At 47.5% G+C, this 287,614-nt stretch overlaps 11 protein-coding genes and 1 long non-coding RNA gene across 15 annotated transcripts; 7 read left to right on the plus strand and 5 right to left on the minus strand.

Moving 5' to 3' along the window:
- Window positions 1–6,671: 6,671 nt before the first annotated feature.
- On the plus strand, window positions 6,672–22,542 carry LOC144150032 (serine/threonine-protein kinase PLK1-like). Of its 3 annotated transcripts, XM_077681828.1 has the most exons (5): window positions 6,725–6,859; window positions 7,751–8,030; window positions 15,784–16,030; window positions 17,236–17,380; window positions 22,091–22,542. In XM_077681828.1, the coding sequence occupies exons 2-5, from the start codon at window positions 7,942–7,944 to the stop codon at window positions 22,093–22,095; spliced, it is 486 nt and encodes a 161-aa protein (XP_077537954.1). In that variant the 5' UTR covers window positions 6,725–6,859; window positions 7,751–7,941; the 3' UTR covers window positions 22,096–22,542. The 3 variants fall into 3 exon arrangements, with proteins under 3 accessions (XP_077537953.1, XP_077537954.1, XP_077537952.1); XM_077681827.1 differs by lacking the exon at window positions 22,091–22,542 and having other exon boundaries at window positions 6,672–6,735; window positions 17,236–19,255; XM_077681826.1 differs by lacking the exon at window positions 22,091–22,542 and having other exon boundaries at window positions 17,236–19,255.
- A 1,978-nt stretch (window positions 22,543–24,520) lies between these two features.
- Window positions 24,521–33,980, minus strand: LOC144150031 (protein ZNRD2-like). Its single transcript, XM_077681825.1, has 3 exons — window positions 33,478–33,980; window positions 31,861–31,948; window positions 24,521–25,073 (listed from the first exon to the last, which is right to left on the minus strand). Exons 1-3 carry the CDS (start codon window positions 33,625–33,627, stop codon window positions 24,583–24,585), a joined length of 729 nt encoding a protein of 242 aa, XP_077537951.1. The 5' UTR covers window positions 33,628–33,980; the 3' UTR covers window positions 24,521–24,582.
- On the plus strand, window positions 26,880–30,428 carry LOC144150030 (uncharacterized). The gene has a single exon (XM_077681824.1). The coding sequence runs from the start codon at window positions 26,922–26,924 to the stop codon at window positions 29,802–29,804; it is 2,883 nt and encodes a 960-aa protein (XP_077537950.1). The 5' UTR covers window positions 26,880–26,921; the 3' UTR covers window positions 29,805–30,428.
- Window positions 33,981–34,113: 133 nt separating the features above from the next.
- LOC144148734 (uncharacterized) lies at window positions 34,114–39,728 on the plus strand. The gene is made up of 3 exons (XM_077680255.1): window positions 34,114–34,731; window positions 35,613–35,706; window positions 35,873–39,728. The coding sequence occupies exons 1-3, from the start codon at window positions 34,579–34,581 to the stop codon at window positions 36,583–36,585; spliced, it is 960 nt and encodes a 319-aa protein (XP_077536381.1). The 5' UTR covers window positions 34,114–34,578; the 3' UTR covers window positions 36,586–39,728.
- A 611-nt stretch (window positions 39,729–40,339) lies between these two features.
- Window positions 40,340–103,656, minus strand: Nup133 (nuclear pore complex protein Nup133). The gene is given in 33 exon segments (XM_077681703.1): window positions 40,340–40,660; window positions 42,293–42,378; window positions 46,209–46,348; window positions 48,241–48,297; window positions 50,248–50,309; window positions 51,748–51,826; window positions 53,813–53,991; window positions 58,910–58,949; window positions 61,338–61,441; window positions 61,444–61,470; window positions 63,245–63,449; window positions 66,023–66,145; window positions 66,860–66,979; window positions 67,529–67,628; window positions 68,485–68,591; window positions 71,175–71,459; window positions 73,798–73,869; window positions 78,214–78,271; window positions 78,758–78,845; window positions 81,239–81,301; window positions 81,461–81,563; window positions 85,887–85,978; window positions 86,467–86,534; window positions 86,652–86,713; window positions 87,630–87,689; window positions 88,774–88,890; window positions 89,609–89,719; window positions 90,311–90,382; window positions 91,366–91,575; window positions 100,134–100,240; window positions 100,358–100,494; window positions 103,006–103,232; window positions 103,601–103,656. Coding segments are annotated over 32 exon segments (3,396 nt in total). The 5' UTR covers window positions 103,128–103,232; window positions 103,601–103,656; the 3' UTR covers window positions 40,340–40,520.
- Window positions 103,657–103,962: 306 nt separating this feature from the next.
- Window positions 103,963–108,226, plus strand: Sirt6 (sirtuin 6). The gene has a single exon (XM_077681443.1). It carries the CDS (start codon window positions 104,131–104,133, stop codon window positions 105,148–105,150), a length of 1,020 nt encoding a protein of 339 aa, XP_077537569.1. The 5' UTR covers window positions 103,963–104,130; the 3' UTR covers window positions 105,151–108,226.
- On the minus strand, window positions 108,071–129,961 carry LOC144149798 (uncharacterized). 2 transcript variants are annotated; one of them, XM_077681440.1, is made up of 13 exons: window positions 129,657–129,961; window positions 129,456–129,538; window positions 129,109–129,227; window positions 128,934–129,030; window positions 125,659–125,778; window positions 124,312–124,389; window positions 124,068–124,133; window positions 123,406–123,529; window positions 120,196–120,305; window positions 119,293–119,384; window positions 115,153–115,251; window positions 109,746–109,863; window positions 108,071–108,467 (listed from the first exon to the last, which is right to left on the minus strand). In XM_077681440.1, exons 1-13 carry the CDS (start codon window positions 129,712–129,714, stop codon window positions 108,273–108,275), a joined length of 1,359 nt encoding a protein of 452 aa, XP_077537566.1. In that variant the 5' UTR covers window positions 129,715–129,961; the 3' UTR covers window positions 108,071–108,272. The 2 variants fall into 2 exon arrangements, with proteins under 2 accessions (XP_077537566.1, XP_077537567.1); XM_077681441.1 differs by lacking the exon at window positions 129,456–129,538 and having other exon boundaries at window positions 129,576–129,716.
- Window positions 129,962–150,133: 20,172 nt separating this feature from the next.
- On the plus strand, window positions 150,134–155,930 carry LOC144149414 (uncharacterized). The gene is made up of 3 exons (XR_013318301.1): window positions 150,134–150,206; window positions 155,708–155,801; window positions 155,855–155,930. It is a non-coding gene; the product is annotated as an uncharacterized LOC144149414 (long non-coding RNA).
- A 17,387-nt stretch (window positions 155,931–173,317) lies between these two features.
- LOC144150094 (sterile alpha motif domain-containing protein 3-like) lies at window positions 173,318–210,465 on the minus strand. The gene is made up of 10 exons (XM_077681907.1): window positions 210,448–210,465; window positions 204,529–204,642; window positions 201,669–201,760; window positions 201,338–201,565; window positions 199,506–199,599; window positions 194,076–194,240; window positions 186,105–186,305; window positions 185,892–186,027; window positions 177,057–177,130; window positions 173,318–174,858 (listed from the first exon to the last, which is right to left on the minus strand). The coding sequence occupies exons 4-10, from the start codon at window positions 201,448–201,450 to the stop codon at window positions 174,589–174,591; spliced, it is 1,053 nt and encodes a 350-aa protein (XP_077538033.1). The 5' UTR covers window positions 201,451–201,565; window positions 201,669–201,760; window positions 204,529–204,642; window positions 210,448–210,465; the 3' UTR covers window positions 173,318–174,588.
- An 8,908-nt stretch (window positions 210,466–219,373) lies between these two features.
- Window positions 219,374–220,903, plus strand: LOC144149222 (uncharacterized). The gene is made up of 3 exons (XM_077680762.1): window positions 219,374–219,629; window positions 219,787–219,997; window positions 220,315–220,903. The coding sequence occupies exons 1-3, from the start codon at window positions 219,491–219,493 to the stop codon at window positions 220,490–220,492; spliced, it is 528 nt and encodes a 175-aa protein (XP_077536888.1). The 5' UTR covers window positions 219,374–219,490; the 3' UTR covers window positions 220,493–220,903.
- LOC144149221 (uncharacterized) lies at window positions 220,630–221,753 on the plus strand. Its single transcript, XM_077680761.1, has 2 exons — window positions 220,630–220,696; window positions 220,766–221,753. The coding sequence occupies exons 1-2, from the start codon at window positions 220,638–220,640 to the stop codon at window positions 221,097–221,099; spliced, it is 393 nt and encodes a 130-aa protein (XP_077536887.1). The 5' UTR covers window positions 220,630–220,637; the 3' UTR covers window positions 221,100–221,753.
- A 27,932-nt stretch (window positions 221,754–249,685) lies between these two features.
- On the minus strand, window positions 249,686–252,328 carry LOC144148452 (uncharacterized). The gene is made up of 2 exons (XM_077679990.1): window positions 252,107–252,328; window positions 249,686–250,090 (listed from the first exon to the last, which is right to left on the minus strand). Exons 1-2 carry the CDS (start codon window positions 252,326–252,328, stop codon window positions 249,686–249,688), a joined length of 627 nt encoding a protein of 208 aa, XP_077536116.1.
- Window positions 252,329–287,614: the final 35,286 nt, after the last annotated feature.

The following is a 287,614-nucleotide window of genomic DNA, read 5'->3' on the forward strand; positions in this document are numbered from 1 at the left end:
GCCAACCGGCAGGAAGACATCCTCTCCTGCGGTAGGTTCTCCCCTGGTCCGTTGGTGGATATGAGTGCGTCAATGCTCCAGCGAGGCGACTAGGCCTTGGAAGAAACAGCTTCAGAGCCAATGGCAACCCATAAACCTGCCGTAGCTTGTCTCAAGAGGATGCTCTTAACAGCGGATCGAGATGCTTAAGCTTGAGCTTGGTACGGTGGCATCAGCGAAAAATCGCGGGCCATTTCCACCAACGCGAAACCTGGAGAGGGGCGAAGCATGCAGTGAATGAGTGTATTTTTGGCACCTTGTCGTTTTTGCCCGCGGAAATGAAACCGTTGGGGGGCAGAGGTATATTGCTGTAAATGTCTGGTGTCTTTGAAGCACGAAGCGTTGTAGCGCGAGGCGTTGGAAAAAGAGAGTGACGGTGTGTCCTTTTAGTGCGCGTTTTTGTCCACGGAGATGAAACCATCTAGCGCGAGGCGTTGGAAAACGAGTGACCCGGTGTTTTAGTACCGTGACCACTTGAAGCGACAAGAGACGCTGACAGCCCGATCCCCTAAGGAGCTTCGCCCCTAAAAAAACTACAAGAAAAGAGGCCCACGCGGTGCCCCCTGGCGAGAAGGGAGAGCGCGAAAGCAGCACGCGTCAGCAAAGAGCGGAGGGCACGCGCTGGACTCCCAGCCTAGCCTCGCAGTAGGGCTCAACTCTAGCCAGGCAGACCGATCCTCCTCCCTCCCCGGCCAAGTGCGCTATGGCGGTGTGGAAACGGCTCACCTGGCTGCTCGAGGACTGACTTACCGAGCCCCAGAAGCAGACATTGCCATGATTTGAAGCGGAACAAAAAACACGGACGATGAAACGGAGTAGACGAGACAGTCGCTAACTTTCCAACTACTTTATTGCGCTACGCATGCGCTTATAATCCTTTGAAAAAGAGGGGGCAAGAAAGAACGATCGTACCGTGTACAGATAACAGTGATAGATGTGTTTACAGCACGTTTTTTATAAAGCCCATTTCGCTTTTGTACAGAGCAATCGAGGTACCACTTACCCAGTCACTCGCTCTCTTCCTGATATAATACGCTTAGGCGAATTCCCTCGCCCTCCTGTTCAGTATTTATCTCATTGAACCATGGCTCACAACCGCAGACACAACAGTAGGTAGGCAAATGGGCTCCCTTATGTTTTCCAAGCGACAGTTCGTGTTCCCTCGCCCTCTCGTTGACGCTACGATTCTTTTCTTGCCCTCTCTTTTTCAAAGGTATATAAGCACGTGCGTAGCGCGATAACGTAGTTCGAAGTTAGCGCCTGTCTTGCCTACTCTTATTCATCGTCCGTGTTTCTTTTTTGTTGCACTTCAAATCATGGCAACTATTCACTAAAGGTTGCAAGAGTTAAGGCTTGGGCGAGTTGGTGCATGATTATAAAAGGGGAAACAGTTGTAAGTCAGCGCTCGTGTTTGTTACCTCCTTCTTCTTGTGTCTTGTCTGAGTTTGCGCTGTTTCCCCTTTTATATTCACTAACTCGTGCAGCAAGAAGTTCTTTTCAGATGTAGGCGTCTGGCAGCACGACGCACGGAACACCCACGAACTATTGCTTGCTTTTAACGACCTTACTACCGCCTACAGCGGCAAGAACTACCTCCCCCTCACACGTCTCTCCCTCCACCCCTAGAAAGATTATGGCGACAATTACAAACCCATTCCCTCCCCACCAGACACGTCCTCCACCACATCTTTCCCACATTATATCCCCGCCCAAACTTCCCGGCATGTGCGTTCGCGACACCACGCCACACGCCATTTGGGAATGCCCCTTTTTACCCCCGCTCCGTTTTACGAACCCTCCCACTACCTGACTGGAGGTGACCGGGAGCTCCTCACCCGAGCTACAGCTCCTGACCACCACTAGGACTCAAGATTACCTGGCGTGCCTTCCCAGGTAGTGTGACACTCGCTAGGACTAAGCCTCGCCAGGAATAAAAGTTTTTCTTTCTTTCTCCAGTAACGCCGAAAGCTAGCCTTGCATCCGGGCTCAACTGTACTCGGGGAACGCGCGGCATAAAAGAAAGTCCACTGGCGCAAGGAGAGAGACAGACGGGCTCAGACAGCGGGTAGCCATTGCGATACCTAACAAAACTTAGCAAAACCGGAAGAACCTAGGTAGACCACGAGCTCCGCTGTTTCTCCAGCCTTGCACCACTACTGCAAGCTGCTCGAATTTTTCTTTTTAGGAGGTTGAGTGATTGGACGGAGGATATACTTTATTGCAGGCTCAAAAATCTACGTACGATCATGTTGTCTGCACAATGCGAAACAGTGTGGCATTGGCATGGATCTGCTGGGTACTGCGTAGCTCGTTCAGGGAGCAACAGTCACATAGCTAACCACAGTGCCACAGTTGCAATCTTCTGCCTAGTAATAAGTGTCTGGTTTGTTTACCAACTGTGCTATAAACATTGGTTACTCTGTGCGACGTTCATTTATATATATGGCAGGTGCGGTGATAGCGATAATTCTGTTTTTTCCTGCAAGCAGTACTCGTGCAAAGAAGTTCTTCCTCTTTGCCCATTGTACACGTACACCGACATCACAATGCACCACAGACTGAACCATCAGGGGTAAGGTGGCAGGGGTAAGGCGGAGTACACCGCTCTTCCGGGACTTCGCGTAGGCAGGCACTCAACTAGGCCTGCAATCATTCAAGCCCCCCTTTTCTCTGCATGGCGTAGGTTCACCCTCCAGGTGCGGCAGCCGCGGTTCGAGGCACCCACGCTGAAGGACACTTAACAAGCGTATCAAGAACGAGTGCCTGGTGCCGTGGCACATCAGCCGCCCCGCTCGCTCCCTGATACGACGCATGCTCCTGCAGGATACTCCCCAACGGAGGCCCAACATCGTCGCCAACCGGAAGGATGACATCCTCTCCTGCTGTAGGTTTCCCCCTTATCTCTCGGTGCCTATGGGTGCGTCAAAGCTCCAGCAAGACAACTGAGCCTTGGAAGGAACAGCTTTAGTGCCCATTGCAACCCATAAACCGGGCATAGCTTGTCTGAAGCGAGTTCTTTTTAACGCCGGAGATGTTAAGCTTGAGCTTGGTCCGGCGGCATCAGCAAAAAGTCTCGGGCCATCTCCACAAAGGGGAAAACTGTAGAGGGGCGAAGCATGCAGTCTATAAGTGTATTTTTGACGCTTTGGCGTTTTTCCCGTGGAGATGAGACCGTTGGGGGGTAGAAGTATATTAGAGCTGTAAAAGTATCGTGTCTTTGAAGCACGAAGCGTTACAGAGTGAGGCGTTTGAAAACACGTGCCCCGGTGTTTTAGTACCGTGACCACATGAAACGAGTGGAGACGCTGACAGCCCGAGCCCCTATAGGCCTTCGCCCCTAAAAAAAACAACGAAAAAAGAAGCACGCGTTGCCCCCTGGCGGGGAGGAAGAGCGCCAAAGCAGCGCGCATCAGCAAACAGTGGAGGGCACGGCCTATCCTCGCAGCCGGGCTCAACTCTACTTGGGGAAAACGCGGCATAAAACGAAGTCCACTGGCGCAAGAAGAGTGACAGCCGGGCTCCGCCGGCGGGGAGCCATGCGCTAAAAAAATCGTGATACGTAACAAAACTTAGCAAAACCGGAAGAACCAAAAGGTGGGCCATGAGCTCCGCCGTTTCTCCAGCCTTGCACCACAAGTGCAAGCTGCTCGAATTGTTTTTTCTTTCTTTTTAGGAGTTTGAGTGCTTGGACGGAGGATATACTGTAGTGCAGGAACAAAAATTACTTCGAACGCTACTCATGCAAAGTTCTTCCTCTTTGCCCATTGTACACGTACACCGACATTACACTCCACCACAGACCGAAACGTCAGACCCTCCCACAACACCCTATCCCCGGAGGATGCCCGCATGTGGCTCATCATCCTAGTGCACACCTTCCCCTCAGCGTACAGTCTCGTAACACTCCCGCCCCCACCTGTATCCTTCAGCCCACAAGGCGCACTGCGGGACACGTGACACACTTTCGTGCCCTCTGCCAATGCCCCAAGGAGCTTTTTGATTAAATGTATTTTCTCTTTCTTTCTTTCTTTCTTTCGTTCTTTCTCTCTCCCTCTCTCTCTACTTCCTCTTACCCCCCCCCCTTTCCATTTTTGAAGAGAAGCTTGCTGTTGGTGTGCTAATATGCAAATGGTGCTGTCTTGTGTCCATGGAAGCAGTGTTTTCTGTACTGCCTCACAGACCCACCGCCTTCACGTCTCCCGACGTCCCGCATGACCACACAACCCCGCTTCGACTCGCTTAACACCAGCTTGACCATTGCAGGCCGCAGACCATTGGAGCGCAACACTGGCCCAGTGTAAGGGTTAGTCCGTGACCCTTTGGCTAATCTGCAATATCTGTCCCACATCGAAACTGGGGAAAGACCGTTCTCCTCAAGACTGCAATGAATTTTTTCAACTCTCACTTGTGGCAGCTTTATTTGGCTGCTTAGCGTGTTTATGAAGGTTTTCTAGAAAGTGACATGTCTCAAGCTACACGTATGGATGCCACGATGGTTGACAATGTGGTTTTACAGGCCTATTGCAACACCAAAAATTATGTTGGTGGTAAATACTTTTTTTGTTTGCGTGCAGCTCACAAAGGTTACGCAGGCATTCATCCAATTGAATTCTTCTCGACAAACTTGCCATGCGGGCGTCGTTACGGTTGATATGTCGCCAAACCAGCAGAGCAATTTATTTCACGGGCACTGTTGAAATTCGTGTTTTCTGTAGGCTTTGTTCAAGTTGGTGTCCATTGGAGCGGTTGCTTTACAGGGTGATTCCCATAGCTGAAGCAAAGCTTTGACTTGCAGCAATCTGTGACCCCACTGGCGCAAAGCCCTTTTCGTTATCGTAAGAGTGGTGGTGCCCGTTTTCTCGACTGCTTAGGTAGCGTAAGCCTTCACCAGAGCGCATTGCTACTCGATAGTGAGTCGCCACTTTCATGACGAATGTTATTGAATCTCGGCTGCCGTACTTCCCGATAAGACGGCCAGGCCACCAAATTGTTCCGGGTCTCTGCATTCCTTCAAAGGTATACGCGTAAAAGGCCTTGCCGGTGCATTTGGATCTGTTCGAAGGAGCTGCGCGCAACAGTCCAGTTTTTCGAGAACTGGAGGCCGACGTGACGTCCAGACGCGCTTACGGGGTCAAGTACGTCAGTTAAGCCAGCTGACAGTCCCAACCTCCGTCAAGGTGTGAGCCGTTTCTAATTGGTTGGGAAAGGTCGTCCTCCTGAGTTGTGAACTTTGTTCAAACACATTGCTTGATCCCACTGCATGCGCATCGTGCAATGACCCACTGTCAAGTCTTGTTGAAGAGGTCTTGATGAGAAATACACGTTTAGTTCATTTAAAGAGACTGGCATCGTTGTCATCGGCACAAAGCGATTCACCGCAGACTTCAAACACGTGACGGTGATTCCAAGGAAAACAGATGAAGCAGTGAAGACTCCCCAGACATTTTCTGGCTGGGTATTTATAATGTCTCAGAATCTTCGACCGATTGCCGGCCATGGACTGACGCTAACTGAAACCAGAAACACGACTGTGCGATTACCACGCTGGTATTTTTTATTTCCCCATATCGCGTCACTGCAGCTGCTGTAGCACCCTTGTAGTGGTCGTGTAGCGAGAAATGAGTTTTTCAACATTTCCTGCGTTTCTTCGGTTAATAGGTCTTATGGCATGGAGCGCACCTGATTGAGTAACTCAACGAGATTGTATTTTCTCTTCCTGGTCAATTTAAAGTAAAGCGACATTTCGTGCGTTACATAAATACATTGCATGGTAATAACCCTGGGCAGCAGAATGAATTTAAAGGGGTCCTGAAATACCTTCCGCCGATGCATGGATGTACATGTAACCAAATAAGACAATGTATTAGCAATCTCCTCCCGCAAGAATTTTGTTAAAGCGATGAGTATTAGCTGAGAAATCGTAAATCAAAAACCGCGCATTATCGTCGCGCCGCGTTTCCTCCTCTTTTCAACTGTTGACGCCGCGCAAGCACTCCCTCCCATGATGCTGCGCTAGTCAGCGGTGACGTACTTCCGCATTACGCTCCTCCGACTGCCGTCTGCTACGCGCAAGTTTTGTTGACACCATGAATTCCGCACTCCGCTCAAGGATGGATAAGCGAACGAAAAATCTGGCCGCATGTGTGCGGTGGCCTGGCCTTGCCCTTTCGCGGTGTGCGTTGCTGCAGTGCAGCACTTGACTTTTAATCGGCGGCGAATTCGCAGCCGCTGGGGAGGATCTTGCGCTCGGTCCCTTTCATGCACCGCGCACTGTTTATCCAAAAAGCGCCGTATCAGATGTGGCCCCGCTGGTGCCGGGTCTTATTTTGCGGTGGTGGTAATTCCTGCCGGCGCCATGTGAAAAAGACATTTTAAACCGAAACAGAACCCGCGCACAAAACGCTTCAATCATGTGACCAGTTCAGCTTGGGGCGACGCGTGGTGGAGAGCGGCAACGTTGGCAAAACATGCTCCGGCGCGGCTCTGAGCTTTCTAGCGCTGGAGCGAGCGCCTTTCTTTGGCGATCTCAAACATCGGTTGCCTTGGGAACAAGGCACAAACCGCCCCAGAAGTCAGTTACGGTTCCGTGATCCCGGTTCAGCTCGGGGCCCCACCTCGCGACATGTGGGCACTGCAGGCGTACCACTCACGCTCATTAGGAAGTGTGAGATGCGTTTGGCATTACAGGAGGCGATGGTATGTGTGTTGTGGACGCCTTTGTTTCGCGATGAAATGCGACGTTGTGTTTCTGCGGGTGGATAGTGCTTCCCATGGTCTGGATTATCTTTCTCGAGCGACGTACGACTCAACCTCGCATGGGGTATGTGCAGTGTGCGTGGCTAAAAGCTATCTCGGCTTGCGCGCTTAAGTGACTTGCTGTTCGTCCTCGCAAACCGCGCGCGAGGTGAGTGCCGAATTTACGACGGGCAGGAGGAGGCAACCCATCGTCTGTCAATCGCGGTTCTGACTTGCAACGCATGTTGTGACGACGTGTTCGTTCGAAACGCATCTCTGGATTGTTTTGAAGTGGGAAAAAATGTATCCGTCAAACCCGGGCATTCGGCTCAGGGCGTTCTCTGCGATTGCACGAAAGAAGTGCCACGGGGCTTCAACGCTTTCTTTATGGAACGTACTCCGGCAAGAGAATATCCATGTCGTGTTATGGCCGTGTTGCATTCAATAGAACGGTTAAGCGTTTGTTTACACTTGTTTCGTTTGTCGTAAAATGTTCAAGCACTCCGACACTCCCCTGGCAGATCAGCCGGCGAGTCGACGCTGAGCAGACGACTCATCTCTTTGCCGGAAGTGCGTGAAAAAGCCGCCCAATAGCAGGATGTCTAGCTCATGACGAACATCTGGGAATCGATGATGTAGACATGTGAAGATGGCGGCGTCCAAAAACACGAAGGAAAGGGTGAGAAAAAAGCGACAAACTTTGCAACAAAAGTGTGAGCTTTCCGCTGCGCGTAAAAGAGTAATACTTGGCCCAGATGACCTTGACGACCCAATCTAACGATTGCGCTACTTCGTTTAGTGTGCTCAAAATGCCTTTCAGGGCCCCTTTAATGGCCACTTGAGCACATGATTTTTAACAATCTCCGCAATTATCTTAATCTGCGGGACACTGACACTGGGTATTGGCGCACCCTGCACCAGTCCGTGGTTTTAAACAGTTGACGTTTAAAACAAACCCGCCTGCCCTCACGTGCAGTGGGGATAAGCGTCAGCGGCCAGCGCAAGGACAGCCAGCGGCAGGCACAGCTGACCGAGCTCCTTCGGCGCCCGCTCGACCTCCTCGGCGACCCGAAGCCGCCCCAACGGCGCCTTGCCGCCGCCGATGAGGCAGAGGATCCGGCGGGCGGGCCACTCTTCTGGATCCGCAAGTGGGTGGATTACACCGACATGTACGGCCTGGGATACCAGGTGTGCGACGACAGCGTCGGCGTACTCTTCAACAACAACACCCGGGTGGTCCTCCTCAGCAACGAAGTGTGAGTCTGCGCTCCCTACCTGCCTCTGTGCTGTTTTAGCTCCACTGCTCAAAGCTGCAGGGCGTGCACACACCGGAGAAGGCAACACCACGGTGGGTTGTCCGCACGCTGCTCGTATAAATGAGCCCGCGGAGTGTTCCTCTATATAGGGACGCACGGAGCATCCGTTGCCATCACTGCGCCATGGCTGATCGACTGGCTTGGGTCGTTGGGTGTATGGATCAGTCATTGCTTCCGTTGCGGACAAGTGATCCTCTCCTAAACGATATACTGTTATAAAAGTGTTGGTTTATGCTCAGTTTACAGTGCAGAGCATCCTACAAAATCCCACCACCTTCAGTGGCATCCAACCTTTGCATAATTAAAATTCCGCAGCTTAGCTGACTTTCAGCACATTTCTCAAGGAGCCTTTTGATAAAATGAGCCCGAAATTTCGCATAACACAGTCCTACTATTGAGGAAGTTTACATTTTGGTGCGACATTTTTACCTGTGCGACATTTTTACAGACTGCTCGTGCATTTTCTCGTTTCCCCACGAACAAAAAAAAAAGTGCATGTTTAAAGGGACACGAAAAAGGTGGAACAAGATTGCCTATGGGTAGATCACGGCGCCGTGAATCAAAATGCACCGTTCTTGCAACTGGCAGTCGTTCAATAAGGCAGAAAACGCTAGAAGCGTGAGGACGGGGTTCGACGCCCTGTACGCTTTTGGGTACCATGGTTTGTTACGTCACAAAAGTTGTGAACAGGGAGAAATCATTGGAGAAGCACCTGTTAATATTTTCCTGAAATCACCAGCTTCCAAGTAGATCAGCACGTGAAATAAATGTAAATCAAAACTTTCCGTGGGCTGATATAATTAGTACATACATTGCCTATCTCGCAATGTATGGCTTTTATACATTGCGAGACAGGCTGCTTCTCTCACGCTTCAGTCAGCCATCATACTCTCAGTTTCGTTTACGAAAAGCGTTGGTGCTCGATTAGCGAAGTCTATAACCTGCGACGGTGAACGCCGGAGAATCTGCAAGCAATAACTTCGGCAGCAAGCGGCAAAAGGAAGAAGATGCGGTTGAAGGAGTACTGACACCAATTTTCGGCGTTGATATTATTGCACAGTTCGCTACCTTTGCTCAACAGAATACCCTGGCTGAAATATGAGCGGCCTGCGACGCGAAGAACATACTGTAATTGGATCTCATTTATCGCGCCGACGGAACAGCACGCAGAGCGGCACTGAGCAAATGGACATCAGCGTGACATACGTATATCATCCCGTGGTAGCCAAACGAAGTGACGCGGCCACCGCTCGTCAAAAACTCATGACGTCACTTCACACGCGCGGCCCCGCTGGCGGCGACTGGGCGCTGGCGCATTCACAAACGGGTGCACGTACCCAGGGCTATACAGGCATAACCGCTGCCCAGAAATTCACTGTTGGCAAAAAAAAAAAAAACTTTCACACACTGGAAAGGAAGCGATAATATAGCCAGGAATCGCAATAGAAGTCGCCATGAAGAGTTTTATTGAAAGCGGTCATTGAATTTCTGCCGCCATGGTATAGGCCTAGCACCTTCGGGCAGCGCAGCCGTTCAGGTCCGGCGGCGGCGCGGTCGAGAGAGAGAGAGAGAGAGAGAGAGAGAGAGAGAGAGAGAGAGAGAGAGAGAGAGAGAGAGAGCAACTTTAATTTAGCTTATGCGTGGGAGTGGCTTCCCATGGTCCAGAAGTCCAAACGCTGTCTTCGCACGTTCCGCCCTCTCTGTCAGCATGATGTGGTCGGCGAGGTGGGCGCTCGACAGCGCAGTCTCCCACTGCTCGAGGTTTGGGCTAGACAAAGGGGGTGGCAAGTCTGGGTTTTGACTGCATTCCCAGAATATGTGACACAGGGAGCCTGTTTGTCCGCAGGACTCGCAATGCGGTGGATGCTGGTTAGGGTATTGCTTATGAAGTCGAACCGGATGGGGGAACGTGTTGGTTTGCAGCAGTCGAAGCGTGGATCCTTGGTGTTTACTTAACTGGGGATGTGGCGGTGAATTGATCCTTCGTTCGAGCGTGTAGTGCTGGGTAATGTCTCGGTAGGAAACAACGGGGGTGGGGTCAGGCTTTCCTCCCATGGCCTGGTTGGCAAGTGCGCAAGCCTTCTCGTGGGCGAAATCGTTGCCCGCGAGAGATGAGTGTACCGGGGCCCATACTATCACGACCTTCCGGTTTGCGGGGTTTGCGCTCAGGAGGCGGTGTGCTGTTGGAGTCGCCATTCCCGCAATGTATCTTCTGCAAGCCTGCTGCGAGTCGGAGATGATTGTTGTTGTTTTGGTTTGAGTAATAGCCGGCGCTATGGCCACATCTTCCGCCTCTTGACTCGATGTTTTGGGAATGGTTGCGCTGGTGAGGCATTTGTCTCTTATCGTCACAACCGCCGCCATTGCTCTCTTCTGTTTGCAGCTTGCTGCGTCTGTATACTGTTCCCTCGTCATTGCCATAAGTGTTATCTAGGGCTTTGACCCTGGCCTGTTGTCTCCCTTCGTGATGTTTGGGATGCATGTTCCGAGGGATTGGCCTGATTTGTATGCACCGCCTCGTATTTGACGCAAGAGCTCTAGGTTGTAGCTGACCCTGGGGAATCCCCTCACCGGCCTCCGCAGTGTTTTGACATCCGCACAAAGCGGTGAGGTCATGCCGGGTTTGTCATATGCGCCTTTCAGGCTGAAAAAAAACGCGGGAAATTGAAACGAACGATTTTTAGGCCGTTCAATGTAATTAGTTATCGCGCTCTGAAGTATTTAAAGGGACAGACAACCGATTTTTGTCGAGTATATATTCTCTATCCCAAATGAAAGAGCATCACTTAAAGCACCTTGACGAGAAACGGTTTTGCTGATAACGCTCTAGAACTTTTTAAATCGAATTTTTTGACCTACGAGTCGTATGTGTCCCTCCCAAAACTAATGCTGGCAACCATGACATAGAGTAGCTCGCCAACATACTTTTGTCTGTATGCGAAATAAAAAACAATATTTAAAAACTTGTTCCCAGCTAAAAAAGTTTGAATCGCAGGCTTTCCTGTTCCTTTATGTGTTTTTTTTTTAATGCAAGGGTGAATTTTGCACGAATGCGCCATCTGTTGGGATAGACGATAGGTAGAATCTGGCTTCACGTGGGGGCGGGAAGTTCGATTCTCCCCGGGCGCGACGTTTTTTTTTTTTTTTTTAAGCTTCCGTTGGCGTATTTGGAGACTGAAATCAAATATTTTGGCAGAACAAACGCCCCTGACTCAGACAGAACCGCCAAAGCTCCTTCGCTAGGTCTGTTTACTGAACGCTGCCGTTGATTCCGGGCATGGTGGCTCAGTTAGCCACACTGGGAGCAACCCAGCGGCGGCGGGCGGCGTGTCTTAAGAATTTTCAAAGTAATGTTTAGAAATACATATACTATTTAAGCTTGTACAAATACTTGTGTTAAAAGGTTTTCAATACGTAAATAAACGTTTCAGCAGTTACAGTAGCTGCTACGTTTGCAGGTCACGTGACAGGGACACATATTGTAGTGTCAAGTTTCGACACTACGAACCGCCACCTTTCCGATTTCAGGAAGTTTGCTGCCAAATTAAAATTATTTCTTCCAGTTTGTTTAAAAATTGCTTGTGGTTACCGGGCTATATAAAACGCCGGCTTTCATATGAGCTAGAGAACATATACGCGATAAAAGTCGGTTGTCTGTCCCTTTAAAGTGCTGTGTCGGGTTCGTCAGACCATTAAGCACCGATAAAAGTAATAAAAATGGATCGTAAAATTTTCGTGTCGGTACTCCTTAAGCGACCCGCCTGAGCTTATTTACTTTTCTCCGCGCGCAAACGTTGCTACCGCTAAATCGTGCCCCTTTTCAAACCTAACCGCGAGTAAAAGGCAGTGTACTTACTGCGGGTGAGCCGACCGGTCTGACCTTGTGCTGTTCCATTCGCCGCAGCCGCTGTGGGTAAACAATGAAGGTGTACGTCGAATAGCTTTATTTTTGTCACAACCTCCCCCGTGTTGCTTGGGCGACCCCGACCCAGGGCCGTACCCAGAAATTTTTTTCGGGGGGGGGGGGATTTTTTGGAAGGGGGTAGTTTTGCTGAAAGCAAGAGTAAGTATTGTTTACGTGCTGCCTGGAAAAGATTTCGGGAGGGTTTGAACCCCCAAACCCCCCCCCTCTGGGTACGGCCCTGCCCCGACCCACGAGGCCTACTCGACACGGCTGCCAGAAAGTGTTTATTTCACGCTGGGTTCGCGCGCGCGCGCGCGCGCGAGAGAGAGAGAGAGAGAGAGAGAGAGAGAGAGAGAGAGAGAGAGAGAGAGAGAAAACATTTTTATTGAGCTTTGTGTGGCTCAAGGGGCGGTTGTGGCCGCTGGCTTGTGCCGGGCGGCGACATCGGCAGCTCTGGTGACCAAGGAGGTTTGTACCTCTAGGTCTGAGCTCCTAGTGCCTCCTCCCACTGCTCATCACAGGAAATTAGGCGGAAGGGATCTTTCGGGCACCCCCAGAAGATGTGGGGAAGGGTAGCGAGGGCGCCACATGCAAGGCATTCTGGGGAAGGGTGCAGTGAAGGGGGGATTCGGTGGAGTATAGCGGGATTAGGGAACATGCCACTGAAGGAGACGCCACGTGTGTTCTTCCGAATTGGTAAGGTTGACGTGAGCCGGGTAAGGTTGACGTGAGCCTACGGCGGTCGAGGCGGGAATGAGCGGTTCTTTATACGTAAGGAGTCTATCTCTGGCGGATCTGACCCCGTGATGGGTCCGAGGCTTGCCCCGGCTCGCGCTAGAGAATGAAATATGAGATGGCCGTGATCGCAGACGAGTTGACGTGAAGGCGCCCGCATGACGGACACAAACAATGTACGCGCTGGTTCGCGGCGCTTGCACGATATTTGAACGGCGCTGGCCGCAACCGGCTCGATGGGGTAAAGGTGACCCGTGTATCCACGCGCAGAGGCCGCTCGAGCATTTAAAAGCACTTCTTGTTGCGTCGGTGACAAATCATAAAAATGCAAGCCGTCTTCTACGGCCAGAGAAATGCTTCCGGAGTCGGCCATGGCTTGTTGACGTAAAAGCTACCGTGTCCAGCATGAGTGCGCGTAGCTTTAACCGTTTACGCTCTGTCACACCGGCGCGTCGCCCCCAATTGTGACGCAATGGCTACGTAGTCAAGAAAAGAATGAAAAAAAAAAAAACTGGGAGAGAGGTGCCGGATATACTTACCTATTTCTCAGCAAATAACGCATGCTTTCTCGCCGAACAAAATCCGAGAGAGCTACGAAACGCACGATATTTTTGGATGCTGTTTGCACTTAATGAAGCTGTGCTGATGCATCCGTGAACATGTCGGAAGCGGGAAAAGCTTATAACTATGTTGCAGGCCATGCACGAAAACTCCCAATGAAGGGGCAAGCATTTTTCTTTGCTCGTGCATCGACAACGGGTCTTTTCACAGGTGGTAGTCGGTGGGTGTCTCTTAAACTGCGGCTTTCAGCTACGTTCACCTGGATCTTTGAATGAAATATCCAGTAGTCAAGTTTGAGTATGCTAATATCGGGCCCAGAAAGTTGTACTCGGAGTCATGGCAGTTGTTTCCCGTGGTTCCTAATGCCATTTGCCACACCAATGGAGATAGGTATACGCCTCGAGCTTCGCGATCGCTGCGCCGCCTGCCGCCGCTTCTCCGCGGCGCTTACGGGAAGTCCGCTGCGCAGCTGATAGCGGCTCATGCAGTGTTTTGGTTCTCTTTCGCTTCTTTTTGCCGTTCCGCGCCCTAAACATCTTGTTATGGTGATGTACGTAAACAAATAGTACGTTTAGGGCACTTCAAAAAACAGCTGCGTCCGGATTAGAGGGATCGAACGCCAACAAGAGCTAACCGGGGACGCGGTACTGCGCGCTTCGACCGATCTCACGTGCGTCGGCGACGGCAGCGGCATATCACCACTGTCACCTCCGGATATCTCAGGCGCAAGTGAATTCTATTGACGCCTCGTTCAGTCCTAATATTGGCACAGTGAGAGGTTGGTATTGTTCTGCAGCGCGGACAACGAATTCGGCCTTGTTTTGAATGTATACGTTGTAGAAAAATATCAGTCGGAGAGGTGATTACCTAATACCTAACAATAACTTGTGCCTTTTATTGAAATAGAGGCCACGCGGACATGTTAAGTATATTCCAAGTCTGTGGGTCGTTAGATATGTGCCCACGATCCCGCCTGATAGCATGGACCAAGGAGAGTTAATGAAACCACGGAAAAATAAATGGTCTGCCAAGTCCAGGAGCAATGTAATAGCTGAAAAAACCCAGTGCAGCTTCGGAAATTCTAGAGACGTTCGTCTTACCTTAACCAAGGTTGAACTCACTAGACCAACTAGATGCGAAATGCACTGATATTTTCCAAGAGAAGGAGGAGGGGGAGGGGGGCGCTTAACTATCGTTGTGTCCACAAATGCGGAGCTAAATCAAAGAATGACCGTTTTAGTAATCACACGCAAGCTGTGTGTTGACCTTTATTTTGTTTTTGACTTTAATTGAACGAGCAGCTGATCACTCGGCGGACACATTTTTTTGAAGTATACACCAAGGAATTTCTCAAGCGATAAAAGGTGTCGTTGGAAGAGTGTGGTATCGATAAGGCTCTCTGATTTCACTTTTGCGTTAAATTCTGGGCTCTCTGTGCCATATGATGTTTCGAAGAAGCGTTTAGTCACGGCCGCGGATACAAGCGCAGGGTATATGTAACCGATCACTGTTTGGGAAAGCTCACCTCGCGACAAGACGACCCAGCCTTAAATTCTTTGTGCTGACTCCCGCATGTAATTTTGCATTATCCATCGTACGTATTGCGTAGAATGTCCGTGAAATTTATGCCACATGGCTTGTTCAGGGTAGTGATCAATATCAGAGGTATGAAGTGTAACTGGCGGGCTATCAGGAATGAGTGCTCCGCTAGATTATGAAAGCACACGAAACCGATTTAAATTACAGCGAGCATCTGAACGAACGCTGCTTACGGAGGTACTGTTAGTAAACTTCAGGGGAGTGGAATTACAATCAGCTCCATGCATATATGCCGGTTTCGTGACGCCGGCTTGTGACACACACCTGGCGCTTATGCGGACTGAGTAAGATCGCTTCAGAAGCATGTACACTCTTGTAAATACACCACATTTGCGAACAGAGTGACTGCTCCACATAAATATGTATTTCCAACGCATACAAACGGAAAATATCAGTCGCGAACGTGCCTCAAAAGCAACGGCGACAGTGGTGAGCGGGCCGGCGACTCCCGCGACTGCTTTCGAGACGGGCCGCTAGGGGGATCTCAGTGGCGCCCCTACAGGCAGCGCTCGAGGCGTATAGCTTTGTGTGATTTTATGATACTAGAGCGAGCTCTGTGCGGACATTAGATTCTATGTACTAAAGAGGACATACACCCGTACCCCCCATTTCAAAGTGGGGTGAAGCCCATTTCGAGTGATTCCTCCATCCAAAAACAAGGTGCATTATACACTTGACTGATATTTCAAATACTGCTTCTCACAGTAATGTTGTGTCTGCTGTATCATTTATCAATGGCAGTACGGTCCCTGCATGGCCTGTGGCAGAATAGGATTTTGACACTAGTGAAGCCTTCTAGCCCGGCTCGATTAGTGTTTTATAAAAACTTAGTCCTTGCACGCATCTGTTGGAAGCGACTGACCCTCTTGGCCAATGTGTGGCATCTATCCACAGGAGTCCGACGTACATGGACGAGAACTCCGTGGAGAACTACTACTCGCTGGAAGAGTACCCGGCGACCCTTCGGAAGGTGGCGGCCCTGGTGAAGCTCTTCTACCGCTCCATGAAGCAGTGCCTGCGTATGACGGGCAAACGCGTGGCACCTCGAGAGTGCGACAACCTTGCTGGCCTGTCCTGCCTCTATTCCCGGTTGCGCACCCAGTCGGCCATCTCCTTCTATCTCACCAACGGCTCCGTCCAGGTTCGGATGCCCTTTTCGTCACCACCATTCCAGTGTGTTTAAATGTGAAAGCAATAAATAACCCACTGCGAGAAAAATCTGTCTCTAGCAGCCATGTGGTTCCTAAGCGTCCCACAGACTGCGGAGCATGCCATAGCGCTCTGAACCCAGTGCGAATTGTATACCGCTACGTATAGTCTAAAGCACGCCAGTCCACCGTATATACCGCGCCGCAAAACAATAGATAGTTATAGCATAGCGGAGAACCGGTTCCGGTACGGTACGCAGTAGCTGACCGTCGCCACTGTGCGGGCGCAGAGGGGGAGAGACCGGTTCGTCCCATGCGCAGTTGCACCGACAATGCCCGGCACAGTACTAGGCCATTTATCCGCGCTGCTATAACTTTAATGCTCGCAGCGCAAAACTCGAAAGCGCACTGACTGGCATTCCTGCCCCGTGTCAGGTGCTTAGGTGTCCTAACGTATTTTCAACAAATATTGTGTCTCCCTGGTTTATTCTAGCAGGCAATAGACCATACGTGCGCCTGTGCCTTAAAACTGATCTTTGTGGTAGTTACTCGTGGCTCCATTTTTTATGCTCAGTGCAGCAGAGTAAGCCATTATATATCTTAAGCAGTATCACCTTGGTCCCTCTCCTCAAGGCGAATGCTCAAATGGCGTTGTCTCCAGTAGAGACTTCACTTTCACGTCTTTCCATGAAATCCACAGACTTCTCCACACACACCTGCCATAAGCCTTGCTAGGGTATATCATGCTCGTGAATATATGTCGGTTCAATGCATTTGTCACCCCCCTCTCCCCCTGAATTTTTCAGTGCCTTGAAATTGCGCAGAGGTGTGGTTCTGTGCTGCTTGAAAGTTTGGGGTCAGCAAATTTTTTATGGCCACAAGATCAGTTTTCAAGTCATTGAAAGACTGACCCTTCTAGTGAATTCGCCAACCCGACATGTTTGTGCTAAGATCTAAATCGAGGCATAAGTAGCACATGATGTGGAAGGCATAAATAACATATTGCCGTGAACCGCGGGCCGTGTTACTGGTCGCGTGTAAACTCTCTGTTCGTACTCTGCACTGTACCACTCCTGCTCTGGCCGCCAAAGGGCGGCTGGCAGTATTGAATAAATAAATGAAATAAAAATAAATTTTAGAAGCATGCGTATACCTTCCAGAGGTGAAACAACGGAGTGTTCCACATCTTGCTTTCCAGATGAACTTCTTCAAGGACCTGCCGAAGATACTCCTGTGCCCGTTCATCACTGCCGTCTGCTACATCAAAAGCAATCGTGTGTTCCACACATACCGGTTCGAAACTCTCCAGGCACTCAGCTGTTCCACCGACCTCTTCTTGCGCCGTAGGGATGCCCGCACCATAGTCGAAACGCTGTCCAGCCCGCCCTTGTAGTCATAGGCAGATAGGCTTGAGGGCAAGGGACAGTTTGTGCTTGCCCTGTTTTTATCACCATGCCATCTTTTCCCTTGCACTCCTGCGAAGATGCTGGACTGTACGTGTGAAAATAGATCGTTAATAGTTCTTTCACTTTATCTCTATCTTCCTAGCTCTCTGCTGCCCGCACCTTCTAAAGCTTTCTCTTTCGGTCGGTGGTTTTAAAGTGGCATGCTTTTAAGCTCTCAGCGTGTGCTCTTTAATACAGTAGAGTAGACTCCCGCTGCCGAGTTGCACTGAGCATGCCCCAAGAGTGCAAAACAGTCTGCTTAAGCCGAATTCATAATACTGCGAACTAATTTTCACAATCCCTTCGAGTTCGTCTTCAGGGATGCTGCCAGGCTGCTGGTATGATCTCTCTCAGAATGCCACTGATATTTCTGTAATTACGTAATTCCTTGGCTGCGGTATCGTGTCTTGTAAGGAGGGGGGTGTAATCGTTGCGCCAATGTTTTGGGCCATAGTGTCGTCTCTGCGGAATTTGTATTTGCGTCGCGCGGCCGATTTTTACGCTTAGATATTATTTTGTTACCACGGACACTACTGCCTGTACATTCATTTAATAAATCGTTCATCACTGCTGCGTTAAACTTCCTTAACATGAACAATGATTTCCCGGCCGTTGCTGTCGCTGCATGATGTGCCTAAAGCATAGCTGAATATATAGCGGAAATGACTGGCGGCCACAAACATGCACGGGCTTCCTCTATTAGCAGCTGCAGGCTTCCCCATAATGCACTGGTGTCATGTGCCCATGTCCTGCATGTTTTCCTCCATGCTGCCGACACTGAGCCCACAGATCCTCTCCCAAAGGTTGGTTTCACATGCTGAGTTCGGGTTAACAGCTACTCTAGTATTTCAACTCCTGCGCCAAATGAGAATCTTCGCGCCAGTCCGCTAATCTACGCAATCGCGCCAAACGGTTCCAAGTCAACGCCGCCGCCTGTGGCGTCCGCCACTTTCCAATGGGACGAGTAGGGCCGTCTTAAGCATATCTAGGGTGCCTCGATGCACCCGTGCTTCCGTCCACGAATGCCCGCCGGCACGCACCGTACCACGAAGCAGCGAAGAAACTATATAGGCGTCCCATATGGAGCTAAAACAGGAGTCGTAAACCGCCGCAACCGCCATGGCCTCCGCGATCACCCCGCTTCGTATAGTTTTCGTTAAGCGGCGCTCTCCGGCACACAGGACTCAGGCCGGCAGCGCGCGGGAAGGCTAGGGGAGAGTGTCTGTTTCGCCATAATTAACTGATTAGATAGGCATGAGCTGGCATTGTGAAAATTTACTCTCGCGACTTTACAGGGCATCATCTCACCCCGCCTAGAAAGGGGTCTGGAGGCAATGGGGAAGTGCTGGAAGCTCATGGAGGACATCTAGTGAGATAGCAGAAATAGAGCCACTGGATGGCTCATCGATTAGCTTCAATTCGCGTCCGCGTTATTGAAGGGTTTCGGATGACTATTTGCAAATATTTTTGTGTCGTGCCGGCTGTAGGGGTATATGGTGCAATAAAGAAATGATTCATTTATTAAAGCGAGGCTTTAGTGTCCTGACGGATGCCGTTGTACGCCAATACGCCCTGCAGGAAAGCCAACTTTCTCTGATGATGAAGCTGAATGATCGTGGCTAAAGTGAAAGGAAAAGACGCTTCTCGTTGCCGGAATCGAACCTGGGTCGCTCACATTGTGAAGCCGACGTCTATCCGATAGCTCCATTTCGACATGGTCGAAGCGAGCGCCAAGCAGCAGCTACCGATTCACGCCGTACACCCAAACCTAAACGCTAGGCCTGCGAAGTGCACGCCCGAGAGTTTCCGTGGCTGTGCTAGAAAAGTGGTGCGTCCCTCCAAAAGTAGCCCATGCTCGCAGTGTGGGATTGGCCAACCAAGGAAGCCATCACGAGGGAGAGAGAGAGAGAGAGAGAGAGAGAGAGAGAGAGAGAGAAACATCTTTAATGGGCAAGTGAGGTAAGACAGGCTGGGCGCCCAACTTGCTACACCAAATGGGGGTGAAGGTGTGATGAAAACTCTCACTTACACATGAATACTCAAACACACAGACGCACACAAAAAGCGTGGTAGCTTCGCGTTCAACCATTGTCGTCGTTACATTCCCACTGGCGATTTGTCTCGTCGCGCGACGGCGCGCGTCGCGCGATGAGGCCTTGAGGTGGTGTTCGCACTTGCGATGAGCGATGATGCGACTGCGTTCCCATCATCGCATCATCGCACCATTCGCAGTCAAAGAAAATGATGTTACGCGACAAAAGCAGGTAGATATCAAACTAAAACACATGCTACTAACCTGGAGCAATGCCGAAAACATTTGCGGGTTGCGGGAGGAGCAGAAAATAAACTCAAGAAGGCTCTTTTCAACATATTATTGCACGAAGAAATGCACACGCTTGCTTTCACGCCACAACACCCGCATCACGGCCCACAAATGTCGCTTCTTTTCACAGGCGCAAAGTTCTGACGCCACCGAACTCTACGCGTGTTTACCAGTCGCCGAGGCTGCAAGTCAACCTACCGTCCTACCGTCTCGCTGTCCACCTAGCTTTTACAATCCATACACGCTTCTCCACACTGATGAGTTCCACGCTATTCGTTGATTAGTGCACGCGTACGCTGAAGCCACTGACCAAAGAACCGATGCACACGGGAAGTTGCTTGCCGACCCGACCCGGCGGGTACAGCGATAGCGGGCCAAGCGCCTGGCCGAGCGAGCCAGCGGCGGTGGCGGCTCGTCCTCGCCCGCCCGCCCGCAGCGTTAGCATACCGGATGTAAAGAAATGTTTCGTTTCCGGCTACGTCAGCCTACTCCGCGGCCATGATTGGCTTACCGGTTTTGCGGGGCCGTCGCGCGACGAGGGAATTCGGACCGAGAGCGATCGGCTCCGCCGTCGCAAAACGCCGAAAAGCGACGGCCGGCTCGTCGCTTTGCGACGTCGCTTTTCGTCGCGCGACGAGGCGCATCGCCAGTGGGAATGGAGGAGTGCATGATTCGTTTCCGGCTACGTCAGCCTACTCCGCGGCCATGATTGGCTTACCGGTTTTGCGGGGCCGTCGCGCGACGAGGGAATTCGGACCGAGAGCGATCGGCTCCGCCGTCGCAAAACGCCGAAAAGCGACGGCCGGCTCGTCGCTTTGCGACGTCGCTTTTAGTCGCGCGACGAGGCGCATCGCCAGTGGGAATGTGCCTTTAGTCCCGCTTCGGTGTGCGCGTGGTTCGAAGCGGAAACTCGTTAGGCTCGACCCTGGAAGATCAGCGCAGACTGGTCGAGAGGGCCCGGGCGACAGCCAAAGCTACAGGGGCTCTGGAATGAGGGCTCCTCTCAGGAAGACGAAAATCTACTTTTTGCCACCAATAAAGTTTTTTCTCCTCCTCCTCGTTAGGCTGAGACCACGGCGCGCTGAAAATACCGCCGATTCGCACGCTAAACCCGGCAAGGACTTCTTCGGGTTGGGCACAGAAATGTTCAACTGCAATGCCAACATTCGCCGCCGGGCCCGCCCTTAACCCTAACTGTGCCGGGTGTGCGTCACATGTCTGCGCGCAGTTGCACACTGGCGGTAAATTCCGCTGATGAAACTCGGGTCTTCCTTTGCGTTTATTTTACGTAGCTTTCTTGCGAAAAAAAGTTATTTCGTCGGAATGACGCTGCCACGTGCCGAGCTGCGGTGCGGTATGCCCAACCATCGGTTCCGCTGCCTAGTTAAGCAGCCTGACCTGAGTGACCTCGTAGTTATGGCTCATCGCGGCACGGGCGCACAGTGTTCGTGCTGCCGAGAAAGAGCACTCGCACGCAGGTTGGTCGGCGAATTGCGACGTATTTGTCGGCTGCACACTTTTCTCCTTTCAATCCGCACTGTTCTAAAGGACTTCTTGGTTATCCCGCCCAACAGTGAACGCTTAAAGGCCGCCGCGGAGGATATTTGATGAGCGCTTTCGTAATTAAGCGGCGCGCATTACATTTTACATTGAAAATTTCGCCCACGTTATCCGCTTTTTTTTTTTTTCTCGTGTGCCCCTCTCGTTTGCACATCGCGTTGCGTTTCAGCGAGCGGTTAGAAGCGGTCGCTGAAGCTACCCACATCGCGCGGGTGGTCTCCGCGGCTGCGTCAGCGCGCCTGAGGCTTGCTGATGCCCGCGTAGACGATAGAAACAGTGCGCCAGCCGTGTATGCGCGCCACGTTTTCTTTTGCAGGAAACGCTTCCTGGGATGAATATTATAACCGCGAATTTCAATGTAGCGAAATTTCAATGTAACGAAGTAAATTACGAATTTTACCGACTTCGTTACATTGACGTTTAACTGCATTCAGGCTGAGGTATAAATGTTTAACTATGCTGTTCTGTTTCGACCACGGCTTTCGCTTCATTGATATAGAGCAGCGACATCTGCCACAACTGGCTGTTTTCTTTTTGCATTTAAAAGTTTTTTTTTCTTTAATTATGTGGCTTCGGCACATAGACGTGAAAAGTAAGTGCCATATAGCCCAAAACGCATGCAGCAGCTTCCAGTTTATTCGTCGTATCGTCTGTGAATTCCAGGATCGAAACCGAAACAAAGGCTGCAACCTGTTTCCTTCCAGCCATGAAATTGTTCATTGCAGCCTGATCCCAACCGGCCACCTGCATAACCGAAGAAGAGGAGCTGCCTTTGATGGAGGAAAGCTCGAGGCAACAACTCCCCAAAGCCCTTGCCCAGCGCAAAACGGCCAAGGCAGGTACTCCTCAAGGTTGTCGAGCGATGACAGGGCCCAGAAGCAGGCAGTCCTGCAGACGATTGCCTGAGCCATACAGCAACCATCGGAGAAAAACGACGCCTTTTTCTTTTTTTTCCAGAAATGGTTGCGGCTCATACAAGTCAACTGGACACTGCGAAGCAAGTGCAGTACCTCACTGGCAAGGAAATTTTAAACCAAATTGAAAAATTTCTATCGATGTAAATAAATGTGTGTGCAAATGTTTATTTCATTTCTTACTCATCAACAAATGTGAACATCCTTTGCCACAGCACCCTAACCGTTGAGGTAGTCCCGCATGTCTTCATGGACCCTGAAACCAAATGCGTTTACACGTCCGTGTGTTGCTTGTAGGGCAAAAAACCTTTGCTTCCTACTATCTTTGGCCCCCCCAGTCAGGAGCTGTACTCAAGTCGTTGCCAAGGTACACATGCAGTACCCATGCTGCCTGCACCGTGGGGACAACTTTCTCATGCTTCGAATTGATAGTGTGAGAAGAAAGCCATTGGCCAGTACACTGAACACAGTTCCTACAACCCTTCTTGCACTGGACAACCTGCAAAATGTATATGAAGCAAAAAATTACTGCACTTTCGTAAGTGGGCATACCCGAAAGGCTTCAGAATCGTCCTCTACAATAGAGTTAAGAGTTCAATACAGATGCATATCTGTAATTGAAGGTCTGCTAATCACCTGACAAGCTGCTACCTCTGTACGGCTTGACCATGTTCTTCCCTAGAGGAAATCCGTCACTGGCCACAAACACAGAGGGGCAGGACAAGACCTGTTCCAATTTCCACATTGTGTGGCAAGTTCGCAATGTTGTTGGCCAGCGCCTCCAGCCAGAACGTGGTCTGCCATGCTCTTGCACCGCCTCAAGCACCGGATGTCAATGTAGGCAAATGTCAATGTAGGCAAATTTATCATTTGCATCCACAACTGCGAGAATAAATGTTAAACGTCTTCCTATAGTTACAGTAGAGGCACCCAGAGTTGGCTGTTTTCGCTATGCAAACATATTTTCCCATCTCCCCCCCCCCTCCCATTCTCCCATTTGGAAATTGCCAATTTTTGTCAAACCCCCAAATGACCCACTGACAATCTTGAACTGTTTTTGGTTACTTCATATAATCTTTGCTCAGTTCATCATACATAGCCGCACATTTTGGGAATGAAATCGTTAACGGTGGAGTGCTAGACTATTAACAGGCGACTGCGGGAATCGTGACGTTCACTTGTAAATAAAACAAAAAGAGGAAGAAAGGGGGGGGGGGGGGGGGGGGCATTTAGCTGGTAGAGCATACTGGTGCATGCAGCCTAACTAAACTAAGCTTGGGCAGTTCATGCAGGCAGGGACAGCAGCTGGGCAATCCTTTTTATTTTTTCGTACTGCCAATGTCAGCGAATAGTAGCGCTTTAGCTCCTACTAACTCCACTTCACTGCATGTCGCTTGAAAGGTACAGAATGCTAATGTTCAGCTCTTCTAGCAACAAAATAGATATAGCTGCGCAATACAGGCAGCAACCACATTCGGCTGCTCAACTAGAAGCTGCATGTTGCATAGAAAAGTACATGAGGAGCAACCATGGCAATGAGAAGTAATGTAAGCCAGCAAGAGCCCAAACCAATACGAGAAGTGCTTACCAGGTACAAGGTGATGCAGCCTTACCTGCAGCTTCGTCACCGCCTGAATCGGCTGGCACATGACAGTCATTTGCCGAGCAATTTTAGCCTCCACGCAAGCGAGAATTTCCACAAACTGCTCTCGGCTGACGTGCAGGAGCTGTCTGTACCCAGCAGCGTCGGAAACTACTAGCTCTTTGAAGAGTTCAATGTGCAGGCCCAGCCCCTTCCCACAACAGAACCCTTTTGGGGAAGGGTAATAATAATCTTTGTCCACGCACACAGCCACCGCCATCGTTATTAAAGGACATTTCTGTTCTGCCCCCATTTTGACGCCTCCTATGCACAAAACCATACACGCGAAACTGTGAAACCAAGCACAAAACATGAGCAGCGTGGGCGCGAGAAGTTGGCACGGGTTCACAAGTGTGTTGGGTCGTGAGCACTGTGGCCAAGAGTGTAGCTGGTTGGTCTGCTCTGTCGTCTGCTACAGCGGTCCGCCGTTTGTATGTGCTCTGCGCCAGACTTGACTGCGGCGGACCGTGACGCCGCATCCCGTGGCTGATTGGAGACCGTGGACTTGGTCAGTTGTATGTATCGACCCTTACAAAGAAGCAGGTCACAATGACCATGCACATACATCTAAATGGCAACCAGGCATACCTCGCATTCCACACCACAAAAAAAAAAAACCTTGTGTTTATTCCCGACCAGCCACACAGAGGGCAGCACCAGTTCACTCGCACCTGCCCTGCCGAACGCACTCGGGCTCAGTGTCCACCGGGCGCAGGTCGTTCAGGGCCGTGATGGCCTGGGCGCAAGTCTTGATCAGGTTGCACATCTGGATGGACATCTCAACACTCGACGACACCTTCAGCTCCTGCGTCGCCCACACCATCTTGTCCTGCACGGCCTGCACGGCGGCGGCAAAGTCGCGCTGCGACGACTCCTGCGACCCCACGGAGCTCTTCCCCAGCACCATCTGCTGCTGGCTGTGGCGCGACCCCATGCCCTCTGGCGGAGGCTCCACCATGCACGAGGTTGTCGTCATGCTGGCCGTGGCAGCCGCGTTTCCGGAGATCACCGTCGTCGCTCGGCGCGGCACGAGGGGAGGCGGCGGGTGGGTGGGCTGGGTGCTCTCGGAGAGCGTGCTGTGCAACGGTGCTGTCATCTCGGAGCTGCCCTGGCATTCCTCGACTAGGCGCTGGGCCGCCTCATCGGACAGCACTGCAACAGAGGAGGAGGAGGCGGCGGCAATGAAACTCTGGCATGATGCACGGTGGGGCTGAGCCGCGGTGGTGTGTAGAAATCATCTCCCTAGGAATTCCAATAAAGCCTATGCTGCCCAAGTTCGATCCTCTGAACAATAAAAGTTGGGCTAGTTGGTACCTACTGGAAAGTCAAAGCGCACACAAGGGACAAGAGACAGACAGAAGGGACACAAACAAGCACCTTAACTTTTCAATCCTTCCTTTGTCACCAACTGCTCCCGTCTTCACCTTTCCATTTTGTTGTCTATACTTTTCTGCTTCTTATCCCTCACATTGGTATCCATTACTTTATTTATGTCTGATTTCCGAGCATGGATTTGGTTGTGGGCTGACCTAACTTCTATTTCAAGGTAGTTCGTAACCCCTTAAAAGTGAGCACTGGAAGTATAAACAATCACAATTAGTGGCACAAAAAGATACTATTGATTGCAACAACACGAAGCTAGACCCAGCTTACACTTACTAGACGGTACCATAGGACTTCTGCCGCATCTCTTCTTTACCCTTAAAACACAATACTAACCCAAGAATACCAAATGATGGGAAAAAAAAGAAAAAAAAAACCTGTGCTACAACAAATTATGCAGGTAGCTGGGTATGAATCCACAGCTATGTGAGGTTGACCCTGACGTTCAAACCAGGATCTAGACAATATAACAGGGAATTTTCTGCCAGAGCAATTAGACTAGTTGCAGCACCGTCTAGTGACTAACTCACAGTTCTGACTAGGTTGTGAAAGCCAGTAAAAGTAGCGGAGAAAACCTGCATTAACACTGACCTCCCCTTCCCCCAGATACACTTTGCGGCAAGTAAAAAAGCAGGGGTCACCACAAAGTAGCCACTCCGGTGAAATACACGAAGTAGATTCTACCTGTGTGAGCCACTTTGACACCAACTTGGCCCCTTAGTACTGCTACCTGAAGTCGTATTTCAAAGTAAATTAGCACGGCAGCTGTAATACAGGAGAGACTATATAACGTGCTCACGTTACTGAGATCTCAGAATCTCAGGAGCTCCGTAATTCGTTACGATGTCCTTCCCTTATTTCTGATTTTACACACTTTGGTATGATGGTCATTTCTCGCCGGACCATAGGTGCCCCTTGGACCGAACTCCAACAGTAAAAGGTTTCTTCTCGAATTCTGGCAGGGTTGTTCCACTAAGGTAGTTCTTCGCACATAAATTCGTCTTCATCTGCACAGTGTTGCTTGCACAAAACCAATCTTGTGCAGTTGAGTGACAGCGGTCAAGAACTGCCCTTGAACACTGTTACGGGCTGCACTAGACGTGCGCATCAACTTCACCATCATCCCCATCATCGTCACCACATTCATCTGGCGCAGCAAGCTACACATCTTAGCTCGGCTAACATCGCCAGGCTTCATTAAAGGAGCCATGAAGACAAAATACAAGTTTGTGTTATTCGAAAGATTTCGTGTTTTGTAGTGCCCCCAGCGCTTGTTCGAATGCAAACGCTGATTTATTCACTGAGAAATTAATCAGTTTATGTTAGAATTTTGATTTTCCCGCTAAATCGTGTGTTTTCGTAGCTGCAATGACATCACAGACCGTTCTGCAGCCTAGGATCCCTTGATTCGCGATCCGCCGTACCAGTGCCTCCTCTATAACTTTCAGTGCCCGGGAAACGGACCCTCCGCGGCCGTCGGGCTTCCCCTCTTCCTCCGCTCGCAGGCGCCGCGTGGGGGCGCCGTGTAAACAGGGTCTCGGCCAGGCTCGCAGCACAGCACTCGGCAGGGCGTCCTTCTTGTTTGTTTGCCGCGGCTACGTTTTTCAATGTCTTGAAATGTCGTACTGCTGCGTGCCTCTGTGCAAGTCCGACGAAAAGAAAAAGGCAGTCGGTCTGTCGTTCCACGAGATTCCCGCTGTCGGCGATGTGCGAGTGAAATGGCTTGCTGCTATTCGACGGGACAACTGGGAACCGAATGTGACTTCGTGTTACACAAAGGTATGTAGCCGTCACTTCAAGGCTGACGATTTTCTCGAAGGGAAGAGACGGCGCCTAAAGAAAGGAGTGATACCTTCAGTCTTTGAAGACTACCCGTCACACCTGCAACCGAAACGAAGCAGTGAACGCAGCACAGCTAGCATCGCCAAACGAGCGTGTGCCCCTACGAGACTGCTCGAAAATGATCGTGCTACAGACACCCCCTGGCTGCAGTCACCTGCTATGCCGACCGCTCCAAACCCCGAAGTTCAAGATGTGGAGCCCATGGACACCACCGCTAGTGCCGGCGAAGCAACAGACCAGCAGCATGCCCCAAATGGGAATGAAACTCCGCCCAAAGCTGCGACGTGTGACAAGATTGTTCAAGTGGACAGCAGGTCAACCTCCAGTTTGCTCGTGACAGAAAGAGCCAAATGGAAACGGAAAGAAAGAGACTTGAGAAGCCAGATTCTAAGGTTACAGCAGACTGTGGACAAGTACAAGGTAGAGCTAAAGAAACTCCAGGAGGATTCCATGACTGCAGACATCTCCTACATCAGAGAAAGAGCCGCTGAAAAACAGCCAGGAGCTTTATTTCTGATAGATCAGATAACGAATTTCAAGAAAATAAGACCAACCTGGACTGAGGAAACAACCCGTCGATGCGTAGTGCTGAGACATTTGTCAACGAAAGCATACGAGCACATGAGAGGCGATGTTTTAAAGCTTCCAAGTAGAAAGACCTTGACAAACTACATTGGAACAACGAGCGGTGAGACAGGCTTCAGCAAGTTGGTCGAGACAAGACTACTGGCTGAAGCAAGGAACTTGGAGAAACCACAGCAAAAAGTCTGCTCACTCATCGTGGATGAGATGAGAATCAAGGAGAAGCTGCAATACAACAAGCAAAGAGATTGCTTTGTCGGGCACGCAGATGCTCACCTAGGGCAAGAACAAGACAGCGACCTTGTTTTAGCCAATTCTCTTTTGTGCTTTGTTATAAGCGGCTTGACCACACCGTTTCGAATTCCTGTCGCCTACTACTTCACAAAGGGACTAACTGGACAGCAGCTTCATGAACTGATCATCTTCGTAATGAAAAAAGTGGAAGCATGTGGGTTCAGGATTGTGCGGCTAGTGGCTGACAATCACAGGGTGAATGTCACTGCCATGAAGCTTCTCGGCAATGGCATACTGACTTACAGGACGGAACATCCCTGTGACCACGATAGAATTCTTTTTATGAGTTTCGACCCGTGTCATGTGCTGAAAAATGTTCGGTCGCAGTTTCTGGCACATGACATTGGCCCAAAATCCGAAATTTCTTCTTCTCACCTCAAGCAATTGTACGAGCTGCAGAAAGACTTGACCGTGAAGCCTGTCAGGTACTTGAGCCGCAAGCACGTCTTCCCCAACAACATCGAGAAAATGAATGTTGCAAGGGCAATTCAGGTTCTGTCACCAAGTGTGACTGCTGCTTTACAGCACCTGAAGGACCAAGCGGGACACACGTGCTCTGTGTCGTTTTCAACTGCAGGCCCTACGATTACTTTCATGAATCACTTTTACCGCTGGTTTGTGCTCCACGGCACGAGTAACACCACGCAACATGTCCACCAGAATTTTGCTGATGCTCGCCACTACGACGACGTTGAAGATGCCCGGCTTGAGTGGCTTGAGGTCACTTTTCCATTGTACTTGGACGAACTGAAAAAAAGGTGCTTCCATGACAGGGAATTTCTTACAAAAGAAACATACGAGGCTCTTCTTGTGACCACATACTCTACAGTGGCCTGCACTAAGTATTTGCTGAGAGAAGAGAGATTTTTTTTTGTTCTGACGCGCAGGTTCAACAGTGACCCAATAGAGTCACTGTTTGGAACTTTGCGCATGTCATCAGGTTGCAACGACACGTTGGATGTTCGGGCAGCACTGTCAGGACTAGAGAAAGTTCTGAAGACTGGCATTGCTACAGCCAATGCAGCATCGAATGTTGCACACAGTGAAGTCGTTGTGATGTCGGGATCCCTACCTTCCAACGCGTCTGCTTCATCTTCTGAAGCAGCGCATACTAACCCCAGTGAAGTTGTTCTCATGTCGGGGACCCTAGCGGCCAACGCTGCTCCTTCAACTAGTGAACCAGCCTGTACTTCCCATGCACAGCCTACTTCGACTTCGCACACACTTGCACAAACGCCATCTCAGTTGAAGAGAGCAGCAATTGTGTTGCAAAGGCTGACGGCTTCGATGTTACCCCAGTACCTGCCATCACTGCAAATATCGGCCACAGTGTATGTAGGTGGTTACATTGCCCGCGTCGTCAGTGAGAAGATGAATTGTGAGAACTGTCTCGCTGTGTGTACCAAGCCGGTCAACAACCAGCCACTGCTACAGTTCTCACGCTGCCAGGACCGAGGGGGCCTGCTCTACCCGTCCGATCAGCTTCTCTTTGCTCTGGACATTTTGAGGGCTTTTGCTGACTCTGCACTCAAGAACAACCCAACTCTGCAGAAACCACTGTCTGAGTTAACGAAGTGCACTGTGCCAGCCCTCTGCTCATCAAGGCTGCTAAAGTGTAGAAGCGACGACAGCCATGAACACCGGGTGAAACTGATGGACCTGATTTCAGTTCGTTTCCTCAGGCCCCTCTTGTCGAACTATGCTTTCACTGTGACGGACAAGCATGATGCGCGCAAATATTTTGCAAAGAAGCCACTTTCGAGGAAGTATGCAAGGCTTTAAGGTGCGCGGACTGTGCGTGTGTGTAGAACAAGTTTCTTTTTTTGTTTTTTCGGTGTGCAATAAATGTTTTTTGCCTCTACACGCTGAACGTGAAAGCACAAGTACGAACTGTATGCTTACTGTCTATTCAAACCCCTCACTTCATAATCTAGTTTCGTTTAAATTTAAGGCATTTTGACAGCCGCCATGTCGTCTCGCTTTCAATTGTCGCGCGTCACTCGAGCTTGCCGCAAACGCGACATTCCCCAGCAATGCTGTTTAACTCGAGCCGATTGTGGTGGTTGCGCAGAACGACCGCGGGATGAAACGGCACTTGAGCGTTTTCATTCAGTGGCCGCGATAGAAACTGCTGGTGATTGTTATGAGTAACACAAAAAACCTCCGAGTTCACAGCGCAGTCTTTGGCTAAACTTGCATCAGAATATCGTAAAATTGAATTCCGCTAATCTTTCCACGGCCTCGCTGCACCGCATGGGCCAGCGCAGGCTCCCCTCTCATTACCATTACCCTGTTTGGGTGGCGGCGCATGGTGGCGAAACATGGTACTGGCGCCGACGGCGCTGCCTATTGTTCTCCTCCCCTTTTCCCGGGCACTGAAAGTTATAGAGGAGGCACTGGCCGTACAGGGTAGAGACACATACACGCTGGGGCCGCCATTTTGGATCGCTCGCTCGCCGCCGAAGCAAGTCATTGTATCAAAATAGCGCTAAAAGTATCGCCGCAACGCGGTTAACTGGCGAAGTTTGAATCAACTGATTTGTTTCGCGTTGCTGGGTCGCGTCTGAAATGAAACGAACAACGCGCCGAGCACGTTGACCCAATCGCAGAGGCACGGGACCGTTCAAAGGGTGTCTCCACCCTGTACGGCAGAGTTGGTATCGAGGTATTCGCGCGTTTGTTTACGTTGCTGAACCTAGATGGCGCCACCATACCGTGGCGTGTCGTTTTCTGCCTTTTTTTTCGTTCTGGGAGAAAATCGCTTCGTGAAACATACTGCTCGCTCGACAAATATGTTCACGTAAGACACCGTCGCGTCAATCAATCGGCCAGTGTCGTCTGAGACAACCCCGAAGCCCCGCAGTCCTGTACAGCTAAACAAGAATAGTGCGCGCAGTACCAACAACAGCAGTACGCAGCGGTACTTCTATGTTTACATGTGCTTTCGTAACTTACACTTACCACCATTCTTACGGCTTTAAAAAGAATGTGCCCTAAATTTAAGGCAAATAGCTCGGTCGGCAGGCTTATACACTGCCTAATTTTCGTTTGCTTCTGCCGCCCTCCGCCAATCGCAGAGCTGTCTCGTGTGACATCATAGGTTCTGTTGCGGGAAATGAGCTAGTGGGTCGCATGGCCATTCCCTTTTTTCCAAATTATGTGGCTTATTTGAGCGAAGTTTACGTTAAAAGTGGTGTCAGTATGATTCTAACGAGGCAATCTTTTGAATGAACCAAACTTGTGTTTTTTCTTCATGGCTCCTTTAAAGATCACCCTCTCTCTCTCTCCCCCTCTATCTACACTGTCCCTGCATGTGTGTGTTGGACGGAGAGCAGGGTCACAGTTTCTACTTTGCACGGACACATCAATACCAGCGTAAATTTATTTTGTATTTATTTCGTGCATTCTGGATGCAATAACAATTGACCTCATGCACCGAGCCCAACGTTAGAGTCTTGTTTGCGGTTGTCTGACGCCGCTTAGTTTCAAAGCGCTAACAGGCTATCAGAGAAGGTCATGTTATTGAACGCTTGCAGTAGTGTTTAGTGGATATGCATATACCATTTCCCAACTTGCAAGACACGAGGGAAGGTGCTGCTCTTCGTCATTGCGCCATCAGCCCATTCATATCAACTGCAGAACGAAGGCCTCTCTCATTAAACTTAGAACAGTCTCCATCGAATGACGTCCGTTTCCATTCTTGGCTACTGAATCTACCAATGGCGGGCGGGGCAAGAAGCCGTTTAGGTTGTGCGCGATGCAGAAAGATGCAGCACCACTAATTTCTGCGCTCCGTCGCATGCTTCGGCGTTAATCACCTACGATGAGATTAACATACCTGGGTTGTCCTTGACGTTCTCCATTGTGTCCACTTCGGAGCAGGCGATGCAGTACTTGTTGTGCTGGCGATCCTCAAGAAGGATAGTCTGCGACAAGACAGCAGACACGAGTTACCCCTCACAGGGGTGAGACAGCTGAACCAGATTTGGGAGCAGCTTTTGGAGCAGCGAAAATTTGATTTTGGAGCAGAAGAACCTTGATTCGGAGCAGAAGAACGACATTTATTATGTCACCTTAGAAGCCTAAAAAATCAAATTTTTGGCCACTCGGGGGGGGGGGGGGGGGGGGGGGGGGGGTGCACTTTTTAATCGGTTTTGACCGTACATAACACTGAAACAGCCTTTCAATAAAGTTTTTTCTACCTGAGTATCACAAGGAATGAACTACACTACCTCTTTCAAACCATTTTTACATTCTTGGGCTCTATGCATAACGCGGAGTTTCGTTGAAAATATCGAATTGAAAAACTAAGCAATTTTAAGGAATTTTTATTATCCTGCGAATGCCGAAGTTATGTTTGTAATCCCAGACACGGCGTTACGCACAACTGAGAGCCACGGCAAAAGTTGCGCAAAGCGAGGTGACAGTCGTCGCACCCCACCAGCCCTCCCATTTCAAGCCCCAAGAAGGGCGTTCACAACGATCGTAATTACAGTAGTGGTATGTTTAGTCACCTCCCTTTTGGCATTAAATTTCAATTCAGATAGATGAACCATTATTACTAGCGTGCGATAATAGCCAGTCCCGCTATCGGATACTGCATGAACATATGGCGGTGATGCAGCCTGCGCCGCCACTTCTGCAGTGTCCATTGTCCCACCCCTGCCGCTCGCAAGCTCACTATCAATAGCAACAATAACTCGGCGTTTTATAGTGCAGCAATGAGTCCCAAATGTCACTTCAAGCACGCACCGCACCTCACACTCAAGGCTGAAACACGGCGATATCGCGGGTAGCCCGTTGTTTTTGATGAACCCTCGTATTTCTAGTGGCGTAACTTCCCGCAACAGGTCATACGTAAACCCCTCCACCCCCGTAACCAAAACCGCGGTAGAAATTGGCGAAGAGCACTCTGCCTGAACCACGAGAAACTGCTTCGCCCAGCGGTCATGTTTTCCAATCTTCGCCGCACCGAGATGGCGGTGCCCAGTAATGTCGTTCTGGAGATGCGGCGCTACCGTTTTAAAATCAACTTGCACAAGTAGTTTGTGAAAACTTTAATAATTCGCACAATATAACATGGGCAACCCGACATTGTTACTTTCGAAAAAACTATCCCGTGGACAATTTTATGCGGGGTTTTTATTGAATGATCAATCAATTAAACCTTTACAAACCTTTACATTCAAGGCACTGGAAAATTATGCCGTCAGTAAGCATTTTCCCCCACTGAAATTGACGGGAGCGTTAAAATCCTTGGCTCTCATACTGTTTTGGAGCAGTTTGGCGCAATTTTTGCAATTTTGAAGCTTTTGGAGCAGCCTGGCGCAGGAAAAGGAATTTGTATCAAAACTGCGCAATATGCGCAGCTGTCTCACCCCTGCCCTCAGAGCTTGCTACAAGGGCATACGAAACGTATGAACAGGCAGGGCCCAGAAATTAGAGAGTAACTCACGCTGCAGACATCGCAAATATCGCTGAGCATCTTGTATCCCTTCAGGAGGTAATCGCCCATGATGCCGCTGATCTTGTCCATGCGTTCCCGCCTCGCTTCCAAAACTTTCAACTCCGCTTCGGTCGGCGGCTTCCAGTGATAGTCCTCCATGTTCTTCTCCCAAGATTTTACACTAGCCAACTCAAAACCTCCCCCCGTATTCCGAGTGGCCGTTGTTCCTTTTCTTCTTTTCTCACGCGGATGGTTCACACAGCGCCACGATTGCTGTCGCAGGATTCGACAGGCTTGCTTACTATGGAAATGGCAGCAGAAATCCACGACGAGAGAGCTACCACTAACAGAAAGCGAAAGACTGCAGCACTTTTTAACACGTGAAAACCGTCACACACCGCGCGCTTCCTTGCGTAAGACCGCGGCATGAACAACCACAGGAACAACTTCCGAACATGGCTTGTCCATGGAGGCTATGGCTTGTCATGGCTTGTCATGGCTTGCCCGTGGCTTGTCAGAGAGACTCTTCGATTGAGTACTAATCGAGCAACCCCAGTGCAGATTTTTTTTTTTTTTGAGGGGGGGGGGGGGGGTTGTGTTTTAAACATGTTTTAAAGCAGCTCCGTATTTTATTTATTTGCCCTTAGCAGTTTCAGGTCGCCCAGGACCTGCTCAAAACTTCTCTGAACAACCGCGGTGGTGCAAAGTGCAAACGTAACAAGGACGAGAGATCATAGAGCTTCGTTATATTCTATGCCGTAACTCTATGGTACGGATGGCATCTCTTATCTGCCAGCACAAAGCAGGGTTGAGCGTTTTTGGGCCAAAACAAACAAAAAGGAATGGAGCCGCTCCAGAGCACCTCTGGTGCTCATCCAGCGGCCGAGGTTCTGGGCAGTCCGAAATGACAAATAAAACGAGCCCAAGAATCAGAAGGCGGGAAATGTTGCAGGCTGGCACCGCTGGTTCTGCCCTCGCCACCCTCGCCGCCCAACCGATTTTCTTGTTTTCCTGACTACTGGTGTGACCGTGACACCCCCAAAAAAGCTCTTCATTCTTCGCAGCACGGGTTGATTTAACGTGGCCGCTTGGCCGCGGTTTCCGGCTAAAATGCCTGGTTGCTGCGTGCCTCAATGCTCCAATCACTGCAGAAACGGGTGGAAATTGTATCGTTTCCCGGCAGAGCCAAAAAGGAGGCTCCTGTGGATAGCACAAGTGAAGCGTGAGAACTGGGAACCTACGCGGGCATCATGCGTATGCAGCGTGAGTGTTGCAGGCCTCATTTTGCCCGATTCCAATTCGTTCTCATGCTCTTTGAACAACTTGCGTTGTAGCAACAAGTGTTTGCACCGTGCACATGTGCACTGAGCGTTTCAAGGAAGAAGTTTTCTGTGTGTTCTGCTAAATTTTAGGGCGCCCATAAGCTTCCTGCAAACAAAAAACAGAGCTGGTAGTGCAAGTATTAACCGATTTATTAATGAGGTAATTATTTAGGATATCTGCAGCTATTAAAAATGGTGAGTTGAGCAGAAAAAATTTTTGGGGCATTTCTTCCATAGTTTTATGACCACATGAGCTGTGTACGAAACACAAGCCTCGTAGTGCACGTATATTTATATGTTGACAAGCTTTGGAATAATAGTAGGACCTCTGTTTGTTTTGGCCTCATTGTCGTACTTTTGTATCCGCTCAAGCTTTTTCTCTGTAGCGTCCAGCCCCATCAAAACGCAACAATGGCGATGTTTATCGCATTAGTCATCCTCGAGGGACAATTCTCCAGAAAACTAGCAGCTTTGGTTTCGTTCTCTATGCGCTAGAGCGACTTTTATGTGCTGGCATCAACTGACACCGCCACAATTGAAAGGGTTAATACCATAGGCACTTTCGATTTGGCCTGTGCTTTCTGAACCAGTTCACAATTCGTTCAGTGCAGCTGCCGCCAGTTCAGAATTGGCCCTCGACCCTTTTTGCAGCCAAATCTAGTAGTGCTTGAATTGGGAAACTGTGGAAAGCCAGTATTTTTCGTGGGCGCTAGGTTGAACAGTTAAAATGCAAGCCATGAACCAAAAACGTTACGTGCCTACGTTGTAATCTCTTTGCGTCTGTGTTAAATGCACATTTTCTTGTTCTGACGTTTTCTACAGGCGCACTTTGTGGAGAGCAGTTTCGAGCAACACCGAGCAGACGGCTGGAAGAAGTTGAAGCCAAACGCTGTGCCAACAGTATTTCCATCCAAAGGTTAGTTGTTGCATTATTTGGCATCATTACATAAATCAATACGTTCGCTTTTCCCTTTATTTTGTTGCTGCTGGGGCGTTAACACTTTTGATTGTTGGTGTAGCAGATACCAGCGCCCTGTCTTCTTGTTTGTATGCTCATCTTATTTCGTTTCACACTGTTGTAGCTCCACCAAAACAGAGGAAGCCACCCAAGAAAAAGACAATGCCTTCTGTGGAATATGAAGGAGGAGCGTTGCCCAACCATGAAGAGGCTGCAGTTACAGCTACAACTGGCCCTTCACCACTAACAAGTGGGAAAATGACCATAGCGTTGCTAAGCAGCAGCATTAAAGAAGTGCCTCCAGAAGAAAATGGCAGCCGACGAACATTAGAGCCGAGAAACCCACCAGGGAACAGAAACCATTCGAACAGTTTGTCCCCTTCCCCACTGTGTGTTGAAACGACCTCACCGTTAAACAGCTCCCCAGTGCCTTCGGAACAGGACTGCCACCCACGATCTATCAGCCCAAGCAACCCACTGGAAGACTATTCGGAATGTTCGTCCCCTGCCCCGCTGTGCAATGGTGTGCGCAATTTACAGTCTGCTAACTGCTCGTGTACGGAGCTCAGAGAGCAGCTCGCTGACCTGACAGAAAAATTCAACCAGCTTCACGGCTCACACAGAAAGGCAAACGCAACAATTGAGAGCCTCGTAAAGAAAGTTCACAAGCTTGAAAATGACGTAGAGAATATGAAAAAGCGCTTGAAACTTCTGGGCGGAAACCAAACGGAATCGCTTTCCCGAAGAGTGTCCAAGGGAATGCCTCGTCGCCGCAAACAATCTGGCAAGCAGTTCGGAACAAATTCTCGAGCGCAACATCAGGGTATAAAACACTGAGGAGCTTGGGTACGCCCTCGTCTCCGAAGAGAACTTTTGAAGGATCTTCGAAGGTACGAACAGGGTTGATTCGGAGATTTGTTTGGCGAGCCAGCTTTGCCTTGAAACCAGATGAGTCCGCTTGGCAGCACGAGGATGTGGGTGAAAAGACGCTCGTTGAAAGTTTTGCAAAGCCGCACTTTCACCTTTGGCAGGTGGGCAGTCAATCACAAAGCAAGCAAGATGTGTGCCGTGGTGAACCTGCTGCGAATTTTCTAAATTCGCTGTTGGGTATTGTAAGTAGAAAACTCTGAAGTGCTCTGTTGTGCAGTTCTCTGTTATTTTATTGTATAGACCCGTTAAGTGTTGCATGTCCCTTTCATTTTTTTTTTCAATAACTTGTGCTCTAGTGTTGGTTAATTTTGTCATCTTGCTACCGTTAGATGATCTTCTCTAAATCATAGTTTTGCACTCACGTTGGCACACAGAACTAAGGCACTGTTAATAAAAGCATTGAGCATTTTAAAGTTCCTAGATAGGAAATAATAGAAGGTAGCATGGAAGTAGCTGCCCCTGTGCGATTCACATAACTTATTTAAATGGAAGAGGTGGAGTGCATTAGTTATTTGCTTTTCCCTTGCAACACACTTCTAACAAAGCAGATCAATTCTTCAGTGCTCTGTGATTGTGCTTTAAGGCAAGAATGGAATTTTTACAGACCACTTTGCTTGGCAAAGGTGCAATGTTAGAGCACGCTTGTGCCAAAGACAATGCACCCACACCACCCAATTGTACAAAAATTCTGAGAATTGCTTACTTCCAACGTTTACCGTCTCATACATGGAACAAATTACTAAGAGTTATTGTCCCGACACTGCAATTTGGGTTAAAAAGTGCTTTGTCACTGCTTCATCATGTAGTGTAGAAAAGGAAAACAACGGTTCTAAGCAATTCAAGGGTTTATGCATCGCTTGGAGCCATCATTTTCTTTTTTTTTACACTAGCAGAGCACTGTGTTTTTTTTCAGCACTTGCATGCTCACAGGAAGTTCCAAACCAAGGAATACATGTGTACATTTCTTTTCCCATTGCCACGCAGTTTGAAAACTGCCTGCCACTTTATAGAATACGGCCCCAGATAACATAAATCTGGAATCGCAGTGCTAGCGTAGATACCACCACCGCACTAATTGCAATGATCGCCCCCAAGATCAATGTGTATGCCAACACTATGCGGTACAGCAAGGCGACACCCTCGCCACTTGCTTGGCACAAAAGCACGCCACCCACCACCACCACCACCGTGCAGAAATGTCACATTGTTGGGGTTATACTACATGATGAGGCTATACCTGGACTAGGAGTTGTAGTGCAGCAGAGGTGTTAATTTAGACCACCTGGGGACCTTAACCTTGCCACACAACCTCAACACCTAGGTGATTTCACTTTACTCCAGTCCTTTCTTTGCATCCATCAGAGAAACAACCATTGCACTTGGGACTGAATCTGCACCCTTAGTGCTCAACAGCAAAGTTACCCGCTAAGCAATTGCAGACACAAGACCCGATCATGTACCTGTTGTCTTTATCATAATGGTAACCAAATTCACAAAAACAAACAAAAAACACCCACAAATGACCCTCAACAGGGTTTGCAAAATCCTGATGTGCAATGCTCCTGTGCAAAAATAAGTAGTGTTTCCAGCATACGGAGGAACTCTTAGTCTTGGGAATGCATTGATAGCAAGAGTGACAGTAGTTTCCCTCTTCCAGACCTATGGACAACTCTGTCCGCAGTTAACGCTTGCAAAGACGCCTTTTGCTTTTTGACAAATGCCTCGCCCTAGAGGGCGACAGGCAGGTGCGCTATTCCAGCAAAGGAACGACGGCAAAAAGCAGCCACTCCTAAAGCACACACTCTGATTGCCACTGCGTTGCTTGTGGCATCAGCTGTTAAAGGTGCTTTAGCTCATGTCCGTGAGCAGAGCTATGGCAACTGTGCCTCCCGTTTTAACAAGTGCGTGTTAAGCAATTTGTTGATATCAACTGCTTACTTTAGTTACTGTCTTGGTGGCTGCCACGCAGGTCAATCATTCATTACCACGCCGCAGTATGTCACAGACAGGCATAGTTGTCTCACTACCCCTTTTGCTGCAAAAACAAGGTTTCCAGTAGGCACCAACTGTGAATTGAACCAACCCTAGGATGGTAAACTGAGAACAGCAAGGCTCTCTCATTACGACTGAATCTGGCACATCAGGGTTTGGGTCAGCCAGTCAACGATCACTTGTGCTGGCTGCTTGATATTTTAAAAACCAGTACTTGACCAGGGTGTCTACCAACCTGGAAAATAGGGAAAACCTGGAATTCTCAGGGATTTTGAACAGTCTGGAAAAACTCGGGGAAAACTCATAGAATTTGTCCTTCTATCAGGGAAAATTAGCTGTACTTTATAAAGGAAGTAAAATTCACAGTAATGCTGGCTCAAGTAACAGCACGTCAAAAGTGGACAGCCCTCCGGAGCCGTCGCTGATGGTGCCGTCTGAAGTCCTTGGTTTCAGTGAGAACTAGCTTCATACAGCTTGCAGTCACTCCCCCCTCCCCCCCCTGACCCCCTGTACGCTCCCCTTGCGTTCTGGCGCGTTTCCCAGACTCCCGAAAGGTGGAAGAAGACGTTGCGTGCCGCGATAGCTTGTTGGGGCAGCATAAGGGAGTCTACAGGGACAGTAGTCTTTCAATCCTATGCTGGAACACCTGTCCCCGTCTCCTGCATTTTCTAGCTAGTTGATGCACATTGCAAATCTGAGTTGTGAATCTGGCGTAATAATAAAAACACATTTCTCTTAATTTCCAACTTTAAAAGTTCGCAGCTGTGTTCAAAATACTTCTTGTGTGTCAAATATAGACATTGTACCCCGTTTCAAGAGTTACTTTTAAATGCAAGCCGGCACTATATTCAGCTGCTTAGAAAGACAGCATGTTTCGGCTTCGTAGCTTTCGCTGTGCGCCAAAAGAACTTTACACGGAGTCACAATAGTGGGGTGCAGTTGAGGTTTGATTTCCAATGTGAATCCCAAATACTCTTCCCGCTTATCCTGCACAGCGCTTTGATGCTAGAAGTATGGTTTCATTTAAGGGCACCTAATGTGATGGTGTTTGAGATGCAGGTGTCCCTCATCCAAACCCCCCCCCCCCCCCCCCCCCCAAAAAAAAAAAAAAACTCTTTGAAGCAGTGAAATACAGCACTGAGGCATTGAGTGCGAGCTGAGAACATGGCTATTTCATTCACTGCGAATTTTACTACGACTCTGCTATGTTTTCTTTTTGAATGACATAAAATTACTGGTTTGCATTCAACTTTATTAGGTCATATTTTATTTTATAAGGCGCTTTTTAGAGGGTGACAGCAACCGGTGAACTGGTGTCAGCCCGTGTTGACGTATAACAGAGTTCTGTGTCACTCAGGGAATTTATCAAAAAGACTCGGGGAAAACCTGGAAAACTCGGGAAATTTCAAAATGTCAATTTGGTAGACACCCTGTTGACATACTGGTGAAGTAGTGATGGCAGTAACTCTGCATTCAGTGCATCATTTCCTTGTTCGGAGTACACAACAGTAACTGGAAATGACCCAGTCTGTAACTTGCATGCCCAACTGTTAACAAAATCCAAAACACCAAGAGCTGTTCAACAAAAGAGCTCGAGACTACAAAGAACGCAAGTGGTGAAGCCATTGAGCTACCATTACTGAACAACAGGTACAAAGCGAATCCGACATGCCAAATATCCAAAGCATTCGAATTTATTTACTTCATTGTTGGCCCAAAGCTTACATGGGCAAAAAAAGCGTGTTGCAATAAGAGAGAGAGGAAAAAAAAGACACTCTTGGCGAAAGGAGAGGAAGGCAGTGAAGAGTGATGTTTCCTTTGTACACTGAGATGACTCCTTCCTCTTGAGCCTAGGGGGCGGTTACCCGCTGCAGGTGTTCATAGCCAGCGGCAACTATAAATGCGAAGGTTGGGTTGTTTTCCAGGTCCTGCAGGTCTGGTATCGCCAGCAGCTCATCCAACGAAGGCAGGAATGTGGTCAGGTCTATGCCTGCATTGGATACAACATGCAGGGGAAAAAAAAGAGCCATAAGCAGTGGTTGCACCCGTACAGATTTACCAGTTCTAAACTGCACAATGCCTGCCACTCCATGTAGTGAAGCATCTTGCTAGTTTCTCTTTTTTGAGCTGCTACAAACAGACAGCATGTCAACTAAAGCTTTGCTTTAAAGTTACTGAATTCTCCCAAATTATGTTCCTTCTTACTCAACCAGTTTCTCCCGTATCATAAATGCACTGAGCTTCGGGAAAATTTATCATAAATGGCGCTTCATTAGAAGAATGATTGATTATGAGGTTTAGCGTGCTGACGCTGCACAGGTGACGAGGTGCGCTGTAGTGAAAAGCTCCCATGGATTAATTTTTGACCGCCTGGGGGGAATCTTTAACGTGCGCCGAAATCTTGAACACACGGGTGTTTTTGCTTGTTGCATCCATCAGAATGGTGGTAGCTGCAGCCGGGAATTGAACTCGCGTTCATTAGAGGAAGTTGGCTTTCTGAATGGCAGCAGTATGAAGTGAAAAGTATGCTGCCAAGTACACCACCTTAAGGAAGTCCAACAACAATTTGGAGTGTTGCATACCACCACCTTTAGTGGCAACTGCAAACTGCCCATATTGTAAGATATTGGAACACTACCGGAGGAGGCCCTTCAAAACACAATGCAAGCACCTGAAGAGAAATAAAACCATGCAAAAAAAAAAAAAAAAAAGCACACATATGCACGCATACACAACTGAAGTTCTACAAAGGGATGGAAATAAGGGCCTTCTCAGCTCTCCTTCAACAAAGACTGGTTACCCCTTCCTCCACACCACGGCCATCAAAACAAGCAAGACGAGAAGTAACCTACGAGACAAGCTGCTAGAGCCTGCTTGCACTGCAAATACATAGGCGACCAAGGTAGGCTGTAATGACAGCTGTTGCTTCCAAGTTTTTGCTGAAAATGAAATTTCGGCAAAATATGCCAGTGTAGCATGCGGGATAATGTTCACGAGAATTTTTCGGCCAAAGGTAGATAAAAGAAGTTAAAGGGCTCTGTCTTTCACCAATCCCCACTAAGCAGGGAGGGCGGGTTCAACCTGTACAGCACTCCGCACTGAGCAATCTTGCATGCGAAGTCTGCCTATGAAAGAAAAGCCAAGAAAGAAATGCACAGAGATGCGTGCTCAGACAAAGACACTTTCACCTACGAGTCACGGCCCCGTGGCCACTTTGAAAGCTTGCAACCTTTACACTGACGTATAAAGAAGTCTGCACTGAGCAGGATTCAAACATGCACCAGCACTGAGAGCATGTAAGGGGCTTACACCGGCTAAGTCATTGCAGCTTACCTACGCTTGCTTTTGTTTTGGGAGGCACTGGTGCAGGATGTCAACAGAAAAGTACGTGGTGCCACCTATGCACTGCTGCTGTCACTTAAAGCAGCACCATTTGAGGCCTTGTCAGTAAAGCTTCGAAAGAAAAGAATGAGACAATGCACCATTTCGTGCGTGCTCTGCAAGCGAACGTGCCAAATGTGACCCCGTGCATCCTTTTCCTCGATCCCTCCCCTCACTTCAGACATAAGTGAACTATCCCGCAGTGGTGGCAAAATTGGGAGCACAGGAGGAGAGTGCTCACCCCGCGAGAGGGCCAGGTCGGCTACCCTGAAGAGCAGCAGCTCAGGCAGGAGGCTCACGGGGTCGTCGGTCTTCAGATCTTCCCACCTGGGAGAAGGGAACGAGAGAGCGAGAACCGGTGAATGCCACGGAAGGGGGAGGGCAAAGAAAACAGAGCCTCTCAAACTGCAAAAGTGTCACATGTCTTGAATTGAGGCCGACCACGAGTGAGTATGACACATCAGGTGCCAATTTAGCCTGATGCACAAAGACGTATCAATATCGTGCTTAGTGGCATAATGCACAGTTTTTTTAGGCCATGCAAAAAATTAAAAGCACGAGCATACCGCCCCAGTGGGATTACAATGTTTTATGCAAGAAAGCTGGTGCCTTCTGACACTTCTCTTTTTTTTTTAATGTGAACTAATTTAGTCACAGCTGAACGTTAAGCTGAATTCTTTGTGGCCCAGAAACGTTTGTCACGGCCTAGAAAATTTTGACAAAGAAACTGGAGCCCTGCCCCACTGAACCAGCACAGTAAAGCAGATAATACTGTAACACCAGCCACTACAATAACTACTTCAGCAGGTTTTGCTAAACATTGCCCATTGTAGCACGTACTACTGATATCCTTCAAGTGTACAAAAACATCAGAAGGCAGCAAGCCATGATGCCAGAGGTTTCCACCACTTGTACGTTGCGCCTAAAACTTTAGTGCCTACACACTAAAAAACAGACATGCTCCCTCAAAAACACAAAGTTAAAGGAGCCATGAAGAGAAAACAAAAGTTTGTTTTATTCGAAAGATTAGGTGTTTCATGGTACCCCAAGCGCTTTCCCGGAAGCAAATGATGCTTTATTCACTGAGAAATAAGGCAATTTAAGCCAAAATTTTAAATCTCCCGCTAAAATTGCACATTCCGTGACGTGAACAATGGCGTCATACGAGCCGGTCCATGAAATAGATACTTAGTAGTATGTCGACTCCATATAGCACCCACACGCGGGAGTCGACCGAGACGGCGGCCATTTTAAAAATACTAGTAAAACCTAGTGCACCCGCAGCCCTAGTCATGGAATCGCCTGATCCGGAGAACAAAACTCTCGCCGAGGAGCTCGGGCTTGCATTTAACAACCTCACACCACTTGAACGCTCAATGCTTCTCAGTGCACGAGCGGCAAGAGTTGTGGGATACACGGTGGACGGGAAAGCAACCAGTCCGCGATAGCCACAACAGACGAACGCCCTGCCGTCGGCACCGCTGCCTCGTCAGCCCCGTCGCGACGGACGAATACAGACTGGTACGTATGTGCCGTATTTTTATTACGGTTAATAATAGTTCAATTTCAGTAGCAGTATCGCTTATGCCAGTTGGCCGGTGTCGTGTATGGAAAGCCGTTCGCGCGAGCTCTCTGCTTCGACCAGAAAGATACGAGCGTCAATGCGCGGTGTTTATGGCATTTTTTTCCCCCAAGGTCAGAGCGCTTTGACGAAGTCGGCGACAAGCGCCAGCATGTTCCAGGAGTGAGCAAACGCAAGGGTCCCTGCCGTAATCACTCCCTCGGAAATGAAGCGAGCACACTCGTACTTCCTTTAGCTCTCTTTCTCCTCCGTTTGCAAAGTTCACAAAACGTAGCCACTTGCTTCGCCGAGGTTCGTCGTTGGGCAGCACATGAAAGGAGATCTCCTCACCGGGGATGTTGCACTCCCTCGACGATTTGCCCGTACTACATGGGCATTTCAAAACGCAGCAACGAAATTTCATTGTAAAGTACTCGAACAAACTGAAGTTTTCAGTGGTTGTAAACTGGAAACGAGCTCCTAACAATAGCAGCAAGCCAACACCATTCCGAAACTGCGACGACTGTCACTATCTCGTCGCTGCTTGCTGTTCCTTACTCCCCTCGTTTCTATTTTTACCTTTGCTGGTTGGCGATATGACGGCCAACCTCCTGTGAAGGGATTACGATACCAAGCAAGGTCGCGGCTGTGCGTGCTGGGACGGTTCGTTGGCCCCTAAGAGCCTCGAACCCGAAATTTCGTCTGCACGACATCTGCGCGACCCGAAATTTCGTCTGCGCGAGATGTCGAGCTCGGCGGGCGGTAGTTTCGTATGCATTGGCGCACACGCTTGCGTGTTTGTTCGGAACTTCAACCGTTTACTCCACCGTTCTTTGTCATAAAAAGAATGTGCAGTATGTTTCACGGGCATTTAGCTCGCTATGCAAACTGTAAGCCCTGCCTAACATGCGTTTGCTTTTGCCGGCCTCCGCCAATCGCAGAGCATTCCCAAGTGACATCACAGGTTCTGTTGCGGAAAATGAGCTGGTGGGTCGCATGGTCATTTCCTTTTTTCCTAATTATGTAGCTTATTTGAGCGAAGTTTGCGTTATGAGTGGTGTCGTTATGGTTCTAACGAGGCAATCTTTCGAATGAACCAAACTTGTGTTTTCTCTTCATGGCTCCTTTAAAGTCTCACTGGCAGTTTGTAAGACTGGGCAGCAATGCCCGATGTGATAATGATGGACGAACATTTATTATACAGTCAAACCCGGTTATAGCAAACTAATACGCGCCACGATTAGTTTAATATATCCGATAGTTCGATATAGCTGAAGCCACCTATAGCGTGTTTATTGTTACGAGTTCGCAATGCATGGGAATCCCCTTGCCATCCCTGCATGCAGAAACGAACAAAATAAGGTAGGTCATTACCATACACAAAACAATCGATTTATTGCAAATAATAAAGCTACTTTCCGCCTTAAACAGCCTACTTCCCCCCAAAAAAGCGGAGATTTGTTTTCCCTTTCGTTTTGGCAGCTCCAACTAGGACAGCATTCTTTACATGATACATTGTTTGGACACGAGTTCGAATCCGTGTCCTTCAATATTGCAGAAATATTGGCGGAGGACATTGACTGCCGAAAGCACTTCATTAAGCGTCGGACGGCTTTCACTCACGACATCCTCTGCCTCCTCAGTGCTTTTCATCAGCATTACGACAGTGCGGCTTACGGTGCCCGTGTCCGACAGGCTTACAGTGACGGCAATGTCGTCGTCGACACTCAGGAAATCTTCGAAGGACACTCCTTTCGGCACAGCATCGGGAAGGTTGGTGAGCTGCCGTCTTGGTCCAGACTCACTGACTGGGTGGTTCCGTCGCGAGTTCCGCGCGTCGGGAACAATTACGGAAAGTGTCGGGTGTCACGTCACTCCATACAACGCGCAATGCCTCAGTCGCGGCCTTTGCTCAGTGGTCGCAGCCAATCAACATCTCCATCGCCGCTCCGAGACCATGCATTCTGGCGGCCATTCTAGGCATGCCGAGTTCGATGTATCAGATGTGAAGTTCATTATAAGGAATATGTATTGGGTGTATTTCCGTAAATGATTTATTCTTGTTCGATGTATAGCATAATTCGCTTTATCCGGGTTCATTATAGTCGGGTTTGACTGTAATGTGTGGAAGAGAAAAAAAAATAAAGAGACAAAATAAAGACCGTGCCCCTGTTTTTAAGATGCGTTCGTTTGAGTGATGGTAAACAAAGAATGATTGAAAGATAGGCTTTATTGTGGGTTGGATTCGGGCATGCGGATTTTCCAGACTCCCACGACATACATTATAAGCAGTCTACAGCAAACTCACAATTCTCCTTTTCCTTGTAGAAAGCGTCTAATTGCATAAACTAGTACCAGTGACATCACAGATACTCAGCCCAAAAGCTGATGGGTGGTACCCCCAGTCAATTGATTTCCTTGTTATCGTGCTTAATTATTCAAATTTTGCAACTTGACACTGACATCGACTTGACAGACTTGGTGACATTGGAATCAGCATGTGAAATACTGTGAAATGCAGCCTCGAATTGCAATTTTTTAAAAAGCACTTCGGACAGCAACACTGGCAGTGGGGACAACACGGGGTGCCACTCACTCATTTCTGAGGACTGCGGCACACCAGATGCGCTGGCGCAGCGCCTTGGCTTTCTCCTGATCTCCGACAAAGTTGAGCAGCTCCACGGCCTTCATGAAGTCTTGCTCGTCGGCGTCATCATTTTCCTTGCTGATGTACATCTGTGAGCGGGGGCATCACCCCAAGAAGCGACAGCAGCTGACTAAGCTTGTGTTTCCCACTAAATAAAACCAACAAACCCGCACGCACCACATGCAATTAATTACAGCACTAAGTCACTGTGCAGTGACGCTACCAAAGTAAAAGATAACACGTGCCAAGACTGCATTCCTTATTTGTTCCTTTAATGACTCGCATGACCAAGATATCTGGCCAAGACATTTGAGCCACAGGAAAGAGCAAACGTCACGATTTGTAGCAATTTTGTCATGCTATTTTTTTTAACACTAGTCTGTACCGACACGAAACTTCCCAAATCGTACGAAGATCCAAGTTTCCAGATCTCCTCAAATGACCATCTTTGGGGGGAGCAACAATTATTTACCTCTGGCACAGGCATTTTCTCTCCCACCCCTTTCCTCATTAAGATTAGAGCTGGTGACACTGTCCGCCCTCGTCGCCGCTACAGCGCAACCTCATTTTGTAAACTGAAGCCAGAGTTGCTTGAACCATTGTCATCTTTAGGGGAACATCTGTTTCCAGCACAATCAGCCCGCTACATAATGGCTTGAATGGCAGCTAACTCTTACTTGTTGTGCACGCGCAATATTCGCACACTGTCCAAGCCCTCTTGTTGTGTGCCTGCCTCCATTTTCTTTGAAACCGCCAAACAAGCACAGAGACAGCCCCCATCAATCCACGCTTTCGTAGCGGCACTGATGCTAGTGACGTAGCGTGTTACAAGTAGTTCAAGCATGGCTGTGTGTCATTAAGCTTCAGATTTTTCAAAGCTGTACCAGTGCCAGTTGCTGCAGGAAATGAGTGACAGAAGAAGGAGAAGGAACACGCCAACAACTAAAAGAAACACGGTTAATGGGTCAAATAAACAAAACACAAGAAAGGGGACAAGAAAACAATATGCAAGAAAGTCTTGTCTATTTGCGCTATTAACCATTTCCTTATGCCACAACCAACATGCCCAGCAACGAGTTCTTTTAAGTGACAAGATGAACAAGAACATTAGGAAGGAGAACGCACACTAAGCTGAAGTTGAAATTCAGACAGTATGAATCCAAACGGTAGGTTTACTCTCTAAAAGTGAAAGACGTTTACAGATATTTAACACTGTCGTGACCACGCCTATTGCCATCGACAGTATGTTATCAATGAATACAAATCCAAAATTTGGTGCTCTTCGAGCGCTCTTGGACAGCTCACGCCATCCAAAGGGTAAAAGAGGAAGTATTTCATCAGTTTCACTTTTGAGTTTCTTTTCTCTACCACGGGGGGATTTTTAAAGGTCGTTTGCAGTTGGGGTGAAAGCTTTGTTTCACGACATCAAGAAACTGCTTCGTGCAGTGGCATATAGGCACCAGTGCTTATATTTTTGTATGTATGTAAATACCCTTTGTACATACAGAGCTCGTATTTGTAGAAGTGTTCTCTAAGGGCCTTGTATTCAACGTGTACATTTCAATTTTTTTTAATGTTTACCCTGTGCAAAGCAGCACTGATGTTTTCATCATTTTTTCTTTCTGTTACGTTTTTGTTTTGATAATTTCTTGGTCACATTCGTAATAAATCTGCTGTTTAAAATCAATGCTGTCGGAAAGCCCTATCCTGCCTCTATAATTTTATACCCTACACTTTAGCATCGGTCATTTTCTGTGTCAGGAAAAAATATTCCTGGGAATACCCAAAACAAGCGATTTTTTCCACAGTCACAAAAGTGCTAAGTGGCCCAACAACCCAAAGGTGCTGAACCCAAAGAGGAAGAGAAAGGGGGAGGGAGATTGCTTCCTCCAGGTGAAGCACCACGGTACAAATTCCTTAGGAAGGCATGCAAAATAGTCCCACGATAGCAAGAACATGCCAACAGCGCGCTGCAACCCACCTCTATCAGCTCCTCGGGATCAAGCACCCGCATGTCCTTGGGGTCCAAGCAGTATGCCTGCGAGTGCCCCAGAATGTGCGCCATCACAACTGACTGCTCTGAGAACAAGTGAGCGGTTGTTTAAGAACGGCACATTTACTGGGGCCCACCACAGCCTTGCACGTCTTAACACTGTGCATTGCTTAGGCTGCATGTTATACGAGTTCTTTTTTTTAGTTTAGCGAATATCAGGATGACGGGGTGCACTGTGGTCAAGTTCTCCAGGTTGATTTGAAACACCTAGAGTGCACTGGCAAGCTGTAAAAGTTTTTGCAAATTGAGTCCATGGGAAGTACAGCCTCTGTGGCTTCGAACCCAACCAGCAACTTCAGCACTTCAAGCGAAAGAGACCACCTTTATCCCGTGCCTTGCCAACTGATGTGGTCTTCTTGCAGCAATGTATGGGCAACCTTCAAGGACACCTTCAATATGCAGAAGGCAGCTTGTGTTTTAAAGGGGCACTGACACAAAATTTTGAAGGCGAGATAGCTTCGGAGATAGATTGGTGGGAACACATATACATCATCTGCAAAATATCAGCAGCGAATACAGCCTAGAACATATTTAAAATCAATTTTAAAGTTTGCGAAACGCAACCGAGCAGCCAGCAGAGGACCACGCGCAATCGACATCCCGACGATATTGTGTAAATAAACAACGTCCAAACACGTCACGAGTTTGTGTTTGCCGCTTCCGCACTGCCGGCGTTTTTCGCGGGCTCGCTCGGCTCGCCGCTCCAATCGGAGGGCCGGAAGGCGGAGTTCTGCTTTCGAGAACGAACGACCCGATCGTTGGCGGCGGAGGCGCCGTGATTTCGTCAGCTAATCGGGCAGAAGTTCTACAGCGATTCCAGGCACTCTGTTTCTATTACTGTTTATTACCATTGGATGCGAAAACGCGCCAGAGGCACGAAAAGCCCACTGAGCTAGCCGCACGGTCGCTGTGCAGGCGGCGGCCACAACCGCGAAGTGGCCCAGGCCGGCGCAGGTAGCTCGAGTGATAGCTTGTTACCGCTGCACGATTTGTCCCCAAGTCCCGACCATGGTGGCTTACATGAGAAAGGAGTTAATGATGCGATGGCGGGTTGCATTAAAAATTGTCATCCACACCGCTTACGAGAGCGGCACTCGAATATCCGCCGCAGTGCTAAGCCGAACACATCTGTAGGTGGACCTGTAGGCCGACCGGCCGGCTGCTCCCAGCGCGTGTCTTGCCACCCACCGTCTCGAGCGTCGCGCGTCGTTCTTTAGCCGCGGTAGCATTTGCACTCGCAGCGCCTGCGTCACATCCACGGTCGCATTTTAATTAAGCGCCTCACGAGATCAGTACGTGGGGGCATTCGCAGAAACTGCCGTCGATGCGGATTCGACAGTGCTACGGCGGCTCTGCTCTGTGATATCCCTCCGACGGTCACGTGGTCAGCTTTGTTCACACAAAATCCATCGTTTCGCGGCACTCGCTGAAACCAAAACTGCGACTGACCGCATTGAAAATGCCTCTCATTAAACAACCGTTGCACGCTGAAGCAAATGAGGTTTCTACAGGTTATAAGTAGGTCACTAGCTACTTATCGCAACAAAAAAAACAAGATGCAAAATTTTTGTGTCAGTGCCCCTTTAAGTTTTAAAAATCACATTATGGGTCATCCTCGCACATAGTCTACAATTCCTCGGAAGACACCACAGTTGTTTCCATCTACTGTTGTACCAAGACGAAGCGCAAGTCCCATAGCCGTAACATATTTTTCCAGTAGCCTGGCTCAAGAAACATGCACTGCAACTCAAGCAGCCAATTTCCACCCGCATAAAAATGCGAGCGCGGAAACACTGGACGCACAAATACATTGAGTACAGGCAACTTCACAAGAAGAAGCAGTGAACATTAGCGTATATGCCTGCTAAACAGACTAGCATGGAAAATAACGCAACACGAGTCGGCCAGGAGAATGCCGCACTATGTTTCACTCACCTCCTTCACTGATGAGGGCAGCGACTCCTGGTACTCGATCAGTTCGTGCTGCTTGTTGATGTCTGGGCAGAGGCACAAAATGTCAAAGTTTCTCAACGTGCAGTGTTTGCAAACCTTGCACACATAAACATGGCAAATTATGAACTTGTTTTACTACCACTACAATGTGGCGCTGCAAAGAAATGCAGCCACAACTGCCAATGCCACATTTCGCAATCAATGGCGTGAACAGGAACATAAGGAGATTAGAACATTAGAGCTACTGATCAGTCTGCATGTGCTACAGATCAACTGACAGCTGAGTGTGAGAAAAACAAAACAATAAAAAAATTGCACGTTTTGTTTAAGCACTTTCTTATACAAAACTAACTCCACACAAAACACTCATTCCTCCCTTTGCCTGTAGGCAGCTACAAATATATAAATATAACTTCTGAAAATTGGGCATACGAGGCTCAATAAATGAACACAGTAAGGAAAGCCAGCAGTCAAGAACACTAATGAGTACCAGGGTAAGTAGTTAGTCTGATGGTTCACTCGGGCCAGCGAGGGAAGCGCGTTTGCCTGGTAACTGGTTTTGAGACTTTAGCGCCACCAATTGGCCAAGTGTCGTGGGAAGTCACGCGACAAGAGGACAGAATGCAAAACAAACGGACGCTCCCAAGTGAGCTCCGAGACTGCAATCACTGCGGGCGGCACAACGCTGCTCCGAGATTTCGCTGGCGAGTCCAACCCCTTCGATCTCTGGGGTTGTTTAATGTATCGCTTCCAATGTTATTGTTATGGCCTACAATTACCCTGTGCGTACAATTGTAGACACAACTGTATTTGAACAATTGCACATGCAATTGTACATACACAATTGTGCACACAACTTGCGAGTGTAAAATTGTACACAATTGTATATAATTGTACATACAATTAGCCTGTACTGGCTAGATTTTCGCCATTTTTGGCTGTATCTGAAGATTATAGTGCGATATAACCGTAGAAATACATTTGCTCTAGCTAGAGTAAAATTTTGTGCAGTTTTATTTTATAAAATATTAGTGTGCCAATGACCCCAACAGAAGAAAAATCATATGGACCCTGGCCAACTCCACTCTTCATGGCAACCACAAGGCCAATCAGGCCCCGAAATAACAGGAAGTCATCCTGAGACGACTACAGGCCAACATGACTGCGCGCCCATCCATACTACTCTCTACGATCCCCTCTTTATCAACTGCCAAGCCTCGGGTACCACATTGTCTGGAAATGCCAACCAAACCCAGATCGTCCTCCTTCCCATACCTCTCGCACGAGCAGAGGAGAGCAGAGGAGAGGAGAGGAGAGGAGAGGAGAGTACGCTGGCCAGCTCCTGTCCCGATCGAAACGCAGCTTTTGCTGGCAGAAAGAGCGAAGACAGTTGGCTGCACCAGCGGAGTTTCGGACTAAAAACCCCAACCACAAGTTTCTCCCCCCCGTTCTCTCTCTCTTCCACAAGAGAGCATTACTCACTGGCGACGAGCTCAGCCTGGGCCTCGTCTGGCGAGTCATCACTTGCGAGGGCAGCCAGCTTGCTGAAGCTCAGCAGAGTCTGCAAGTTGGGAAAGAAAAAAGTGGTGTTTGAGTATTACATTGCATGTAATATGTAAGCCCTTCCCAGGCCAGTGTCAAGGCACTCCCAGGTACAACGAAAACCTTAAAGGGGTCGTGAAAAGAAAATGCATTCGTCTTTGCTTAATTTTGCCTGCTTGAACGACCTTTTAAGAACATAAATCCCAAATATTTTCACAATTCGTTGCTTCTGGAATTGAGGAGGCGCCGTTGAAATTCCCGTTTTGAGGCGCATCGCAAGCGACCATGCACGCGCCGTCGGTCGGCAGCGCAACTAGAGTGACGTCACGTCAAGTACATTCGAGAGTTCAACGCGGTTCAATGTTCTTTGCGTATAATGTTCTGCAAAACTGCAAACCCGATATTTTAAAAATAATGCATCCTTTATTCGTTGCCAAAAAACAGTTTTCTATCCCCGTGAGCGGTGTCGTGACCGCTTCAGTTGTCTGGCAACCATTGCAGCCCAACTCAGACCAAGGAGATGCTCACGTTCTTTTGCCGAATTCTCTTCGGAATCTAACCTTTTTTGTATGAAATGGCCCAAAACTGCTCAAGCAAAAAAAAAAAAAAAAAAAAAAAAAAAAAGGTGCTCGCGTGCGATTCGAACTTGCGGCCTCCGGACCAGTCCAACGTTACGGCCAGGCTAGCCGGACACTTCATCCACTACACTATCGACGTGAGAAGCGCGCATAAAAGCCTCTTCGCATTTGTAATCTAGAAGTCTGTCGTGTTTTCATAAATTCTAATTAACCCAGAGCTTTAACCGCCAACTTACTGTTGAGCGCTTCCGCAGTAAGCCAAAGGAGAGCGTATAAAATCAACGAAACAGCGTTAACAGCATTGTTTATTGCAGGAAACAGGAAAACAATCGTCGAACTGCGTAATGTTGGAACTCGGCGACTCGGCGCTGTATCGCTACTTCTCGCTAGTTATTTTTGCGCATGACGAGTGAATGATGGATCGGTTTTAAGTTCTGACTACTCAAAGTCCTTCAATAAACGTGTTTACGTAATAAATTCCCATTTTAAGCGTTCAGTCATTTAATTCGTCAGGTCAGAAGTTTCACGTTCGCGCAACTTACATTACAGGCTACGTAAGACAGACGTCGGCAAACTTGTGCAAGAATATCGGCTAGCAAAACGACAGTTTAGACTCGTACAAAGCAGCGTAAACAGTTTACGAATGCCCAGTTTAGATTAAACATTGTTACTTTTGCCTGCGCCACTCGCCGGCGTTGTTGAGTGAAAGTTAGACCATGTTGATCAGTCGTATCAGAGATCAGACATCTCCCGTTCAGTTGCAGGGCGTGTTTCATCATGGCGCCGATGTTGCAGCTTTATCTGACCCTTTGCAAGCCCGCTCTCTGCCGACATATTGGCTACGATTGGCTTCTTACTGACTTACTGAAACGTCACTTCACGAGTTGAGGATGAAAGCCTCGGTGAAACCGTAACTGCATTTGTTTACTTATTTGCCGATATTGGCCAACGAAACGGGTATGCATTGTTTGTTTATCAAGGTTCTACGATTATAAGCGCATACACAACATAGTTTTTTGAAAATCTCTTCGAGAGAGAGAGAGAGAGAGAGAGAGAGAGAGAGAGAGAGAGAGAGAGAGAGAGAGAGAGAGAGAGAGAGAGAGAGAGAGAGAGAGAGAGAGAGAGAGAGAGAGAGAGAGAGAGAGAGAGAGAGAGAGAGAGAGAGAGAGAGAGAGATTACTGTGTCACCAGCATGCTGGAAAATGGGCATAAACTGTTGCTTTTCATCTCTGTCTAACAGTAGCACTTGTGCGCTGTATTTAAATTGGGATCCAGAGGACGAATTTTCAGATGCAGCACTGATTGATTATGCCGTGGCCACATAGCTGCTTGCGCACCTTTCCACGAGCCACCAAGGAGGCTGCCGTGTCATACGTCATCTTCCTCCCTGATAAGTAGTGGCAATGTGGGCACCCGCTGCGACCTACCTTCTTGCGTGCCACGTGGCGCTCCTCGTGCATTGCCAGCCGGTGCAGGGTGGAGGCGGCCTGCGCCATGCGGCCCGTGTGGATGTGGTGCAGCCAGCTCAGGTCGTCGTGGCCCTCCAGGAAGCGCTCCAGGGGGCCGTGCTGCGCTTGGGGCTGTTCCAGAAGCTCCCCCCGCCGGCCTGACAGCCGCAAAGGCGGGAGATTCGAAATCGGCACGAGTAAACCACAGTTCCTCGCTGCGAGTCTACAGATGCTCCACTTAACTTAATGCTACCGCTAACAACAAGTGCAGCTCACAATGCGCTGCAACACAAGCCAAGGGTAAATAAAGGAATCGCACATCAACCACTGTGCACTGGCAAATGCGCACGAGGCATTGCTGGCTGAATGTGCCTCACACACTTTTGACATGGTAGCAGTGAACAGAAACAGCTCAGCTACTTAATTAGGCACGACTGGGATATTCTTCGAGAGGCATGCGAGAGCGACTGCCAGAATTTCACAATGTATGGGTTGCTTGTGGCAGCAACCCGTACCAAGGTTACTAGAATAAACTCAGTTTGAAAGAGCTCCGCCGGAGAGGCGGGCCGCGTGGCGGGCGCGAGAACTAGTGGCGCTGTAGTCGAGTTTTGCGCTACTCTCGGCGCGTCGTCTGCTACTGCGGCGGGCCGCCGCCCCGAGGTACCGCGGCGGCTTTCTAATACAGCGTAGACCATTTATAACGTAACCGCTTATAGTGCGGGACCGGATATAACGCGGGTTTTTGTGACCACCGGTTTGCCTCCCATAGAACTCAATGTATAAGCATACCGCTTAAGATGCGGTTGGCCGAGCCACAATACCGTTTATAGTGCGGTTTTTCGGCGGGTCTGCTGATCGACCGGCGCAGCTGGGGCATCGTTTTAGGGTAGCAAAAGAAAAAAAGAAATGATGAAATCGGCCATCTCACACAGCGCGCACCGCTTGCTCTCCTCTAACTTCGATTAAGGCGGATTTCTGGGCAAGTTGGTATTCCATTGCAAGACTGTTCAAAGCGCAAAACGTAAAACGAGGGACGACGAGAGGCACAGGGACACGCGCTTGTCCCTGTGCCTCTCGTCGTCCCTCGTTTTACGTTTTGCGCTTTGAATAGTCTTGCAATCTAACTTCGACACAGAAGAAAAAAATAGGCACCCTTTAGTTGGCGCGTACGTGATAACCACAGCTGTCCTTGCTTGATGCACCTTGGAAGATAGCGACCGACTCCTCGCCCGCGCGTGGCAAGTTGTTTCTATTAATCGTGAACCGCATGGCCCGTTTTCGCACACGAATTGTGCACATCGGCGTTGCGCGTGCGTTTTTTTCATGCTCGCGTCTACGATTCCGCGCTCGCGGTGGCTTCTTCGCGTGGCAGTGGGAGGAGCCTGACGACTTGCACCAATGGAAAGACGCGCACCTAAGCGGGAGATTCGAAGCGCCCCGAGCCGGCTAGCCGCGCCAGAGGTGTTTAGGCTAAAGTCCCTCAATCAGATGAAGGGACTTTAGTTTAGGCTTACCACCGCGGTATTTTTTTGATGGGCGCTTTCACAAGCAGCGTGGATGGCAGTTTATATTCCACTTTGCGGTCACATTATCAGCCCTTTTCTTGCATGAGCATCTTCGCTTGCGCCTCGTGCGGCATTTCAGCGAGCGGTTAGAAGTTGTCGCTGGAGCTGCCTGCACCGCTTCACGGCCAGTGCCGACGCCATGTTGCCGCCTCTTACTGCGCCGCACACATTACGCCAGTTGTATCCGCGCCGGCGTCGCCGCGCCTGCGGCGTGCGCTGCACGTTTTCGCGAGAAATCGCTCTATGCGGTTCACGCTTTAGAACATTGTGCAGATAAGCCACCGCTCTTTCCGAACAAGCGAGCCGCGCGAAGGTTTCCACCACCAGTACGTTGCGCTGATAAGCAGCCGCCTTCGGCATCGTGAACTCATGGTGGGGTAAAAAAAAAAAAATCCCACTGGCCTATCTTATCATGTCCTGCGGCATCTTCATAGACGCAAAAAACGCAGCCATGGTCTTTCAAAACACAAACACAACGGAAGTTAAAGCCGCACTCGCCGTTTGTAAGACCGCGCTTTTGCAATGTGAGACCCTGCAGCAGCGGCTGATGTTAAAAATAATACGAAATAAAGACCCTGCCTTTGTTTTGAGGTGCTGTGCGTTTGGGTGATAAAAAATTTATCATGACTTGAGAGGTAGGTGGCGATTTGGTTGAATTCGCGCACGTTTTGGTTATAGTGCGGTACCGCTTATAGTGCGGATTTTTGCGGCTCCCGCGACATACGTTATAAGCGGTCTACACTGTACTGCTATTGCGAAACTTAAACATATATCATCTTCCCGGTAGACAAGCTTAAACATCTTCATCCTTCCAGTCGACGTTACCGCATCCCATTTGTGCACTGTTTGAGTAGATATGCGTACGATCGTCTATATGCGCATTGACTTGCATGCGTTGCTCATTGGCTGGCTAAGAATCGACGGTGGGCCTATATTTCAGCTGTGTAGATTGCGTTTAACTTCCATATACGGGAGTTTCTTAGCGAGTGAGCATTTTCAGCGTAGTTTCGATAAGTACTGAGCTGTCTTATCTCGACGAAAAATGACCCAACACGTTTGTAAAAGCCGTGCCTTTATGCCTGTGCACCAACACGACAGTTTTTGTGAATCTCGTCAGTGCGAGGTTCCGTTAACCAGCTTCCGATGTAGAGTTCCTATTCTCAACTTTTATATGAGCCGGGCTCGTCTCACCTCCTCCGGCTTCAGCGCTGTTTGTGGTGCATACGAGACATTAGATCACCGAAGATGAAAGTTCGCCTAAGGTTCTGACGCTCAGTTCATCTCTCGCAGAGGCACTCGACTTTTGCGAAATCACGTTAAAGCTTTAATCCACAATTTAAAGGTGCGGATTCTACGCCTAAGTTCATAAGGATCTTTGACCGCCCTTTTGATGTTTTGAACTCAAGAAATCCTCCACCTGATCGTTCAAGGCACCTCTGCGAAAGGCGAATGAGGATTCAATGAGGACTTTGTTAAAGGCTGAATTGTACATAACAGGACTCCAGGAAGCACAAGGAAAATCAGCAATTGAGGGCCTCAAGAAAACCGTATTTTTAGGACTCCCCATACGTATGAACAGTGTCATGGCAACTTTTGACAGGCTTGTGGAAACAGGGAAGCTGCAGAATTTGCTCACGCACGAGATGTCTCAAAACCGCCTGAAAACATTTTTTTGGTTGCGTAAAAGGAAAGGGGTGTCAAAAAACAACAACCCTACTACCTTCCAAAGGATCTGCATAAGGCAGTTGTTTAAGCAATTCCATGTTAGCCGTACGCGATTAAATATGATCGAATACGCATTCAGCCGTTCGCGGGCGTAATGCGTATTCACTTTAAACATTCAAAAAGTCAGGTACTCAGTGAAAGCAACAAAGGGGTATATGACTTTTATTCACCCGGAATTAATTCGAAAGGCCGTAGAAGGTGAGACCAGCCCGGCGCACATAAAAATGCAGCATTGGAACTCTACACCGGAAGCTGGTTAACGGGACCTCCCACTGATGAGGTTCACAAAAACTGTCGTACTGCCATGCGGGCCGGAACGACCACCCTCACGTGTTTTGCCTGAAGCCAGGCAAAACACCTGTTGTTTTGCCTGGCGAGAGTCGGCGTCAATAGCGGGCGCCTCCTTCACTCCAGAAGGTTTTCATTAAGCTCGTCGGTGCAAGTGCGCGTGCTTTGCAGCGACCAATATTACTAGTAACGTTGGCAGCGAGTATGTACGCTTTGCTCGTCGGTCATTTTTGGAACTGTTTTTGGCCATGCGAAGGCTTGCACGAACACACGTACATCATGTACAAAGTGTAGGAGGAGCAAGAGATTCATCCACGGTTCGGCATGCCAACTTGCTTTGCGCCGGAATGCAAGAGCGGCTGCCGCAACGGCTACTCCACTTCACGCCACTTCTTCGGGCCACCAAAGGACCCTACGGAATTCAAAAGGTGGGAGCAAGCTTTACATCGCAAAGATAAAAAGCTAACTGCGAAATGCAAAGTCTGTGACATTAATTTTGAAGATGACGACATTGTAAAGCACAACCGTCATGTTCTTGCCGGACAAGAAATTTTGATAGCTCAGTAGTTATCGGAACTACGCTGAGAATTCTCACTCGCTAAGAAACTCCCGTATATGGAAGTTGCACGCAATCTAGGCAGTTCAAATATAGGCCCACCGTCGAATCAGCCAACCAATGAGCAACGCACGCAAGTCAATGCTGTATATACAGACGACCGTATGCATATCTACGTAAACAGTGCGCAAATGTGATGCGGGGTGTCAACTGGAAGGATGACTAATTTTGAGGTTTGTCGACTGCGAGGATGATAAATGTTCAAGTTTGGCCATAGCACTACTAGAAAGCCACCGCGAGCAACTCCGCGGCGGCCCACCGCGGCATGCCGCCGCCGCCGCAGTAGCAGACGACGCCCCGAGAGTAGCACAAGACTTGACTGCAGCGCCGCTAGTACTCGCGACCGCCGTTTGGCCCACCCTCCTCCGCTGGCGGAGATGCGGAGCTCCGAAACTGAGTTTGTTCTAGTAACGTTGACCCGTACAGCCTCTGAATTTGGAGCTTTCTGAGGATCTTTAACGTGGACCAAAATCTTGACACACAGGCGTTTTCATTTTTCACTTCCGCCTGAAAAGCGGCCACCACAGCCGAGAAAGACGAACAGTCTGAACGTGCTAAATTTAAAAGTCTTAAAAAAAAAAAAAAAAAAAAAAAAGAGGAAGATAAAATAACCGTTTTTTCCGGTTCATTCAGTACATACAATAACATTTTTTCACATAGGTCATACCCTCCCTTTACCTCACATTTATTGAAAGAAATCTGTGCATTTACATTCGTGTTCCATTCCGGTCTGACTGCACTTAGTTCCATCATGCCTAGTTGCAATGCAAAGCTTGCAAAGCTTGCGATGCCCAGACCCCTGGCTGGCTGTGCAGTGCTGCTGTTACTTGCAACAAGACACACAATGACCGGGGGGCCATCTTTGGGAGTAACAGTACTCACCAGAGTCAAGCTGCCATTTGAAGACAAACTCCGAAAATCCCTAAAGGAGAAAAGAGGGCAAAGAACAAGAAAAAACAAAAATGAAGTTGTGACCACAAACCATGGCAACTTTGCATGTTCTTCATGAGTAAGTAAGAGCGTCGTTGCCTCCCGAAAAGCCCCCCCCCAAGATAAATAGCAGCTTCCTGTGAGTGCACTTTTTGATTTCTGCATTTGTTTTCACATTACAAAAACTTTAATTTAGTTTAGTTTAGAGCAAATAAAAATTATGGGATGAATTGATTAAGATTTTCCCTAAGCACTCAAGCCAGCCTCATTTGGTATATTTGCGTCCTTAAAGGAGCCATGAAGACAAAACAAGTTTGTGTTATTCGAAAGGTATTGTGTCTTATAGTGCCCCCAGCGCTTGTCTGAATGCAAACGATGCTTTATTCACTAAGAAATTACTTAATTTAAGTTAAAATTTTGATTTTCCCGCTATATCGTGTGTTTTCGTGGTCTGCAATGACATCACAGGGCATTGTTTACCGTTAGAGAACCTAGATGGCGCCACCACACCGCGGCAAGCCGTTTTTCTGCCTTTGGTTTGTTTGTGAACGTATTTGTACATGGCTTATTTTTGTTCATGGAGACAATCGTTTCGTAAAACATGGAGATAGCTCAACAAATACGGTCGCCTAAGACATCGTCGCTTGCGTCAATCGGCCAGTGTCGTCTAAATCAACCCCAAAGCCCCGCAGTCCTGTGCAGCTAAACCAAGCATAGTGCACGCAGCACCAACAGCAGTACACGCATCGGTACTTCTATGTTTACGTGTGCTTTCATAACTTCCACTGTTTGTCCCACCATTCTTAGGGCTTTAAAAAGAATTTGCTCTAAATTTAAGCGCAAATAGCTCGTTTGGCAAGCTTATAAGCTGTGCCTAATTTGAGTTTGCTTTTGCCGCCCTCCGCCAATCGCAGAGCTGTCTGGTATAACATCATAGGTTCTGTTGCGGGAAATGAGCTAGTAGGTTGCATGACCATTCCCTTTTTTCCTAATTATGTAGCTTATTTGAGCAAAGTTTACGTTAAAAGTGGTGTCAGTATGTTTCTAACGAGGCAATCTTTTGAATGAACCAAACTTGTGTTTTCTCTTCATGGCTCCTTTAATTGGGTCCAAGGATCTTGCTTGCCCTCTTTAAAGGGACAGACAACCGATTTTCGTCGAGTAAATTTTCTTTATCCGCAAAAGAAAAGCATCTCTTAAAATGCCTTCACACGAAACGCTTTTGCTGATAGCGCCCTCAAACTTTTGAAATTGGAATCTTTAGATCTGACAGCCATAAGTGTCCCATCAAAAGGAATGCTGGCAACTGGACGGTTCGCCGCGCGGCAACACTTTTAACTGCACGCGATATTTAAAAAGGTCTGTTTAAAACTTGTTCCTGGCTAAAACAACATTAATGCGCAACCTTTCCTATTCCTTCATGTGGTTCTGAAGTCTGAAAGCCACCTTCCCGACTTCAGAAATTTCAGTGCCAAATTAAAATTATTTCCACCTGTTTATTTAGAAATTCCTTGCAGTTACCCAGTAATATAGCACTGGCTTTCATGTGAGCTGAAGGACCCGTACTCCCCAAAAATTGGTTGTCTGCCCCTTTAACATGTGCAATGCACCAGACTGCATAAATTTCCTGCCTACGAAGCGCTGAGTACGTACGAATGTGTTACTCTGAGTATATGTAACACTGTGCTGAGTATGCGTCTTGTAACATGCCTTGCCAAAATGGTTTTAAGAATCCGCAAAGGTAGCAGGAATTGCGCAAAATGGCCAGAAATGCGAAAAGGAAGAGCCTCAGCACCACAAGCCCGTACATTACCTTTTAAGTGGCAATCAAAAAGGAAGGTTGTAACAGAAACTTCTGCTACCTCAAATAAGTTGTGGGAAACAATGGCCGAAACAAGAAACACCAAGTGCAATCAAAAAGGAAGGTTGTAACAAAAACTTCTGCTACCTCAAATAAGTTGCGGGAAACAATGGCCGAAACAAGAAACACCAAGTGCATGGTCCAAGAACTGCAAAGCACAGCTTAGCCCTGTAGGGCTCAGCGAGAACTTTGTCATTAAACTAGGCTTACAGGAGGAGGTCTGTGTTGCCTTGCAACACAGAAAGTGCTCTACTGACCTGAAGTGCTATTCCCAGCACCACTAGGAGTTTGGGAACTCATCCGAGATTCCTTCTGTTAAAAAAAAAACTGTTCCCTCATATGTTTCAAGATGTACGATGCCTGCCAATTGGCGATGGGCCCCTACCACATGAACAAAAGAAGACAGCACAGCTGGAACAGGATGAAAGGGAGACTTGGCACACACGAGTGCCGTAGCCTTCACAGAGAGAGGGCACAGTCGTGCACTGCACCCCACTAGACGGGACCCCTGGTGCCCACCTCATTGGCGAACTGCACCATGTAGTTCTGCAGCTTCTCCTTGTTGTTGGTGGTCTCGCAGATCTCCACCAGGGAGCCAAAGTCGTAGTACTTCTCGGCCAGGGCGCCGCCCGCTCGTACTGGCCAGCCTTGACTGCAACGAGGGAGGGAGAGAGAGCCATTGTTTCGAAACCAAACAGAGATGAGAAAATTGGCACAGAGACGGCCGATTGATTGGTTGTAGGGTTTAACGCGCCGACACAGCGCAGGCGATGATGCGCGCCGTAGTGGAGGGCTCCGGATTAATTTCGACCACCTGGGGATTTTTTAGGTGCGCCGAAATCTCATACACACGGGCGTTTTTGCTTTTCACCTCCACCAGAAAAGTGGCCGCCGCGGCCGGGAACTGATTTCGCGTCCTTGTGCTCAGAAGCAGAACACCATAGCCCCTGTGCCACCACGGCGGGTCAGAGACGGCCGAAGACTACAGGCTAAGTTCAGGTAGTCAGCTGCTTGCTCCCTTCCATCATCCACAAGGCACAAAGAAATCCACACTTTACCACCACTACAGGGAGGGAGGGAGGGAGGGAGAGAGAGAGAGAGAGAGAGAGAGAGAGAGAGAGAGAGAGAGAGAGAGAGAGAGAGAGAGAGGAGAGAGAGAGAGAGAGAGGAGAGAGAGAGAGAGAGAGAGAGAGAGAGAGAGAGAGAGAGAGAGAGAGAGAGAGAGAGCTGCAATTTCGTCAGGTGAGCTGAATGACAAAGCCAATTTTGTACAAAAGATATGCTCTTCCGGCCAACTGCTTTAAAGGGACCCTGAAACACACTTTGAGCAGTGCAAGTAAACCTGCGCGATGCTTAGCTTTCACTACCAGAAATACCTGTGCCAAATATTACACGTACACGTGAAGCGGTGACTGCGCAAATCGCTGTGAAACACTCAAAAAAAAAAAAGAGAGAAACACCAACCGTGCACACTTCAGTTCTCATTATACATCCCTGGCATGGCCCAAACGACGTCATTGAGGCCATGGCTGTCCGATCGGTTGTCACTGGTCAACTACACGACTTATTTCTCGCATTTCCTGCGACGATCCGCCGTTGTCAGCGCTGTGTATGAACCTCTTATATGCCTGAACCTGTAGGCACCGGTTTGCCGTTCTTTTGTGTTTTGAGTGCGCATGCAGCTTGAGTGATGAGCTCAATACTTCCCTTTCAACCAGACCACTCAACAACAAACGTTTATTGCTTCAAAGGCGCCCTACCAGCCCGAGCGCGCGCTTGCGAGCAGGCACCCACAACTGCCTTTTTGTGGCACCAGACCAGAAATAGACCCCTCCACGTTGCGGAGAAAAGGAGAAAGCTACCAACTCCCCGGCATGTGATATATTGAAGGCCGTGGAAGAGAACGCTGCGAGCCACCTCCCTCTTCGAGAGAGGGCACGCAGCTTTCATCGTGTTGTCCGTGGTCGAGTTGAGAGGGAACGATTATGCGCGATTTCTCACAGCGCATAGTTTCGGTGACAGTGAACGGATTTTCATAGTTCTTGTGGGAGGGGATTGCTGGAACAATAGACTTTAGCCAAAAAATACATTCCTACTAGTCGATGGTAAGTGCTGCAGGGCCCCTTTAACCCCCTCACAGCGGGCACCACTCCGCAGCAAACTTCGGTAGCTAAACAAGAGGGCAAGGGGGGGGGGGGTTACACATCAGAAGTGTACTCCTTCCTAAAGGCTGGAATAATTTATTGTTTAAGTGTTTAAGTCCGAAGGATATGGCGCATACACTAGGCAGTTTGTCACGGAAGGGAACAACCTCAGCGGAAGCACATATCCCCCAATAATCTCGTCGAGACCAATCCAGTAGGAAGCAGGGGTATCCCCGTTGTACATGTGATGCCCCTTGAAAAGAAGCCCAAGAGAAGTCGTACTGAGGGGAGAGATGAGGCGCTTCCTGTCCTGCTGGAACTGCAGCTCCAGGGCCTCGTACCGGGCTGCCTCGTGCCCCAGGGAGTCCAGGTGTACCTTGTAGCCGTTGAGCACCAGGTCAGCCAGGTCCGTCAGCTGCTGGAACACCCGGCCCCGCACCGCGGCGCTGTCCGCCAGTGGGACCGCATTGCTGGCTGTCAGGGTGTGCTAGAGGAAGAGGAGAAGAAGAGGAAGAAGAGGACATGAACGATTGATGATGACCAACAACAACTTTTCCAGTTCTGCTCTTTTGCAAACTGGGACAAGAGGTGCAAACTGACAATTCGGGGAGTGGACAAGCTTGTTTACTTGTTTATACATACCCCATTTGGAACCAATAACAGAAAGTTGGTACACTGGTTACTTGATACTGAAGACATGTTAGCGCTGAAAGATGGGACCAAGGTTGAAAATACAGCGCTTGTCACATGCATTTCTATCCTGCGTCTCATCTGTCACCACAAATGTGTTCGCGCCAACTGGGCCATCGCAAGATATAGTACTGACATTGCTTTCAGTGCAGCCTTGGCGTTGCATAAGAATATCAAGGAGAGGGTTTATGCCGTGCGGAGAATCCAGAACAACGCATATGCTTCTTGCAGCTAAACTTCCCTTTCATCGTAGCTGAATCAAATATGGCCGTGCATGCAGAGCGAAGACCTTTTCCTTGTCTCTCAAGATGGTTATGGGCAACAAGTGTCAGACAAGGTAACAGACTGTTGCATTTGCTAGACTTAACGTGCTCCTTTTTGTGAGAAACTACGCCCAAGAAGAAGGGTAAAGAAAGGTCACACCTGGATTAGGATAAAGTACAAACTGCCTGCCCCCGTGTTTCATCACCACACCAGCCACGAGTTTTTTCTCCTGCATGAGCAGACTTTCTAAAGTTTTTCCCCTCGATTTAAGCTCGACCGTCCACGCCACGAGTTTGTTTCCAACAATCTGAGCTTGATTGTCCGTACCACAAGTTTGTTTCCTAAACCAAGAGGTGCTCTCCCTACCCATAGTTGTGACATTGATCTTTCTTTCTGTGGCGCTTCACAGACTTCTCTAACCACACCTCTGGATGAGTCTAACAGCAGAATCCTCCATCGCTGTCTGCATTCCCTCCTGGCTGCTGAGGTGCATCACAGCATGAAAAACTACAGCAGAAACTACTCCACTGCACACCAGCTCAAGGCACTACAACCACTGAACTTCTCTTTCAAAGTAATCTTAGAAGACTGTAAATACCTACCTTGTTAGTAAGCATTGCAAGTCCACTCTGAATGCATGCGCTCCTCTTTGGTGGCAGATTTACGCTAACGTTGACCACTTGGCGGTGCTTCCAAGACACAGCACATCGTCATGAACATTTCTTCCTAAAATTTCTCCTAGTTTTCCAAGCGTGCCCTTTCAACTGGCTGCAAATCTGAGACATTGATGCCACATCTCTTTGTTTGACACGCTTTTCAGAAAACTCCTCATTCTTCCTACGAAAAATAGTGGTGCCTGTGCAGCCTTGGCATTATTTTTTTTCTTTTTTTTTAAAGGGGAGGGGAAAAGGTCTGTCTTTTACACCACTGCCCAGCGCACGCCTCCTAGAAGTGGGACAAAATACCGTTGAGTGTTCTGACTCACTCCACTCTCCTGTTACATGCTTGCTTAATACTGTTCCTGCCCATGTGAGTAATCATAAATGGCCCCCATTTTATTTTTCCGTAACTACAGTAATTACCGCCAAATTAAACTTGCATCAAACATCTCCACGGGTCACGCAAAAAGAGTTACGTACCCCAAACTCCTCAATTACACCTCAGTGAGTACCACCTCCTGAACCCAGAGCCCCCCCCGGTACTGAAAAAAAGACAGCGCCACTTGGTTACCTGTTACTTTGGTAAACAACTGGTACGTGGCGTGGTAAACAGCACGGAGTTAGTCGCGAGTACAGTAACGTGCTGTCGTCTTTGTTCTCTCGTGTTGCGTTTACTATGCTGCCATTCAAGATGCTTAAGGGAGGGGACACTGCTCTTAAAAAACTGTAATCTTTACATTTTCTAACACTATGAACCCTGGTGAGTGCAGTAAGACAATCAGTTTTTTTGATGCATCGCTTGGAACTAATCTTACAGCTCATTAAACTTCAGTGTTTGAAATGGGCACTCAAAATGGTTCCTTGCCACTGGTGCCACCAAGGCTTAATGAGCTGTAAAATTAGTTCCAAGCGATGCATAAAAAAAAACTGATTGTCTTATTGCGCTCACCAGGGTTCATAGTGTTGGAAAATGTAAAGATTACAGTTTTATGAACAACACTGTTTTGTCTAGTGTTCCCCCAAAAATGGTTAATTACCTCTAATTATCTCAGGAACTAATTGACCAACTTAAAAAATAATGCCATACTTGAAATCAGTGGGGGAAAAGCAGCAAGACTGACAAGTTTCACAGCATTTACTTAAAAATTAAAAGAAACAGTTTTAAGAGCCATGTCCCCCCTTAGCTGGACAGATTGCTGGCCTCTTGTACCGATTCTGATTACGAGGTTTTAACACGCCAACACCACACAGGCGATGAGGCGCCCCGTAGTGTAGGGCTCTTATGGATTCATTTTGACCCCCTGGGGATCTTTGACATGCACCGAAATCTCAACACATCGGACGTTTCCACTTTTTGCCGGCTGCCAGCTGGCCCCTGGTAGTCCCCTGGTGCAGTTTTTTTCCGTCACCCACACCTGACATATGCCCGCACGTACAACTCCCGCACCTGCTTGCAGAGGACGTCGCGAAGGACCGTGGTCCACGGCTGGAACTCCAGGCAGATCTCCCGGGCAGGCTCGTACAGCACCTGCTCTTTGTCCCGGAACAGGCAGGCCTCCTGGAGAACTTTCTGCAACGGGGTGCAGTGCCAAACCACTGAAAGACCCTCGCGCAGAATGCGTGCCACGAAGGCAACGTGGCCAAGCTTTTCCCTGAAACTGCACGCTGACCCACTCTGCTTCCCGACACCCCGAAGTGACAGCGAACGACTTAGTTCTTCAATATACACAGTTCCAAAGATCCGCATGGGGTGCATGTACGAAGAAGTGATTCGCTACCAGACGTGTGTTAAATGGATGGCCTAATGCTGTTCAAACATTCAGAATAGCCTTTCTTTTGAGAGTTAAAAGAAGTCCCACAGTGTGTAAGTACAAGTGCCACAAAAAGTAAACTAGAATAATTTCTATTTTATGCCACTGCCAGCATAAATATAATACGCGCTGCCCGATTTTATTCCAGAAAGACTTTCTTGAAAAGTCACTTGGATGTCGCTGGCGAGGCACATGGCGGAGAAACCCCCTCAAAATCTCGAACCCGTGCTCTGTTTACTTTTGGGGGCACCTGTAACATACACTGTAGTACATTCACTTTCTCTTACCCAGAGACACCACCACGACACTACACATTTCTGAAAAGCCAGAAGGCGGTGCTGTCTGTCTGGCCTGATAGGTTCGAAGAACTGGAACGTTAGAAATATATTTTACTCAAAACTAATCGACCAAGATTGCCGCTTGCTTCGAATGTGGTTAGAAGGTAGCAGCAATGGCCAACAAATCAGGCGTACCACGAGGATGGCATTCACGTCGGTGATGAGCGCCAACTCGTCCTTCACTGGCAGGCCCTTCCGCAACTGCGCCTGTTCCTCTTCGACGAGGGCAGGAAAGATCTCGTCCACATCAGACACCTGAAAGTGGGAAAAAGAACAGAGGTGAGACGCAAGGCTGTTCTAGGGTGCAGTGAACAGCAACAACATGCGCAAGCGATGAGTGGGAAGCTGCGCAAGAGACCAAACACAAGACACTTCATGACAGGCCACCTGGACACACCCATAACACAGAGCTTGAACTACAGCTGTCGACGCCCGCTGCAGGAGGACTAAGGCCTCTTTCATACCCTGCCAACCGTCCTGTGCAATCCAAATTCACACCCTGTAATTTGAACAAGCACAGAGCAACAGGAACACATGCAATGAAACAGTGGGGATTCTGCGGGTGCCACACGCCATATGGTGTTCCCTCCAATAAGCACTAGGGGGGATTGGACTCAAGTGCTCACTCCTTATCTTGACCACGGTGACATCTCTTATTGGCTGGCCCTCTTGAAGGGGTGACCGCAGTTGTCTTCCAAGCTATCATCCCGTACCACAGCACAGGAAGTAAGCCATATTTCCCACTACTATATGGAAAATGGGGGCAGCGAGCTGAACAGAGGCAGGCACAGCAATCTCGTTCACCTGCTGGTAGAAGTGGTCGACAGCCGTCAACTGCCCAGTCGCCGACACTCGCCGTGCCTCAATGACATGTCTGATGGCAGCGTCGATGACGCGGCCGAACCTGGAATTAGAGAAAGCCGTCGCAGGTGGGGAGAGTGCCTCACCATAGCCGACTCTGAAAACTGAAAACCCTAGCATCGCTGGCCTTCAGTCGACCCCCTCCAATTACAATTCAATGCTTCATTCGATCCAATATGGGATCTGGCACATATAAGGCCATGCATATACTCCTCAGTTAATTTGGCTATCCACTGGATTGCACCAGAATCTGAAGGTTTTACCAGGATCGAATTAACACGAAGTGACTGCACCGTTTCACAAGCACCGTCGTCGTTATTCTTCTAAACCTAAAAATATCTCGGAATATTCCATCTTGAAATTTCTATCTTGGTCATTCTATCAGAAAATTCTATCTTCTATCAGAGAATTCCATCTTGGTCATTCATTTACTGAGAAGCCAGATTTTAAGACTTCAAACAGCCCACGGCTGCAATTTTTCCTCTGTGGCTTCGGATTGCGTTTTATGAGATAGTACTACTTTCTCTTATACTTCATTCATATGTATGTTTCATGAGAGGGGGGGGGGGGGAGGAAAGAAGGAAGTTTTGCTACAAGACACTTCATGACAGGCCACCTAGACACATCAATAACACAGAGCTTGAACTACAGCTGTCGACGTCCGCTGCGGTAGGACTAAGGCCTCTTTCATACCCTGCCAACCGCGTCAATACAACGAGAGGGTACAACGAGACTCTCGGGACAGCTGGGGATAGGGTAGAACCTGCTGTGTTGCGCCACCTCAGCGTCACAGAATGAGACACGCCTATTTATGCTCCCTCACGGTGCTGCAACGAGCCACGTTTGAGAGGGAGGGAGAGAGTGAGTTGTGGCGACACGTCTGCTACGACGACACTCACTGTGCCTGAAGCGATCGCAGCTGCATGGCGGCCACCAACTTCTCCGCGTGCTCCTGCAGCGAGAGGTGGGTGGCCATCGGGGATCCCCGCACAGTCACCGCGTACAGCTGCACAGCACAAGCAACCACCGACGGGACCCTTCAAGTCTGCACGCTACACACGCTGCTTCAAAATCGAACCAGAGGGTAGCTTTTCAGGAAGTCGACCAGGGTAGCAAGCATGGTTGGTTGCTTGCTCGCTGTCTGCCTTCCTGCCTGCCCTGGTATACACAACTGTTCTGCCCCAAGAACTAGGAACCTTACTTAGAGTAATAGTACCCCTTCAAGGTAGCATAGCAGCTCTGAACGACTGCAGACAGTGCAGCCAAGAGCACGGTCACAAACATAACCGACAGATTCAAAGCGAGATAATGCTTCTCATTTTTAAGCATATTTCTTGCTGCTCACCCTGTTAGCTTAAAAAAAAAAAAAAAAAAGCTTTACTCACGGGCTTGCTCCAAAAAGTACAAAACTACAGCCGTCTCACATTAGCCACAGCGCTGGGCCCCGGGCCCTCTTCAAGATGCTGCCCTACCCGACATCAACCTCATGTTGAGGCTTCCTATTTGCCACAATCTTCTCTTGCCTGTTCATTTGCTACGTCTTTCAGCCTTCCTCCCACCCCTAAGTACTGACGGTAACCAACTGGCAACCATCGCAGACAACAGGGCCATCTTAGGAGGCCGTCCACATACTTTCCTTCGGACCCAAAAACATGAACAACACATGTGTGATGTTTAATACTCTTTTCCTCGCATCGAGGTCTTCAGAAACAACCGACCAGCTAGACCCGTGGTTCTGGTTCACAAAAAACGGAGGAACGGGCGACTCTGCGGGTGATTTCATCAGTTCAAATGCCTGCTTCAGCCACCACACAGGGTCGTCAAATGATACGTACGCAGTGGTGGCTGACAAGTATACCGTATGTGCAACCACTGTGCAGTGCTCTCGCATTGATGATAACGTCATCTCACCAATGCCAAAACATGGTAAAAGGCCCCTTCTGACACGAAGTGACCACTTCCAGCTCCTCTCGACCAACTCCCACACTAGTACACGTGCTGAAACTTTATCATCCAATCCACAAAGGCACCATCGCCACCATTATCAATCGGACGCGATGCCATCTTTGTTTTATTGTTTCTCTTGCTGTCAGTGAATACGTGTGCATGCTATTTTATTCTTGCACAAAATGAGTTTACGCGCTCGGTGCCAGTTCACAGCAGCATTTGAAAGAAAAGGTGGGTGTTTTCCCAAGCCCACGATGTGTCTGCCTTGCGTAAGTTCAGTATCACCAAAAGAAGTGTCGCTAGTGGCGTTAGCTGAAGGGGCATCCGTCGATAGAGTTAACTGCGGTATGCAATGCTCGAAAGACTTCGTTTCATGGGCGCTGCTCTGTGCACCTGTGCTGCTGTACAAAGTGGCAACTTTTGCCCGCGAGTGTCGTGCGACATCTCTACGAATGAGCACCTCAAGATGTTTGCTGGCCGCCTGCACAGACTAGGCTAATGCTACGGTCTCCACACGAGTGCCCCATGCTTTGCGCTTGCTTCACGATGACATGGTCTTCCGAGCGTCTAATAAGAAGTGCTGCATAAGCGATTCCATGGACTGCACCGAGCACGACTTGCTGGGTGGGCAACAGCCAGCGAGGAGCAGTCCGACGATAGTTCAGAAAACCCTAATTAGTGATCTGAGACTGAACGAGTTATAGCCTCAATAAAACGATGTGTACCGAAATATTTTTTTAGCATTTTTCGGCTACAAAGAAAGGGGGTCGGCCTATATTCCGGCTCGACCTATATTCTGCATTATATCAGTATGTGCACCCGGGGACAAAAGTTTCCAGGACACGATTAGAACATGCAAAGTTAATTTCTCGTCTTCCTGGCTGCGAAGATGCTGTTGAGCATATGTTCATGGTGCTCTGTAGTGTGCTTTACTTACAAATGCAAATAAATTGCTGAGCCACCACAGAAGAGATAAACGAACTCCGAAAGTTGAAATCACGCCCTGGACTTTGAAAAGAACTGAAACCGCTTTCATCAGGACTGAACCGTGACCACAGCCTAAGCTTATGACATTTTCATAGAAGCATAGATCTCAGAATTGTACTACAATAAATCTTATTACAGGTCACGGACTAATCAGACGTCTAAAGCTACAACAATTGTAATGATGCAGAAGCCACCACTGCTGTAGACATTTTCACAAAGGCGAGCCCCAGTTCTGTAAAACACAAATGTGCTACTACAATGACCATCAGGCAATTGAAGAAGTAAACAAAAGTAGGAACCAAATATATTAACCTGCAGGAAACATTTCACTTAAAGAGCAAATTTGCTGCAACATTAATATGCCTGAAGGTGGCGTTAGCATCATTTCTGAGTTTACCCAGCTAAGCACCCTGCGTCATTGACTTCAATGCTGTCCTCGCAAAGCAGTCTTTGATGTCACTTTACTTAGACTGGGACAGGATTTAACCCGGCAGACGGTCTGCTCAGATGGCAACAAGGCCATCGAATGGCACATTTGGCACGCAGCCAGTTTCAACAACTGCGCCACCCTGCAACTACTGCAAGTAGTTTCCCCCGACCAGATCCCAACCGACACTGCAAAAGAGCGGTGGAGAGACTTGACAGCCGCACGCACCCTAGCCCAGAGGCCGACGCCCTTGAGGAACTTGACGAGCAGCTGGTGCGCCTGCAGCTTGTCCTCCAGCTGGTTGTGGATCAGCAGGGAGAGGGAGGAGGCCGCCAGCCCCCCGCCCCCTGGGGTGGCGCGCGCCTGCGACCAGCGGGGGTCCACGGCCGGCACGTCGTTCACCAGCCGGGCGCCCAGCCGGGACACGCTCAGGTCCAGCGCAGAGTCCACCTCCGTCGAGGACTCCGCACGGCCACCCGGGAACAGCTCGTCCACCGCACTCTCGCTCTTCAGCTGCGCACCCCCACAACAGCAGAGGGAAGGCATGCTTGATGTCAAACGGGCTTCGGAAAAGCGAAAAACTGACAAAAGAGTAGGCGTGGCACTGGCTGATGCTCCTCCAAACCTGTCTTGCTAGCAATTCAATCGTAAAACTTCATTTGCAGTGTGTGTGAAAGGTAGAACAAGCGGAATACATATTTGTAAGGAAGTGTACGACATTCTGCATTTGTTCCCGGCCACGGGAGCACTGCAGGAAGTTTTGGAGTTATGGCTGCTCTGCCTGGCACTTGAATGCTCTCCTCTTAACTTGAAAGCTCTAAGCCTCATTGCTGTGGCGCCTGTATATGTACCGTATTTACTCATGTAATGAACCCTCCCCCCTACCCCCCTTGTCTTCTTGAGAATTTACTTTTTTGTCATTTTGAATAAATAAAAAATGCAGCGGTAGTATGTTTCTTTCAGCATGGTTGCTGACGCCGTAGACCATCACAGTAACTTGATATCATGCTACAGTACGCACAGAAATGCTAGAAAAACCCATTCCGACAACAACAACAACAACAACAAAAAAAAAAACTTCAACAGTAGCAGGAGCCATGAGCACAAATGCCTTGGCTCCCAATATAAAAATTGCGCGCTTGCGGAGCGCCACCTGCTGAACGCAAAACAAACCTACTTGCGCCATAAAAATGTTGCTGCGTGCGAAAAATGCACAAAATGCACTCCGCATTCCTTCTCTGCTCTTTACTGTTCTGGCTAGTCTGGGTAGCATGCGAATAAAGCACTAAACGTACTCCGCACTCCTCTGCTCTTGCTGCTCCACGCTTCGCCATTACGCTCCGTGGCTTTGTTGTTCATCTGTGTTCCAACCTTTTTTGTGCTCCTTGTGCGCACCGTACAATGGGCCAATACATGAGCTACACAGCCAGACTTAAACTGAAGGTCATGAAGCATGCGTTGATTCAACGGAAACCGCACGGCTGGGCGGCACTTCAGTGTTGAACCACTGCGTGTACGCTGCGGGCGAAAACAAGGTTTTCGGACGGTGAACGGGGGTCACCGTGTGTTTCGTGGGCGCAAAGAAGGGAAGCTTCCGGGTGTGGGAAAGAGCCTTGACGGCACGGAAGACGATGCGCTGTGGGCCGACAACAAATGTGAGGCGGCAAGCCACTTCAGTAAGGAGGACAGCCCCATGGCGAATAGGGGGGTCCACTAGCACGTTGGGAACAAAAAGGAAATTTGATTACATAATTACCTACGTGTTTTTACGAAAATGTCAAGGTTCTGAAAGCGCTTCTCTTAGCAACTGTATTATATGAAATTTCAACTTTTAAAACTTGCTATTTTTCCCAGCATAATGAACCCTCCCCCCAAATTCATGCCGAATTTTCTGGGAAAAAAGTGGGTTCATCACGCAAGTAAATATGGTAAGTATGGTTATGAGGAGTCCCCGTAGTGGAGGGATACAAATCTATTCTGACCAACTGTGGCTCTTTAATGTGAGCAAAAGCTGCTGCCTTCCTTCTATAACGCGAGAACACATGAGCACCATTTCCTGCAGAGGTAAGTCAGTTATTTTTTTACCTTACCATCGCCATTCTTTACCTTTTTCCTTTGTATCCTTTCCTTCCACTCCATTACTATGACTGAAAGCCTTGGGCAATCACGGTTGTTAGGCCCTTACTCAGGCTTAACATTTGGAGACCTTAACATTGAGCCTATTGATGTGCTAAGCAACATCAAACTCATTGTTAATCAAAAAGCAAGTACCAGTTGATGACGGCAGACTTCAAATACACTGAAGGCAAAATACAAGTTATTTAGATCGATAGATCAGCTCATGGAGAACACAAATTTGCCACTCTTACGCGTAGCTTTTCTCAAAGAAGGTAGAAAATAGTGAAAACGTGAAGACAGGTGTCGGTGCCACTGGCTATACCGCGCAACTTACACCGGAAGTGGTTAAATCTGAGTGACAAATATTTTGGCAATACGCCTTCACAAGTCCATAAAAACTTAACTGGAAGCTTCTGTAGTGTCATGTTCGAATGTCGAAGAACAAAAAGAAAGCTAGAAACAATATGATGGAGGCCCAGCCGATAAACCAAGCGACAAGCCCAAACGCCAACAAGATCGTTTTGATTTCGGTGCAATACCTCTCGCAATACTCGGCCAGATAATTGTGTGACCCTTGTGCAGCAGTGCATGCATGGCTACTTTTATTACGACCCTCTGTGAGATTTTGCTGCGTTAATTGGTTTCGTGCTACAAGCATCGTGCTATCGTTGCCTTTGCCACCAAAACATCACAGAGAACAGGCGAGAATTTTCCCCCCTGCCAAGCCACTCACCAGTTCGCCCTTGCAGTAGAAGACGAACGCCGCGCGTAGCCTGATGAAATTGCTCTCGTCGACACTCGCCACCTGCAATGAGAGCGGTGCTCAACTAAACCTGACCACGAGTAACCACATGCGTGCAGAGAGAGAGCAGACAGCGTACAACACTCATCAAAACAGCAAGCCCGGTCTGCACTTTACACGCCGACCAGCCCTGAGTGGATGGGTCAACTATCAGACACCGTGGCTATAATTGGTGCAGCATGAAAAGACTATGGGAAACCAAGGGCAGCTCGCAACAAAGGAATTTTCATAATGTTAGGTTACAAAGTGGACCTCTAAGAGAGCCATCTTTACCTTCTTGGCATTCCTTTAACTTGAGCAGCGTACACTTCTGTACCTTATTTGTATGAATATACATACTTTATACCGTAAAAACCCGAATCCAAGACGACCTTTTTTTCCAAAAATGGAAACGCCAAATCGCAGGTTCGTCTTGGATTCGGGTGCGAACAAAAATCCTAAAAATAAAAAAGAGGGGGGGGGGGGGCAGCGGCCGCCGCGAGTATACCTAAACTCACGAATTTATTCTCCATCGGAACAAAATAATGTGATCAGTCGCCCAACGATTTGTCTAAAAAACAAGCGCGGTCTTGGGTGCCTGAATGAGCGCGCGCGCATGTCCCTCCGTGGGAGACAGGGAGCATGCACGCATCGAGGCCGTCGAGGCTCGATGCGTGCGTGAGGCCGTCGAGGCTCGATGCGTGCGTGAACCGCGAAACCCAGCGCAAAATATACATACCGTAAACCATGCGCGGCGCGGGCGCGAGCAGTTCGTATGGGTTCGCAAGTACGTCTGGTTGGGAGCACTGCGGTAGAGAGTGTACCTAGCTGGTTGGTCCGCTCTGTCGTCTGCTACGGCGGTCCGCCGTGTGGATGCTCTCGCCGCTGCATCGGACCGCGGCGGACCGTGACGTAGCATCACGTGACCGTTGGGACCGCGGACTCGGTCCGTCGTGTGGATCGGCCTTTGACGTGTTGCTTTCGCTGATCGTGTTACATCGCGCCCATCGCGCTTTCAGTTGTAACTCCACTTTCGAAGCAGCGGATGCAATGTCATCCCGAAGCTACTACACAGCGTCGTTCAAGCGAAAAGTCATTGTAGTCGCGAAGGAGACAGGGAACAATCTCGCTACAGCAAGGAGGTACGGCGTTTCCGAGGCAAATGTTCGACGGTGGATGAAGGACGCTGATCGCCTGCAAAGCTGCTCCGGCACTCGGAAGGCATTTAGCGGGCCGAGAAAAGGACGGCACCCAGAACTTGAAGAGGAGTTGCTGACATTCGTTCGGAATGCAAGAAATGGCTGCATCGCCGTCACAACCGAGATGGTGCAAACAAAAGCGAGGGAAATCGCTCGGCAGCGTGGCCTTTCCGCAGCCGTGTTCAAGGCCAGCAAACAATGGGTGCAGCGGTTCATGAAGCGCTCTGGACTCTCTCTTCGACGGCGGACTTCAATTTGTCAACGCTTACCAGTCGACTTTGAAGAGAAGCTAACCAGCTTTCAACGCTACGTGATCGGACTGCGGCGCCGCCACGGCTATTGCCTGGGTCAAATAGGGAACGCGGACCAAACTCCGATCTACTTCGACATGCCCCTGACCCGAACTGTAGAGGCAGTTGGAGCCAAGCAAGTGAAAGTGAGAACGACGGGCAACGAGATGCAACGAGTTACTGTCATGCTGGCCTGCACTGCAGATGGGAGGAGACTGCCGCCCTACATCATCTTCAGCAGGAAGACTCTTCCGAAGACGGAAGTGTTTCCTCGTGGAGCCATTATCCGCTGCAATGACAAAGGGTGGATGACGGCCGAACTGTTCGACGAGTGGATTCGGCTCGTCTGGCTTCGTCGTCCCGGAGCACTCCTGAGTCCGCGGTCCATGTTGGTCGTGGACTCCTTTAGAGGCCACACGTGCGATACCAGCAAAGCGTTGCTGGCGAACAACAAGTGCGACATGGTGGTCATCCCAGGAGGGATGACTTCCCAGTTACAGCCTCTGGATGTTTGCATTAATAAGCCTTTTAAGGACAGGGTCAGGTGCCTGTACAACGAGTGGATGCAAGAAGGTGACCACGCGCTCACTCCAACGGGCCGTCTGAAGCGCGCGTCGCTGTCTCAGCTTGTGGGGTGGATTTTGGATGCGTGGCACGGGATTCCGGACACCATGGTCGTTCGCTCGTTCCAGAAATGTGGCATTTCAAATGCGCTAGACGGGTCGGAAGATGACCTTCTCTGGCAAGAAGTCAGTGACAAGGAAGTCAGCAGCGATAGTGATTCGGAATAAACGCATGTAAGCTTTCTTTTCTTTTTTTCCAAAATTGCTTGTTGTCACTTAAGGGTTCGTCTTGCATTCGGGGTCGTCTTGGATTCGGGTTTTTACGGTACGTATATTCTGTACAGATGTGTATACTACATATGGATACGTACGATATGTATACTATGCACAGATAGGTACACAGTGAAACCCCAGTGATATGTCCGCTTGTATTACGGCGACCCGCTTATTATGACGGATTACCGCGGTCCGAGCACACTCTCCGTAGAAACAATGCATTAAAAACTCTCATTATACAATGCTTGGGTGCACGCAGACCGCTTCATATGGTGGCCTCTGGCAGAGATAAACCGACGTTTTAGGGGTGAAGCCCATTAGGGACTGGGGCTGCTAGTGTTTCCTGTCGTGGTGGTCGTCGTAATCGTCATGTAGTCACGGTACTAAAACACCGGGAAACTCGTTCACGCCTCGCGCTAAAATGTAACGCACACATAAATAATAATAATAATAATAAAAAACTTACCCGGACACTCTTTTACGCCTCGCGCTAAAGAGCTCCGTGCTTCAAAGACAAGAGACTTTTACAGCAAAGCTGTATACCTCTAGACCCCCAACAGTTTTATCTCTGGCGGCAAAAATTCCAAGGCGCCAAGAATACACTTATACACTGCATGCTTCACCCCTCACCAGGTTTCACGTCAGTGGAGATAGCCCGGGATTTTTTCCCACCTTTTACAGTGCTTCACCGCCTCATCCCGACCTTTCTTTATCCTTAACCCCCCTTCGACGCTGCTTAATGTGCAAAGGTCCGCAGGCAAGCCAGACAACTTGTTGAAGAGATGCAAGCAAGCAGGTACTTGTGGATCGGAGTGAACCTTCAACGGTCCCGCGCGGCAGCAGACCGCCAATGTGCCAACCACGAGAAGTCCGTACAGGGGGCTGGTGGACCGCGAATCAAGCTACCATTGAGCCGATGAATGTGAAAACAGATACGATGCAATCCCACGGTGGTGACTGAACACCCGGTTTCCTTGCTTGCTTGATCCAAGTTCCTTCCCTTCACAATGCGTTCTCTCCCCCTCTCTCTGCCTATCAGTGGGGTGCTTCGATTTACGGTCTCGGACTCACCCCAGACTTCCCGAGAAGCAGTCCGGCATTGGATTTTCCCATGTATCCCTATGGCTTCGGGGAATCCTCGGACTACCCGCGGACTATCAGCACAAGTCAGACTGTAAATCGAAGAGCCCCAGTGTCTTTCAACACTGTGCTGTCGCTCTGGTCCTTTCTTTCCCGCCTTTTCTCCACCGCCGCCTCGCACTATCGTTCGTTTCGTTTGCCCTTGACAGTCTTGCACTCTTGCCCTTTCCCCTCTCAATCTGCTGGGCTATGTCGGCCATTCCATCTCGTGTGCGTGTGGCGCTGGACGGCATTGGGGCCGTGTGGCGTGTGGCGCATGGCTGACGGGCTAGCACAGGAGGGGGGCACAAAATAGGCGTTTGTTTTCTTTTTAGAAACTTTGTGTAATTTGTGAACCCCTAGCTTAAATCCAAAGCTCACAAATAAATATAGTAAAATAAATAAGTTCTTAGCCCACCTATTGCGCGAGACCGTCTACTGGGCAGACATTTACCTGTACCAAGTCATACAATGCTTTTGCATGGTCTCTTGAAAGTTGTATTATCGGAGTTCCACTGCACTTTCTATGGACATCTGTACTTTACACATACATAGAAGTGCACGTACCGAAGAGAAGTGTATGCACGTTCAACTATAAAAGCCTGTGCTTTGCTCTTACCCAGGGGGGGAAGGAACGTGCACACCATTCGTACTAGCACACACAACGTGACCCCCAGAGCCACCAGCTTTTGAATAGTCAAATTTCCCCACATAAGCATGCTGCTACCAGGAAGCCCTACTCAAACGGTGGTGGCGTGCCTGCACAATCACCCACGCCTGGCACCCTCTAAAGTCCTTGTCCCATACGCTCCCCCAGGAGACAATGTAGATGCAGCTCTTCTTGCCTATTCACACACAAATGTTCACCCCGCGACTCAGCTGCGACGATTGAGAAAGTAAAGCTGGGGGTGCCAGGCTCACCTCCATGGCTTCTTCGTCGTGCGAGCCTGAATCTTGAAGTAGACGCTCCACAGCATGACTAAAAGGGAGAGGCAAGGGGAGTATTAATAAGCATTCTGTGTAATGGGCTTGCATCAGGGCCTGCATTCTGGAAAGTGCAGCGACTCATGGCTATAACACACTCGGCTCAAGGCAAAGAACATGAAGCTCTTTCTGGGTCCAAGAATTTTTCGCAAATAACCAAGGTATACTATAAGGATAATGCTACTGAGATACAAAGCAATTTCCAGAACTCTGATCTGGAGGGAGGGGAGAGATACTTGTGTCCCTATTTTGCACATCACATGTGAAACGCACAATGCTGATGCACCAGACTAGTCTCAGGGCACCAAAAGCTTTAATACAGAGCTTGAAAACAGCAGCTGCTCATACAGACGTCCTCCAACGTAAAGTGCTTTGTTAACCGGAATTCAAGTTGGCACATCACTCAGGCCAATGTTTTCGCCCTGCAATGAGCGAGAGAGGAGAAGCTGCAAAAGATGAAGGAGGCAGCAGCCTGACCCACCTGGCATCCTGCGCGGGCGCGTGGATCGACCGGACGCTGACCACACCATGGACGTGCGAGAAGAACAGGGGGGTGCCCTCCCACGAACCTGTGAGCAGGCACACAGACATGCACTCACAATGTCAAGCTCTTTTCCTGTTACACTTGAGAGGCTGCTTTCGAAACGGTGGCGTGAGTCACAGAAGTTTGGCAGGCAGTGCAAACGGTACCAGTTTGTGCAGTACCTCGAGTCAAGTTTCCGCAAGTCGTCCCAGGGCACACAAAAACGCAGGTAGTTAATATTTGATCCGAATGAAGACTAGTGCTGGGTTGTGTTCGTTGAAGGAGTGATTTTAGGTTTTGTCTGTCAGGTTTTTATTTATTGCAAGCATTCAAGTACACTGCCCTTTTTACAAAGCGAAGCATTCAGCAAAGAACATTTTGCAAGCACAATACAGTAGATGGTAAAACTTGACATCGAGTTAACGTTTCCACAATTCTTATCACTGCCACCCCCACCAGCGTTGCTTACATCCACTGCACAACACAGGCCTCACCCCCACATGTCCAGTCCTTCCCATCTGTGATGTTCGAATCCATTTTTTGCTCCTGGCCCAAGACCACTTTTTTTTTTCTCAATTTGAGCTAGGATATTGTCCACAAGGGTGTTTGCTCCCCAATCCAAGCATCCTGCCTCTTCACAACTGCTTCCTATGTCTAAGTCGTTTTTATTCGTTTTACTCTTCGGTTTACTTTTTCGTTTTACTTTTAGTCGTTTTACTCTTATCGTTTTTATTCCCGTGTCTCAATAACGTACCGTATTTTCCGGTGTATAAGTCGCGTTTTTTTTTCTGAAATTTTCGTTGGTGCGTCTTATCCACCGGTGCGACTTATGTATGGAATAAATCTGGTTCGCGGCAGCCGCGTGTGGCCAGCGCACGTTGAGACACAGCTCTATGGTGTAAATCAATCCTAAGTCCACCGGTACGGCATTTCTCATAGCCGATATGTCGCTTCGGGACATTGCACCAAAGAATTTGCAGCTTTTTCTAGTCAAAAAGAATGATAATGGCCTGCGACAACCGCGCGCCACTTTAGGCCATGCGCAGTAACTACAGTTCAGAATAAATTCAAAGTAACATCAAACTGGGTTGCAAAAACAAAATGAAGCTCATGAATTATTACAGACAGTTACTCCGAAGGAGGTAAACGTGCTGCTAATTTTTAAAATGACAGCTTGGAGATAAGTTTTGATTTTCGTGCCGCTTCCCATCGCGTCACTTCCGTCCGCCATGACACCTTTATCGCGCTGATTTACGACAGCACACAAGAGACGCGCAATGTTTGGAGAGGTGGCCAAATGGGTCTCCGACTCTTGGGACTCCATTTCTACAAAAACAGTTGTAGCCGGGTTGATAAAGGCCGGAGTAATCCGGGCCCGCGAGTGGTAACGATGTTGGCGAAGAAGACATCAGAGAGTCGGAGGACGACAGTGATGCACCGGTGGAACTACTACCGAAGATACTGAATTAATTGTTAGCGAGTCTAAGGAAAAAGACTTCGATGGTTTCGCCTAAATGCCGTCTGTAAGTACATGCCATCTGTGTGTATCCAAAAACCATTTTTGAGAAGTTATTTATGTCCAGACTTTGGATGGTATATGCCCGTGTCTAGCCCTGCTTACTGGGGGATGTGTTACTAGGCGGCAGCCGCCACAACCATGTACTTTCGCCGCACTTTCTAACGATCTGATTCACTACGAGTTTACCTAATTAACAAGTGTGTCTTATACAACAGTGAGACTTGTATACGTTTTTTTTTTTGAAAAACTCATTTTGAGGGGGGTGCGACTTATACAAAGGTGCGACTTATAGACCGGAAAATACGGTAACCTAAATTTGCTTTCAAGGTGTTTAGTTAGGTGCCAAGTTTCTGCCCCACAAGTCATCGTCAGTTACACGTATTGGTTGTATACACAACTGTTGTCAGTGACAGGGGTAGCCTGCTGTTCATTATACGAGGGTGCTTGCTGTGTAAAACCAGACGACAAAGGGCCGGGACATGCAGAGGGAACCATGAATTCTATTTACATAACAATGTCGATAGTGTCACCATGCGCGGGAATTGGGGAAATTTTCTTTCACAACACTCGCCAAATGCACCCAGCCCACACTAGCTCGGTGTCAATTTCTCTCCCTCGTGGTCTGGATGAATGCTCCAAGGTAGTTCCTGTCCAGGATAGTTATATCCATCCACCTTTTCAAGCATTCCATTACCTAGGTCAAAGATAACGAAACTTTCTGCGCGCTTCTTTGGCACTGTTTTTAATTTAACCCAACAAAAGAGTTTTCGCGTACAGTCCCTTTGAAGCACTCCCTTGGCACGTACTCCAGACTCGCTGAAAAAGACAACGCCATCCACCGATCTCAAGTGGCTCAAATATTCTTTCCAAAACCCCCTTCTAGGCACGCAGTATAAACAATTCTGGAGATGTGGGCCTACCAGCTCCGAGCAGCTTGTCCTTCTTGAACTCGAGCACGTCCAGGTCATCAGCATTGCTGCCATCTGCATGCAGAGAGCAGAAAAGGAATCGCTGCAGCACAAAATACATTACCAGCTACAGATGATTGTAAGTCCAGGCACACTGTACATGCCACAGAAAGCCATAGCTCCTGCGTGGCACTTCTTTGCGCCCAGACTGAGTACAGAGAACACCGTACTCACACGACACGCAGTAGACCTTGGAGTCGCAGTAAACAAAGCTTGCACGGCGGTTCGGCGATGGAAGGACAAACTTGTAGCTCAGCAGGGCTTCCTCGTCTCTCTCCTGGAAAGGAGAAGTCATTGTGAACTTCCAGTCTCTTCTTTCAGTCCTTCTCAAAGGGCGAGCGAGGGAGATAATGAGATAGAGAGCCGGAGAGTGCAGACAACAGTAACGAGCACTTCGCCCAATTTTATGGCCCAATGGACACCCAAGGCTTCCACGGGTATTATGTAAAACACAGGAGAATTTTAAGTGCGAATGCACTTTATAAGCGACCCCAAACCATCCACCGCCGGCGGCGGCGGCGGCGGCGTCCGCAGTCCTCCTCTCTATATATAAAAAAAAACAGCATCCGGCGCCAGGTTTCGATCCGAGGACTTTGCGGCCGCAGCGCGACGCTTTACCGACTAAGCCACGGACGCGACGCTGATATCAGTGTTAGTAACGCGCTTTATATCTTTAACGCATTCAAACTACGTCGTCAGCGGCGTGCGTTGGCGACTCAGCGGCGTTATAGCGGCTTGATAACTGCGTGGTGTACACGTGATACTACAAACCCGATGGAAGAGATGGAAGAGAAGGCGGCGAGGCGGTGGGCTGCGGGGGCCGAGCGCAAGCGCCGCAAGCGGGCCGACAACCGTGCATTCGCACTTTCACATTCTCCCCCTCGGGGAAATGCGGGGGAATTTTTTCACAGGACCTTTTTTTTTTCTGACTAAACTAGCAAAAGCATGTTTCATCACTCACAAAAAATTTTACATACTAGGTCCCACAGTACAGCACAAAAGCTAAAAGACCCTAAATGGCAAACCAAACCACCCTTAGAAAGGGGAGGTGGCATCACGATGGCGCTGCAGACATAGCCCCCCCCCACTTTTGATGCCTTTTTGTTTGTACTGCTCGCCATCTAAACAACTGCCAAGCCTGTAGCTCCAATTGTATTCCCAAATGTCACATTGCAACTTGTAGTGACCAATTAGGTTGTTTCCTCACAGCACAAACAACTCACCGAAATAAAAAGCAGACATGCTAAACAGAATACAGTGTTACAATCCCTATGCAGGGGTGAGACAGCTGAATGGGAGCAGTTTTTGGGGCAGCGAAATCTTGATTTTGGAGCAGAAGAACCTTGATTTGGAGCAGAAGAACGACATTTATTGTGTCCCCTTAGGAGCCTAAGAAAGAAAAATTTTGGCAACTCGAGGAAGGGGGGGAGGGGAGGTGCACTTTTTAACCAGTTTTGAACGTACGTAACACTGAAATGGCCTTCAATAATGTTTTTTCTACCAGAGTATCACAAGGTACAAACTGCACTACATTTTTACAAACCATTTTTTAAATTCTTAGGCTCTATGAATAGATAGCATAGAGTTCCGTTGGAAATATCGAATTCAGAAATTAAGCAATCGTAAGGCATGTTATTATCATGTGAATGCTGAAATTATTATTTTTGCAATCCCAGACTCTGCTTTGATTGATTGATTGTGGGGTTTAACGCGCCGACGAAACTCAGGCGATGAGGCGCGCCGTAGTGGAGGGCTCCGGATTAATTTTGACCACCTGGGGATCTTTATCGTGCGCCGAAATCTCGTACACACGGGCGTTTTTGCTTTTCGCCTCCATCAGAACCAGACTGCTTTATGCACAAGTGTAGAGCCTCGGCAAAAGATGCGCAAAGCGAGGTGACAGTCATTGTACCCCACCAGCCCTGCCATTTCAATCTCCAAGGTGCATGTTCATTACGATCGTAATTTGAGGAACGTTGGTACGTTTAGCCACATCCCTTATGGCTATTAAATTTAACTTCAGATAGATGAACCATTATTACCACCGTGCATTATTAGCCCATCCCGCTATCGGACACTGCTTGAACATTTTGCGGCGATGTAGCCTGCGCCATCATTTCTGCAGTGTCGACCATCCCATTCCCGCCGCTTGCAAGCTCGCTATCAAAGGCAGCAATAACTCAGCATTTTCTAACACCGCAATGAGTCCGAAATTTCACATCAAGCACGCACCGCGCCTCACACTCAAGACCGAAACACGACGACTTTGCGGGCCCCACGTTGTTTTTGATGAACTCCCGTCTTTCGAGTCGCGCAACTTCTTGCAATAGATCAAAGGACTAAATGTGAACCCAGCCACCCCCATAACCAGAACCACGGTAGAAATCGGCGAAGAGCACTGCCTGAACCACGAGCAGCCGCTTCGCCCGGCGGCCATGTTTTCCAATCTTCATCTCACCATAATGGCGGCGTTCCGAAAATTGCCGTTTTGTCATTAACTTGCACAAGTAGGTAGTTTGTCGCCTCAATACACATAAATATTTTTTCTACAGTACTTTGCAACGGTTTTTGATGGGAATACTTTTAAAAACTCGCATAATATAACATGTGCTACCCGACATTGTGACTTTCGAAAAACCTATATCGGGGACAATTTTAAGCGTTTTTTTATCGAATGAGCAATCAATTAAACCTTCACAAACAGCATCACCTAAGAGGTGCTAAAAAATTGTGCCGTAAGTAAGCATTTTTCCTCACTGAAACTGACGGGAGCATCAAAATCCTTGGCTCTCACACTGTTTTGGAACAGTCTGGAGCAATTTTTGCAATTTTCAAGCTTCTGGAGCAGCCTGGCGCAGGAAAACAAATTTGTATCAAAACTGCACAATATCCGCAGCTGTCTCACCCCTGCCTATGCTGTCAATGAGCAGTTATGGCACCCTACACTGCTAAGCCTTTTTAAAGCAGTAAAAAAAAAAAAAAAAGGCAATACAGTTAAACCTCGTTATAACGAAATTGAAGGGGCGCCGCGATTTGCTCGTTATAGCCAATACTTCGTTATAGCCGTAGCCGGCATTTACTGCAAATATTATGCATTGTAGTTACCTAAAACAAAAAGCGGGCGAAATAGCATCTTGCTGCACGGCGATAGTCAGTAAAATAAACACATTCCGGAGGTAAAAAAAAAAAAAAGTCACGAACCTACTTTATTGCAGTTCAAAACTCGTATTTCAAACAGACTTGGCTACGAAGGAGTCGGTAAATGGACATTGATGCACCTTCCTGATGCGAGCGATGGCTCCCTCAGCTGCAGCCGCTACGTTCACGCCATCTTCGCCGCCCTCGTGCGCGCCGAAGTAGCGACGCAGCACGTCCACCGCATCTAGTGCCTCCGACGCCATTCTTAGCGCTTCTTTTCAAGCCATGTGCAACAGTGCTGACGATGGACTCTCGGTTGCTCACGAATGTGGACAGCGTACTCGTCCACACGTCAAAGTCTCTTGCCACCTTACCACGAAGTGCACCTTACCTTCCTTCGCGCCCGATGCGACGGCTTTTATCATAGCCGTCTTCTGTTCAAGCGTGATAGCCTTTCGCTTTCGCTTCCCGCCTGTCGCACTCGCGTTGTTGGAATCACGCCGGCAGTACGATAAAAGATAAGGCTGAAGACTGCCAAAACCCACGCACACACAACTACGCAGCGACGTCGGCGATACGAACAGGGGAGGATTGGGGGGAGGGTAGAGGAAGGCGACGCAACCGCGCGCGCCGTGTGCATTGGGGTTCTTCTCGGGCTCACCGCGGATAGTCCGCGGATTTCCCGAAGCCATAGGGATACGTGGGAAAATCAAACGTCGGACTGCTTCTCGGGGAGCCCGCGGTGAGTCCGACAGTGGGGCTCTTCGATTTACACTCTCGGACTCACCGCGGATAGTCCGCGGGTAGTCCAAGGATTCCCCGAAGCCATAGGGATACATGGGAAAATTGAATGCCGGACTGCTTCTCGGGGAGTCCGCGGTGAGTCCGAGACTGTAAATCGAAGAGCCCCACTGTAAATCAAAGGGCCCCATTGTCTGCATGCCGTGCGCAGCGAGAGGAGGGTGGGGGCTTCGCGGACGCAGCGTCCACATGGCGCGCTAGCCAGCTTCGCGTGCGTGGCGGGAGTTTTGAACTGCTAATACAGTTGCCGAGTCACGCACTGTCTCAAATCCGCGTTGCGCACTGTTGCAAAATTAGCTCAAAATTTGATTTCTCAACGAAATTTGTTCGTTATATCCCGTAACGGGGAAATTTTACCTCGTTAAAACGAGGTTTTAAATACATTCGTTTCTATGGGGACTTTCAAGGGGAATTACGATTAGCTCGTTATATCCATTATTTCGTTATAGCCCGTCTCGTTATAACGAGGTTTAACTGTAGTTGTCTTTTTAAAGTACAAAGAAAATGAAGGCAGTAAGATCGCACCAGCAACAAGAACAAATTGGTGTGGGTGGGTCAGTGCCATGGTCAGTGAGAAGAAAGCTTTCAGAACTCCCGACAGACCGTACAAACAAGTTGCAGGCACACTCCTACAAGCCAACAAACAAGAACAGACACTAACCGTGTACTGCTCCGAAAAACGGAGCACGTTGAATTCGGTAAAGTTCACGGGAGCATCCACAGGGGACCCCATGTGCCGGACATCCACCGTGCCTAGAAATAACAAGGATAGAAAAGCACTTCTCGGAATTCTACAGAACTTTTTTCTCTCTTGTTCAAATCCTACAGTAAGAAATGTGGCGGCCTGTGCTCATGTGTTACAGCAAGGCCGATTGCGCCATGAACCTGTTCAGTCGAAGCCTCCCTTTTAATGCATCAAGTTGTTCATTGAGCGGAAAAGTCGGCGCCCCCAAAACGCCAGAGAAATTGCAATTAGCTGCTACGCATCATGTGACTGCATACCGCCTGCTTCAGGAATAAAACACGACCACACCCCACTGGCCTCACCCAGTGATGCAGCAGTCACCAGCAAGCCAGGGCACTGTGCATAACTGCTTCTGCTCCGCTCGGCGCCGAACGCAGACCAGCTTTCAATTACACACACATTAACGCTTTCATTGCACCATAACCAGTGCTTATATGCCGTCGTAGTTTTTTTCCGAGCCCAACAGATGACCATGAGGGAAGGGGGGAGGGCTTACCAAAGGCATAGTACAGCTGCTGGGAAACTTGGGGATTGAGGGCAGCCATCAGGACCACAACCCCGTTGCTTCAGGAAAAGAGGGGGAGAAGTAGGGCAGCGTTTCACAATGCGAAATCTTGCTCGTAATGCAGTGAAAAACAAATGAAAAAATGAAGCTGCTGTCAAGGGGAAAAAGGTACATACGTTGCAGGCTGCATATCAATGCACCAGGCCTTCAAGTGCCTTGGAGACGTGTTCTCATTATCCTGAAAAGAAAAAGAAAGAGAAAGAAGGGGAATGTTTCTTGGCACGCAATTTGAGTAATACTCAACTTCACAGAAGGCGCAAGCATGAACTGGTACTATTAATGACTACAGGGTCATAGTGGTGTCACAGTGGACATGAACAGCAGGACGTAAACGACTGCCGTGGCTAGGCACAGCAGTGCAGCTCAGACAATCAATCCCCATTGCCTTGAGCTGTACACAGAGCCACTTTCGTGACTGGGACAGCCAAGGCAGAGCTACTACAAGCATCAAGCAGGGAGTGCAGAACAGGGTGTGAAATACGGTATGTGGCCAATTTGTCATGAATACATCACACTGCGTCCGGAGGTCCCATAATTGTACTAATGGCAGGTGGCACATTTTGCCTCACAGCAGATGGCGAATATGCGCAGATTGTTATATATACCACATGCTACAGGCCAACCCAGTTACAACATACTGCATATACCAATGAACAGTTGCGGCACCATCAACCTTGCTATATACCATATGGCAAAGTAAACTGCTAATAACAATGGTCATTTTCATTATTATTGGTTATAACAATTGAGCCAGCCAGTATGAGAACACTTAAAGTATAGTAGTATGTATTTGGAAATCTGGGAGAATCATGGGTGCATTGTGTGTGACCAAGCATGACTTTTTAAACATGAAATAAGTTGCGGCATCTTGTATCTTTCCAACACTAAGAAAAGTTGGTGCCTTTTATATAGCTATACTAGACCTCCTGACTGCCCTTCTTATCTCCTGCTATCGCAAACAGAAAGAGAGGATGGTGACCTTCTAAGGGCATTCATTTAGCTACACTGCAGCACGCACATTACCCTCCCAAAGAACAAACTCGCCTCGTCTCACAAAGGCACCCTCGCATGGAAACCAAAGCTGTCACACGCACCCACAGGGCTTCGTGGAACTGCTCCTTCATGGCCCGGTCCAGGTCCCACTCACCGCACAGCTGGAGAGAGAGAGAGAGCACAGCAGGTGTGAGAACGCTAGCTTACTTTCACTCTAGCAAGGTGGCAGTGGCAGCAGAAGAGCCTAGTGCTACTAGCCACGGAAACTGACTGCCCCCTCTGTTCAAAAACCAACCCGAGAGGTAGGGAACCTGAAGTACAAGAAGTGTCATACGTGTGTTGATTGGTGATTTATGATAAATAATCTTGCACAAAGTAAAAAAAAAAAGGCTTATATCAGAGAGATTTGACTGCAGGCATCGCCTCCTGTATTTTTACAATGCCAAACGCATCAGCCCGGACCGGCCAACCAAGCCCTCTCCTACTCCGGCCACTCTCCCCCAATCTGTAGCCTTCCCAGCTCTTTAGTCACGTGACCTGTTCATCCCGGCGCGACGCGTGGTGGAAAGCGGCAACGTTGGCAAAACATGCTCCGCCACGAGCCTGAGTTTTCTGACGCTGGCGGGGGCGCCCCCTCCTTCGGTGATCTCAAACATAGGTTGCCTTGGCAACCAGGCACAAACCACCCTCGAAATTAGTTACGGTTGCGTGATCCCGGTTCAGCTTGGGGCCCCACCTTGCGAAATCTAGGCACTGCAGGCATACCAGTCACTCCCATTGGGAAGCGCGCGATGCGATTGGCATTGTAAAAATACAGGAGGCGATGCTGCAGGCTACTAGGATGAAAGCCTAATGTGGTTTACCAGCGCCATGCTTTCTGGCCCGTGTCAGCAGCAGCTCAAAAGGATGCGTGCATGTTGAGAGCATACCACTGGATGGTTTAAGGTGTCGCGTGCTCTGTCGTTGACATGCATGGAAACATGTGTAACAGTGCAAACGCACACTGGAAAACCACACCAAGAGGCGGCAATGAAAACCGAGCAAACGCAGCGAGAACCAAAAGGGGGCACTTTATCGGATGAGGGAGACATAGAAGCTTGACAAGGAATGTCTACAAGGGGCGAGAGTACGGTGTCGGGCCCGGTCAAGTCGTGTGCTCAACTGCGCGCTAGTTTTATGGATGAGGGGAAACTAGACAGAGAGAGCCTTGTGGTGTACTGGCGATGCAATCCCGGCCCCCTTCACCTTTTCGGGGCCGGCCTCTTCGATGAACCACTTCTGGAGGCTGTTGCGGAGCAGCACAAAGAGGCGCTTCTCGTCCTCTTCCTCGGTCGGCTCCACCAGCACCTTGACCAGGTGGCGCTGCAGGGGAGAGGAAGGAAGGGAGCACCCCCTCCGTTCAGAGCACTCCCACCCATCTCATCTCGCTGGGACGGACTGTAGTGTGTTCCCAGCCAGTGTGAACACACTAGCCAATGAGGCTGTTGAATTGCAGCCGCACTGCTGCTGTCGTAGTGTGTTCACAACACACCACGACAGTTAACGGCTAGTGCGTTCACACTAGCCATAAACTCTCGCTCAACCGCCGCATTGGCTAGTTCACACACAGTTCATACTAGACGTGAACTATCGTACGAGTTCACGACATACTACGACAGCCACATTGTGCTGTAGAAAGTAACGCGGAGAAAACACTGCACTAGCAGGGGAAGCCCTACTGTAAACCACGAAATTTGCTCCATGCATCAGGCCACTGCTTCTCCCACCCTCTGCCCCACCCTGTTAAACACTTGCCAGTTTGAGGCCTTCAAAAGTAAGCAACCCCAAAGCTTGGTTCAGGTGACTCAAACCTCCAGTTTGTCGTCTATCCAGCTCAGCAGTTCCAGTTGCTTGGCATTTGCTCAGCTTTTGCATGGCTTTTTTCTGGAAAACGTGACTCTGAAACAAATGCTCCTTGCGCCTGCCTCGCAATGTTTCCTCCCCGACACACAATCAATAAGAAATCCACACTGAAGCGGAAAAAAAGAAAAAGAAACTCACACTAGGAAAAAAGAAAAAGGGCCATGCGGGTGAAACTCACCGCTTCGGAAGACTGCGAAGGCATGGCTCCGAAAATGAAGGAGGACACCCTCCTGCCTATGCCAGCCAGAAGACCCTGGGGCGCCTTGAGGGGCTTGATCAGCAGCGTGGTCTGCACACCACCAGGGAGAATGAATGGCGAAAATATCACCAATGACACATTTGCTTTGCGGGAGCTCGGTAAGGGGCAAAGTTTATACCCTACAAGTGATTACCGGCAGCACCCATTGGAGCTATAGTAATCGTTCCGGTACTCGGGTAGATTTTCCTCAACATTAAGCCTCTGCTGGCACTGCAATGCTCACCTTCCCAGCCCCACAATGCTTTTGTTAAAAACAGTGCGTTTTTGTATTGCCCCTACTTCAACGAGAGTGGCTCCTAAGCCTTCCCAGAGAAAGCAAAGACAATGACTGGACAATACTAAGTGTAATCGAGGCTTCGACGGACGCCCGTCTGGTCGGGAGTGACACTGAGCTCTCGTTCGGGGTGCCGAAACGTCATTGTTTTATTTTCTCTGGTGGTCGGCGTATTCTTTATTACGCACTTCAATACTAAGTGTAGTGGCAAAAAAGAAAGACAACACAAAACCAAGCTTTGGGCCATTTGTACACCTACAAGGGCCAAATATTTGTTGGCTAACTAACAGACCCTTCGCTTTTTTGTCCTGCAAACATAGTCATTTAGTAAGGAAATGAGCAGTCACCTGTCCATCAAGGGTGCTGGGTGTAACAAGCATCAGCGAGCTGGTCGTCGTAGCCAGAATGCAGCCGATGGGCTGTCGGGAAAAAGAAAGGGCAGTCAGTCTCCTGTTTAAAGAGTCAGAGCAGCAGGGAAAAAAAGACTAAAACGTATATCCATGAAGGCAAAGCGCTGTATTGCTACATCTAGGAGACCACGTATAGTCTGTGTCTGACTTGCTACACGCATTTCATAAGGCACAAGAAAAACAATTGGCTCCAGTCCATGCTGTGAAGGCGGTTGGAAAGCAAAGCTTTAAACGACACCCACAACAACTGCCCATGTGAGGCCACTTGAATTCACACACGCGGCTCTACAAATAGAGAAACCAGAGATTCTGCCAGCCGTTACTTGGAATTTGTTACCATTACCTGCCATTTACCTCCCGCTACCTGCCATTTTGTTTTCCCGCCCTGCAAGCTAATCCTTAAGGTACCTTTGCCGTACGACCACTTAATTCCGTCGGGTCCTGGCTACCTAGGAGGTGCTGTCGAACAAGTTAAGCCGTTCGAAGAAAGCATGCAATGGACACCAGGCTGCGCCAAAACAGGCCCAAAATAACCGTCACTAAAGCAGACGACAAAGTCGTCCTGCCGACGTGCCCGCCGGTGCAAGCCGGCACCTGCACGCGGGGAACACTGGGTAACAGCACCCATTCGTCACGCCATCTACACTGTGCTCCGCGAGTGAAAACCGCGATCCCCCTCCCCAGCTGCGCTCGGAGTTTCTCGTCCCGCACGCCACGAAAGAACCATTGGCTGGTAGAGGTAGAAAGCTTTGCTTTAAAAAACATTCTTTCCTCCTTCTCCCTGTCCTTCTACAAGCAGTGCTCCACTTGCAATTGATTCGGCCCAACTTGTGAAGTACAGACCACACTTTTTTCCAGCTCTGGCCTTTGGGGAAATGGTGCTGAAGAGAAGACGCAGACCGAGAGGTACGCAGTGCTGTGCACTCTACAGACAGCAACGGTTGCTCTCGATAGCCCTCCCCTCTCCTCCGAAGAGGCAGCCCCGCCCTCACCTGGGTGTTGGTGAGGGAGCAGCACTCCTCGCCCTGGAGGTCGGCGAGGGCGTCGGTAGAGGAGCCCTCGTGCGCGATGTTGGGCCAGTAGCGCAGAATGCCCGCGGGCGACACAGCCAGGACTGCAGGGGCGAGCCCATCCCGCAGGAGCACGCAGGCCAGGTCGGCGCGGTGGGCCAGGTCACTCGGTGGCAGCATCAGCGTCCGACACTGTCCGGGAGCAAGGGGAACGTGTCGTGCAACATCCAGTACCGCAGGGCCATTTGCACTCGACCTTTGTAACAAGACACAGCACTCTTAATTGCCCAAACTGGTGGCGCCCTCTGCAGGCACAGACAAAATGTTCTCATTAGCCCTCGCGTCAATAGAGCGCCACCAGTCCACACCGATGGTCCAGAAGCTACGCACCTTATGCTAACAGCTTTTTATTCAGCTGCAGAAAAAATCTGCCGTCCCTTCCGAAAGAAAGTTGAGAGAAGGGCGAAAGTGCTGTGGCTAGAATAGGAAGGTGTGATGGCCGTGCCCACTCCTGCGCGATGCTCTCGGAGGAAAACCAGCAGATGGCCCTGCCACAGCTTACACACACGATCGCTACGGCGGTGTTGGACAGCCCCAGTGCCGGGAGAAGTATAAAGTGTGGTTGTTTTTGCACACAGCAACGCAACCAGAAAAGCGTTCTGATAGCTGTTCTTCGTGCCTGCGCAAATTACGATACAATAAATGCCGTAATCTCCGATACCCATGCCTCACGGACATGAAAAATGACATGTGGGCGGGCCATGCTACGCACGAAAACACTAAGGTATTAAATGTGTTAGGAATGATGGTGATAATGACCAACAGAGAAATGCACTCATGTTTCAAAAGTTTTTAAAATAGTGAAAAACGTCTTACTAGAGTTAAAAGTGTTTGCCACAGAAAACGCTATAAGAAATAGTGTTTTCTAAGAAATGGTGAGAGCCGTTCCTAAAAGTGGCTTCAGCAGCTGCCGTTGCCTCCCAGCGGTAGCCAAATCCAAAAAATTCAAAACGACGAGTAACACTATGTTTTGCCTTTTGGAACTTCATCTTCAGAGCTTCGCCACCAAGAGCACACAAAAAATTGTCTTACAGTAAAACATCGTTACAAGAGACACTCAAGGGAACCCAACAAATGTGTCTCTTGTAGCCAATATCTCTTGTATGCAATGTTGCTCACATGGCGAGCATAGGAAAACCAACCAAACCGCTTTCATTCAAATGTCTCTTATAACCAAGTGTCTCTTGCAATAGTGTCTCTTGTAACGAGGATTTACTGCATTTCAAAGTTCAGCTATAGTTTCCGCGTCAACACTCTGGTGCTGAGAGTTTAGTTGCTTTCATTTGCTGCTCATCACGTTCGAGAGTAGGCACATTTAAGGTGTCCGTGAAGGCGAAAGAGTTGTGCGGAACTTCTTAAACCAAAAATGAAGAGAGCGAATGGCACGAGATTTTTTCGCGTAGCAGAGAATTATGGAATTAGAACTTAATGCATCAAGCACTTAATGTCATTTTTCATGCCCATATGGCACGGTATTAAAAACTGAAACAATCGAAGAATGAGGACTGCAAGCAACTTAATGTTAAGCAAGATGAACAGCAACACGTGGCCTTCACCCATATAATATGAGCACGTGTGGCCACACCACTCCAAAAAAATGTTTTAAGAAAAAGCATTCGCAGTACCACTGCAACACTTTACACAACTGCCTCCTGCACAAATGTTTCCAGCCATACGGGTATTGTAAAATGTAGCCCACAGCACACGGACGGCTGACAGCAGAGCACTATTGAGTAGGCACTACAAGACATCAAACAGAAGGGCCATTGGTGTGGCATACTATCTCGTCCCTGGCTCACGCAATTGAGTACCTACGATATATTCCAAAATGCGGGTTCTGATTTAATTATTCAACCCACTGGCAAATCAGACTATGCTAACAGTCTACTACATGCGCACGCGTGCGGAGGGTTCAGTGTTTGGCAAACTGACTCGGAAGTGACGCAAGTTGAAGTCGATTCCATGTAAGGCTCATACAGTCAATCAGGTGTTGTTATCTCACCAGAAAGGAGCCCGATTTTCACCGAGCGGTGGACAATACTACACCAACATCAAGCTTATTCAACGCACGAAATCTTCATCAAGTGATCTGCACTCTCGACTAACAACAAACTCCCACAAGTGTGGGTGAAGCCTGGACTTGCAATGAAGTACTGGGAAAGTTTAGTGGGCGGCAATACAGGCATTCAAAATTTTGGTGTTTTCTTTACCATAAACAACTGTTTCTATTGTGAATGGACCTTTTTCCAGTAGCATTCTGTGCGTGTGCGCCATGACATTCCGCCATTTCGAGGGGGTGGGGGTGAATCCCCTGGCAATATAAGCAAACAGGTGCAACCTCAGTTTGCTGCTGGTGGAGCAGCTACAGCTTTCTATACTGTGGCACACAAGTTCAGAATGGCAACAGCTTATGTGGTGTCCCACCCCACCGAAGCGACTGACCTGGACACACATGGGTGTTTTGAAAGGAGACTGCGGTTAATGCGTGGTGGCATTGTCTACTTTTTTCTCACCCAGTTGTTTTTTTGTCGCTGAAGTAGTTTAAAACTAGATTAATACCCCTGTCACACGGCAAATCTAATATCATTCAAACTGAATGACATTAGCTGTAAATTACATTCAGCTCGGCCGTACGGGTCTACACGACGAAACAAATATCATTTGACTGTGATAGCGGTGACAATTAGAGAGCTCACAAAAGCGCAAAATTACATTTCAAGTGCATATAAAATGTTTTCACACGTAATATTAAAAAAAAAAAACGTAACAAAGGAATATTTTTTAAAATAAAAACAAGAAAACCACCGATTTAGGTGACATCAGTAGACATCACAAGCCGAGACAAGTCTGCAAAAAATCCGGATTAGGGTAGCGCGCACACTGGGGACAAGATTTTCTTTTTTGTTAGTACTTGCTGGTCTTTATTAAAACAACAATACAAAAAAGAAAATATAAGTTTACTGACAGTTTTTAGAAACAGTATTCTTTGGTTTGATTACTGAATTTTCTTGTCTAGGGACGCGCTACTGCTGTCGAAGCTGCTCGTTCGGCCGCCAACTAAGGTGTAACTGAGGTCCGGGACCTCAGTTAGCCGGTAAATGTCATTCGCCTTGAATGTCATTCGGTATTCTCGTGTAGCACCGAATTAATGACATTTGCTGTAAATGTCCTTAGATCTGCCGTGTGACAGGGGGTATAAGACCGAGAAATCGTGGAACGACTTGTCACGTTCAAAATAACTGCATTAGGCACTCTTTGCACTGTGCGTAAAAACAGCTGGTGCGGTGGTAAGGCAGAGGAGCAACTTACGTTACCGTTGTTAATTAAGCTGCATTCAAGTATAGTGCAGCATTTTTTAATCCCCAATTTTTCAACAGCTCACAGTGCGGCTGTTGAAAAACCGGGGATGAAAAAGTGAGCTCGTACTCAGGCGCGCTCGTGCATGCACGCACGCACGCGAGCTTATAAAGGAAAGGGGGCAAACACCTTCCGAGGCTGTGTACATTGTGAACTTGAGGAAGGGGAAAAAAAAACTCGCTTCGCCCCCACAGGTGCTAAATGTGCACTTGCTTCCGTGGCCTTCACGTGAAAGGAAGGGTGAAAGTTCTGTGCATGGGTTTTAGGACTGCAAGATTTTTGGGGTGTCCACAGTTCTTAGTTTGCCACGACTGCCGCTAGGTGCGACAAGTACTGGAAAAAAAAAAACCAGTGTGGATATGCATTCCCGGCACTATGCAGTGTGGATATGCATTCCCGGAGCTTAAAAGGGCCGTGCAGACAAAATACAAGTTTATTTTATTCGAAAGAATTCATGTTCGATAGTGCCCCCAGCGCTTTCCGGACGCAAACGATGGTGTATTCACTGAGAAATTAATCAATTTAGGTTAAAATTCTGATTCTCCCGCCAAATCGTTTTAAAGGAGTACTGACACGAAATTTCTCGCTTTCAGTTTTTATGCTGCAAAGAATACCTATTGGCCCAGTAATTACGAAAATCGAACCGAAAGCCGTCAGCCGCCAACACAGAATTATAACGCGTTTATTGCAACCAATTTCAAATTTGGTTGCCGCGCGGGAAAATGGCCGTTCGAAGGCCAGCCTGCAAGCGGGCAGCCTTACGTCACGGTCTCACCCGTGACGTCAGGGACGTTTTTCTTTCCTCCACGCGTTCGCCGCATCGTCTGCTACGATTGCACATGGTACGCGACTCGCCCGCGCAGTCGACATGTCGTCTGAATCTTCAGACTCGGATGAGTCACTGCCACCCGACAGACAGAACAACTTTATTTGGCCAGGCGATTAGGCCGGCGATGTCTTTGCCGTCGTCCGTTTTTTAATATCACTGCGGCTCGAACCGGCGCAGACCGTGATAGCAACAGCTTGTCGCCACTCTTCTAATCAATCTGATCACGAAAAAGAAGCTCTACATGCGAGAAACTAGATGTTAGTGTGTTGAAAATTGTGCTAGGAGTTGTTATCAGCGCTGAATTTAAAAGTGGCGTTCAGATATTTGCCGCGATGGTAAGCCTACGCTGACCAGCAGCGGAGGTTCGGCGCTCCGACCCAGCCACGGAGCAAGATAAACAGGAGCGCCGAATTCGTTCTCTCCGGCGGGCTCTTAATGTCCATAACTCGCGGAGCACAATGTAGATGGCGCAGCGAAAGGGACCTTAGCCGGCGGCGGCTAAGCGGCCGGCGTTCCCCGTGCGCCGGCGGGCGAGTTGGCGGAACGCATTTCGTCGGCTCTGTCGTCTGCTTCGGCGACGGTAGTTTTGTGCACGGACTGCTTTGGGCCTGCTTTGGCGCCGCTTCGCGTCCATTGCGCGCCTCCTTTCCACAGTTGATTAACTTGTTCGACAGCACCTTCCGGGTAACCCGGACCCGAAGGAATTGAGTGGCCGTACGGCAAAGATACGTTAAGGATTGGTTTGCATGGCGGGAAAACAAAATATAGAGACCACATACAAACATATGGCTGCTATACAAACACTACCTTTTGCGCGGTGCTTGCCGGAAATGTGGCTCCGTTTTGTAAATTTGGGAATACCAATTTGGCTGTGTTTTAACAGGTTTTACAAAAGGCGAAAGGAGCAACTGGTTCTGATCACTGGCGATTATAAAAGTTCCCTCAGCTTTCTCGCAGTTCTGCAACTTGCGTCCAAAACAGAGTGTGCCTAGAACACGGGCCGGCACTTACACGCTCATCAGAAAAGAACAGAAATGCGATAACATCACCCGCAACTGCCCGCGACGTAGCAATCTGCTCAAGATCAAGTCTCTGACAGTGCGGTCTTTTCACAAGCCTTCATTTCGCGATAACTCGCCGAAAGAAAAGGTTTAACGAGCCGGTTGTTTTGCTGGTAAGCCGCTTAACGAAAAAAAAACAAAAAAAAAAACGCCGGGAACCCTGGTAGGCCAAAAAATTGCAGCCATACAAATCGCAGCATTTCATTTGGAGACCGCGGTGTTATCGACGAGATAACACGACCGTAGAGCGACAGTGAACATCGGGCGGTAAGTTGCGGCATGAGTTAAAATGAAGTATGCGTTTGATATTCTTGGGTTCCTTATCAAGCTGACAGTGTTTTTGTACACTTGATACAACAGGGCATCCGTCCAATTCAGTCATTGACACAGAAATGTGCATCATTGCCGTTTGCCGATGGAGTCTCCGGGCGACCCTCGTAAGCGTTGTTCGTACGCAGAAGCGGCATAAATAATTAAGCACGCGGCCGGAGAGCGGGATAACAACAGAGGGTAACCTTTTAACCTTTGCGCTGCATCGATTCGTCGTAAGCAGAATTACGCTAGAATATATGTTGTGGCGTTCCATATTACTCTTGCTCATTCTTTGGTGCTTCTGAAGTCGTCGTCGTTCAGTTGCGTCTTACATGTGCTGGGTTAGTACAATATTTTTAGTGGATATTCATAATGTCAGACTAAACGTTCCGGGAATATGCGATCGCCATGTATGCAGCGGCGTGCGATTATCTGCGCCGTCTATTGCGGCCGCGCACGGGTGTTTAAATTCCGCGCGTGCACGCATGCCTCCTGCATAGTAGGACAGGCATAAGACAGACGTCGCTGCGCAAGAAAAGATGCCTCTGGGGAGAGCGAAGAAGGGAAGAGGCATGTACAGAAGCACAGCGACGAGAGGGCGAACGAAGGAGGAAGAGAGCAAAGGGAAAGCTGGGCGGCCGGCGGCGCGTGGACATTATCGGCCTGAGCAAAAGATTTTTTCTGGGCCACAGTCGGCGCTCCTCTTTATATCTTGCTCCGTGGACCCAGCACTGTCGGCACCACGGTGCGGCGAGCGGTCGAAAGATGGCGCCACCTGCGCGCTAGAATCAAAACAGGCCGCGGCAGATGTCTTGGTCACCGACTCGAAACTGCTCTCGCGCGGCAGACGCGGGGGGAGACGCAGCGGGGGACCCTCGGGGGCAGGACGCCTCGGGGATCCGACGCACGCCGAACCCGCCGACGCCGGCGCGGGGCTTTAGTCATCGGGACGCGATAACCGCGTGAGGCGGGGATCGGCCCTGCGCGGCCCATATCCCACGCCTACTTGTTGGCCCCAATAAAGTGTTTCTCTCTCTCTCTCTCTCTCATCGCAGAAACGGAAATTATTGCCAAAATAAAGCTTCATATGCGAAAAAGGGGATGATAGTGTGGTGAAATGTTGTGTAAGGGATGGTCATTCGCAGTTGTACAGATACCAGCGATCAAATAGTCGCCACGATACTAAGTTCCCAACACCCAAGGTGACCCGTGCAACCCCGAGCCCGCTGGCTTGGGCGACAGTTCTTGCGGCCGCCGGCGTGCACGAACTCCACGAAGTCCACATTTAGCGCTGCATGTCGTCGCGTGGAAAATAATGCACCTTGGCGTCGTCGTCGATTTGCTCGGGCAGGCTTCCACGAGCAGTACTTCGCATACCGCGAGCTTGCCATAGCACAACTTGGGCGAGCTCGGCGACGCGCACCGCCGCATCGCCGCGGTGCCCGTCGACATCGCGCACCACGCCGTTTTCGGCACCAGTGCCGAACACCATGCGCCGGAAACGAACTGAAGAGCAAAGACGTCGAACACGCAACGTTTACAAGCATTGCTCGCACAGCTACGCCCACGTCTCCTGCCCAAACGAATACCACCGACAACAGCAACGCAGGATATCGTTTCCGGTTCTGAAAACGACTATATGACGTCACCCTGAACCGGCCAGACAAGTAGGCCAATGTTTCGTCACGCCGATAGCGATTGCGCTAGTGCTGCCGATTTGTGGAAGCTCGCGGCCTGGACAATCAAAATCGATTTTAGATGTGATTCCGGCCTCGGATCGCTGCAAAAATTTCTGTGAGGCATCTGTACAAACTACTGAAGCCAATTATATCATTTTTTAGGTATCAAAATTTGGTGTCAGTACTCCTTTAACAACGTCTGCAATGACATCAAAAGAAGAATGTATCTTCAAGCTAAGCTTGGTGTGAGACGGAGACTCGTTTACCGTTAGTCAACCTAGATGGCGCCACCATACCACAGCCGACAGTTTTCTGCCTTCAGTTTGTTTTTGACCGTATTTGTACCTTACTTGTTCTTGCTCTGGGAGAAAATAATCGTTTCGTGAAACATGCTGCTCACTCAACAAATATCATCGGCCAGTGTCGTCCGAGACAACCCCAAAGAGCCGCAGTGCTGTGCAGCTAAAACAAGCATAGTGCGCGCAGTACCAACAGTAGTATGCATGGGTACTTCTATGTTTACGTGTGCTTTCGTAACTTCCACCGTCTATCCCCTCATTCTTACTGCTATAAAAAGAATGTGACCTAAATTTAAGTGCAAATAGCTCGTTCGGCAAGCTTATAAGCTCTGGCTAATTTGTGCTTGCTTTAGCCAGCCTCAGCCAATTGCACAGCTGATGCATATGACATCATAGGTTCTGTTGGGAAGTTAAGAATGGTGTCAGTACGATCCTCGAAAGGCAATCTTTTGAATGAACCAAACTTGTGTTTTGTCTGCATGGACCCTTAAAGCTCACTGACCATGAGAGCAGTGACTAAAACTAACCACTGTGCGGCCTGGTTGCGCAGCACCTGCTGTTGAGACCACTCACAGCACAGGCGCGGCCTACCACTATTGCACCCATGCCACTATAGCTCGCTTTATCGCAATCGCTTCGCCCTCCAATAAATTGGCGCCACAGTAACCTTACGGAACTTTTGCAAGCTGCTGGTCAACACTTTCTGGAAACAGCATGTTTGCGTAATCAGTGGTAACATTGCTCTAGTGGCAGAGTTGGTGTGTTGGAGCTTATCTCAATCTTACAGCTTTTTTTTTTTTCCCCAACTCCTCTGCATCTTATATTGAAGTAGATCCAGATCCAAATCCAACCCCCTAAACCCCCTCTATCTCTCCGTACAGCCTACCGCGTCATTAATACTCTGTTATTGAAGTAGATGAAATTTATCTTAGAGATAGGACTGTGCACGGTCCTGCTCCTCAATGTGGCATAGTTCCCTTGGTGCTCATTTATCAAAGCAAGAGGCAGTTGCGAGGGAACGAGTGATAGTGGCATGCATGCAATACTGATTGGCCACCAGATTGCACAGTGGTTAGTTTTGACCACCGATCCCGTGGCCCATAAACTTAAGCTCGCAACTGTACCCTATAACCACAAAAATGTCTATACTCACGTTTCTGTTGCGTGCTCCTTCCCTGTACTGCCACACGGCAAGCTTCCGCCCGCAGACCAGCCATGCCCAGCCGCAATTCGATATGCATGCGCTGATTTCTGCACCAGCTGCACAAGCGATGGAAAACACAAGAAAAAACACAACAAAAACAGCACATTTGGTTCAACTGTAGTGTTTGCACCGCTACGACGTTCAAAAAGTTCCTGATTCCATCTGCTCCTTACGTTCTGCTTCAACGAGGGCTTCGCTGACGAGGACCGGTAAGGCGCTGCCAAAGGCTTCAACAACATGGTCCGCCGTCTCTTCAAGCACCTGAGACTGCTGAAAGGAGCTGTCTTGGGCTTGGCTCAGGGACAACCTCCTAGGATGACATGGAGAAGAATATATGAGCACCTGCTGTACCCTTAGTCAGTTTTATTTGCACAAAGGGTGTACCCACCCAGTGGTGTGCACGAATAGACATAAAGGTGATTACTAGAGGCCGGATTTTTAAGCATTAAAAAGTGTTTTAAGCGCCTAAAATAGACAAGTGAAACAACGTTTGAGGTCCCCAATGTCGTTATTATAGGCACCATGAAAGTTTACTTAAATGGAAATAGTTAGAAGGATAAGAATGGGGTGGAGTGCATTCGGCAGGCATTGTGATAATGAATGGCAGCCTACCATTGTTCCAGAAGAGGAAAGTGTATGACAGCTGCATCTTACCGGTACTCGCCTACGAGGCAGAAACTTGAAGGCTCACGAAGAGGGTTCAACTTCAATTGAGGACAATTTTGTTTTTATTGTTGAGTTTAACACGCCGATGCACCGCAGGCGATGAGGCCCACCATAGTGGAGGACTCCAGATTAATTTTGACCACCTGGGGATCTTTCACGTGCACTAAAATCTCGTACACACGGGCATTTTTGCTTTTCACCTCCATCAGAAAAGCGCCCGCCATGACCGGGAACCAAACCTGCGACCTCGTGCTTAGCAGCGCCATGCCTTAGAAATTGAGGACAGCTCAGCGAGAAATGTAACGGAAGATGATAGGTGTAACGTTAAGGGTCAAGAAGAGAGCGGAGTTGGTCAAGGAACAAACCCGTGTTAAAGAAATATTAGTAGATATTCAGAAGCAGAAATGGGTGTGGGCAGGGCATGTAATGCGAAAGCAAGATAACCGTTGGTCATTAAGGGTTACAGAGGGGGTACCTGGAGAAGGCAAGTGCGGCACGGGGCGGCAGAAAGTTGGATGGGCAGATGAGATTAAGATGTTTGCAGGGATAAATTGGTCGCAGTTAGCGCAGGACCGGGGTAGTTGGAGATCTATGGGAGAGGCTTTTTTTTGTGCCATGCAGTGGGTGTAGACAGGCTGATGACGATGAAATAGTTTGAAATGAAGATGTGCGCGGCCTGTATATTTTTGATAGCTAAACCAAAAATGTTATTAGGCCAAAACTTTAGTGTTCTCACTGATGGCATCTTCAACGCGAAAACACCGACGTGAAAGCAAAGAAATGCTTCCCGTGGCTGGAACCTTACCTCTGTCCCTCACGTTGTGAAGTCGGCGTCTACCCAATTGCTCCATTTCGACATTGTCGAAGTGGTTAGGAAAACTCAATCCGTCACAAGAAAGCTACGCATCCAACCATAGTCGTCGTTTGACGGAGGGGGTGCATGATCTTTCTTTATGACAGCATAGAGACGCCATCAGTTGAACACAGCCATTCAATTGTCCCATAAACCTGCTGGACTAATGACGGTCCATTGGGCGAATTCAACAAGCACACTGCTCAATTTCGTGTTCAATAGCCACTATCACTTGCTCAGGTATGGCATGCCGTGAAACAGGTATACAAGCGCTTACGTGAGGGCTGTCAGGTACAACTGTAGCATTTTTCTCGTGTACGGTGATATTGTCCAAATTGTTCAGGCAAAAGTCCCAGCATGGGATGTCTTTCCAGAACACATTCAATGAGCATTTTCAAAGGTGTTTAGCAGTCGAACAGTTTTTTTTATGGAAAAGCGTATCTTAGAGCATGTTGGCAGAGCTAATTTTAAGGTGTAAGAAAATGCAGCTCAGTAGTGAGGTTTCGCCAGCGACATTATCTACTAGGAAAGGCTTGTTCGATGCTCAACCGTTCCGTTGAAACTAGAATTAGATGTGAGTGTGCCTCAGATGCGACGGCACAAGCGCACGTAGAGAGTATCCCAAGACTCACTGCGAAAATTATGGAAACAGCAAACTCCCACCATCTCCAGATTTTTGGATTCAAAATTGTGCCTCTTATGGCTGCGTCCCATTCCACGGCTGCCAGCGGTTGTTTTCCGGGAGTTGGTTGAACTAGGGATCTAGGCTAAGCCAAATAGAGTTCCGAATACTCAATGCTAGCAGCTAGGTAACATGAACGATGCCAAACTGCACTTGAAAGCGAAAGTTAAAATTCGACAGTGTTCATATAGGCCCCGATATTGAAAATAGGCATGTATGGGTGCTATAAAAACACCGTAAATGACCTTCTTAACCTATAATTCATGCTCATACACCAAAGTGGCGAGACAGGAGCGCAAGAAACAAAATAGGCATTTGCCTAAAATCCGGCCTCTAAGTGATTACCCTTACGCAAGTGAGCCTGCCAGTGAGTGGGCGAAGGAGGTGTAACAACGCAATAAATGAATCAATAATTACGGGTTGCACAGCACAGTTGCACAGCAACAGAAAATCGTAGTTACGTTGACGAAGTACAGAAAGAGAACATACAAGAATAACATGGTCAGAGACGATTGAGGTACGGAACACACAATATTTCATGTAGTCGCAGACCCATATACACGTCTGAAGCAAATTGCACACAAGGAACGTAAAAACGCGCCTGTAGCGAAGCATTTTACCCGGGAGTGTACGGCGACCGGCCGTAGAGGAGCGGCGTTCCACTGCGGCGACTGGTCGACAGCGGCTGAGGCGTCGTGAGAAAAGAGCCTCCGCGGGAGACAGAACGCCCGGGCGTGAACATAGTTTCTCTAATTTAAGCCCCGACACTCGCAAAGCCCCTTTCACAAACACGCAGCTTACAATATCTGGTGGGGGTTGTTTCACCGACAACACGTGAAAAGTCAAACCAGGGGCGGTATTCTCGTGTTTTGTCCCTTTTGTGTCCCTTTCAAAAGTGTCCCTTTTGAGCGAGCCCTGATTGGTTAAAAGCGAACACCCGGATGTGACGCCTTGCAAGCACGGCGGAGCTATGAGCCGTGGCTACTCGGAGCAGACGATTTGGAGCAGACGATTTTTCGTCGCCTTGTTGTTGGTTCGCTCGCGGAACAATGAACACATAAAAGATACTCTGATACGGTTTCAGTTCTTTAAAATGCGTTTGCAACAACAGTTACGGTGTTTGAATAAAAGGCCCACTGCTTAACCGGAAGTACGTCACGATGAAAGGGACGCAAAAGGGACGTTTTCAAAAGGGACAGTTACGAGAATACCGCCCCAGAATTCAACGCGCGCTCCAGACCATATACACGTCCGGTAGAGGCAGTAGAGGCGTAGAGGCGGTCTAACATGACGTCATGTTGATACGGTGACACCATTGGCTGGGGGAGGGTCCTTTGATGAAAAAAAGCCACATTTTTCTTGAGTTTAAGAAGTTATCAGCAGAAAATAACTTGTATATATGGTATAAAATGGTTATCTTCAGTTTTATCAACAATCTAGCATGATATTATTTCTTCTCTAACGGATATTTAACACGTATCACCTAAAATTGCATGGTGCTTGAAAAATCGTAGCGGTTGAATAGTTTGCAAGTATTTTTTTTCTGATGTCGCAAAAGGTGACAAGTTCTTACTTGTTACTAGGTACGTTACCATGGTTACTAGGAAGTTCTGCAATCGGCCGTTATTGGTACACCGCTTCAGGGCTTCAGCGTACGCAATGAAAACAGCCAAACAGCCATGCCGATTATGTCGATCATAGAGTCAATGAACGTCTGATTAGCGAGCTCTCCTCGGAACTTCGCCATGTCGTGCGACTACGCGAGCGGGCTGTCTGATTACGCCGACAAGGGCATCTGCGGCCAGGCCGAACAGTTCGACGAAGCATCGTTGCTCGAAGACAAGATCGTGCGGCTCGCCGAATGGATGCGGACGTCCAAGCACATCGTCGTGATCACCGGCGCCGGCATTAGTACCTCAGCCGGCATCCCGGACTTCCGAGGTCCCCGGGGCGTGTGGACGCTCGAACAGCAGGGTGAGAAGCCGCAGATAAATATTTCCTTCGACGACGCCGTCCCCACGCCCACGCACATGGCGCTGGTCGCGCTGGCGCGGTCCTCGAAACTGAAGTTCCTGGTCAGCCAAAACGTTGACGGCCTCCACCTAAAGTCGGGTTTTCCGCTCGAGATCCTGACCGACCTACACGGCAACATGTTCGTCGATCGCTGTAATCAGTGCGGCCGGCAGTTCGTCAGGACCACGGCGACCAAGTCGGTCGGCCAAAAGCCCACCGGCGAGCCGTGCCCCGTGCCCAAAAAGAACGGCCGGCTGTGTCGCGGTCACCTACACGACTCGATCTTGGACTGGGAGCACGAGCTCCCCGAGGCCGACATCGAGGCTGCCGATTTGCACTGCCGCGCCGCAGACCTCGTACTTTGCCTCGGTTCGACGCTGCAGATCATACCTTGCGGCTCTCTGCCGCTGCTCGCGAAGAAGTCGGGCGGCAAGATAGTCATCTGCAACCTGCAGCCCACCAAGATCGACAAGTCGGCCAACCTAATCCTGCGCGCGTACGTCGACGACGTGATGGAGAAACTGATGAAGCGGCTGGGCGTCGAGATACCCGCGTACTCTACGGAGCACGACCCGACCAAGATGAAGCGTGAAGCTCCCTTGGAGTATCCCAAGCTGAGGTTGCCCGCGGCAGGCAAGACTCCGACGCCCAGGAAGAAGCCGGTTAAAAGAGAGGGGGCCGTTGGTGACGCCGACGTCAAGAAACCGCTCAAGAGAGAGTGCATTGCGGTTCCCAATGACGCGACCGGTTAAAGTATCTAGAATCTTGTGTAGATTAGTGACATCCGTCTCCTTGTGCAAGTCGTGATCGTGAGTCTGTGATGTGAGACAGTGTTCGCACTCACCCGTTATTTCTTCAAGGTCGCCTGTTGCTGTGTTACCCGAAGAATCTCAGTACCGCATCTTCTGTACCAAGTGTTCCAATCCACATGTAATACCCCTACCTACGCTCACCCCCACCCTACCCTGGACCACTGTGAAAGGGACCATTGAAGACGACTGCGGTGAATGCTCAGGTCGTTTGCAGTCAAATTTCTTGCAATGCACTTGGGGGAGACAAACATTTGGTTCGTGTGCCAACTATACGTCCATGCCCCTTGAAAGGGTGCCAAACTTAATTCGTATAGTGAATCGTTGAACTGGGGTTTATATTTGGCAGGACTCTGCTTCCCATATCAGCCATTCATTTTATTAATTCCATATTGTTGTTCCAGATTTCATGCATAATCACTTCTAGTTGAGATCCCGTAATCTTCCACATTTTTTAATTGCATTACGAAATCAACAGAGGGTGCTCAGTGATGTTCAGCATTTGCAAAAAGCTGTTTCAAGACCTTGGCACTGTATCTTGTCTCCCAATTAGTACCTAGCCTGATTAGGAGCAGTGTGCATTATGGTTTTAGCTCATAATTTTTACTCGGCCAGCTATGTCAATCATTTGACTGCATTAAGGTTGAATGCGGTCTTTGGGGTTTCTCTTAATGTTACGTGCACTAATACTTGCAAAGAAAAGCGCTTGGTTACTTGGCAGCTTACAGCGAGAACTAGGCAGGGTGCAGCAATAGCTTGCTGAGAGCTTGTCAGCACTGCTGTCAAATTTCTCTGGGAGGTCCCTGCTTGTGCAAGAAAATCACAGGTGAACCCCGCACAGTAGTGTTACCTACAGACAGCAGCTTACACGGGGTGTGCGATTATGAGATTCCCCACGGACACCACTTCACGTCCAACGTCCCAAAGTTGCCCCTTTTAAACGGGGGAAAAGAGAAGAGGTATGCGCTGTGTGGGCGTTGGCTGGGATCACATTTATAGTGTTGCCATTCCTGCCTCTGGCAAAGTCTGAAACCCCGGATGTATTGTCCCCGAGGCTTTAAAAAAGCAGGCAACAAAACGTCAATACGAAACCCAGAACTGTAACTTATCTGCAAAAGAAAGTAGCTAAGTGGCTTCAACTGGTTACCAGTGGCTCAAGGCGTTGTGCTGCTGAGCCCAAGGCCAGGTTTGATCCTGGCTGCGGCGGCTGTTTTTTCACAAGAAGGCGAAAAGCGAAAACGCCCCCGTGTTATGATTTTGATGCACATTAAAGGTACCCAGGAGGTCAGAATTTATCCGGAGCCCTTTGCTATGGCGTCCAAGGTGTAGCCTCGGTGCGTAAAACACCCAAAATCTGAATTTCAAACGATTCGTTACTTAGGCCCCTTCAGAAAAAAAAAGGGGGGGGGGGGGGGGGGGGGGCCTGGGATCAACCATTTGCAATTGCTGCTGTAAAATTTCAGGGACTATTACACACAGGTGCCGAGAATTTCAAAACCAACAGCAGAACGATTCCACTGAAGAGATTGTCACGCCGTTGCAAATTCTGTACTGCAGTCTAGTTGCTGCCAATCCCACCCTGTCAGCACATGCCACTTTTGATGGAATTTAGCCACTGCTGGCACCTTGGCCAATCCCCCAGGATGAAGTGTGCATCTCGTACTGCGGTGGCAGGTCACTTGTTATCAGCCATTCGGTCAGTCCCCTGCAACTGATGCTAGTATTCTCTGGCAATGACAGGCAACTAGACCTCTGGAAGAATGCAACAACCTCTAACAACCTCCACCCCTTTTTACGAAAACTATCACAGGAGACAGTCATCGACATTATCATCTATGCCACAAAAAGTGGCACAGTACAGGCAATTTAGCTGTGTTCTGCATGACTTTTTACAAGTGGTGCCTCTCCAAGACAACCCCCATAAGAATAGAACCCACCCCCCATTACCTCTTTCCCCCCGCTGGCCTTCTTTTCCGCTACAGCTCGCAACATTGTTGCGGCAAGACAGTACCCAGCTACCTGTGCTCCTTCCTGTTAGTACCAAACAAAACACCCAATTTACCCTGCCCTTACGGTCTTTGCAACAAGCTGCCCACAAATAAAAATGAGTGCCCTCTTCCCGTTAAGCCTAGTTTACCCATTTCACTTTTCAATGCCTACCTGTGACTGAAATTAGCCTCCTGTTGTTGGTCAATGCCCCAAATTTTCTTGTTCAGATGAACAAAAAGTGCTGCGAGTCGAGCAACATTTTGCGAGATTCTGCTTGTTTGTTGTTCATTTGCACCAGTTGACCATCTGGAATCACCAGTCGTGCACCCATCCCCTTCTCCCAGAACAGTTATGGCGCGAGTTCTATCAATGATGGTGCAAGTAATTTGCGTTTATCGCTCTGCTTACTCTTGCGTCTACACGTTTGCCACAGGGAGTCCACCAGCACAATATTTTGCGTGCAACCTTGCTTACTCAATTGTTTCCACGAGGTTAGTGCAGCGGCGCTGCATTTCGCTCTTGCGAATTGAGATTGAGAGATACAAAAAAAAGTTGATTGGTAAGAGTGTTGTGGGTGGAGCCTTGGCTTGCACTGAGATGGGCGCTAATGAAACGGAATGGAGAGAGAAAGCAATTTCTTTAAAACCTCAACCTCGAGTACTCTAACTAAATCCACAACCTCTACGCTGTTTTTAAAACTAGTTAGGCTTAGATCCTTTCTTAAGTGGCACCCGTGACTGAGTGCACAAGTCGTCTTGCTCTGCAATGCCCTGAAAAAGAAATACTACCTTCTGAAACGATGGTTTGCTGAAATGACCCAGAAGTGATGCCATCCCTTCGAGCCGCTACGTACCATGGCAAGATGGAGACCAGATGCTGTGTGCAATTTTACTTTACTCATCACTGTTGTTGAAGCAAATGTGTCTCGCTCGCATGTGAATCGAAATGCCACGAATAAAGAGCATCGATACAAACTGGTCGTTAAGCGCACTATCACGTAGAAAAATGCACGGCACACACAATCACTTGGCATCGAACGGGAGGCTGGGGTACTACTGATGCGTTTTTACGCAACGTCAGTTAAGCCGCTGGATCCAGCAGTCCGAAGCTGTGACGTAACGTATCCAGCGCTGAATGTTGCTCCCATCCTTCAGGTCGGTCTTCAGGAAGCGAATCTTCAGCCCCGAAGTCGACTGGTTGGAAAGCTCAAACTTCATCGAAATCGGCCCCAGTTCCAGCTTTCCGAAACCCCGTTCATTGGCATTGGCAAGCTGTGGGGGAAAAAAAAAAAGTAACCAACGTCATTTTTGTTAAGGGGTGTTAAAATTGTTTACAAATGGATTGGTAAGCATGCCGACAAAAGCTGCGCATATTGAGGCACATGTACGTTTGCGTACGCACACACACGCACCACCTTCTAAAAACAAATTTTAGCAGTTAACATAAAATCACCATTGTTTCACTGATGTTCAGCGAAGTATGTCTTGTACATAGTGACGTGTATGACTACACACCCGAAAGAACTTGACAGTCTGAAGTCTCTCATCTTGGCATACAGACAGAACCCCTTGCTACAGGACGTTGCAAAAATGACCTTGAAGATGCTTGTGTCCTTACTTAGGCCCAAGAATGACCTGATTTGGGTTTCAAACCATGCATGGCAGTCAGCAGGCCAGTAACAGATGCCAATGGCAAGACAAAGCACTCAAAGAAAATAGTTCTAACAATGCTTTCACTGGTGAAGAACACAAAGAAGTAGAAGTGATAAAGAGAACATGCCAAAACAACTGTTGCCATATTCACTGCGGTTCAGCTGCTGTGTTCAAAGACCAAAAAGCTACACCACTGAGTTCACCAATGACCTTGCCTCGGTGTTCAAGATGACCCTGCCTGCACACACTGCAGATGTGCCTAGATTTTTGCGCTTCCGTTATAGTCCAGAAAAGACCATTCAAAACACAAAAACAGCTTTTCAACTGTGTTCAAGTGTACCCTGAGTAAAATGCTTTTCTAAAACATGGAAGCACAGCCTCAATGCAAGTGCAGCTTAATAAAGCCCCTAATTTTCTTGCCTGTACCTGCCTGCTGTTGGGAATTGCACAATTTCTCCTTTTCAGAGTGCGATACATGCCTACATGCTCCCTCGCCCAATCTGCCTGTGCTCTCTCAATAAGGATAAGGCTTTTCCTGGCCCTCAGCACAACAATGCGCCCCCCCACTCTCTGGCACATACATATGCACACAACTTTAATTCATTACACTTGACCTACAACACTCTCCTCTTAAATTTCACACAAGCAGGGATAGCGAGTGTGCAGGCGTTAATGTGCCTGCAGCGTGTACGAACACACCAAGGTCAGGTCACCTGTCGCCATACTTTGTGTTCCTACCAATTCCCTTAAAAAAAAAAAAGAGAGAGAGAGAGAAACTGTCACCCTTATTTTTAAGGTATGGCAAAAGGACACTGGAATAAAGTGGAAGATTCACCGAAGACCCGAGGCCTTTTTGCAGACCCCCATTCGGGAACCACTCGACCGCCAAGCACTCACTCGAAATTTGCCCACAGCCTCAGACTTGGACTTCAGGGATTTGATCTTCCAGACGATCTTTTTGTTTTCGTGCTGAAACTCCGCCGTCTGATCCAGGTCATTGAAGAGTTTCATCAACCTGTTCGTTGGGCGAGGAGGCATCAAAGGTTGATCAACTTCACATTTCCCACACAAGTCTCACACTGTTGTGAACTGTTGTGAACTGAACAGCTGTTGTGCACACTGTTGTGAACTGAACAGCAACTGTTGTGAACAGCATAAGCCGCGGGGCAAGGGGCTTGCCCCCCCGCAACTCACCAATGCACCATGGCCAGGAAATATGTTGCATGAGGATACAATAACCGCACTAGTTCAGTGAACGGTATCAACAACTGCAAGGGAAGTGTTTTTAGACCAAAGTGCACGATTTCAACTGTCATGCAGTGTATCCTGTCACTGCTGCTGCACCTAACAGCTCTGACAATTTTATCGTAACCCTATGGCTCCTATCATGCAGCGTAGTGCTGGACAATTCCAGTAGGCAAGTGCAATTTTTGTAGCAGCAAAGCAAATAAGACCCTGCCCTGTTTTTCGCCGAAAGGTTATGTTTGCGCAGTCAGTCAGTTTCCAACAGGCACTGCATACAAGATTTTACTTTCATGCAGCAAGCCGTACACCTGAGTAAACGAACAGCGCATCAATGACCAGCTGAGCAAGCATAACTCGTGTATGCGAAACCGAAATCACTCCCATTCACCCCTTCATTGCAAAGGCTGCACATGCCTATCTGCATTGCGTAAAACATAGGCGCATGATAGAATTTTTTTTGTCACTAGGTGCGGAGTAGTGTTGTTTGGGGTCCCCCCTTTATCACTTCGTGGCTGTGAATGTAACTTATAACAGCGGAGCTGTTTGAACTTGAGTTCCATCCATACCTGGCACTGCTCAAAACTCAGCGCAGCAAACTGGCGAGGAGGGAAACACTAGGCCAAGAAGTGTGAGGGAAAGGGGCAAGGAGACAAAGAGCCGACGAGCAGCAGGTGTGGGGAGTGCATGTCTCAAGAAAAAGAAAAATGCTTCCCACGGTCGGAATCAAACCTGGATCCCTGTGAAACCTGCGTCTGCCCGACTGCGCTATCATCCCAATTGGGGCCCTCAGCATTTCCCTCGGGTTTGTAGCACAGGCCTTGGCTTTGGACTTTGACTTCGCACTCTGGCAGTTTGGATTTTGGACTTTAGGAGGGTGGATTGTGGACTGTGATTTGACTCAGTTTGCACGGAGAAAGCTTCGTTTTTTAACCATCTTTTTCCTCCGAAAAGGGGCTTTGTTTTTGTTTTCTCTCTCTTTCTTACGTGGTGCACATGCTGTTACTCCAAACCGTGCGTACTGAACGCCCATTTACATGATATGCTAGTCCAATATGCATACATGTCACCCCGTCTGCTTTTCCCAGCACCCCCTCTTCATACGCTACCTTTCATTGCCAAGTACAAAGAAACTAGCCCAGCGGCAGACAATGAGACAGCCCTGAAGCCACTATCATAAAAGGACCATCAAGACAAAATACAAGTTTAATTCATTAAGAAGACTGCTTTGTCCTGATAACAATGATGCCAATAATATCACAAATAGCTCAGATATTAAGCAATAGCTTGTATTCACTGGCGAGGCATGCATGCAGGCAGCCATGCGAGTGCGCTGTCACTAGTTACGTCGGGCTCTGCCAGATGGCAGTACTTATCCTTGCTAAGCACATGATGCGTGTTGGATGTTCCGAACTCTACCCCACCGAATGCAAAGTAATGCCTCGAGTCCAATGTGAGTGCGATTATGCGATTATTAACATCTGTGTTGATACCACTTCTGAGAATCGGGTTGAAAGGAAGCAGACGACGCATGCCGGTGTTTTTTCCTTCTTTCGGCGTGCGGGTGCAGTGGCACAAGCTGCACCATGTCTGTGGCCGTTTCCAGAATTGTCAAGCAAAGAAATTGACAGCTAAACTTTACAATGATTACCACCTATACATATAAAGCAGTGCAGTCCCAACTTAGAAGTTGCCTTCCGGCAACATCTCCGACGCCATAAAAACTTGTTTGTGCGATTAACGGTCACTGCCCTAAGCCACTCTAAGAAACATGAACGGGCAATTGTAGTGGGGCACCAAGTTCTGCCTGATCATATCTATTGAATGCAGTGCAGTTAAACACTCTGATAAAAATGTTCTCAGTGCTGGTCCACACCATGTCACTCCTGCACATATTATGTCACTGCAGGGTGAAGTTTGAGTGTTTCAATATTTTTTGCCTGTAGCTATCATTTTTCAGGTGCAACAGAAAGAGAAAAATGCACACTCTGAAAATCCTGGCAGAATAATAACAAGCTGCCTTTGTAGTTTTCATATTTCAACAACACATGGACGGCCTTCCTGGCACACCATAATGCTCAGACTGTGGCCAATACCCTGACCATGAACACGCACTCTGGACATTGGACCACATTAGTAAATCACATTAAAAACACTCCAGGAGCAGACAAGTCCCTCTAACCACACCAGGAAGTCAAGCAGTCCCGCGGACACAGACTACAAAATAAAGTTTTTTCGAAGGGTGAAGCACTGTACGGGCTCGGGCTGTCGGTGTCTCCTGTTGTCTAATGTAGTCACGATACTAAAACACCGGGACACTCGTTTTCCAACACCTCATGCTAGAATGTAACGCGTACTAAAAGAACGCACCAGGACACTCTTTTTCCAACGCCTCATGCTAGAACGTTTCATCTCCATGGGCAAGAACGCGTAGCAAAAGAACACACCGGGACACTTGTTTTCCAATGCCTTATGCTGCAACGCATGCTACAACATGTGACACAAAGACAACTACTGGCCAGTCTGTCTCTTGTTTACAGGGTTCGTACAGGCTTCAAAAAGCAAAAATGCAAGGGTTTTCAAGGACTTTCAAGGACCAGAAAACACATTTTCAAGGTCCCCATCTAATGTTTTATCTGGGATTATTTATAACTTTTCCAACACAATGCAAAAGCTTTTTATTGCACAATACCTAAGCACATTAGTGTACATTTAGATAAGTGCTAACGAGTTCGTATATGCTCCCCCAACTTTGTTTTTTTTTTATTTCATGGCTGCTATTTAGAGGTTTTTCTTTTTTCTTTGTGTTTTGCTTAGGCTGTTTGATTTCTAAACTTAGTTAATGTTGCCTGCATCTCCTGCTTTGTCAGCAAGAGTATCAGCTGAAATTAAATTGAGCAAATGTTGCTTCAAGGCAGGATGAACTATGTACACGTCCACCATTTGCACGATTGCTCCTCCCACCGGCACTTCTCCGGCGCCCAATCAGCACGCACAGAGTGAAAAGAGAGGGACACATTCTTTGAATACACTGCATGCTTCGCCTCTTCACAGTGGAGATGGAAGAGATTTTTTTCTCTCTCCCTGACATTTTCCCTCGAGGTGGCCTAGAACAGGTCACCAGAAGTGGAGAATTACCGAGTGCAAGTTTAAAGGGTAAGCTCACGGTCAAGTGAGCCCACTATTACATTCGTAGTTCCCGTGGAGACTTCACAGTTGATCATACTGGCTGTTAAAAACAAAGTACAAGCTTGATTCATTAAAAGGATTGCCTCGTTTGAAAGGTAAAACAAAATGCAAGCTAAATAGGGGTTATAAGCTCGCAGAATGAGCTGTTTTCACCTATAAGCATTCTTTTTGTAGCAGCAAGAATGGTGGGGTAAACAACAGAAGCCCGAACAAGCATGTAAGCATGTACATTGCTGCTTTGATTGAATTGAATATTTTTGATTTAGTAAGTACAAAGCTTCTAAAACATAGCAACAAGAAAATAAAATAAATAAACAGATAATTTAGGCTGTACTAGCAATCAATAAGAGAAAAAAATACAAAAGGTCGAAACACAATAAAACAAAAAAATTCCACACATTGCTATAAAGAAATGCATACTGCAAATACAGGAAGTATTTTTGACTGGTACCTCCAGCGAACGAAAAGAGGGCAGATGTGCTGGTGGCTGGTATGACCTTGCACCAAGAATTGCCAATAACTCATAGCTGTTGATTATTCAATTGCGGTACTATATTAATAAGACTCTTCTTTTTGGTTTGTAAATTATGCACAAGTAGCATTATATTTTAGCTAACATACACCAGAGTTAGCTACCCTAGCGTCGTGCAAGTCCGCGCCGCTCAGCTTTCTTGCACAGCTTAAGTGTCGCGCAAGAAAGCCAACCCACAGAGGAAAGTTGTGCGGTGAAGCTTCAAAGTTTTCTATTTTGCGGCAGAGCAAACATTCATTGCTCCATTATTAAAAAACTTGGAATACTTTTAACCGCAAAATAGCACTGTGAATTCAATTGAATAGCAAGTACTATTTGCCCTGTATTCGTAGCTTATAATATTTACCCACATTTACTAGGAACTGTAACAAATATATGGTGTGCGCAGGTTTGATGAGGAGTAAGTTGAGCGCGCGCCGTGGTAGAGCTCCCAGAGGGCCTTATGCGAACAGGATTGCCGTGCCATCGAGGAAGGCTGGTGGCAACCAACCACATTTTGGCCTTGCCTTTGAGCACTTTACCCGTTCCTGTTGGACTGCTTCACATGGAGACTATGAAAAGTCAACACACTAACTTTTCATTTTAGGTACCTGCCTCTGATACATTGTTGCCCACATCGCACAACATGCAATGCAGCGGAAGATTTTAAATTTCGGCTTAAATCAGTGAAACTTCTCTTCGAATAAAGCGTCATTTGCTGACGGACAAGTACTGAAGGTACTACACAACAAACAGCACATCTTTGGAACAACACAAAGCTGCACGTTGTCTTCACAGCCCCTTCAGTTGAGAAACTGTTCCCGCTGATCCGCATGCCAGTGCATGGATGTGGAAAGCGGTAACCACATGGAGCGATTTTTGCAAGCGAAACGATGAGTGATGCAGTCACTCATCTCCATCACCCGACTACATGAGAGCGACGGCGCAAGCGATGGCGAAACGTGGTGTAAGTGTTTCTGCAGTGCGCCCAATAGTACACTCATTATTTGCAAATATGATTGTCACAGTAAGCCCGCCTGGAAGGCTTTCTTGCATGCATTTATTGCAGAAAGCATGAGGGTTATACTACTCTGGGATACACTCTGCCACTCGTCCCTTCCTCTCATTTTCTTCTCAAGCTAAAAGTTGTGCCCCTTTAAAAGGCTCTCCTATTGGTCAGTTGCTCAGGGCACTTCCCGGAAGACGAGTGATATTTTCAGGAGAGCCAGAACCGAGCAAAGCAATGAGCGATTCCCTTCGCGGCGAAAAGCAGGTCGTCGCTAATTGCACCGCTCCCCGTTTCACTCGCAAAATCACTCCGTGTGATTGCTAGCGCTAAAGCAGCACAGAGGTGGCGCTCACCCACTGGTCCCACAGGGCACGGGAATGTCCAGGGTGGTCCCGATCGCCTCCGAGGCCAGGCTGCCTTCACACCGCAGCTTCACCGTCAGCACAAGGTCTCTGCAAGAACGAAGAGGCCTGTGACTGCCAATTGCCAAGAACGCATCCCTCACTCTCTCTGCCCCTTCCTTTGCTAGGCGGGTTGTTAGGGCCAAGGACGCATTGCACTGGACAGTAATGGCAAATCGCACCAGAATGAACGGTCCAAACAGCATGGTACAAGTTACACTAAATTGGAGGGACATGCAATGTAATTCGGGCAGGGTAACAACAAATACTTTTTCGCACAGTGTCCAGCTATATAAGCAGTCTCAAGATGTCCTCGAGCTACATTTTTTGCAGTTTTCTGCCTGTAGTCCTTTCCCTTAAAGACGACTCCTCCGATGAAGACAATCCATTTTACTTGAAAAGGCGGTCCTTGAAAAAAAACGATGCTGGTGATCTGATGACTCAACGAGCAGGGAGAAAATAAAGCAGAAGAAAGTCTACCAGAGTTCGAAAAAAAAAAAAAAAAAAAAATACACACACCAAGACAGCGCTAAACATACCACACTGCACTCGGATTGCAAATGTGCCCGAGCGCAGTGAAACTAGGTTGTGGAAATAGCCGTTTTTGGAACCGAAGCTGAAATAAAAGGTAGCCGGCTCGGAGAGTTAAAAAAAAAGGGGGTCCCACATTCACAATACTGTTCACTCGTACAATACTGTAAGAGCAGTTTGTGATTAGCCAGCACCTCAGCTATGATCTCAGTGTTGGCGGGGATCCCACTGAACATGGGCGCCGCCCAATTTGAAAATGTTCTTGGTATGCTCCACCGGCAGACGGTTTTGTGAATCCCAGTCTACTCAGTTTACCTAGCTACAAACCGAGGATCGACTTGTAAAACCAGATTGCAATCATATGCGAGTACTAGGATGAGGCACTAAAATGGAATTGCATTTCATTTTATTTCATTTATTTACACCTTAAAGGCCCGAGGGCATTATGTACCTATCTAGCGCTGTTTGCTAACAACTTTCAACACCTAGAACATGCACTCATTTGTGATATAATATTTTTCTTACAAGGCAGCTAATTCAAGCACCCTACATGTAAAAGTACATGGTTCAGTAAGCTATTAAAAAAGGTAATAGTGCATCAGCAGTTTTATTGACATTTACACTCTGCGACAGTTTGCAAAGGCAAACTTTATAGAGGCATGTACCATACTTACTCAAGTAATGAAGCCACTTTTTTTTTTTTTTTCAGAATATTCAGCATGGATTTGAGGGGCAGGTTCATTATGTGGGAAAAAGTTGTAACAGATTTTTAAAAGTTGTTTTTTCATACAATAAAGATGCTAAGAGAAGCGCTGTCAAAACCTTACTGTTATAGTAAAAAAAGAATAAAATTTCTTTTTTATTCACAACATGCTAGTGGCCACCTACTCTCCGTCGTCCCCCTACTCGCCAGTGGAGCCGACCTCCTCACTGAAGTCCCATGCGGCTTCACGTTCGTAGTTGGCCCACAGCACATTGTCTTCCATCAAGCACACTGTCCATCACACACACACAGCACACAGCACATTGTCTATCAAGGCACTCCAAAACTTCTTTATCTGCACCAGGAAACTTCCCTTCTTTGGGCCCATAAAAGATGAAAGACACGACGATCCCTGTTCGTCGCCCAAAGCTCTTGTTTTCGCCAGTAGCGAACACGCACTGGGTCAACACTGAAGTGTCACCCAGCCGCACGTTATCCATATGCTTCAGCGCATGCTCCGCCACCTCTCCTTCAGTTTAAAAGTGGGTGTGTTGTAGCTCATGCACTGGCCCATTGTACGCCACGCACCAGGAGCAAAAGAATGGTCGCCAAACCTTCGAACAACAAAACCACGGAGTGTAATGGCAAAGTCGCACAGCAGCACAGAGCAGGGAAGGAGTGTGGAGTGCGTTTGGTGCTTTTGTTCGCACACCACCGCACTTTCATGGCGCCACACACAAGAAGGTTTGTTTTGTGCTCAGCAGGTGGCGCTCCGCAAGTGCACAATTTCTAAATTGCGAGCCACGGCACTTGCTCGCACGTCTCCGGCTACTGTCGAGATTTCTTTTTGTTAGAATGCGTTTTTAGTGTTTCTGCGCATACTGTGGCGTGATATCAAGTTACTGCAATTGTCAACGGCATTAGCGACCACACCGGGATAAAAATGTATTGTACAGTACCTTTTCTATTCACACTGCATTTCTTGTGCAAGGTAACGAGAAAGTAAATTCTCAAGAAGAAAAGTGGGAGAGGTTCATTACGCGAGTAAATATGGTATTCCCATGAATGAGCACGGTCGAGGTTTCTGTATGTACCGTAAAATACCAAGCATCCCCCCCCCCTTTTCGATGTGGGGATAGTTCAGGGAATTTCAGGAAGGGGGCCCTTGTTCAGAACTGCCCCAAAATTCAATACGGTGGCACAAAAACGTTACCCCCCCCCCCCCCCCCCCTTCAAGAAAAAAATAATAATAATGCAGTGTATTGGAGAAAAACACATTTCAAATAAAAAGGATGGTGCCAGAAGCGTTTCTGGGTAGTTTCGGCAGTTTGGGCCATCAGAGTAATTGGGGGAGGGGGGTTCGTTCGGTAGTTGGCGAAAACTTGAAATACTCAGCTGATGGGTGGGGTGCGGCGCTTGCCTGGGTGGAGGTGCTTGATCGGTATTTTACGGTAGTGCAAGAACAAAAAAAAGTCGCAAAAGAAAGTACCTGCATGTGCAAACAATTTCATTAAAGCTGTTACAACACTGCTTTGTGATAACTGGCAACATTGGTGTGATTTTTATGCTTCAAGCGAATAAATTTATCATGCTTCAGCTGTTTTGTAAAAATTGATTTTTTTTAATATAAAATCTACAAGCCAGCTTCACCAGCACAGTTGTTTGTTTCCAGGAGTTTTACATAAAATATATGTATTTCTACGCTGGCACATTCCTGGAACACTAAACCCAGCTATCATTCCGTGTATTATCCTGAATACTTCCAAAAGCAACACATTAACTTCTCCACATAAAAGAATTAATAAAAAAGATTAGGCAAATAATCGTGTGCCTCACCTTATCCTACTTAACAGTTGTTTAATGAAATGATATTGTCTCCATTGAGCGGACACCCCACGTTGTTTGCACTTAAAGTTCCCATGTCATTGCAAAGACCAAAACCCTTCATGGTGTGCGAGTCATCATCATCACCGTCATCACCAGCCTATCTACGCCCACTGCAGGGCAAAGGCCTCTCCCATGGATCTCCTATTGTCCAGGTCCTGTGCTAACTGCGACCACTTTATCCCCACAAACTTCTTGATCTCATCTGCCCATCTAACCTTCTTCCACCCCCTGCCACGCTTGCCTTCTCTAGGGATCCACTCTGTTACCCTTAATGACCAACGGTTATCTTGCCTTCGCATTACATGCCCTGCCCACGCCCATTTCTTCTTCTTAATTTCGACTAATATGTCTTTAACACCAGTTTGCTCCCTGACCCACTCCGCTCTCTTCTTGTCCCTTAATGTTACACCTATCATCTTCCGCTCCGTTGCCCGCTGAGTCGTTCTCAATTTAAGTTGAACCCTCTTAGTATGCCTCCAAGTTTCTGCCCCGTAGGTGAGTACTGCTAAGATGCAGCTGTCGTACCAGTACATGTATGTGAGTAGCAGCGAGTACATGGAGGAAAATACCGGGTGCAGCATGCCACTGACAATACACCACGGCAGCGTCGCAAAGAAAAACTTTCGGTGCAAGCCTCTCTGCAGACAGCAATAAGCCGAGCCAACTGCAGAACCCAGAGTTCCGTGGCACAAGTTCATGTTCTCCATCTCTGGCCCGCATAGAACATGTTCGAGCCACTTTCCACCAGATGCAACGTCGTCTGCGACAGAGTTGCTTTGAGCGCTTGTAGTTAGTGTGTTATGTGACTACCGCCGTTGGGACCTCACCGTGGTGATTTTACAAGTTTACAAAATACCAGTTTAAATGGGATTTTGACAGAGAAAAATTTAGGTGTAGTTGGCGCCTTCGAGAGCCCTGCCACCTGCAGATGGGGGAACAAGTGGCCGGGACAGGAAAAAAGAGCACGCTACCTCGAGTCGGCCACCTCTTCCACCGCAGAGGCAATCGTGAAGGGCAGGCCATTCCTGGGGATGGTCGTCATGGTGTACCTCAGCACGGGAACCTGCACCCATTCACACACACAGTCAACTCAACAACAGAATGCCTGCAGTGACGACATAGGCACAACTCATTAAAATAAAAACGCATGAAGTGGCAAATCACACCTGGCAAGTCCTCAATGCTCTTTCGAGGCTTTAGACAATACAAAGGATACAGGGAGTGGGAAGGGCTTTGTGACACACATACATACACAGAATTTTATCACCACAGACAGGCATGCGCAACATTCTGCAATACAAACAGGCCTAGCAGAGAGAAATCTTTCGAATTCATTACGAGCTTTCCGGCAGCACTTATTTCCCCACCCGCAAAGGACATCTCCTTCATTCGCTGCAGTTTGAAAAGATCCCCCAGGGGCGGTATTCTCGTGTTTTGTCCGTTTTGTGTCCGTTTCAAAAGTGTCCGTTTTGAGCAAGCCCTGATTGGCTAAAAGCGAACACGCGGATGCAACGCCATGCAAGCACGGCGGAGCTATGAGCCGCGGCTTCTCGGGGCAGGCGATTTTTTGTCGCCTTGTCGTTGGTTCGCTGGCAGAACAATAAACACATAAAAGATTGTTTGAAATAGGTTTAGTTGTTTAAAATCTGTTTACAACACCAGTTGCACAAGAGCCAACCCAAAGCCCGTCTACAACTGCAAGTACGTCACAACGAAATGGACGCAATACAAACGTCATTAAAACACGGAAAAACACGGGAATACCGCACCAGGACCGCTCGTTTGCCGCTGCTGAGATGACGCCAACCTGAGCATGCCGCTGTCTAGTCAACTAATTCTGACAAGGAGGAGGAGGAAGCATCGACGTTACACACTTCTCCCTGGGGTGCCAGGACCGTCAGTGTTCGATCCTCGGGAAACTTGTCACTCCTCACTGTCTCGTGGAGGATGTAATTCGTGAGGACGACATCTGTGTTGTAAGACTCTGAAATCGGAAGAGGTGGCTTCAGCACAAACAAAGAAGCCATCTTCGAAGAAACAATCTTCAAACAATCTTTCTTTGAAGCCATCTTCAAAAAAACAAAGTAGCGCATCTGTCCCGTTGTACTTCGTCTTTCTGTTCTGGTCTCGTTTTCTCGAAGCAAAGAAGCCAAACGGGCAACTTTGAATGGAACGTGCTTAGAAGCGCATTTCCAAGAGAGAGAAACTGACAGATGAGATTGTCGTACTCGAGCATTGAGCAAAAAAACTCGACACACTTTGGACAAGCTGCACAATCTGTGATCAGAGGGAAAAGACGCGAGGAGAGGAGTTCAAACAAAAGAGACATCAGGATTACAGAACGCACGGTTTTGACTGCATTTGCCTGAACGAAAATATGGCTGAGTTGGCACTCGTGCAAGCCAGAACATCCAGCTCGAAAAAGGAGACAACAAGAAGTACGCAGTCTGCTTGTCTCCAAAATGCTTTCTTGCTACTGCAAAATACACTCAATCCCTGTTATAAAAACAAATCGAGATATAACAAAATAATGGATATACAGTGTAGACCGCTTATAACGTATGTCGCGGGAGCCGCAAAAATCCGCACTATAAGCGGTACCGCACTATAACCAAAACACGCGCGAATTCAACCACATCGCCACCTATCTCTCAAGTCAACCTATATTTATCATCACTCAGACGCACAGCACCTAAAAACGAAGGCACGGTCTATATTTCGTATTATTTTTAACATCAGCCGCTGCTGCAGGGCAAAAGCGGCGAGCGCGGCTTTAACTTCCGTTGTGTTTGTTTTGAAAGACCATGGCTGCGTTTTTAGCGTCTATGAACAGATGCCGCAAGACGTGATAAGAACGCCAGCGGGATTTTTTTTTTTTTTACCCCACCTTGTGTTCACGATGCCGAAGGCGGCTGCTTATCAGCGCAACGTACTGGTGGTGGAAATCTTCGGCTTCGCGTGGCTCGAATGTTCGGAAAGGGAAAGAGCGGTGGCTTATCTGCAACAACGTTCTAAAGCGTGAACCTCGTGGTAGATTTGGTATCGCGAAAACGTGCAGTGCACGCCAGCGCGGATACAACTGCCGTGATGTGGGCGGCGCGGTAAGAGGCGGCAACATGGCGTCGGCACTGGCCGTGAAGCGGTGCAGGAAGTTCCAGTAAGTTCCAGCGACCGCTTCTAACCGCTCGCTGAAATGCCGCACGGGGCGCAAGCGAAGATGCTCATGCAAGAAAAGAGCTAATAATGTGGCCGAAAAGTGGAATCTAAACTGCCATCCACGCTGCTTGTGAAAGCGCCCATCAAAAAATACCGCGGTGGTAAGCCTAAACATCTCTGGCGCAGCTAGCCGGCTCGGAGCGCTTCGAATCTCCCGCCATTAGGTACGCGTCTCCCCATGGGTGCAAGTCTTCAGGCTCCTCCCACTGCCACGCGAAGAAGCCACCGCGAGCGCAAAATCGTCGATACGAACACGGAAAAAAGAAAAAAAAATCGCGCAACGCAGATGTGCACGATTCGTGCGCGAAAACGGGCCATGCGGTTCACGATTAATAAAATCAACTTGCCGCGCGCGGATGCGGAGTCTGTCGCTATCTTCCGTGCATCAAACAAGGTCAGTTGTGGTTATCAGGTACGCACGAATAAACGGTGCCTATTTTTTTTTATTTGGGTGTCTACGTTAAAGGAGGGCAAGGGGTGCACGCTGCGTCAGATGGCCGATTTCATCCTTTCTTTTTTCTTTTGCTACCCTAAAACGATGCCTCAGCTGCGCCGGTCGATCAGCAGACCCGCCGAAAAAACGCACTATAAACGGTATTGTGCTTCGGCCAACCGCATCTTAAGCGGTATGCTTATGCATTGAGTTCTATGGGAGGCAAACCGGTGGTCGCAAAAACCCGCGTTATATCCGGTGCCGCACTATAAGCGGTTACGTTATAAATGGTCTACACTGTAACTAAGTATGTGAAAACCCCTTCAAATGTTAATAGAAAACGATGCATTTGAAAACTCACTGTTATGAAGTAAAATTGACCTGTCAATGGATATAACAACTATATTAGTATCCCACCCCCCTCCCCCCTCACCCAAATAAAAACCCTGACCACGGTGCATGAAGTATTCCGCGGAGTGCGACACTTGTTAGGCGCAGCGGTTTTAAAACTCCCACGTCGACCTCACGGCCTAACGCCAATGCCATCGCAGTCACTATGGAGGAGCCAACTTGTTCCAGATGTCACCGAACAAAGTGATGCAAGCCGCAACGAAGTCCCTCCATTCTCTCATGCACGCACGTTCGACCTGCCAACGTTGTCACAGGGACATGATGCGATTGACCTCCTGCGCCGTTCCTTCAGCGCCCATGGCGACGGCGAAAACGGTATCAATGCAGTAGCCACCGCTGAAAAAGAGACTTTTGCATGTGATGTCTGAAGCGAAGGAGCACCACGGGCTTTTTTCCAGCTATGTCTAGCGGACAATAAAGTTGGTAACATGTCCATTCAGCAAGCAAAATAGTTGTCTACTATTCAATTTCCGTCATATGCCTGGTTGCATAGCGGTTCAGTCAGCAGGCCGCGAGACGGTTCCCTTCTTTGCATCCTTGTAGTTATGCACCCTACTCTAACAAGCTTTCTCTGCTGAGAACTGTTGTAATTGATATAACGAAATAACTAAGGATTCCGTTCAACTTCGGTATAACGAGGTTTGAGTGTACCACGAACCGGAAAGATTTTTGTTTCCATAAATCATATACAGGTGGCTCCAGTACAGCTTAGGAACCAATCACTTACTAAAATGTGTTTTGATGTAGCAGGGTACGCTTTCTAGCACAGCCATTGCATCGCTATGGTGTGCAGAGTAGGCCATAAACACAACTCTTTCTCGAAACCTTCTATAGACGCTCACATTTGCGCTCTTTCCCAGACTCTAAATCTCCTTGCGCGACTACCTTTGCAACCAAAACTGTTTTACTCTCAGTCAGACCATCCAGAAAGTTCCACAGTGCGAAATACCAAGTCCTTATTCTCCTAAGCTCACAGTCGCTCACAGCCACAAAGCGCGCGTCGACTGAACCCATTTTTTTTTACCTGATTCGGACGGAGACGAGGCAAGGACCAAATCGTCGTTGAAGCCAAGCGTTATGCTTGTTTGGGACTCCAGGCAACTTTTCAAGTTGACGGTGCCATTTAGTGAAAAGTTTATAACCTTCCCCTGCAACGAAGTACAAAAAAGGGGCTGAAATACACGAAGCAGCAGAGTCTTTGGAACCCGAACTGCTCGTGCAAAGTATTTCCCTTCACGAGAACAGAAAAGTATTGGCACGACACATTTTGCAGTCATAATTCCTCTCATTATTAATTGGCTCAATGGATCAACTGCTCCCTATCATTAACTGGCTCAATGAAATGGCTCAACAATAAATACGGATATCAATGTATGCCCCCTCTCTTTTTCCATATCACTTGCTGTCATTTATCATTTGAAAGCCATAAATGATAGCTATTTTGAATGATAGTTGTAAGTGCCGTGAACAAAAGTGAATAAGTACCGATCACTGTTGTTTCCTGGTTCACAGCCACGAAAAAAAAAAGAAGAAGACAACTTTTTAAGTTCCCTAGACACGTATGCTCACTGCAACCAATCTATAGTGAATGGCAGTCAGAGCTCCAGCGTGCACCCGCCATCAGCTGTACACATCTTCTTGAACGCCATGCACAAACAGGTTCAACAACACTTATTCTTTTCTTACCTCCTTCGAGATAGTGGTGTAGAGTCGCTCGACTACGTCGACGAATATTTCCGAATTCGACCGGTTCTGAAAACAGGTGTGCGGTGAGGAAATCAGGTCGCTCACAACCAAGAAACCGCTGCACACACGCGGACAACACTAGTGCGACACGTGGCCGAAAGTATTCGGGTGTCCGCTGTTAACCGGTCACGACCTCGGTCATCATCTTAAGCCGTACAAGACTGGATGTTCAACAAGTCGTCACCTTGGTCCGGTCCAACCTCGACCCAAAGACCGGCCTCAGGGACATGGTGTTTGGCACAACTGGCTTTGCTTCCTGCATCTGCCGAGGGAAAAAGAACCAGAGCGTTTTAAACGTCCATGTAGTTATTATTACTATTCCTACAACTTCAACTCTACTTATTCCGTCACCCACAGCCCCTGAAGGCATTATGACGAGAAGAGAATGAAAACATCAGGCCGGGGCAAAAGCAGGTAAACAATAGTACAACATACGAGGCACGACCAACAGCTATAAAGTAAACAAAAACGAACAAAAAGAAGAACTGTCACTATGTGCCACAAAAACAATGCTCAGGATGTTCAACTTGTATACAGATTTAGGGAAAAAAAGAATGCTTACTACTTTTAGTTCACAGAGTGCCTTTATATGGGGTCCAGTCGAACTCAATCAGACATGTAGTGATACGTCAATGCCGCCTTACTATGTAATGAAAGAACTTTAGCCCCTGCTGGCAGCGGCCATATATGTATACACTAATGTGAAACAAAAGTTAGGTATAGTAATTCACGTTCACACCAGCTATGGGCACATATCAGTGTAAACATTATTGTACTGTAGAACAAAAGGCCCAAAAAGCAGGTACTGTAACTGACGCCATAGAAGGTTGGGTATCCAGGGGCCCATTGCATCAGTTGTCAGTAGTTTACTCTGCATGGCTTACCAAGGCTATGCATAAGTGACACACAGATCTCCGTGTAAGCGGAAAATATCAGGAGAAATGTCTAAAGGAGAATCCTCTGGCACACATCACGCCTTCAATAAAAAAAAGCAACACTCGAGCCTCGGGAGAAAACGAGATGTGGGAGCAGCGTCAAGCTAACCACGAAACGTGAGCCGAAGACGCTTAGCTCACAGACCACTGGTTTCTTCTCATGATCTCGACGACTTCCCCGCCAATCATTTCATCTCTGATCAAAGCCGATAAATTTTTGTTTCACTGCTTTTCCACCTTCTACAATTTTTACACCATTTTCTGAACTGCAAGTGCATGAATGCACAGCTGCGTGAAGTCCTGACCACCAGATATTCTCCTTTTCTATTCGTAGCTGTAAACTTGAAGTTCCACAGAAATTAAAAAAAAAAAAAGAAAAAAACATTCGCGTTCAAAAGTATTCTGCTCATTACTTAATTTACAGCTAGTTTTTTTATTACTCCTATGAGTCCTATCAGTCTGGAGTTGAAAATTCCGTGGTCACACACGTCTATTATTGTACTTTGACACTTTCACAGGATCATGCAGCCCTTCAAGTATTGTTCTTAGAGAAAAGAACCCCCCCGCAGGAGACTGCGTAGATGGGACGGGCTTACTGGTCCTAGTAGAGCGGAGGCCAAAGCCGTTTTCTTCAGAGCAGCGGGCGTCTCGGCCGGCTCACTATAGATGCACGATCGAAGAGAGGACAAGTCCGTCGTGTATATGTGCCCGCTGTTCTGGAAGAGACAGAGGTACTGCTGTTACAACTTATTCGTAACAAACAGTCTGAGTCAAGGTAACAGACAAGACACCATGTCGCACACACAGGCTTTTCTCCTCAAGTACACCTTGTACTCAGACGTTGGTGCCTCTCTTTTTGCAGCTATAGCCTGCGACTGTCCAGCTGCTCACAAAAGCTGAATTTGAACACAGACATCTATTTGTGAGCTATCAAATGTTTGAGCTACAGGTGGCGTTGACTGAAAAGTTTAGCTGTCATTTCCTTCGCTTGGCAACGCTGGAAACGGCCACGGACATGGCTCGCGGCTTGTGCCACTACGCCTGCACGCTGAAAGAGAGGGGAGGAGAAAAAAAAAAAAAAAAAAAAAAAAAACCCAGCTTGCGTCGTTTGCTCCATTTCAACCCCCCCTTCTCAAGGGTTGTGTCGGCAGAGATGCTATTAATCGCACTCTCATTGGAGTCGAGGCATTACTTTGCGTTCGGTGGGGTAGAGTTTGAAACGTCCAACATGCATCATGTGCTTAGCACGAACAAGTACCGCCATCCCGCGGAACACGACGTAACCAGTGACAGTGCACCCACATGGTTGCCTGCATGCGTGCCTCGCCACTGAATACAAGCTAAAGCTGGGGGTGGACATCTAAACTTTATAATTATTGCCAAAAGCTGCCCAGCACAGCACCCGATAGCTGGTGGTCTGTAGAAGAGAACTCTGTAAAGTCACTTCTTTAGCATTCCTACTTCGTTGGCAAAACAAAATTTTTTTTTGGTTTTTATACAGTAAACTCCCGTTAAGATGAACTCGAAGAGACCGTGATGGTTTGTTTGTATTATCAGAAGTTTGTCTAATCAGAAGCCCCCCCCCCCCAAAAAAAAAAGAATCGGCAACACACCTAAGTGCATGCAAATATCTTGCTTCAAGACAACAAATGAAGTTGACTTACAATGGAGGAAAATGAAAAAATCATTTATTTCAGTGCTCAACATGATAGAAGACTGTCTTGAAGTGGTCTTGCCAGGTTTAAGCCAGTCCAAGCGGCGACAGAGAGCGTACACCCGCTACCTCAAGCGACAATGCAGCAGTGACAGCGAAGGAATTCGCTGTTCTCGGCGGTGACGCTGAGGGACTTGTGACACAAACCGACGCGAATTCACGTGCTCTTGCTGAGAAACGGCATTGGTCAGGAGAGCTGCTACGTGTGCGAACACAAAGTCTCCGTCGACGCTTTTTTTTTACTTCTTTTTTTATCCTCCTAGTTTTGAACCTCTCTCCTCCACAGCACAGCAGCCACAAAACTCACCTTCGCTCTTTTTTCTTCTTTACTCTGCCGCTGCCTCCGCGAGTTGAACGGTGAGAGAAGTGAATTACGAAATATGCGCTAACTGGGCATGCAGAGAAAGTACGACACACAATGCGCACGTTTCAAAAACTGGAGCATCAGCGTTGTGGTCAAACCTCTGGTCACAGTCGAAAAGAAAACTAAGCCTGAGGTGGCACCATATTGCCACAAAGTAGCTCACAACCTCAAGCGGGTCACTAAAAAATATTAAGTGTCCATTGTGTTTTCCGCACCCCGCAAGCTAGGTGGGTTGTGCAGCCGTATCAGCGGAAAAAAGAAGCCTATTCCATGTGGGAAGAAACACACCATGATGTACGTGGGATGCAAAGTTTGCATTGTTTACCAGATACCGCTCACATGTGACAAGGTATATATTGGGTGAAGTAGATGCTGCATTAATGATCGCCTCCGAGAACACAATTTATCAATCAAGAACGGCACTGGATCACACTTGCGCATTCATCGCCGAGATTGTGGTTGTACGCCGCGGCTCAAAGAAACTATTATCATTGACAGAAGCCGTGACACTGTGGCGCGTGAGCTTTCAGAAGCGTACTTCATTAAAAAAAATCGCGATGGGTGCATCAGTGAACCGTCATTATCCCTTTTTAGCAATGAATTTCGTTTTTTAGACAGCATGCGGTAGGCGGGATCTTAGTATTGTGGTGTGGTTATTGTTTTTACTATCTGCCTTTATGGTTCTATGTTATGTTAGAAGCCTATTTAAGGCATCTCCCTTTCTTGCAAATAAATAGTTGAGATGTGCAAAAAAAAAAGCGCATTGCTTGTTGTCCTTTCTCTTTATGTCCAGTTAGCGCATATTTCGTAATTCATAATGCACCAACTAGCCCAACAACACATTTTACTGAGAGAAGTGGTAGCTTTACCTGTGCGTCTTTTTTTCTCGCTCCCTCCCTTTTTCCGTGGCACGAATTCGCTTCGTGCTGTGGTTTTCTTTTACTTTTCTTTCCCTCTGGTCGCGTAAATGCCCCGCACCACCCCGCCAAGACTGCCACGTTCGCTACCCAGAATTGCCAATAGTGGTGGTAGTGATGGTCACCCCAAAAGTTGTTCGTCATAACCAAAGAGTGTGTGCAAGGCTGCTTTTGTGTTGGGTCTATGGAAAACCAAACAAATGTTGCCACGTTGTTCAGCATAGCGAAAATTCAACTGAACCGAGTTCGTCTTAAGTGGAGTTCGCCGTGTTGGTGGGAGTTTTGGCGACACTGAAGTAATATCGGATGCTATAGCACTGGTTCCAAGCCTCTCCAAAGCAAAAAAGTGTGGCAAACTTTGATAACACCCGTGAACAATAGTTTAACTTCTAGTTCTGCCAGAAGACTTTTCATAGCGGGCGCAAAAACCTTATTGTTGAAGCAAGCGACACTGCATGTTGTTGTTCTTTTTTTTTACAATGCTTCAGGGCATGTTTTACTCACACACGTTCTTTTTAACGGTAACCTCAAAAAAAAAAAAAAAAAGCTTCCAAATAAATATCTTTATACGCCACAGTCAAGATATTGGTGCATTTCCTAAATGACCTAAAGCATCTTGAGTCTATTTTCCCCATCTACTGGTTTAAATAGGGGTCTGTGTAGTCAACTGCATAGCTGCAAATGAAATACTTTCCAAACCATGCCAACAGCACCACAAACAGCTGCTCAATGTATTGTAAGCATCTGAGACTTACAAACTGACAGCTGTGTGGAAAAGCATTCCCAGCAAAATATGAAGGAAATTGAACAGGTGCCCCGTGCCCACATCAAGACATACTTTCTTCATCAAGGAAAAAAAAACCCAAGTTTACTTACGATTATTTCGGCAAGTATTTCTTCGATGAGCAACGCATTTTTACGAAGACTGTCCTCCGTTGTGGTCCCACAAAAGTTTTTGATCACCGCATGCAACCTGGAACGGGGTAACGGACACACCTGTACTCACCCAAATCTCTCAGACCAACAAGGAGCTTTGGATGTGCAATCTTACTCGCTCAGAAGTTCAATGGCAGCCGCTCTCGAGGCCACCGAATCCCCGGGAGTCTTCGAACACAGGACATAATAGATGCTCTCGCGGCAAATGTGGTACACGGAGACGTTGTCCACTCTCTTAAAAAGAAGAAAAAGAACAAAGGAGTAAGAGCGGTGATATTCCCGCCTCACCGTCACGTCAGCTGTCAAATGCATTAAAAAAAAAAAAATCTGCTTCATCTCTCCAAGCGGAGTGCCTCGATACTGCATCAGCACACGCACCGTAGCGATACCAGCGTGTCAAAGGGTGAAATGTGCGTGCAGGCTACGGTCACTAAGCAGGATTGCTCCAGCGCGGGTGCTTACCAGTTCAGGTCCATGGCGCTGAGCATCGTCGAATAAGAGTGCAACACATTCCTTAAAACTTCTTACCCCAATGTCGTAGCGATCTGCCGCAACGAGATTAAGGAATCTTCGAATACTCACTCGGGTTACCGCAGCACGCCAGGAAGAGTTTAACCGCGCGCACAACCCCGAGCACGCAAACATGCGCCTACAAAAGGATACATTGACGGTGCACCAGAACCTGTCGCTTGGGGTTCACTATTCCGAGGTGGACAATCATGACTGCCTCCAACGGAGCGAGTGTCACGCTATGTTCCTATTTTCGTCACGGTTGCACCGCGCAGTTTTCGTTAGTAGAACGCTTGCGATGCAAGACCATAATTACTCCACCTAGCGAAGACGCTAAGCAATTCAATCATTCAATATACTCAACCATTAAACTGAAACTAGTTACCAAAGAACACGAACACGCGCGAACTCCCCACGAAGGCGTTTCGAAACATCTGTCCAGCTGACATTTTTTTTTTTTTTTTTTCTGACATCGCGGTCTATCATCTGTCCATAGATCTGACCAAGTGAAAATGTTCATACATTATACAAAAGTATAATTATTACGCGTTGTAACTTTCAGGAGCTTCAACTATTTCGTTATTGCTATGCGTTATCTATGATTTACTGCTGCAGAAAACGCAAACCATCGAACTATCACGAGAGCGCCTAGCAGTATTCTGACGTCTTCAACGAAAGCGGGAAAGTTAAACACACAGAGGAAGGAAAAGCTTTCCTCCGTGATTAAATACCCCGCTAACTTAAGCGATCCGCCAGTTTTTTATCTGCGCTTAAGTTGACTATTAAATAAAACAGAATGGTCTCTGTAGCCTAAGCGAGACGTGTTCAGAGCTCCTTAGTGCTTACCTGTGTGCGTGTGCAAAAGATGAGGGCCCCGATGCCTCGACAGCCTCGATCCAGATTCACAAATTTGTTCTCACGGAACATGTAGTAAGAGCAATGCGTAATTAGCGACGCACTGGCTGTTTGTACTTCGTTTTTGCGGGAAGCAACAGCAAGCGGGCGCCAGCCAATGACAATTAAACTGATCTTACATGGGAGCGTGGGTAATTTTTATCCTCGTTTCCCTATTGAAGTGGCAATTACACTCGGAAAAAATGGCAAGTGCAGTGCTTAAACTCTAGCACTAATTATTTTTGTAGCTCGCTTTTGTAACCAACCTGATGAGATTCATTTTTGCAAAATTAATTTCAGGCAACGTACCTGTCTCCATGGTCTCTCGCTCAGAAGTGCGCGTCCCCATGCAGATCACCAGTCCCTTTGCAAAAAGGCGGACAACACTGAGAATTCAGCGGTGGTAACACTGGTGGTGAACGCGACGACGCCATTAGAAAGGAAGCATCGTTTATAGATACTTTATAAACGTTGAAAGGAAGCAGGTCGTAGCAACGCCGTTGCTGTTGCACGTTTTCTCCCACGGCTTCACGAGTCTGTTGCCCCACGATGCGTATGCAGTTACGTGGACGGTGGACGGTAGCTACTCCATTGAAACTCCGTGCTCGCAGCCTTTTCGCTTCCTTTCTAATGGCGGCGCCAACGTTTTTAGATACTTGGCGGCGCAGCGGGTGCACAGCCAGAGTGGCTTGCTGCTTTTACGCCAACGATTTGGGCATTTTGCAAAGGGTAGTCTATACTCAACATGCTCTTCCCTTTATAATTACGGAATCATAATGCGCACTAGTAGCGATTCCGGGACAGGACGTCGCGTCAGGGAAAATCAAGATCCACCAAAACAAGGATTGCTCAGTAAAACACAACAAAGATCTTGCCGCCTGTCCCAAAACGATAATAAAACATTATATCTCTCTGCAAATTCAAGGAAACGTTCAAAATCCAGTTGATGTAACCAAACTTCTAGCATCACGCAATGACAGAGCAGTGCACTCCTGTGGGATAATGTCGATGAAGCCATAGAGATAATATACTGACTGATGAAGCTGTACTGGCGATAGCGTCGATATGGTCACTGAGAATGAGGGGGTGTTTAGGTAAGAAACATCGCAGCCCTTCCACCCTGCAAATGGGAAAGTCCAACGAAGCTAGAGATTTTGAGGAATTAGCTAAGAATTTGTAGCTTTTGGTATACAGTAGAATCTCGATAAACGGAAATCGCTTAAACGGAATTGCCGCTTAAACATAACAGTAGCCTGTAAGTTGGTTGGTTTTGTATTCAGATAACGTAAAAGCACTTTTACACATCTATCTCAGTAAACGGAACTCCTGTTAAACGGAACTAATTTTTTCGGTCCCTTGAAGTTCCGTTTATCGAGAGTCTACTTATATGGTTTGTATATTTTGGTAGTCTGCTATGTTGTATTATAGGGACAGTGGCGCGCTATATACGTTAGAGACAAAAGACTCACACGATTGGTGGGTGGAGAGACAACGGAGTTTTAATAACGCCCAGCTACGCGAATTACTTCGTAGGCTCTAGTGCGCTGCACAGCCTCAGCACAGGTGGCCGTCGTGGCACTGGGCAATGTCAGGGCGTGGCCGTGGATCAAGCAGATTCTCGTAATCCGTTTTGAAAACGTCCGTTTTGCGTCCGTTCTATTGTAAAGCACTTCCAGTTGTACGCGGGCTTTGGGTTGACTTTTGCGCAACTGTTCTTGTAAACACATTTTAAACGACTAAACTGTTCTAAACTATTGTTTATGTGTTTGTTGTTCCGCCAGCGAATCAACAACAATGCGACGAAAAATCGTCTGCCCCAAATCGTCTGCTCCGAGTGGCTCCGAGAAGCCGCCGCTGATAGCTCCGCCATGCTTGCATGGCATCACATCCGGGTGTTCGCTTTTAGCCAGTAAGGGCTAGCTCAAAATGGACACTTTTTTTTTTTTTTTTGCGAGAGTTTGCCTTACGGCATAACAGTTATATATACAACATCACATTCGTTTCACGCAGAAACGTCAGCAGAGACCGGTACTGAGGGCCCCATATCCACCGCTGTAGATCAGGGGGTCTCGAAACGGACACAAAACGGACGAAACACGAGGATACCACCCCAGGACCAATGAAAGAGGCGGCGTCTGCGGAGAGGCGTACACAGTAGGGCTGTAACCATTGTCCTTTCGTATTAGCCATACATCACTATACAACACACAATGTGGGGAAGCCAGCTTACCTTACCCCAATCCCCTTATAGTCGGCTTTAACTCTTCACGCAAGTGCATTGCTGGGAAGAGGTTTTTCCAGGAACAATACAGGCCATCTTATATCAAAATATGGAGGACCTAGGACCCCTTTCTTTACTTCTTTACTAGCGGTAGCAACCGGTGATACCCGGGTAAGCAACTATGCAGTAAAAGCTCGTTAATCCGAACTGCAAGGGGACGCCACCCCAGTTCAAATTAATTAAAGTTCGGACTGATGAAAGTGAAGAACGAAAGCCATATGATGTGGCTGGGTAGCAATGGAGCATTTCAGCAATTGAATGCTTCAAGAAGTCTGCGAGTGAAGCCCACTATTTATCCTTGAAGGCGAAGGCGAGCGTTTTTTGATCAACGAGCGAATGTAGCGGTGGGCCTTCTCTTCGCCTTCTTCGAAACAGAAGAGAGGGTGGCATTCCATCCGGTTATTACTTCCGAGCGATGCACACACTGGTGCTCCGTCCGTCCCACCCTCGCGGTCACTGGCAGCGACGGCTCCTACGCTTCTAACCTCAGAAATGATGCCATCTGCCACACGCCCCATACGTTGAACTCGTATTGACGTGGTCAGCAAAGAAAAACGCTGTTAATGCGGGCTTGGTACATACTCAAAGTTCGACTGGCGCCCAGTCTAGTCTCGCCTTTTCTTTGTCCCGTCTTAGCGCTGTTATCGAAGCACGCAAAGATACTTCTTCCAAAGCATCCTGCCATGGTGGTTTTAGATTACCCGACTTGGCTTCTCTCTCTGTTTTTCCTTCATTTCCGGAAGCGATGCAGCCTCGATGTGTAGGCACCGGCTGGACGTGGGCCTGGCCCCAAGTTGCCGAATCGGTGGCGCGCAGTTCGAATTATCCGAATTATCGAACTGGGCCGGACCATATTGTACAGTTCAAATTGCCCATTGAACTGTACAAGAAAACTGAACCCAATTCCCCTTCCTGAGGGGTGTATTTTTAGAAATCCAGCTCCCCTCTTTATATGTTTTTTGAGGACAAAGTCCTTAAATTGATTTTCGAACATTTGAATGGGCATCACTTGTCAGCAACAAAGAATTGAATGTTTCCTCATGCTGAGAAATTCGTAAAAACATGTAACTTTCCCAAAATCCTGATTTTTCCCATTAGGTCTATGGCTGTTATGAAGAAACCTTGCACATTAATGGTTTTTAGACCTTTTGTATGAGTTACCATACCAAGAAAAATCTGTTCGATATACAGAGAAATTTGTGAAAAAGAATTTAGCGCTTTTCATTCCCTCGGGGTATATATATATATATATATATATATATATATATATATATATATATATATATATATATATATATATATATATATATATATATTAATTCAGCAATATCGAACTCTATATACCATAATAGTATGTACGCCTGAAGTTTCAAGCCTTTAGAACCAGCAGTTTGGCTGGGCGTCCCCATCACCTTTTACGCCTTGTCGGCCCGCCACGGGTGTATTTACAAATGATCACTTTCCGCTCTGAGCGGCGTCGCAGGTCGATATCCTTAATTAGTTTTGTGCATTTGTAGGAATAACATTTATTAGCAAAAACCAGTTGAGTATATCAATCAGTGAAACATATTTTGGGGAATCTTAAAAACGGCTAATTTGCTCCTAAATGCAGATTAGCATCATTAGTGTTGGTAAGGGCAAATCCTTAAAACTACAGTTTAGAGATACTTAAAGACTACATATACCAGTAAAAAGCAGTTGAATATCTCAAAGGGTTGAGTGAGATAATTCCAAATTGAAACCCAATTTCTCCCTTTTCCTCTGTTAGGAGTACACTTTCCGCAAATCCCACCTTAGTAAGCTACGCCATGATAGATATGCACTCTCAAAGTACTTCCAAATTCTCAAGGCACAAAATATGCTCCACACACGGCGACACGCCGCTGGGATCATCCTCGCGCGCCTCCCTCTTTCCCGGACCTCTCCTGGTGGATGGGCGTCAATCCTGCCTCATGGGACCATGAACCAGACTGTAGGGGCAGTGATCATTATTCTGTGCGTCTTGGTTTGGCTCCACTGTCCCAACGATTCCTATGGTGCCGCTGTCGTGTGACTGACTGGTACTTGTGTAGGGCAGTGTTAGCAGTATTGGATACCTTTCTACCCAGAACCGCATGCGACGCAGTGCCTGTTTTCTGAGCTACCCTCTAAAGGGACACTGACGTGATGTGCAAACATTGTGGTATTACTTGTGCAAATTGTAGTCTGGCCATGTTTCGATCATCTCTCGTTGCCTTTCAGGCGATTAATTTAGTAAAAAAAAAAATTCCGGGCCATCTCCACTTACGTGAAACCTGGGGAGGGGCGACGCATGCAGTGCAAAAGTGCATTATTGGCGCCTTGGCGTTTTTGACAACGGATATGAAACCGTTGGGGGGTGAGGTATACAGCTTTGTTGTGAAAGCCTCTTGTCTTCGAAGCTCTCCAGCGCGAGGCGTAAACGAGTTTCCAGGTGAGCATGATTTGCGGGTCGGTGGCTTTCTTGTGGGTGTGCTTGACGAGCGGAGTCCTGTTGGCGGGTCGCTCCGGCAAAAGTGTACTGGCGACATTTCGGTGACGGATATAACGTCAGTGAAATCTTGGTGTGTCCCGACATTAAACACTCTCGTGTTAAAATATAAAACCCGAAAACGAACCACCCTAAATATAACGCACTCTTCAGTACTAAAGGTTGCTTCCCCGCATGAAGACCCTGTGTGCAGGGGTGCACCTTTTACAGGCCGCTTGCTTCGTTGTGCTGGCTAAAGTTGATGCTTGGGCGAGTTGGTGTTCCATAACCTTGAATTTACAGCGCAAACAAGAAACAAGGTCGATAGGTACAGCACGACACACAGGCGCTGACTAACAACTGAAGTTTATTGCTCTGACGTCTAGTATATCAATACAGCAGAAATCAAGGCAACAAAGAAATCGACACATAACATGTGAAAACAAAAACGAATTCGCCACGACATCGCTTCCGCCATGTGCTTACACCCCGTCTAGATAGGAGCAATTGTTTCTGAGAACGGAACTTGGCAGAAAGCAGTATCTGCTTGTACAGGAGAAGCTACGGATTTTATATATTAACGATCCCTTCATGGTGAAAGGTTCTTCAGATATTAAGGTTTTGGATGCTAAAGGAGACAACCACTACATGGTTGTCTACATGGTTGACAAAGACCTTTATTATTCGATTCCGCAAAATTAATTGCTTCATTATTTGGAAGACGAGATCGACCTTCATGGACCGGTCGCATTTTTTTTTAGATTTTTAGATTAGATTTTTAGAACTTGATGCGTTTTATTTGAACTCTAGTTTTTCAACGTGGAACGGTGAAACTTATCTTTAAAAGAATGGCATTTGTATTGGTTCGTCCATCGCACCCATATTAAGTGACTTATTTAGCTCGAAAAGATGAAGTTTTAGCAGACCGACTCAAGACAGCCATATCAGCAGACATTTTTAGATTTGTTGATGATTACCTAGTAGTGTTTCCATGCCACAAAAAGAGCACTAATACTTTGATGCAACAACTTCTAACAATTTTTAATGACTGCTTGAAGCCTCTAGTAGTAACCCATGAACTACCCGATGCAGGATGTATCCGATTTCTCGATCTTCACCTTTATTTTAATCATGAGCACATTCGTTGGACATACGAACCTCCAGGCAAGAAGTTTCTCCTTGCGTACGACTCGGCGCATTTGAAACTGGTTAAAAGAGGAATTGCGAATATGTGCCTCCAAATTCACTTGTTAAGTCATGCGTTCATATGATACGGCTCTACTTTCATGGATCAGGTTAATCGCCAAATGAATGCAGGTTATCCTACATATCTATTAACGTCCGTTGCCGAAGGTTTGTTGAAGAAAATGAGGCGAGGCAAAAAAAATAAAAATAATCGGAATAACAAAAGGAAAGGGAAGGTTGCAGTTTGCCGTACACACATAAGGTAGAACATAATCTAAAAAGAATTGCCAAGCGTGCCGATGTGAGTGTTGTTTTTTCTGCTCCTGATAAACTTTCGAGACTTTGTAAACATTTTAATAGCGATACCCCTAGTTCTCTGGTTTGTAGAAATAAGCCCCAACGACAGTTCATCCCATGTGCCACAAACGTAGTTTACAGCATACCTTTATTGTGTGGCAGAGAATATATTCGGCAAACGGGGAGTTGTGTTAACGATAGGCTAAAGGAACACAGTTACAACGTGGAAAGGAGCAAAAGCGGTCATCTAGGAGTACATTGTAGAGACTGTCCTGGGTGCGAGCCTATCTTCAGTAGTACCGCAATATTGCGTAAAAATAAGCATAAACTGACGAGGGAAATTATTGGGACTGATAAAAACGCAAGAAAAAGAAGAAAGTGTGTAAGCGTCCCTTCTGTCGCGCTATCAGCGAAAGAAATCACCTACCTGGACGGTGTGTAAGCACATGGCGGTAGCGATGTCGTGGCGGATTTGTTATTTTGTTTTCGCAGCTATGCGTCGATTTCTTTGTTCCCTTGATTTCTGCTGTATTTATATACCAGACGTAACAGCAATAAATTTCAGTTGTTAGTCAGCGCCTGTGTGTCGTGCTCTCCCTATCGTCCTTGTTTCTGGTTTGCGCTGTGAATTCGAGGTTGTACTGGCGTCATTTCCGTGACGAATATGACGTCAGTGAAACCTTCGTGTATCCCGGAATAAAACACTTTTGTGTTAAAAGAGGGAGACCGTCGTTCCCCCCACCCACTTTTTCAGTGCTCCTGGTAAGCTCCAAATAACACGTCGGCTTATTAGCGACGCTTGTCTGTGACACACACATGTCGTGTATGCCAACGAATCACCGCACGCGTTTTTTAGATGCGACGCTGAGAGGAGCATCTCTTGCCGGCGGCCCTGCCTTTCCTGCGTTGTTGTCGTCCGCGTCCGCACAGCTGCGTCTCTTCTCCGCTCGCCTCCTCTGCTCTCTCCGATAGCGCCGATAGCGAAAACTCTCTCCCAACAACTGCGCGCGGCGCTGCGCGCGGCGCAAGCGCCCTGTGCGCATGTGCAGCGCCCTCTCTCTCCGCGGTCTCCTCTCCTTCGGGCGCGCTGCACTCCGCTGCGCGCCCGAGTGCACTGCGCTGCCGGAGTGCCGCGCTCCGGCCGGTCTCTCTCTCTCTCTCTCTCTCTCTCTCTCTCTCTCTCTCTCTCTCTCTCTCTCTCTCTCTCTCTCGCATTACCCGACAATTGCTCACGCAATTCGAGTAATCGACCCAACGGAAACGCACAATGGAACCCTCATCAGCGTCACATCACACCAGGGTTCCCGCGAGGGGAGGTGGGCGTAATTTTTTTATTCGAGGAAATACTGACCCATTCAAGGAACTTGGTATAAGGCTGATGCATACGAAGATTGTGGGACAGAATATAGTGCTTACCCACAGCCTCTCGATCAAGCGCACGCAAGCTGTTGGCGTTAGCTGGTGTTTATATCGGCGGGAATGTACGTGTTAAGCACAGGATTCATCCCAAAGGCGCGTGCACATAACTTTCTCATAGTGATCATGTCTGCTTAACTTATTTGACGAAGACTCGTCAATGCAACAGTCGAAAGATTGCGTTGTTTCGACATTGGGTTTCTCACAAAAAGGTATAGGCTTGGGTATAGTCACCATTCCAACTACGCGTATATGCCTACACTTCAAACAAGAACCTCATCAGCTCCTTGCCGATGTAGACGGCAAATAAATACAAAATAAATACAAGTATTACAAAAACGAGAAAAACACAGCAAAAAAAACTGCATAAACGGGATACGTTTTCAGCAATGAAACTTAACTTTAAATAACTGATATGGCAAAATAAACAACGCATGAATTCGAAGGACGCCAAACATGTCGGTGATCCTCTTGTGCAGCGCCTTCTTGTTCATCACCGTGAGCACCGGGCTGCGCAGGATGTCCAGGCAGCGGGCCCTGTCCCCTGGCGGCAGCTTGACGCGGCCACACTGCTTGCACACGGTGCGCAGGATGCTGTGGACGGCCTCGAAGTAGCCGGGGTGGAACAGGGGCAGCTCCAGCTCCAGTCGGCCGAAGTGGCCCGTGCACTGGTCGTGGTCCAGGCCGCACGTATCGCAGCGGGTGTGCGCGGAGGTGGCGCCCATGCGGGTGTCCAGAACGCCGTGCCTGAGTGCCGCGCTGCATCCCGGTTCGTAGTACTTGTCGGTGATCACGCACAGCACATGGCTGCGCTTCTGCACGTTCTCCGGGCTGAGCACGCCCAATCGAAGCCGGTGGGCCTTCATGTACGTGTCGCTCTCGCGGAACTGCTCCTTCGCCATCCCGGAGACGGGCGCTGGAAGAGGCCGCAGTAGTTCTGAATCAGGGCGCGGAAACGTATACGAAGGAAGACTGCAATATCCCTGTGTGGCCGTCAGACGTATCTCTACAGAAAAGCGGCATTATTTGCGGGAACTGGTATGACAGAATACGTGGGCGTGTAACGTCTCGTCTCCCCCATCAGTAATTTCATTCAGCGGCCTTTCTCTCTCGGATCACCTTACATTCACTTTAGGGGCAGTACCACGTGGTTAGGGAATTGTACGTGTGCGGAAATATGTATTTCACTTTCTCGACAAAGCGCTCTCCACTGCACAGCTATCGACTCTTTCTACTTATCACCCAATTTTCCCCCATCGTATAGGTGGTATTCACCGGCGAGGCACGCATGCAGGTAACCATGTGAGTGCGTTGTCACATGGTTACGACGGGCTCCGCGAAATGGCGGTACTTGTCCGTGCTAAGCACGTGATGTGTGTTGGACGTTCCAAGCTATACCTCACCGTACGCAAAGTTATGCCTCGACTCCAATGTGAGTGCGATTAATAACATCTCCGTTGACACCACCATTGAGAATCGGGTTTAAACGGACCTGACGATGCACGCCGGTGTTGTTTTTTTTTCTGCGGCGTGCAAGCGCAGTGGCCCAAGCTGCGCCATGTCCGTGGCGCTTCGGCCATGTCAGTGGCCGTGTCCAGTGTTGCCAAGCGAATAAATTGACAGCTAAACTTTTTAGTGAATACCATCTATAGCGACCGGGCGACGTTTTGTGGCGAAGGGGCGCTGTGCAGTATGAACAATGATGGTCTCAAATTACACGCAAAATGGTTTACATGAATGTGAGCCGCTGAATCAAATTTAAACGCGTAAAATTGAGCCGCCGCCTCGCAGGTCTTTTTTACCAGCTGCACCTATGACCAGTTTGCGGCAACAAAATTAGCTGCAACAGTGACCTTCAATGGCGTATGTCGAGGCTCATTCACAGAAGGCTAGAGAACATCTATATCAACCAGGTGGTGCGGGTATCAGTTTTTATAAAGGCTAGTTTTCGGGGGATTTTCTGCTAAGTGCACGGTGCATGCGCCACTTCGGGAGGAGGTACTTGGGAGAAACGTGATCTCTCTTTTCCCCCTGTCTGGCTAACATCTTTTTTTCATTTCGTCAAAGGACGCTGCGGGGTGGATGTTTGGGGGGGGGGGGGGGTTCTGCACTCATTAAGGACATGATTAAGGGACACAACAGAATATCGATAAAGCGCGGCATTTTTAATATTCCTAAATCCGAACGTACGCTAAGTAAGTTAAGCTATGATTACACTCGGAAGCCGTTTCCACTTTGTATCTGACATTTCTGCATCGCAGTCTCATGGCGTTTTCTTTCCCTATGTACGCTGGTGAACATTTGTGGTTTAGCTCTGGATACGTGCTCAAAGGGCTTCATATAAGGCTCGGGTATTCGTCACTCAAAAATATATCCTCCGATTTACTGAGAACCTAATGCCAGCGAAATACATTCAAAAATAATTGAAGGTCCATCAACTCAGTCTTTTGCAGCATATGCGGGGCAGTGGTACCAGAACGCCTGCAATTCGAACAAGGAACACTTACATGGACCCGACGTGATCAAAGCTAGAGCTGGAACAGCCGTCCCGACTCGACGCAGTCGGATCAACGGAAACGAAGCTGTTAAGGTTTCCAACGATATCGGGTGCTCTGGCTTAGAAGAAGGTCGCTTATGCGGCTTAGAAAAACGTTTAGAGCGACATACGTTGCGGGGCCTATGGCTGCGGCGGTGGGCTGCTTTTGGTGCGGTTGATGCCAGTGACCGTAGCTCGAGCTGGTTGGTGGGTATCATTGAGTCGTGGCACATACCCACATGGGGGATTGGCCCAGACGCTGTCTGCCAGTTGCTGTGCCTACAAGTATAAGGGGAAAAAAAATCGACCGCGTCTCTGCTTGCTCCGCTGCGTCAATCGCCGAAAGACGAGTCTTTCTACGTTGCACGTCCTGTAGCGTAACACGCTTCCCTCTCTCTCATCTCACACGTAAGGCAGCTTACCGCCCCAGCCGCTTCCCTATGGCTATTGCGCTAGTAATATTATCAATTCGATTAAAAAATTCCGCTGATGATGATTATTAACGGCCTCCCCTCGTAATAGGGGTGACGGCATGCGCCATCTCGCCTACGTTATTAATTTCCTTAAATTTAGCTGACGTATCATTCTTATTTCCCTTTAATTCTCCCCTGGCGCTATCTCTATAGCTGTGATGACCCTTTATTGATGTATTTCCAGCTGCTCTTTTTCCACCAGTAATCAAGTCGCTGTTTAGTAATATCCATCGCTGACCAGTTAATACGGCCCTCAACTGCGAATGGCAGCGCCTCAGGAAGTAGGACCGTCCCCCCAATTGTAGCTGGCTCGATCTCTTGGCATTTCATTACTACGTGGTTGATTGTTTCTTTATCTCTGTCACAACCCACACGTCTCATCCTGAGCCGAATATTTGCTCATGTAAGTTAGAGTTCCCAAGCAGCGAGTGGTGGCCTCAAAGAGCAACGCACTGCCTTTATTGTTATCTTAAAAGTTCTCTCTCCGGATAAAATATTTTCCTGCTTTATAGGTTCCCAGTGATCCTTTCTTTTCCTTCCTCCCCGCCCACAGGCTCGTCTCTGCTTCCCTCACTTTCTTTTGGTAGGCCGCTACGGTCATGTCGTATTTAGTCGTCAATTTTCGCGTCCTCTTCCGCCATTGCGTGTCCACACTTCTAAGGTACAGGCATCTGTGCACTCTGGCGGCCCACTTCATTTCATCTAATTGTCTAAGGCTCTCCTCAAATCGTATTTTACTTTGTTTCTCCATGGCTTCAAATGATGCCCAGCCAATATCGCGAAGTACAACATCATTTGTAGTTTTACGGTGAGCTTTCAGTGCCAATCTGCCGACTGCCTATTGGCTAACCTCCGGTCCCTACAGGATATCCGACTTTAAGCACGTACAATACGGCATTTGAGAACGTTAGCGCCGGCATTACCCCTTTCCAAAAAAACAATCGCGCCAATCCACCCTGAAAATGTGGTTGGAAAGCAAAGCTGTAAGCGGCACCCACAACGATTACCCATGCGACGTCACTTAAATTCACTCACGTGGCTCTACAAATAGTGAAACCAGAGACAAGTGAAAAGCACTTATAACCACACCCTTTATCACTTCAGAGAGATATATTCTTTGCTAAGGTTAAATCAATGCATGATGCACGAATGATCGTTGGTTGATTTGTACTGGTGTAGCACATGAGTGGAAACTATTTTTATAAAATTCAGGCGTTGACCGCCGAATGTAACCTTTAAACTCTTTCTCCCCCCCCCCCCCCCCCCACACACACACACACGTTCCTTTCTTCCCAATGCTGACCGACGCGTCCACCTTCTGCAATAAAGTTTTGTTATGTTATGTTATAAAACTAAAGGAGGCTCAAACCCGCTGTTACACGATGTCACTTCTTCGTTTCTGCCGCCGCCGACGGAGGCGACGAGATTCGCGGCAGAGACGAAGGAAGAGGAGGAGGGGGAGGAGGAGAAATACTTTCATTCAGGTTTCTCAACGGCCCAGAGGGCGGTGCGGGGAGTGGTTCCTAGCTCCACTGGAGCCCGTATGCAGTCCGCGCTGCCTGTGCTCTGTCCACGATTCCGAGTCACCAGATCCAACGCGTCAGTAGATCCAACGAGTCATTACATCCATTCGTGGATCTACTGACTCGGTGGATCTATTGACGCGTTGGATCTAGTGACTCGGTTGGATCTACTGACCCGTTGGATCTAATGACGCGTTGGATCTAATGACTCGGATGGATGTACCGACCCGTTGGATCTTACGACTCGTTGGATCTAGTGACTCGGTGGGGTGGGAGGGAGAGGAGGGTAGTTAGGGGAGAAACCTTCCCCCGCCGCCTACCATTCCGGCTTTACAAAACGAACAAAAGGGCGCCCCTCTGCTTACTGCTTTGGGGCGCGGCTATGCTTTCTAGGGTGCCTCGATGCGCGCCCGGGCGCGCATCGAGGCACCCTGCTTTCTAGCGCTGCACACCTTTATTTCCGCTTTGTAGACAGCTCGTGGTGAGCTCGTGCTGCACACAAAGAAGGCTTTCAAAGGAAAGGGGCAAAGACGTTTGAGATTGACCACGATGATATTATGTGCACAGGTTCTCCGAAAACCTTACTTTGGAGATGGGGGGTGAGGGGGGTGCCTTACTGCTAATTTTAGTTCGCCGTGGCGGTTGCTAGGAAGACCGGTACAGGAAAAAGGTTTATTTTTTTGGTTTTTGTCGGTTCTGTGCCAATAGAAGTAAATGAAACATCGTAAAAAAGCAACGCAAGGAGGGAAACACAGACCCGGAGCTGTGCCTCGTCTTTTTCTGGGGTTGCTTTTTTCATTGCATCATTGCTTTTATTATGATGTTTAACACGCCGACGCCACACAGGTGATGAGGCGCGCCGTAGTGGAGGGCTCTGGATTAGTTTTGACCACCTAGGGATCTTTAGCGTGCGCCGAAATCTCGAACGTAAGGGCGTTTTCGCTTTCCGCCTCCATCAGAAAACCGGCCGCTGCGGTCGGGGATCGAACGTGTCCATTTCTTTGCTAAATTATTTGTTTACTTATTTTATACTGCAAACCTCACTTCAGGGTATACAGGAGTATAAAACGAGAAGAACATTAGGACTCGTGCTGCCGGTAATACAATCCTAGCGAATGCTCAAACTCTAACAATCAAACTAGGAACACCGTACTCCGATAGCCTATTCCGCACTTAAGAAAAAAAGATATTTAAACCCGTCTAGACGAGCCAGATAAGGCCGTATCGGTTCGTTATAACTTAACGGAGCACCTCGTTTGGTGGCCGGTTGTTCATACGCGTCTTCGTTTATTTTAGTTTATCCCCTAATATATAATTTCAAACTTTTTTCAGTCTCTTCTTGTGTCAGTTGACTTGCAGCAGTTCCAGATCATATGATTTTAAGATATTTTTGACAGATACTATCCTGACGTGTAGTCGCACTGGTATTGTTAATTTTTTTACTAATCTTTTGCTCAGTCAATGCTGATGAGGACTCCGCATGGAAGAGGCATATATTATTTGACAATACTGCAGTCCATAAATTTGGCCCCACCAGGAGAGGGTACAACGCTAAATGCACGACACTATTCACATGAAGGTTACACATTGACCAGAATGAATAAATGTTTGTCCCGAAAATTTAAAAAGGGAAATGTTTTTCTATTTCGGTGATGAAATTAGAAAAAAGAAATAATTGTGCAGGGAGTGAATTCCAATCTTCAATTGTTTGAGGGAAGAAATTGTACTTGTAGCTATTAATTTTTGTCAAGATGGGAGCGAATGAATGTTGGTGATTGTGACGAGTCCTCCTTGTTTTTAGAGGTTCTACATAATCGGGTAGGTTTAGTTTAATTTTTCCTGAGAAACAGTTGTGTAAGAATGCAATGCGACTAATCTTTCGGCGAGTTTCCAAGGTCTGAAATTGATTATCATGCATTAACTGGGTAGGAGAGTCCTCCCTTTCGTACTTCCCAAATATAAATCGCACGGCCTTGCGGTTGACTCTTTCTAGTTGAATCTTATCTTTTTTCGTATGCGGGTCCCATATTACCGCTGCATATTTTAATTTACTTCTTACAAAAGTGTTATAAGCTAAAATCTTAACTGTCCGGGGCGCTTCTGAGTTTTCTTATGAGAAAATAAAGCTTACGCATTGCGGATCCGCACATGTTTTCGAGATATGGGCTGACCATTTTAAATCGCTTGTGAAGGTGACGCCAAAGTATTTGTGTTCTTTGACCTCAGAAATAATACAATCTTGAATTTTATAAAAATATGAGCTCAATAACTTTTTCCTGGTTATGCGCATCAGTACAGTTTTCCCCTGTTCAGTTCCATGCCCCATTTCTCACACCACCTGTCAATAGCAGAAACAGCACCTTGTAGTGAACTATGATCATCTGGAGATAAAACCTGTTTAAAAACAACACAATCATCCACGAACAACCGCCATGAAACGTCAGCCGGAATACCAGAATTCACGTAAATTAAAAATAACAGCGGTCAGAGTACGCTTCCTTGCGGAACTCCAGAAGAAACACCACATACATTTGAAATACGATTACTAACATCAACGTACTGTTTTCTATTCATAAGATAAACTTGTACCCATTGTACCCATCGCATACTTTAAAAAAGGGCATACAAGTTTCTCGCATGCAAGTAATTTAATATTTTCGGGCATGTTGTCGTTTTTTTTAGGAAAGTAGAACAGCTTTTAATAGGCCTCCGCCTCCACCGCATTCTCAATCTGAGTGTGCCGCCCAAAATCGTATTTAACGCCATGTGCTTTATTAATGCTGTGTTGAGTCAAGGCGTGGCGGAAATGGAATAAGGTAAGAAACGAATTTATTTGCGCGGCACCCACGGCAGGCGTTCGATGTTTGGCTGCACGAGGGGCGAGCCTCGATTTCTTTAGTTTCATTTCGCTGGACATATATTTTTTTCGCCCCCTACTACACGCTTTGTTTGCATTTATCCCAACCATACCGTATTGGCTCGAGCTTGCACAATCGCACCTAAAAAAGGCCAGAACATCTGCCGTTGTGGTTTAGCGGTTACATCTTAGCTTTTTGCTACATAAAGCAGTGGGTCGAGTGCGGATCGTTGCCATCCTTTATTTTTCTTTTGCGTTTTCGTACACAGCTTAGGTTAGTTTTCGCTGTTCTTTTTTTTTTTTTTCTCGTAGTGAGGTTGTGTTCGATTCGTTAACCTTACGTTACCATAATGGAAGGCGAAGTAGTGCCAGACTACAGTGCCTAGTATATTCTAGGCACTACAGCCAGACGGACCATTTTTCATCAAAATACCGCCGGTGGGCGTCGCTTTAGTGAAGGGCTTATTATACCGCGGGATAGCCACAGCCTAATATAAACGCACTCGACTTCATTGAAACGATTTCTCGTGTAATTATTAATTGAGAATAGTTCCTAGATCACGTTTTATTCTCTTTACGTTTTTTTTAATATCTCCGATTGGTTTGTAAAAAAAACATTTATTGGTGCCACAGTAAAGTCTGCACTCAGGCTTCAGACGTGGCCTACGTCGTCTTCTTGACCCCAACCGCGGCCGAAGCCCCGCTAGCCGTTCCCGGCCCGCCGGGCTCCTGATCGATTCCTCTGAAGCGGGGGTCCCAAACACGCGGTGCGCGGACGTTTTGATTCGGACCTATTTAATCAAACCTACTCATTACAGATGTCCTTGTTCGCAATTATGCGTTATTTTTTGCCCAGCGGATGGTTATGCGGCATGGGCAAAAACATATGTTTATTCGTTGAATCTTTTCTGGAATATTTGAACCTTCCGGAAGCTTCGCTTTAAAAACGCGGAAAGTAGCGATGCGCACAGTTTGTACCAAAATACGGAAGCTTCGCATAAAAACTAAGCATCAGTCCTGCTCAGCTGATTGGACAGTGGAGCTGTTAGATACCAATGAAAATGATGTTACGAAATGAATTACAAAAGCGCTTTGAATTGCAATTTACAATATAGTTGACTCCTATTGATACGAACTCCATGGGGACCGTAAAAAGCTTGGAAACAACACAACTTTGAAATAAGCTGAATACCGCTGTGGTAGCTCTGTGGTTAAGGCGTTGTGCCGTTGTCCAAGGACGAGGGTTCGATTCCCGGCCGCGACGGCCGCTTTTCGGATGGAGGCGTAAAGCGAAAACACCCGTGTGTTCGAGATTTCGGCGCACATTAAAAATTTCCAGGTGGTTCAACTTAATCCGAAGCCCTCCACTGCAGCGTGCCGCGTCGCCTGTGTAGCTTCGGCGCGTTAAACCTCATAATCAATCAATCAATTAAACATAGCACAAAGACGGCATTGCCATAACTACGCTAAACTTCTTTATTTTTGATGTTGGTCACAGCCTTGTCGTTCCTCGCCAATTCAAGCGCACGACATGGTTTGTCCTGAGTGTCAAGACTCATCGTTAAATTTGAAGCCTGAAGCGTCCAAGCACGTAAACTGCTTACATGGAGTTGTGTGCAACAAAAAACGTGGAAAGTACGTAGAGATGCGTTCGCTGGCGCGAGTTTCAACTGAAATGGCTGCGCGTGGCCTCAGTTGCGATGGCGCCGACATAACACAGTTCACGGTGCTGTTTTGGCGCCGAAAAAAGTCGAATTTCATCGAGAAATGACGGCCCCCTGTATGTTTTTTACTCAAAATGTCTCCCAATTAACCGACTTGCTTGGTTTTGGCTTCAAATTATCGGGTAATTTTTTCACCTAATTGCACGTATATTTGCCGGGACCAGAACATCACTTCAAGTTAACCGAAAATTCTAATTAAGCCACTTTTAATTATCGAGAGTCGGTTCAATCTTGTTTGCGAGCGCATTGACCGGACGTAGTCCGAACGAGCGCAAGGAACGCGACACTATTGTTATTTTCGAATTAAGCTATTTTTCAGTTCAATGTAGTAATCAAATCTGAAACTGCTGCAGTTTTATTGGCGGTGAGCGCGAACACAGGCGGCGCTGCGAAGCGCGCCTCCGTGACGTCAGCTTAGGGATTCTCGCATTTGTCGTCTGCTTCACTCAGGATCGCTCTCCCTGCTGTTTCTTTGCGCTCGGTCAACGTCTGATGCTTGTCCGCACCAGAATTGGCGTGTGGGTAACTTTTTATCGTAATAATAGGCTTACAATCGCATACACTAGCTCATGGTGTCAATTAAAGTATAGTTTTGGATACCGCTACGGGAGAAACATTGCCGGCGCCACCCCATTCCTTGCGAAGCCGGTCCCGTGCGGAGCGCGAAGAGTCGGAGCTAGGCGTCAGCTTCTCATGTAAGCATTCGAACAAAAGGAACAGTCAGCTGCTAATAACCGACAACAGCGAAAATGGAAGACCAAAACAAATTCTAGGCCTTCAGGGCTGTCGGCTTTGGCAGAAGGCATCACGATTCCCGGTAAACATATGTAAGGTAAAACAGTTTTTGCAACCTTGCCGAACGCTCGAACGCGTTTTGTCACATCACTTTACGTTGTCAAGGCATGAAAGTTTGCCGACATGCACTATAGACTGCAAAAACTGTAGGTTGAGTTCCAAATAACCCAGTGTGTATATACGCGCGTGCTGATTCTATACCAGGCATCTAACCAGTATGGAGGTTTATTGAGCAAAACGAGTCACGTCTTCGTTAAATTTATAGTAACACATATATGCTTGTTAAGACCTGGAGGGATATTTGGGAACATTTTGCACAGCCAAATCTTCCCGATATTCGGATATGCGTTATAGGAAAACTGCACTCAAGAGGAGGTGGAGGAGGAGTAAGGGGAGGAGGGGAAAACTTTGTTTAACAATTAAATCGATCTGGTTAGTGGGCCGGGTCCTCAGTCCAGGACAAGAGAGTAAAAGTAATTTTCTTCAAATCATAGAACGCCATCCCGAGTAGAATAGGATTTGTTCTTCGCGCCTGGAAGGGTTGAAAAGCAATAAAGAGCTACTTGGAATTCTTCTTCGGTTTCGAGTCTTGTAATATATGCAGGTATACTATTTATTACGTTAGTTAGCGAGTATATCATGCCTTCAACACCGTAATCATGTCATCATTGTTCGAGTTGAGAGTCAGTTCGTTATGATAACGATAAAATTACGATAGAAATTCGGAGCACAAAAGCCGCCTTCGAGTACTGTGGACCACGTTGTTTAGGGCGCGATCGCGGTGGCGTAGCACAAACCTTCTCATTGTATTTGCATGTGAATAAACAAAGCACGCTGCGGATATGCACCTTCTTGCACGCAGCCGTAATGAAAGCCAATTAGTGAAGAAGGGAATGTAGGCCATACAAAATGAAGGAAATATCCACACGACCTTTGTGAGGCTCCCAAACATCCCGAAACGTCCTAATAAGAAATTGGTGACGGCGCAGAAAAATTAATGCGTTGGGCAGAAAAAAAAGCAAGAAACATTAATCCGATACAAGACAACAACGAAAGAAACAGAAGAAAGCCGCTTTATTTCCTGCTGCGTGATGACCGTGTAGAGGCCGCTGCTTGGTACGTAGTATTAGACTGTTGAGTCTTCATACGAACATCTCAAAAATACTGCAGGGAAGCCTACGCCTTTTGAATACTTATCGAGAAGCTCTGATCGCTGATCCTCGCGAATAAGCAAGAAAGGACCAGTTACACACGATCTTCTGACTGATACTCTGAAGAAAGTTGTTCTCTATCTCTTCGTGTGTTGCAAACTTGTGGGGGATACAGCTTCAAATTATTCAGATGCGTCAGAAGCTGGCAAAATAACTGAGTCGCTAAAAATACGCTTTTTAACGCACTACAGCAACGAAGCGGGCTAGTTCTAGCCCGGCACTGTTGCCCCTCACAAGCGGAGTGTAGCAGACGACAGCGGCGCGAATCCCTAAGCCGACGTCAGAGCCAGGGGGCGCCACTCAAAGATCTCACCGCCAATTCCAACAGGTGAACATGACGCTGCCTGTTTTACGTTGTTTTCGAGACGCTAATGGAATGTCCTAGGAGCAGCTACTTCATGTTCTTTGTATTAAAACTGCGCCTGGTAATTACCCGTGATATAGTCTATAAAACTCCCCGCGAGTAGTCAGAGATAATTTATGTTTCTGGGTTCGATAAAATGGCGCTCGATAAAACGGCGTTCGATAAACTGTCCGGATCCCGTTTCGGGGTCTCTTCAGCAAAACAAAAGTTACAGCCATTTCCCAGGTAGCACAGAATGTCTAGAAAACGTCGTATTTATGGAGGAAACGTCAGAAAGGGATTTCAGACAGGGAAAGATGGCTTCTAGAAGTAAATCATTGCAAGGATAATATCCCTCAGACAATGACGTCTTTAAAACGTATTTCTGATAACTGCTGTTAGCAGTTCTTCCTCTAGCCTTCTTGTAGCCGGCCGTACAGTCCCGCGCTTGGGCGCGCGCTGGTTTGAGAGTAATCAGGTTTGGCGCCAACGGTATGGCCTGATGTGACTCCATGGACTGGGAAAACAGTGACTTTCCTCTCTGCCTCTACCTCCTCCGCAGCGTTCGCATGAGCTGGGGCGCGCACTGGGTTGAAGAGTAATCATTTTGGCGCCAACCCCAACGGTCAGTTTGCGGCTGGGCGCCGATCTTCGAGCTTCTTTGTGTAGCCCTCATTTTTGTAAGTGTTGTGACTTCCTCTTCGTCACCCCTTGCAGCAGACGACGCTAACCATCATCATTTCATTACGCTTCACGAGCTGCCGCATGCTCATGTGGAGGCGCCGGCTCGCGCCTGCTTCTTCTTCTGTTTCCATTAAAGCCTCACCAGATCACGACGTGTCGCTCCCCTTCCTGAGCATCGCGCCGCAGCTGGAGGACCCAGAGGTCCAACACATGGTGCCGAAAACCCGGGACTTCTAGACGACGCCAAGCCATCGACGCACGGAGCCGCGAAAGCCCTGAAAAAGACGCGGCGCCTGCGATCTTGGCGAGTTCCCAGCTGCGTGCGACCGGATGGAACGACAGCTTCGACGACGACGCAGCCTACGGGCGCAACTTGATGGCCTTCTAACGGAAGCGGAAGGCCACATAAGTGGAAACAGAGAGGCGACGGCAGGAGCGGTGAGTGTACTGCTCGAACGAATCAATGCATTCTATGGCCAGATAGAGAAGTTGGACGAGGCGATCTTTGAAGAGACATCGGAGGACCTAGTAGACAGCGAGACGACAGACGCGGGACAATACCGCGACAAGGTTGTAAGCGCTACCGCGAACCTTCGTCTCAAGCTGCAAGAATCCCGGTCTTCAACGCCACGTCCGACGACCGTCCACCCATCACCGACTGGCAAATGCAAGCTTCCGCAGTTAGAGCTCCTCAAATTTGACGGGAACCGCAGATCGTGGCAGCGATTCTGGACGCAGTTTTCGGCGGCCGTCCACAGCAACGACGAGCTCAGCACGGCTGACAAGTTCAACTACTTGAGCAGCCTCGTGACTGGAGCAGCTGCATCGGCCATATCTGGACTGCAAGCGACGGAAGAGTGCTACAAGGACGCCATCGAGATATTGAAGAAGCGCTTTGGAGATGACCGCATCATTGTGCAAGATCATCTGCGAGGCCTCCTGGACCTGAAGCCGGTGTCGTCGTCATCCGACGTCCGACAACTGAGGCACCTTTACGATCGGGTCCAGGTTCATATCCGAAGCCTCAAGGCGCTTGGCACAAGCTCCACGACCTACTGCACCATGCTGCGTGAAATCCTTTTAAGGGTACTACCGACAGACATGGTCCTGCGGTTCCATGAGGGGCGCAAGACGCCATTTTCCCCAGATGGCGCTTCATTGAACCCACACGGCGACTCCTCCGGTCGAATGACCTCTCCGGACCACGAGCTTCAACTGCTCTTGGATTTCTTCGACCATCAGCTCACGTGTCGGGAGGCTCTTGATGAACACGCCACACAGCAAATTCATCGAACCTCAGAAGATGGACGAAAACGCAGCTTTCTGCATGACGTTGCAACGACCTCAGCTTTACAAGGCACAGTGAGCAGGCTACAGCAGTGTTTGTTTTGCCACTCTGGAACGTACTCTGCCGAAGACTGTAATGCCGAACAACTGAGCCTTTCGTCCAAAAAGGAGATGCTCGCCAAAGCTGGACGATGCTTCCGTTATCTCAAGAAGGGTCACTTGGCGAGAGATTGCAGAAGCCAGCTAAAATGTGGCAAGTGCATGAGGAGGCATGTAACATCCGTGTGCGCCTCAGACAGTACTAAGAACGACGACGGCCACGTTACCTCGACCCCTGTCAACTTGGTCTCCAAACAAGCGGGCTCAGTCGTGCTGCTGCAGACTCTCACAGCCAAAATAGGAGGCATGAAAACGTCAGGGCGCTACCGAGTTCTGTTCGATGGGGGAAGCCAGCGGAGCTTCATTACTGCCAGTGCTTCTGAAAAACTCGGTTGCAAACCGCTGGGCGAGGAAACGTTAACCGTAGGCGTGTTCGGAGGTCACAATACGCGGAAAACGATGAAGAAGGTACGAGTCATCCTTTTCGCTGCAGACAACATACGCCGGATTAGTATCGAAGCGCTGGAAGTGGAGACGATATGCAGCGAAAATATTCCCCTACCAGGAGAGAGAGTTTTAACGGCTATGAATGAGATGCACCTGGATACGCAGCCTCTCTCTGTTCAAGGAGTTAATGACAAGCAGACTGCGGTCCTCGTTGGCTCGGACTATTACTGGGAGCTGCTAACGGGTACCGTAAAACCTGTGCATGGAAAGCTGAAGGCTGTAGAGACCAAATTAGGATGGACTGTGCAAGGCCCATCGTGTGCTGCAGCCGACATCATTCAGTGTGCCAGTGCTGTTGTCCTTCGATCGTCCGTTGAAGATGGAGTGGTCTCTAAACTTTTTCGTCATTTCTACGAACTTAAAAGTGTCGGAGTCAAGACCCCAGAAGGACGAGTGGCAAGCAGCGATTCCGCGCTGCTGCCGAATTCCGAGCAAAACACCACGGAGAGAGACAAGTGGGCATCCCCACAACCAGACCATCCACTACCCGACTTAGACGCGTGGAAAATCACAAAGGTGCCCTTTAGAACAAATTCGAGTACTGTACTCCCAACGGTTACGTCGAAGCACCAATTCAAATCAGTGGAAAACAGCTACCCACTGACAGCCCGACTGCCGAAAGGCTCCCTAGACGGTCCTTTTATTGGAGCAGAGTTCCCTAGTAAAGAAGCGATGCACCAGAATAAGGTCTTCCGAGAAGCGTCAACGAACACAAGACAATTGGCAAGCAACGACCCTGTTGCATCCTCCGTTTCGGAACAAGGAACTCCTTCATCGGAAAAGTCTTTTTCCTCGCTTTCTGGAGGCTCAAAAGTTCTACGATTTCACAGCAACAAGCAGTCGGACACCTTTCCGATCAAGTCGAAGATAATCCTGCACTCCAGCGAGCTGGTGCCACAGCCAGCAGAAAATCTTCGTGAGCGAACGTCTGAATTACGAACCGAGTCCAAAAGACGCAAACGCAGAAAGAAAGAACGAGTCAGAAGACGTCATGCCGAGCACAGAGGGAGGCTTCAAGTGAAAGTTCACATGGTCCAGACAAGGAGCACAAAACCCTCGGTCGTTCAAACCCTCACAAGGGGAACCTGGCTTGCAAACGAACCATGGCGTGACTTGAAGGTGTAGCAACACGCCCGATGGTATAAGCACCGGTGGCGGCAAAAACGATCTCGGCATCAGAGGAGTGATGATACCAAGGATATCACGCCCAACCAAGCAAAAGAGACACCCTTGAAGAAAAACTTGGGCTACACTGTGAAAGGCAACGTCCAATACAACTCTGTAGTTTGGGACAAATCTCATTGGTAGACTTGATGGCATCGTCGGGCCCAGCAGTGTACGTTTTTCCTGGGGCACTACACCCAAGCGTCCCGTACCCCTACTTAACCCTTTGGAAGCCCCTTAGCGCCATCTGTCGGCGGGGGAGACTGTTGTGACTTCCTCTTCGTCACCCCTTGCAGCAGACGACGCTAACCATCATCATTTCATTACGCTTCACGAGCTGCCGCATGCTCATGTGGAGGCGCCGGCTCGCGCCTGCTTCTTCTTCTGTTTCCATTAAAGCCTCACCAGATCACGACGTGTCGCTCCCCTTCCTGAGCATCGCGCCGCAGCTGGAGGACCCAGAGGTCCAACAGTAAGTATTTGCTATTTGTGCCGTTTTCATTGGCCACATAATTGTTCTGCCCGTTGATACCGCCGCGCTGTGACATGTTTCTGATGTATTTGTGACAGTGATTCTGAAAAAAAGCTTTATTTCCAGCCACAAGCACCCGTTAAGTTGTCTTGATGTGTGCAGTTTCGCGATGTTGTCAAACATGAGTGTTGTATACGTAATACCGTGGTTAGTTTTAAGCGAGAAGTATTTGGTTAAGCAGCTGCTCCTGGAATATATTGTTGGCATTGTAACATTTATCAAATGTTTTGGTTTACTTGCGCGTCAACTTGTGCTGCATTTTGGCATCCTTGGTCGGAAACGCTGAGCTGCGCTTTCACCGTAATTTTTAAGAAAGCCGGCGTCAAAATTTTGCGGCATCTTTTTTGCACTAACCCAGGAGGGCCGTAGGCGAACAAGTGGGTTTGTTTCACTCCTTATGAGAGAATTTCTGTCGTCCCATGCCATGACGCAGTGCCTGCCTGACAGGGCGTCGTGGGTGAACGTTTAGCCAGCCGCAGCGCCTGAGATATCCGTGTTTTGATGCCGATAAAGCTCTTCAAACCGCCTCCAACACGGGTGCCTCTGCTCGAAGCGGCACTGCGATTTTACTGGCGCCTGTTTATTTGTTTTTCGCAGCAATTAATATCAACGTATTGCCGCAATTAAAATCTACGTACGTTCAAATCGCGATCTGTTTCGGAACCGACCCGACTGTTGCCATCGCAACATGCCGCCCCAACCAGATGATAGACGTGGTAAGCGTCGCAAGATGTTAAATCCTGGTTAGAGATAAGGCTCTTTCGGCAATGTTAAATTAAAGTAGTGCAAAAATGTCGCGCGATGGTTAGTTTTGCATATTTTAAGCAAATTTTAAAATATATCAGCTTGAAACATCAATTCTTGGGAGTGGATATTCGGCCGGCAGCCGGCCTACCCGCGCGAGCGGAAGTTTGCCGGCAGTCTCCCCTTTATTGGCTTGCTGCGGTCACATGATTAGTGCCGGCATGCTGTATGAGAACGCGCTTTGCCGGCAGACAGCTGGAGAGTTTTCTTTCGCAAGCTGCCGTGAAGCGAAGAGTGCCGGTCTTCCGCGCTGTAAGCTGTTATTAGCCGGCAGCTTTCTTTGCAGTTTTCTGTCGGAGCTGCCTAATTATTTGCCGGATCTTTGCCTTAGCCGCGACACATCGATGTTCCGTTAGGTGAAGGGTGCATGCCTTTTGCGCTAATAATTATTTGCCGGCAGCTTGGTTTAACTAAAGGTCATATTCTAGGCCCGATTTTAACGCGCTGTGGCGGCGCAAATAACCGAAATCAGGTTCTCACGGCAATAATTGCTCTCACGGCAAATAATTATTCTGACACGAAATGCCGGCAAATTGCTCTCAAATTGCCGGCAAATTGCTCTCAAATTGCCGGCAAATTGCTCTCACGGCAAATAATTATTCTGACACGAAATGCCGGCACTCTTTGCTCGCGAAGGACAACTTCCGTGACAGTACGACCACGTGGGTTATTTCGGTTATTTGCGCCGTCACAGCGCTTTTAAAATGGACCTAGAATAGGACCTTTACTTAAACGAAGCTGCCGGCAAATAATTTCGTAGCCCAAAAGGCCTGCACCCTTCACCTGACGGAATATCGCTGTGCCGTGGCTCAGCGAAGCAGCTGGCAAATAATTAGGCAGCTCGCGACAGAAAACTGGGGCCAGAAAAACAAGCTTGTGCCACCTCGTCAGAGGTTAGTCAATAGGTAGTCAACTCCTTTTTGGGCTGTGAAGCCTGCAGTGTTAAATGAAATAGCACCATGCTTGCTGCTTCAGCTTGCACTGGTTAACTTTTTATTATCTTATTGCAACTGCTCAGTTTAGTTAAATTTATGTGGTCCGTAAAATAGCCCGTAAAAAAAGGATGTTCTCTGAAATATGCGTGCGTGTACAACTCTTTTTAAGAGGCTGTGAGAGCGAATATGCAAACACGAGGAGCCACGGACGCAGAAATGAAGACAGTCATCATGATCCAGCTCAAGAATGCAAAGGCGCGAACGTAAGACCCACATTGACTAACACATAACGTTTTTATTGGCTTTTTTTCTGCAGTTCATCCAGACAACCTGAACAGCTGGAGGTACGACCAGTACAGAACAGCTAATTAAGGAAAGTGCAAGAAATGGGAAAGGCGTCGTCGACAGAAAGGTCACAGAGGATTTGCCCCTCATCAGTGCAGACAAGAGGACCCCATTATCTGTTGTGGTTGCTGAGGGTATTTTTTTTTCAAGCACGTATGAACCATGACTATTGATGAAACGTTTTGGCATTTAGGATACGTTTACTACTACTGGTGATATTTGCTAGTCGTGCCGCACATGGCGTTTTATTTGTTTAGAAAAGTTGTGCATTGTTTTCTTTTTTTTTTCAACCATGTATGAACCATGTGTATTGAAGAAAAGCTTTTGCATTTAAGATATGTTCACTCCCGCTGGTGATGCTTTGTTAGTCATGCTGCACGTGGCTTTTTATTTGGAAGAAAGTATTTAACACATTTTGTGGTACATTTTTACAATGTGATCTTTCAGATAAACGCAGTTCAATTGTTTCACTTTCCTAAGTGACTATCATTTTTTGTAGAACAAGTTGTCCTTGCATCTTATTGTTTAAGTTTAAAAACAAATGTACAAAGTTGTGGACCTGATGGTACAATTTTCTTCTATTTATATTTTTTCGTGAAAGTTTTATTTGTGCTGCATACTTGCTTTCAAATAATCATACACAACTGTACAAGTTGTGGACGTGATGGTGAGAGTTTCTTGCGTGTGTCTTTTTTGTAGTGTTTTATTTGTGCTGCATTCGTACCTTCCAATATCCATAAGCAAGTTCACAAAGTTATGGACCTGATTTTACAAGTTTCTTGCATTGATTTATTTTGTTTTTGTTTTCAGAGTTCTGTTTGCCCTCCATCCTTTGTTTAAAAATAAGAAAGTGTAGAGTTCTGGACTTGTTAATACAAGTTTGTTGCATTGCTCTTATCTTGTTAAGTGTTTTATTTGGACGTTTTTATATAAGATGCTTCTGGCAGGTGGAAAGGACGCTTTCACCGCAATGTTTTCTGAATTGTAGCGGTATTTTTCTCCTCAGTACATTACCCCCATTGCTTGATCTCAATAAAATGTTTGCTCGAGCCAAATGGCTTTTAATTGCGAATGCATGCAGCAAAGCCGCTGCATTCGCCCCCAGCATCACCTCCGGGGGAGGGGGGTATGGCAGGGGGTTCATAAAGCCGTATTTCATAAGTCTAAAAAGCGGCTCTAAATATCCCAAGAAAGGGATTCTTAGCAGCTTTCTAAAGCCCTTTGCTAGACCAGAATTATCAGAACGTCTTCTAACCATCTAAAATGCGGATTGAAAAGTCGCATTGACAGACTTATACAGCTCTTGTAAAATCCAACTTCCAAACCGATTTTTGAGGATGTTTTAAAGAGAGTAAATAAATCGTCTAGAAATAGTAATACCCGCTGGACATTAGACGCGATTTAAGACCTTTCGAAAACGTCGCGAATGCGTGATCGGATTGTCTGGGATGTTTGCTAGCCGTTTCTTTCGTCCTGAAAAATCGCGGTAGTAGAAGTATTTAAGCTCTTTTGTGCTACCCCAGTAGCACAAAAGAGCTTAAATACTTCTACTACCGCGATTTTTCAGGACGAAAGAAACGGCTAGCAAACATCCCAGACAATCCGATCACGCATTCGCGACGTTTTCGAAAGGTCTTAAATCACGTCTAATGTCCAGCGGGTATTACTATTTCTAGACGATTTATTTACTCTCTTTAAAACATCCTCAAAAATCGGTTTAGAAGTTGGATTTTACAAGAGCTGTATAAGTCTGTCAATGCGACTTTTCAATCCGCATTTTAGATGGTTAGAAGACGTTCTGATAATTCTGGTCTAGCAAAGGGCTTTAGAAAGATGCTAAGAATCCCTTTCTTGGGATATTTAGAGGCGCTTTTTAGACGTATGAAATACGGCTTCATGAACCCCCCTGCCATACCCCCCTCCCCCGGAGGTGATGCTGGGGGCGAATGCAGCGGCTTTGCTGCATGCATTCGCAATTAAAAGCCATTTGGCTCGAGCAAACATTTTATTGAGACCAAGCAATGGGGGTAATGTACTGAGGAGAAAAATACCGTTACAATTCAGAAAACATTGCGGTGAAAGCGTCCTTTCCACCTGCCAGAAGCATCTTATATAAAAACGTCCAAATAAAACACTTAACAAGATAAGAGCAATGCTACAAACTTGTATCAACAAGTCCAGAACTCTACACTTTCTTATTTTTAAACAAAGGATGGAGGGCAAACAGAACTCTGAAAATAAAACAAAATAAATCAATGCAAGAAACTTGTAAAATCAGGTCTATAACTCTGTGAACTTGCTTATGGATATTGGAAGGAACGAATGCAGCACAAATAAAACACTACAAAAAAGGCACACGCAAGAAACTCACCATCACGTCCACAACTTGTACAGTTGTGTATGATTATTTGAAAGCAAGTATGCAGCACAAATAAAACTTTCACGAAAAAATATAAATAGAAGAAAATTGTACCATCAGGTCCACAACTTTGTACATTTGTTTTTAAACTTAAACAATACGATGCAAGGACAACTTGTTCTACAAAAAATGATAGTCACTTAGGAAAGTGAAACAATTGAACTGCGTTTATCTGAAAGATCACATTGTAAAAATATACCACAAAATGTGTGAAATACTTTCTTCCAAATAAGAAGCCACGTGCAGCATGACTAACAAAGCATCACCAGCGGGAGTGAACATATCTTAAATGCAAAAGCTTTTCTTCAATACACATGGTTCATACATGGTTGAAAAAAAAAGAAAACAATGCACAATTTTTCTAAACAAATAAAAAGCCATGTGCGGCACGACTAGCAAATATCACCAGTAGTAGTAAACCTATCCTAAATGCCAAAACGTTTCATCAATAGTCATGGTTCATACATGCTTGAAAAAAAAAAATACCCTCAGCAACCACAACAGATAATGGGGTCCTCTTGTCTGCACTGATGAGGGGCAAATCCTCTGTGACCTTTCTGTCGACGACGCCTTTCCCATTTCTTGCACTTTCCTTAATTAGCTGTGCTGTACTGGTCGTACCTCCAGCTGTTCAGGTTGCCTGGATGAACTGCATAAAAAAAGCCAATAAAAACCCTAGGTGTGTAATCCGTTTAAAATACCCTGTATGTGCTAGTCAATGTGGGTCTTACGTTCGCGCCTTTGCATTCTTGAGCTGGATCATTATGACTGTCTTCATTTCTGCGTCCGTGGCTCCTTGTGTTTGCATATTCGCTCTCACAGGCTCCTAAAAAGAGTTGTACACGCACGCATATTTCAGAGAACATCCCTTTTTTACGGCCTATTGTACGTACCACATAAATTTAACTGAACTGAGCAGTTGCAATAAGATAATAAAAAGTTGAACCAGGGCAAGCTGAAGCAGCAAGCATGGTGCTATTTCATTTAACACTACAGGCTTCACAGCCCAAAAAGGAGTTGACTACCTATTGACTAACCTCTGACGAGGTGGCACAAGCTTGTTTTTCTGGCCCGAGTTTTCTGTCGCGAGCTGCCTAATTATTTGCCAGCTGCTTCGCTGAGCCACGGCACAGCGATATCTTCCGTCAGGTGAAGGGTGCAGGCCTTTTGGGCTAGAAAATTATTTGCCGGCAGCTTGGTTTAAGTAAAGGTCCTATTCTAGGTCCATTTTAAAAGCGCTGTGACGGCGCAAATGACCGAAATAACGAACGTGGGCGTACTGTCACGGAAGTTGTCCTTCGCGAGCAAAGAGTGCCGGCATTTCGTGTCAGAATAATTATTTGCCGTGAGAGCACGGCCGGGTGGCTTATTTCGGTTATTTGCGCCGCCACAGTGCGTTAAAATCGGGCCTAGAATATGATCTTTAGTTAAACCAAGCTGCCGGAAAATAATTATCCTAGCGCAAAAGGCATGCACCCTTCACCTAACGGAACATCGATGTGTCGCGGCTAAGGCAAGGAGCCGGCAAATAATTAGGCAGCTCCGACAGAAAACTGCCAAGAAAGCTGCCGGCTAATAACAGCTAGCTTACAGCGCGGAAGACCGGCACTCTTCGCTACACGGCAGCTTGCGAAAGAAAACTCTCCAGCTGTCTGCCGGCAAAGCGCGTTCTCATACAGCATGCCGGCACTAATCATGTGACCGCAGCAAGCCAATAAAGGGGAGACTGCCGGCAAACTTCCGCTCGCGCGGGTAGGCCGGCTGCCGGCCGAATATCCACTCCCAAGAATTGATGTTTCAAGCTGATATATTTTAAAATTTGCCTACAATATGCAAAACTAACAATAGCGCGACATTTTTGCACTACTTTAATGTAACATTGCCGAAAGAGCCTTATCACTAACCAGGATTTAACATCTTGCGACGCTTACCACGTCTATCATCTGGTTGGGGCGGCATGTTGCGATGGCAACAGTCGGGTCGGTTCCGAAACAGATCGCGATTTGAACCTACGTAGATTTTAATTGCGGCAATACGTTGATATTAATTGCTGCGAAAAAAAAAAATAAACAGGCGCCAGTAAAATCGCAGTGCCGCTTCGAGCAGAGGCACCCGTGTTGGAGGCGGTTTGCAGAGCTTTATCGGCATCAAAACACGGATATCTCAGGCGCTGCGGCTGGCTAAACGTTCACCCACGACGCCCTGTCAGGCAGGCACTGCGTCATGGCATGGGACGACAGAATTCTCTCATAAGGAGTGAAACAAACCCACTTGTTCGCCTACGGGCCTCCTGGGTTTAGTGCAAAAAAGATGCCGCAAGATTTTGACGCCCGCTTTCTTAAAAATTACGGTGAAAGCGCAGCTCAGCGTTTCCGACCAAGGATGCCAAGATGCAGCACAAGTTGTCGCGCAAGTAAACCAAAACATTTAATAAATGTTACAATGCCAACAATATATTCCAGGAGCAGCTGCTTAACCAAATACTTCTCGCCTAAAACTAACCATGGTATTACGTATACAACACTCGTGTTTGACAACATCGCGAAACTGCACACATCAAGACAACTTAACGGGTGCTTGTGGCTGGAAATAAAGCTTTTTTCAGAATCACTGTCACAAATACATCAGAAACATGTCACAGCGCGGCGGTATCAACGGGCGGAACAATATGTGACCAATGAAAACGGCACAAATAGCAAATACTTACAAAAATGAGGGCTACACAAAGAAGCTCGAAGATCGGCTCCCAGCCGCAAACTGACCGTTGGGGTTGGCGCCAAAATGAATACTCTTCAACCCAGCGCGCGCCCACGCTCATGCGAACGCTGCGGAGGAGGCAGGGGCAGAGACGAAAGCCACTGTTTTCCCAGTCCATGGAGTCACATCAGGCCATACCGTTGGCGCCAAACCTGATTACTCTCAAACCAGCGCGCGCCCAAGCGCGGGACTGTACGGCCGGCTACAAGAAGGCTAGAGGAAGAACTGCTAACAGCAGTTATCAGAAATACGTTTTAAAGACGTCATTGGCTGAGGGATATTATCCTTGCAATGATTGACTTCTAGAAGCCATCTTTTCCTGTCTGAAATCCCTTTCTGACGTTTCCTCCATAAATACGACGTTTTCTAGACATTCTGTGCTACCTGGGACCTGGGTTTCTGCAACCATTTTTATCCCGTACATGTCCAAATGTTTACAACAAACGACAATTCCTCGACTTCAACCATTTCACTGTGGATCACCTAATTACGACAAGTAAATGAATCAGTAATAAAATACCTGTCAAGCCGCACTATAGTTTTTCCCGGGATGTCTACGCTACAGCAGCTTCCTGAAAAGTTGGGGCTTTGTCGCAAAGCGTATTCTGCTGAACGATCCTGCTGACATAGCACGGTAAAGTAGAAATGCACACGAGCGAGCGACTTCGAGCTGCGCTGTAAAATAAATAACTTTATTGCCACCTACTCGGGAAAAAATTGGGTATAACAAATGGTTGAATAAAGCAAGACCAGGTGACGCTTTCCGGCTTACCGCAGTTCTTCCAGATGTGATTACTATGAAGTTATTGAGCGCAGTGCAATGAATTTTTGTGCAGCCTATATTGGGGACAAAAGCTTGCTTTTTGCGCAGTTTCAAGTTTATAACTTTGTTCTACCAGGCTTCATGGCCATTAAAATATCCCTTATAGGTGTCTGAACAGTAATTTTTGATATTTAATGACACGCAAACTATTCGGAGTTTCATATCCAAGTCCACTTCTTGTTCAGTGCGAAATATCACTTTTCTCTTGCGGATTAACTAAGCTCCTGCCCAGTTATATTTTTGAGCAGGAAAGCTGGGGGTGAATCAATTATAAATGAGTGATTGTTCGTTGATCTTCCGTCTTGCACGCCAACTGGAGGTTGGGGTGACTTTGCGCGCCAAACTCGTTGCCAAAGTAAATGAGGGCCAGGAAGACGAAGTTTGAAGTAAAATAACGAGATTTACGTATGCTTATTTACATTTGTGAAAGATGGTAAAAGAGGGGAAATCATCCGGATTGACGACATGGGAACCAACCCGTTCGGCGAAGTAGATTGGGCTGCCCACCCTACACAAAAATACTGATAGCATCCTCGATTAACCGCACCGGTGCACACCGGGGCACACCGGTGCGCCTTTTCATCCTCGATAAACCGCACCGGTGTGCACCGTCCGTCCTCGATAAACCGGGGTGCTGCGGGGTGCACCGTCGCGGGGCAATTTTCGGTTGCACCGGCGCGCATCGAGAGAGTCGACGGTGCGCCGGCGTGCAGTCCCGAGATGCATCGCGGACGATGCCGGCGAAGGAGCTTCCTCCGCCGTCTGCTGCAGCGACGGCGCCATCGCCGCACTCGTGTCAAGGCGGACGGAGCTGTGTATTGTTGCTGACAAGGATGGCGTGCTTGTGAATTCATCGGGCAACGATGCGACAGTCTCCTAACGGGCGGTAACAACGGCCAGTGATTGTAAATGAGGACGCGAACTTTGTGTACTTCAAAGGCGGCTGCATGCATTGCCAGAAAGTTGGGGATTGACATTCGTTTCGTTCGATCGAATTATCATGAACTGTTACCGGAGTGCCTAGACGATGAAGACCTACTTGTTTTGCTGTAACGGAAGGGCGGAACAAAACAGGCACTCGCATTATGGCTCAAACGAAGATTAGAAGCAGCTTGTATGTAGCTGTTTAGTGGAAGCGGTGGCGGTACGTTGTTCCGCATGTGTGACGGATTTAAGTTGTGCATACATATAATCATTGGCCTTCAATAAATACCACTTTCAAATATAGCTGTGTCTCATTACAGTGCTGTATTGTTACTTGTGAACGTTTTTATGAGTTGATTTCTTAGATTAAGAGATGGCGCCTGGGTAGAACCGCCCCGTTTGTCCTCGATCAACGCTCCGTGCCGGTACGCACCGTCGTGGGGCACTGTGCACCGCGCCGGTTTTGGGGGCAACACCGGTGCGTGTTTATCGAGGACGCTATGAAATATTCGTCCACTCGCGGGGAAGTATTTTCACCTACACCCTTGCGTATCCCATCCCTCCGGGTGTAGGCCCGTTCGTCACATGGCGTTTCGTCATAGGCCGGTTCCTAATAGGCCGTTTGGTCACATAGGATCATTCGTCATAGGACATTTTGTCACTTAGGGAAGTTCGTCACAGGAACGGTATAACAAAATTTGCGGTGTGTTTTTAGACGTAAGTGGTGATAAGGCATCACTCATTATCTTTCGTACATCTTGCATAATGGTTGCTGGGTGAGAAGGTGTAATTGTAACTAATTTGTACGTGTTGTTCTCACAAATTACGTGATTCCCGCAATGAACCTTTTTCCAGTACCGGTCCCTTTACCGGCCGCCACGGCGAAGTAAAAGTGGCAGTAAGGCACACCCCCAAGAAATTTTGGCTTTCGGAGAACTCGTGCACAAAATATCCTGGTCCTGCTGCCGCTCCCGCACTGACCCAGTGGCGGTCCCAAGGGGGGGGCGACGGGGGCGGTCGCCCCCCCCAAAGAGGTCCTCAGTTTCCTATTTGTAGTTTTTTTAAGCATTCCACTTGCGCGAAGTTAAATCCCAGCGGGTTACACCGCATACGCGCACACGCCTCCATGGTTATCACCACCTCCGCAGAATTGGCGCAAAGGAGGGGAGCGATTCTTTATTCGCCTCGCCCCCCCCCCCAAAAAAAAAAAATCGCCCCCCCCCCCCAAAACCGATCTCTGGGACCGCTACTGGCTTGAACGTGGGCAGGAAGGAAAAACAGTGCGACTCCCACGCTACCTCTCTCCATTTCTCCCTCTCCCTCCCTCTCCCTCTCTCTCCCTCTTCCTCCCCCCCTCTCTCTCTCTCTCTCTCTCTCTCTATCTCTCTCTCTCTCTCTCTCCTTATATATCTTCCTGTTTGAGGATGCGTAGATACTGTATATATGAAGGTTTATTCGTTTCCAAGGGCGCAGCGTCTGGGAGAACATTAACAACAAAGTGATAAAATTTCCCCACACAGATAAAAAAATCCTCTCATTCGCATTGATCGTCGCTGCACGACTTAAATGCAGTAGAGCTAATGGATTGGAGCTGATCACAACTTCCTTCTTCCCTTTATGTCAGGCACTGGAATAGTCAGACTCATTGTCTGACATAACCGACCGTTTCTTGGGGCAGCAGCTAACCTCGACAGTAGCTCAGTGCAACGCCATCTTTTGCTTTGCAGTTTTATCAAGGCAGGAACAAGACGAGCGAGTTGAAAGCAACGGCGAGGACAAGCCGCAGCCTTTAATCTGCGTTGATTCGTTCTGTTCTTTAGGGCGAAGCCCCTCAAGGGCTTGGGCTGTCGGCGTCTCCTGACGTCGTCGTCGTTTCATGTAGTCACGGTACTAACCGGGACACCAATTTTTCAACGTCTCGCGCTAGAACGTAAGGCGTACTAAAAGAACACACCGGTACACTCGTTTTTTAACGCCTCCAGCTAGAACTGTTCATCTCCGTGGGCAAAAACGCATGCTAAAAGAACCCAGGGGGACACTTTTTTTTCCGACGCTTTGTTCTAGAACGTTTCGTCTCCGTGGGCAACAACACGTACTAAAAGAACACACCGGTACACTCGTGCTTCGGGCTTCAAAGGCACGAGACTTTTACACAAAGCTGCATACCTCTACCCCCAGTGGGTTCATCTCAGTCGACAAAAACGCCAGGGCGCCAAGAATACACTTATACACTGAAGGCTTCGCCCCTTACCAGGTTTCACGTTAGTGGAGATGGCCCGTTTTTTTCTCCAAGAGGACGGGGGTAGGGGGGGGGGGGGTACCTCGGTAATAAAGTGGCTCTGGCCACCTCACAGATCATTGGACGCGCATTCCGCGTGTGGGGATGTCATTTTATTTGGCTTAAAACGCTTGGTGCTAATTTCTAGTTCCCGGCACCAACATCATCGCATCACTTAAAGTGGTTAGAGGGGACGTTCGTTTCTGATGCAGCGTTCTATGCATTGCTACGTCAACTTTGGGTCTTCAGTGGTCCAATATTTTCACGAGTATTGCGTCAAATTCTTGGAACTGAAAACTGTTCCTGTCCGGAAGGAAGGTCGCATTGCGCATATTGTGTCCTGCATCGTAGTATGCGAATACTTAATAGAAGAATTGGCCGCCTGTGTGCTCGTGCCGCTGGGAATGTCGTCGAGAGGCGATAGTGGTCGGCCGCCCTTTCCATGCAACTGCCTCTCTTTCCTTGCATGCCCCGCAAGCGTGCACACAGACGTGCCACGCCCTCCGGCACAGTTATTACATATTGCTTGGGAAACCTCACACCTCGTTGTTGCATAGCCCAGAGAACAATATTTAAAGCACATCGGCACGTACAAGTTCTCATTGAATACACAAGGGGTCCAACCAGTGGCGGTCCCAAGGGGGGGGGGGCGAAGGGGGCGGTCGCCCCCCCCCCCCGAAGAGGTCCCCAGTTTCTTATTTTTAGTTTTTTTAAGCATTCCACTTGCGCTAAGTTAAATCCCAGCGGGTTGCACCGCATACGCGCACACGCTTCCATGGTTATCACCACCTCCGCAGAATTGGCGCAAGGAGGGGAGCGATTCTTAATTCGCCTGCCCCCCCCCCCCCCAAAAAAAAAAAAAAAATCGCCCCCCCCAAAACCGATCCCTGGGACCGCTACTGCACTGACCCGTCACCCGCACCTTTCACATGAATGTTACAGTAGCAGGCGAACGTTCTCGGGACTAATCTGGCGTGTTGGAAGCGCCCCCCCCCCCTTTTTTTTTATTTTCGTAACCCCCTCACTGGCAGCCATGTGCTGGAGCATGGTCAGTCTCAAGCTAAAGCGTCTTCGCCCCTTTTCTTAGAAAGCCATTATTGTATGCACCTAGGAACCCACCACGAGGAGTCCAAAGAGAAAAAAAAAGAAAACGTGCAGATTATAGCCGCTCCCTAAGCAGCCGGCCGAAAACACAGAAAAGGGGGGCCCGCGTTCTTCGTTGTAGCCCGTCTTCCAAGAACTTTATTACCCTACGTCCCCGCCTCACTTTTCTGTCTAGGGTTGTGAACTCCTGTCGATAGTTGAGTGTAAGTGAGTAAAAAATATTTTATTGAGGCCGTGAAGTGGGAAGTTATCAACACACGCCACCCTACATGCCCACTCTGGGTTGCATTCTTTGCTGAACTTTCCCAGAGGGTACGGGCCGCAAAGAGAGAAAAAAAAAAGAAAACCTGTGCCTCACTTGCCGAGAGAAATTCGGGGAGGGACAAGTCGCTGACCCTTGGGGAGAACGCCCATCGGGATCCAGAATCCAAAATTTGCTATACAACAACAAAAACAACAACAACCAAAAAATAAAATTGAATAACACCCTTGTTTTGGCGGCATTTTTAGAAGGCCTTTTCGGTGCATCAACATACCATTACACGCACAGTTGGGTACCGCACGGCTACATAGTGGAGTTGCAATGAATTAGATTTTTTCATGTTCATTTTTAATAATTATAAGGGCACTCAATTTCTTCGAAACGATTTCTGCAGTAATTGTGTATTAAAGATGGCTCCGCTATCATGTTGTATTGATTTGAACCCCAAGAAAGACGGGCAGTGCAGGTTTTCTCGTTGGATGTAAAGTCTCGTTGGATCTAGTGACTCGGTTGGATCTAGTGACGCTTTGGATCTATTGACGCGTTGGATCTAGTGACTCGGTTGGATCCAGTGACGCGTTGGATCTATTGACGCGTTGGATCTAGTGACACGGTTGGATCTCTTGACACGTTGGATCTTCTGACTCGGGCATCACGTGACCTAGTGGATCTCCTGACTCGTTGGATCTAATAACCTGTTGGATCTAGTGACCATAAGCGCTGTCCACCAGCTCAAGCTGGGTAGGCAGAGAGGGACTGGACAGCAGCCTCAATTGCTCTTGTTGGGTAGTTAATGGGGAGAGAGGAGGGTGCTCAGGGCTAAAGTCGCACACCCCGATTATGTGGCGGAGTGTTCCTACTTCTGAGCAAAATTTGCATTCAGCGTCATAGCGATTCGGGTGCATTAAGGGAAGACGCGTCGGGTGTGGGAAGTAGTCGCATTGTATGAGTCGTAGGGCAGTTTGCTAGCTGTTCTCCGGAAAGGTCAGGCTAAGGCGAGGGTAGGGTCTCAGGTCTGTCTCTGAATGCTGGTTTATGTCCCTGAACGTCACAAGAGGTTGACTGTCTCTGTGCAGCTCCATAGCCTGGGGGGTAACAGTGCTGGCTTGTTAGGCGTATTCGTTGCCCTCCATGGAAGCGTCAGCGGGCGTCCAGATGAGCTGAATGGAACCGGTTAGGAGTGGTTTTTTAGCGCACGCTGTGCAGGTCGGGAAACCCACGTACCCGACTGGTAATTCCGGTAGGATTGTTTGGAGTCGGTGACTACCTTCTGAAACCCTAGTTGAGTGAGAGCCAAGGCGATGGCTGCTTCTTCTGCTGCCGTCATGTCTTGGGCCTTGAGTGAGGCACACGCAAGGAGGTTAGTTCTGGAGGTAAAATTGCTACCCTTCATGCTGGGAGGCGTCTGTGTAGATAACTGCATGATCCCCGCCGAGGGTGGTGTTTGAGCTCGTGCTTGTCGGCGACCCTCGTCGTGTGAAGGGTTCATATTTCTGAGCAAAGAGAGCCTCTTTAGCCTCTTTAGTTCTCCCGAACTCTTGGCGCGCCAAGAGTTCGGGAGTACATCACGCGGTGTGACATTCTGTGCTGCCCAACATTGCAATCTGGTGAAGGATGCGGCGACCCACGGCAGGTCTGCTCAATCGGAGCTTCTGTTTAGAAAGATATCAGCTATTCCACCGTGTAGTGGAGCTCCATCCTAAGCAGCATTTCCGTAGGCGCACTCATGGGAAGACCAATGGCCTGCTCAATCGCCTTTCTAATCATTATATCAAGCATGTTTATGTCCTACTTGCCGATAAGAAGACAGGGGGGTGACGTAAGTGATTCTCGAGAGGGCAAAAGCTTGAATTAATCGAAAGGTATCGGCTTCCTTGAGGCCTCGTTTCTTGGTGGCAACTGGCCTGATCATGTGTATGATTTAATTGATGCTGTTTGAGGCCTTGCAAGGATACGTCACTCTTGGTGTTGGCCAGGAGAAGTAGGCCCAGTGTTTTGATGCCGGGGCTTGGAATGATGACCCGGCCATCAAGGAGTATTTGAATGTCTTCCTTGATGTGGAATTTGGAATGAGGGCGGACGACAAGGGTCTCTGATTTTTGTGGTGAACACTGGAGGCCACAGGCTTTAGCAAAATGGCATACTAGAAGTGAGATGCCATGCGTTGGTGTGAGCTTCCTTTAATTTTTCAACTCCTTGCGCATGCGCAAGGCGCGCACACGGCCGCTACACGTGCCGTGGGCGGAGCGCACAGCGGCGCGAGAGGTCGCGTGACGCTATCATGTGGCATTCAGCGAAAGTGTAGGGGGTAAACCCGCAGATGTGCTTGGTGAGTGCACCACCTGTCTTCCCCGTCTCCCCGTGAGCTCGTAGCTCTATCGGTAAGACAACGGGCTCTCGCTCTAGCTGTTACTCTATTAGTTCAGGTTCGATTCCTGGAGGTGCCAGTAACTTTTTATTTGTTCGCGGGAGTTTTCTGTTGACACCAACGGTCGCGAAAGAACCCTTGGGTGGTAGAGGTAAAAAGCTTTGCTTTAATACCTCGTACTACCACCGACCTCGATGTTTCATTATTGCTGCGTTCCTTCTTCCTTTCAGTTTGAGGTGTTCATGGGCATTTAGGTTGAGCCAGATCCCCAAGTATATATACTGAGAGGACAAGGTTCACCGGGCATGCCGACCGTTTTAATCGGAGGCTCGAGCTAGGAACGCGAGTACACACCATGATGATGAGTATTTACAGAGATAAGGACGAAGTGCTAGAGCACGTTCTCTAATGATGATGATAATGTACAGATGAAGAGGAAGCACTGATGGCATGATAATGTACAGATGAAGAGGAAGCACTGATGGCAGTCCGAAGATCCCGCACCAAGAGCGACTGTGCCAACCGGTAGATTGACCAAGAATGCTTACAATACGGATTTACTAATGGTATGGCTTCCTGTTGAATCCTTACTGCCGCTGTATTAGCTTCCTCGTTAAACACCATCACCCCTGATTTCTGTGGGTTAAAACTGAGGCTTAGGTACAGCCTCCCAAATTTTTAATAATATAACGGGCGCGACGACCGATCGGCATGTCAGCGTCTTATCACGGTGTTCAGCAGCGAAATAGGCGAGAGTACGAGCACGCGCACAGGGCTATATCTGCTTTATGAGTGTCGTCTGCTACGCTGTTTCCTTGAGAGTGGTACACCTCCCGCAACTGCATCTGAAAGACTTTGTTCACGAAAAACGTGGTTATTTGAAGCTCATGCGCATATCAAATACGCGTTTGTTTTTTTTCTTTCGGATCACCTGCCCCGCACAGCGTGAGGAAGGCCACTGGAAAGATAAATAAAAGTATAACCAGAGCATTGAAGGACTCTGGTATAACGTACAGGATGGGTTTTTCTGGTCGGAATTCAGGCCGCTGCACGATATAATGCGATAAATAAAAAATCTGATAGAAATAACACCTTGTTCCCCACGATGCTTAGCTACCTATGGCGGTAGCGAAACGGCCTTGCAAGATAAGACACACAGGGGGTGTGTTGCCCTGAGGAGAACAGCGGAGCAGCGACGCTCCACACAGCAGATAGTTCTTTGCGTGTGCGCGTACTCTCACCTGTTTCGCGGGTGAACACCGTCAGAAAGCGTTGACAAGCCGATCGGTCGTCGCTCCCACTATATTATTAATAATTTGGGAGGCTGTACGTTGCTTCCTCAACGCAAATGTCGGCTAGTTTCTGTAGGTCTTCCGAATTATCTGCCATCAACACTATATCGTCCGCGTACATCCGTCCCGTGATCCGTTGCTCCACCAGCTTTCCACTGTTTTTGTACGACAAGTCAAAGCCTAATCTACTCACCTCCAATCGTCATCCCATTCCAAAGCGTGAACAGCAGAGGCGAAAGAGGGCACCCCTGTTTTAACCGTTCCCTTGGAATGTGCATGGGCTCTGTGCCTGTGCGTCCTTCCCATGTAATATGGGCCTTGTTATCCTCATATATTGTCATGAGCAGCCCTATGAACTCTAACTCAATCCAACCTTCTTCCAGCACATGCCACAACAATCCCCTACGTTGTCATAGGCTCCCTTTATGTCCAGAAACATTATAGGTCTGCCCTGTGCTGTCGGAATTTCGATGTACTGGGTTAGTACGAAACTATGGACTTCTAAGCGCCAACCAGGTCGAAATCCGTTTTGCAGTTCCCCTAAAATTCCTTACTCTCAACGCTGACGCCCGCATTTGGCGCCGACTTCGAACCAACACGTATTACAATTACCTCCATCTCCACCACATATCCCCCACTAACTACCCCCTTAACTGCCCCCAATGCGATAAGCCTAACACCACAACTCATCTCGTCTGGACGTGCCCCACCAACCCTCCACCACCCAGATCCCCTACCCTTGAGCAGTGGGAGTGCGCGTTGCAGAGCTGCCAGCTCGAAGACCAGGAGGTCCTGATCTCTCGGGCGAGGATGGCATGCGGCCTACCGGAATAGGATGGCCGCCCACAGCTCCCAACTCTTTTTCTCCCCTACCCCGTCCCTGTTGTTTCAATAAACGTTTTCCCTCTCTCTCTCAACCCACCTCAAAAGCTCAGATTTGGTAGCTTGTATATAGCTAGTCTATAGAGCACTGAGGTTACAGTAATCGGCCTGTATGAGCTAGCCTTGTCCTTCTCTCCCTTGCCTTTACTAATCAAACTCATTCTGTTTTCGCGCCATTGCATTGGAATTCTCTCAGATTTTATAGCGCTATCGATGGCCTTATGCAAGTGTGCCTTTCCCGCTGGTCTCAGCCGGTTGATAAGCTCAATTGCAAAGGGAAAATTTGGGCCAGTTGGTTTGGAATCATGATATAACAGCTCAGAGAACGAGACGAAAACCAGAAAGTCACGGGACAGCGCTCGTCCCGTGCCTTTCTGTCCTTGTCCCGCGTCTCTCTGCTCATCGTCTAGTTCCCTGCGCTGTTATATCATGAAGCTCTATTGATATTCCGTCCGGTCCTGTTGCTGTATTTTTGGGAACACTTTGCTCTGCCTTTTCCTAGTTCGAAAATTCCATATTAAATTTTTCACCTGTCGTGCTCCTATTGACCACCTGTGTCCGGTCCCGAGATATTTCGCCTGTTTGACTAAAAGTACTTGCAGTGACTACACGAAGATAACTTAAAGCACGCTCTCCAAAGTAAACGTTACCGTCCTCATGTAGTATCCGAGCCTGCACCTCTTCAGTCGTCGTTCTCAATGCTTTTAAATGATTCCAGATATTTTGGGGGGCGCTTTTATTCTTGGTACGTATATCTGACACCCATAGTTCACTCGCACTTTTAATTTTAAATGCAGAGCATTTCTTAGCCTCGCCTGTTCCTGCGTCGGACGGTGTCAACAGTTTCGCGTCCGCAGCAGGTGCCCCTCTCCTTCCCTCCTCTCTCTCAACAGCAGCTGGCGCGCGCATGCGTCGTAGTCAGCCCGTTCGCTCCGTCGCGGTCTCGGCCTAACAGGTGCGTGATAGCAGCGCGGTGGGTCGTGGAAGGGCGCGCGCTGCTTGCGCATGCGCGCTCTGCCCCCCGTACTGCTCTTCCTCTACTGCGCGCGCTGCAAATATAGCGGCTAGCGGTCGCTCGTGTTTCAGTCACTGCGTTGCTCCTTCCTTCCTTGGTTGACGCTCGTGCCCACGTTTACTCGCGTCTGCTACTCCAGCATCACGGAAGAAGCGACGGAAGCAACACTGCCTTCAATCAGTACTGAGGCCCCAATGCTCTGCATTTACTCGTGTTCCCCTCGCGGGAAGGCGCGGGAATTTTTTTGCTTGTACTAGTTTTTGTACATCTAATTTCTCTTCTCGGTACCGGCTGCACCTCTCCTTTCTGACATCCCATTTCTTTCTTCTATAGCCAGTTTGATATCCTTGTCCCACCAGCTTAATGGTTTTTTTACCCCTCCAACGGTTTTTATTCTTGACTGTCTGTTTCTTTTTACATACAAGCTCGTCATATTCCCACTTTTGTGGGCTGGGTCTCCGATTCTCTTTCGAAGTTATTAACCATGTCTATGGTCTCTTTTTCGCTTAATTTCTGGTTCCTGATTTCCGCTGTGTTCTGCCTATAGTGCCTGCCCCTCCACTGTCGAATTTCGGGATTATACGCGACATATTACCCAGGATGCTTTTTGCTTCTTCATCGATCGCCATTTCATTTACACGCTCGTACGTGTGCTCAGAGACCAGGCCGTAGTCTATGCAGGATTGTTTATTGCCCCATTATCTGCCTGTCGCATTTAGGCTCCCGGTTAACTATCACCAGCTGCTATTCTTCGCACTTATATAGGGCGCCGTTATAGTACGGACCCTCAAAAAATGTATACTCCCGAGAGGTTATAAATTGCCTGTCCTCTAGTGATCCTGCTTCTATGAGTTTTTTTACATGGGGCAGGGAGGTTTCTTTTACCTCCCCAAAACAATGTTTTTAGGAGATAGAAAGGTGGTATTTAGGAAGATTTAAGAAATGCTTGGAGAATTTTAAGATTAAAATAAAGTATTTTTTACTTCCTCAAGGGCGTTTTTAAGTGATGTTTATAGAATTTTCAGGTGGTTGAGTAGGAGTCTGTTTTGGCTCACTGGAGGGTACTTGTTATTTTAGGGGAGTTTTTAAGATGTTCAAGGGAAGCATTTTCTTTTGAATGGAGTTGTATGAAAGCTTGGGGAGTTCTGTAGGCTTCTTGATGACAGGTTTTAGGAGATTCAAGGGAAGCATTTATTTCTTTTGAATGGAGTTTCACGAAAGTTTGGGGACTTTTGTAGGCCTTCCGAGGGGCTTTTTCAAGGTCACAAGAGGAATTTCTAGTTCCCTGTGCGGGTATTTATTTCACAAGGTTTTTCTCGGTTTCAGGTTTATTTCAAAATGAACTTTCGCGCACACAAGTTTACAGGGTACATGTTGTACACAAAAAGGTTCCGAAGTAAAAACTCAGGGCGACCTCCTATGAGAAAGCACAAATTGTACATTGCTAAACAACAGGCCAGTTATGAATGGGAAACAGCAATACAATGCTAGTTGAATAAAAACTTAGAAACAATATTTTACAACAATATTATTACAAGAGCTGGAAATACGCGAAAAAAAAGATAGGCACAAACACAACCGCATGGTAAGCGAAATCATAATACAATACTAGCGGATCAAGAACACATCAGTACTTACAAGAACACAAAGTGAAAAAAAGAAGGGTTGCAGTGGTTTACAACAAAAAACATTTTTTTTTCAATTGGTGGTGAAATGAGCGAGAGTTGTGTATCGATTCAATGATGAAAGGTAACAAGCTCCACAAAGCAACTGCTGAGAAATAAGCTGTATGTTTCTCCTAGTTGGTTTTCACTTGAGGAAGTAATAGGTTAGAGTGATGTGAAAAGCGGGTGCAGTTTCTATTAGTCAAGTAGTTCTTACTAATGCAACTAATCTGAAGGCCATTATTCTGAGAACGAAATACCAACGTGCTTACTTTCTGAGTTCAAACTCAAGCGCTAACGGCAGAATGGGAAGGTCATAGTAATATTGTAAGACAGTCTAAATGGAATTAAAGTAATCATGTGCAGTGCTTGATTTTGTAGGTGGGAAATGCACAAGAGATAAATGATGTACCAGGTGACAGACAGCAGAGATGGTTATGGATAAATGAGTTACATAAAGAACAAAGAATATCCTGTGGAAAATAACAGTGCGTTTTGATCAAGACACGAATGCCAACGGCAATGTTAGATACAAGTTTGATACGCACGTGTTTGTCTAGTACAACACCAAGAAAAGTGACCAAGTCTGAAGGGTGAATTGCAAGGATATAAAACAGAATGGGTGGCAACGCGACAGCTTCTTTAGAGCGAGAACAAACAGCCGTGAAATTCGTGTCTTTCAAAAAATTTTTAATTGATTCATTTGGCACCAGTTGGCAACATTATTTAGATAATTCTTAAAAGTTAAAGTTGGTTCATTAACATTATTGATTCACTAAAAGATGGTTGTATTATTAGCATACAGAATGGCCCATCAAATATCTCATGTTCAGTAAAAAAAAAAAAAAAAAGGAACATAAGAATACACATCTTTTTGACAACATTCCAATGGCTACAGGATTGAAACAACTAAAGTATTAGTGAGTGGAATTGATGCGGTAGAAGTTAATGAGTTCTAAGGCCTTCACACGTGGTTTGGTGCTTGCGAGGCCCAAGAAGGCATGCTCCACAAATGTGAGGACCCTGTGCGCCCTCTTGGGATACTGGATGTTGAAAACCCAGAATGACGCAAACAGACAACACAGCCCCCCCAGCAACGAAGACGCAGTCAAGACAAGCTCGCCGTCGATGTGGAGGCTCACTTCCCCGTTTGCTGACAGGAGGCAGGGAGCAAAAGGAACGTCTGCCTGAAAAAGCAAAACACCCCTCATATAAAACCCAAAGCAAACACTATGGTTAAATGAACCCTAAAGGACTTTAACAATTCGGCATACGTAGTCATAAAATTGTTAGGCCAGGTTCTCTGCGAATTTCAGTACTTAAATCAGGAATGCAAAGGCTTCATAAAACCAAGCGTCAGTATACCAACTGCTTTGGTTTTTGCAGCAATAAAAAAGATATTGCTACCGCACAATACACTCGAGCACAACTTAAAATGGCACTGAAGTTAAAAAGCAAGTTTCTTTAGATTGATAGATTAGCTCACAGAGAACACTATTATACCCCTCTTATGCATCACTTTTTTTTTTTAAATAAGGTTGAAAATCGCGACAACGCACCACTTCGTCGGAAGGGCTTAAATGGTCTGACGTGCACAAGTTCTTTCTTGGCTGCCGCTGAACGGTGCTACTCGTCCATACTTGGGGTGGCAGTACCGCTTTCCAAGGAGGCACGCGAACTATGCACAAGCAGTTCGTTTGGCACTAACACTTGCGTGGCCTCAAAAGGCCAATCTTCAACAAAGCGTCAATACTGATCATGGCTCCCACGGAGGAAAATTTTGCTCAGTGGCTTGGAACTGCAAATGACGTGGGAGTTTGGGAAAGCATGAGTGATTTGACTGAAACTGACCAAAAGCTGCTTGGTATGTGGTAACGTTGTATTCGGTTGCTTCTATATTGCTATACATCACCGCTGCTTCACTTGCTTCCAGTTTATCATGATGCAAACAGCGACTGCAGTCGCTGTTTGCGTCACGTTTGATCAGCATTTGAATAGCGATTTCTCAGCAATTAGGCATCTTGGCACTAAATCAATGCTGAAGTGGCTATGGGGAGGTCCGACTTTCGTTTGAAAACAACTTGCTGGTTGCCTTCAGTGACCCTTTAAAAGCAACAAGAATATACACTGCTCCGGGCAGCCGCCGCCCAGAGAAAGAGCGGCCGTGGACGCAATGGAGGGGCTTTGGTTGCGACCGACGTCGACAATGGCCATCGGGAATTTGTTACTGTCGTGACCGCCGTCTGCCTATGGCAGGGCTGGTGACCGTCGTGCCTTCACGTTTAGGATAGTCTGGAACTCACTCGGCGAGCCGCAGCGTGCCCTTTTTGTCAACTCGCTGTTCCCCAGTTTCCAGCGAAAAATACCGCCGAACGAATCTGGATAGTCACGGAGGAAAAAATGACCGTCTGCAACACCGCTTTCAGAAGGGGACACGCAGTGCGCGCACGCCACGCCAACACCGTCCTGGGCTCCACAGAAACATGAAAAAAAAAGGAAGGGCTGACGCGCAGGAGAGGGGCATACTTTGCTGTGCGCCTCACCCACAAAGGCCCTCTGCCCACCCACGACATTCATCCACCCAAAGCACACACATTTCGCCGAATACGCTGACCCATCGCTTTCTTAAGTTGACTAGCAGGAGTATTGAATGTATTGCACCGCGCTTGCATGTGGTTCTGCTTACGCATACAAAGATCGTCTTTTCCCTTTCAGCCCTTCATCTTAGTCTTTGCCCATCACTGGTCGGCGGTCTCTCTTTTTTTTTGAAACAGTTAGTGCGGACCACTCGTTGCTTCCCCGCCCACACCGCGAAGAGTCACTCTCCTTTGCTGAGAACGACTCAGCCGACCAATTATTCTGTGTGGCGACATGCCACACCCAAAGGGACACAACGCACACCTCTGGCATCCCGTGCGCTGAGCGTACCAGAGGGCGCCATTGCTTTTGGAGCTGCACCCCTCCGCAATTATCCTGACCCGGGCGCTTCGTTTTGTGTAAGCACCAATGCGTTAAGACAGCAATTGAGTCGTGAATGCTTTCAATAGCGGCCCGTCCGAAGGTTATGCACCTTTGTTCCCAGACGACGTACCAGGCATAACAGGCAGCACGGCACCGGCCGGAAAAATTTGGGGGGGAAGAGGGGGGGGGGGGGGGGGGGGGGGGGGGGGGGGCTGACGCCCGGTCAGCCTCCCCCTGGCTACGCCACTGATGCTTTGGCCATTTGGGATAATTGTTGTCAACTGTACATTACATTTGGCGTAGCAAGGCAAATCAGTCTATCAGTTGTGCGAAATTTAGCTAACAGCATTCTTTTTAACTTCCCATATTGTGTCTGCTGCGCTTAGTTCTTTACACCTTGGCTCAACTGTTACCTAAAACTTACCTCGGTCAAAATGGCCTCGAACGAATCCGCACATCTGTCGGCCATGAATGCAAGCACGGCCCGAATGCCATCTTCTGCAAAGGTTTTGAAAAGGCAGTTTTATGATAAGACTACACTCTGTCAAAATGTTCCACTTGCAATTGTGCCAGGTTATGTACAGTAAACAGAACAAAAAGATGGTGGCTTGCAAATTTTTAAACAGCATGGCATCATAAAATCCTCTGTCAAAACTGGACTCCATATCGCTGATCTATTAATTATAGAACACAGAGCAAGCGTGCACCCACTGCAATACTTGCTTGTAATACTTGGAAATACCAAGAAAGCAGTTTTACTGCTCCTGAAAAGTATTAAAGTGCTTACAAAGCTACAACGAACCTTCTAAGCAAGCAAGCAAGTTAACAAGCAAGTGGAAATATGTGAATGTCTATCAGCAACAGAACGCCAGAAAGCAAGCCATCAAGTACCCATGCCAGCACGAAGACCACATTTTAGAAGATGCTTTAGGAGCTGAGGTGTGTTAGTAGAAGCAGCATGATCTAGCCTGCTTGTTGTACTACACTTCTCCTTCGGCCAGAAAAGAACCCCAGTGCGAATTCAAAGCCACACAGAGCAACACCACACGCCTAGTGCTCCATATCGACTAAGCTATGGGGACATGCACAACCCCTCAGAGATAACACGTATACATGCCAAGGCCTATCCCATGTTGCACATAGCTTAATGTGGAAAACTGTGCGGGTTGGTACATAATCTAGGCAAAACAGTGCAAAAAAAAAAAAAAAAAAAAAGAAAAAGAGAAGAAGAAAAACACACACACACACTCAAGGACAGAGAGAGATACGCAACAGGGACTGCGCTGAACTATCAACTGATTTTATTTACTGCAGCGGGGTTGTCCACTCCACTAGCCGCCCGGCGTCCAATGGATTGTGGAGTGGACAACCCTGCTGCAACCCACCACTGCACGGCAGACTCTGCTTTCTCTGTGGGAGTTCGCACGCTCCTCAGGAGTCGACCGCCGAATGTAACCTTTAAATCCCCTCCCCTCCCCTCCCCCCCCACCTTTCTTTCTTTCCATGCTGACTGACACGTCTACCTTCTGTAATAAAGTTTTGTTATGTTATGTTATTTTGAAAGAGAGATGAAATATACACCGTCCAACCTGAGGTTTCTCTGCGCATGCGTAGAAAATTTAGTTCTTTCTCAGACAGGGTGATAGAGGCCATGCTGACGCATGCCTCACCAAGCGTCAGGACCCGTTCTAATTCAACAATTTGACGTGAGGGCTGTGATTTGCACTTTCTAATGATGGAAGTGTATTGCAATTCTGGCAAACAGCCCTTGCAATTTAAACAATGGCTTGCAAGGAAGCCCTCCGCATCTTTCCCTTTCAGCGTATTTTTTACAATGTTCGCGTTCTCCCTCAGCCTATCGTTGACGCATCTCCCAGTTTGGCCAGCGTACACTTTTCCACATGTTAAAGGGGCCGTGAGGACAAAATGCACAAGTTTGGTTCATTCAAAAGATTGCCTCGTTAGAATCATGCGGACACCACTTTTAACATAAACATCGCTCAAATAAGCTGTATAATCAGGAAAAAAGGGAATGGCCATACGAGCCACCAGTTCATTTCCTGCAACAGAACCTATGGTGTCATAGTACCAGCCAGCTCTGCGATTGGTAGAGGCTGGAAAAAGCGAATGCAAATTAGGCAGAATTTATAAACTTGCCGGACCAGCTATTTGCGCTTCAATTTAGGGCACATTCTTTTTATATCAGTAAGAATGGTGGGACAAACAGGGGAAGTTACGAAAGCACACGTAAATATAGAAGCATCGATGCGTACTGCTGTTGGTAATGCGCGCACTATGCTTGGTTTAGATGCATAGCACTGCGGGCTTTGGGGTTGTCTCAGACAACACTGGCAGACTGACGCAAGAAACGGTGTCTTACGTGGCCATATTTTGTCGAGCGAGCACCATGTTTCACGAAACTATTATTTTCTCCATGAACAAAAACGAGCCAGGTTTAAATACGGTCCAAGACAAACCAAAGGCAGAAAACGGCTCGCTGCGGTGTGGTGGTGCCATCTAGGTTGACTAAAACATAAGCAAGTCACCGCTCCACACCAAGTTTAGCTGAAAGACCTGTTCTTATGACGACATTGCAAACGTCGTTCAAACAGACGTTTTGGTGCGAGATTCAAAATTTTAGCTTAAATTGATGAATTTCGCAGTGAATAAAGCATCGTTTGCTCCCGGACAAGCACTGGGGGCACTACAGAACACAAAATCTTTTGAATATAACAAACTTTTATTTTCAACATTCAAACTTTTATTTCAACACATTCAACAAAAGGTCACCAATGTTTTGTGCCGCAGCCCCTTTGCTGGGTTGCCTCTGGGTCAGTCATTTTGCGGAGCTTAGAAAGCTTGTGAGGGGCAGAGAAGACAACATCCACTTCATACCTCTGGGCCGCTTTTTTTCAGACTTCGTGAAATTGCGTGTACGTAGGGTATCCCAGCTGCCCTCTGCCTACGCTCTTCGCGGACATTGCACAGTTGTGGCTTGGCGCGAATTTTTGCCCAAAGGCTCTCTGCGACCGACACCAGCAGGTGCTGAGGGTATCTGGCATTCAGCAGTCTTTGGGCTTGTTGGCTGAACGCGTCCATGAGACAGTGTGGGCAAGATTTGCCAAGAGTGTTCTCGAAGCAACTTGCAAGCAACCCAGGAAAGTGGCTGCCGCACCTTTTGTTGAATGTGCAGAAGGGGTATTTATTTATTTATTATACCTTACAGGCCCATTGAAGAGCATTGAGTAAGGGGGGTTACATTTTTGAAAGAACATAAAAAAAAAAAATAGTGGGGAAAAAGAAGAAAAGACAAGTACACAATATAGAGTTTGGGTAATCGGCTTACAGACGTGAATGAAACACGTCATACACGTTTCTAACAGACAGTTATCACAAACGCACAGGGTTTTTGTGGAATCAAAAACATCACAAAAACACAAATACAAGGGGGAAACACCCATAAACAGTAACAATATTATTCTAGCAATTCATCATTACACAATTACCAAGAAAAATGTCGGTGCAGATTTTCGGTAAAGCTATCTTGACTAAGTATGGATGCAATTTGGTCAGGAAGATCATTCCAGTGCATGATTGCTCGAGGCAATGCCGATGAATTGAAAGCAAGCGTCTTGCCAAAAATGCGCGTGAAACTATGACTATTATGAAGGCGTCGTGACGTACGTACTGGGGCGTTAAGAGGAAGCGGGTTAGGTCTAACGCGAACTATGTATTTATGAAAAAGGCATAATAGCGCAATAGTACGACGGCTATCTAGCGGCTGAAGTGATAACTCTTGCTTGATTTGGGTAACGCTAAGATAACGGTCGTACTTGCATGTAATAAATCTGGCGGCTCTGTTTTGAATAGATTCCAGCTGGACGATTGGGTAGTTTTGGTGAGGGGACCAGATTGCCGACGCGAATTCTAGCTGTGGACGAATAAAGGTTAGATACGCATGTTTGCGGACAAGGGCTGGTGCGCATCGTAAATTTCGTCGCAGATAACCGAGTGATTTAGAAGCCTTTGCGCAGATGGCGGAAATGTGGGTACTCCAAGAGAGATTAGGTGTTAGATGAACACCAAGATATTTATAGGAAGCGGCTTGCGAAACTGCACTGTGGTTGATGGAAGAAAGAAAATTTGAACTATCGTGTTTCCGACTAAAACATATTACTTTGCATTTACTCAAATTAAGTGACATTTGCCATGTATTACACCAATTGTAGATTATGTTTAAGTCATTTTGTAAGGAAAGGTGGTCATTAAGGCTAGTAATCGTACGATATATAATACAATCGTCAGCAAAGAGTCGTATCCGTGATGAGATGTTGAGGGGCAGGTCATTTATGTAGATCAGGAACAGTAACGGGCCCAGGACGCTGCCCTGCGGAACTCCAGAAGTAACATCAGCGAGGTGTGAAGAAAAGTTGTTGACCACGGTAAATTGTTGGCGCATAGACAGAAAGTTTCGAATCCATGATAAAGTTAAAGAATCCAGGCAAAGGGCTGATAATTTTGTAATGAGGCGGGACTGAGCAACACGGTCGAACGCTTTTGAAAAATCAAAGAAAATGCGGTCTGTTTGTTGGTTAGCATTCATGTTAGAGTGTAGGTCGGTTGTAAATTCCAGCAGTTGTGTATCACATGACAGGCCTTTTCAGAAACCATGCTGATGGACGAAAAAAAGTTGTTGGATTTGAGGTGTTTATACACATTAGATGCAATAATGTGCTCCCGTAATTTACAGCATATGCACGTCAAAGAAATCGGGCGATAATTTTCAGGTGCATGTTTGTTATTGGATTTGAAAATGGGAACAACCTTGGCGATTTTCCAGTCGGCAGGTAACTGACCTGATGTCAATGATTTACTGAAAATATGGAACAGAATTTGACTAGAGATGTGCACAGTGTTCTTTAATATTTTTTAATTGATGTTATCGACACCAGATGAAGTGGAGACTTTAAGACTGCCAATTAGTGAAGCGATGCCTTCAGGAGTAATATTAATTGGCTGCATATATCTGTAATCGGATTCGGGAACCATGGGTATGGTGGAATGATCTTCCTGAGTGAATACCGACGAGAAGAAATGGTTGAATGCACGCGTACACGCATGTTCCTGAAGGGGAACACCGTTGTCACCATGTAATACAATGTCATTATTAGAACGATTGTTTGAAATTGTCTTCCAAAACTTTCTGGGGTTATTTTTTAACAGCGAAGGTAAATCCTCAGAAAAGTATTTTTGTTTGGCACTCTGTACTGCAGAGTTAAAAGTTCTCAGAAATTCCTTATATTTGGCCCATGACGGCGTACTGGAAGTCGATTTGGCACTCTTATACCATCGTTTCTTTTTGTTTCGCATGTTTCTGAGTTGTCTGTTGAACCACGGATTAGACTGATCATTTTTTATTGTTATTAAAGGCACGTGTTTGTCGACCAGTTCGGCTATCTTGTTCTAGAAGAGCACCCAGCTGTCATCCACAGACCGGGAACTGAATGAGGGTAGGAAGGATTCATTGAAGAATTCCTCCAATTCTGCATTCATTTCCCTGTAATTACCTTTGTTATAATTGCGTATTTTTTTAATGATGGCACCGGGAAATTTTAAAGGAGTGTGAAATGTAAACTGAAGGAGCTTATGATCGCTGAACCCATCGATTTATGATACGGATCCTATGCTTTCCGGTGCAGTGGTTAATACAAGATCTAAGATGTTAGACCCTCGAGCGTGTTCGTCTATAACTTGAACAAGGTTGAAGTCTAGGGTTAAGTTAATGAATTCGGTTGAAGTGCTACAGGGGGCTGAGAGGAGCGACCAATCAATGAGAGGGAAATTAAAGTCCCCGAAAAGGTAGACTATATCAGCAGGGCATTGTTTCAAGGCACAAGATATACTTTCACGCAGTTCCTTCAAGAAGGATGGATCGGAGTCAGGTGGACGGTAGCAGACGCCTATTAAGACCTTAGCGGATGCCGTCACGCATGCAGCCCAAGTTATTTCAACCGAAGCATTCGTTTCAACGGAAAACAACGTTATCCCGTTTCTAACTGCGAGCAGAACACCACCACCCCTCCTGTGTGTTCTATCGTATCTGTAAACGCTGTAGTTCCTCTTTTCGTTAAAAAGTTCGCTATCACTGATGTCAGATTGTAACCAAGTTTCAGTTAGCACCAAGATGTTGCTATTACTGTCGTTCAAGTAAGAGCATAACTGGTCGCGCTTAGGAAGTAAGCTTCGAATGTTAGTGTACATAACCGATAACGACGGCAATTCTTTAGTTAAGTGGTTCTTAGGTCGCAAAGGGTGGACGCCTGTCCTTCGCTATATGTTAGAAGCGATAACAGTATCAGTTACGGGGTCATATGTGTATGTTTTATTGTCCATGCGCATTCTATCCACCGATAGCTTATCAAGTTCCCTCAACGTGCGGAAAAGTGTACGTTGGCCAAACTGGGAGATGCGTCAACGATAGGCCGAGGGAGCATGCGAAAAATGTAAAAAAATGCACGGGAGGGGAAAAATGCGGAAGGCTTTCTGGCAAGCCATTGTTTGAATTGCAAGGACTGTTTGCCAGAATTACAGCACACTTCCATCATTAGAAAGTGCAAATCACAGCCCTCACGTCAAATTGTAGAATCAGAACGGATCCTAACACTTAGCGAGGCATGCGTCAGCATGACCTCTATCCCCCTGTCTGAGAAAGAACTAAATTTTCTACGCATGCGCAGATAAACCTAAGGTTGGACGGCTATATATATCGTCTCTCTTTCAAAATAATATCTGTTGATAGTTCAGCGCAGTCTCTGTCATGCATCTCTCTCTGTCCTTGTCTTTTTTTGTACTGTTTTGCCTAGTCTACGCACATTGCTGTTTACTTGTTCAGCTTTAGTGCTCCGAGGTGCTTATCTGAGCATTTCTTGAATAATGCTTGTGCTTTAAGCTTCCCTCTAGTACGCACAAATATCTGATCACCAGCGAATGCATTCCTTCAGGCAGCAAAAGCCCTCACAACTGTGTGGTCGTGCTGAAGCCTGGTCTGCTACTTCACCTTGCGAAGAAGTGCGTCTCGTACCTAGGTTTTACGCCTCATGATAAAATATTCAGTTTATTTTAATTCCTGAATACCTAGATCGGCGGTTCTCAACTATGAATGTGCTGTGGATCCTTCTCAAGCTTCAGCAGGATGAAAAGTTGGGCGAGTTGGTAGGTCGACATGATGTAAAAACAGCATGGTAGGATGAAATACACGAGGAAAGAAACCAGACTCGTCCTGTCTGGTTCCTTTCCTCGTGTATTTCGTCCTACCGTGCTGTTTTTACATCATGTCTTCTCAAGCTTGCAAAAAAATGAAGGGCTCTACGATAAACTATATAGATCCAATTTGTAATGTAGAGGAATTTGCAAATGCAGCTAAGGTCGCCCGCGCATATTTAATGTTGGCCTTTTGAGGCTGACTTTTATGCCGATGCACCTCCAATTGCCAAAAGATTTGCTCTTGCAACTAACAGTCGCCCAAATGCCTATATGCTGCCTCTTATGTGTCTGCCTTTTTGCGTACCTGGCATGTTGTGCAAAAAGACAATTTTAAACGATGTGCTACACGGAGAAAAAATAAACGCAAGTCTCATGCAGCAAAGCCACAGCAATGGTTGAAGGGGGGGGGGGTTAGAAAGAGAGTTCGGGGAAGGCTTCGCAGACCCCTAAAAGGCCCTTGGGGCCCACGGACACCCATTTCAGAATCGCTTAAATAGATTACCGTATAATGCGGAATATAGGTCGAGATTTTTTACTGAAAAATTTGCCGAAAAGTCACCCCTCGACCTATATTGCAGTCACTGGCAGTTGTCATCTGGCGACCAGGCAGCCCATCGAGCCCATCCAAACCCCAAAGGCACCATCGCCACCACCATCAATCGGACGCGACGCCATCTTTGTTTTGTCGCTTCTCGCTGTTTGCGAATGTGCGCATGCTATTTTCTTCTTGCTCAAAATGAGTTTAGGCACTTGGTGCCAGTTTACAGCAGCATTTAAAAGAAAAGTTGGGGGTTTTCCAAGGCCAATGACGTGTCCGCCTTGCGCCAGTTCGGTATCGCCAAAAGAAGTGTTGCTAGCGGCGTTAGCTAAAGGGGCAGCTCTCGGTATGCAACGCTCGGAAGGCCTTGTTTCATGGGCGCTGCTCTGTGCACCTGTGCTGCTGTACAAAGGGGCAAATCTTATCTGCTAGCGTCGTGCGATGTCTCTACGAATGAATACCCCAAGATCTTTGCTGACCGCCTGCACAGACTGGCTGTCGCTCCGGTCTGCACACGAGTGTCCCATGCTTTGCGCTCGCTTCACGATGACATGGTCTTGCGAGTGTTTAAGAAGTGCTGCATAAGCAATTCCCTGGACTGCACTGAGGACGACCTGTTGTGTGGGTGACAGCGAGCCAGAAGCAGTCGTCCGACGATACTTCAAACAATTTTAAATGAGTAATCCGAGACGAAACAAGTTATAGTCTCAATAAAACAATGGTTGGTACCTAATTATTTTTTTTAAATTTTTCGGCTACAAGGTGAGGGGGTAGACCGATATTCCGCCTCGACCTATATTCCGTATTATACGGTAACATCACCGGCATTTTTCCTGCCTTTAACTAGCCTTAGATTTTGTACAGGTGTACCAGTCATACAGGCATAAGCAGCTACAGCTGCAGTGAAAAGCATGGTAAGCCAACATACGTATCGCATATGTGCTACTGGGAAGTTATTTTGGTTTTGTCAACTTTACTGAGCTGAACACAGTCTGCAAACTAACTCAATAAAGGCATATCATTCTGCGCACAAATCCGGACGGGGCTCTGTTTCAACTGCACGATCGAATCGTAATGACTCGATGGCAACCGGCCAACTGATTTTGCCGGCACTGTGGTTGGCAGGTCAGTGATGTGCGCAGTAAAGCCAATGCAAAAGCGTACGTGTCATCAGAAATGCCACAGAAAATCAGCAAGGAAGATGCAGAAAGGGGAACACCATTTTTGAATTGGTTTTCCTACTAAATGAATCCACATAGACGCACCTAAAGTGGTCGAAACTTGACCTATGAACTCCAGAGCTTAATCTAAACGAGTAATCCCCCAATGTTTACGTAGAGCCACTCATGTGTCCCTTTACCAGCTGCCTTGAAAACATACCAATGACCAATCACCTGAAAGACGAAGTTCCCAATGACATAAGTGGACATAAAGTACAGAAAAATGCATCAAGCTTACCTTGTGCTGCGTCAAGGAACGAGGCAACCTCTCGTTCAGTGCCATGCTTCAGAATGATATCAGACAGAGAAGCGAAGCCTGCTTCCATTTTATCGGCGATTCGCTTCTGAAAGACAACTTCAAACTCCATCAGAAGCTGCAATGAAATAACAATTGAAGTTTAATTCATTACGCATCACACAACACGCATCACCCCAAATGCGACTGACGTACCGTGGACTCTACACACAAAAAAGGAAAAGTCGTCAGTGCCTCCTGCACGCTCATTGTCTGTAGCTGCTTGTGCCTCCTGTTCGCTGTTGCAAGAAGACGCTGACGCTTTGCTTCGTCCTCTGTGGTGCCAGCATTCTCCTCAAGCCATTCGCAGTGCTGCATCATAGCTCCCTCATCATACATGGCAAGGTGGTTCGAGTTCTGCAAGGTAAAGCCACACTGAAGCTTGAAAAATGCACCAGTTACATCCCCAAAGGCACAGAGGGCAGTATGCCACTGCGTATGCCTTGGCTTGTCCTTTGGAACTGCATGGAACAATGCTTGCTCACTAAAAAGCTGCGCTATGAGGTTCATCTAACCCATTTCTGCAGCCAACCACATGGGAATACAGTCAAACCCCGTGATAACGAAATCCCCAGACTACGAAATTCCCGTGGCAACAAAATATTTCCAGATCCCCAGCAAACATCCTTAGACGCCCATGTATTTCACTTCTCGCGGCAACGAAACGTTTTTGGAAAGCAATCCCACATTAATGAAATTCGCTGCAAGTCCTGTCAGCATTCTACCTAACCATTTGAGGCTAACAGTGTCCAAAAAAGTGCTCAAGTGCGTTTTTTTTTTTTTACTCAATTTGCGTAAACTTTTGCCTCAGCACACTTGCATGGCCGCCGCCATATTAAAGGGGTCCTGAAATACCTTCCGCCGATGCATGGATGTACATGTACCCAAATAGAGCAATGTATTTGCAATCTCCTCCCGCAAGAATTTTGTTAAAGCGATGAGTATTAGCTGAGAAATCGTAAATCAAAAACCGCGCATTATCGTCGCTCCGCGTTTCCTCCTCCTTTCTACTTACTCTCCGCTGTTGACGGCGCGCAAGCCTTGCCTCCCATGATGCTGCACTCCGCAGCGGTGACGTAATTCCGCTATTCCGCTGCTCAGACTGTCGTCTGCTAGGGGCAAGCTTTGTTGACACAATCCCGCACGCCGCTCAAGGCTGGAAAAGCGAACGAAAAATCTGGCCGCATGTATGCGGCGGCCTGGCCTTGCCCTTTCGCCGTGTACGTTGCTGGCGGCACATGACTTTTTATCGGCGGCGAACTCGCAGCCGCACGGGGAGGGTCGTGCGCTCGTTCCCTTGATGCACCGCGCACTGTTTATCCAAAAAGCGCCGTATCAGATGTGGCCCCGCTGGTGCCGGGTCTTATTTTGCGGCGGTGGTAATTGCTGCCGGCGGCATGTGAAAAAGACATTTTAATCCGATAGAGAACCCGTGCACAAAACGCTTCAATCATGTGACCAGTTCAGCTTGGGGCGACGCGTGGTGGAGAGCGGCAATGTTGGCAAAACATGCTCCGTCGCGGCTCTGAGCTTTCAGCGCTGGAGCGAGCGCCATTTCTTTGACAATCTCAAGCATCGGTTGCCTTGGCAACAAGGCACAAACCACTCCAGAAGTCAGTTACGGTTGCGTGATCCCGGTTCAGCTTGGGGCTCCACTTCGCGACATGTGGGCACTGCAGGCGTACCACTCACTCCCATTGGGAAGTGCGAGATGCGTTTGGCATTACAGGAAACGATGGTGTGTGTGTTGTGGACGCCTTTGTTTCGCGATGAAATGCGACGTTGTGCTTCTGCGGGTGAATAGTGCTTCCCATGGCCTGGATTATCTTTCTCGAGCGACGTACGACTCAACCTCGTGCGGGGTATGTGCAGTGTGCGTGGCTAAAAGCCATCGGCTTGTGCGCCAGAGTTAAGTGACTTGCTGTTCGTCCCAGCAAACCGCGCGCGAGGTGAGTACCGAATTTACGACGGGCAGGAGGCAACCCATCCTCTGTCAATCGTGGTTCAGACTTTCAACGCATGTTGTGACGTTGTTTTCGTTAGAAACGCATCTCTGGATTGTTTTGAAGTTGAATAAAATGTATGCGTCAAACCCGGGCATTCGGCTCAGGGCGTTCTCTGCGATTGCACGAAAGAAGTGCCACGGGGCTTCAACCCTTTCTTTATGGAACGTACTCAGGTAAGAGAATATCCATGTCGTGTTATGGCCGTGTTGCATTCAATACAAACGGTTAAGCGTTTGTTTTACACTTGTTTCGTTTGTCGTAAAATGCCCAAGCAGTCCGGCACTCCGCTGGCAGATCAGCCGGCGAGCCGACGCTGAGCAGACGACTCATCTCTTTGCCGGAAGTGCGTGAAAAAGCCGCCCAATAGCAGGATGTCTAGCTCATGACGAACATCTGAGAATCCATGATGTAGACATGTGAAGATGGCGCCGTCCAAAAACACGAAGGAAAGGGTGAGAAAAAAACGACAAACTTTGCAACAAAAGTGTGAGCTTTCCGCTGCGCGTAAAAGAGTAATACTTGGCACAGAGGACGTTGACGACCCAATCTAACGGTTGCGCTAGTTCATTTAGTGTGCTCAAAATGCCTTTCAGGGCCCCTTTAACATGAAAGTGTTTTATCCCGGATACCTGAAGATTTCAGTGACGTCATATCCGTCCCAGAAGCAACGCCAGTACAACAAAGAAAGCGGCCTGTAAAGGGTGCACCCCTGCGCACAGGGTATTCTTGCGGGGAAGCAACCTTTAGTACTAAAGAGTACGTTATACCTAGAGTTGTTTGTTTTGGGGTTTTATATTTTAACACAAAAGTAATTAGATACATCAAGATTTCACTGACGTCACATCTGTCCCGGAAATGACGCCAGCACACCTTTGCCAAAGTGACCCGCCAGCAGGACGTCGCTCGCCAAGCACACCCACAAGGCAGCCGCCGACCCGCAAATAGTGCTCAGCTGCATATTTCGCTGCACATTTCACTTTCGTGTTATACCGATTCCTACGACAGAGGAATAAGTCACAGTTCAGTTTTTGTTTACAAAAACAGCTGTGCAATAGAGGCAGCCTCGCAGCGACACCACCAGGGGGCAGTGATTTGCCCCCTTGATGGTGACATGATGGCTTGCGACATGACGCCAGCGACATGATGACTCATGGCGTGGCTAGGGACCATTGCGTGGCTTTGGCTCGGGCCAGGGCTACGCTAGCCTCCTGCTGCTGAACAGCATGCTTGCGTTTGTTGCGTGAGTGGCAAATTGGCACGTTTGCTCTCAGTAAGATGCCTTCGCCAGCCCAAAAGTGGAAGTTTTTATCGCTACCTGATAAGGCAGCCATCATTGCCCAAGTCAGTGGCCCAAGTAGAGAAAGGGAAGATAGCGCCGACGAGTTCGGAACCGCCTGCAGCTTGCTCCACCGTTTTGAAAAGCAAGGATGCCACTCTGAGGGACACTGAAGTGATTTGTAAACATTGCGGGATTACGAGCACAAATTGTAGTCTGGAGTCTGTAGGCCATGTTTCAAACGCTCTCGCTGTGTTTGCACGACTTCATTCACCAGAAAAATAAATTCGAAAATGCTATCCTCTTCTCTGCCTTCTCGCCCATTTTCGGTGGCGTTTCGTATGACGTCACAAAAAGGTGGGTTTGCTTGACTGCACAGCTCGCCGACACTCAGACAGAGTCAGTCGGCCCAGCGTTTAGTCCGCTGGCCGCCAACGGGTCGTCGCAATTCGTTCGCTCCGTTGAAGTTAAGCCCCGACACGTTTGTGAATGAAAGAATGTGCCTTTCTTTAGTTTGTTAGTTTGTACACTGTATCAAGCTCCAAGCCCAGGTCACTCCACACAAGCACTTCCCAAGTGCATCTGCAACGCTTCGCTGACCCGTACGCTTGTAGGAAAATCTAAGGCCAGTTGAAGGCTGAACAAGAGTCACTGGAGTTAATATAGGTACTAAGGAAATAAAATCAACCAAAACTTTTACCGTACAGCGTATAACTAGGATGCAGGAAGCACTTTTTTGCGCTGGGTGAACAAGCACAGCGGTCAGCAGCACGACCACACATCTGCGAACGCTTTTCCGTCTAAGAAATGCAATTGCTAGACATGAGATATTGTGGAAATTTGGGGGATGCTTACTGCACGAGCACTATACAACAAATAGTAATCTAAGCTGCTTGAAACGCTAAAACTAAAACTAAATTAAAATGCGAACTGATTATACATTATACACTTTATATTTCCAACACCGGCAGTGCTGGCTCGTGGCTGAGTGGTCTGGAGCACTAGGTATGTTATTTTGCAAGTTGCAAGTTCCAGTCCCCGGGAGTACAGTGCATGTCAGGATTGTCTAGGGCAAGCAAGCGCACGACTCAGGAGCGTGCTGGCGACATCTGCTGATAGCTGCTGGGTTAGAGATATAGCTTGCCACTGCGTGTGCGTGGATCTCTGACAGGGTTGGCCCGGTCGTACTTTCGCATGGGCCACTCTAATTTTCAGACTCCACCACCCACGAGGGGCACTGGTCTTCCCCAGTGCCAGCCGTGCGCGGTAACAGGCCAGATAGACGCGTCATTTATGCAGTGTAATGTCGCCGCCGGTAGTTACGTAATCGTGTAAAACTACAAGCGCCAATATTCTGAGTCTCACGAGTACCAAACGAAATGCACGCAACAATTCACTGCAGCACTCTCGGTCAAACCTGCTGTGCGATTACGTAACTTTCTGCGGTGATAATGCACCGCCTGAAATTACACGCTGATCTCCGGTGTCACCGCTTACGGCTGGCACGCAGAAAAGAAGCACCCGTTGCGGGTGGTGGCGACTGAAAATTTGAGATGCCCGCGCTGAACGACGACCGGCCACAGCCTGTCCCAGATCCCCGCATGCGCATTGGCAAGCTATCTCTAACCCAGCAGTTATCAGCAGATGTCACCAGCATGCTCCGAAGACACACGCTCCTTTGCTGTAGACAAGCCTGACATGCACTGTACATCCCCCCCCCCTTTTTTGTAAGTTGATTTCTTCATTTTCGGCCAATGTTTTCTATATTGAATTTACCTTTTTGCGCTGTAACGTTCATGCTCCACAAGCGAAGTTGCAGAACGCGCAGACTGACACTGACGCGCTAGCAGGTTCACGTTAGCGTGCTGTTGCCATAAGCACCGACTGCTTGCGGGCAGTGGGCACAGGCCAGAATCAGCACACCCTTGGCCTGGTGTGAACACACCTTTTACGATACAGGCATGAGTGAGGCAAGCTCCAAAGATGGGGGAAAAGCGCATGGCATTTGAGCATCTGCAGTAACGCGGAGGGCGTTCATCTAGTGCGTAGGCCTCGGCTAGTGATTGCTAGGATTTCAAGCAGTCCTGGGAGGCTCATCTTAAGCATTTTAGAGCCGACAACATGGCAGAAGCGCGGCATGACGATTACTGAGATATCGAGAATGCCCATCCTACGATAACATCGGATGTCAAGTATTTTGTTTTACAGAACCGAAACCGAAACTTGTTTGCATACTAATCTTGGACATTGTCCAATCACGTAGCAGCTTTACCTGATGCCAGTGCAGTTTGTTGGTGCAGCCGCTGTAAACCGCACACGGTAGTTTCAGGTTCTTTCAGGTTCTTTCAGGTTTTATAAAATAAATAACACCTTATCGCCCCGATAAACGATGAAAAGTGTGTTCATTTGAGCTGGTCTGCACAGTGCAAGCAAAAACGGGAACTTGACCAATCCACTGCAGTGTCCCTTTAATGGCGCACGTGCGCAATACAAAACAGTGACAGCTGTGGCCTCTCTGGACGTCAACAAAGCAGTGCTCACTCAGTTTTGTGGACCGCATTGGAACAAGAAGGTGCCACTGTCTGTCAAAGTTCGTCAACAGAAGAAGCTGAACTTTGCCCTGCATGCTCGCACATACTTGGTGCCAAGGAGAAGGGAAAAAAAAACGTGCAGAGAAGGCCAACCCGCGGGATGTTTTGGATGCATTTGATATTTGATGTGATCCGTCGTTTTTAGGCGTGCACGACGACCAGCAACGAACCACTTCTTGTAGCTTGAGAGCCGTGTTGTGAAGTTGCTGGAAGGCAAGGCTTGCAAATGTAATATAACCAATTTTCAGAAATAAATTTTCGGTTTGTGGCCGCTTTTCCTGTTGTTTAGGTTTCATTCTCGCAGCACCGAAACTCTCCCAAAAGTGAATTTTCCGGCTTTCACTGGTGGTTTCGTTATTGCGGGGTTCGATTGTAGTGAGTAACGGCGATTCTTAAAGTACCACTTATAAGCGACCAAAGACAACGTTCAAATCCCTGGATGCTTTGCAACAAACAAGCTAATGCGGACAACTCTACAATAAAACGTTCAAAGGGCAAAACACAAGAACTACATTCCAACACATACACTTGCTGCCAATAGCACCAATGTTTTTCCCAACGAAAGATGACACTGGCACGAATGCTAGAGCATATGCATGAACTTTTGAATCATAGCCACCATCCAATCAGATCCCAAGAAGAGTTGTGTTATTATCACTTGTGTAGTTGTTCCAGCTGGCACAGACCACAAATTTTTTTTTCTTTTATAAATTAAATACTGCTTTAGCAACCGGACAAACTAAGTATATTTATTCAATTTTAGATTTATTTATATTGTAACGGCATCAGAAGATGAGGAAAACGGCAGTGGTGCGTGGTGTCGTGCACCAGCATCTGCGACGACGAAGCTTGGTGGGGCATGTTGCCTGGCCTGGTCTGACCTATGGCCACCTTGTACATTCCGTGAATAGATTGTTACATCTTTCGTTGTTTGTGTCACCTTCATCCTGCTGCCACATAACAATATTTATACAGTAAAAGCTCGTTAATTCGAAGTCAAAGGGTACCATCAAATTGTTCGATTTAAGCAGAGTTTGAATTAGTGGGAGGGGGCCAGAATGAATGAAAATCGCGCCGCACTGCATGGGAAGAACACAAAAAAGCCATCTCTGGACTTGCTATCACGAATTAGGCGTTACTACACGTTTGTGGCAGGTGAACTTTTTAAATAATGCTCGTCGAGGTCAAACAGCGAACAAAATTAATGGATCAGCCAGTTATACGCCCGAAACAGGCACTGACATTGCATTTATGTGAGCAGCGAGCTGCAATGTCGAAATAACCACGCTGTCTATGCGCGAAAGCAAGTTTATTTACTAGGCAGGGTCGAGGCAATCAAAATTAAAAGTAATCGGTAATATGCATTTGTTCGAGTTTCTTCTGTCACAACTTTGTGAGCATCATCGCTTGGAACTTGTCAAAGAGCTTCAGCGCAGCGTCGGAATTCCCATGTGTTGAGAAATAACGTGCTGCAACACCCAGCCTCGACGCCGATTTGCATGCATCTCTAGTAAATTTGGTTTGGTTTGGATTTGCAACCCATTGTAATCATTCTGGGCCGACTTCTGCGAGGAGCGGTGGAAACCAGGGGATCCCAGTTCGAATTAAGCGTTCTAGAAACCAAGGCGTTTGAATTACTGGGAGTTTTCCCCCATTGAAATATACAGGGCTGTGCTGGGACCAGGGCGTCAGTTCGACCTAACCGTAAGTTCATATTAACCGAGTTCAAATTAACGAGCTTTTATTGTATTTACAACCGTATAAACAATGAAAGCATGTTTATTTGATAAGCATATTTATCACAAGAAGAAGTTTCACAAGCTCCCTGACCCACGGGCATTTTCCGTGGTGACTTGGCAGCCACTCAAATACAATGTCGTGACCATTCACGTCAGCCTGGTGAAATTCTTTCCCGGGTCTTTCAACAAAGTGAGAGGCCAGTGGTGCAGGGCTGCTTGCAAGCTTTGTAAGGAACCTTTAGAATTCAAAAAGCCTTCGGGGGTAGCTTCAACAATGTGGTCAAGAGCGCCACAAACGGCTAGCGGCCACAAAACAAACACTCGAGTAGTATTCGAGTTTCAGTAAAAAGTGTCCACGAGAGTAGAATTTTGTATGTCAAGTACAATGGCTGGAATACTGTTGATGGCTTCTATGGGCTTCCCTCTTTGTTCTCACAATGTTTTGATATTCGACGCACAATCACAAACACCAACAAGCTAGAAAGCAAATTAGCGAGGCATGCAACTGAACTTACAGCTAGGCGACAGAGCTTCTTGTTCGGTGGTTCGGTGTCGGAGCAAGTTTGCTTCTGTTTCTTATGGCTGTACTTTTGCTTCCGGGCAAGCATTTCTGGTGAGCAGTTTTCAAACTGTTTTCGCGCATTCTTAAACTTGTTTCGGAGGCATCCCGTCCACATGTCCTGTCAAGAAATGGAAGAAAACAGTTTTTAACCCTTTCACTGCCACTCCTCGGACAAATAAGGAGACCACACACATGCACACCCTCTGCACCACCTGAGCATGCTCATGTTGCCTTTAGACAACTTGTGTACAAAAATGGCGAGGGCGTGGCGCACCACCTGAGGTCACTTAAACCCATAGAACAGATATGGTAAATTTCGGAAAACAGATGGAATGCTTACAGCACGATAGTAGAGTGCTGAAATAATGACCCACGAGAAAGAAGGCACAGACAGACACTACACTCCCAATTGTTTATTAGCAGAAAAATTCCCCTTGCCTGCAAAGGGTTATAATCGGGTAAACTAAAAGATGTTTGAACGACCGCCTCAGGGAGCATGCGCGAAATTGAAAGACTAATGCAGTAAAAGCTCATTAATTCAAATTTCAATAATTCAAATTTATGGATAATTCAAACTGTACATTTTGATCTAGATAAGTCTTTATAGCAGCATATGTAGTGAAAGTCTCACTAATTCGAACACAAGGGGCCCCTGCCATGGATAATTTGAACTACGTGTCGGTGCACTGGCTGCTCGGGACTTGGCGGATGGCCTGAGAAACAGCCCCGCTGCATACACACGAGTTTGCGCCATCTCCGGAAAGCTGAGAAAAACAGAGAGAGAAGTTAAATTGGGTAAGAGCAATCTCAGGGTGTCTACCAAGTTGACATTTTGAAATTCCCCAAGTTTTCCAGGTTTTCCTTGGGTCTTTTTGATAAACTCCCTGAGTGACACAGAACTCTCACAGAACAGACACAGAATGTCAACACGGGCTGACACCACTTCACCAGTTGCTGTCACCCTCTAAAAAGCACCTCATAAAATAAAACATGGCGTAATAAAGTTTCAATACTAATTAGTTACTTTTATCTCATTCAAAAGGGAAACATAACAGAGTGGTATTAAAATTCACACTGAATGCAATACCGAAAAAAATATGGTAAAACTGTACTGCCACGTTCTCAGCTCGCACTCAATGGTTCAGTGCTGTACTTTACTGCTTCAAAGAGCTTGTTTTGGTTTGGATGAGGGACACCTGAATCTTAAACACTGTCACATCAGGTGGTCTTAAACGCCACCATACTTCTAGCATCACAGCGCTGCACAGGATGAGCGGGAAGAGTTCACTTGAGATTCCCATTGGAAATCAGAAACACCTCAATTACATCCCGCTACAGTGACCCCAGTAAAGTCCTTTGGGCGCGTAGCGAAAGCTACGGAGCCAAAACATGTTCTGTCTTTCTACGCAGCGGATTATAGTGCCAGCTTGCAGTTAAAAGTAACTCTTGAAACGGGGTACAATGTCTATATTCGATACTTAAGATGTATTTTGAACACATCAGCGAAATTTTAAAGTTGAAAATTAAGTGCCAGATTCACAACTCAAAGATTCGCAACGTGCGCCAACTAACTAGAAACCACAGTAGATGGTGCCAGGTGTTAAGGCATAGGATTGAGAGCTACTGGTACTGCCCCTGCCCCTGTAGACTCCCTTACGCTGCCACAACAAGCTATCACGGCGCGCAACGTTTTCTTCCACCTTTCAGGAGTCTGGGAAACACGCCAGAACACAACGGGAGCGTACAGGGGGTAAGGGTGACTTACAAGCTGTATGAAGCTAGTTCTCACGGGAAACAGTGACTTCAGACAGCGCCATCAGCAACTGCTCCAGAGGACTGTCCACTTCTGACTTGCTGTTACTTGAGCAAGCATTACCGTGAATTTCACTTCCTTTATTAAGTACAGCCACTTTTCCCTGATAGAAGCACAAATTCCACGAGTTTTCCCCGAGTCTTTCCAGACTACACAAAATTCCAGAGAATTCTTGGGTTTCCCTGTTTTCCAGGTTGGTAGACACCCTGTATCTAAAAACTCCACAGTGAATGCTTTGGAAGGAGTTTCTTTGCGGACTACATCAATGTGGGCAAGACTCTAGCATGTGGAGCGTGCTGACAGATAGCATCATTTCTGAGGTCGAACGTGTAGAACCTGTCGCTGCAAGTGACCCGAGGACGTGGCGGACAGAGCACCAGGGCAGCCATCGCTCTCAAGTAATGACTGCATGGAATGCCCCCCAACTCTTCTTCAGCATGAGAATTTAAAAAAAAAGAAAAAAAAAAAAAGGCTTTCCACTACATTCGCTCATTAACTCTTTCGCTACCGCACCTATTCAAAATCGATCAATTTGATCGATACTTTGGGAGCGCCTTTTCATAGCATTCCAGGCATTGCTCAAACAAGTAAAGCTGTTCGGAGTTAGATCAGAAAATGGCCTTTCAAAAAAGTTATGTTTTCATTATTGCAACGAAAACGTGATTTTTGACACGCTTTCGAATCACCTGGGCATGGAAAAGGGGAGTGGTCATCGCGTGTCACTGCTACCAACGAAGAATGCGTGCCACTCGTAATCACTCTGCACCAGTGTTCGTTTTTTGCTATCAGGGCGTGAATGATGAACCAGCAAACGTTTTTCAATTGTCACGTTCGCGCTCTGACAGTAATAATCCCAGAAATCGGCTGAAAATGTCAAGCAGTGCCTGGTTGCAAAGCTACTTTATGATTTTAGGCAGTTTTATTGCCTTTGCGCACGTTGTTCTCAGTTCTGTGGTAGTTCTACTTACCTCAGGACCATTCGCGAACAGTTTACAACAGTTTCGGTTTCATTTCTGCATCGCGAAATTCATATGTAGCACTACTACGCAGTTACCCAACTTCAAGGCTACCTGCCATGGCGCCTGGAGCGTCCGCGACTGATCCTCAAACAAAGAACGCCGCTCCTGATTTCCCCCCACCTTAACCCGATTTCTGCGATAAGAACTTCAGATGCAAGTCAAAAGATCACACCCAGTCGCCAGATATCTGGTCCGCCGAGGACAGCGCTTCAAACCGGCCTTACACTGCCAGCTGTTCGCCTTCCAGTTTCGTTTCCATGCAAGGGTATATCCGGGTGTCTAATGTTGCTGCTTAGTTGAACTGCCTATTCGGACGGAGTCTCCGATAAGTTTTTATACTGTTTCATTTGAAAAATGTTAGGTGACGCTGCAATAGAGGAGGCTCATTGTGCTGATCTTTTTCATCGCGCAACTGCTACTTGGCCAAAGATCGCAGCGCATGATTCTAGCGCATTGTACTTCATTTTTGCGAGCAAGGCTACAATTGCGAGTAAGAAGATGATAATAAAGCTCAGCTTTATGTTTTGAGAGATAACTGACCGTGAACGTCAACAAGCACCAACCACGGCGTTCCGTTTTCAACTTCATGCATGTTTTTTTCCGCATCGCGTGCTTGTCCCAAATACTGTGCTCGCTCTAAATGCAAAGTCAGTCATTGACAAGATGTTTTTACATTATGTGGGGGCAAATTGGTGCATAATGATGCTCAGATTTATTCCAGGGAACAACCCGAAATTGCACATTTTGAATTGGAGGTGGGGCTTCACCGCATGACACAAGCACCGTGCGTGCTAACATTCTTTAAATATCTGACAAACTGTTCCGCGCAAGTTGACATTTTTTCTAGGGTGTGTTTTTGAAATGTTTCCCTACAAAATGTATATTCTCATTCTTTTTTCTACTACCGGTGGTTTGATATACACAGCTCCTTTTTTATCATTTTTTTCGACAACTTGACAAAAATGTTGATTTTGATATTTTTTTTCACTACTATGATATGTAAAAACATTAAAAAAACTGGTGTTATTGGAAAGGCCGTTAAATAATCTGCATTTTGTGTTCCTGTAATTAGTGCTTAACAAATTTTTTTAGCAGGAGAAAATGTTTTCTTGGACCCCTAAAAATTGGTCAATTTTCCGGCGGTAGCGAAAGAGTTAAAGGATAAAGTCCTAGCTTTCGCTTTCAAGCATAAAAGGCAGGTTTCAATCGCGGTTTTTTTCAAGCATTTCATTGCTGACACACTCTACTGCTCCACAATCTAATTATACAGCTTTTGTGCTCCACTTTCGTTGGTTCAAACTTTCAATAATTTGAACTGAGGCGGCGTCCCCTTGAAGTTCGAATTAACGAGCTTTTACTGAAACCGCGCACATTTGACCACACATTGCAAATCCTGCAGGGTGTGAGCCACAATTTTTCAAAACGAAGATACTAGGCAGAATAAAAAATCAAAAGGCCACAGAACTGTTGGAAGCGAACGCATACGATGGAAGGTAGTGGTTATGAAAGCGAAACTTCTGTGATATTGGTCAATGCAGAGATGCAGTTTCGAGATAAGTTCTTTTAATGATGCCTGTTGGCACATCTATGCTGCTGTTTTCTTTGCATATGTCTGGATGTTGGTATAAATGTACAACGCTAGTTTCTGCTAATAAGCAGCTGGTAGTGTAGAGCATGTCCCTGGCTTCTTTCTCGTGTGTTGTTTTTTAGCGCTACTATTCATGCTCCTAGAGTGTAGCAACCAAGCCCAGAAACAAGTTTTCCTGAGATGGAATGCTTGTTTTGACATCCACATCTCCATCTCAGTGGTGCAGCCACGGCAACTCTGACGAAAGCAAAGCTGCAAAGGCAACTCACTGCGCTTCAGCTTCCAGCTCACCGAAATTTTTCTAAGCAATTTTTTGTTGTAGAGGTAGTAATCCTTAACGAAAAATTTTACAGTTCTTGCAGAGCACCATAGTGAAATAGTAGCGCACAATTTCCAAAGAACAAAGATGCGAGCAAAATGTGGAAGGGAGTGAGGATTAACTGTAAAAAAACTTGGCAGTGAGGGTAAATATTGTTTAGAAGTTATGTGCACACACATTATAAGTAAACACACATGCACATACACCAATAGAACAATCAAATTAAATAGTAAATTATAAAAGCTTCGGAAGAGAATTGTAAACATCAGTTAGTACTTAGGACAGTTATGTTCTCAGGTAACAATTTCCGTTATGTTCTCAGGTAACAATTTCCGGAGACCATTACTTGAATGAAAGAACTGCAGAATTGCTTGGTTTTGTAAGCAGTACTATAACATTCGAGCAAATCGGCCTTCATAATGCAAAATCCCTGATAACGAAAGAAATCTCGTGTGGTGGGATCATGCTGTGATATGAAACCGAGGTGCCAGATTCTTTCACCACCAGCAAAACTGCAATAATGTTCTATAAAATTGCTCTCTATCCCCAGGAGGCTGCAATGCTGGGATAAAGAGTATAATATTTTAATGAAGGACTGTGAAACCACACAAATTGGCTGAAAGATTTTAAAATGAAGTGCTCACCAGACCGTCTCGGCCATCAAGGTGATCGATAAGGTGCGGGTAGCGACTGACAAGCTGCTCGGTAGCAGTCTGGTAAAGTCTATGTGTTGGGTACCTGCAACACAAGATCAACACAACATGCGCAAAGCCCAGAAAACCAATGATTCACACAGCAGTTACCAACGCATTAAAACCCGATGTGTGCGTATCTGTCTACTTTGGACAAGGTAGTGGCCTCAGTCCAGTGCCAGCGTTTTGACAAGAAAATTGCCCTGACGAAGGCAAGTCTTGTCAACATGTTTCATCGCTCTCTCTATGATGATGATATATAAGTCTATACATGTAGCCTAGTGTGACTGAGAATGAGGGACTCACTGAATGAATACCGAAAGGAAAGCCAGCTGTCTAGAATGTCAAGGAAAACGCAAGGAAGTAGCTTGACATTTTTTTTTTGTTAGTAATTTGGGGGGAAAGGGGGGTGCAAAATGAGTTTTTTCTTTTTTCTTTTCTTTTTTTTTTTCACTGCTGGGAAAGATCGAGGAGAAAAGCACCGATTTACAGCGGGGACAAAACCAACACATTGGGATTATGGGTCTGATACCTTGCCCATTTGGATTACGCTTGAGGGTGCGGCCTGCACCAGTGCGACAACTCTTTTGGAGAAGGGGACCTCCTTTTTAACCGTTGCATCATTAGATATACCTTTATATATACAGAAAGGAAAGCCAGCAATCTACAACATCAAGGAGAGCATAAAGCATAAGGGAATAGCTTGAGTTTACTTTTTAAGTAGCATTCTGAATAGCGAAGTAAACATTTTTACTTACGTCAAGGAAGAATGTGGAGAAAAACACGCGTTTAAAGTGCAAACCGAACCTATGCATACTGATTACATGTCAGATGTCTGACCAATATGGTTTTCTCGGTGACCATGATAGCTAAACGCCAGCTGGTGACCAGGTAGCTAGAGAGCAAGCCAACGCAACGGCTCAGCTAACATCACCGTTTCCATTCAATTTACTCTCTCTCTCTCTTCATGACCCATTTAAGGATGTTAAGGGGGTCAGACCCCTGGAGAGATGTGGGCAGTGAATTGGGGAAGAAAGGGCGCCCCTTCAACTCACGTGAGGTTCTATGGGAAGTGGGCTCTACAATTACCCTACCATACAAATTTCGCAGGACAGATACCAAGTGTGGGGCTTCATGCTACATTTGTGGTCAAAGCCAGGTTCCAAGAATAAATTCACAGTGAGCAATACACAATTAACGCATTTTATGTTTTGAATTAACAGAAACTCTTTTTTTGCTTATGTGCAGCACACCTTCAGTGATTTTCATTACATTTATTGGAAAGGAACTGTCGCAGCAACAATTCATTCAAAGTCAGAACGAACTAGAAAGGAGAGCTCTCATGCATGCAACCTGCATTGTATACTAGTTACTTCATTCTAAGGCGTTAGAATGGGTCAAAAGCTAAAGCAAGTCACCACAGGTGATGTAAGGTTCACAACAGACAATTACTTTTCCTCTGTACGGCTTCACCCGGGCATATCAATTTTACCTGTCGGCTTCATTAAAAAAAGAAATTGTGACAGCCTATTTGTGAACTTTCTTTTAGCTTACAGCATCCATCTTTCAAAAGCAAGGAGGATGTGGAGGGAGAGGGCAATTTTAGCACCACGACTTATGTTAACAGTGCATTTGCCACTGTTGCACAAGTTCAAAAAGGCCCAAACAGCCCGTGGCAAAACTTAGCAAAATGACAACAAAAAATAAAAATAAAAACCCTTTGCTCAGCCGCCAGACCAGGAGTTGTGCATCCACAAGGGTTAAAATGAAGCCGCATAACATACCTGGTAATCTTCCAGCATGCTTGGAAAAGCTTGTTCACAATAAGGCGGCGCAAGTTGCCACTTATGGCTCTCTTCTGCTGAAGCTCTTGTTCGTAGGGTCCAAGATCTGGCATCCGAAACTCCAAAAAGTCACGTGGATTCTCGAGTGGCACATTTTCAACTCCGGAGTGTTGCCTCTCATGGTTAGGAGAAGACGACGTAGGAGTAGGAGAAGACAAAGTATCACTCCTGAAAGTACAGTGAACTCGTTACTCAAATTCTCAACGATATTGCCCGTAAATGGTAAACCTGGTTGCATGCACTTAATTTGCACGAGTTGTGCACTGCTTACCCTGCACTGCTTGGCAAAGACTCCAGTAAGACAGAAGTGCTGCTTGGGCTGCTGGGACCACAGTCACTGCTTGGGCTGCTGGGACAGGCTGGCTGCATACAAAAACTTCTGGTGAGGTAAGATGCTTGGTTAAGGTTGACAAAGTTTGTTTCATCATTTTTCAAGGTTAATGCACGTGTGATGTCACTATACGCAATGGTTGGTGCACCACAATCTTGTCTAGCAGTAGGCTGTGACACGTCAGAATAAGTGTACTGGCATTTGACAATGGGTACCAATCAGGGTGTCGCACCGGAACCGAACCAAACCGAACCGAAAACCGGAACTGAACTGTTATTTTTTGAGCACGCTGAACCCGAACCGGAACTGAACTGAAAAACGAAATAGCGATTACCGGTTCATGCCAAAACGGTTCGACCCTCCGTTGTTGATATTGAACAGTCAATGCAATTCAGGCTTTTTTTTCTTTCACGTACCATCAACTTCGTACCCACTCGTGCACTTTCCCCTCGAGACAATTGAACACTATCACGCTCTATGTAACAACAGGGAAATGAATGAGCACCAATCTTGCAATGGTCTGTTGCTGTTGGAAGCACGAGCGCAGTGCAAGCTGACCAAACGAAATGTCATTTTTCGGCAGCTTGCAGGGGACATAAAACGACTGTGCCCTTCCCTAGCTGCGACTTCATTGGAGCAATCAGGCTGCAGGAGTGCTCCACTGCGCAACAGTGAAAGCCCACACCCGATGCGTGCAAACTTTTTGCATTTCATAATTTGCTTAAAAGGTCCGACACCTGCAAATTGTTAATACTTGACAAGTGTGACCGCGGTAGCTGCTCAGTGGCTAAGCCGTTTACTGCTGACCACAAGTGGCCTCGATCTCACTTCCCCACGACCGTTTTTCTGAAGTAGATGGAAATCGAGAACGTCCGTGTATTGAGATTTTAATCCACAATTAATATCACCAGCTGGCTAAAATAAGTCTGCCGGCCTGCAACATAAGCTGCTCCTCGAAGCAGAGATATAGCACGGGGCATCAAATGCGCCAGTTTAAAAAAAAAATGTGTTTACACGGAAAATAACAAAAACGAAAAGGCGAATAACGTTGTTTTAAAACATTACGCAAAAAGTAAGCAAAACCGAATAAGTAAAAAAAAGCACCAAAATGTGGATATTGCTCTATACTGTTCTTTGGCCTGCCTTTCACAACCAAGCGTGTCATCAATGCGAAGGAAGTGAGTTCCGTGGTCAGTTTTTGAGGACAGTACAGTGGACAAGTTCCGTTTTTTACAGATACAAATAGCAACAGATATGTCATAAAAAACTGTTAAGGTGCGCACTTAATCCCTTGGCAAGAAACTGCAGCCCTCGACCATGTCTTGGAAGCAGAAACAGTAATAAAGCAGATGACATGTGCAGAAAGACAGGCCGGTAACTCACACTGCCCCATTTGCCCAGTGATCATCTTTTCTGCTTGTTCTGCAGTTTTGCCTCTTTCAGATCTGCTTTTTTTCGAAGGTGCACTTGTAATGACTGCCCAAATCGCTACATTACTTCTACTGCTACTCGTTCCGGAAGTGAGTACTGCTGTGGACGAATAAAAGAGCGGCTACCCAAAAAAGTCCCATCTGAGTCCCAGTCCCAGTGACTGAGCGTTAACTAAAGCTTACTTTTAACAAAAGTGTGGCTAACACATTCAATAAGGTGACAGCTAACAAATTACTCAGGGTGACCAAATAATCTAATTCATTGGTAGTATGTATGTGCCTGTTGTAAGATTTTTCTGTTTTGTTACAAATAAATAAAATGTGCGCCAATTGGTATTAAGCGCTGGTATTTGAACGCGCCAGTACGCAGGCCTAAATTTAAGACATCAAGGTTAGCGTGAAGGGCGATTCCAAGCGACGACTGCGATTTCACCAAAAAAGGAAAGGGCAGAAAATATATCCCACCGTCATATCTCTTGGCGGTGGCTTTATGAATAGTCGCTAGGACAACATAAAGTCTGGGTGAAAAAGTAGGTGGTAAATCATCGCCACTTCATCTGTTTTTCTAATATCTCGCAATTGTTTAAAGTTTGCTTTGCAATTGTGCCACTGCCCTTGGGGAACAGCAGCATTTTGAATTTTTGCTTGTATTTTGATTTGACTGTCGTTTTAAACTACTAAATGTTTTTTTCTAATTTCAGTGGTAATTCAACTCATCAAACCGGTTCGGTACGAGATTTTGTCGAACCGAAACTGAACCGGAACAAAATTATTTCGCCTGAACCAGAACCGTAACCCCGAACAGGTATTTTTTTAGGTTCGACACACCAATACTCGTGAGGGAAAAATGTGCAAAAACCACATGCCTGAAGAGTTTTGTTTTTACTCAAGCATCTACCAAGGATAAGTTGTTATTTGACATGTTTATATTGCTCGATTCATTTACAGATTTTCCGGTTACAAGTTTTTGAGGAAACAGACAAAAATCGGCGAGAAAGTTGAAGCACTGCACGGCCACCTATCAACTTCCCATACACACCATGGAAACGCGGCAGCAGGCGGCACACCAGTGGCTAGCCAGTAGCAAACTAGCCAACGCATTGAAATGTTGTGAATACAAACACACTAACTGCAGCAGCAGCAGTTATATCTTAATTTAGGAAACAACAAATGTGTGAAAGCCAGTGCCACTGACTTTATTGACGAAAATCCCTGGTAGTGAAACAGGACTTTCTTCCTTAGACATCATACAGTACATGATAAACAACAGTTACTCGACGCTTGAGCACATAGCTCATGCTTGAAAGTCATTGTCACTGTTTTATGTCACTGTAATCAAATCTAACTGGAGCGATATGGGCAATACTCACCACATTTGTTGCAACGGCCACCTTTCGTGACAGCTGAAGCTTCGCTTTGTTCGGCACAGTCTGCCCGACTTCAAGATCGATGTAATCATCAAGCTCTTCATCATGAATCAGAATCTGCAGAAAAGAAAAAAAAAAAAAAAAAAGAACTCATCACAAAATACCAAATTTAAACACACTGTTTAAAATGGATATCAGTAATGTGTGCACCCCATTTGTTACACGATGTCTCATCACAAGCTGATTTGTAACAGGCATCAGCCATTGCAGGACACTTCACCATGTAGGAAAGTTCTGATTGAAAAAATAAAGTTGCCTTTTTTTCCCCCCCCCGTGGCAATGAGAATAGGCTCGAGTGAAACACAACTACAATCTAACGTTGCTCACACTAAGGCTAAAGCGTGATAACTAAACATTATATTTTATAGTAATAGTAGTTGCTACTGTAGTCTTGTTAATAAACATCAACACATTTCATGATTGACTTAGGAAGGCTTTTATTACACCTCACAAAAATGTCTGCCAGTTGACATTGTAAGCTTAGTGTTGAAAACCTGCCTATCTATGTTGGAGACCCTATATGTTCATGGTTAACCTCAACACCAGGGTGGGAGTACCTACAATGTCGACTCTACGTCAAGTCACCAACTTTGTCCAAATAGAGGAAAAGGTTGTTCACAGAATTTTTGTATGCTGCCTTACTTTCGATTTAAACGCAAAATTACTACAGTCAAACTCCGCTACAACGAACTCCGCTACAACGAAATTCCCGCTTCAACGAAGGTTTTTCGATTCCCCGCCCGCATTCCATAGGCCCCAATGTATTAAAACTCCCTCCACAACGAACCATTTTTTTTATTGTTCTCCCGATTCAACGAAATTTTCCCGGGACACAAGTCAGTCGATTCGACCCGAAGAGATGTGCCGTTCAAGTGACGATGCACAAGCTGCCGACGACGTTGGACCGGGGCAAGACGCGACAACGGCCGAAGCATGGGCAGCTCTCGAGGAGGCCGGCATTGTTCCTGAGAACGTAGCATTGAGCGACTACGTAAATGCCGACGCGGACGTGATCGTCTACGAGGAGCTGAGTGATGCCGAGATCCTCAAGAGTGCTCGCGCCGCCTCCGCCGCCACCGCCGATTCATCCGACGACGAAGAAGTCGGGCATGGTGTTCCGACGGTCCCGACGTCAGTGACCGCGTCGCAGGTCATGGACTCCTTGGACGTTTTACGTAGTTTCCTTGGCGCCCATGACGATGACGTCGCCATGCAGCTCCTCGCAGACTGTGAGCAGCGCATTCTCCCGTTGCTCGTGGGAAAGCGCAAGCAGTCAAAAATCAGCGATTTTTTCAAGTTTTGGAAATAAAATGCTCCCAGAGTGTCGTGCATATCCTGTGCATATCCGTGACCGCAAATTAAAATATAAACTCCGCGCTGTGATTTCACGACGCCTGCTTTTGCGCGGATATCCACGAGTACGACGCGCATATTACAACGCTGGTCTAAGCGCCGCGAGACGCGTTGTGACCGCAAATTACGATATAAACTCCGTGCTATAAAAAGGGTGCTATTTTTGGCGGAGCGAGCTCCAAGCAAGTTGGCAACATTGGGGCGAAAAGGTAGGTGGGAGATTTCACAACGCCAGTTAGACGCCTGCCCTGTTTTCTTTATTTACTGATTTTTCCGCGACAACGAAATTCTCGCTACAACGAAATTTTTCGCGATCCCCGTGAATTTCGTTGTAGCGGAGTTTGACTGTACTACCTAGTGCAATACTACAAATGACTTTCCTTTTATGCCATGCTGACATCTGTCGTGATAAAGCACTCAAATTTACTCATAGAAAGAAATTTAAAAATTACATTATTCTGAAATACATTAACCTAGCTGGTGACTTTTATAAGCAACAACTGTTTGCCAGACCCTGACTATCATCCTGATGATTTTAGGCTATATTCACCTAGCCGTCGATGTCCACTCCAACATATTGTTCGGTATTCTCACACCGTGTTTTCACGTGCTCATGTGCGGTTGTGGCATGAACAGTGTGAAGGGATGCAAGCGAGTTAATTTTCACCTCTTTGAAGATGCTTTGGTAGTGTTATCAGCACTTTTGCTGCCTGCTTCCCTATGTGACAGAATCAAATTTTCCTCGCTCCCCTTTACTGGCAAGAACACGAAACAAACACGAAATTTGTTTTCTAGAACTACACTCCACTATGAGGCGCACCGTACTGGAGTGCTCCGGATTAACTTCAACCGCCTAGTTGTCTTTAACACGCAACGAAATACCGTGACACAGGAACTTTTGTTCCCTGCTTCCATCAAAGTGCGGCCGCCGCTGTAGGGATCAAACCCGTCACCTCGGGGTCACAAGCGTAACGCCTTCGGGTCATTCCACGTCAAATATCCCGGCAATGTGATTGACTATCTCTGAGAGAGAGAGAGAGAGAGTAAACATATTTACTGTTTTCTAGGATTCCCCTATAAAAAATTATGACTGTTCCGTTCACGGCACTATTCGTCCTGTTAACCAATATTTGGAGGAAAGAAATTTCTCTCTCACAGCAAGTTGAATAGTGATTAAGGCCTAGGTTGCAAAAATAAAAATGGCCGCGTATCTGCTCCTTTCGTTGCAAGCGTAGACGAAAGACGATAGTCGACTGGTACCCCTGCCATGTAAACGCCTCCCTTCTCTTTCCCGCTCACCTGTCATGCTGTTCTCTCCCGTCTCGTTCCTCCCAAGATAACGCACTAGAGGTTTGCACAAGTCAATTAAAATTTACCGCGTTCTACTGCTCCAGGACGGGTGCCTCAATGACAACGCTGCAGTACGGCGGAGATGCGTGCGATTCGAAGCACCCTACTACAATGTTTATAGAACCACGTTGCCCTGCTCCACGTGCATTCCAAGCAAAACGTGGAACCTATATAGTGGAACCTTTCGTCACTGTTGCCGTTTGACTTCTTAAAATTCCGCCAGAAGCTATAGTGGCGCGGGCAACAGCAGGCAGCGATTTTCTGCAGCTGATGTAGTAGTTCATTTGATATCGCAAAAACCAAGCATCCATGAATTTTTTAATACATGAACACTGCAAATATCGCTTATGTACTGATTTTCTGCCTCACATTTGTGTAATGTTTTGTTCTTGTTCAAATATGTTGAGAAGTATGATGATCGCCATTGGACTTAAATGTTTAGATTTCTACTGCCTGGAAGATTTCTTTTCCGGGCAGCAGAAAATTAATATCTTAGAACCATTAAGCCTCAGCTCGAAAAATATATATTCATGGCCGCTGTCATGCACGGTCAATACAGTCCGAAACCACTGCATGTGATATTACACAAATGGCCGATTTTTTTCTAAACAATAGTAGGCCACGACCGAAGTGGAGTACCGTAGCTTGCATATTTACCCCGCAGTACGATTGGGGATGATCTTGCACGAGAAAACTATAATTCTTGCGCAGTCTAAATGACGAACCATCTCATCATCCTTCAATAGGGGTGCAGCTTAATTGAGCTATTCAAATGCGTTTAACTATACTTGGAAAATTCAGCAGAACCTAACATTTCCTTTGTAGTTTGCAGCGAACACCTGCGATCCAGTAACGTTCCCTCCCTGCCACACCGCAACATCACTAATTGGCGGGGGACCCTTCAAATCCTTTCTCGCTTCTGCTTTTTACCTCATGTGTGGCACGGCGGGAGGTCTGAAGATGCATGTGGGATCACTTTCACCAAGCAAACAACAACGGAAGGAGAAACATACGGTCTCTCGAATTCCATGGCCACCACACCTGGGAACTGCCACGGAGACTCACGGTGCATGCAGTGAAGCGAACCTACGGCCCGCCGACAGAGGCCTCAATATAAGAAATATTTTCTCGCTTGAAACTGAAAGCGCGTCGATTAAACTTTCCGAAATAAATGGGCTCTGTATGCCCTTTCAAATCAGCCTAAAAATGTATTTTTACATAGACTGCCACACACTGCGAGAAGCCCTTGAACATGAACAAAATATTGCAACTTCTTCGAAGTTCGTGTTTACTGTTCTGAAAATACTCTATATTTCCCACACTTATAAAAACAACAAAGTTCCTGTGTTTTTGCAGCTGCCCCATTCCACAGGGGCGATTTCCTGTACAAGCCGGGTGAACTTCCCAAGCGTTGTAGTCCCACACAAGGCCCAAGCACCAGGCCAGAGAGTCACTTGTACCTACTTTACCAGTAGGTGCACGGCGCACGCAACTAAGGCACACGAATGCACATGGTGCCTTCAACAGCCACTGTGGACGCTCACCTTGTAACCGCCTGCGGCAGGACATGCCACCAGACTATTTCACCCCCGGCAATGCGGCATGATGGCCGGGGGCCCCGCCAGGTGGACAAGGGTCAGGGGCCCCTCACAAGGGTAAAGGCAACTTTCCAGGCATGTAATCCTCTTTCAAGGGCCTCCACTCGACCAGGGACGCTCATACCCATTAAATAAACCGCTGGGTGCCTGGCAGTACGCGAATTTGAACCCGGTACCTCCGGCATACAAGGAGAGTGCTGTACCTCTGAGCCATCGCTGCGGTTACTTAAACCCGTTAACACTTATGTTAACAGCGTAAACAAATTATGCAGCTAAATTGCCTCTGCAGACGTTGTTACAGCTGGACAATACGTTTAAACGTGGCCGAGAAATGCCGCATTGCTTCACGGCAAAGCACATTTTGAGACCTAGCAGCAGCTGTCAATGGGCTGCAGCAAGGAAGCGCAGTTGTTTTTCTACCAAGTGGAATTTCGTCACCGTGCTCCGTGCAATATGGTATTTTTGCGAGTTTTGTTATTATTTTTGCAACCTAGGCCTCCGTCACTGCCACGATGTCCGGCTTCCTGTGGGAGAGAAATTTCCTTCCCCCAAATATTGGTTAACAGGACGCATAATGCAGTGAACGGAACGGTCACGATTTTTTAAAGGGAATCGAAGATGGCCCTGGGGATGTTTTGGCGTGGAATGACACTGAGCAACTGCGGCAGCTGTCCACACAAAACAACAAAAATGTGGTTGATCCCGGTTCCATAGGAATCGGCAAAATACGAAAGTAAAATGTGCCTTCACAGGAGCAGTTGAATGTTTACTGTGCATCGACACGAACTTGCACACCGCTACTTATATTTCGTCGGTATGGCACCATTATACACATCAACGTTAGACACTAGATTGCACACACCGGAGCATTGCATAAATCTGAAAAACTACTGGAGCTCGCAAACCGTCCGTGTGAATGAAACCAAACAGGTTGTCAACGAATCGTTAGGTGAACACGCGGTCCGCTGCAGCGAAAGGAGCAGCAGACCGTGTTACGACCACGACATTCACAAGGCGGCGTCATTACCTTACAGGCTACGCCGCAGCTTACGCTGCATGTCCCCTGTACACGTAGGCACTGGCATTGAGGCGCCCAATAGCATCATGATGCACTACTTCGTTTCACCTTTCCTAGACGGCAGCACCATCTGAATGAAAGGATAAGGCGTGTTCGTCGTCCTATTTACGCGTCTGTTCATAGCGCAGCCAGGGGCGCGTTTTGTACCTCCCGTTGCGGTGAAAGAGTTTGTGGCTCGAATCCCGGCGCAGCCGCGTCAATCGAAGTTTTTCTGGCGATGTCATTTCCGTGACGGATATGGCACCAGTGAGATCTTGGTGGACCCCAGCATAAAACACTTTTTTGTTAGAAAACATCACGTTACTCTGTGACAAAATGCCGCGCGTGGCAAACGATCCTATCACTAACCGGTCCCCCTGTTACAAATTGAAATACTACGAAACGCGAATTCGTAGCGCTAAAACCCATAGCCAATTAGGGAATAATTTGAACATTTCTTCGTGTGTTCGCGCACACGCTTGCAACACCACAACGAACACCTACCGAGGCCGAATGCGCGCATTTCACCTTCAATTTTCACGTATGCGAACTCTATGCCTCTATATGACTCTAAGTGAACTTAAGACGGGCGTCTTGATATGCATGCCGTACTCGCGAAGTTCGGCAACAAATTCAGGCGTCGTGAAATTGCCGTACTCGCTCGCCGACGCGCGGCTCGAACTCTCTCACCGTTTCCTGCCCTTAGAAGTTATTTTCTCCCACCTCTACTTTCTAAATTCTCATTTGTTTTTAACTACACTGCGTCCTGATCTCTTGACTACTTTTCTTCCAGCACAACTCCGCCAACACCCGGTCAACGCGTACGCTGTCGGGGCGCATTGGCAAGCGAGTACGGCTATTTCACGATACCTGACTGTTTCCGAGTTTCACATGTACGACAAGGCACGCATATCGCGACGCTCGTCAGGCGGACGGTCGTGACGGGCGGCAGCCGGTCTCGTGAGCACAATAGCTGCGAAGCGCGCAGTGTCGGATAGGGGGGGAGATTTCACAACGCCTACGACGCGCCAGCCCCCCTCTCCCCCCTTTCCGCCCCCCCCCCAAAAAAAAGAGAAAAGAACAGGATGGCAAGGCACGTACCAGTGTGTTGTCCGTTATCGGGGCGAGTTTCTTCAAAGCCGCCAACACTTCTTCGTATGCACCTGTTTCAAGGTGGACTTTCTTTCGATTGCCACTCTCTAAAACCACTAAGCAAACAATTCTGTCTTCCATTATGTGGAGAGACACCCTTGCCTTCCAACGCTGCCAGCACTAACGCAATGCCAAAGCGGCAAAAGCTCACACATGCACTTTCTCCGAAAAAGGCACCAGCCGTCAAGTGATTGACATGGACGCCAAATCTCCGCGCCTTGCACACCTTGCATCTGCCCCAATCCGCACGCCTTGCGCGGATAACTTTAAAATTGTCCGCACGCCTCGTACGGATAACTTTTATAATGTTCGCACTTCTCGAGCCCGATTGCAGCGCTGCTTGGGCCGTCACCCCCGGAACACAGAGTTTCTCAATACCCCGGAAGGCTTGGATGCGCCCAGTTCTTCTTCTTTTTTTTTTTCTATCTCTCTCTCTCTCTCTCTCTCTCGCCGAATTGTGGCTGAATGTGGCGGTAAAGTAGCGATACGAGGTGAAGTGGTCGAAGTTGTCGAAGTGGTGTGCGTGCCTCAAATGCCTCATTGTCTTTGCCAAACTATGCGTCTTATTTATTTAATTTATTTAGGAGGGGAATAATATCAAACATCTACCCCCCAAGGGTTCTTTCGCGACCGCTGCTGTCAACAGTAAACTCCCGGGAACCAATAAAACAAGTTATTGGCACCGCCAGGAATCGAAACTGGAACGAATAGAGAATCGAAGCGAGAGCCCGTTGTCTTACCGATTGAGCTACGAGTGCATTGTTTAAGTGCGAAGGCACTTCTTAAGCGAGCCTGAATCGTCCGCCGCCGTCGTCCGCATAGCAACAGCTGCGGGTGCGCGCGCTCCTCGTCTTCCTCCTCGTCTTCCCTAGCAACGGGGGGAGATGGGCGCGCGCTACTCTCCTCCTCCTCTCTCCGCTCAGTGACTGCGGGTGTTGGTCGCCTCCTCTCCACTTCGGGCGGGAGAGCTCTCGCTCGCGTAGCGGGCGCTCCGCATTCCGACGCGTGAGGGCGCTCGTGTAGCCCTCGCCGTAACGGCGGGCGCTATTCTCCTCCTCCTCTCTCCGCTCAGTGACTGCGGGTGTTGGGCGCCTCCTCTCCACTCCAAGATCACGATATCCACCGTAATCGCGCAGTCAACAACCGTGCATTCGCACTTACACACTCTCCCCCTCGGGGAAGTGCGAGGGAATTTTTCTTCAATGCATGGAAACTTTATAAAACTTTAGAAAAACTCAGACAAGACACTTATACACAATATAAACACTAACAGACAGCAAAGGGCAAGAGCGTCAGTCGAACAAAGGTCAACACCATTTCAAAGCTAAGGCAAGCAAACGCACGTATCCAAAAGAGGCAGCCAATCCGGTGGATCACTCTGCGCAGCATAAACGCTCCGAACCAACGCCGCCTGTTTCCGAAAAATGCACTTAATCGGCCTAGGGAGTTCCGCATGCCGATCAGCTGCAGGAAAGGGAAAACAGACGATGTGTTTACCGAGCACAGCTGCGGGTTTACCCCTGCGCTCTCGCTCAAAGCCATATCGTCATGCGACGTCTCGCGCCGCTGTGCGCTCCTCCAACGGCACGTGTAGCGGCCGTATGCGCGCCGTGTGCGTGCGCTAGGCGTTAGTAAAAATTAAAGGAACCTCACAACAACGCGCGGCATCTCAATTCTCCTCCGTATCTTCCGACGATCTTGTCCCCTCCGTCGGAGGCGGAAGAGACGGAGGAAAAGTGCGATCGTCTAACACTGGGTTTCTCAGATCTGCAGCCACGCCTATCGAGTGCCTGAAGGCCGATAGTGTGATTTTATATTGGGAGGTGTTTAGCAAATGTACTCAACCAAGCAAGGGCGTCCGCAGAACTTTTTGCAAGGGGGGGGGGCATCCATTAGCGGGGGGGGGGGGGGGGCGGGATACGGTTGGATAGCACCAAAAAGGCGCTATTTGTGGTTACAAAAATTACAAACAGTGAATTAGAACCAGTCTTGGAGAATATATATTGGATTTTATTACCGAACAAAGATTAAAGTTAATAAAGAAAATGCAAAAGTTCCTGTCACTTTGTAAAGAAGAGTGGTCAGTCTCGTTGCGTAAGGGTTCTCGACTCACGCCAACTGATCACCAGCACACAGCACAATACGTTCACATACATACAACTGCACCCCGTCAATCTTCCTTGAATAGCAGCTGCAGACTCGCCAGGTTTCCCCAGCTTAAGGGGTGCTATCTTTCGTCAAGCACGTGAGTGGTTCTGCAATGTTTAAGACGAAACTCCGGTAGTATCTGCGTACGCCCTTCTTGTCTTTCGGCCTTGGGAAGTTCACTATAGAAGCAGTTTTTGACGGGTCAGGCAGGACTCCTGCGGCGTTGACGACGTGGCCCAAAAACTTGAATTCCTTGTACGCGAAACGGATCCCCTTTTCAGGCTTCAGCGTTAGCCCCGATGTACGAATGGTCTTGAGTACAGACTCAACCTTGCAAGGTGTTTGTCAAAAGTTCATGCGAATACCACAACTTCGCCGAGGTAACAAGGCAGTTGAACCACTTCAGACCAGCTAGCACAGTGTCCATTACTCTTTGAAATGTTGATGGTGCCGTGCACAGCCAAAACGGCTTCACCTTGAAATCGTATAGGCCGCTCGGGGTTATAAATGCCGTCTTCTTTCGGTCTCTCTCTTCCACTTCTATTTGTCAGTAGCCGGTCTTCAGATAGATCGATGAGAAGTATTTTGCATGGCAGAGGTGGTCGAGGGCGTCGTCGATTCATGGCAGGGAGTACACGTCCTTTTCGGTGGTTTTGTTTAGTAGCCGGTCCTTTTGGTCCTTGGTGATGCCTGGCAACATAACAACAAGGTATTCAGCAGAGGCCAAGCTCCGAAGGTTGTCGGAGCCACGTAGGACTAGAGGGCTGGGGACACATCGGTGGCTCGTGTCGTCACGGCTGTCTTGGCAAGTCTTGACCATGGGCTGGAGGCACGAGGCAGGGGACGTGGTCGAGTGGTGGTCACAGCGGGGCCAGTGCTGCCCCATATGACTCACGTACCATCGACGATCGCGTCCAGGCCAAGACGGCGCGAAGCTGTGGCCAGGAAGGGGGTGCTCGACCCGCGCACTCCACGCTACATGGTGGTCGAAATAATGATGCGGGCCACGGTTGATGGGAAAGGATCTATTTACAAAGAAACGGGATGGACGTATTCACACAATGCACATGGCAGCCATAAGATAGCTCGGGCAAGGGCACAGCCACTTATTTGTTGTCCTCTTCGTTCTTCTTGATACATGGCAGTATGGGACAATATAGCTTTGCAGCACACAGACATTATCTCAAAATTTATAAATTGCCTGCAGGTGATAAGCATTCTATAAGGTCCTCTGGCCCAAATCCTGTGGGGCAGACGAACAGCTTATTCTGTTCCCTGAAAACTGCCTTGCAAGGGTCCTAGTTAAGTAACGGCAGTGTCACTGATGCATCTGCCGGGAAAACAACACTGAAATGCTTGACCCAGTGCTCAATTTTGGTGATCGGTTTGCGTGTGGTGAGCATGTACATAGGGTGTGATAAGAGGATGAGACATCATAAGACATGTGATAAGACATCAACAAAGAGAAAACACAGACTTCCTCTATGCCTCAAATATCATGTCTATGACTAACCATCCTTTTTAATTTAACCGTTAACAACACATCCTCGCATAAACTCTTTCATTCGCCCATCTTTTCCCGTGCCTTTCTCTCTTAGCCTGACGAAAGAAAAGTCTGAGCTCAAGGTCTCTTTTCATAAGGCGCACGACACCCCCCCCCCCTTGATTTTTAATCACAATTACATCTTTGTCCAGTTTCGTGCAACATGTCTTTTTCCGGAACGTGATGACAAGAGGGCAGGTAGAATTTATGTTGTGTAGCATTTTGTTTTTTTTTTGCAGCAGACGTACCAGTGTGCAGAATTACAGCGACGCGTCAGACTACAAGCGCCAAGTCTTGTGCTCCGCATTGATAGAACTTTTATGGCAATAACAAGAACTTGGTTAACAGTACTTTCATGGAAGGAGCGTAGGATATGCCAATTGTTTTAAATCAGAATTTTCAGCATCAAATGCCAGACACCATCATGTACACGAGCACTCCTAGCATTGCACGGGCCTAATAATGCATAAAGCGTTCTAGAAACAATGTAATGTCTGAAAACGTGTGCGTATGCTCCAAATAAACATAGGAAGGGTCCAAGGGCGCTCAGGTACTGTCGGGAAGAAGACTGCGGATCAAATGGCCACTGCTGCACTCATGAATAGAATAGAAATAACAACAGCACCCTACACCGACTTCAAGGAGCACATCAGCGAACCCCTTTGTAATTTATGACAACCATCGGAGAGTCAACGATAAGAAAACAAACTACACGTAATGAAACCACTCGTGAGATGATTTACAACTAAATCGCACAACAGACGCATACAAGTTGCATTACCAAGATTACGTATAGGCCACAGACATGTAACACACTCACACCTGCTTACTGCTTCTTAAAGACCATCGTGCAGTAAGTGCACGGGGGACCAATCCGTAAAGCACATCCTCAGTCAATGGAAAACAGTCGACACAACACGACATAAACATTTTCCAGAGCGAAACATTCCTGTGTATCCAAAACACTTTTAACAAGAGGATGCCCTTCTGCTCCTGTAAACATGGCTTTAAAGGAGCCATGAAGACAAAATACAAGTTGGGTTTATAAGAAAGACTGCTTAGTCCCGATAACAATGATACCAATATCATCGCAATCTTCGAACAAATAACGGAGATATTAAAGAAAACGTGTGAAGCAGTCGCGACCCCCTAGCCAATTTCCCGCAACTTTTCTATGACCTCACGGGACCTTGTTTGTGCGATTGGCGGCCGCCTAACTGACCTGTCGCGACGACACATGACTGGACGTCTGTAATGGGGCCTCTAGTTCCATTTGACCGCATCACTTGAATGCTAACGTGCAACTAACGCACGGAAAATTATGTTTTATTGTTGGCCCGTATGACGTCATTCTTGCTCATAACACGTCACTGTGGCGCAAAATTTGAAAGTTTTTCAATATTTCTTGCTTTTTTTTTGTTAAAAAAACATCTTTTGTGGCTCTAATGGAACTGAGTGAGATACTGAATCCTAGTTCTTTCAAAGTAAACGATGTTGTATTTTCTCTTCATGGCTCCTTTAAAGGAGCCATGAAGAGAAAACACAAGTTTGGTTCATTCAAAAGATTGTCTAGTTAGAATCATACTGACACCACTTTTAACGTAAACTTCGCTCAAATAAGCTACATAATTAGGAAAAACGGGAATGGTCATGCGACCCACCAGCTCATTTCCCGCAACAGAACCTATGATGTCACATGAGCTAAGCTCTGCGATTGGCGGAGGCTGGCAGAAGGAGACGCAAATTAGGTAGAGCTTACAAACTAGACGAACGAGCGATTTACGCTTAAATTTAGGGCACTGGCCGATTGACGCAAGCAACGGTGTCTTACGTGACCCCATTTGTCGAACGAGCACTGTTTCAGGGAACGAATATTTTCTCCCAGAACAAAAACAAGCCAGGTTTAAATGCGGGCAAAAACAAACCAAACGCTTGCCACGGTATTGTGGCGCCATCTAGGTTACGGAACGTAAAGAAACGCCGGAACAAACCAACACCGCTGTACAGGGTGGAGACAACCTTTGAACGGTCCCGTGCCGCCGCAATTGGGCCAACGGGCTCAACACGTTATTATTTTCGTTTCCCACGAGACCTAGCAACGCGAAACAGACAATATGATTCAAACTTCTTCAGTAAACCGCGTTGCGGCGATAATTTTAGCGTGGTTTTGACACAATTACTTGCTTCGGCGGCGAGCGAGCAACCGAAAATGGCGGCGCCAGCGTATACGTGTCTCTACCCTGTACGGCGGATGCGTGAATGAAGGTACTCTAGGCTGCAGAGCGGTCGGTTCCTGTGATGTCATTTGGGACCACGAAAACGCACGATTGAGCGGGAAAATCAAACTTTTAACCTAAATTGTTTAATTTCTCAGTGAATAAAGCACCGTTTGTATCCGGAAATCTTTCGAATAAAACCAACTTGCATTTTCTCTTCATGGCTCCTTTAAGCGTCTGGCCATGGTCTGGCGGAGATTCAATTTCTGAACATTATTTCACATTGCCCATATTCATACCCTGCACCTCTCAACCAGCCATCTTCATTACCTGTTATTTATGTCGTTAGATCGAATAGTAGCTCTATTTAGATCGTTATTAATTCACCATTCTGGCACTGTTTTTTTTTTGCCCAAGTTGACCTTGTGCCACAAACGGCCCAACATCATCACCAAGATTTTTTTTAAAGTAGGGCACTGAACGCCTTCTCAGGGCTAAGAAAAGGACGTAATGGATGTGGGGACGTCTACTGAAGTGTGAATCGATGTTGAATCATGTTCAATCGATGTTCAATCGATGTTCAATCATGGCAGAAAAAAGAAACAGCGAACAACAGTGAAATGGAAGACAATAAGAACACAAACAAAGCATATGTGTTTGTCTCTTTCTTGACATACGTTCTTTTTTTATGCGCTGTTGTTTTTGCTATGGGGGTGTGTACTTTGGCTGGTGTGTCATAGTTGCATTTGCGAAATTCCAACGAGACATGGTACTATCCTTTTGGTGTGGTCGCAACGGAAAGACGACGTGCAGTACTCAAAGCTCTATCTTCTAAAGGCTATATCTTCTTGGTGTCGCGAGCTCCCTCCATTCGCCAAGCGATTGGTGCAAACGGGATCTCCTCAGCGAGTGGAATGAGGAGCCTACTAGGGGTGGGCTGAGTGTGGATCGTGGAAGTATGCGCGCTGGATAGCGAGCCCCGTTTTTGTAAAAATACAACCATTTCCAATGTTCTGTTCTAAGTCTTCGCCGGAATTTACAGTTCTGGAAGACTTTTGGGTTATTGCGTGTTGCGCTCCGGTCGTTGCCCACTGGTTTCGCAGAGTCGTGGCTCTGCCGCCCGCCGTGCCACGCCATGCTAGGAAGAAGGGATGGAAGGTTGGTGGCAGACACATGCTGCTCCGCTCGGCCACGCGTGGGCTGCATCACTGACACGCCACCCTCAAAAATCGGAATGTTGTTTATGCACGCAACAAACAGTTTTGTGGTGCACAGCCTGTTGGAAATTGTCATGATTAGGTCCCAAGAGGATCCGAAGACGAGGGGGCTATTAGGCTCGGACACCATTTCTTTGGTGTAACAATGAAAGATAAGGCCGAGCGGTAACGTTTCTTCTCTTTGTAGCAGTTCTGCATTTGGTGTACAGCGTGTACTGCCACAAGTACGCAAAAAATGTGTTCGGCGCAGTGCAAAACTAAAATATCTGTCTCGTCCAAGCGAACACATCTGCACAAGTGACCGCGACGGGGTTTGATGACGCATCATCGGTGGCTTGATTGAACATCGAACTACCTTTAACAGTTGCATACACGACAGTTGTGGCATAATCTTCTGTGTTCTGTGCCTTGTTGAAGGCCGTCCAGATTGCCCCAGGGCGCGAGCGCTCTCGCAGCAAGCGACAACAGAAGAGTTGAAGGTAAAAATGGTGCCTCGAAAATTCCAGGTCCGTTAATGAAGTGCTGATTCTGTGCCCCTGAACTGCCTGTTGCTAGTCTAAATACTACGTCCTCAAGTAATCTCTGGTATATCCCACCGTAGAAAAGAAACCCTCGCAGGCAGGTACATTTCTTTGATTCTGAAGTGCCTTGGAAACACCATATCACTCGTATGCACTCGCTGTGGATTGCTTTGGACTGGGCGTACAAAGCTTTGGTGAGCGCGAAGTTAACTGCCACAAACCCCGTAATGAATATGCGTACCATATCGTTGAGCGTACCAATGCCAGTGACCGCCGCGCAACAGTGGTTGCCTGTCTGTAGGATCCCCAAAAAACTGATTCAGGCGAATAGCCGTCAGAAGTCGGATCCGTCAATTCTCTGCAGACTCCTCGTGCAGCGCCTGCCACAGAATCTGATTCCAACAAGGAGCAGCCCGCTGTATGTACTCCCCACCATTTTTAATTTTCATGGCCGCCTTCGTCTCCTCCACTGTACCCAACACAGTTCGTGGCATCTTCTAGGACGGGACATCATTCGCCTTGTGCCCTTGAGCACTAGGCCAATGGAATCTAAGGTCTCTTCGATTTGGCTGCACTAGCTGCACCAGTTCAAGGGGTGCAGCACCGTCGTCCTCGTTTTTCCGGTGCCGCGCGCCCTCTGCACTTCCGTCCTCGTTTTGCGAAGGTGCCGCTTCAGTGCAGACCCACCTCGGCACTAGTTCTTGCTAGCCCTGCACTTGCGGAAAAGGTGGTGCCGCTTAGTGCAGCAGGATGGAGTACGTGCCGCCAAACGAGGAGCAGACGACGCTGCGCGTCGTTATCGACGGCGTGCCGACAGACGTGTATCTACGTTTTAATACAGACGGTTCGCCTATGCAGGACGGCAGTGGTTACCTGTACGAGACAATCGGTAAGTGATGCTGCATGCCGGCGATAAACACGTGGTAGCGGTCAAGAGTGGCTTATTTGCGGTCGTTGCCACATCGGCCTCGTCGCGTTGCTTTGGGTCTCAGTTTGCGGCTTAAAGACATCGTTTTAAGCTGTGGCGACCGTGTGTACTTTTGCAGACGGGCAGCACGTCACGCTGCGGTTTACGGCGGGAGGAGACGAGAATTCGCCCCCTCCGTCACAACCGCCGACTTCTGCAGCCAGTGACGGCGACACCTCTGCGGCCGCACTGGCTGATGAGCCGGAACTGTGGAGCGCCCGAAGAACGAAGTTCTTCCTGGCACAGTATGGCGAGCTGAAGGACTTGGTGGGCAAATCGAGAACCCTCCGGTATGTCATCCTTTGTGTGCAAAAATTATGTACAGGATGCCACTGTGCAGTAACTGCAAATAAACTGTACATACCGGGGCGCTGGCACTGCCGCTCGGATTTGTAGTTCCAAACAATTTAAAATTCCTTGCGCAAGGCTGAAGCTCTTCGAATATGTGGCAGTCAAAATGGAAATATTCTGATAGAACAGCGCCCATATTACATTAAGAAAGTTCTATATAAAACGTTGTGCATTCCTAGGATGCAACTCGTGTCAGTCAAGTGCTACTTTACTTTACCTATACACTTTTTCAACTGTGCTTTACTTTTGTGTTTAGGACAAGAAAACAGCTCTGGCTGAAGCTGACAGAGCTGATAAACGCGGAATTCAGTTGCTCCATGACCGCCACACAAGTGGAAAATAAATGGAAATCGTTGGAGCGGTCCTACAAGAAGACCAAAAAAAATAACAATTCCTCTGGCCGTCACCCCGCAAGTTGCGAACACGAGGAGTAAGTTGGAATTATATATTTAACTGTTCAACGTTTTTGGCATCCCTCACACCCTGAGCCACCTCGGGACCCCATTAACCTATTCACTGGTTTAACCACTGAAACGTTCTCACAGGGAGCTTGCTGCAATCCTCGAAAAGCAGCACAACATGAACCCGAGGATACTCTTGGAGCCTGGGAAGGCAATTCTCCCAGGAGGGAACCCAGGGTAAGTGAAAATTTCATAGTGTAAGCAGAGCGCTGGAAGTGGTGTGACGTTTGTCCATATACACTACAGGGCCAGTACTGCAGCCACAGGACTTCCCGACAACCTGCCAGTGCCGGTTGAGCGTTCTGGAGGAGGACCTTCTGGGGACGTGCCGGTGCAGAGTGAGGGTGGCCCCGCACCAAAGAGAATGCGGCGCAGCAGAACGCAGCTGAGCCCCCTCCTGGAGACGCTACAAAAGATGGGGGAGGCCAGGGCCAAACGACAGGAGGCCAGAGAAAAAGCCTTTGAAGCAAGGCAAAAGTGGGAGGAGGCAAGGGCAAAGCGCCATGAGGAGCGTATGGAGGGATTTGACCGCCTCCTAGATCTCCTTGCCAAAAAGGGAGCAGCGACCAACGCTGAATAAAATCGTTGTCAGCTCCACATGCTCTTTAATTTCATGCGAATGCTTTTCTAGCACTGCCCTTTCTTTTTTCATGCAAATGTTTCTGTATATACATTGCTTGCACATGATGTGAACACCACCCTTTCTCGGATAGTTCCCAGCCTTTCACAGTGCATGCAGTTTAACATGGCAGCTTCAGTGACGTGGTATATACACTGAAACAAAGCAGTTTCATGTTTAACTGCCGTTGGAAGAGCATAGGTGTCCGCTACTAGCACTGCTCCTTCGCAATGAAATCCGATACCGGCTGTAACCCGGGAGACTGTAGTCGAAGTCGACGACTGCAGTCGTCGTTGCCCACATCATCTTTCCACAATGACGTCAGCTCCTGCAAGAAGGCTCTCTCATCTTTGCACATGTTGTGCCGCACACACGCAGCCATTACAATGTAGCAGGACTGCTCAACAGTTCTGACCTCACTATAGGGAACCCCCTTCTTGTCAGATGCCGCCGAAGCTTGCCTGGTGAGAAGCAAAGGCAGAGCACCATGAGCACATGCAGACGTTTGACCGCAGTTGACATAGATCTGCTAATTTTGCTAAGAAGGAAGACGCGTAAAACACCCAGTAAAGTCGTGTCAGCACCACACTCTTTAATTTCATGCAGGTGTTTCTCCTAGCACTGCCCACTTTGTTCATACAAATGTTCCTCTATATACATGGCTTGCGCATGATGTGAACGTTACCCTTTCTCAGATAGTTCCCGGCCTTTCACAGTGCACGCACTTCAACAACATAGCAGTTTCAGTGATGTCGTATACGCGGGCACTTCCATGTCAACTTTGCGTTGGCAGGGCAGGAGTGTCCACAATTAGCATTGCTCTTTAGCAATGAAATCTCTCACAGCCTGGGCGTAGCCTGGTTGGTTGAAGTCGAAGTCCCCTTCGGAGGCGTCGTTGCCCACATCATCATCATGGCGCAATGACGTCAGCTCCTGCAGGAAGTCCCTCTCGTCGTTGCACAAGTTGTGCAGAACGCACGCAGCCATCACAACGTAGCAGGACTGCTCAACAGTTTTGGCGTCTACGAAGTAGAGCCTCCTGAAACGCTGCTTCAGGAGCCCGAACGTGTTCTCAATAGCCACTCTCTGCTGGCTATGTCGCCTGTTGAAGTTGCTTTTCCACGTGGGAAATGTGCCCTCGTTGTCCCTGAACGGGGTCATGAGCCACGGCATCAAGGGGTACGCGCTGTCCCCAAGAATGTAGCTCTCCCCGCACTCGACGGCTGCGCGTTCGAAGAAGGGACTCTCTCTCAGGACGCGGGCGTCGTGCGCCGAGCCCGGGAACCCGATGAACACGTTTTGAAACTTATTTCTATCATCGCAGATGCCTTGCAAGATGATAGAAGGCCACTTCTTGCGGTTGAAATACGACTGGGCCGATTCGCTTGGCGTCGGTATTTCTATATGCGACCCGTCGATGCAGCCAATGGCATTTCTAGGGCCCTTTCCACCGCTCTTGGCTAGAAATCCGGCCTTGATGCGAGTCACTTCCTCCCCGCTACTTGGCCAGCTGATGACTTCAGCGCTAATTGCGTGGAGGAAGTGAATGACCCGTGTGATGCAGGCATGCACCGACGACTCCGTCACGTCGAACTTGTCCCCGATCGTGTACATCGACACTTGCGAGCCGATGTACGCAAGCGCAATGAGGCACGTCTTTTGGGCTGATATTTGTCGCCGGCCTTGCACTGCGCTAGGATAGTACGCCGAAGCGCTGAATCTGGAGCTCAGGCAATCAAAAGTCTCCCTCGACAGCCTGAAAAGCCTCTTGAATTCTCGCTCGTTGTACCTGCTGACAACGTGATCGTAGTCAGGCACACGATTGGCGTCTTCCCGTACCAACGCGCACGCCACCAAAACGCACACATCGTCGAACTCGTCGTCCGAGTCACTGCACGGATCACTGTCACTGCACTCCATGTCGTCGCTGTCGGATTCGAGCAGCTGCGCGGCAGCATCGAAAAGTGCCATCTCTGACTGACGATCCATGCTCGCGATTCACAAAGCACACGTTCGCGTCTCCCGGCTGCTGCAGGCCTACACTTGTGTCCTCGTTTTGGTTGTATCCGGTGCGCGCTAGTGTCGCGGCTGCACCTGCACTTCCTGAACCGGCGCTGCACGCTTGCGGCACCGGCCGGCACCGCAGCGGCACTTTTCGGAACTAGTGCAGCCAGTGCAAGCCAAATCGAAGAGACCTCTAGTTCAAGCGGCACCACCGCAAGTGCTGTCTTGACGTTTGATTGTAGGGTTTAACGCGACGACGCAACGCAGGCGATGAGGCGCACCGTAGTGGAGGGCTCCGGATTAAATTTGACCACCCGGGTATCTTTAACGTGCGCCTAAATCTCGCACCATATTCAAAGACAGGTTATGGGGAGCAGCGATTGGCTTCTCAAATACCCGGGTTACTGAATCAGTACCCTGAGATCTTAGATCTCTTACATACCGATGTTTCAAAACACAGTCTAAAAAAAACTATGAAAGCTCTCTTCCTTGCGGAAAATTGATTTAGCACTGTACCGTGTTGTCTGTGTTTATATAGAATGAAAACCTCCCAACTGTGTGGTCATCTTATGGTCCTTTGTGATTTCTGTTCTGGTTGAATGTTTAGTTTTTGACTTGTTGGTGTAAGTTACTTTGCTTTTGCTGTAAAACAATCACTATTATGGTCTGTTATCTCCACTGTCCGAAAAATGAACTCTTTATTGCGTGTATCTTTTTCTTCTCTTCTTATCTTTTTTATCTTATCTTCTTATCTTATCTTTTCTTATCTTCTTTTCTGAAATATATGCCCCCAACTATATATCCTAGCCGGCGATGAGCCACGCGGTAAGAAAATGCAATAAAGAAGACCTCATACAACAGCCTAGTGACGCCGCTCACACGTGGCACCTTTATATCTGTCTGGAGCGTAGCTACACTACCGTGAAGGGGGGTGCCCCCTGCTGTAAATACTTGCCGGACATAAACAATGCAAGAAGAAATCACAATAAACAAAGGCCTCATCCAAGAGCCCCACAGGCACCGCTTTAACCCGCCGTCTCTAGAACGTTCTCTAGCCTATCTGTACTCCCTTGAGGAAAGGATGCCCCCTGATATAAATAACTTCTGGCTATAAACCATGCGGGAACAAAATGCAATGAATTAAAGCCTCATTTAGGCGGCCCACTGGCACAGGCTCCACATTGGCTCCTCCAGAACGTTCTCGAGCGTAGCTATACTCCTTTGAAGAAGGAATGCCCCTTGCTATAAACCGGCCATAAACCATTCGGGAAATAAATGCAAATAGTAAAGGCTTTATTGAAGCAGCCCAGTGGCGCTGCTTCCATGTGGCTCCTCCAGAAGGCTGTCGAGCCTAGCTATGTCCCGGGAAAAAGGGATGCCCGCTGCGATAAATCCTCGCCGTCTATAAACCATGTGGGAATAAAAGGCAATCAGTAAAGGCCTCATTCAAAAGCGACCCGCTTGGAACTGCTTTAACGTGGCACCTCTACAGTTTCCGGAGAGAGAGAGAGAGAGAGAGAGAGAGAGAAAATGGTTTAATGATACTGACGAGGTTTGCCCAGCAAAGAGCCTGACATGCTACGTCAGGTGAAAAATGAAACGATTGAGAAAAAAAAAAACAAGAAAAGAAAAATAAAAGGAAGAAGGGAAGATAGAAAGAAGGAAAAATCAGAAAAAGAAAAAGTATGGTGGCAATTGGAGTCGCAAGCAAGTTTAGGAGTTTGGTAATAAAAGAAAATGTTGAAGTATACTCGAGGAAATGTTCGCTTCAAGTTGAACAGAGTTCTCAGATCACGGAGTAGTCTCACGGGAACGCGGCACATTCAGCGTTACCATCGCAGCCATGATGAAGACATACACACGCGAAATGTTCACTTTGACATTCCACAGAGGTTAAGAGTTTAAAGATGAGGAACGTGGTTCTATATCACACGTATCACCGATGTTCACTACTGTTAAAGAGTGTTGACGAAACCTGAACTACGGAGGAAGCCGAGAAAGTTTCCGGAGGGTTGCCATTGTGCCGTAACGATGGAATTGGACCCGGCTATAAATCTGTGCCGTCCAAAGGGCATGCGGCAAATAAATCTTTTGAAGAAAAATTTCATGCAATCGGCCCACTGGCGCTGCTCGTCTGCGGCGTCTGTACAAATTTCGATAGCCTAGCTATACTCCTGTGAAGAAGATATGCCCCCACTGTACATATTTCTCCGCAGTACGCAAAGCGAGAATACTAATCAATAAAGACCTCATGGAAGCGGCCCACTGGCGTCTTTGCTACGCGGCGACTCTATACCTCGTGAAAGAGCCCATTCCTTGTGATCGACATGTTTTGCTCACCTAACATAGGAACATGGATGTAAAACAATTTGGGATGTGTTCTGAATCCCGTCTCGAATGACACCAGTAATACCGCAGAAACCTAACAAGCATTCGCGGCGCAAGACAAAAACTTTGTTATGACAACAGAAGTTCTACTGTAACGGCAAAGCAATCTGTGCTTACGAAACCCATTTCTGATGCAACGACAAAGTCAATTTTCGCAAGGGCACGCATTCCTGAGTCAAAACAGAACTCCCGTTTACGCTACTCTTCCCCATAGGAATAACATTCAAACAATGTGCTACAACTGACGGAACAGGAGGATCACGACAAGACAGAAATTCGCGCGACGCAATATCAAATTAGAATACCAATACCACACACGACTTAAGACCAGAATGACGACACGGCAAAAATACGACAAGGAGACAGCACGACACGCAAAAGTATGACAAACTACTGAAAGTTTTCTTGTTTTCATTTTCGTCTTGGAACATCATAGATTGGGCAAATGTGGTTCTTCAATGCAAAGTTTAAGCATAATTGCACGCGCTCGGGGCATTCGTTGCTTTGTAGTTTGGTCTTTCCTGAAGACCCCAAAAGTGCTGAGTCTGTTGGTTGCAGTCATGAAAGACAAAGCAAAGAAAGCTGGCGGTACATACTAGCCAATGCACTGCGTTAGGATACAAATTTACTCGGGGCACTGCAGCCTCTTTATTTGCACTTTGAGCGCAAAATTGTGGCGTAATGTTGTCGCTGATACCACTCCTATGCAGTTCTACCCGTCGACACTCACCCACGCTGTTTTACTGTCCTGAACTATTCCTATTCCACCTGTCAGTCTATACGTGAGCTTGTAATGACGTAACGACACAACTACCCTCAAATACTACAGTTTCCGTCAGTTGGTTTTTGGTACGAGTGGTATTGGCGGTGAGCGCGAACACAGGCGGCGCTGCGAAGCCCGCCTCCGTGACGTCAGCTTAGGGATTCTCGCATTTGTCGTCTGCTTCACTCAGGCTCGCTCTCCCTGCTGTTTCTTTGAGCTCGGTCAACGTCTGATGCTTGTCCGCACCAGAATTGGCGTGTGGATAACTTTTTATCATAATAATAGGCTTAAAATCGCATACACTAACTCATGCATTGTCAATTAAAGTATAGTTTTGGATACCGCTACGGGAGAAACATTGCCGGCGCCACCCCATTCCTTGCGAAGCCGGTCCTGAGCGGAGTGCGAAGAGTCGGAGCTAGGCGCCAGCTTCTCAAGTAAGCATTCGAACAAAAGGAACAGCCAGCTGCTAATAACCGACAACAGCGAAAATGGAAGACCAAAACAAATTCTAGGCCTTTAGGGCTGTCGGCTTTGGCAGAAGGCATCACGATTCCCGGTAATCATATGTAAGGTAAAACAGTTTTTGCAACCTTGCCGAACGCTCGAACGTGTTTTGTCACATCACTTTACGTTGTCAAGGCATGAAAATTTGCCGACATGAACTACAGACTGCAAAAACTGTAGGTTGAGTTCGAAATAACCCAGTGTGTATATACGCGCGTGCTGATTCTATACCAGGCATCTAACCAGTATGGAGGTTTATTGAGCAAAACGAGTCACGTCTTCGTTAAATTTATAGTAACACATATATGTTTGTTAAGACCTGGAGGGATATTTCGGAATATTTTGCACAGCCATATCTTCCCGATATTCGGATATGCGTTATAGGAAAACTGCACTCAAGAGGAGGAGGAGGAGGAAGGGGAGGAGGGGAAAACTTTATTTAACGATTAAATCGATCTGGTTAGTGGGACGGGTCCTCAGTCCAAGACAAGAGAGTAAAAGTAATTTTCTTCAAATCATAGAACGCCATCCCGAGTAGAATAGGATTTGTTCTTCGCGCCTGGAAGGGTTGAAAAGCAATAAAGAGCTACTTGGAATTCTTCTTCGGTTTCGATTCTTGTAATATATGTAGGTATACTATTTATTACGTTAGTTAGCGAATATATCATGCCTTCAACACTGTTGTCATCATTGTTCGAGTTGAGAGTCAGTTCGTTATGATAACGATATAATTACGATAGAAATTCGGAGCACAAAAGCCGCCTTCGAGTACTGTGGACCACGTCGTTTAGGGCGCGATCGCGGGGGCGTAGCACAGACCTTCTCATTGTATTTGCATTTGAATAAACAAAGCACGTTGCGGATATGCACCTTCTTGCACGCAGCCGTAATGAAAGCCAATCTGTAAAGTAGGGAATGTATGACATACAACATGAAGGAAGTATCCACATGACCTTTGTGAGCCTCCCAGACATCCCGAAACCTCATAAAAAGAAGTTGGTGACGGCGCAGAAAAATTAATGCGTTGGGCAGAAAAAAAGCAAGAAACGTTAATCTGATACAAGACAACAACGAAAGAAACAGAAGAAAGCCGCTTTATTTCCTGCTGTGCGACGCGCGTGTAGAGGCCGCTGCTTGGTAGGTAGCATTAAACTGTTGAGTCTTCATAGGAGCATCTCAAAAATACTGCAGGGAAGCCTATGCATTTTGAAGACTTATCGAGAAGCTCTGATCGCTGATCCTCGCGAATAAGGAAGAAAGGACGAGTTACACACAATCTTCTGACCGATACTCTGAAGGAAGATGTTATCTATCTCTTCGTGTGTTGCAAACTTGTGGGGGATACAGCTTCAAATTATTCAGATGCATCAGAAGCTGGCAAAATAACTTAGTCACTAGAAATACGCTTTTTAACGCACTACAGCAACGAAGCTGGTGATTTCAAGCCCAGGCACTGCTGCCCCTCACAAGCGGAGTGTAGCAGAGGAAAGCGGCGCGAGTCCCTAAGCCGCCGTCAGAGCCAGGGGGTGCCACTCAAACATCTCACCGCCAATTGATGCCAATGACTTTAGCAGTCGCTTTCCCACTTGGTGCCCGCGTGCAGGTTGTATATGGTATTGCCTTAATACGCAGATGCTTCGAGTGGTTTTTTTATGCCTACTGCCGAAGTCAACGGGAAACATTTGCGATATACCGTTGTCGGCCTAGTGGATAGTTCAAGTTATGGCTGATAAGAATGCCAAAAATAAGTGGCGCAATCAAAACCAGTTCAAACTGCCCCCTTTTATAGATGAACAAGCTATTGCTTATTTTTTACCACTAAAATAAATGACCAGTGTTTACCATTACGGTCTCTAACATCCTTAGATAACTGTTCCATTGAATGGCTAAACTAAAAAATTATATCCAATCATTCTTGGATCCAACCAACATTATACCCATACGATTTTTAACGCACTACAGCAACGAAGCTGGTGATTTCAAGCCCAGGCACTGCTGCCCCTCACAAGCGGAGTGTAGCAGACGACAGCGGCGCGAGTCCCTAAGCCGCCGTCAGAGCCAGGGGGCGCCACTCAAACATCTCACCGCCAATTGATGCCAATGACTTTAGCAGTCGCTTTCCCACTTGGTGCCCGCGTGCAGGTTGTATATGGTATTGCCTTAATACGCAGATGCTTCGAGTGGTTTTTTTATGCCTACTGCCGAAGTCAACGGGAAATATTTGCGATATACCGTTGTCGGCCTAGTGGATAGTTCAAGTTATGGCTGATAAGAATGCCAAAAATAAGTGGCGCAATCAAAACCAGTGCAAACTGCCCCATTTTTAGATGAACAAGCTATTGCTTACTCTTTACCACTAAACTAAATGACCAGTGTTTACCATTATGGTCTCTAACATCCTTAGATAGCTGTTCCATTGAATGGCTAAACCAGGGGTCTCACTCACATGCGTTAGCGGGCCGCAGTCAGGAATTTTAGACCCGCAAGGGCCGGGATAGTCAAGAAGGTTGAAACGAGGGGGGCGGGGTAACAAAATGTGAGATAACGCTGCCATTTGAAAGAAACAAGTAGGTCTTTCCCACATGTTGTACATATGCTTGGTCATCCCTGAATAGCATTGGCGTCAGAATTTGAGACACATATCGATACCAATCTACCGGATGACTAAAATGGGGACGCCGATTCGAAAATATAAAATATTTGTTCCACAAATATGTTTCAACACATGGTGACCGCATTGGATGCCTCACGAAAAAAGCTTGAAGGCAGCTGCGTCTGTGTATTTTACTAGAATAAAGTGTTATTGATAGTAATAAACGAGAAAATATTGTATCACTTAGGAAAGTCACAAAACTTTATTCCTTGAGAAGAACAATACAGCTGCTATTGTTCTAAACATGCTGGCTTGATGCCTGATAACGCTTGGCTGCGACTAGAGAAGAAATGTCCGCATGAACTTCTTTCGCGGAAACGATCCTAATGGTCGATCGCAGGTGCTCATCAGCCATCCTCGACCGGAGCGCTGACTTGTTCACCTTCAACAAGGAAAACAGGTGTTCGCACAAGTAGGTGCTTCCGAACATGGCAATCATCCTGGCATCCTGTTTACGTAGCGCCGGGAAAGTTGCATCGTCAAGAAACCTGTAGAAGTTTGGTACAGCCACTTCCTGAAATGTCTGCTTCAACGGGGTGTTAGCGTGCAGCTAAAGAAGTTCCATCTATAGCTCCGGCGCGGCGCCATCCACCGGCACCGAAAGCGGCAACGAAAAAATTCGGAATTCATAGGCGGGGCTGGTGATGTCTTGGAAGCGTCCCTCGAATTCTGTTCGGAGATCATGAAGGAGGTCAGCCAATTTATCCCAGGATTGCTTGTCCACGTTCTCCAGCGACTTCAGGGTTAGCAAATGATCAAATTTCTGAATTCTCATCTGTCTCTCCCAAGGATGCAATTTTAATTGAAAGGCCTGAACGTCGTCATGCATTTTGTGATCAGTTTGTTTTTCCCTGAAGTTAACGTTGAGGCAGTTCAAATGATCAGTGATATCAGTGAGGAACGCAAGGGACAGAAGCCACGTTTCGTCTGACAGCTCAACAATGGTCCTGTTCTTGGTCTTCATGAAGGCGTCGATTTCCTCTCAGAGATCAAAAAGTCGTTTCAGCACTCTTCCACGACTCAGCCATCGCACCTCTGTGTGGTACTAAATTTCGCCACATTCGCTGCCAACCACTTTTAAAGAGCTACAAATTGCGGTGGTTAAGAGCTCTTGAACGGATGAAGTTCACTGCGCTGACTACGACTTCCATGACGCTCTTCATTTGCAGAGACTTGCTGCACAGCGCTTCTTGGTGCAAAATGCGGTGACCGCGGCAATGTGAATGCACCATTGATGGCGCACCGTCTGTAGCCAAACAAACCAACTTTTTCCATTGTAGTCCAGCGTGTTCGACCGCTCTTTCGATAACAGAAAGTATATCTGCCCCTGTGGTCGTGCCTTTCATTGGGATTAAGTCCAGGAGTTCCCCAGTGACGTTCAGGTTTTTGTCGACACCCTTTACAAAAACAGCACATTGTGCGTTGCCTGCAATGTCAGTGCTTTCATCCACTGCAATAGAGAATGGTTCGAACTGGTGGCATCGGTTCATTAATCCTTTTTCAGTGTCTCCACTGATCTCGTTCTTTCTCTGGGTGACTGTGTTTGGAGGGAGGCTTATTTTCTCGAATGTTTTTTTCATGCTTGGAGAGGTAGCATCAGCGACTCCGAGCGGGCACTGCTTCACGAAAAGACCTTCAGTGAAGGGCTTGGATGATTTGGCGATAAGCTCAGAAATGACAAAGCTCGCCTTACCGTTTCGTGGCTTGCTTTGTCCGCCTTTTGAACAGGTTTGGCTGATTTCCCAACGCGGCCTTCAGTTGAGTCATGGTGTGCTCGCGAACGTTGCCAGTAAGAGCACCATACATCTCGTGATGGGAAGAGATGAATTGGCGTCGAAAATTCTACTCATTCGGCACAGCAACAGTCTGGTGGCAGACTAAGCACAACACCTTGTCTCTTGATTCCGCGAAGAAGTAGGTCCCCATCGCTCCTCAAAGCACCTGTTTTCGTCTTCAACTTTGCGTTTTGCAGACTGCTTGGGCAACGACATTGTGGCCCGTTAGACTTCCACAGCATAAACTTTCGTCGTTTGCAGATCTTCCAAGAAACAACAGGTCAAAAAAACACCTGTCACATTCACGGAATCGACTGGCGCGTAGGAGCACAATTATGTAGTGCGCTCTATCATGATTGACTTGGGGCGCCGCTATACCTTTTACAGTGCTGTCAACAGGTTGCGAGTCGGTGGATAGGCGCTCAGTTTTGAGTGTCGATATGGGGCGTTTGATGTCTGCAGGTACCCAGTTCCGACGTGCAATGTGCAGTCTTTTCCTCAGCAGCGCGATGTTGCTCTCTCCCGGGCCATAAATAACGCTGCGACATGCCCCTAAACGCACGTTGGCGCATTTTGGAGCAGAATCCGACGCGTGGCTGCGCCCTTATCGCCACATCTGCAGCGAAGTAAAAGTGTTTGACACGAAGACGAACAGGAAAGCAAATATCCGCAAACACAACACAACGCCCGGAAACTTTTGCACTTTCGCGGAAGCCTGGAAATATCCGGTCAAGGTGCCGTCTTCTCATTAGCGGCGTTCAGCCCCGTTCGCAGGGTCATAAAACGCCGCGGAGACTTTCTCCGCGGCCTGTTCTCGCCCAGCCCTGTGCGCCCGGTATACAGTGCTCGATTCACAAGTCTCAGTTGCTTGCGACCATTGTGCACCCGACTTAACGGCGCCCGAATTGAGGGTCTCCCGAAAAGAGGCGTGTCCACTATGGTAACGCAAACCGTGAAAGACGATATCCATGCGTTTTCGAGCAGTCTCTGGCCATCTGCGTCTTTGGCTACGCAAGCAGGGCGCGAACTCACGCATTTGCTTAAAAAACAAAAAATAAATGAACCAAGCCACTCATGAGAGGGCCGCGGGCCGCAATAGAAGGATCCGCGGGCCGCATGCGGCCCGCGGGCCGCGTGTTTGAGACCCCTGGGCTAAACTAAAACATTATATCCAACCATTCTTGGATCGAACCAACATTATACCCAACCATTCAACCCTGTCCTAATTTTGTGGCAAGAAATTGGTATGTAGCATAAATTATCCACAAAAAAATCTTCGCAGAAAAACAAAATCAATGCTCGAATAAAATTTTGTAAGTGCATCATTATAATGCTGCCATTGATGGTGATGTTTCTGTCGTATTACTCACAGGTACGGCCTCACGTCTGGGCATACAAACATTGGAAAAACGCTTTCATTTCCTAGCCGGCATACCTTGTAATCGGCGAAAAAACCACGAGGTTATGTCGCGTCCCTTGCACGTGCAATGGACACAATATTACGTATTAGTCGAAGATTAAGCCGTCATTGTATAACAAGGAATGGAGTGACAGGGATGAAATTAAAAACTAAAAAAAAAAGAACCTGGACCTATCGACGGGACTCCGTTTGGTTAAAAAAACACCGAGAAATCACAGATAAGAAATTTTGGGCATAGAAACTGTGACTCTACAATTTTTAAGAAGACGCATTGTATTCATACAAAACGTTTGCAGCGGAGCAAATGAAGTTTATTACTTCCGTGACCTTAATTTTGTGAGCTGATTTTTTGACCTTCCAGACCAGCAAAGTACTTCACCACGCTTATTCTTTTGGCTAAATTTGCGATTCACAAAAAAGCGAGTTAGAGCCGCATAAATTATGCACTGTTTTTAGCATTGAGAGTTACTCCCGTTACACACCATCCACAGCGTCTTTTCTACTGCATTTAAGAAAAAAAATCAAATGTGACAGGTCTCATGTTTATTGCGAGTGCAATATTGATTTTGTTATGGGCGAAGGTGTACATCTCCACAGTACATTTAAAAGCAAAGCCGGTAGGTAGCCTGAGCTCATTTATATGGTGACCCAGCCGCAAAAATCACATCCCCGACCGACGACCTGAATCTTTGCAGCAACAACCCGAAATTGTATAGCTTAGGTGCCTTAGTTCGCAAAGCCTACGTAACACTCGGCGAGACTCGAGTGCGGCTTAAGTTACGACCGTGATGCAGCAGTTGTATTCAAAACTTGACCTCGCCACGATTTGCGTGATAATTACGCGATTCCGCAATCACATGCATGATATAACCAATATCGATTACACAATGAAATGACGTGTGATTTTTGGAAAGGCGCCCCATGCATGCATTTCACGGCCTGCGGTCAGCCCTGGCCTGGAAACCTTCTTTTAAAAAATCAACATATAAAGAAACATATTGTCATTGTGGACTTCAAGTTTACAGGCCACCACTAGCTCCCTGTGACTTCCTACTTGAAATGTACAAACAATTGGACAGGTACAAGGATCCCAATGCTATTGCTGCGAGAAAACTCAACTTGACCCACATTGACTGGTGCTCGGTGTCAACGACACAAACAAGTTTGAAATTCTTGAGTAGATTGATTGTGGGGTTCAACGCGGCGATGCTGCACAGCGGATGAGGGCTCCGGATTAAATTTGACTACCTGGGGATTTTTAACTAGCGCCATAATCTCTAACACATGGGCGTTTTCTGTTTTCACATCCATTAAAAAAAGTGGGTGGAGTGGCCGGGAATCGAACCCGCATCCATTGGCTCAGCAGCGCCACAACAAAGCAAGTGATTCAAAGCGGCGGGTACTTAATTTTCTTAGACGCGTCAATAGCTCAGAATCGGATACAGACTGCGCTGTGCGCAGCACGAGGAACTTACACTGCACATGCAATCTAAAATAATTTTGTGTTCAGTGTGCTGTAGTGATAAAACCGCACAGTTTTTGTAGACTCCGACCACGTATGTTCCAGGCATATTAGTGTAAACAACGCTTCTTATTTCTGTTTTCGGAAGGCTACAAGCGAACGGAAAACCAAAGCCTTCTCCAATATTTTAACTGGGCACTGCAGAATGCAGTATGGCATGCATGGGCTCATTTTAAACATCTCATATTTTGCGCCATATAAACATCTCATATTTTGCGCCATACCCAGAGCGGAAGCATAGGCTCATCACGAAGCGCTCGCTGCTCCGTTTCATCAGCACAAATTGACACCAGGCAGTAGCTTTGGCGCCGAACTTTGCTCTCTCCAAGAGAATTTGTTACTTTGAGTTGGCTTAGACGTGTACGTATTAATTTGTCATGTTGCATGTAACTTTTTAAAGGAGTACTGACACGAAATTTCTCGCTTTCAGTTTTTATGCTGTAAAGAATACCTATTGGCCCAGTAATTACGAAAATCGAACCGAAAGCCGTCAGCCGCCAACACAGAATTAATTATAGCACGTTTATTGCAACCAATTTCAAATTTGGTCGCCGCGCGGGAAAATGGCCGTTCGAAGGCCAGCCTGCAAGCGGGCCAGCCTTACGTCACGGTCTCACCCGTGACGTCAGGGACGTTTTTCTTTCCTCCATGCGTTCGCCGCATCGTCTGCTACGATTGCACATGGTCTGCGACTCGCCCGCGCAGTCGACATGTCGTCTGAATAGTCAGACTCAGATGAGTCACTGCCACCCGACAGACAGAACAACTTTATTTGGCCGGCGATGTCTTCGCCGTCGTCCGTTTTTTAATATCACTGCGGCTCGAACCGGCGCAGACCGTGATAGCAACAGCTTGTCGCCACTCTTCTAATCAATCTGATCACGAAAAAGAAGCTCCACATGCGAGAAAGTAGATGTTAGTGTGTTGAAAATTGTGCTAGTTGTTGTTATCAGCGCTGAATTTAAAAGTGCCGTTCAGATATTTGCCGCGATGGAAAGCCTACGCTGACCGGAAGCGGAGGTTCGGCGATCCGACCCAGCACTGCCGGCACCACGGTGCGGCGAGCGGCCGAAAGATGGCGCCACCTGCGCGCTAGAATCAAAACAGGCCGCGGGAGATGTCTTGGTCACCGATCGCTGAAACGGAAATTATTGCCAAAATAAAGCTTCATATGCGAAAAAGGGGATGACAGTGTGGTGAAAAGTTGTGTAAGGGATGGTCATTCGCAGTTGTACAGATACCAGCGATCAAATAGTCGCCACGATACTAAGTTCCCAACACTCAAGGTGACCCGTGCAACCCCGAGCCCGCTGGCTTGGGCGACAGTTCTTGCGGCCGTCGGCGCGCACGAACTCAGTCGACGTTTAGCGCTGCATGTCGTCGCGTGGAAATTAATGCATCTTGGCGTCGTCGTCGATTTGCTCGGACAGGCTTCCACGAGCAGTACTTCGCATACCGCGAGCTTAGCCCATAGCACAATACCCATAGCACAACTTGGGCGAGCTCGGCGACGCGCACCGCCGCGTCGCCGCGATGCCCGTCGACATCGCGCACCGCGCAGTTTTCGGCACCAGTGCCGAACACCATGCGCCGGCAACGAACTGAAGAGCAAAGACGTCGAACACGCAACGTTTACAAGCATTGCTCACACAGCTACGCCCACGTCTCCTGCCCAAACGAATACCACCGACAATAGCAGCGCAGGATATCGTTTCAGGTTCTGAAAACGACTATATGACGTCACCCTGAACCGGCCAGACACGCAGGCCAATGTTTCGTCACGCCGAAAGCGATTGCGCTAGTGCTGCCGATTTGTGGAAGCTCGCGGCCTGGACAATCAAAATCGATTTTAGATGTGATTCCGGCCTCGGATCGCTGCAAAAATTTCTGTGAGGCATGTGTACAAACTACTGAAGCCAATTATATCATTTTTTAGGTATCCAAATTTGGTGTCAGTACTCCTTTAAATGTATATTTGAAGCCTCAACATGGCTAGCATGGGCGTTATTAGCGTCCGGCATGATGTTTGCTGAGTTGAATTATGTGTGAATTTTCCCATGGCGCCTCGATTATCTAAAGATGTTAATGCACAGGAGATATCAAACCCTTGGTTAGTGAAAGAGAATTCTTTATTTAGGTATATTATAGGTGATTCGGACAAAGAAGTTTAAAAAGTAGCAGGTATGTGTTGTGAGAATTACGGAGGTCCGCCATTTTCCCTATCTCTCTCGGCTCACCGCGGAGGTAAGAGGGGGAAGGTCTCTCTCTCTCCTTGTGGTCGCGTGTGTCCACGCTTCGGGAGGATGATGACGGGGGGTGCCGCCGACACTCTCACATGACCGGTTTGCCCGGAAGCTCCGAGCGGACTGGCCCGGGGCCGACGACGAAGGAAGGGTCTCTTTAAGAACCAGCCATTATCGGGAGCGGCCGTACGTACGTGTTGCTCCTTTTTGGCCTTCCTTTGTCCGCCCTCACGCCTGTTTCTCCAATCCTGTCCAAGGTGGTCTTGGCGGTGGTAGACCGACGCGCACCACGTTCCTTATTGCAGTGCAATACACGTCGGGGTTGGCGATTTCCGTGTCCTTTGTGTTCCTTGCTGTTCCTTACAAGACACAGGTGGCGATCTTTTAGATAAGTGGATGTACGTTGGCGGTGTGCGAACCCTAAGGCTACGTTGCCTGTAAACAGGGTTGCCACCTACCTAAAGAATCGTCACCTGTGTCTTGTACAGTTAGATAAGAAAGGTGGTTTCGGATTGTTTCCTTACGCCAAGTTTTTTGCGAAAGCTCACGAAGCTATTGGTTCTGTCTTTCGTATATGTGCAAATGTCTCATTGCGTTAAGTTAAACGGGAAGCAAAGTACCCGCGCAGTAAGCTCAACCTCGCTGGTTTAGTTAAACAGATAGACAGTAGCGCAACAATAGTCCTGGAAATATTTTTCAGCGATAATACTCATAAAGTCAGTACGCGCTTTCGAGTTATCGTGTCTGAAAGGCAGACAGGGCAGAAATGTCTAGCCGGTTTTCTACAGCGCAACTTGAATCGGTTGAATGTAGCTCACCGTTTTGGTACAAGGAATTCGAGCAGGTGGTTGAATTTCTGGGAGATAATTCGACACTGGGGTTTAATGGCTTTTCGGTCGACGTTAAACACTTGCACTACTCCTTGCGAGATGACCTGACGCTAACATATGTTGAAGATGCCATTTTTGCGTTTGGTCAAGTACCATTTCAGACTGAATGTAGCATTTCTGTTCAGGATTTTTTGGATTTACTGGGCATCTACTTAAAACCAACGTACGTCCAGTGGGATGGTCAAGTGTACATCCGAAAGCAAGGCGTTGTATAGGCTCATGCGTTGCTCCTGTTTTGAGCAACTTGTTCATGGCCCACCTCGACAGGTTAATTGCTGACATACTAAAAGAGACAATGGTTGTAAAAGTGTTTCGATATTTTGACGATTTTTAGGTGTTAGTTGACAGTGGCTAAGATGCCTTTCCCCTAGATGTGGCACAAACGTTGGTGATTTTGAAGTATGTCTTAAGTCCCTAGAAGTTACATACGAGGTCCTTAAGCAGTGCTCTCAAATTCTTGGACCTGAGACTTCAGTTCATAGGAAAACACATCTGTTGGATATACTACCCCAGCAGCCGGAAGCCACTACTGCCGTTCAGGCCTGCTGACACAAAACTGGTGAAACGACCCATTGCCTGCAGCTGTCTCAGCAGTGCTTTGAACAAAACTCGTGAGCAACTTATGGAGAGCAGTTTCGATTTGCAAGTGCATCGCCTAATGTCGGCTGGTTACCTCGCACACGTGATAGTAGCGGTGTCTGCCGCAATTCGCTCAAAGCAAAGATGGGCTGGCATCGGGCAAGGCGACCAAGATAACCAGGCGACCCACCAACCTAACAAGGTGGTGGTTGTGTTCTACCTGCACGGCATTTGACACAATCTTAAAAAGCTTGCTGGAAGGGTCGGCATCAAAGCTGTGAAGTCTGCTCCCGACTAACTGTCACGGCAGCGCACTCGTACGTGCCCGGTTCTAAAAGAAAACGTGTGGGATTAAGCACCAAAATCAGTACAGTGACTGCACTGCGGGAGTCATGTATAAGCTCCCATTGTCTTGTCATAGGGCTTACGTTCGACTGACAGGAAGGTGCCTTAACCAACGCCGCCGTGAGCATGCCAATCGAGCGGGAAAAGGCAGAGACGGGAACATAACCAGTCATTGCAAGAATTGCAAGTGTTCGCCTCTGTTTAACGAATGTACGGTTGTGCTTCGCGATCATGATCAGCGCACACGGGAGATTGTGGAGGTGGCTGAGATGCATCGTGGTGGCCAAGATTGCGTAAACATGAGCGCATCTGTGACAGCGAAGGAGCGGGCATTCCTGGGTGCGCGCATGACATAAGGGATGACGAACGTTCGTGCGCTTGTAGAGTGAGCACATACTATGTTTTCAAACAACTCGCACATACTCTGGTTTATTTTTTGTATTTTTTTTATCGCCGTTGCATGTACATATGTCGTTTTTGTAAATAAAAATTCAGTTGGAAGTAGCGCTTGTCCTTGTCCCGTTCGTCCCCTCTCTGAATTTTTGCGCTTTAAATTCGTACAATGGATTACCAACTAGCTCAAACTCACACGCTGTAAATGGTATTCTTGGGTCGCCTAATCTCACCCAAAGCGCATTTCAACATTATAAGGCAGCCGCGGTGCATTTGGCGGGTTGGAATAGAATATGCCTGATGGATGCACATCTATGGAGACTATAGACGACACTGGAAAAGGTTGTCTCTGTGCACAAGAGGCATAAATAATTAAGCACGTGTCAGGACAGCGGGCGAGCAAGGAAGGGTATTTTTGAGCTGTATCGATATACCGTCAGTAAAATTAGGCTAGATTGCATGTTGTGGTTTGCGGTATTACTCTTGTCCAATTTTTGTTTGGTGTTTCCGAAATCGTCTTCGTACGATTGAATCGTAGATCTCCTTGGTTAGATAGATTGATTTCAGTGAACCTTAATTACACCTCCCCAACCGCTCTCTTTTAGGGAGTAAGCCGTCGTAACGTATGGGGTGGGTGTGCGATTAGCCAGGTCGCTCATTTAGACCGCACACCGCATTTATATTCCGCAGCCGTACGTGTGATTGCCCGCTAAGTTTTATATGTTTAAGAAAGGTTTCCAGTCGAATGGACGTAAGCCGCTGGAGAGAGCGAACATGGGGAGAGCAACATAAAACCCCACAGTCACTAGAAAAAGATGGAGCGCAAAGTGGGAGCTGGGATTTCCCCTACCAGGGATTTTCCCTGGTAGTACGCTGGCTGTCATTTCGTCTACTACATGTCGTTCCCAGGTCTATCTCTATTTCTTTGTTTGAACTATGTTATTATCTCCTGAAGTTTGTACACGGATCCAGTAAGCTTGTTTTCTGTACCTAAGTGTTAAACCTATCATTATTCGTTCGATGGCCTGTTGAGCCGATCTACATTTGTCGTTTAGTTGCCTCCTAGCCAAGTCATGGTGCGAAAAAGCGTTATGTTCTATATTATGGTATGCAAGCTGTTTCTTATTGAAAAGTCAGGCTCCCTCTGATAAGAATTTTTCAATCACTGGACGTCGGGAATCTGCGTAGGAAGAGCCACTGAGTGATTTACCTGCATTTATCTGCCTATTATTCAAGTAGTTGATGTCTCAGAGCTTCAAAATCAGACGTCGATTGTTATATATTAGAAGAAATGTAAGATGAGCCAACAGGTGATGATATTTAAGGAGTTACTGTTCGATTCACGAGTACTTTTAAATGGTGTTTAGGTGGATGTTGTCTCAAGTTATCGATTTCCTGGCACCGATGGTCCCGCTACCAGAAGACTATGTGCAAGCGTGTCTAATTTCCCATGTTTATTTATAATGCCATGTAGATTTTTAACAAATTCTTATGTTCACTTTTTAGGTGTGTTTCCTGAAGACACATGAGGCTTGTGTGAAGACACATGAGGCCGTACGCATGATCTATATTATTTATTTATTTATTTATTCGAGTACCAACAGCGCCCAAATTTAGGCATTACACTAGGGGGGAAGAGACATAAAACTTGGTACAGGGTATGAATACCGACAGCAAAACAAGTAAGCATGCTAAGCTTATACAGTGTGAACACATTCTTGCGAACACAAGGCAATCAAGGCAAAATTAAATACAAACACAAATTCAAGCAGAACTGGCATTTTTCATTTGAAGAAAAATTGTGATAGAGCATTTTGAAATGAGGGTGGTGTGGTGAGACAATATATTTTGGTGATTATTTCATTCATGTATGGTTTTCGGGAAGAACGAGTTTTTGTCGGTATTTATACGACATCGGTATTCGCGGATCTAGGCGAGAGGATACATAAAGTGGGATCTTTATGCACATGTCTCTACTTAAATCGGTGGCACCAATATAATATTATAAAATAGATTCAATATTAAGAATTTGCGTCTGTCCTGCAGGAGAGGCCAACCTAATGTTTGCGAATGCGGGAAGAGCGGTTATTGAAATCATAGTTACCAGATACAAATCGCGCTGCTCGTTTCTGTACCATTTCTAGCGCATTAGTAGATATTTTATTTTCTGGATCCAAAGCCACGCAACCGTACTCTAAAATGGAACCAACATTAGAAAAATAGAGCGTTTACTTTAGGTTAGGTGGAGCCTATTTAAAGTTACGTCTTAGGAAGTTCAACACACGGCTCGCTTTGGCACCGATGTATTCAATGTGGTTTGCAGAAAAGGTTGCTCGTACAAAAAAACTCCTAGGTACTGATATTTTCATGCAACTACCAAACGATCGCCTTCCAGGAAGTAATTTGTATCTAGAATGTTTCTTTTGTTGGCAAAGCGAACGGTAATACATATTGAAAAGCTGGGTGTCATGTTCCATGTTTTGCACCATGATAACACAGTATTTAGATCATGATGTAGCTGAGAAGAATCTCGAGCAGACGTGACGTCATGACATATGCAGCAGTCATCTGCATGCATGTGCATGCGACTAGATACTTGTTGGCTTAAGTCACTTATAAAAATAAAAAAAAGAAGTGGCCCCAGAACAGATCCCTGGGGGGCCTCTGATAATACATCGACTACAGATGAATTCACTCCCTCGAGAACAACCCGCTTCAAGCCACTTAGCAAAGAGGGAGGGATATTTAGAGCAGACAGTTTAAGTAATAACAAATTGTGTGATACAGAAGCAAAGACTTTTTAAAATCTACAAATACACAGTCAACTTGGCATCCATTGTCGATCGAGGCATTATTATGACTAAATTCAAGTAGTTGAGTATCACAGGACAACCCTTTTCTGAAACCGTGTTGCGTCGAGCAGAAAAAGTTATTATCTTGAAGATAGGAGATTAAATTTAAATAGATAATGTCTTTCATCTATTTACATATTACACAAGTTAGCAAGACCAGTCTGTAATTCTTTTGTTCGAGTTTTGTCTCCGGCTTGGAAGATAGGGGCAAAATTGGCACTTTTTCAATCGTCAGGTAAACAGCCAAGCGCCATTGATTTTTTGAAGAGCAAGACTAGAAATGGCACGAGTGAGACAGCATAGTTTTTAAAAACAATAGCATCCGAAATAGCATCAGGACCGGGTGCCGCGTTTAACTTAATTTTTTGTAGAAGAGCCAAGACTCCACGTTGAGTAAAACATATTTCCATCATTTCTGAATATTTCCTTACTAACGCAGGGCCGCTGGGTAGGCAAACTGATTGGGCGAAAACTGACTGAAAATAAAAATTGAACTTCTCAGCTTTACCCTGCAAGTCTGCGCTGAAGTTGAGATCATCTATAACATCTAGAATCGTTTCCTTCACAGCCTGGTTGCTTTTAACGTACTTGCATACTTCTTTTGGGGCAGTTAGGTGACCCAGATGCTCAAGTTCAGCACTGCCCATCCATTTACCTACAATCTTGTTTAGTGCTTTTATGATTCATATCGCTCTGGTTGTGGTTACTTGTGGTACTTTCGATACACGCGGTGCCTGCGATTAATCAAAGCCTTGAGACTGCTGTTCATCCAGGGGTTACTAGTTCTACGCTTTGAGGAAAGGACCCGTGATAAAACATTAGTGCGTATAAGTAATAAAAGCTTAGTTTTGAGCAAGTGCCATGTAGTATTTACATCCAGGTTGCTAGCATGGTGTCTAAACTCCGGTAAAAACTGATCTAGCTCTCAGGAAATAGAGACGTAGTCACCACGATTATAATAAAACATTTTTCGTGGTAACGTAACTGGTCGCCGCATGATATCTCAACCTAAGGTTCAAACAACGACCTCGCGGTCCCTTATACCTTTTATTGCTGTGACAGAAGATATGAGAGTTTGGTCAGTGCAAAAAATTAAGTGAAGCACAATATTGCAGGTGGGGTCTAGCCTGGTAGAACGACATGCAAATTGAAATAGCGAATGGGCATTCATCATTTCAGAAATAGCAGAGTACAGAAGCGACGAAGTGTTAGATTCAGGGTGAAGATGGAACCATTCAATGTTTGGGGAATTAAAATCGCCCGCCAAAATGACACGCGTTGTACCAAGGGCTAGTACAATATTGCTAGGCTGAAACAAGGGCTCGGCCCCTTTCTGTGTACGTCGCCTGTAAAACGACCCTATAGCTATTGCGGAACCGTTAGGTAGGGTAATCTTGCACCAGACCGTTTCGCATGATGGGGTATTTAGGTTTATTGGTACGCTACTGATAGCACTGTGGACAAGGAATAAAACGCCCCCACCATGAACATTGCGATCTTTCCGGTATCCCGTATAGTTCGACGGAACAATTTCACTGACAGTTATGGGGTCAACCAACCACGACTCGGGGCCCACAATGACGTGTAGCTTTACTAGTTCAACAAGAAGAACAAACGCATCCTTTTTTTCTTGAGGCTACGGCAATTTACAACAATGATTTTAAGTTCCGTTATAGCATTTAACTTTTGGCACGATAGCGCTTCAATTCCTGGATATCGGCCATTGCACTTCACGCTATCACTAGCTGCGTCATACCTAAAAACTTTGGTGCCAATCGTGAGCTTATTGAAGTTCAGCTTAAAATCACATACACGTGATCTAGCAAACTGGTGTAGCTTTTCTCCCTCTAATCTAACCTTTTCAGAGTAGTCTTCGCCGATAGAAAAATCGGTTCCCTTTAGATTTGACGCAGCGGCAAGCACCCGTTGATTTTTTTTAATGACACGTACTGCTTCACTATTGCCGGCCTTTCTTTTGCGGAGAAAAATGCGCAAGCCTGTCGGCTCTTTGCATCGATGTTGTACAAGAAGCAATGCTTAGTTTTTCGGAGCAAGAGGTCAAAATTCGTTCCTCGGAACCCGTCCAAGTTTCACCAGCGGTATCATCAAGACGATAAATATCAAGTTTTTTCGTCGTGATCTATTATCTAGATCGTCTTGGCATTCGCGCATGGATGCAAACGATGCAGCTAGTGATTCAAGGCAAGCCGTTACTTTTCATACTTCGTCTTTCAAAGGCGGAACACATGATGCGCTGGATTCAGCACACGCGACCTTAGCCGCGAGATCAGTTACGTTTTGTTCGATAGCTTGTTGTTCACAGCGGAGGGTGCGGATTTCATCAAAGATGTCTGTGTGCTTTTGCAAAATCTGGTAGATTTGCATGAAAGCAGCAAACTTTTTTTTGTTCTTGCTCCTCGGAAAGGGGGCCTGGATTCTGCAAGATATCTCCGGAAAGCAGCAAAAGCAAACCTTCAATAACATCTCGGCTTTCAGAGAAGTTTGTAACTAGGTGAAATTTATTACTAACAGGTACACAAACACATTTGGGATCTGACGCCAGCTTTCTAAACGGTTTTCTATAAACCAGCCATACAAAAAAGCTTACCCAATAAAGGGCATGTATACTTATGAGTAACTTTAGCTAACACACTGTTTACAATATGGCATAGGTCTACATATTTGAGTTGGTCAACACATGGAAAATATATAGCTGTCATTCAGCGATCTTGCGGTTTGCCTTGACAGGATGCATTGCCGATGATCAAAAATTAAGGCTAGCATTCTAATTATGTGACACTCAGTTCTTAGCTAGGCTGAATGACAGCTTTCTTTACTTCTACTTTTTTTTAAAGTTTAATAGTTAGTTTCAGTGCCTGTCAACATCCTCAAAGCCTGGAGGACGCCACCACTTGTACAGAAGTTTGGCTTAAAGCATTTGAAAGTGGTTTATCTAATTTTTTATAATAAAGAAAGGAAGTCAAAAAGGTAACAAAAAAGGCTCCCACTCCCAAAGGCATGCTATCGCATTACAATACATAATGGGAATAATGTACAAATACTTAAAGATGTCATGCAGGAACATCAAAATGTATGCATTAACTAGTGTCAGTGGGGCGTGTGGAAGAATATTTACGTAAGCAGTGTGCATAGTACCACTAAAAAGAATTGTATTCAACCAAGGCTGCCGGTGATGAGATATGGCAGAACAGCGGCTTACCTTAAGTACCAGAAAGAAAACTAATGTTGGCTGAATATGCATTGAAATGAAGAACGTTGGGAGTAACGCTTAGGGCCAGGAAAAAAGCTGCTTTGGATTGGGAAACAAACTCGCGTGTAGGATGGGCTGACCATGTAATAAGATGAAATGACAACCAGTATTACCAAGGTAACTCGATGGAGAGACGAAATAAACAAATCTGGGGGCAAAGAATGGACTCGGGTTGTTCAGGACAGGAGCTGTTGGAGGTCAATGGGAGAGGCCTTCCCCCCGCAGTGGACCTAAATGGGCTATTGGTGATTGATGCTGAGTATGTGTGCACTTGTGTGTTTTCCCAGGTGGGATGTACTAGAAAAGCAGCGCCAAGAACTGGCCACAGTCACAAATACAGAGCCAACCATGACGTAAAAATACCGAGTCATGCGCGACCTTCCCGTCGCAAGGCAAAAGGTAGATTTGATGCTGCAAAAAATTGCGACCAATGCATTTCAACAGTGAAAATGAACCTACACTACACTGTTTTAATGGCATTACGTTTAGACAGATGCTCCTAATTTGACACGACAGACTAAATGTAAAATTGGCTTGGCTGTGCCTATTAAAGGCTGGCTTTCAGTTTTTAGTGCCTATTGTTGCACCTAAATTTTCTTTTTCGTTCTGAAAAGTTTGCTTGGCAAGTGTCAAATGTTTGATCTTGCCCAGAGCTATTCATTTTAATTTTTGCAAACAAAGCAACGCCCCTGATAAAAAATTTACCGCAAGGTTGAATTTTGCCCGCCAACTTTCTTTAGAAGGACATTAAAGGCTTTTACTTGTATATTTTACTTGAACTGTTGGAACTGAAGTTTTAATTCTGCTTTGTGACCGATTGCACTTTTTTTTGCAGGGAATAAAAAAATGTAACACTTTCTTCATTTCCCTCCCATTTTGCATGATGTAGCAGAATGTGTATGAACCGCCACATAGTTCTTGGTAAAACTTAAGCAGGTTTGGGTTCTTTTACAGAAACTGTGCGAACGACCACAGTTAAGGCAAAGCTGATGCCTAACTTAGTAGTTGCCTATTTGCTGGTTGTAGTACACTACAGTAATTCGCAAAAGATGTTTCATGTACTATGAAGGTTTTGCCGTTCCAGGAAACATAGGTGGACTGCAGATACATCGACAACAGGTCGAGAAACCCTTGCATTGTTACTCCACTTTCATTTTGAAAGGCTATTACACCAAGCTCGAGAGGCTTTGCAGAGATACATGTCCTGTACAAAAAGAACATACTGGTTGTAACGTTGGACACCAAAACAAGTACGTGAAATGCGATAGAGGGGTTGTGTACGGTGCGGGAGGGTATATGCAGGGCAGACGGCACGGTGCGTCAGCTCCAGGTTACGTGAGTGTAACGTGTTGGGAGGTGCGCAATACACTTTGAATCAGCTGAGAAGAACACCACCGTTTATTCCAAACTATACAGCCATGTTGGGTGCGGCTTCCCTGATCCCGGTTGCCAACCTACATTTCCACATTGGCTGTTCATGGACACTACATTATCCCCTCAGGGAAGAAAAGAAAAGGTTACACAAAATCTTTCAGATGCACAGGTTGTTGCCTGTTTCGTTGAGGGTACCGTCGTGAGACAGCCTTGGACGTTGGTGACAGGGCTTGGCGAGGAGCAGCTGCACTGTGGCCAACAAGGTCGCTGTTACCTGGCACAGTTTCATCGTCCAGACATGGCATGTCGACCCGGTCCTCGTGTTGCTTCACCTGAACAGTGCTTGCATCTTTGAAGAAGCTCGAGTTGCGGCAAATCGACACTTCACTCCTGGATGCTATGATTCTGGAGCCATTTACCTTGGTAACTGTGTATGGATGCGGGTCATAGTAAGGGGAAAACTTATTTGACCTGTCTTGCCTGCAGATAATTTGTTGTCCAACACGCAGCTGGTTGGGGCTGGTGTGTCTCCGAGTGTCGGCATACTGTTTGTTGTACACCTTCCTTTGGGTGTCATTCCGTCTAGCTTCGGAGTAGGCTGAGTTGTGAGCACCAAGCGCAAGTGTTGCAAGAAGATTCCTCATGGGTCTCCCGAACAGGAGTTCAAATGGGGATTTTTCTGCGGAACCATGGGGTGTTGACCGATAGGCAAGCAAAAATGACTGAAGCTCACTGGTCCAATCTAAATGGCTGGCTCGACTTGAGAGTATAGACTTTTTGAGGGTGCGCATAAATCGCTCGGCTTCTCCATTAGCCTCTGGCCACCGTGGAGTGTTGCGATGATGCTTGAACCCAAGCTCATCAGCGAAAGTTGCAAAACTATCACTCTGAAAGGGTGAGCCATTGTCAGACCTAACGATTTCTGGGCAGCCAAACTGAGAAAAGATGGTGCGCAGATGCTTGATGACTGTAGTTGCTGCAAGAGTGCGTATGATGCTGACAACTGGGTACTTTGAAAAGTCATCCACAACCACCATGGCATACTTGCCATCAGGAAAAGGGCCAGCAAAGTCCACTGATAGCTCAGTCCATGGACCTCGAGGCAGTTCCTGGATTGGCAAAGGATCACACTGGTGTGCAGGTGTGTTGGCTTGACATGCCAGGCAGCTCTTCACTGTCCGGTCCACAAGAGAGTCTATCCCTGGGAACCACACCTTTTCACGTAAAAGCTGTTTTGTCTTGACAATGCCTTGGTGACCTCGATGTGCAAGGTGCACTGCCCTTGCGTGGAGCTGTGCTGGGAGTACAATGCGCGTGCCTCGCAACACCAGGCCTTCTTGAGAAACTGACAGTTCTGTAGCAACAGGAGAGAAGGGCCGTAGTGTTGTACTCTTCCAGCATTTATCATGTTGAGGCCGATTGAGGGCCTGCTTGAGTGAGCTGAGCCCAGGGTCAGCCATCGTCGCTCTGGTAACTTCTTCCATGGTCATAGCCCGAGGCATGCTGTGGGACACGACAAAATTTACATACTCTTCAGCAACTGACTCCATGCGTCGAAATGGTTCTGTGAAGTTTACTGGGTGACGAGAGAGGTAGTCAGAAGGGTTGCTTGGACCACTGGTGTGTTGCACTCTAAATGTGTACTGTTGAATTCGGAGTGCCAAACGCTCTAGACGTGCTGACGGCAGAGAGCGAGGGTTGCTCAGAATGCTGACCAATGGCTTGTTCTCTGTCAGTACGCAGAATGCTGATCCGTACAGGTAGATGTGGAAATGCTCAATTCGCCACACCACGGCTAACATTCATCTCTCGATTTGCGAGTAACGTGCCTCAACTGGAGAGAGGGCCCGACTTCCATATGCTACTACTCTGGTTTCACCTCCGGATGTCTGCGTGAGGATGGCGCCAAGGCAATGGGGAGCAGCATCAACAAAGAGCGTGATGTCTTTTCTTGGGTTAAAATAGGCAAGCGCTGTGGCTTCAGACAGCTTTCCCTTCAGTTCATGCAGGGCGTTTTGCTGTACGTCTGTCCAACACCAGTCTTCACCTTTGGCTGTGAGTTTCCTGAGTGGTTGTGTGAGGTGGACCATGTTCGGTATGAACCGACCGCAGTAGGTGAGAAGACCAAGGAAAGATTTCACTTCGCTGGAACTGGAGGGTGGTGATGCATCCAGTATTGCAGATACCTTTGTGGGGTCTGGCTGTATGCCTTTGCTTGAGAACACATGCCCGAAAAAGGTAAGCTCCTGTTGGTAGAACCTGCACTTCTTGTCATTCAATGTGAGACCACTCGCCAGTAAGCATTCCAGTGTAGCCTTTAATGCTTCTTCGTGCTCCTTCTCAGTCTTTCCATACACCAGGATGTCATCACTCACGTTGAGCACGTTAGGGATGTTGGCTAATACCTGACGTATGGTGTCCTGGAAGACTTCGGCTGCTGCATTGATGCCAAAGTTGAGCCGCTTGTATCGTAAGAGTCCCACATGCGTAGAGAAAGTGGTGATCACACGGGATGGTGCGTCAAGTTCTAGCTGGTGGTATCCATCTTTCAGATCGAGTTTGGAGAATACAGTGGAGCCATTCAAAGCAACAAGGATGCCATCCACTGTTGGTGTGACATGTCTCTCGCGCTGGATGGCCTCATTGGCACATCGCATGTCAACACACACTCGAATCTGCTGGGGGTCATGTGGCTTTGGGACTGCTACAATTGGAGATACCCAGGGGGTTGGTCCTTCAGCCCTTTCAATGATGTCGAGGGACTGCAGGCGCTCAAGTTCTTCTTCCAGAGGCTGCCGCATGGTAAAGGGGATGCGTCTGTGTGGTTGTGCTACTGGTTGAACAGAGGGGTCAACATGAAGGTGTACCTGAAAGTCCTTGAGACAGCCAACACCTTGGAAGAGCTCTAGGTATGTCACTCTTGGGTCCAGCCTGGTTGCTACCTCTTCTAAACTGTATGTGATATGGACTAGTCCCAGACGAGATGCTGCAGAAAAGCTGAGCAGCGGTGCACAATCTCCAGACACGACGTAGAGTGCTTTGTGGCTGCTGCGCTCCCTGTATGTCATGACAACGTCCAGCTTTCCGAGTAACGGTAACGGAGAACTTGCACCATAAGCGAACACTCTCGTTGACGTTTTGGACAACGTTTCCTTGCTCAAATAACTTTTCACGTCGTTCGAACTGACCACGGACATGGTAGCACCAGTGTCAATCGTAAAACAAATGGGTTCACCGTCGACGTTGATGTCCACCTGTGGAGACGTGGTCGCTGCTTGAGAGATGGCTGAAGTCATAAACACGTGTTCATCGCTGTCAGTACCACTGTCCCTCACGACTGTGTGAATGGTTTTGGGTGCAGAACGACACACGTGAGCAAAATGTCCGATTTTGTGGCACGCGTTGCACTGCTTGCTGCGGGCGGGGCAGCTGGAGCGTCCTTCGCTGTGAGGCCACGATTGTCCACAGTTGTAGCACGTTGCATCTGCTTGTTGACGGCGTGGGGGCTTACGAGAGGCTTTTCCTCGGTGCTTCGGCTGATGACGAGGTCGTGAGTTTTGCTTGGTGTTTAAAGGAAGTACGGCGCTACGCTGTCTTTGCTCTGCTGATGGTTGTGTTCCATCACAGAGAGGTGTTCAACTTCCTCGAACAATCTGCCTTGCCTGAGGATGCCTGTCAGGTCCAGGTCATGCTGCATGGCGTATCGGCGGAGGCGTGTTGACGTCGTGGAAAGTAGAATTTGATTTTTGATCTCGGTGTCAGCATCAGCAAAGGCACAGTGCTTCGCGAGCTGGCGCAGTCTGGCGTAGAATGTGTCGAGCGATTCGCTTTCCAGTTGCTTAGCTTGGCGGAAGCGGTAGATCTTGAATGTGGTGTTCACCCGTGGCGTGAAGTAGTTGTCGAGCTTCTGGCGGGCCGCAGAGTAAAAGGAAGTTGCGGCGCCGGGGGTACCGGCGCCGCAACTTCCGCAAACCTGCTTGGACCTAAAAGTAAGGAATCGTTTATGAGAGCAATAGATTAGGTGATAGAAACCAAACAAATACCAGAGGACTGGTTAGAAAGTAGGATGAATTTAATATATAAAGGCAGAGGAGACAAAGCCAGTATTGATTCATACAGACCACTCACAGTACAGTCAGTGGTGTATAGATTCGTAATGCAGGCGATAAAATCAGAAATTCAAGCATGGATGGAAGAAAATGAAATACTTGGTGAACTGCAGAATGGATTTAGACAAGACAGGCGACTGGATAACAATTTGTTCGTGATAACGCAATGCATTTAAATTGCGAAAACACAGAATAGACCACTATGGATTAAGTTCTTGGACATTAAAGGGGCATATGACAACGTAAACAGAGAACGGCTGTGGAGAACGCTGAAACTCCATGGATTAGATGACGAGTTAGTACAGTTCCTTATAGCAATCTATAAAGACAATAGAGTGCACCTTACTTGGGAAGGACAAATGCGCCGAGCAGGTCAACATCCATCGGGGACTGAAACAGAGATGCCCTTTGAGCCCAATGCTGTTCATGCTTTACATGACAGGGTTAGAAAAGAAACTGGAAGAAAGTCAAGTAGGGTTTAGCTTAACCCATATGCTGCAAGGCGAAGTGGTACAACAGCATATTCCGGGAATGTTATACGCAGACGACATTGTTCTTTTAGCTGATAACCAATCCGATATGCAGCGGCTAATAAATATTAGCGGCCAGGAAGCCACCGACCTCGGGTTAGATTTCAGTGCAGAAAAATCAGGAATAATGGTTTTCAATGACGCTACCACTGATGTAGTGTCTATCCAGCAAGGCGAATTACCTAGAGTGAAGGAATATAAATATTTGGGAGTGTGGATAAACGAAGGGGATAACTACTTAAGAACTCACGAGGAGCAACTTAAGGTTAAGGGAAAGCGAAACGCAGCTATAATGAAGCAGAGAGCTCTGTGGGGGTATAACAGATATGAAGTAGTAAGAGGAATGTGGAAAGGAGTAATGGTTCCGGGTCTCACGTTTGCGAATGCTGTACTCTGCTTAAAATCAGACGTTCTATCAGGCCTAGAAGTAAACCAGAGAACGGTAGGACGTTTGGCCTTAGGCGCGCATGGAAAAACAACTAACGAAGCAGTTCAGGGAGATATGGGCTGGGCGTCGTTTGAAGTTAGAGAAGCACAGAGTAAAATATGCTTTGAGATGAGGTTGAGGGCAATGAATCAAAGAAGGTGGGCAGCTAAGGTATTTAGGTACCTATACTTGAAAAGCGTGGACACGCAGTGGTTAAGAAAGACCAGAAGGCTAACGATGAAATACGGAAAGAACAGTGGAGAATCCAAAACAGCCAAGCTAACCAAAAAAGAGGCAAGGCAGATTGAAAGGAATAAATGAAGGGAAAAAAGGGAAGCTAAAACGTCGTTAGAGGTGTACAGGGCTGATAAATTGAACATCAGAAAGGAAAATTTCTACGATAATTCCTAGGGCAGTGCTTTGCTTTTTGAGGCTAGAGCAGGTTGCCTGCGAACTAAGAGTTTTGTGGGGAAGTATTCACAAAATGATGGGGTATGCGTGGTCTGCGGAAAAGAAACCGAAACTATGCGGCACATAGTGTTAGAATGTGAGGGTATCCATACAAATCTACATGAAGGGAATATTGGGCTTCCAGAAGCCCTAGGATTTAAGGGTATCAGAGAGGAAGTGAACTTCAAAGCTGTCGAGGGGACGAAAAGAAGAGTAGCATGCTGGTGGAAAAAAAGCAGAGAGGGGAATATTGCCTAGGACAATTACCACCTGTAACAGGAAAAAAAAGTATTTCGGGCCTTATAAGCTTTAGTGCCTGCCCTAAGCAGCGCTTGTATTAAACCAAGAGTGTAAAACATGGTTGTATTAGTCCTTTTTGGCAAGATGACACGTAATCACCCCGCTTCAAAGGGAAACCAATAGCAATCATCATCATCATCATCATCACCGGTGCTTGAAACGGTAGATGTAGCTGCGGCGGCAGGGGGATCGGGTAACGCACAGTAGATATCGTAGACTTCCTCCCCAACGTAGTGTAGTAGCATGGCCGTCTTCCGGGCGTCGTTTGTGATGCCGCAGGCCACGATGAAGTTTTCGAAGCGTTTCACCCATCGCAACCATTCGGTGCCGACGTTATTGGCGTCAGTGGCACGCGCGTCGAAGAAGGGAAACGCGGGAAGCGAGCTTTGCGCCATACCGCAAAAATTCGGTGGCTGTACGAGTGGAGGCGGCTTCGTTCCGGTTGAAATCTTCACTTGGCAGTTGTTGCGTTGTTCAGACGCATCCTCGTCGCCATTGTAACGTGTTGGGAGGTGCGCAATACACCTTGAATCAGCTGAGAAGAACACCACCGTTTATTCCAAACTATACAGCCATGTTGGGTGCGGCTTCCCCGATCCCGGTTGCCAACCTACATTTCCACATTGGCTGTTCATGGACACTACAGTGAGCATCAAAATAACGCACAGAAAAGGAAGGATGGTAACCTGTCGACTCACTGCGGTGAATGCCCCAAGTGTGAACCATACTTTGAAAACTCTGTGATATTGTTTCATGACTCTGATCAGCGCACGCGTGAGATAGTAGAGGCAGTTGAAATGCAACTAGGTGATTTTGAGTGTGTCAGCACGACATCAGTAGCCTTGTCCGATAAGGAGGCAGCTTTCTTAAAAACGAACTGGTCGTGGTAATGACTAGCTGACACGTGTGGGACAGCGGCAAGCGATTCCGTTATTTTAGTCTGTGTATAATCGTAGCCTTTTATGTATCTCTTGTATTTTTGCTGCTATATATTTCACCTTGATTTAATAAAATTCAGTTGGAAGTAGCGCTTTTCTTGTCTACTGTGTCCCTGCTTTTTTTTCTTCTTTTTTTTTTTCGGGTAGCGGGGCGCGACCGGGGAGAGCAAGTTCGTCACGGTGGGGTGGATTAGTTCCGCGCGGCCTGCCTTCGCCATGCCCGCTCTTTCCCTCCGCTGAGGGGCAACCTCCTCGCACTCCCCGCGCGCGCATGCGCAGTCCGGTCCCGCTACCCGCTAACCTTAGCTTAGCGTACGGGAGCCGTTATAGCGTGCTCCGTCCGCTAACGCTACGGCGGCGGGTAGCGGGGCGCGACTGGGGAGGGCAAATTCGTCACGGTGGGTAGATTAGTTCCGCGCGGCCTGCCTTCGCCATGCCCGCTCTTTCCCTCCGCTGAGGGGCAACCTCCTCGCACTCCCCGCGCGCGCATGCGCAGTCCGGTCCCGCTACCCGCTAACCTTAGCGTGGCGTACGGGAGCCGCTATGCTAAAACTCTCTATTGATAACAGCAACACCCGCAAGAGTTCTGAGCACTGCTTCCGGCACATTGTAGTCGCGCTTTGTTTTGAAAATTTTTAGAAACACCGTGGCCGCCAAAGGTCTTGAATTTTTTGAGGAGCTAGGTGTGCTCATCCAGAAGCCTCAAATAAAAAAGAAGATGCAGCCACAATTAGGAGAAGATATGAACTGATTCTTCAGTTGAGTGAGTGTGCTTCGTATGCGAAGCTGAGATACTATGGTCGATGTTCATCCGCAGCGAAACGCATAAATAGCACCAAACAGTGCACTGTACTAAGAGTTATAACAGCGCCGCGAAGGAGCGGCTCCAGTGAGCCGCTTGGGTCTGTTTTTATTTCATTTTGTGCTCGTGCAATCTCCGGTAGGCAACGAGTTATACAAGTGAGAAGCCATACAGAGCGGCGTCTTATGGTGGAAGCAGCATTAAAGAACAGTAGTGGCTCCCCGAAGCTTTCCTATGCCCATTGTTTCCTGACTGGCTACAAGAGATCGCTCTCCAAAACGTAGCTTCATAATCCAGACGGCAACGCGTGCTGCTTGTCCACACCGCAAAAGCCGCCCGTCGTCTGAACACTACTGCCAGGAAACTGTTAGCGTTTCGATCGAGCCTACGTGCTCTCTTCGCGTTTTTGTAGGCAACCGCAACGATGTCGATATTCCAGCCCCGTGAGCCGATGCCCGTGGAGATGATGGAGCTGAGAAACCGGGTGCTGCAAAACAGGGGACTCCACCTGAACTTCCCGGTAAGCCAACACCTCCACCGATTTAGCGCAAAACTCGGACCGCAGACCATTTCCGGTGCCAATGAGCTTAAGATCATTGTTTAGGTCAATTTATACGCTTTCTGAAATCGATGCCCTGACGTGAAATTGTGCTCAGGACTTCAGAGCGAACGCTCTTCTCGGAATTTTGTCACACGTTGTATCAAATATATTTTTTTTTGTGTTAATGAAAAACTTTATTGCGTACATAAGCCTCTGACGTTTTTCGAAGCTTAAGACTAGCAGTTGTCGAACACATGTTCACTGCTGCATCGTGTTTTCGGTCCCGTCACGTTTTTTCCGCACTCTATTTCCGCAGTGAACGGGGATCCAGTTGAGTAGCCGTAGAGACCAGGGCAGGGGTTTACTCCTATTTACCCTCCTCACTCCAGGCATAAGGCACCTGCCCAAAAAGACGTCATTCTCGTTAACATTTTACTTTGAATTCGTAAAGGTAAAGTGGTGTTTACGAAAACGTGTTTCCCTGCAGTTTTATTGGTATTGAGGCCGCACATTTGTTTCATTTTCTCACTTTCAGTACGGCACTATTCTGAGGGATGCTAAACAAAGTCAGTTACTTTGGCACAATGTACTTCCCAAACCTAGATACGAAGGCTGCACCATACGTGGCTTCTTTTATGCTGCAGAACCATCTGGGTAAGTGCGAGTTACTCTTACTCTTTAGGAAAGTGTTACACAATCAAGTGTAACCGGGAAGATTATAATAATTATTTCAAGCCTACATTGTTCGCGTGCTGCACCCGTTTGGAATGTGTTTATCCAAAACTGCTCTCGAGTGAACTGTCCTGGGCACAATGTCATCTTGCACATATTGATGGCCGTGCATTAGATGTACACTGGGACAAAAGAGGAGCGTAAGGCCCCTCGGGAATTTTGTGCACGATGTATTTGCAAAACGTCCAGTCCCGTTTGAAGCGATGATGCCATCTCCTGGCGGGAGAATGGTTTCTTAAAGGAGCCATGAAGACAAAATACAAGTTGGGTTTATTAGAAAGACTGCGTAGTCCCGATAACAATGATACCAATATCATCGCAATCTTCGAACAAATAACGGAGATATTAAAGAAAACGTGTGAAGCCGTCGCGATCCTCTAGCCAATTTCCCGCAAATTTTCTACGACGTCACGGAACCTTGTTTGTGCGATTGGCGGCCGCCTAACTGACCTGTCGCGACGACACATGACTGGACGTCTGTAATGGGGCCTCTAGTTCCATTTGACCGCATCATTTGAATGCTAACGAGCAGTTAACGCACTTGAAATTGTTTTATTGTTGGCCCGTATGATGTCATTCTTGCTCATAACACGTCACTGTGGTGCAAAATTTGAAAGTTTTAAATACTTCTTGCTTTTCCTTCGTTAAAAAACATCTTTTTGTGGCTGTAATGGAGCTGAGTGAGATACTGAATCCTAGTGCTTTCAAATTAAACGAAGTTGTATTTTCTCTTCATGGCTCCTTTAAGCAACCCAGTGATAAAAGAAATCCTGTTTCAATGCTGTATAATTACAACCAACAAAAGTCTATACATCTAAGACTCTATAGTCTATGTAGCAAATACATATAGTCTATATAGCCGATACAGTCGACCGCCGTTAACGCAAAGTCCTCGGGTACCCCGAAAGACTCCAGTTTACCCGAAGTTCCAAATAAACGAAACAAAAGACCCGTATTGTTATTAGCCTGCAACACGCGTCCATTCTCGATATTGTTCGGAATGCGTATTGTCAAGGCCGATTCGACTGCAAGCCACGGCTTAGCCTGAAAGTTGAGGCCTGTCACAAAAATGGAACCCCGAAGTGTCGCAACGTAAACTGCTCACACGGAGCTGGGCGCCACAATGAAGGTTGAGGACCTTAAAAGGAAGGAACGTACACGCTGGCACGACTGTCAAATGAACTGCCGCATTATCCACTGTGTGATGCCTCTAAACCGAGGAAATACGGTCAAGATGTGAGGGTCACCTCTATGGTCTTCATTCGAACTGACTTCCGCTTAACCTATACAACGGGTTTTATCTTAGTATTGTCTGTAGACTTCATAATATATTTCTTCTACAAGAACACCACTTCCAAATAACATAAAATTTCAGTTAGGCGATATTGAATTGTCGACACTCCACTGTAATAAATACAGATGTGTGTTTTCGGACGTTTTGGACACAGCTCATGTATTAAAACACTATAGCAGAACAGCACAAGATTTGTGTGCACGCGACCTTTCCCTGAAGGCTGGTTCGTATGCGAGTTCTCGTAAAAGAACCCTTTTTTGTTGGCGCGTGCAAAGTATAGAGCTTTCTAAAGAGGGTGCCGCCCTCTTGCGGGCGCGCTGCCGTCTGGTAGCTGGCCGATTTTCTGGCTTGGGCGTTAGCTCCGGAGCGTATGGGCGGAAGCTGCGGCTCGGCAAAGTTCACATTGTTACGCGTTGCACGCTCACTAACGTGTTATACCTGAAATGGTAAATTTATTTCATATGACCTATTCAAGCGCTCTTGCAAGCAACCCATCCAATTTCCAACACGTGAAGCTGGAATGTGCCTCGAGGTAGTGGGGTCCGTGGTGGGTAAACGATGAGGAGTCAAACATACCTCTTGCAATACTTCGTCACAAGCTTCTTGTCATGTGTGTGTAGGTGGGATCGCGTGTAATAGCTATTTTGATCGCTTTACTGCAAAAACGGATGTTTGTAAAAACGATGTAACCATAAGACGCTCGGCGCCCTGGGACAACAAGCAGAGGTGTGTGTCAGTGTAACAGATTGCTGGTTTCAAATCCGTGTATGTTTTTAAAAAGGTAGCTTTGAGCGAGCTTAGTATTTGGCTAGTTATGTAGTTTGTATTAACTGTTATCAATATGTCAGCACCCAACACTCAGCCACCACTTCCGCTAACTACACAGTGCCAACAAACTTCCTCTCTACAATTACAAACTGTTTTTCGGCACAATTTAGCCGTGGAACTATAGTGAACTACAAACCTAATAAACAAAATCGCCCCTACAGGGCATTGTATGAAGACTTACAAGCATCCGCTATTCAGCAACCAGAAAAGCATTCACCTTTGCGTCGCGTAGTTTCATGTTGCCGACAGACACATCACATTCTGGCTGCACCTAGCTCTTGGCTGGAGTGAGAGAGTGAAAAATATTTTTCCCCAAGGTTGGGAAGGGCAAAAAACCCTGCCATCTCCACGAAGTGAATGATGATGAGAGGGGTGAAGCTAAAATGCTTATCGGTACAACTCCCACCTCCCCTCGTGGGAATCCCTGTGTAGATGCGACGCATAGGCGGAGCGGTGAAGGGACCGCGTTTTATAGCGCGCATAACGTTGAAGGGACTGCGTAAGCCGGTCCCAGTCGATGACGACGTTGGCGTACTTGTAAAGCGGCGTGGACTCTAGGTGTTTGAGCCAAGCGTGGATGTTGCTTCGCCGGAGAACGGCACACCGGTTATATGCGCAGCGCGCCCGAAGGAGAGGATACCGCGGAAGAGAGAGTACTGCACATGCGCCGGCCCCAGCGCGTCTGCCCCGGCTATGACGCAACGTGCCGCGGCTATGACGCAACACAATCCCACACAATCCACTTTAATCCAATCCAATCCAAATCCAAGCCAAGCCAAGCCAAGCCAAGCCAATGCAATCCAATCCAAGCCAATCCAATCGAATCCAATCCAATTCCCCTCGCGAGAGAGTGTTCGCTATCGGAGAGGAGAGGGGGTGAGCGGCGGAGGGCGCAGCTGGCGCGGCGAGGAGGATGGGGGAGGGGTGGACAACGCCGACGACGACGACGACGACGACGCCGGAGGGACAAGGCGAGTGAATCAGATGCTCTGCATCTAAAACCGTGAAACATTCGCTCACACATCATATAAAGACCCGACACGTTGTTATAGGTCTTCTTTACGGCGCGCACCATCTGAACGAGTGAAAGACATAAGGCGCCTTCGTAGCCATGCTCGCGTCTCGGTTTGTAGCGCAGTGGGAAGAGCGCCACGTACCTCCCGCCGCGGCAAGAGAGTCGTGGGATCGAAATCGGGCTCCTACGCGTCAATGGCACTCGACACATTGTTATAGGTCTTCTTGACGGCGCGCACCATCTTAATGAGTGAAGGACATAAGGCGCGTTCGTAGCCATGCTCGCGTCTCGGTTTGTAGCGCAGTGGGAAGAGCGCTACGTACCTCCCGTCGCGGCCAGAGTCGTGGGATCGAAACCGTGCGCCACCTCGTCAAGACCACCACTCCTCGCTCGCAAAGCTTGAGACTTTCCACCGCTCCGTTGACAAGCCCGTCGACGACGTCGATGTTTGTGGTGATCATGTAGGGCTTGTTGGGACGATGACAATCTCCATGGGTAAGTTGGCAAATTCGGTCTGTGACATTTTAACCACCTTGGCTGTCGCCTTCTGCAGAGCGTCTTGTGTCGCGTACCCCCGGTACGTGTCTTGAGCTCGCAGACGACGAACGACAACCTCTTCTTCTTTCTTTCCTCCTTGGTGGGCAGCAACGAACGCGTTGAACGTTTTGACCTCTTCGTCCAATCTTCGGTTGGCCAATCCCTAGGGGCATCCTGCCACAATCATCATCAGCGGTGTGTACACGGCAGCAACGAGGGACGGGACAGAGCCCTAGCAAGAGGAGCTCCGCCCCTCAAAGGCGGGCAAATCCTCTTAGCAGCACCCCCCCCCCCCCGACATCCCCAAGCAGCATTAGTTTCGAAGTCCAAGTATGCCAAAGCATCAGTGGTCAATCTGCCCGAGCTTGGCGATATCTCGGCTGGTGTTTGGAAATGTGAGAAACCAGTTCTAGAAAGCTCTAGGCCAAGCTCTGGGAGGCCAATAATATGCTTGGTAGACAATTTTGCCACGATCATGCCTATGCGTGGACGCCAAGCTATTTTCACGCTAATTTTCGGACCTCTGGCCAGTCCTTATGGCCAATGCTTATCCTAAGAATTGCCTCGCAGTCCGATTTCTGCTTTCTACATGCTTTTTTTCCGAAAATGTTTAATGCGTATGCTTTCCAGCTTTATTGAACAAGATGTTCCCGGCAGAACACGACCCCATCTGCCCGTTCTGAAAACAGACGGAAGGCGCCCTGCCGCACATACTGGCGGAGTGTACTGAGCTCAAGAATCCCCTACCTTCCATCCCCCTTTCCCTTCCCTTCCTACCCGAGCGATGGGAGATCTTTATGTCCAGCCCCGACCTGTCGACGCAGCAAGAGCTCGCGTCCAGGGGCCAGGAGCTATTGGACTCATATGGGACTCGTGAATAGGGTTCCACCCCGTCTGGCGCCTGCGAGCGTCACCTGAAATGGGCTCAGCGAAATTTGTTTCTCTCTCTCTTAAATGTTTTTTTTTGACAATGACATGTACAGAACATCATTCCGGCCGCAACCAATTCCTTGAATAGGCGCTGAGCACAATGATATTGTATGCACTAAACAAGTTCCGAACCAAATTTGAAGTGATTTGAGGTGAAGGTGTTCAAGGGGAAGGAGCACCACAACACACAAGCTCTGGTTGCCTGTATTTTTTTGTGCACATATAACCCATTTTTACCGTAGAAACATGAAGACAGTAAGAACAGAAAATAATTTTGAACAATAAAACTTCAACATGAGGCAGAGAGAGAGTTAAAAATAACAACTTTGATGAAGGCAAAGCACGAGCAAAGTAGTACACAAAAAATTAAAAAAGGTCCATAAAGCACCAATCAATTCTTATATTGCGCTTCCAAGACGGCAACGTTCAAATAAAAAGCATACAACAGGCATTTCCTCAGTAATTCACCGATGTTCCTTGGTGAAAAACAGCAGCATTGTAGAGATTCTTAGCAGCGCCACTTCGCGACTTCAAACACCCTTACATTGTATTACGTAAAAAAGCCTCCACTTCAGTGTTGAATGCCCTAAATACCATTCATAGAATCATCCTTAATATGCACACGTGAAAGCATTGAAAATAAAGCACTAACCTAGCACTCGCTCTCAAATGAAACGTGGTGCACATACTGCAATTTTTTTCAATATCTTGCTTTGCGACACCAGTACTCGCTTTGTTCATAAAAAAACAGACAGGAATGTTACTGAAAATTTGGTTGGCACTATGACAGTAGCAGAACTGAATATGAAAAGTGTCGCGAATTTAAGTCGAAGAGCAAGGCAACACCAGCAATTCTGTTTTGCGCGTATTTTAATCACATCAAAAAAATTACGCCCACCTCCCCTCGCGGGAACCCTGGTGTGATGCGACGCTGAAGGGGGTTCCATTGTGCGTTTCCGTTGGGTCGATTACTCGAATTGCGTGAGCAATCGTCGGGTAGTGCGAGAGAGAGAGAGAGAGAGAGAGAGAGAGAGAGAGAGAGAGATAGAGAGAGAGAGCAAGCGTAGCGCGGACGACCGTCGACTGAGAGACCGGCCGGAGCGCGGCACTCCGCTTAATGCGCAGCGCGCCCGAAGGAGAGGAGACCGCGGAGAGAGAGGGCGCTGCACATGCGTACAGCGCGCTTGCGCCGCGCTCAGCGCCGCCCACCGGCGGAGTGAGAGAGCGTGCCGCACTGCGCGCTCCACAGATGTTCGGGGAGAGGGCGCGCTATCACGGCGAGAGGAGGAGAGGCGCAGCGGTGCGGACAACAACAACCAGGGCGGCCAACTCTAGGGAAATTTCCCTAGATCTAGGAGATTTGGGTTGTCTCTAGGGAATAAGAGAAATTTGTCGAAATCTAGGGAAATTTTTGCGTCCACATGGACTTATGCCTTCAGTCGTGTAATGGTGAAGTTTAACATTTATTAATTTTGTATGTACCTAAGCATTTCAGTTTCTGGATGAAGCGCAGATATTTATTTCCCATTAATGTGCATCGAGCGAAGCTATCGCTCCTACGTTTGACACTGCTCGTTTAAAATAGCAAAAGAACATGATTGATGAAGTTCATAAACTTGCTCGCTCGAATATGTCATGCACTGCGCATCGTCTGTGCTTGTTCCTATTATGCTTCTTTCATATATACTTGGATGCTATTACAATGCTCTGTGTCGTAGTACAAGATTTTTGTGTTTTGCATTGAATTGCGGTGCTCTTGATTATGTTATTTTTATAATTTAACACGTCTTCGGCTTATATACAAGGCGATGTAACACGTAGTGCTTCTTGCAATGTCGTATCTGTGTGTGCGCCGAGCGATTGCTTTTACTTTCTAGGTAATTTTCATATGTATTACATGCCCCACCCCGCGTAATGACCCTCGATTGCTTTTGTGGTTTGATGAAATGAATGAATGAACGACTTTATTCAGAAATAGGCCTGAGGCCCTGGGGGGTATTGGAAGATGAGGGAAGGGGAGTCGAAAGCCTAAATGAAAATCTCATGTACGCTATTAAACACAAATTGTCCGTTTGCAGGCCCTACTAGGGCTGTCAGACAGCTCTACACTGCTTTGTAAAGACCACTGGCAAGTGAATAAATTCCTACGCGTTCGAGAAGACTATCATCGGAACGCAGGCGCTCCAGGTGCTGCGCATTCGTACGTGGTGGTGGACAATTGGCTACCAGCTGTTCTCGGCCACTTTCGAATGTCGGACAAGACCATATTAGGTGAAACAAGTTCGGGAGGGTATTAGCGGCACCGCAGAAAATGCACGTAGGTGCGTATGAAAGGGATGTGCTGCCGTGGTACCATTTCCGACAATGTCCGGAGTGTAGGCGGCGTCCGCGCATGCCTTGTTAATAAAGATTTCGCCCAGCGTCGTTCTTTGCGCTGTAGGCCGTTCCTTGCGCTGCGTTGCAGAAGGAAACCTCGCGACATTCAGCTCGTAGTTGGATGTAAGAGGGACGCCCGACTGACCGGGCCCCCTGGACTTGGCCCACCTTCAGGGGCCTTTCATTTGAGGCGCCACCGCCGAGGGCGTCCGGGGCGCCAGAGGTGGTACGGGCGGTGCTGTGGCGATGGAAGCCGATGCCGTGCCCCCGGTGTCCATCCCCTCGGCACCCTCCAACGCACCGGAGGACGGGGAGGCAGAGGTGGGAGCGGCACCGCTCTTGAAAGAAGCGGTTTGCACCACAACCGCTGCTGCTTCAGCAAGCGGTGTGGTAACGGGTTGGGCTGCGTGAGGCAATACTGTCCTTGAGGCTGTAACCATCCGTCCCTGTGGACGCTAGACGCCACTCCGCCTTCCGGCGAGCTGCGTCGGCGTACCTCCCCAAAGGGAAAGAGGCAAACCTCTTTCACTCCTCTGGGAAGGTGATGTTCTCCGTGACCTTGATGTTAATTATCTTTTTCAAGCTGAAATCTTCCGCACTGTCGGGAGTACGCAGCGTGTGGTCCCTGGCAGTTTGTACACATCAGATTTTGTGAGGGACAGTTCTCTGAGGGATGATCATGTGCACATTTCGCGACTGTTAGTCAACCACGGAAAGGGTTAGTGACATGCCCAAACCGCTGGTATTTAAAACACCGACGCGAGTTGACGATGTAAGGCCTGACGGGGCAATGAATGAAACCTGCATTACTGATACAAGAATTCTGGAATGGTCGAAAGTCAATATTACATGTTTTGTTGGGATATTGTTGTTATCTCGACGAATCATGATTCGCCTTACTGCTCTCACACCTTGGACTTTAAGGCCGTCCAAGAGATCGGTTTCAGTTTCAGTAATAAGATCTCTCTCAGAGGTCTCACTCTGGGAGCTATTATGGCTGCTGTGGGGTGTGACCCTGATGTCCAGATCTGCGATGTGAGTTTGAGACAAGAGATTTGTAGCTTGTTGCTTGTCGTTGACTTCTATAAGAACTGCTCCGGCTTTATGTTTTTTGGCTTTGTAAGATTGACCAACAATGCCCTCAAGAAATTTGGAGATTAGAAAGATAGACTTTGTGGCAACGGGGTACGACGTGTCAACAGATTGGGTTACCAAAACCTAGCATAGTTTTCAGGCTTTGGGAAACACGTCGTTCGCAATGGAGGAAAGGATACTTCGGTGCGGCCCCTTTTAGGGGGCCGATCTTTTGATTTAGAAAATTTGGATACCATATGGCATGTAAAAGAAGCGCGGGAAGGTGGTAATTTCTTCGTATGCCTTACCCTGATAGCTGAAGAATTCCCGGAGCTCCCTCCCTGGTAAATCGACAGGAACCCATCCGTCGGAGCTTGGCCTGCTCTCCGACGGCAATCGTTTTTGGTTTCTCACCCTCCACCTATAAACACATCGCCACGGTAGAATGCAGCTTATGTTTGGAAGCTCGGGCTATGCGGTGTCGCCAATACTGCACCAATATTACTCAAGGTGCCTCATGCGGGGTCTCGTTGATATGAGAATTGTTTTAAGAGGAAAGTGACTACTGTACACCTCAGTGGATTTATTTTAAAACATTTCATAAGCCGCAATAACATCTTGAGAATCAAACACTTCCGACCAATTTGTGTTTATTATCTGGTAAAAGAACTGATGCAGTTGAGATGGTAGAATTTCCTAATTATATATTTCTCCCTTGAACCGTTTGTTTTGAACTGTAGTATTTACGCACAAAAATTGGAAGGGAATCGCTAATGTCGTACTCCAAGACTCCTGCGCTAGTTTGACAGCAATTATAACTTGTTAAGAATAAATCTATCAGGGTAGACGAGCTAGGTATTACACTTGTTGGTAAAGAGATAGAATTTATGATACAATGTGTTTCAAGCAAGAGATTAATTCCTTTAAGAGTCCCAGATTCACACAAGACGTTTAGAATAAAATCACCACCACAAATAATGTTCAGCTTATTATCATTCATATATAGGAGAAAAAAAGGTTCTAAGTAACTTAAAAAGATGCTAAGGTGCCGTCCCGAGGCCGGTATACTGTTCTAAAGACTATTTGGTTGCACTGTAGAGTGATAATGTCAATATCCCGTGTCGAGCACGTAAAAGATGGCATTTACTCGCATTTCATATAATCTCTGATTTAGATAGCAACCCCACCACACCTACCGGTTCGTCGCTTCAGGTTCAAGTTCAGGTTTGTTAGTTCAGGCAATAAATGGTACATCATTATTTTCCTACCATGTTTCTGCTAGCGTAACTGTACGGAATATCATTTGTAATTCACTATGCAAAAACGTTTAAAGTGCAATTTGATTCTAATCGATCACCACTTTACGTGAAACGACTTCAGCTACGAGGCCTGCAAAGCTATCTAGGCCTGCAAAGCTATCAATCTGATGTAGGTTTATATACTGACTTAAATTCATGAGAAAAAGAACAAGAAACGTTAGCGGGCCGGCATCATACTTAATTTATCGGTTTCTGCGTCAGTGTGTGAAAGTTCCTCCACTGTTCTTTCTGATAAGGTGCTTTCGGTCACCATTCTGGCGCAGCGAAAAAATTTGGCCGTTTTGGTGCCAAGCGAATTGAAAGCCTTTTCCTTAGTCCATTACTTATTTTCGAGAAAAAGTTGCGCACAGTGCTTAATCAAATTCTCTTGTATGAAAACCGGCGATTCTGCGCCTCTCAGTTTCACTCTGTTCCGGAACCATTCCTTCCTCGTGTCGTAATGGGAAAATCGAACAATGGTTCCAGGGGCGGTATTCTCGTAACTGTCACGTTTGGAAACGTCCCTTTTGAGTCCCTTTCATCGTGACGTACTTCCGGTTGAGCAGTGGGCGTTGACAGTAGGTTTGTGGCGCTTGCGGTACGTCATTTCCGGTTGTTTGCTTTTAGCCAATCACGGCTCACCAAAAGGAACACCTTTGAAAGGGATGCAAAAGGGACAAAACTCAAGAATACCGCCCCAGGTGTCTTTCCAGGTTTGTCTGCTAGGCGATGGATGGCGGCGATGTCATTGCGGGACACGGGAGTTACGTTCAATATTGTGCCACCTCGTTTACCTTCTCGATCAGGTTTTCGTTTTCCTTTGGTTTGATTTAATGAAATGCTACGTTCAATTTGCGGGTTCACCATTCCAAGTCGTTCAGCTGTTACTTGAAAGGATACAGCTGGGGGTAGACTTTGGTTTCAAAAATCCTGAACTTTCTTTCTGTTGCTCTCTATGTCGGCTTCGTGACGTGCAGTATCAGCTAGAAGAGCGTCATATTTGTCTGACATCACCTGTACTGATCATTCAATCGTTTCAACAGTAGTCTTTAGGTCGAGCATGGAGTTGAGCTTCATTTGAATGTCAGGAAGGATAGTGACGATGTTAGACGGGACGGTCCCGGGTGTCCTCTCGCGAGTGTCCTCCGTAGCTGCAATCTTTGTGCCTTCTTTTGAACTTTCAGAGACTTCTGGTTTTGTTTTCTCCTTTGAACCGTTGCGAGACCTCCCAATGCAGCACGTGTGGCGTCTTCGCGACTTTTTTTAGTTTTTCTCATTGAAGAGAGCTGCGACTCATACGTACCCGAAAATTTGCCAACGTGATAGACCAATTTGCGTTCCCTACGTCATGTGCAGTTCTCGAGTTTCTATCAATGCGCTACAGCACAAGCAACACAACCTTTCGTCATCCATGTCACTGCACGGGAATAGAATGTGGCAGCAACCGGGGCAATTCCACACAATCATAAAATAGCCTTTTATGATTATGCAAACTTAAAAAAAACCTTTTATGCAAACTTAAACCAACCTGCAACAATCACGGGAACGGCATGCACAACGTGTTGGAATGCCACCGCTGCTTTTAGAAATGGCCGGTCAGTCGTGTCGTCCTGGCTTTTAAATGTGCCGGGGGCGGAATCTTGCATGTGTGATGTCAGCCACAGTCGTAGAAGAGGCCCGGTTGTTTGTCAAGTGTAGCAGCCTGCCGTAGCTGGCTGCCTTGAATTCAGGCGAGCTGCGCATGCATTGATGCAGCAACTGCAAAAATCACGGGAACGGCTTAGACGACGTGTTGACCTGCCACCGCTGTTGCCAGAGTATTCTTAAAACTTCCGCACTAACGTGTCATAATCTCTGCTCTAACCTACGGCAAGCGAGAAGGTGTTGTAGACATCCAGTGCCTCACCCCCCGCAGTGCTTAGAAGAATCATTGCATTTAGGGCCGATGGTTTTGTAGTGGTGATGAACAGCTGCAGCTTCTGTTTGAATCATCATCATCATCATCATCATAATCACCAGCATATCTACGCCCACTGCAGTAAAAAGGCCTCTCCCATTATTCTGCAATTATCCCGGACCTGTGCTAACTGCGACCAAGTAATCCCTGCAAACTTCTTGATCTTATTAGATGCGACGCATCTCTTGCTCTGAGGCATGTCCCTCCTGCGTCGTCGTCCTCGCGCCGTCCGTCCGCATCCCTCCTCCGTTCTTCTCTCCGACCGCTCCGACAGCTGTGTGCAACACTCTCACTCCGGCTCATTATCATAACAACAGCTGCTGCGCTTGTTTTTGCGTGCGCTTCGCTGCGTTAACAACTGCTCCGGCGCGCGTGGTGTGCGCAAGTGCGCGCATGCGCGACTCTCCTCCGCTGTCTCCTCTCCTTCAGGCGCTGTGAATATAAAGCGGGTAGCGACCTACGGCGGTTCAGTCAGCGCTCGCTCTCGTTCGACTCCGCGTGACTTTGCTTGACGACTCCGTGCTTGACTTGATTCTCCCGATGAAGATGTGATGGAAGCGACGGTCCCTTCAGCGGGTGGGCTGACAGAATCCAATACCAGTGTCAGCGCAAACGCTCAAGGCAACGTTACGACCAACTGAACCCCCCGATGCGTCGCATCACATCAGGGTTCCCTCGCGGGAAGATGGGCGTAATTTTTCTTTCTGCCGCCCCCTGCCACGCTTGCCTACTCAGTCGGTCCAGTCTGTTATCCCTAATGACCAGCCTTGCCTTGCCTTCACATGACATGCCATGCCCACGTCCATTTATTCTGAATTTCTACCGTGTCCTTAACTCGCGTTTATTCTCTGACCCACTCTGCTCTCTTCTTGTCCCTTAATGTTACACCTATCATCTTCCGTTCTATTCCTTGCTAAGTCATCCTCAATGTTGAACCCTCTTAGTGAGCCTCCAGGCTTCTGCCCCGTAGGTGAGTACCGGTAAGATGCAGCTGCCATACACTTTCTTCTCTACGGACAATAGTAGGCTGCCATTCATGATCTGAGAGTACCTGCCGAATGCACTCCACCCCATTCTTATCGTTCTATTTATCTCTGCATCATGGTTGGGGTCCGGGGACACAACTTGGCCTAAGTAGATATATTGGCTTTCCACCAACACTGTCTTACTACTTATCGCAAACGCGAAACCGTTATTAGGCTCATTTTTCGAGCTCGACGTGCCTGCTGGCCGTCCGCTGTCAGCCGTGCTCATCAGGCGTCCACAGAAATACGTCACTGCTGCCACCCGGAAGCTACGACTACGCCACCAGATTTTTGGGCTCCGCCGAATTGTACTGTGGCACAACGGCAAATCAAGTTTGCAAAGGCGGGGAATGATACAACGGCGAATACGAAAGAAAAGACGATTTCAGCAGGTGCCGCACCTGCGGGGTGAATGTCGTTTTACGCTCATTAGGTGGTAGCATGCTCCGCAGACACGATCGCCAGCCGAGTCTGACACTTACGTCGTCACACTAAAGCGTGTTCCTACCACAAGATCAAAAATTATAAATTTCTGGTAATTCATCCGACAAAGATACACGCAGGATACGAGGCGCATCGTGGTTAACGTCTCCGGAATAACTTAGACCACCTTACGAACGTTACCGTGCGCTGCAATCTCGGTATAATGGTGTTTTTGTGAAAATGGGTGCCGCGGTCGGGAATCGAACCCGCGTCCTTGGGCTCAAAAGCGCACCCCCGTACTCACTAAGCCACCAAGCCGTTTTCCACCGGAACCTATGCCGGCGCCAACATTGGGTGACCTAGCTAAAAAGGGGAAACGGATTAACGGCAGTCTCTCAGAAATCAAGGAAGGCATATATTATAACCAGAAAGGAACCAAAATAAAGCTCACTGTATAGATTCTTATCAATTAGGTTTTCAAATACTTTGCAATACTCCCATGGTTCTGTCTCCGCTGCAAACTGGGTTTGGCAGATGACAAATGGCGCCACATGGCCAAGTAAAAAAATCACCCGGCAAATCAGTACAGTTCTCCTGCATGGGAACAGTCGCGTAAAATTGCTTACCGTGACTCTGGAGACAAGCGGTGGTGTCAAACTCACAACCACCAAAAAATGTTTAACCAATTCACCAATCTTTAACCAATCTTTAGCCCAAAACAAACCACCCAACCATGAGTAAAACAAGAAAAAGAGAAGGAGAAGCGATAAGACTTATGCAGCCACTGGTATTAAAGTGAACATTGCAGACCCTATGGTACCACAAATTTAGCCGCACCAAAGAAAGTGATAGAAACACTGTCATCAGAACAGCATATGAGGCAGCCTTCAACCTCGCAATTTTGAGCGAAAGACAAACTAACAACGACCTAATCACCACGGAAGTAGAATAGACATACATGGACGGGTCTCGAAGACGGGAAATGCCTTAGGGATAAAATAACAATATCGGGGAAAAGAATGGACCAAGGAAGCGCAGGACAAGAGCGGGTGAAGTTAAATGGGAGAGGCTGTCACCCTGCAGTCGCCCTATATAAGGTGTTAGCGATGACGACGATGAATATGTCCTCAACTTGTCTCTTCTGAATGGGTTTCGAGAAATCGGAGAAACGACTCTTCGAACACCAAGAGAGCATGTGGAAAAACAAAATCATGGACGGGGGCATCGTATAGAAGACAGGCACTCCCGCGTTTGAAAAGATAGTCATAATAGACGTGTTACCAATCCAGCGACTTTGCGTCAAAACTCTCCTGCACCAGAACTATAACCCCAATCGTACAGGAAAGAGACGATATGGCCGGACCAAGTTCATTCGGGTAAGGTTTCAAAATCATGAGGCCGCAGTAGACGCCCACTCCGGGATGACGAAAGCACAAGGCTGCAATTAGCGTACGCAGGTTGTAATTGTAGTTGTTGACTATTCTGGAAATCTTTGAGACTGAATGACCCTCCAACATACAGGAAGAAAGAAGCGGAAGTTTGAGCCATCCTCGCGCAATCCTACTAGCAGAAGTATCAAATGGAAGCGTACACTTGTTACAGACTCTCGAAGGACGTTGAAGTTTTCGGCAGGCAGAATACGTAAGCACTTCGGTAAGATATTGAAGTTGACAGCCTCACCTGGGCACCCGTGCCACATGGTCTGGAAGAGAACCACGCACTGACCAAGATGCCGACGAACTTGCATACCGTGCTGCTTGTGACCACGACTACCACACTGCCCTTATCGAAAAATGTTAAGAACGAATCCCCATCGTATGCCTAGGAACATATTCTTTCCCCAAAGAATCACAAACTTTGTGGACGAAAAACTAGCTCAAGCGTCTGCAAACGTATGTGCGTTAATGTGTCAAGTAGAAACATCGTACTCTGCAAAAATTGGTGAAACGTTCACTCTCTTGCACGCATCTACGCCCTATCAAAGGTCAGGGGAGAACAACACGAGACATGGGAGGCAGCTTTGACCAGCTTCAGTCAATCGTTCTGAGCGGGCAAGGGAAGGAGCTGCTGCATTTGGTGCCCTATAGTCTTTAGGTTCCACCTTTGATCTCCCTGTCATCTCTTTACCCCGTATTCCCAAACCACAACTGTTTCTTCGTGAGCAAAGGTCTTCTCTCTTTCTCTCTTCCTATTCGAAAAAGCCAAAATTGTACAGCCGGGACTTAAAATCACAGAATAAATATTTTGAAACACTGACACTGTCGCCTCCTCGCTCAAACTCACAAACACCTCGCATCGGCAACCTTTCCTGCTCACATTTTAATACACAGAAGTGAAGAGAGCCTTTGTCTTTCCTGGAGCACTGCGATTAAAAACCTTCGTTGGTAATCTTTGTATCTTCAATTACCTTTAGTGCTCGTGAAGCATACATAGGAAATGCAGCAACTGCGTACGAGAACCCTCCGTTGGAGTTGAAGTATCGCTATAGGGCCTTACACCTTAGGATGCAAAAGATGTCTCTGCAAGTTTTCGATGATTACTTTACTTCTATGCGTACTATGTTCAAGCCCACGGTTTTACTCTGTCCAGTGCGGTAAGCATGGTTTGCAATTCGTCCTCCGAGGTACTTAGCAAGGGAACGTTATCTGCAAATCTGAGGTTACTGAGGTATTCCTCATTACCCTTACTCACACCTGTTCCCAATTCAATGTTATGAATACTTCTCGTAAACATGGTGTGAATAACATTGGAGAGATTGTGCTCCCTTCTCTGACGACCTTGTAGGTATTTTACTGCTCTCCTTATAAAGGATGATGGTATCTGTGGGCCCACTGTAAATATCCTCCAGTATCCTTACATAATTTCTGATGCTTTCTCACCTGCTTTATTACCAGCCAGTTTTTCCTGATCTTCCAGGACAGGTGCAGGAGTTCCAGGGGCTTGACGACGTCCATTTCGAACGTCAGGACCACGTTTGACACCATGTAACGTTTAGTTGACAGACAAGGCGACGATCAACAATTGGCCGCGATGTAGGGGAAAGAATGCAAGGAAGGAAATTAAAGCGGACGGGAGGGGTAGAGAGAACGAGGTGATATCGCCCAGTGCGAATGCGATAACAGATAATCCGGTCTGTTACAGCATCCTCAAAAGGTTTTCGCGTTAGCTCTATATTATTTATCTTTATTTTAGCGACCTTTTGAGGCGCTATTTTGTCGCTCAACATCATGTATAGCTTGCGGTAACTGCACCCATCCGTCCTGCTGTAGCACTGAAAACAAATTCGCGTCTCGCCTTCTTAACATGTTTATCTAGGCGATTCCGATAGGTTTTATATTGTAGTAGTGTTTCGCTATCTTTTGTTTCAGTGAACGTCCCGTACAAGTTTTTTTTTTTCTAATTCTCACGGCAAGCTTGGTACTTACCCACGGTTTTCGAATTTTTTTTACTTTGCTTCACTTTTACGAACGGAAAACTCTCCTTAAAACTGGTTTTAATATTTTCTTGAACGTGCCGTCAGCAAGGTTTTTGCATCTACTTTTAAAAATACTTGATTCCACGATGATTTGGGAATTTTATCATAAAACTCGAAAAGGCTGCTTTGTGTCACGTGTTGAGCGAAATATATACGGCGTGAATTCCGTTTGCCTAACCGACCTTTGGCACATAGAAAGGGGGGAACATGGTCAGTCAGAACTTAGATCAGTGCACCTTATTTATTTCTGCATGCATCAATATCGGTAAGGAAGACGTCAGTGAATGAGGATGAGCCTTCCGTCACTTTCGTCGGCGTGTCACTTGTGTTTTCGACACTGTAAGTATTCACTAAAACAGATAGGTTCATTAAAACACATAGAGGTGGAAACACCACTGCGCAAACTAGATAATATTGAATAACAATTATCTCATGTGGAATAACATCACCTGTGCAATAACATCAACATGTGGAAAAAGATTACCCAGAGGTTTCGGTCACCACAGTGGCGCGGAATTCCTCCGGCACAGGGTTGTATACTCGCCAATTTTCCACAACCACTTGTTCCTGCGCCGCATCGTGCAAACGAGCGTGTTAGATCATCAGCCATCTCCTAAATACAGTCAGGTGATCTAGGGCAGCGATTATGTCAGCGGAATATTTATTACGGCAAAGCAGTGTATGTCTAACCACCCAGTTTTCATTCCGGTGTCATCGATTTACTCGGCACCGCTCCGGGGCTCCTGCTCACCACCGCTGACACCTCTTTCACAACGATTTTCCCCCTCGCTCCACCGATGCCCCTTTGGCAAGTTGCGCAGTCGGCAGCTAACGGCGGTATGCGGTTATCAGATGATTGCGAAAAATAAACTGAAGCCCGAATGGGCGTAAAAAAATGCACTGACGGTTACTACACTCCCTAACATGAAATTAGTGGGCAGCGCGAGCTGCAGTCTTCTCCTTCACGGTGCATTTCTGCTTCGTCTCAGGAAGTGTTCGCGTGATCAGCGAACGTAAGGCGGCGTGCGCTACTCAGCTGCTACCTTCGCAATGCGCCGCCGCCGCCGGACAGCCTGTTGCAAATCGTGTTTGATCCTCCCGCTCAAATGTCACGTGGTTCGGATTAGCCCCGCACAAGGGAGCAGCGAGCATGTTGTTGCATATCGTGTTTGAACCTCCCGCGCAAACGTCACGTGGTTCGGATTAGCGGAGAATGCAACATCATGGGCCCTATTCTCGACTGCACAAATTGCCGGCAATTCAGGCAATTTCACGGAAGTCTTTTCTGATTGGCTTTCAATTTTGGTCACGTGCTTCTGGTTGACAAAGCGGTTGTGTGTGCTGTCGTCATTTTGACGTTTCATGTCGTCTACGGACACCAGTTCTAAAGTTTGCCTTATTTCTCGTTACTAAAGGCGCATAACTCTTGGCCGGCAATGAAAAACCAGACTAAATGCAGCGGACTTGACAACGTAAACCTGTCTTTGCTATTCAACAACAATACTGCTTGTAATACACACCCCCTCTGTGATTGGCTGAGAAGGCGTGACGTAATTTAAACAGTTGGCGGGAACGATGACATCATGCATTGGCAACTTTAGCCTGCGTAAAAGTGACGTAATGCTACGTAACAGCTTGAAAATGGCGGCTGTTTTTGTCGCAAAATACAAGCAAAATAGGGCACAATATTGCCCCGGCTTACGGCGCCGCGAAATGTGCGGCAATTTGCAGCAGGCGCAGTTTCGCATGCGCGCTGTTTAAAGCGTGTTTCCTACCGAAACAAATTATAGTTTCAACTGCTTCCAAGTCAGCGATCATGGAACATACAAATAACATGCAGTATTTTGCTTTTATGTTTGGCAATGAAATAAAAATAATTTGTTTGGCGTAACCGCAACATAAGAGGGCAGTACAAGCCTCTCCATGACAAAAAGAACCCAATGCATTGCATTTGTCCATACTTGTCCTAGTAAGCTGTTGGGTCACATGATCGAACTCAAGAGAAAAATAACAATGAAAAGTGACTATTTAGTTCATTACAGCGCTGATTGCAGTCCAGCTTGACGAATGAGTCAATCGGCGACATCGGTGCGCTCCGCGGTTATCAGGCGTAGCGCTTCACTGCTCTTATGTGTCATAGAAGCGATGGTCGCGGCCGTCTTTTTCTGTGATCACGCCATAAACAAGTAACATAGCAGCAGACGATGGCGTGGCGGCGGTGGCGGGAGGGAAGGTGATAACGCAACAAAGCTTGCATTGAAGCAGAGAGCCCAGCTATGTTAATAAAAGCGATTGAAAGAAATAAATAGATACGGTAAAAAAAAATGTGTGATGTTCTTTAGCTCGACATCCGCCTTTCGCTCGCTTTTGGATCAACGTTACTCGATCGCCTGGTGGTGTTGGCTCCAAATTTGACCTCCAGAAATGTGTTTTTCTTGTCAGCCTCAGCAACCGTCTTAATTTTTATAGTACATGCCAAATCTTTTTATATCTTTCTTGCACAATATTTCATACCTTCGTAGCGATCTTTATGAGTGACTCGTCAAATTACACTGCATGTCGTCATAGCTATAGGTGCAGCACGTCACTGATTGCTTACGTCGTGCTTACGCAAAAAAACATGGGCGAAATGCCGGCAATTTGTGCAGTCGAGAATAGGGGCCCTATTCTCGACTGCACAGGGGCCCTATTCTCGACTGCACAGCCCTATTCTCGACTTTTGAGATAGAAGGATGATTTTTCAGCTCTTAAGCCTGGCAAAGTAGCGTTTGTCTTCGTCATAGCAACAGGCTCGCGGGATGGCGAACGCAGACGCCTCCGACGGCAGAGTTTTTAAACTGGCCTAATCTAAAAACGTTTGTCGTAGCGACTGCGCTGGTTTGCAAGCGTAGCGAGGCAGCCACATACCAAGCGCCTTAAAAATTTGTCCGTTCTATTCGCCCAAATTTGGCCGCCGCAGTTGTAAACAAGTAAGCAACATTGTCTATGAGCTCAAGAAAAATCACGTCTCACTTTTTGCAATGCATTGGGGTGCTAGGGGCCTCTCCTGAGTATTCTTTCCTCCATGGCGAGAAGGGTACGGGGGAGAGACGCGCACCTGCGCCTCGATGCGACGCGCATGCGCAGTGAGCGTGTGGATGGCGCCGACAACATCGACGAGTGACATCGCGAGCCTAAGAAATGCTCCGCATTTAAAAAAATCAGTTTAAAACTGAAGCGCTATCTACATCTGAGTAGGCACATGGTTTGCATCTTGTATACTGACCGAATTGGTAGCATTTCGAGGAGAAATTAACTGCCATAATTTTTCCGGATTACTATTTACATGGAAGGCAAGTCGTGCGTAAAATATTTACTTTTCGCTTTGCCTATTTCGGAGAAGTATTATTTCAAAAAATCCTTTTATTTTTTACAATCTGAAGGACTCGAAGCGCACTTTGCAATTTTTTAAAGCCACTTCTTCTTTGTTCTATTGGATTGAAATGTTTTGCGAACCAGGGGTGTTTAAAATCGTTAGAAATAGAAATTAGTGTAATCATTTATTTATTTATATGTATATTTATTTATTTATCTATTTATTTAAAGTAGCTTACAGGCCAAGCAGGGCATTAGGTAAGGGGTCCAAAAGGGCACATAATAAAAAAATAACAATAAAAGTTGTACTACAAGTAGACACATAATACAGCAACAAGTCAGTAGAAAAAAAAACAGAACATAACAGCAAGTGTGGCATTACGTCAGTTTTTAATTACGTCAGTTTTGTATGTATGATGCGCCCCAATGGTACGCAGTGTCGAGATTTTTCGTTTTTGGTTTCAATAAACTCAGTTGTTAGTAAGCGCTCGTCCTGTGTAGTAGTTCTTCTTTGTCCCGCTTTTTGTGCGCTTTTATTTAGCATGTCTCCATACCAACTTGCCCACTTGTCGGTGCTCCTAAGAAAATAAATACAAGCAATAATATCAGGTGTGGTAGCCGTAACCGTAAAAAAAGAAAAAAATACAAATAACTACAAAAGTTATACTATAGGCAGACATATTACGCCAACAAAAAAAGTCAGTGAAAAAAGAAAATAGAACATCATAACAACAGGCGTGGCAAGAGAAGAAATACAAGAAATAATATCAAGTGTGTTAGACGGAGCGGTAAGAAAAAAAAAGAAAAAAGTAAAACTACATGGTGCTCGAAGTAATGACCAAATGATCCAAAGTCATCAACCAAATTATGGTTGTTTTCTGAAGAGTCATTGTTTTCGTTCACTGATCGGTTCGGGAAAGATGAAAGAAATACCTGATCGCAAAGAAGTGCCTTTGTTGTAGTACCAAATGTTTTTAACATTGCTGTGTGATACGTTGGTTGGGACGCTAAGTGTTATTTGAAGGTCGTTGAAACCACCTAGGTGCAGTATAGCGCTCACAGTCTCGGGAGCGTTAGTTAAAATATGTATAAAATGTTTGTACCTGAGTTGGTTCCTGGACAATGAAACAGGCAATAATCAAGGGTTAGACTTACAAATTCTATTGCGTCATGGCAAGGGGAAGTTAAGACGGACCAATCAATCTGGGGAAAATAAAATTCGCCGAGTACGTATATATTATCAGGAGAGCATTGCTGGATTACTAAATCAACGCTTTTACGCAGCTCTTCTACTAACAAGTTATCCGAATTGGGACGGCGATAGCATACTTTTATCAATATTTTCGATGCGAAGCATCTCTTGCTTTCGGCTCCATCGTCTGTCGTCGTCCGTCCACACCTCTCCCCCTATACTACTAAAAAAGAAATAGTTAGCGGCGCCCGGTTTCGGTCCCACGACTCTCTGGCCGCAACGGGAGGTACGTGGCGCTCTTCCCACTGCGCTACAAAACCGAGACAGGAGCAAGTGCTACGAACGCGCCTTATGTCCTTGACTCATTCAAACTACGTCAAGAAGATACTGATACAACGAAGGCACGCGGAGCTGAACGTCAACGAAAACGACGAACTGAAAACTTTGGAGGAGGATGTTGAATTTCCCGTGGGAATGCTATGCCGGGAAGCGCCACGCGCCTTGCAGCTCATTCAGAGAAGAAGACGAAGAGGGCGGGCAGGGGGTAGAAGCGTGACACGCAATAAAGAAAGACGAGAACCAGGAGTTGTTCGATCAGGTGACGCCGGTGTCGGTCTCTTCGTTGTCTCTACATTCCTCTATATTTCTTTGTCTCCACATGGGGGTTCACACTACGTCCCCATTCGTGCTCCGATAAATGAAACAACATAACGGCAACACAATGTAACCTGCACGGAACCCCTATGATGATTCGCATCCTCCTCATGGTTCATGATTGACAATCCAGCGCGCGGAAACACGGCACAAAAAAGAACGAGAGTTAGACAGGACAGCGCTGCTAGAACGAGAGTTAGACAGGACAGCGCTGCCCTGTCTTCTTTTTTGTGCCGTGTTTCCGCGCGCTGGATTGTCAATCATGAACTTTCACCAACTCGCCCAAATCACAGTCCTCCTCATGGTTCCCCACGGGAAGATGGTGTAATTTTTTTGTTGCTGATGTGGCCCATATGATTTCAATAACGGAGTCGGTGTTGACACGAAACGATGACGGTGTTTTTATAGCTAGTAGAACGCCACCACCTCTTTTGTTATCGCGGTCATGCCGAAATATGTTGTAAGAGTTGTTATCGGGGAGAAGCTCGTGATCTGGTATATCAGAATGAAGCCAAGTATCTCTTATTAATAAACTATCAGGGTTGCTATTTTGAAAGAACCAGCAAAGCCGATCGCGTTTGGTTATAAGGCTGCGTATGTCGGTATGTTAGTATGAATGGCGACTTCTTCAAGTTGTAGGAACGCGAATGCTCCGTTGCGTTTGTACTTCCTTTGCTATTTTTATGAAGTATACCTGAATCAGTTGCGTGATCCCACACGTAAGTCTTGTTGTCGATGCGAAGTTTTTCTCCTGACAAAGTTATCGGCTTCATTAGGCGTTTGTAAAATTCAATTATTTTTTTTCCTGGAATATCGTGTCGATGGATAGAAGCCCTCACCAATTAAAAAGTCGGTACACTCGGTAAAATTTTGTTTCTTTAAAAGAATTCATTTTTGCTATGATTGGCCGCTGCTTATTCGTATTGAAATTTTACAGTCTATGTACAAGTTCAAAGTGCTCATTTCTTAGGGAGATGCCAAGTTTTACAGAACTGAAGTTATTATTTTCTGATCGAAAGTTGCGCAGTCTTCTTTGTCTTCGTCATGTACACCAAAAAGCAGCAGAGTGTCCCGCCGTTGCCAGTTTTCCACGTCATCACATCTAATCGTTATGGACTGTAGCCTATCAGTAATATTACGCAGCTTCTCATTAAGTGCAGAAGCTACAGTGGAAGCAACTGCTATCTGCTGATTCCAAGGCGGTAACTCTTTCCGTCAATTGGTCGTCGGCTGGCCAGCCGCATCTTGCCTTTCTAGAACACTTTTCAATTTATTTGTTTATTTATTTGTTCAGAATACCCCTAAAGGCCCTAGTGAGGTGGTATTACAAGGTATTCCCTGAGTATTCTTGCCTGACCAGTTTCTAGACTGCGGAGAAACCTCAAAACTGTGGCGACGTTTTTTTTCCAGAGTAGGCCGAGGGTGTGTCTCGATATCAGAATATAGCCGTGGCCAGCACGCCAAACGAAGAGCTGGCGGACCGCATCCGGAAAATCAAGTCCATTCAACTAGGTGATAAGATGTATCAAGTGACCGCGTACGTGGCAGCCCCCCCACAAGTCATGCAAGGGCGCTGTCACCGGCATCGACAGTGGAACTTATTCCGACGAACTGATGGCCAATTTACGATCCCCGAGAGTACCCATACATTACGCACGCATGCTTGGAAAGTCCAAGGCCGCTTTGATCACCTTCGACGGTCTGGAAGTCCCGAGAGCAATTTATTATTACGGAGGAAAACTGCGATGTAGGCCCTACCGCCCACTATGCCAGATATGCAGCCTCTGCCTCAAGACGGGACACAGAGCGGACGTCTGCCCCACGCTGGAGAAAACCTGATGCACAAGGTGCGGACACGAAAATCCACAGGAGGCACACGACTGCCAATCAAAATGTGTGTTCTGTGGAGACGCACACCCGGCCACGGACCCCCACCTGGCCAGCCAGACAGCGCAAGCCGTATAACAAGTCACACCTGCTCCAAAACGCCGGAAATGTCAGCAACTGTAATGACAGCGGCGCCACGACTAACGGCTACCGTCGGCCACAAGAGCCAATGTCATCGGAAGTTTCTAAGAAGGCTAACGCAGAACGAGGACGATCACCCCAACAATCTCTGAGGAGAAGAGATAAATCCAGAGACATATACAGGGACAAGTCTAGGGACAATTCCAGAAACAAGTCTAGGGACAAGTCCAGGTCCAGATCACAAAGCTGCCCCCGCGCGAAGACACCCAGGCATGATGGGAATGAGCCAGCACCAAGCGGCCACGAACTGAAACTCAGCTCACCAACTCAGGCATCGGAAACAGCGAAGACCAGAGGGACTGCTGTCACGGGTGGACCCGAAACGCAAGCGCCGAAGGTAAGCTGGGCTGAGCGGCTTTCCATCCCTCCTCCCTCACATACTTACATCGCCACCTTTCCCCCACTCCCTACAACACCGACGCGCAACTCACCCACAGATCAGCTCCCTGCTAAGAGCAGCTTCGCCACTACTGCGCAGGTACGAGAAATGATCGATGACATAGCCCGAACACTTAGACATGAGCTGAGGACGTTGGTCGACGAAGTGGCACGCTCGCTAAGAGAGAAATTGCATCAACTTAAGGGCGAGCTGCAACAAGATAGGCAACGGTTCAAAAACGATATGCAACACGACAGAGAGCAACTGAAACAAGAACTTCAACAATACAGGCAGGAGTTTCAGAAAGAGCTCAAAAATACCCTACAATCTATGTTCGCGGATCTCACCAAAGAACTTAAGCAACAGATACGAGACGAAAAGCAAACAATCCCCACCGCCAACACCCACAGTCGCAGCCGGACGAACACGCAGGATACACGTGATGATACCTAAGTACACCCATACACACACCCTCACCCTCAAACTAGCACGCAATAAACCATGGCTACACATAAAAAGGAAGTACAGACAGAACCGTTCCGACTCTGGCAGTGGAACCATAGACAGAAACGCGGAAGTCTCAAGCAATTCATACAGGCACAAGTACACATATCGGATATATTGGAATTACAAGAAACATACGTGGAACCAAAATTAGCAGGTTACACCAGTTTCGTCTACACAGGCTCCCACAACACTCCAATAAAGCGGCGACATTGGTTTCAAACAAATTAACGGCAATAGACAACACGCTCAGCACCGAACGTATACCGCACGTGCTGATTGAAATCTCACCTGCGGATAGGAATAAGTCCAGCTTCTTTGTACTCAACGTCTATAGTGCGCCCAAAGAACGCACAGGCTCTTTTGACTGACTTTTCAAATACGCTCTAAAGGAAGCAAAGGAAAGGCTAATTATTTTAGGAGACTTCCATGCAGCCCACCCTACATGGGGTAATCAGACACAAAATCCAAAGGGCCGGCGGCTAGCTCTAATGATTGCACGGCAAGGCTTGACCATCCTAACGGACCCCACACAGCCGGCAAGGGTGGGCAACAGTGTCAGTCGGGACACGCGCCCGGACCTGACACTCGTCAAAGATCTAAGGTAGCAGGGATGGGGCAACCTAGGCGAGACCCTAGGCAGTGACCATAATATTATAGAAACTGAACTTATTGCAGCGCGAATGAAAATGAAAGAGCGCAAAGTAAAAATAACCGACTAGGACAAATACCGCGAACTGCGCGAGCTCCAACGTAATAACGAGCCAGGCGAGGATGAAACAAATGGAGTAACTCTGCAGGAATGGATCCGTCAGCTCCAAACAGACCTAAACGAAACAACCAAAGTCATAGACACGTCCCCGGAGCACCCGGATGTATACCCGCACTTGATGCACTCTGGGATGCCTGCAACAGCCTGAAAAAACGATGGCGAAGGCAAAAACATAACAGAAAGCTTAAGCAGTGAATAGCCGCAATAACAGCACAAGCAGAAAATTACGCAATGGAACTGACCCGAAATAATTGGAAAAACTTCTGCGAACGCATGCAGGGATCCCTCGGCACGGCTAAAACGTGGACGCTGCTTAGAACCCTTACTAATCCCAATCAAACAAAAGCAACCATCAGCAAAACTCTTCAAAAGTTTCTGAGACAGACACCCGGGGACGAAGCAGCTATTATCGAGGAGCTAAGGATCACCTACTTAGGCGCTGGTGCCACTCCGTCCTACAAAGACTATCCACACGCGGAGACCACGGAATTAGACAGGGACATAACAGAGCAAGAAGTCAGAGCTGCACTCCACAGGATAACAAGAAAACATTGCGCCAGGGGCAGACGGCATACAATATCTCTTCTGAAAAATCTCGAAGACAGGTCAATACAGAAACTAACCGCCTATTATCAATACCACTTGCAGGAGGGAACGCTACCACAAGAGTGGCGCCACGCGGACATAACCATGATACCGAAACCGGGCAAACCACCGTCCCTAAAACAACTGCGGCCCATCTCCCTCACGTCGTGCGTGGGAAAGTTACTTGAGTCTATCGTCTTAGCCAGACTGCAACCACACCTAGACGAACACGCGCCACTGCCGCACACAATGTTTGGGTTTCGACCGGGTTTGTCCACACAGGATGTACTAATACAAACTAAATAAGAAGTTATTAATCGAATTACCAGCACACAAACGAAAGCCATACTAGCTTTAGATCTTAAGGGCGCTTTCGACAATGTGGTCCACGATCTTATACTCGACAACCTCGCAGGAACCAAGTGTGGCCGAAGAACGTACAACTACGTACGAGCATTCCTCAAAGATCGCACAGCAACAATAGGGGTGGGGAACATTCGCTCAGACAACATCCCTCTAGCAGGAAATGGCACGCCACAAGGGTCAGTTCTTTCTCCAATGCTGTTTAACTTAGCAATGAGCCGACTTCCTCCCTTCTAGATGCCATTCCAGGAATCAGACACGCGCTGTACGCGGGTGATATTACCATCTGGGCCACCAGCGACCCTGATAGAGAAATACAAGACGCGTTACAGGAAGCAGCAAACGCCACCCAACAGTATGCAAGGGAAGGGGGACTAACCTGAAACCCACAATAATCAGAACTGCTCATAGTCAGAAAAGTCCGCCGGAAAACCGACCCACCGCCCGACATTACGGTCACTGCCGACGGCGAGCCAGTTAACAGAGTAGGCAGGCTACGGTTGCTAGGGCTGTATGTGCAAACGAACGCGAAAGCCACGTACACCTTGTGACTACTGAAAAAACAAATTAATCAAATAATCCACATGATCCGAAGGATAACCAACCGCCGCCATGGCCTTAAAGAAGCGGACGTACTACGCATCGTGCAGGCTCTGATCATAAGCCGCATAACCTATCATGTACCTTACCACCGACTTACCCAGGCAGAGACTAAGCAGCTGAATACCCTAATCCGAACCGCCGTAAAGGCGGCGACAGGCATCCCTGTCTACGCCTCAACGAACGTGTTATTACGATCGGGCCTACATAATACCACGATGGAATTAATCGAAGCACAAAAAATCAGTCAATTAGAAAGATTGAAACGCACCCCAACAGGGAGACACGTCCTCCGACAACAGGGTACTCGACGTCTGAACTTGCCTCTCGCGAACTCAAACCAATACCCCCGGAAGTTAGCGCGAGAATAACAGTATCACCCATACCCAAAAATATGTATCCAGAACATCATGCCGGCAGGCGTGCCGCGCGGGTTAAGGCATTGCATCGCATATACGGCAGTAACCCCGTCACCCTCTATACGGATGCAGCAGACTATCCAGCCATAAATGCCAAGGTGGCAGCGGTAGCCGACTGGAGGGGTGAGACGATAACGTCAGCCACCATACGCTCCGGGAATAACATGGAAGCGGAAGAGTGTGCAATAGCACTCGCTATCAGCACAAGCTTTTCAGGGAACCCGATAAATATTATATCCGACTCATAAGAGGCCTGCCGAAATTATGCGCAAGGACGTATCACCACGGCCGCCTATCACATCCTGCAGCGAAACCGTCAGATTCCACCAGTCCGTCTAATCTGGATACCTGGGCATGCGTGTTTCCCTGGCAATGAACGCGTTCATGCGGTAGCCCGAGGCCTCACTTTCCGGGCGCCAGCGGAAGACCAACCCGAACCAGACAAGACAGAAAGTATCGCACTCTCATACACACATATACTACAACACTACAGACTCTCCCGTAGGACACTTCCTCCGCCACACGCGCAACTCACCCGTGAGGAAGCCGCTGCATGGCGCCAGCTACAGACTAACACGTTTCCCAGCCTCTCGCTCCGGCACAAATTCTACCCTACCATGTACCCAGACAGACGCCCATCCTGCGGAGGACACCCGAACCTGTACCACTCCACATGGGAATGCCCCAAACCCCCTACCCAATTGCCTATACCCAGCCCCTCACCCTCCGGATGGGAAGCCGCTCTTTCCAGCTCAGCCTTGGACGACCAGCGCCGGCTGATCGACCGGGAAAGACGGATCGCAGCAGAAAATGGGGCCCTGGACACCACCCTCTGAGAGCTAGATAGCCTGACTTTATAATAAAGTTTTCTACTACTACTACTCTCGATATCGCCATAAACAATAAGCAATTGTTCTAACAGCGCATGGCACAGGCGTGCCAGAAGGTACCATGCTCGCCTCACCGAATCTAACAATATCGCTTGGCACGACACCGCAATAAAAAACGGTTGTCTCTATTCACACAAACAGCGCACTCAAGGTGACTAAGCTGTAATACAGCAGCGCTAAGAGACCCATTTTCGATGCGGTGCTGAGCCCAAAAGAAAAAAATTAGTGCCTTTCCACTCTGTGAAGAAGCATGACCTGCAAAGCTGGACGCAGTCGACAGAGTGCACGAAACAAAACACATTAATTTTAATTTGCGATGGCGCATATTTCCTAGCCAATTAGCTCAATGAACCTCTGACGGACCAAAGCTTTTTTCTTGCAGATAAACATGGAACTGTCTGTGTCCCTCCCGCGCCGTAAGCATCTTATTGTTTGTGCAAGGCCGGGTTCAGACTATTGCCGCAACTGTCGTAACAACTTTCAAGAATGACGCCATTTTATTTCTCTCTTTCTCTCTTCTCCGGGTTTCTCCTCGACCGGGAGGGATTCGCAGCAACTTGGCGAAGTGAATTTGAGTGGAAACGACGACGACGGGTTTCGGTCGTTTTAGGGGGCAGCCCTTTAGCAGCCCTTACCTGGAATTGAAGTAGCGTACGAGGCGTGCGAAGGGTGAATTGGAGTACGACACGTAGGGCTATGGCGTCATCTCTCTCACTGCCTTTCCCTGACACATGTTTCATGTGTCGCCACCAAGGAGCGCCCTCCCCCTGACACTTTCCCCAGACGCTGTACCATTCCCCGCTAATCCAAACCACGTGACATTTGCGCGGGAGGTTCAAACACGATTTGCAATGTGCTGGCCGGCGGCGTCGGCCCACAGCGAGGTAGCAGCAGAGTAGCGCACGCCGTCGTACGTTCACTGATCACGTGAACACTTTCTGAGACGCAGCAGAAATGCGTCGTGACCGAGAAGACCCCACCTGGCACTGCGCACAAATTTCACATTAGGGAGGGTAGTAATCGTCAGTGCGTTTTTTTACGCCCATCAATGCTTCTGTTTGTTTTTCGCGAACTTCTGATAACCGCACTGCCGCCTTTAGCTTCCGACTGCGCAACTTGCCAAAGGGGCATCGGTGGAGGCGAGTGGGAAATTAAATGCGAATGAGGTGTCAGCTGTGGTGAGGAGGAGCCCCGGAGCGGCGCGGAGTAAATCGATGACACCGGAATGAAAACTGGGAGGGGGGTTTAGACATATACTGCGTTGCAGTAAAAAACTGTAGGCGGTAATTTATATCCAGCGGTGGCGACGATATCAGTTGACGATCCCGGTAACCAGACGGGGGAACGCTTTCCGTCTAAACGTGGATGTGTGCAGAACGATGTCGGCTGAAGTGAAGCTGGTGCTAATCGCCACTGCTGCCAAGAAGCGGGAGCCCAAGAGCTGAAGCCCATGAACAGCAGAGCCTGTAAATACAGCGGCTGTAAGCGAACCATTCTTGACGCCGTGTCGTTCCCCATCAATGAAGTCAATGCGTGGTTATAATATTAGGGGAAATCCCTGGGGCAATGTTATATTGTAAGGGAGCGTTTAATCCTTATCACCACCACGCGCGGAATTGTATTACTAATGACGCTTTCATTTTTGCCCACTTGGATCACTCACTTCAATTCGCGCCAAGAGCTGCATTTCTCTATTTTGTAAAGTATGATTATAAACGAGCACCCATTTCTCAATTCTGAAACCAATATTGCTCTTCTTTCAGGCATCTCAGGCACGACGGCACTGCATTTCGTTATTCTTTTTACACCTGGCGCTTTTACTTCTGTGGGTTGTCTTTGAGAAACGGGAGGGTTCACTTCGTTTGTACTAGACTAGGAGATGAGTCGGAGTTAACGACACACAGAGTGGCTGTAAATCAATATTACACTTTCGCCGTCCGTCTAAAGAGTGACCAAAAAGTGTCGGTAAGTACAAAAAGCAAACGAAAGACGTATTTCTTGAATTAGTGTTGAATAAGAACGTATCACCGAATCCTTTCCACAACCCCAAAGCAAAACTGTACCCAGAAAATGCGGGCAAAAGAGAGCATACCGGAGAAGCGGATACTCTAAACTGGTTTTCTTTCGAAAAACGCCTTGCAATGTTAAGCCCAGTTCACCACAGGCGCCCCTACGACCATGCAGGCGAAAACCACCCAAATGTCCTGCTGCAGTTGATGGCAGAATAGCTTCAAGTCACTAGCCCGTACATAAACGTTGCTTATTTTGTACGTGAAAAGCCTTGAAACAAAAGCTCACGTCCCAGTTTTCTTCTTCTTCCCTCCTGGAGCAGGGACGCGGCAGTGGGCACCATACCGGTGGCTCTTCAAGGGTTTGGCCTGATGGATGTGTGCGTCAGCATGGCAGTCGTGCCCTGCGCTGTGAACTGCATGATTTTTTTTTTATTTTGCTTGTGCAACCATTTGAAAGGAAAAAAAAAACTTTCCGGGGTAAGAACTGAACCTGGGTCACGTGCCTAACAGAGGTTTCATTGAGTTGATTGAGGGTTCATGGCATTCTGGAGGCACACAATTTTTTTAATCCCCGGGTGGGGGCTTTCGACTAGTCCACAGGTTTTCGCGCGTGCTAACCATGTCCATTTTGGGAGAAATGTGAAAGCCCGGGGACGAAACGATCCTTGCCAGTCATGAAGAACATTCAGAGACAAGTTCGCAAACCAATCTCAGGGCACGTCATATCGAGCGCTAACCAGTCACCCCGCCAAACAATTGCACAGCAAGCGTAGATCGGCTCAACCGGCCATGGATCGAATAATGATCGGAGTAATGAAGGAGTAATGACAATTCGTACATTATCAGGCTAACACAGTGGACACCGAGAGACGGGTGTAGAAAAAAAATTCCCCCGCATTTCCCCGAAGGGGAGTATGAGGAAGTGCGAAGCACGGGGTGATGCTATGAGGGGGAGTTTGTTGAAGTTTGGTGGCATTTTGCCCGTTAGTTACATTAACACCCCCTCGTGATCACGTTCCGCTTAACACGCCTCGTTTGTCCCTCTGCGGAAATCTTGGTGAATTAACGTGTATGTTCGAGAGGAGGAGCGCACCGCAGCTGCGAAGCGCCGACCGGAGTGAAGGGAGAGGAGGCGCAGTCACGTGAGAGAATGCAGAACTAGCGGGTTTGTAGTATCACGTGTACACCACGCAGTTATCAAGCCGCTATAACGCCGCTGAGTCGCCAACGCACGCCGCTGGCGACGTAGTTTGAATGCGTTAAAGATATAAGGCGCGTTACTAACACTGATATCAACGTCGCGTCCGTGGCTTAGTCGGTAGAGCGTCGCGCTGCGGCCCCAAAGTCCGCCGATCGGAACCTGGCGCCGGATGCTGTTTTTTTTATATAGTGTAGTGGCCTGGCTGGCGCGCCGAGAGAGGGTGTTGCGAGCTGGAGAGTAGTAAAGGGGCTTTAGGAGAGTAGGCGAGGGGGGAGAGGAGGCGCTATGCGAGCGCCCTCACGCGTCGGAAATCTCCCCCCGTTGCTAAGGAAGACGAGGAGCGCGCGCACCCGCAGCTGTTGCTATGCGGACTACGGCGGCGGACGATTCAGGCTCGCTTAAGAAGTGCATTCGCACTTATTCCTGGCCAATCTCCCACGTGGGTATGTGTCATGTCAGCGGCCAGGCAGCGCGCGCCCATCTCTCCCCGTTGCTAAGGAAGACGAAGAGCGCGCGCACCCTCAGCTGTTGCTTTGCGGACGGCGGAAGGTTCGGGGTCGCTTATAAAGTGCATTCGCACTTAATATATCCAAAAATGTATCGCTTCATCTCACTACAGCGAAGCATAACAAAAAGCCTCTAAAATGCACTTGATGTAAGTAGGATTGGAATTTTTTACTTGCCGGACCAATTGCGTTGAACATCTACTTAATCTTTGAGCCTTGCTTTGAACTTTCCACTATGATGATAACAGTTGGTGTTTAACGGCGCAAGGCCAACGAGGGCAAAGAGCGCCGGAGAAGAAGTATTTAATGGTTGAAGAGAAGTGAATACCTCAAAAAGGGTAGGTATAAAAACGTGTAAACCGGACATAGTAAAATCAATTAAGGATAATGGTGACGGCCGGTGTATAGGGCCAGATTTGATTATGCATGGTAGGAAACGAGGTTTAAACAGGTAACGTCTGACAAATACTTAACCACATGTTTTACAGAAACCATGGCATCGTCACCCAGAAACAACGATGGGTGTAGCGGAATGTGTTGTCTCTAGAGTTCTCTGAAGTGTTTGTGTCGTGTTGTGTCGAGTGCGTTGCATTGAATGAGTATGCGAAATGTGCATAGGGCCTCTCCGCACCCGCTACAGGCAGGTCTTGAATACCCTGTAAACAGATACGAGTGTGTGACGTGTGTGCCCTATCCGTGGCCTACCAAGTGCAACTTCTGTGTATCTGCTGCGTGTGTCTATGGTGCATGGTCCCATGAATGGCTTTATTACGTGTCTCTTGCCTGTATTTTCACTGCAGTGCGTTTGCCATGTTTTGCGAAGCTGTTGTCTGATGTGTGGCTTCATGTCAGTGTAGGGTAATTTTGTTATGTATAGCAGCAGCAGCCATTTTATCTGCGGTTACGTTCCCGACTACCCCACAGCGGCCAGGAACCCAGCGTACTGTTATCTCGAGACCTGAGTGTATGCCGACATA

Source organism: Haemaphysalis longicornis, unplaced genomic scaffold (assembly GCF_048455015.1).
Source record: "Haemaphysalis longicornis isolate Haplotype H1 unplaced genomic scaffold, Haemaphysalis longicornis Haplotype H1 scaffold_8, whole genome shotgun sequence".
Lineage (NCBI taxonomy): Eukaryota > Metazoa > Arthropoda > Arachnida > Ixodida > Ixodidae > Haemaphysalis > Haemaphysalis longicornis.

Coding starts and splice junctions, on each gene's coding strand:
- LOC144150030 (XM_077681824.1), top strand. CDS start 26,922: ATGTCGTACTGCTGCGTGCCTCTGTGCAAGTCCGACGAAAAGAAAAAG.
- LOC144150032 (XM_077681827.1), top strand. CDS start 7,942: ATGTACGGCCTGGGATACCAGGTGTGCGACGACAGCGTCGGCGTACTC. Junction 8,031..15,783: donor GTCCTCCTCAGCAACGAAGT/GTGAGTCTGCGC, acceptor ATCTATCCACAG/GAGTCCGACGTACATGGACG. Junction 16,031..17,235: donor TCACCAACGGCTCCGTCCAG/GTTCGGATGCCC, acceptor CTTGCTTTCCAG/ATGAACTTCTTCAAGGACCT.
- Sirt6 (XM_077681443.1), top strand. CDS start 104,131: ATGTCGTGCGACTACGCGAGCGGGCTGTCTGATTACGCCGACAAGGGC.
- LOC144149221 (XM_077680761.1), top strand. CDS start 220,638: ATGAACCCGAGGATACTCTTGGAGCCTGGGAAGGCAATTCTCCCAGGA. Junction 220,697..220,765: donor CTCCCAGGAGGGAACCCAGG/GTAAGTGAAAAT, acceptor TATACACTACAG/GGCCAGTACTGCAGCCACAG.
- LOC144150094 (XM_077681907.1), bottom strand. CDS start 201,450: ATGCCAGATCTTGGACCCTACGAACAAGAGCTTCAGCAGAAGAGAGCC. Junction 199,600..201,337: donor GCATGCTGGAAGATTACCAG/GTATGTTATGCG, acceptor CTTGTGTTGCAG/GTACCCAACACATAGACTTT. Junction 186,028..186,104: donor TTTTGTGTGTAGAGTCCACG/GTACGTCAGTCG, acceptor ATTTCATTGCAG/CTTCTGATGGAGTTTGAAGT.
- LOC144148734 (XM_077680255.1), top strand. CDS start 34,579: ATGCCTGGTTGCTGCGTGCCTCAATGCTCCAATCACTGCAGAAACGGG. Junction 34,732..35,612: donor GGGCATCATGCGTATGCAGC/GTGAGTGTTGCA, acceptor CGTTTTCTACAG/GCGCACTTTGTGGAGAGCAG. Junction 35,707..35,872: donor AACAGTATTTCCATCCAAAG/GTTAGTTGTTGC, acceptor ACACTGTTGTAG/CTCCACCAAAACAGAGGAAG.
- LOC144150031 (XM_077681825.1), bottom strand. CDS start 33,627: ATGGAGGACTATCACTGGAAGCCGCCGACCGAAGCGGAGTTGAAAGTT. Junction 31,949..33,477: donor ATATTTGCGATGTCTGCAGC/GTGAGTTACTCT, acceptor GTCTTGTCGCAG/ACTATCCTTCTTGAGGATCG. Junction 25,074..31,860: donor GAACGTCAAGGACAACCCAG/GTATGTTAATCT, acceptor CCTCTGTTGCAG/TGCTGTCCGATGAGGCGGCC.
- LOC144149798 (XM_077681440.1), bottom strand. CDS start 129,714: ATGATTGTCCACCTCGGAATAGTGAACCCCAAGCGACAGGTTCTGGTG. Junction 124,134..124,311: donor CGAGGTTGGACCGGACCAAG/GTGACGACTTGT, acceptor ACCTGTTTTCAG/AACCGGTCGAATTCGGAAAT. Junction 115,252..119,292: donor GAAGAGGTGGCCGACTCGAG/GTAGCGTGCTCT, acceptor TCGTTCTTGCAG/AGACCTTGTGCTGACGGTGA.
- LOC144148452 (XM_077679990.1), bottom strand. CDS start 252,328: ATGGCGCAAAGCTCGCTTCCCGCGTTTCCCTTCTTCGACGCGCGTGCC. Junction 250,091..252,106: donor CCGATCCCCCTGCCGCCGCA/GCTACATCTACC, acceptor AGGTCCAAGCAG/GTTTGCGGAAGTTGCGGCGC.
- LOC144149222 (XM_077680762.1), top strand. CDS start 219,491: ATGGAGTACGTGCCGCCAAACGAGGAGCAGACGACGCTGCGCGTCGTT. Junction 219,630..219,786: donor TTACCTGTACGAGACAATCG/GTAAGTGATGCT, acceptor GTACTTTTGCAG/ACGGGCAGCACGTCACGCTG. Junction 219,998..220,314: donor GGCAAATCGAGAACCCTCCG/GTATGTCATCCT, acceptor TTTTGTGTTTAG/GACAAGAAAACAGCTCTGGC.